The sequence below is a fragment of the Protopterus annectens genome, chromosome 3.part0 (genome assembly GCF_019279795.1).
Source record: "Protopterus annectens isolate FY-2018-M chromosome 3.part0, PAN1.0, whole genome shotgun sequence".
NCBI lineage: Eukaryota > Metazoa > Chordata > Ceratodontiformes > Protopteridae > Protopterus > Protopterus annectens.
In genome coordinates this window covers 1,516,463,551-1,516,751,908 of record NC_056731.1, presented here as the reverse complement: position 1 = coordinate 1,516,751,908, position 288,358 = coordinate 1,516,463,551, and the positions used below count along the sequence as shown (strand labels likewise).

The 288,358-nt window shown below is 39.2% G+C and overlaps 1 protein-coding gene across 1 annotated transcript; it reads right to left on the bottom strand.

Annotated features, from left to right (window-relative positions):
- Positions 1–52,696: 52,696 nt before the first annotated feature.
- On the bottom strand, positions 52,697–244,119 carry PENK (proenkephalin). Its single transcript, XM_044065545.1, has 3 exons — positions 243,820–244,119; positions 241,677–241,817; positions 52,697–53,640 (listed from the first exon to the last, which is right to left on the bottom strand). Exons 2-3 carry the CDS (start codon positions 241,812–241,814, stop codon positions 52,978–52,980), a joined length of 801 nt encoding a protein of 266 aa, XP_043921480.1. The 5' UTR covers positions 241,815–241,817; positions 243,820–244,119; the 3' UTR covers positions 52,697–52,977.
- Between the last annotated feature and the right edge of the window lie 44,239 nt (positions 244,120–288,358).

Here is a 288,358-nt window from a genome sequence, read left to right as displayed (position 1 = left end):
CAGCGGAGGCCCAGGGAGAAAAGCTCCACAGTTAAAATAAACAGGCAGTAGTCACATTGGATTACATAACGATTAGCAATTTACATAGCAATTACAACATATTTACAGATGAAGAACATAGTACATCAGTAGACAACTAGAATCTTTATCTGTGAAGTACATAACAGACATTAACAAATGTTAAAATAAGACGTTCTTGCTGTATAAGTACTAGGCTTATGAGCATCTGAGCTTGCTATAATCAAGGTAGTTAGTGGAGTGGAAAGAAAGGTAATGGTTGGATGAGGTGGGTGATATTTAGAGTGGGAATTGCAAGGGCATAGCCAGCATGTTTTTAGGTGTGCTTTTAGTAAAGTTTTGAAGTGGGTGAATGATGGTAAAGAGGTAATTGTGGGTGGGAGGGAGTTCCATAATTTGGCTATGGTGCAAGAGAATAGTGCTTCACCAGCAGAGTTATTGGCTTTAGTGATCTGCAAGAGATTTTTTTGCTGGATATTAGTGGTCTGGTGGTGTGATAGGGTTGGAGTAGATTCTGGAGGGATGGGACATTTAGTGGATGGTTTACTAGTTTGTGGGCGAGTGAGAGTTGATACCATTGAAGGAGGTGAGGGAGTTCAAGCCAGTCCAGTTCAGCAAGTGAGAGACAGTGGTGACTATGGTAGGATGCCTCTGTGGCGAATTTGGCAATGTTGTTGTAGCAGGTCTCTAGCTTGTTTAGATCGCATTGCCTTAGGTTGGTATATATTGGAGAGGCATAAAGTAGGGTGGAGATAAGGTGGGGATTTGCTATTGAAATCTTTGCTGCTTTGGTGAGAAGATGCTTATTTCTGTATAATGCTCCTAGTTTTTTGTGGACTTTTTTTATGGTCATGGATATGTCAATGTCCAATTTTAGTTTATTGTCTATTTCCACTCCTAGCAATTTGGTGTGTTCAGTTGGGTATATCGTGGTGTTGTCTTTTGCTGTGATGTTAAAGTGAGAGTTGTTTTGAGTATGTTTGGTGAGTTGGAAGATGAGTAGTTTAGTTTTGTTTGGGTTGAGTATTAATTGGGCTTCGGATAACCAAGTTTCAACAGAGGAAAAGGCTTCCTGTGTGACTTTTTGCAGTTTGGGTAGGGACTGGGTTGAGCAAATGATGGTCGAGTCATCTGCGCATTGTATGAGTGTGCCATGTGTGGTGGTAATAAGATTAGCAATTCCTTAACTAAGTAATTTGAATTTATAAACCTTTTAAAGACTGAAAGGATTTGGTTAATAAAAGGCATAAAAGTAAACTTGTGTCTTTCATTCAGAACAAAATCTTTTAGAGCCCAGTAGACTATATCGATACCCAGTTTCATATAGGAATCTATGATAAGTTTATTGTTGTCTATTAATATTTTCTCATGTAAAGATTTCCAACAAGAGACATATGAAGAATTTAACCACAATAATATTATTTTAATAATTACAACATTAGTATCTAGTTTAATGTTTGGAAACCTAATGCCACCTTCCTCCCAGCTTTTGACATGTCCGTCTAAAGATATGCTTGTTTTTTTAGGGTACCATAAGAATTTAAGTAAGGTAGAATGTATTTTTCTTAGAATTTTTTACATGGTGGGAGAATTAATGATTGACTATGGTATACAATTTTTGGTAAAATTGTAATTTTAGTCAGGATGAGCCTATCTTCCATTCTAAAGAACAGCTTATTCTAACTTTATGAGTTCATCCGTTAAGTTTTTATAGTTTATAAATATGGAATCTTTGTTCTTTGATTCAATAGTAATACCTAAATATTTAATTGGAGAATTGTCCCAGTTAAAACTTTATGTGATTTTAAAAAAAAAGTGGTTATTTTTTGTTTATAATCAATTTTTTAGTTTTATTATGATTAAATTTCAAACATGAAACCTTTTCAAAGTAATACAAGGCTGTGAGTATATGATCTAACAAGTTTTCTATGTCACTACATGTCAACAGTATGTCATCAGCAAAAAGATGGATTTTTGATGAAAAGTCTTAATTTATTTTGAAGCCTTTAATATTTATGTTAGATCATATATAGTTAGCTAGTACTTATATAGTTAGAGCAAATAATAAATAAGAAAAAGGACATCCTTGTTTCATGCTACTGCTACATTAAAGGGTCTAAGTAGAAAGGAACCTATCTTTACAAAAGATACTGAATTGCTGTAAAATGTTTTAATTAGTGTTGTAATACTAGAGGAAAAGTTATATTTGTTTAATATTTTAAACAAATAAGGCCAGTTCACTGAATCAAAAGCTTTATCAATATCTAGACTTATTACAGATAATTCTTTTTTACGTGCTATAGCAATTAATGAAAAAACTCATAATATTGTCTAGTACTCTTCTGTTTATGGTAAATCCAGCTTGATCTTCATTTATTAATCCCAGGAGTATATGGTTCAGCCTTTTTGCTAGTATAGAAATGAAAATGTTGTAGTCTACATTCAAAAGTGAGATAGGGCAATAAGAAGCACATGATACAGGATCTCTCATTTGCCCAAGTTAAGCAGTTGTTATTCTTGCTTTCCAGAACTAGTATGCATTTGTCTTAAGCTAACTGGGATAGTATAACATGACATCTAAAGTGTGCACGGTCAATGAAGTGGATGTAATTGATGGATGTAATGACTGCGGATGAATGTTAGAACAACAACTGATCATTGGCACAATGATGCATCAAGTGGCATTGTCATTTTGTGGTGCTTTGCACTCTGGTTGAGTGTTTGAATATGATTCCTCCTGTGTGTAGTCTACATGTATTCCCTCTCTCTCTCTGCTTTATATAGATGCTCTAGTTTCTTCTTCAGGGTTATCAGCTGTATAATTTATATCTGTTGTCACTTGTTCTTTTATTTTCATCCCAGTCTAACACCAAAGGGGTACACAGAAGGTAATTTTTTGAGAGGCAGGGAGGCAGGCATTATTCCTAGAAAGGATTTATATATCTTTGCAGACATTTGACTTTTCAGTTTATTGGAATACTATTTTGTTATTTTTGTCAGCTTTGAACATTGCACTTTGGATATAATATGTTTATGTTTTCTTTAAAAGAAAAAAAAGAATTAGCCTGAATTTCATTCCTTATCCACAATTTATGTTAAGGTTATCATTGCATTACAAGGTTGGAAAAAAGCTCTAAGGTACACCACAGAGTATCTAGAACCCCATGACTTCTGGGACCTAGTGGCTCAATGCCCCCCACCCAGTTTAATACAGTTAGTTCTTCCATACTTATTACAATGACATCTTTGCAAATTGTGGTGTTTTAGCAGGATGGAAGAAAAAGCTAAAAAGCAGGAAAAGTGTGCAAAAATAATAAGAAAAAGGTACTGTGTCTGGATGGTTTGGGGACAGGATGTGGGGATAGAGGTGATAGGTAATAGAGGGTGCAAGGGTGGACAAGTGTGCAACAGGGACACCCAAGAAGTCCTTTGTTTTAAGCTTCATTTCACCTAAGGCTGGTCCTGTTGATTGTATTAAGACATCTGAGGTGTCCATAGTCAATAAAGTGGCTAGAATGAGTGGGTAGTAAAGCAGTCTGTGGAAGAAAATGATTGACCCCATCTTTTGCTTGATTACAGGTAATGGTCACTGACCTGTCATAATATATACCCTTTCCCTCTTCCAATTAGTCTCACTCATTCAGTTGTAGTCTCTCCTTTGCTTTGAAATCACCAATCACCACTGACAAAAATGCATCAGCACAACAGTTGCAAGTTCCAGCCCTTTATCATTAGAGTTTTAGTACTTTATGATAATGGAATGAGGGTGAAAATTAACCCTATTAGATGCATGCCAACATGAGTAATAGGCTGATTCAACAGTCACCATCTGATCCTTACAGAAATGAGCTAACTTAACAAAATAACTTTTTGTATCACTCTATCTTTCTCAGGCTTGCTGTGTATGTTTTTTTTACTAATGTGCACCTTGTTCTCAGATCTCCCAGAATTTCAGTTAGCTTATACATGTTTTTATTTTACGTTATTTTACATTTTGTTGCAATAATGATTCCACTTGTACTTCATCTTCCTGACCAGCCTCATTTGTGTGGCTATGGAAAGGATCATTATAGAATTAATAAATAAGGACATAGGTAATCTAAAAACACTCGGCCCAAGCCAGTAAGGATTTATTAATGGGAGATCCTGCCTAGTTAATCTGGTTGACTTTTTCAAGAAGGTTATTGAAGCAATGGATGAGGACAAAGCAGTACACACAACATACTTAGACCTTGCAAAGGCATTCAACATCATCCCACACTAAGGTATCATAAACTCTTCCAGGTAAATGTAAATGCCTATGCAACTCAATGGCTGACAAATCTATATCAGAAAATTAGGGTGGGCTGCTCTACCTTCCCCAGAAGACCTGCCATGAGTGTCAAACCCCAGGGTTCAATCCTTAGGCCATTCCCCTTTAGCATTTAACTCTTGGACATCAAAGCAAATGTTAATGGTTTATGCTTGACCAAGTTTGCAGATAACTGTAAACTTGCTGCCATCATAAACTCCCCAAAGATTTCTAAAATGCTCCAGGAGAACCTTTCCAAAACCAATAGATGATGTCAAATCTGGTAATTAAAATGAAATACCAAGAAATATAAAATCATATCCTTCAGCAGGAATGATTTCCCTTGTAACTATCACATTGACAACACACCCTTATATTGACAGTGAACAGTCCTTTGATCATCCCATCTCCACTATTTTAAGTAAGTCTTTTTTAATGTCACAGCTACTATCTAAAGGTATGTCATCCAGGTCCAGGAATGTAATCACTCCACTGTACTCTGCTCTCATCAGTCTGATCGGTGGTTCTAATTTCCCATTCGGAATGTACCTTTCCAGAAGTTTCTCACAACTGGTGTCACCACAACATTTTCTCAGCACAAATATCAAGGGTGTAAATCATATAAACTGTACAGACCATCTCAAAGTCTTGTTCCTCTACTCGGTACCATACAGACAGAAGAGGCAAATTCTGCCTCCTGTGTGGAGCCTGAACCCATGACCCTAAACTGATAGACTCAATTGACTTCTCTGGGAAAAAGTCCATATTTATGGACTTCTGAACTCTGGTAATATTTACAATAACCATCCTTAGATTTCCATTTTGCATTTTTATACTGTTCTATTCCACTTTTTGTCTCATTTCAAGTCAAACTTTATGTCAACACAGTTAAATCCTGAAAGGTAAACTGTTAAAGTCCTGATTAGAATGCCATAGCTTCATTTTGCTTTGTATCTTGTTGACTTATATATTGCTAACTGACTGCTATTTAAGTGTACCACAAAATTCTGCTAAGCTGTTTCATCTGGCTTATAGCTTTTGACAGAGTAAAAGACGTGACAGTTACTGACAGTCCTACAGATTTAGAAAGGGCCATGTGATAAAGGGAGAAAAGAAGGAATGCGTCAATATGCTCTGTAGGCTACAACACAAATGAACTGCTATATAAATTACAGGCTTTGGAAACAAATGGCTGATCAGTCTGTTGTTCTCTACACCAATACCTGACACTAGACAAAGACAGTTGGTTGGAGTGACAAACAGGGTCACCTTTCTATTAAATTCTTTAATTGTTAAATTACTCAACAGTAATAATTATTGCTCACCATTAGGAAATAAGCTGGAAACAATAAATATTTTTATTCACTGTGTAATAAATAAGGAACCTTTCTATAAAGACTTTCTTTTAATCTGGCAATAGCAAGAAATTCTTTTGAACAATTGCATCTACAATTTTTCACAATAGCTCACAACATATCAGAAATTGTAACAATTAATTTGACTTATTAATGCAACTTAAGGACTTCCTAAAATTAAAATATAAATGCACTTGCTTTCGCATTCATGATTAATCGGCACTCACATATAACCAGATTTGTTAACATTATTCTGCAGTTACTAATTTATATACCTTAGAATCGACTCTCCAGTTGTTTATAGACCCTGGACTTTGTGTCATGGTTGTGTATGTTTGTTATCATAAATTGGTTTTGAACATACAAAAATAATAATAATCACTACTGTTTACCATGATGCAACATGTCAAAACAATTTTTGTAAATGTTTATACTTTAATATTTTACTAATATCACTTCAGGTCATAATTGAGTCAGGCCTTTAGACCAGCTTATCTACCCAGTTAACAAATGTAAATACACCAGTACTGTACTAACAAGAAACTGAAACCTAGATCCTTAAAGTCACCATTCAGGCTGCCTTGCCCCTAAGCCACTGAAGCCACTGAAAACCTATTGGTGTACATGCAGGGCTACACCTACAAGTTTACTGTGATTTTTGTCATTGTTTCATGTAAGCATATTTATCATGAAGAAACTTGCAGTGTATTAACTTTAATCAGTTGAATAAGTACCTGATCTGTGAAATAGTAGGACCCCTTATTAAGTAGGCCACTGTCTCCTTTTGCTTGATCAGTAGACTATACTGCATATGCCAGGTATTTAGTCTCAGGAAATGACAGAAAACCTGTTTTACTTGCATCTCTTCTTTAATTGCTTTGTTCTGGCTGTAAGTGATTAAATTGACTTATAAATTGACCTGAGGGAGAGGTTATTTCTATAGTAGAATGTATTACTAAAACCTTCATTTTTCTTATTTTGACTACATCATTATACTCTAGCCTTTAATACCCCAATATTCTTCACATTCCAGAGAAGATACTAGGACAACCTACCACTCTCCTTTTATAAACGTATACTTCCTTTAACTCCACCTCCTGTTTCTATTACATAGAAATATACCTACAACAGTAAAAAATGTACAATCACATTAATTTTAAACCTGCATAGATGTAAGTTTCAACACACTGGCTATCAAACAACAATCATTAATACATGGACAAACTGTGGCATTCAGTCTAAGTTGCCACATAGTTTCTCTAAACTCCAAAACCGTATTGTAATCACCCCCCCATCATAGTACCTTACTCTATCTACAGCAAAAAATAATTAAAAAAAAAAATTAGTGCAAACCAAACTGTTACAAAATAAAGCATTAGTAGTTTTCTTATTCTTAATGACCCTCAAGTATTAGCCATTCTTTCCCTTAATTTACTGGTAGTCTTCCCTGCATAGAATGCTGAACAACTCACACATAGGGCGATGTAAACCACCATCCTTGTATTACAATTGCATTACCTAGGACGCTGTATTGTTCTTTTATATCCATCAACAACAACATAGGGGCCTTCATTTATAAATCTACAATATTTGCAGTTGTAACATTTATCCATACTTGATTTATAAGTAACTACTTGGTTGTTCTTATGTCTTTCAAACATTTCCTTGAGGTTACTATCTCTGCTATAAACCACCTGGGGTCTTTCACCTAAGGTGCTTTTCAATTCACTGGTTATTGTCCAGTCCCAGCAGTTTATTTATCACAGTTCTTAATGAAGCAGCCTAATGATTAAATGGCAAAACAATTACTTTATTCTGAAATACTGGCTGGATAGAACTTAATACTGTCCCTTAGTCCATCAATAGTATTGCTGTATATTTACTAAAGCGTTTTTTCCTTACTTCATTCCTAGTTTTCATTAAAAGTGTGAAAGGGTATCCCCTATTCTTAAATAAACCTATTAAATGGGACATCTCACTCTCAAACTTTTGATCATCATTCACCAGCCTGGAAAGACACACCATTTGCCTTTTTATTACACTCTTCTTTTGGTGGAGGGATGGCAACTGTCAAAATGTAGTACCAAATTCAAAAATGTTTTCTTTCTAAATATACTTGAACCAAGTTCCCTAGTCTGTGGATGTTTGTAAAGAAATATGTCCAAAAATTCTATTTCTTGGGCATCAAACCTATGCATAAATTGCAGAAAGGTGATGGTATTGTTAAGGTAATTTACAAAATTCTCTCCATGCTTCCACGCCACAAAATTAAAATATCCAAAAAATGTACCCACAGAATAATGTAATTCATAGATTGTCTATTAATAAAATTAAAAGTGCTTGTGCTAAACTAGACTGGTGGTTATATGATTCCTTTTGTCAGGATATGATTGATCTGAGTGAGTTGGATTATTTAACTGTGGAAGTGCCAGTAATTCCAAGAATTTTTGAAATTCCTGAAATCTACAAAGGTGCAAACAACCCTCCATTTAGACCTATAGTGGCAGCTAGGAACTGCAAAACTGAACCTCTGGCAGCTTATATAGACTAGGGTTACCACCTGTCCCACTTTGCGAGGGACAGTCCCTCTTTGGGCAGTTGTGTCCTGCAAAATGTTGTGTGAAAATGGCAAATGTCCTGAGATTTTAGGACAAAAGTATTTTCTATATTGTATGTAATAGTTGCATAAAACAGTTATTCTGTATCTGAAACACCTACATGTTATACGAAACAGAATAAGGAACAAAAATGCTACAAGAATAAACTTTTATTCAGGCAAACAACTGAAGTTCTGTCCTTTGTACTGGCTGTGGGTATGTTTTGCCCTGCAAAATCTGATGTTTGTAGCACAAATGTCCCACTTTGGCCATTTGGAAAGGTGGCAACCCTAATATAGACATTTTTGTAAAAAAGCACTTAACGATAATGCACAGATTTTAAGAGATTCTTGGCACTGCCTTGAATTACTGAGGGATGTAGCCAAGAAAGATGATTATATCTTTGCTACTATTGATGTAATCAATTTATTTAGACTCAGTGGCGGCTGGTGACTTCAAATCAAAGGGGGGATGCAGGAGACAGCTGAATGGGTGGGGTCAAGTGGAAGGGGTGTGGCCAACCAGAAAGGGGAGGGGCTATGCTCAAAACTACAAAAACTAACTTTAATTAAATACGCTGCCCTGGGTGGCAAACCATCATTATGAGAGTCCAATCATGACAAAAATAAGTGTAGTAGAATAAAAATATTTCAATGCATTGGCTGCATGACAGCTTACTTAATATCTAGATGGAAACAAAAGGTTGTGAGGCATGAAAAAATAAATTACTTTTTAAATACATTACTGGAATGCCAGTCAAAATCAAGTACAAGCAAAACCAGAAGCACTCAACTCAAACCACTTCTCCTTGCACTGCAGTTCTAGTTATAATTTATATTCAGCTTTATTAAAGTGCCAAGTAACATGCTGAAAGTAGAAATTTCTGTGATGCCCCCACTTGTAAAAATGTTTCTTATCCAAAAAAGACCTGCTGCCTGACAACTATCTACTTGTTTCATGGGGAAAACATGTAAGTAAAAAATGAAAAGCAAACAAGAAACAAGCTCAAGATACATTGCTTAAAGGATTACTGTACAGGTTATGGACAACACATGATTGGTATTCTGTTTAGTTTACGGGTAAAGTCTGTAGAGATGACTGGAAGTCTCCAACAAGTGTAATAAGCTTTAAAATAATGGAATCCTGTCCTTTAATACCCAAGGCTTATACATTATCTAGTCAAGTATTCTCTGCATGGCAACAACAGAAAGGCTTTCAATGTCGGCAATTCTTTAACAGTATGCTTATTAAAGCTTACTTGCATCTTACGATCTCAGACAAGCTTACATTATGGTCATTAAAGCATTGCTACTTAAACACAGAGCAACAGGCACTTTGAGTAATAAGCATAAATCAACAGTACAAAAATATGACAGAAGCTAGACCTTTCTGCAAAATCAAGAACAGATGAAAAGCCACTGTAGTACTTGTGTCTACCTTGGATGGGGGGGGGGGCACACTGCACATTTACACTGCTTAACTACTCCTTGCCTTGCTTGGACACATCCATAGTCAGTACATGGTGGAGTGGGGTGCAACAAGTATGTCACAATTTGAAATGTCTCTGGCTGACTGTGATGGCCCTGACACGTGTCATACCTCTCAACCTCAGAACAAGAAATCTGGACAAAGCCCTACACAGAAGTGGGACAAATGCCCACAAATAAGGACCATTTCTAAATATTGCTCTAATAAACTTAGAAAGATAATAGAATAGTTCTTGCATTAGTATGACTTTTCTGAAGGGTATAAAATCTGAAACTCAAATGTCTGTCATTATTTTCTAACTTCAGTCTTTAGTGATTTGTCACTAATTTGCCAAAAAACACAATTTTATGAAAAATGGACCAAATGTGATGCAAAAATATAAAATAGCCACACAATACAGCTGGGAATCTGTCAAAGAAGGGACACTTTAATATTAGTACTGCTAACTTGAGCAGCTGACAAAATAAAAGAATCTACATGCATTTCAAGTAATCTATAACTTTATTAGTTATTTCTTAATTGTAAACCCTCCATGTTTTCTTCCAAAATTGTTATTTTGCGGAGGGATTATTAGGGGGAAGAGCAACATTTTAAGCCAAAATCGGAGACAGTTGAGAGGTTGGCTATGCCTAATTCTATAAAACAATTTATTTGCATGTACCTCTCAACCTGTTAATGCAGTAAATCTGAACAAGGCCAAATATACTGGGGGAACATATAAACAGTACTAAAAATTGCTCTTGTATAAATTGAGACAGTTGATAGAATAACAGTTCTTACTTTAGCATGCATTTTTCTGAAGGTTATGAAGTATGAAACTCTATTTAGTGACTTCATTTCTAAATGATTTGCCAGAAAACTACAAATTTTATGAAGAACAAACCAAAAATAAGAAACAAAAATCTATTCATTCTTTGAAAATCTGGACAGTTGGGAGGTATAGTTCAGCTGGGCCTGTCTGAGTTTGCTGCCCTTCCCCCCTGACAAAATCACGGTTGAATGGAGCCTCTGCAGCCATTCCAATGAATCATTACTTGGCTATTTCACTCCATTTACCATAAACACTAATGTGCATACTGCTTTACTTGTATGATGAGTTGGACTTCATTTGAAAGTTTTATTTTGTATTTTACAGCACAAACACTAAGCCATCTACTAAACCATCTACTAAACAAAGCAATGCAGTCTCACAATGAAAACTTAGCATTAAAACTTCTCTGCCCTTGAAACTCACATTCATTGAAACAGCATTGAAACCAACATTCAAAGAAAATACATTTTGCCAGTGGCAGATAAAGATTAATTTTGGGCTGTTTTCAAATCATAGGCCCCTTGCATATGAAACATACATGTGCTCTTTGATACACCTTCCTCATTGTACTAAATTATATTACTTGTACAATATATTACAGTTGTTAGAGGGCGTTTTAAATTTGTTTTGAACATTTTTCCAGTAAGCAATGAAACAAAATGCATGCACCCAAAATGACAAAACTAAACATTTATCATAAAAGTCTACTCAGACTTCCGCAGTTCACCATTATGAGTAAATATGCACAATTCTACAGTCCACCATTATCAGTAAATATGCACAATTCTACAGTCCACCATTATCAATAAATATGCACAATTCTACAGTCCACCATTATCAGTAAATATGCACAATTCTACAGTCCATTATCAGTAAATATGCACAATTCTACAGTCCATTATCAGTAAATATGCACTATTTCTGAAGAAGTAAAAGTCATCTAAATAATTCCACATTAAAGAAATCTGTAACTAATGAAGAGGTTGCTGCTAGCAAACACCTTTATATTTCATGGTTTCATCGAAAAATAAAGTGTCTGTTGCCCTTCAGGAATAAATTGCCTATATTACATTAAAAAAATGATAAGCTAGTAATATTGCAAGAGGAAATGGTTGGCAAACTTCACTTAAGCAGCACTAAACTTCTGTTCCCCTGCAGCTCTCAGCTCCTTGTAAAATCTACTCAATACTCAACTTCGCAGCACAAGAAAACTGGAAAAAGCCAAAATGTATTGGGGGGGGGGGGTCAAAAGCCCAAAAACCAGGGACACAAACATTGCTTGTATAATCTTGGAAAGTTGCTAGAACCATACATTTTACTGCCAAGCTCCCTGTGCAAAACAGAGCAACGTACCACTATGCCAAATCAGCTGCTTTGAAAAGAGGAAGACTGAAACTTAAATGGCTATCATTTAGTGAATTCATGTCTCACCACAGCTGTCAACCTCTTAGTACAAAACACCTGGACAAACCCAGTAATGAGGGAATACAGCCGTCAAACATTCAGTGAATTCAGTTCTTGCCATAGCTGTCAACCTTAGCACAAAAAACCTGGACAAAGCCAATAATGAGGGAATACAGTCCCAAAAATAGGGACAAATTTCAAATATTCATCTTATAAACTTAGAAAATTGCTAGAATAAAAGGTTGTGTTACGGTTGTGTTACTATGGATTTTCTGAAGAACATAAAGTCTGAAATTCAAGTCTGTCAATTTTACTGCTGACAGAATAAAAACAATTTTCAGCAGAGACCCAGGGAGAAATACTACAGACACGTCTTTGTAAAATGACAGGGCACCAGAGCTAATCCACACACAGGGAGGAGATGCAGACTCCACGCAGAAGGCACCTCAGCCAAGAATCAAACCAGAAAACCTATAGCTGTGAAGCAACAATACTACCACTGCACCATCAAATATGCAAGGACTTAAACATTCAAAAACCTGAAGTCTGAAATTCAAATGCCTGTCAAGTTTATTTAACATTTGTTAATCAGGACAGTTTGACTTGGAACAAAAAAAAAATTCAGCAGAGGCCCAGGAAGAAATAATGCAGACATGTCTTTGTAACATGGGAGGACACAAAAGCAAACCCACACAAACACAGGGAGAAGATAAAGAGACCACAAAGAAGGCACCCCAGCCAAGAAGCAAACCTGAGAACCTGCAGCTGTGAGGCAACAATGCTACTACTACACCATCAAATATCAAGCATTGCAACATTTACAAACCACAGATATTATGAGGAACAGATCAGATCAAACATGAGGCAAAAATCTGCAGGTTTTTTTCACAAATGGTGGTGGGTAGGGAATTAAGGTCTTTAACACCTGCATACAAGGTACAGGGTTCAAACCCGAGGTATTCCCTACCACACACAAACACCTGTAGTAGCAAACCACAAAAACTAAGTATACTGCACTGGGTGCCAAACAGTTGTCATGAGAATCCAATCAAGACAAAATGAAGTGTAGAAAAATAAAAATATTTAAATGCATTGGCTGCATGACAGCTTAATATCTAGATGGAAACAAAAAGGTTGTGAGGCATGAAAAAATAAATTACTTTTTTTTAAATACATTAATGGAATGCCAGTCAAAATAAAGTATAAGAAAAACAAGCAGCACTCAACTCAAACCACTTCTTGCACTGCAGTTCTAAATATAATTTATATTCAGCTTTATTAAAGTAACAAGTAACATGCTGAAAGTAGAAATCTCCGATGCCCCCACTTGTAAAAATGTTCCTTATCCAAAAAAAGACTGCTGCCTGACATCTACTTGTTTCATGGGGAAAACATGATCAAAGTAAAAAAATTAAAAGCAAAGAAGAAATAAGCTCATGATACATTGCTTAAAAGGATTACTGTACAGGTTATAGACCACACGATTGGCATTTGTTTTATGGTTAAAGCCTGCAGAGATGACTGTAAGTCTCCAAGTGTAATGAGACTCTTAAAATAATGTAATTCTGTCCTTTATTACAGATACTGGCATATGCATGTCAATACCCAAGGCTTATACATTATCTAGTTAAGTATTCTCTACATGGCAACAGAAAGGCTTTCAATGTTGGCAATTCTTTAACAGTATGCTTATTAAAGCTTACTTGCATCTTGCAATCTCAGCCAAGCTTACCTGATGGTCATTAAAGTATTGCTACTTAAACACAGAGCAACAGGCACTTTGAGTAATAAGCATAAATCAACAGTACAAAAATATGACAGAAACCAGGCCATTCTGCAAAAATCAAGGACATATGAAAAGCCACTCTAGTACTTGTGTCTACCTTGGATGGGTGGGATTCTCTGCACATTTACACTGCATAACTACTCCTTGCCTTGCTTCGACACATCCAGAGTCACTACATGGGGGAGTGGGTGTAACAAGTATGTCACAGTTTGAAATGTCTCTGGCTGACTTGTGATGGCCTTGACACATTTGTCATACCTCTCAACCTCAGAGCAAGAAATCTGGACAAAGCCATACAAAGAAATGGGACAAAGGCCCAAAAATAAGGACAATTTTAAAATATCGCTCTTATAACCTTAGAAAGCTAATAGAGGTCTTGCATTAGTATGAATTTTCTGAATGGTATGAAATCTGAAACTCAAATGTCTGTCATTATTTTCTAACTTCAGTCTTTAATTATTTGTCACTAATTTGCCAAAAACACAATTTTATGAAAAATGGACCAAAAATGTGATGTAAAAATATAAAATAGCAACACAATACAGCTGGGAACATGTCAAGAAGGGACACTTTAATATTAGTACTGCTAACTTGAGCAGCTGACAAAATAAAATTATCTACATGCATTTCTGAAATAAAAGTAATCTGATTATTACAGTTATTTCTTAATTATAAACCCTCCATGTTTTCTTCCAAAATTGCTATTTTGCGGAGGGATCATTAGGGGAAGAGCAACATTTTGAGTCAAAATCAGGGACAGTTCAGAGGTTTGGCTATGCCTAATTCTATAAAGCAATTTATTTGCATGTACCTCTCAACCTGTTAATGCAATAAATCTGGACAAGGCCAGATATATTGGGGGAACATATAAACAGTACTAAAAATTGCTCTTGTATAAACTGGGACATAAATCTGGACAAGGCCAAATATATTGGAGGGAACATATAAACAGTACTAAAAAATGCTCTTCTATAAACTGGGACAGTTGATAGAACAGGTCTTACTTTAGCATGCATTTTTCTGAAGGTTATGAAGTCTGAAACTAGGTGTGTCATTATTTAGTGACTTAATTCCTAAATGATTTGCCAGAAAACCACAATTTATGAGGAACAAATCAAAAATAAGAAGCAAAAAACCTATTCATTCTTTGAAAATCTGGACAGTTGGGAGGTATAGTTCAGCTGGGGCTGTCTACGTTTGCCGCCCTTCCCCCTCACAAAACCCTGGTCGAATGGAGCCTCCCTGCAGCCATTCCAATGATCCATTACTTTGCTATTTCACTCCATTTACCATAAACACTAATGTGCATACTGATTTACTTCTATGATGATTTGAACTTCATTTGAAAGTTTTATTTTGCATTTTACAGCACAAACACTAAGACATCTGCTAAACAAACTTGGCATTAAACCTTCTCTGCCCTTGAAACTCACATTCACTGAAACATTAAAATCCACATTCAAAGAAAATACATTTTACTCGTGGCAGATAAAAATTAATTCTGGGCTGTTTTCAAATCATAGGCCCCTTGCATATGAAACATACATGTGCTCTTTGATACACCTTCCTATTGCTTTGAACATTTTTCCAGTAAACAATGAAACAAAACTGTCCAATTCAGAACATTTCCATCATAAATGTCTACTCAAGCTTCTACAATCCACTATTATCAGTAAATATGCACAATTCTACAGTCCACCATTATCAGTAAATATGCAAAATCTCTGAAGTAGTAAAAAAGTCATCTAAATAATTCCACGTTAAATAAATCTGTAATGAAGAGGTTGGTGCAAGCAATCACCTTTATATTTCATGGTTTCATCGAACAATAAAGTGTCTGATGCCCCTGTGGAATAAATTGCCTAAATTACATTAAAAATAAGCTAGTAATATTGCAATAGGAAATGGATGGCAAACTGATAACAGGCTCATCATTAGCATCTGAACTTTCAGTATGGCAGCATTCACCCCTTATGGGAGTATGACCAACAACCTTCTGCATCAAAAGCAAGCACACAGCCTGTTGTGCTATTAGCACTAAACTTCTCTTCCTCTGCAGCTCTCAGCTCCTTGTAAAATCTACGCAATACTCAACTGCATCTCAACTTCGCAGCACAAGAAGTCTGGTAAAAGCCAAATTTATTGGGGTGGGTCAAAAGGGCAAAAACCAGGGACACATTAAACATTGCTTGTATAATCTTGGAAAGCTGCTAGAATAAAATGCTGTGTTACCACGGTACCACCATACATTTTACTGCCAAAGTCCCTGTGCAAAAAAGAGTCAGAACAACATACCACTATGCCAAATCACCTGCTTTGTGAAAGAAAAATGCTGTGTTACCACTGTACATTTTACAGACAAGGTCCCTGTGCAAAACAGTCAAGAGCAACATACCACTATGCCAAATCAGCTGTTTTGTGAATGAGAGGAAGACTGAAACTTAAATGGCTATCATTTAATGAATTCAGTTCTCACCATAGCTGTCAACCTCTTGGCACAAAACACCTGGACAAACCCAGTAATGAGGGAATGCAGCCCTCAAACATATTCAGTGAATTCAGTTCTTGCCATAGCTGTCAACCTTAGCACAAAAAACCTGGACAAAGCCACTAACAGGGTATTACAGTCCCAAAAATAAGGAAAAATTTCAAATAGTCATCTTATAAACTTAAAAAATTGTTATAATAAAAGGTTGTGTTACTATATATTTATTGCTAGAATAAAAAGTTGTTTTACTACGTATTTTCTGAAAATTATGAAGTCTGAAATTCAAATGCCTGTCAATTTTACTTCTGATGGAACAAAAACAATTTTCAGCACAGGCCCAGGGAGAAATACTGTAGACACATCTTTGTAAAATGGCAGGATACCAGAGCAAATCCACAAAAACACAGAGATAAGATACAGACTCCACAGCCAAGAATCAAACCACAAATCCTGTAGCTATTAAGCAACAATACTGCCACTGCACCATCAAATATGTAAGAAATTAGACATTCAGAAACCTGAAGTCTGAAATTCAAATGCCTATCAATTTTATTTAACATTTGTTAATCAGGACAGTCTGACTTGGAACAAAAAAACAATTTTCAGCAGAGGACCAGGAAGAAATAATGCAGACATGTCTTTGTAACATGGAAGGACACAAAAGCAAACCCACACAAACACAGGGAGAAGATACAGACCCCACAAAAAAGGAACCCCAGCCAAGAATCAAACCTGAGAACCTGCATCTGTGAGGCAACAATGCTACCAGTGCACCATCAAATATCAAGCATTGCAACATTTACAAACCACAGATATTATGAGGAACAGATCAGATCAAATATGAGGCAAAAATCTGCAATTTTTTTTACAAATGGTGGTGGGTAGGGAACTCAAGTCTTTAACACCTGCATACAGGGTACAGGGCTCAAGCCTGAGGTATTCCCTACCACACCACCATGAGCACCTGGGGCAGTTACACACACACACACACACACACACACACACACACACACATATATATATATATATATATATATATATGAGTCCCTATCAACTTCAAACACTAAGTCCCTATCAAAATGTTAAAAGCACCATAATTAACACACTTACCTGTCCATTCTCCATAATGTACATCCACATGACCATGCAATAATACAAAGACCTGCGAGATCCGATGAAACCCCTTCCTGACGAGAGACTCAATCCGATGAAACCCCTTCCTGACGAGAGACTCAATTCCTGACTGCTGGTGTTGCAGTCCGGCCCTGATGTGTTTTCCCAGCGAGTCTGTGCACTTTAAAAGTGCACAGATTCTGCTCGTGTTTCCATACCAGGATGGCTGGACTGCCTGGAGCATGTGCAGTAGACTCACAGTAGTCCGGACTACTGCGCATGTGCGAAGTCCGTGAAACTTTAAAACTTTTATTTCTTTTTTTTTTTAATTTCTTTTTACTTTTTGTTGAGGGGGCTGCAGTCCGGCAGTCCAATAGCACGGGCCGCCCCTGTTTACACTCATTCCACATGACATAGGACTCAATTTCTTTAGTGAAAGTCTTTTTAATACTGCTGGTTTGCATAATGTTAAAAGAAATCTGATAATAGAAATTATGGAAATAATTTTGAATAACAATTTTCAATATTTTACGCAGACATCAGGTGCATCTATGGGGATGAAATGTGCCCCCATTTATGATAGTTTTATCCTTGCTGAAAGGGAAAAGAAGTTTGTTTTTGTTTCCCCATTTCTGAATTACATTATTCTGTGGGTACTTTTTTGATGATATTTTAATTTTGTGGCACGGAAGCATGGAGAGAATTTAAAATTTTGGAAATTACCTTAACACCACCACCACCTTTTTGCAATTTACACACAGATTTGATGCCCAAGAAATAGAATTTTTGGATGTATTCCTTTGCAAACATGCACAGACTAGGGAACTTGGTTCAAGCATATTTAGAAAGAAAACATTTTCGAATATGTTACTACATTTTGACAGTTGCCATCCCCCCCACCAAAAGAAGAGTGTAATAAAAAGACAAATGGTGCATCTTTCCAGGCTGGTGAGTGATGATCAAAAGTTTGAGAGTGAGATGTCCCATTTAATAGATTTATTTAAGGATAGGGGATACCCTCTGGGGCTTTTAATAAAAACTAGGAATGAAGTAAGGAAAAAAATTCTTTAGTAGATATACACCAATACTATCAATGGACAAAGGGACAGTATTAAGTTCTGTCCAGACAGTATTTCAGAATAAAGTAATGGTTTTGCCATTTAATCATGAGGCTGCTTCATTAAGAACTGTGATAAACAACTGCTGGGACTGGACACTAACCAGTGAATTGAAAAACACCTTAGGTGAAAGACCCCAGGTGGTTTATAGTAGAGGTAGTAACCTCAAGGAAATGTTTGAAAGACACAAGAACAACCAAATAGTTACCTATAAATCAAGTATGGCTAAATGTTACATGTGCAAATATTGTAGATTTATAAATGAGGGCTCCTATGTTATTGTTGATGGATATAAAATAATAATACAGTGTCTTGGGCAATGCAATTCTAATACAAGGATGGTGGTTTACATCTCCCTATGTGTGAGTTGTTCAGCATTCTATGTAGGAAAGACTATCCATAAATTAAGGGAAAGAATGGCTGAACACTTGAGGGTCATTAAGAATAAGAAAACTACTAATGCTTTAATTTGTCACAGCTTGGTTTGCACAAGTATAAAAAAATGTTTTTGTTGTAGATAGAGTGAGGCACAGTGATAGGAGGGTGTGATACACTTTTGAGTTTAGAGAAACTATGTGGCAACTTATACTTAAAGCCACAGTTTCTCCAGGCATTAATGTTGTTGTTCGATAGCCAGTGTGTTGAAACTTAGATCTATGCAGGATTGAAATTAATGCAATTGTACATTTTTTACTGTTGTAGGTATATTTCAGTGTAATAGATATATTCTTATGACACATACATAGACTGTTATTATGTGATTTCATGCATTTGTTTTGGCATTGTGTTTATTTTAAGTGTGCTTTTTTATGTGTTAAAATATGTTTTTGTTTTTTATGAGCTGTCTTTTTAGTGAAGTAATGACTAATGATTTTGTACAAGGACTTAGCTTTTTTACTGAAGTTGGAACTTTTTAAATTATTTTTTAATTGAGTTAATCATGTGATTTAAACATATATAAAGGGACTGAGCTTTGTATTACACTGACTCTGATGATGCCTTGTGTATTTATAGGTGAAAGCACTAAGTTTTGTTTTTAATTTTTATTAAATCTGATTGCCGTGGAGTTGTGGATGCTGTGGTGATTTTACTGGGTTTATTTGGTCGAAAATCACCTTGTGTGATTACTGTACATACTTTATAGAGCCCATATCCAACCTGAAAGTATACCCAACTCACCCACCCCAACTCACTACTTCTACTAATAACCTCAATGCTAACCTCTACACACCCAACACATTACATACACACAACCGATCCCCCACTCATAACCAAAAAACAAATCATCACCAGCTTACTTTTTAGCCCACCCCATTATCTCAATAAAACAACTACTACAGAAACTGAAACCTTGTTCAACCTTAGCAGGCAACCACCCACGAGAATACATAAACCTTACTGCAAAGGCAATAGCATTCCCCTGTTAGCATCTTAATTAGCAGAGCCATAGCTGAATCACATGTCCTTAACCTATGAAAGAGATCATACATTATCCCTTTACATAAGAGAGGCAACTCCACTGACATCACACTCTTTCGTCATATTGCAATCTTGTACCCCCTCTAAGATTCTAGAAAAATGTGTGCACCTACAAATTCTCCACAATCTTATACACAACAATCTACTTATCTGCACTCAGCATGGCTTTAGACCTTCACAAAGTCCCTCAACATTATCTTTCATGGATTCTGTCAATAAAGCCCATGACACTGGCAAACTAGTATCTGTAGTATTTCTAGACTTGTCGAAAGCATTTGATATGGTATCTCACCCCAAACTCCTTAAAGTACTTTCTAGCATTGGTCTATTCTCCTCCTCACTTCAGTGGTTTTCTAGATCCTTAACTGACAAGCAGCAAGCAGTAAAATAGCAGGGCTCTTGCTCCCCATATCACATCACCCCCACAGGTGTACCTTAAAGATCCATCTTTGGTTCATTACCATTTAATGTCTTCATCAATAACTTATATACATCCTCCCACAAAGGCACTTTAATCCAATATGCAGATGACTCCACTATCATCTGCATATCAGACTCATTAACTCACTTAAAACACATAACACAATAAACTTTCTCTTCCATAGAAACAAGATTGACCTACACATACAAAACAGAATTAAAAAAAACACCTAAAACTAAGCATGATATACAGGAATAAAAGCTTCCACACAGCAGCTACCAAAATTACCCAGGCCAAAACATACCTCTTGCCCTCACTATTATATGGGGCCCCAGTTCTAACTAACTTGTAGACCCCCTAGGAAAAAAAAAAACTAGAAAGCTGCTATAACAAAATTGCCAAATTTGCCATAAACACAACCATTCTAACTCATCACTGTAAAGCCCTACATTCCCTAAGCTGGCTTGAACTCCCCCTCCACCTCCAATGCATACAACTCACTACGGTAAACAAAATCATCCACAACTCACTAGCTTGTTCTGCTCTTAGCCCACTAATCAACTTTCATATTCCAAATAAACATCACAGATCTGAAGACAAACATCTCACAACTTATAAACCTAACAAAACCCCAGGCCTAAGCCCTTACTCCTGCTCTGTGGCAAAACTACGGGGCTCCCTTCCTTTAACTATCAAAACTGCTATTAACCTGCACTCCTTCAAAACCTCTATCAAAGAATACTTCAACAAAGTTTAGATTCACTCCTGTATGAGCCCAGGCTGATGTACTCTTATATAGCTCTACTCTTTCTCTCTATACCCACTACTAACTTACCCTACCCGACCCTTCCTCTACACATACTCCCCTAAGGTTACACTAATACCTTTTCCACATCTATTACTACTATCCCCTTTATCTATAGTACCTCATGACCCAGTCAGACTTTCCCGGTAAACAAATGCCAAATAAATAAATAATAAACACACACATACATGCATACATACACACACCTTTTAAACATGTTTTTTATTTCTGTTACCCTTTAGTGTTTTATGTTTGACATGGCATCTCTTTGGTTGAACAGTTTTATGCAGAAGTGGGAGTGAGAGGAGTGTTATTTTTTGTTTGCAAAGGAGTACAAATACAACCCTACCATTCTATCATTTTATTTTCTAATCTCATTGGATCATACTTTCCAGTTTTAATTTTAAAATTAAGGTATCTTAGTACTCATCACCTCTGTTACTCTTTCCTAGTGATAAGGACTTCATCTTGGGAAAGCTTACCTCTCTTTCCCTTATTTTGTGGTTTTGCAGCATGTAGTGATATCAGGTTGGGGAGACGCATTCCTGCATAGGGTCCCTAACATTTCTTCTATGGCCCATTGAGTGAGTTATGTTGGGGTGGTTAGACCTTCAGTGTCCAGAAGGGGTCAGAATCACAGAACTTCTCTCTCTTTCTTGGCTTCTCAAATACAGAAGCACTTGACTCTGCCCACCCAAGATGAATCTGTTGCAGTTTTGATTCATACCCAGGCAAAAATTATTGTCTGTACAGATGCAAATAATGCTTTTATATCTGCAAGCTGGTTTTGGCCTTGTATGACATTTTTATTTATTTATTATTTATTTATTTATTGCATTTGTTCACTGGCAAAGTTCACTGGGCCTAAATGAGCCCATTTTCAGTGGAGGATGGGGAGAAAAGCTCCACCATATGTACATACAAGAACATATAGCATACAATACAGAGTATATAATAACATTAGCAGTACATAAAAATCAAATTGATAACATCAATGAAAAATTGTTTACAATTAGGTTCATAGGTTCATAGGTTCATACTAGGCTATCTGCTCTAGGGCATTTATAAGCCTAGCCAGAGTGTGTTTGGCTTTCGCCACCCATTTTAAATTAATTTTGCTATGCCCTTTTTCGAGGTTAGTATACTGTGCCTCTGTCTAACAGTAACACAGAAGTGATACCAGGGGTAAACCTATGATCTCCCATCCACTCATCAAGATTCCTCTTGAAGAGAGTCAATGAGGGACTCTGCCTAACCTGGACTGGGATTTTATTCCAGAGTGAAGGGAGCCTCTGGGTTATGAATCTGTCCCTCCAGCATGTCCTATTTATTTAAGTGCTGAGGTTCAAGTCTCTCGAGCATGTAGCTCGATGGGATTTGGATTTTCTGAGGTGCAGCATGTCCATTAATTCCGGGTTGGACATGGCTTTATATGTCAGGCACAGATCGCCTCTGAGCAGGCGGTATGCCACTGAGTAGAGCTGGAGTTTCTTTAACCGGGCAGCATATGGCATCTGTTTGAGCCCTTTGATCCTCTTGGTGAGGTACTTTTGGGGTCTTTCCAGTTGCTGCAGGTGTCTGGTAAGGTACATCCCAAAAGGGACATTGTACTCAATTATGGGCCTGATGAGGGATGAGTAAAGAGGCATGATGACCTCCCTGATCTAGATGTGAATCCCTTCATGATTAGGTGGGCTATATAAAATGTTTTTCTAACCACTTTGGCCATGTGGTTGTCAAATGAGAGATTGCTATCAACTTGGGTCCCCAGGTCCCTAATTACTTCTTCCGTACTTAATGGATTACCACCTATGTGGTAATTTGTGGGCACTTTGTTTTTGCCAAAGGGGATGACTATACACTTTTTGGTGTTTAGCTTGAGGCCATGGCTCTGGCACCAGTTGTCTGTTTCTATGAGGCCTTTTTATAGGATGCTTGTGTTGGCTGGAGAGTTGATTATGGCACCCAGTTTGCAGTCATCTGCGAACTTGGTCAGCCACAGTCCTTCCGTGTTGGCCTGTACCTCCGAGAAATATATACCGAACAAGAGAGGTCCCAGGACTGAGCCTTGTGGGACGCCACTTGTAACTGGTTTGAAGTCTGACATGGCTCCAACAATTCTAACCATGTGGGTTCTGTCCTTGAGCCAGTTTGCAACCCATCAAGTGACATAGGGGTTTATATTTAAGCTGGTGAGCTTATCTATAATGCCCAAGTGGGGTATCGTATCGAAGGCCTTTGTGAGGTCCAGGTAGGCTGTGTGGACCACCTTCCCCTCATCAATGGCCTTGGTGACTGTTTCAAAGAAATCAACCAGGTTTAAGAGGCAGGATCTGCCCTTAACAAAGCTGAATTGGGTAGGATCCAGTGTCTGTAGGTCCCTGATATCTTTATTTATGAGGTCCATGATGATCCTTTCCATAGCTTTGCAGACCAAGCTAGTCAGGCTTATGGGACGATAGTTTCCAGGATCCGCTGAGGCACCACCTTTGTGGAGAGGGACCACTGTTGCTGTATGCCACTCTTTGGGTACATATCCTGTAGTAAAGCTGAGATTGAACAGTAGTTTTATGTTTGGGTTTAGCTCTTCTTGGAGTTCATGTAGGACGCAGTCCAGGACACTGTCTGGTCCCATTGATGCTGTGTTTTTTGCTTTGGAGAGGGCAGCTCTTACCTGAGCATCTGAGATGTCAGGGGGGCAGCACTCTGCTGAGATAGATATTTGCCCTTTTGGTGGGGAGGGGGGGGTTTGCGCTGAACCTGTCAGCTAGGATGTTGGCAATGTCTGTGGGCTCGGTGTATTTTTTGTCATTTTGGACTAATTCTGAGCATATCTGGGAATTCCCACCCAGGTTCCTAACATAACTAAAGAAAGCCTTGTGATTATCCTTAGTGTCCTGTGCAATTTTTCTCTCGAAGCTGGCCTTAGACGATTTTATGAGTGCCCATAGTTTTTTGCTAATACTGATCAGAGATGCCTTCCCTTTTTGGGATTTTGCTCTATCATGTTGTAGCTTCCTCCTTCTATTGTATAGTTTGTTTATGGCTGGGGTCCACCAAACAGGATGTCTGCCTTTGGAGGATTGGGTCTTGGTTTTATTTGGGATTGCATGATCCATGCATTCCTGAAGGTGTTCATAGAATGCGTTTATAAAGGATTCTGCGGTCTGGGCCTTATTTTCCACAGGCCCGGGGGCTTTGAAGGATTCCACCTCGGTTTTGAGGAGTGTGAAATTTGCTTTAGAGAAGTTTTTCACTGTGGTTTTCAGGGCAGGGGGTGGAGTCGGGATGTGAATATCCAGTGAGATTAGTTTATGGTCTGATCTTACCAGTGAAGGATACACTTCTGGTCTGGAGCATAGAGTCCCCATGTTGGTGATGATCAGGTCCAGTATGTTTTCACCTCTTGTGGGAGTGGTAACAAATTGTTCCATAACATTTGAGTTTATAAATTCTAGGAACCTTTGGACTAGGGTGTTGGAGCTAGAGTAATGCTCCCAGTCTATGTTTGGGTAGTTGAAGTAGCCCAATATAATGGTGTTTGGAGAGACCTTCATATTTTCCAGTGTTCTCAGGAAGGCCAAGTGGTGTTCCTGGGTTTGGGAGGGTGGTCTGTAGCAGGCTATAAACTGGAAGGCAGTTTTACCCACTGTTAGTTGCACATGGATAGTCTCTGATGCTTCGTGCTGTGCCACCAACCTGGAGGTTTGGGTATCTTTGATGAATATTGATACCCCCCCTCCTTTTGTGGTTTGGTCCAAGTTTTGGGGCCAAAAAGCATGGTATGAGGTATAACCTGGTAGTGCTGGGTGCTCTCTGGAGCCTTGAACCAGGTTTCTGTTACTGCACAGATATCGATGTTCTCCATGCTAAGGAGAGTTTTGAGTGCGTGCATCTTGAGGTTTAGACTTCTGGCGTTGAGTAGCATTACTCTTAGTTTCTTAGCCCTTGTGATACCTATGGAGGTGGGTTTGTCTTTTGAGCCTTGCCTAAAAAAGGCACTATGGGGGTAGCAAAAGCCTTTGCCAATATCCGAAAGCCCAGGGGTGACAGGTGCAAGCCGCCCCTAGCGAATCATCATGGCTTGTCGAGCATGTCATCCCAGGCTGACAGGCATTGGATCCCCTTTGAATGACACCAATACTTAAGCCAATTGTTGAAATTGATCATCTTGTCTTCATATTGTGGCATCATTCTTGGCGAGGGTAGGATGCTACTCAAGGTCAGGGTCATACCGGCCTGGGCTACATGCTCAGAGAGCTCCTCTATGTCTCTTTTCATGTAGTCCAGGGAGGTACGTCTCAGGTCATTCACACCAGCATGGACAATGACTGAGTCATATTTGTACTTATTATGGTATGAATGTGGAAAAATAAGGAATAATATGCGTTCAAGTAACATATAGCTATGAATGGATATATATAGTATAATTGGCAGTGAGGAGTATTCTCTTAAGAGTAAGAAAAAGAAGGAGACAGAGGTCTAAGTGGTAGGGGTAAGACAAGCTGTAGTGAGCAGAAGGAGATTAATATGGTAGAAAGAAGGAGATGATATACAAGTAATAAAAAATGGAGAAGAGTAGGTTCCAGTGAGGGAAGTCAAGTTTTGGGGTTATTTGTTAGGGTGCAGGTGCACAGTCAGAGAGAAGAGAGCTGCAGTCTGAGGGATTTTTTGAAAGGAGAAGGATTACTGATGGTTCTGATTGTAGGAGGGAGATTATTCCATAGCTTTGAGACAGTAAAAGAATACAACGTTTGGCCAGCTGAGAGCTTAGGTTTTTCTGCAGTCAGTAACATTTTTGTTTTCAAACCTAAGGGGTTGATTGGGATGATACAAGGTCAAAACTCACAAATTGATTGTGATGATAAAAGGTCAGTATGGAGGAGAAAGATTGGCAGGTTGCTGGGTAGCAAATAAGTTTATGGGCAGTAGTTAATTGTAGATAAGTGAGGTAGTTAGAGAATTCCGAGCCAATTTAGTTGATGCAGGGAGAAACAGTGGTGGGATGAAAATTTTGCATTTGTTACAAATTTGGCAACTTTGTTATAGCACAGGTCGAGTTTAGTTTTCAGGGAGGATTAAATGTTGGTGAGGATGGGGGCACAATATAAGAGAGATGGAAGCAGGAAATATGAGGCGAGAGCCTTTTTGGCAGAGAGCTAAGGAAATAGCTGTGCCGGTAAAGGACACCTAGCTTTTGATGTTTTTTTTTTATGTTACTATGGATGTGCAGGTCGAAAGTTAACTTGTCACCAATGATGACCCCAAGCAATTTGGTATTAAGCGCAACTTCAATAATCGTGTTATTCTGGGAATGAACGGAGAATTGAGACTTCTCAATTGGGCTAGATTTTTTGGGGATGAAGAATGAGTTTAGTTTTATTGGGGTTAAGGGCAAGATGGTTTTGAGACATCCAGGTTTCAGTTGAAGTAAATGCTGCTTGAGTAAGACGCTGTAGTTCAGAGACAGATTTAGAAGAGCAGATAATAGTCGAATTATCTGCATATTGGATAACCGTACTGTGGGTAAGAGTGGTATGGAAGTTGTTGACAAATATACTGAATAGAAGGGGACCCAGTATATAACCCTGGGAGACTCCTGTATTATTTTATTTTATTTTATTTTTTGACCTAGAAAAATATTTCTATCACAAACCAGATTTTGGTTTAAGAGGTTTAAAGTAATGTTAAAAATAAAACATCACCACAAAAATTACCTGATAAATGCTTAAGACAGAAATGTTCAATATTGCAGACACAAAAAATGTCACTATTGCAATTATAAACATGGATTGATTTTTATGTTCTCTGTAGCATGTATCAAGTTATTTTTATTCTTGCTCAAAAAGCTGGCGAAAGAAGTAATGTGCTGTTAGTCTCCATCAAAGCACTTTAGACTACATCATAAAACTACTACTGCTCTAGTGAACATCATTAAAATTGTAAATATGCCAAGAAATGAAAGTAACCTTGTTTCAGTACTGTTTATAGACCTATGCAAAGCTTTTGATACTGTGTCCCATCTAAACCTTCTTCAAAAACTCCTGCACAAGCCTAGCTAAAGCTTCCCCACATCGGTTTCATAGTTATCTATTAAAGGTCCTATGTTCTTTAACTGCTTCATTAATGATCACCATATAGCTATTAAATATGCTACTGTGGTCCAATACACAGATGATATCACATTGGTAATCTCTGCTAAAACTATAGCAAAACTACAAGACCTCCCGTCATTCTCCTTTGTCATGTCATGGTTAAGTAATTAAAAACTCCTACTAAACTAAAAAAAAAAAGCAATCAAATACTCTTTACTCCCAAACAAATGTTCACACAAAAAGCATCTTTTGTCTTAACCTATGTCAATAACACCAGGACTGAGCAAGTAACCCAAGTAAGACTACTAGGTATCATCATAGATGAGCCACTAAAGGTAGACCTCCACGTATCACAAGCTATAAAAAAAAAAGAAAAAAAAAACATAAACAACTTGAATCCCTCTGCATTTGTAAAGCATACCTCACTGACACAGACAGAAAGTGTATAGGCTCTAAATTCCTAATGCCAACTGTCTATACTGCACAAATTTTACTAACCATTAAGTTACGCTTTTAAACAATTTGGAGCAATTTTACAATAAAATAGCAAACATTACCACCAACCTGCACTTCAGAGGACACCATGCTACTTAACACACATCCATTTCTGGGTAGAACTCCCAACACGCTCCCAGTTCTGAGTAGAACTGCCACAGTACATAACACACACCCACTTCTGAGTAGAACTCCCACACTACTTAACACACTCCCAGTTCTGAGTAGAACTGCCACAGTACTTAACACACACCCAATTCTGGGTAGAACTCCCACACTACTTAATGCACATCCAGTTCTGGGTAGAACTCCCACACTACTTAACACACTCCCAATTCTGAGTAGAACTGCCACAGTACTTAACACACACCCAGTTCTGGGTAGAACTCCCACACTACTTACCACACACCCAGTTCTGGGTAGAACTCCCACACTACTTAACACACACTCAGTTCTGAGTAGAATTCCCACATTACTTAGCACACACCCAGCTCTGGGTAGAATTCTCACACTACTTAACACACACTCAGTTTTGGGTAGAATTTCCACACTACGTAACACACACTCACCTCAATACAGTACACAGAGTTCTCCATAAGCCCCAAAAACTGTCCAGTCCTAAACATCATCATCATCATCATCATCATCATCATCATCATCATCATCATCATTCAGTCATACATATCAAACAGAACTTTACATTCTAGAGATAAATGTCTTTGCACTTTCACCAAAGTGTAACTCATCATTGTTATTATTATTATTACTATCATTATTATTATTATACTAATATTGCCAAAGCCTGGAACTGCATCCCATTAACAGTGAAATCATTCTAAGAGCTAGGTTTTTCAAAAAAACACTAAAATCTCGTCAGATGGACAAATGTGTCTGATCCTACATTACTTCCATCTATTTCTTAATACAGGCTGGCCTCACTACTAGTCGAACTCCATGTCCATAGCCTGCAACATACCCAATCTACTCTCAATACCAGATACTCTCCACCCCTCAGTCTCTCCCAATGTCACTTTCAGTCTTGCATAGCTTTTAAACTCCATTTACAGCTCCCACCCACCCCCAAAACCCTACTAGTACCACCCCTCTTCTTATCTCTAGTCTCACACACTCTTTCTACTCACTCTCTTTCTCCCTTCACCCCTGCTGCTATCTATTTCACATCAACTCCTTCTTGCTCTCCTTTCTGCCTTCACTGCTGTCACTATCCTTCCTAATTCAGATCACTTATTTACTACCATCAAAACCATTAATAAACTTGTCAAGATTCTACAGCCATATACTTCCAAAATGGCTGCACACTGAGTATCAGCTTAATTTCAGCTGCCCCAGAGTGAAAACAGAAACTCAGAAAAGAGAGCCATTGAATTTGTTTTTTTTTTTTTTTTTTGGGTAAATTTCAGTTACTGGCTAGTAAATGCACTGCCTGGATGCCAGCAAAAAAGAAATTCAGAGAATCTGAACAAAATCAATCACAAAAGGTGAGGAGAAAACACTGGCTGGGAAGAATCCTGCAGCTGTTCAGCAAAAAGCCGTTCAAGCTCTAGCTTTGGTGCAAGTCATGACTTCCAGTAAACTAGAGGAAAAAATAAGTCAAAAGTGCTCAGAGCAAATTAAAATAAATGAAACACTGAAGGAGTATATCAACGCAAATAAAATACTAGAAAAAAATGGAAGAAGCTTTAACAAGATATTCAGATGAGCTAAGAAAACTGCAAGAATCAAAGGTAGAAATGAACAAAATGGCTGGCTGAGTAGACTGCTCAAGAAGAGATGTTTAAAAAAAATAGTAGAATTACATGACAGAGCAAATAGGGAAAACTTGATATTTTCGGTGTACTGGGGAAACTGGAAGGAACAAATTGGATTCATTTTATGAAAGCACAAATAAACAACTGGACTGGAATTCCAGAGCAGGAGTTGTTAACTGAAAGGGCACATCACGTGAATGCTCCAAACCTGAGCATGAGAAAGCAGCCCAGACCTTTAATAGTAAAGATACAATCCTACCAGAAGAAAGAGTTGATTTTGACAAAACTGTGGTAGAAGGACAACATACTAAAAGTGGGAGATAGTAGAGTGTTTGTGGAAAATAATTACTCACTGTACACTAGGCAGAAGAAGAGTAAATTTATTCCAGCAATCTGGGAGAATGCTGAGAAGCAGGTGTGAGATTCAAACTGCTGTATCCAGTTATTATCAGAATGTCTTTTTCCTGGAGTGTCAAAATCTTTCTTTGATGTGGAACATGCTAAGGAGGAATTATAAAAGTTTGTCCAACAAAAAGTGAGTTATCAAAGAGAAGAGGATTTTGGTTCTTATTCTTCTGATAATAAATCTCATAGACTATGCCACTGAAACCTTTTCCAATGTTTCAAAGGAAAACGCTTGAGAGTCAGAAAAAAACACAAGAGTTGACTAAAAGAATCAGGTGTACATTAAAAATGAAACAGCAACTGGATTTGGGGGATGGAAGTCAACAAGAAGAAAACCAGCAAATCAGAAATTGATGAATACATGTGGGATTACAAAGCATTAATTACGTTTGCAAAGTATGATGTAACAAGAAAACCTGGAAATGTTGGACTTTTTTGACTCTGTTAAACTTGTAGGGACTCCAAAGCGTATGCCCTACTTCATGTCATTAATGTTAGGAAGAACATTTAGGAGGGGGAATAGGAAAGAAAGTTAACTATAAGTAAAATAAAATGTTGCCCTTAACAGCATTTTTATAATACATGACATATACTGCATGCTATAAAGTAAAACTTTTTCAGTTATTTTTGTGTGTAATGGGAATACCAAGCAGGTGCCCCTATTTTTTCCTTCTTCTTTCTTTTTTCTTGTTCAGTTTTAACAAATGTGGGCACTGTAATGTGAAAACAGAAGAAAGTCTGGAACAAAGAGCAGGATATAAGAAAAACTGACATGCCTTTTCTTACTTTTGCATAGCAGAATGATTGGATTAAGGCCCTTGTCTTGATTTAATAACAAGTTTTCAGTGGACGCACATACATAAAAGAACAGTGAATATAAAGAATACTAAATAGTGCTCCCCTCTAGCACATGTTTACAGTGCAATACATGTAGTCGAACACAATAGTGTATCTGGTTCTCATGTTTTGATGGAGACAATCTGATAAGGGGGCAATAAAACAGAATACTTCTTTCTTTCAATGGCTAGCAGATAGTGTTTTATGAAAGTATTCAAGATGTTTTCTTCATCAGGGAGAGGAATAAAGATAAGACAAAAAGAGACAGCATTTAGTGGAAGTAGAAGCACAGGCTGTATTATGTGTCTTAGCATGGAAAGCATTCTTTATAGGCTAATTCAGACTTGTGAGTGTAACTGTCAATCTAGGACAATTGTTCCTAATTAGGAGGGATAAACATTATTTGAAGATGTACATAGTTTTGTTTGTTAGTATTAAGTTAATATGTTTTGTGGGTATTCTGGAGCTGTTTTTTTTTTAGGGTATTCATTAAAACAAAATGTTTTGTAAGATGTGACATGGATATGTCAAGAAACAACTGAATAAAAGATTAAGCTGCAAACATTAGTGTATGCATGCAACACAAAAGCTGAAACTAGACATGTAAAAAAGTTGTTATACACAACAGGTGGGAATAACAACTTCTTATCATAAATGGCACTTTCCATATTATCTTTAAATGTGAATGGTCTCCAAGATATATACAAAAAAGAAAGAGTAGTGATGTACATTAAAATACAGAGTGCAAATAGCTAAGTTACAGGAGACACATTTGGAATGAAATGAGCATGTGCCAATCTGATAAAGAAAGGATTTCAGGATGGTTATTCAGCAGAATATCTGGGACAAAGGAAAAGGGGAGTACTTATAAAAAGTGCAAGAGGAGATCCAATAGTGATAGAAGAAGGAAAGAAAAGATAATAATGGTAGATTTGTAGTACTAAGGGGGGAACCACAAAACCAAACCAAAAGACAAAAACTGTATCCACTAAAAAGCAACAGAAGTCAGAGGATAAAATCGACCAGGATTGGGAAACAATCCACAAAACATTTATTAACATGTTAAAATCTGGAAAAAGTTAAAATAAAGTTCTTACAAACAATAAAATCCAAAATTCAATAAAGATACGTGCTTTTGTCCAGTAATATTGGGCTTCATCAGACAATTAAATTATGGATGGCACAGTGTTGCAGCTGTAGCATTGTTGCCTCACAGCAAGAAGTTCTCAGGTTTGATTCTCAACTGGGACACGTTCTGTGCAGAGTTTGTATGTCCTCCCTGCATTCGTGTGGGTTTCCTCCAGCTGCTCCAGTTTCCTCTAATGTTAGAAAGACATGCATCTAGAGTGTTTATCTATGGGCCTCTGCTGAAAATTGGCTTTGTACCAAGTTGGACTTTCCTAGTTAACAAATGTTAAATAAATAAAATCATGTAATAAGTTTAAATACAAATTAATCACATGGTATGTTTTAAAGAAACATTGTAGCAACCTTAAGTTACATATGTACTTGAAATGTATGCATTCAGCATGTCTGCCCAAGACCACTGGTATCTATGATCCCATATCTGACCAATTAGTTGCTGAAAAAAAGAAAATTAAATAATCTAAAAAAGTAATTAATCATTAGAATATATAGAAATGATCTAAAGGTAAAAAAAAAAAATATATATATATATATATATATATATATATATATATATATATATATATATACAGTGAATGTTACTTAGGGCTGTAATAAATATTGTCCAGCATGGTTGTTGATGAGATTCAAATGATGCCCCAAACTGAGAAACGATGGACAGTCTCAACAGCCTAGTCATGATAACAACAATTCTTTTAATATCAGTGAATAGCTGCACATTATATTTGACTTTGACAGCAGTTATAGAAACATTAATAATCATGGACTTACATTCTAAAGCCAGATGCAGTGTTTTTGAAAAGAAATTATTAAAACTGTAAACTGCAATTAGAGAATTACTGTTTTAGGGAATTTTTCAAAAATAAACTGGTTCCTAAGGGACTTCAACTATGGAACTATCCAGCAGGATTAGTTGAAGGTTATGAACTGCACCACAAATTCATTAATTTATTCCATAGGCATGGATGATAACTCATGGAAGTCCTTATGAAATCCAATCAGAGAAATATGGACTTGTTAGAAGCAGAGATTAACCAACTTGATTTTATTATTAAAATGATCTAGCGTTTTCATCAATGTTTTTAAATGTTGATACAACTGTTTCCAACATTAAGAAAAGGAAAGAAAAGAAAATGAGTAGGGATTTGGGTGACTATGGAATGGGTAATGCTTACCCCAGGACCTCTGCATTGGGTAAAATTATCAATATCATGATGAAGTTGATGTACTTGAACAGAATGATTTAAGTATTGATTCTACATCAGACCCTTTATACCCCCACCCCTGAGGAGATCTCAGAGGTTAATCAATCAGAAATTTGGGAAGAGTGTTTATCCCCTGATCCAGGATCAATAGAGGATCCGGGATGGGAGGCCATCTTACAAAAAGAAGGGGGAGAGAAACAATTAAATATTATAGATGGCCCTTGTGGCCACAAAGTTATTACCAACAATTATGGCGATTTTAAAATCTACAATTTTAGTGACCATTGAAAAAGGTATGACTTTTGTGTCTACTAAGAAAGCAGACTTGACCAGAACATTACTAGACCAAAAGTTGTTTACTAGAAAGTTGAACTTTTCTGTGCTGTATGTTAATGAACAATGCACAGATTCTAGACAGGATTTGAGAAAGCCAAGTATCTTTAATTCCCCTTTGCAACCAGTCATTTCCCTTTTTGAAAATTATGTGAAAATGATATCCATTTGACATTGTGAAATAAGGATAGATGCATACAATATCATCTATCCCAAACAGAAATGGATTTATTGTTATCTATTTGTTTGAATAAGGACATCTGGTTGATGAAACCAGATAAGGGGGGGAGATCTAGTAGTTATGAACAGCTTGGATTATAACCTCAAGATGGAGACACTATTGCTAACAGATCCATATGATGAAGCATCAAGAAATCAACTAAATTTGACACACAATAATATCAATGTTTTAATGTATGATTCATTGATGCAAGATCAGATATCTTTTCATGATTATAGTTATGTGTCCATTGAGTTTCCAAGAACATCAGGTATCTTTGGTATCCATAAGATACATAAAAATCAGGTGGATCCTCCACTAAGGCTCATAGTCAATGCCAAGGATTCTAAAACCTGTGGTATGGCTAAGTTTGTGGACTACAAGTTGAAGGATGTCCTTAAACAGGAAAAGCACATTTATAAGGACTCCTGGGATGTTTTGAAAAGTATTAAGCAGGATATGTGCACTAATGATTTAATTTTGGTAACAATAGATGTCAAGGACCCTTTTTCTGTGATCCCGCATGATCTTGGGGTGTCATGGTTCTATGATCATTTAAATGAAGTTAAGGCACTAGATACTAACTTAGATAATGGCCTAAGAATTTTTATTGAATTAATTCTGGACAGTAACTTAATTTTTTTTGATGGCATGTTGTTTAGGCAGAAGTCAAGTGTTGCTATGGGGCAACATGTGCCCCAGTTTTTGCCAACATAGTGACGGCTAACTGCTGTTTTGGCTTGTGCTATTGGGCTACAGGACTTTAGCCCACAGCAGTACAAAAAAAAAGAAATTAATAAAAAACAAAAGAAAAAATAAATAAAAACAATTGTGAGTCCCTGAAACACGCGCATGCGCACTTGCGGCATTTCCCGAGTCAGGAACTCACGCATGCACACTCACATCATTTCCCAAGTCCGGACTGCTACTGAACCAGTCTAGAGCATGCGCACAGATCCGGACTGCTGGTAAGACAGTCTGGACTTGGAAGACAGCCTGCAATGCAAAGATCCCAGAAGTCTATGCAGTTACAACTGCATAGACTGGAAGGGGGTGGGACTGCAATGTCTGCAGGCTGGAGCCTGCTCTCGCAGGAAGGACAGCTACTATAGACTTCTTGTAATTGGATAGAAGGTAGGCAATGACAGTTTGAGTGACAGTTAGAAAAGGTAGCAAGAGAGAGATATTGCGCACGGTTGTAGCATTCTGCTGTGTGTTGGCACTTGGAAATTGTTGGTTGTGAAGGTCTGTAGTTTTACATCATGGCAGCTTGCTGTAGATACTTATCATCTCATGCTCTGCTTTCACAAAGCCTATTGGTGAGTGCTGCTGTGAAGCTGTTTTTGGTTTATCCGGGGTGGAAATGCATTATGTTTCATCATTGCTCTTCATTGTTTTTTATCATATGTCTGGATTGGGGGAAGGTTTTTTTAATTGTGAGGAACATGTGAAAAATGGTTTTAATTATCATGTGAAACAGAATAATTATTTGCATTAAACTTATTTTGCAACTGCATCAAACATTTAGTACACACAAAACATGGATGTCACACACTGACTTTTATATTTCTTAGTGTACTCTGACATGATGAAAACATTACGTATGGATCTGCATTTAGAAGTTTGCTTTTAACATTGACAAGGTTACATTTTTTCTCTGTGGCTGTTGTAATGCACTGTTGGTCTTGGCAATAATAATCTTTTGTGAAGAGAGAGGACCATCTCTCATAGTTGTGTCAGTTCTGATTAATACGTGTCCTGCAAGTTAGTTTATTTTTAGATCGGTAGTCTGACAGTCCTTACTTCCAGAATCGGGGGTCAAATTCTAAAGTAATCAGGGGCAGTTTTTTACAGTATTAATACTGATAACTTGACAAGCTGCTAGAGTACAAGAAAGTGAATTAACGTACATTTTCTTAAGTAAAAGGGATCTATGACTGTGGTTATTGACATTATTTTGACCTGTCCTCCCTAAAATTGCTGTCTCCATAGGAAAGATGTAGAGTTGCAGTCTACATAAAGATACAGTCTTAACTCTTGCAAAACCTTTTTTTTTACTTTAGAAAATGCGTTAATTCAAATACTCCTTTCTGTCAAAGTTTTTAAGACAGTAGCAGAAATATTTTATAAACAGTGTCTCTGATGTTGGCTCTTTGTCTTTGATTATTTTTGTATCATCCCTGATTCTAGTGGTAAAAAGTTGAAAACTATGATGACCACCACTTTACAGGTAGACATTGCTCTCTCTTACATTATCATTTGCTTGTGTAACTGTATAATCATTAAGTGCTTGTGTTTGCCAGTTTAAGATGGGTGTAGCTAGGAATTTTAAGTTGTACACCCTAATACTTTCATAGTTGGTATCACCAGGGATTCACCATAAATTGTGGCATACACAAGTGGTACATGTGAGCCAACAAAATATGATGGCTATGGCAAGAATGATCTATGTTTGTTACAGCTATTCAATATAGGAATAAAATAGTTGCATTGATGGAAGGTAATAGCTCATGAATTTGATGTATATGTTAGAAATTTCTGGCTACTTATTTGACTGTTGCTCCTTCCCAGCTTAAGTCCTGTTTTATTTATAGCCGTACTGGGAACCAATGTATTCATGTTAAATACTTTAATAGGACGTTTAGTAAGTGAAAACCTATACTGTCATGTTAAAGGATATCAGTACAACATCTAGTAATGCCTTCTTTACTGGCTTACTTGTATCATTATCCTTTTCCTTTTTTGTACTGTTTATGTGTTTGAGGAACGGACATTTAATGGTCATCAGGTAATCTGAATGGTGCTGCGTGTAATACTACTCTATAGTGGCACTGTTTATCAAGGAATTTCAGATTCTAAAAGTGCAGTTGTGATTCATATCCACCAAGTGTCAGACAGATACGATGCTTCATCTTTCTCATTAGCATTATATAAGTTATGGTATATGTTTTGTACCTACCTGTGTCTAGTCATACTTTAGAGTCATGTGACACAAGCAACTGTTGTGATTGGTTTGGGGAGGGTCACAAAATCTAGCGTGTTTTCATCTCTGACAGTTGACAACACTGGACAGGACTTTGACTCTTTCGTGGGGCTTTTATGTTTGAAACTGGGGCTTTTGGCTGGCTGGCATTAACAAAACTGCTTTGGACTGAAACTCTGCAGGTACTACTTGTTTATACTAATGGAAGTGTCTGTGTGTGTGTGTGTGTGTGTGTGTGTGTGTGTATGTGCGAAATGCCCCAGTAGCTAGAAAGAAGTCAGGAAATATACCTGGTGACTAGACTCAAGCCCTGTACCTTGGGAGTAGGTAGGAATTCCCTACCCACCACCACTTGTGAAATGTTTGCCTCATTTTTGTTCTGTTCCTCATAAAATCTGTGTATTTTCCAGATTTTGACTTCACTAAATAATGACAGACATTTGAATTTTAGATTTCATATTCTTCAGAAAGTATATGGTAACACAAAGCCTTTTATTCTGGCAATTTTCTGTTTATAAGATCAATATTTGAAATTTGTCCTGATTTTTGGGGCTGTATTCCCCCATTATTGGCTTTGTCCAGGTTTTTTGTGCTAACAGGTTGAGAGCTATGGTGAGAACTGAAGTCACTGAATATGTCTGGGGGCTGTATTCCCCCATTATTGGCTTTGTCTAGGTGTTTTGTGCTAAGATGTTGAGAGCTATGGTGAGAATTGAATTCACTAAATGATAACCATTTAAATTTCAGTCTACCTGTATTTCAAGAAACAGCTGATATGGCATAGCGGTATGTTGCTCTGGTTGTGCACAGGGTCCTAGGTTCAAGGCTTGGCAGTGAAATGCATGGTGGTAACACAGCATTTTATTCTACCAACTTTCCAAGATTATGCAAGCAGTGTTTAAAATGTGTCCCTAGTTTTTGGGCTTTTGTCCCCCCAATAGATTTTGGCTTTTTCCAGATTTCTTGTGCTTCAAAGTTGAGAGATACAGTTGAGTGTCGAGGGCATTTTACAAGGAGCTGAGAGCTTGAAGAGAAGTTTAGTGTTGCTTATGTTGTGGCTGCTTGTGTTGTTAACAGCACAACAGATAGCATACTTGCTTTTGATACAGAAGACTGTGGGTTCTACTCCCACAGTATATAGATGCAATACTGTACTGTGTTGTACTTTTAAGGGGAGTGGATTCTGCAGTCCTGAGAATGTCCTCTTTGGCGGAGATACCTGGTAACGATGAACTTGTTATCAGTTTGCCAGCCATTCCCTATTGAAATATTACTAGCTTATCATTTTCTTAATATAGCATAGCAATTTATTTCTCAAGAGCAACAGGCACTTTATTTGTAGATGAAAAAAATGAAATACAACTTTGTTTGCTAGCAGCAACCTCTTCATTAGTTACAGATCTCTTTAATGTGGAATTATTTAGATGATTTTTACTTCTGCAGAGATTGTGCATATTTACTTATACCGGTAGACTGTAGAAGTTTGAGTAGACTTTTATGATGGAAATTTTCTGAACTGGGAAGTTATGTCATTATTGGTGCATGCATTTTGTTTTATTGTTTACTGGAAAATGTTCAAAACAATAAATTTAAAATGCCGTCTAACAACTGTCCTGTATTATACAAGGAGTATAATTTAATACAGTCAGGAAGGTGTATCAAAGAACACATGAATGTTTCCTGTCCAAGGGGCCTATGATTTGAAAACAGCTCAAGTTAATCTTTATCTGCCACTGGCCAGATGTATTTTGATTGAATGTGGGTTTTGATGCTGTTTCAATGAATGTGAGTTTCAAGGGCAGAGAGGTTTAATGCTAAGTCTATTTTCATTGTAAAACTGCATTGCTTTGTTTAGCAGATGTCTATTAGTGTTTGTGCTGTAAAATGTAAAATAAAACTTTTAAATGAAATCCATATCATCGTAGAAGTAAAGCAGTATGCACATTACCGTGTTTATGGTAAATGAGGTGAAATAGCCAAGTAATGGGACATTGGAATAGCTTCAGGGGAGAAGCCCCATTCAACCATGAGTTTGTAAGGGGGATGGGTGGCAAACTCAACCATGGCTGAACTATACCTCTCAACTGTCCTGATATTTGGAGAATGAATAGATTTTTGCTTCTTATTTTTGGTTTGTTCCTCATAACATTTGTATTTTTCTGGCAAATCTGTTAGGAATGATGTCACAAAATAATGACAGACATTGAGTTTCAGACTTCATACCCTTCAGAAAAATGTATGCTAAAGCAAGACCTGATATTCTGTCATCTCCCTAAGTTTATACAAGAGCAATTTTTAGTACTGTTTGTATGTTCCCCCAATATATTTGGCCTTGTCCAGATTTCCTGTGTTAAGAGGTTGAGAGGTATGAGCAAATAAATCGCTTTATAGAATTATATATATCCAAACCTTTCAACTGTCCCTGATTTTGGCTCAAATGTTGCTCTCCCCCTAATAATCCCTCTGCAAAATGACAAATTTGGAAAAACATGTGGAGGGTTTACAATTAATAAATAATTGTAATGATCAGAGTTATAGATTACTTTTAATTTCAGAAATGCATGTAGATTCTCTTATTTTGTCAGCTGCTCAAGTTAACAGTACTAATATTAAAAAAGTGTCCCTTCTTTGACAGGTTCACAGCTGTATTGTGTGGCTATTTTATGTTTTTGCATCACATCTTTGGTCTATTTTTCATAAAATTGTGTTTTTCTGGCAAACTAGTGGCAAATCATTAAAGACTGAAGTAAGAAAATAATAACAGACATTTGAGCTTCAGATTTCATACCCTTCAGAAAATGTATATTAATGCAAGACCTACTATTCTATTATCTTTCTAAGTTTATAAGAGCAATATTTAAAAATTGTCCTTATTTTTGGGCCTTTGTTCCACTTCTGTTTATGGCTATGTCCAGATTTCTTGCTCTGATGTTGAGAGATATGACAAATGTGTCAGGGCCATTACCGTCAGCCAGAGACATTTTAAAATGTAACATACTTGTTGCACCCCACTCTCCCACATAGTGACTCTGGATGTGTCCAATCAAGACAAGTAGCAGTTATGCAGTGTAAGTGTGCAGAGTCTTCTCCCATCCAAGGTAGACACAAGTACCACAGTTGCTTTTCATCTGTCTTTGATTTTTGCAGAATGTTCTGGTTTTCTGTCATATTTTTATACTGTTGATTTATGCTTCTTCTTATTCAGAAAATGCATGTTGTTGCAGAGCCTGTTGCTCTGTGTTTAAGTAGCAATGCTTTAATGGCCATCAGGTAAGCTTGTTTGAGATTGTAAGATGCAAGTAAGCTTTAATAAGCATACTGTTAAAGAATTAACAACATTGAAAGCCTTTTTGTTGTTGCCATACAATGAATATTTACATAACTAGATTGCGTATAAGCCTTAGGTATTGAAATGCATATGACAGTATTTGCAATAAAGAGCAGGATTACAGTATTTTCAGAAGCTGATTACATGTGTTAGAGTGCAAACACAAAACACTGTAGACTGCAAACACCACACACCCAAACAAGCAGTAGGTTTCTATAAAATGAACTATTTATTCAAACTGATACTGTAAGAGTTAAACACTTTTCAGCCCACCAAGTTGTGGGACTTTTTCAGACTACCAGAACTAGACAACAACTACAGTTAAATCAATGCATTGGCGCCAAAGTACAAGCACTGCAGCTGATTGATTTAATCATTGAACTTTAAAATAATTGAAAATGCATTTAAAGAACCTACGATGATCCAGGTTCCTGGATGACATAGAAACATATTAATTATAACATCAATGAGTATGTTTATACATAATACTATACATAAACATAATCCAAATACATTTTATAAAATTTAAAACACTATGTATGACAACTCCTACACAGTCTCTGTATAGAAAATGGACGTAAATCCTATAAGCACACAAATGGTTGACACACATTCATTTGTGATTAAAACAAGAAAATATATAAAAAAATGTATATGAAAACCATATATTGTGTACAAATACTAAAAGATGAGACTGAAAATGAAAGGAATATATGTAGTATGTGTGTGAATGGAATGAGGGAGGGGGAGGGGGAAAGGAAAAGAAGGGAGGGGGAGGGAATAGAAAGCCAGGGAAAAAGAAAAGGAACAAATGAAGCAAATGTAGGAAAGAGGGTGACATCCAGTATTATAAGTAAATAATCTTATAGTGCAGGATGTGATGAACCTCACTACCCTACCATGAATAATACACAATATGTGAAGCAAATATATTCTATGCATGGAATATTGAAATTACTGTAGGACATGGATATATGAATCTATTATTACATACATATACCTGCATGAATAACTATAACATCTGAAATATAAATTAATTTGTAACATTAAGAAACATTCATATAAAAAAAAATTATAATCTAACGACACAAGCTTTTTAACTTCAATATTGGATAAAGGGAACATATCTCATTTAATCCAGGCATAGCACTGGCATTACAATGAATCTGCTAGTATAATTCCAAAACCTCTAATTGTACTTGATGTGGTCCATCCCTACCATCTAGAAGAACAGTGTCTAAAGCTCTGAACAAGAATGTGTGGTTAGAATTTTCTGCTATATGTTTTACTAAGGCATTGTCTGGTCTATTTTTCTTGATTTACCTCCATTTTTTATACATTCCATTCACACACATACTGCATATATTCCTTTCATTTTCAGTCTCATCTTTTAGTATTTGTCTGTACACAATATATGGTTTTCATATACATATTTTTATATATATTTTCTTGTTTTAATCACACACAAATGTGTGTCAACCATTTGTGCGCTTATAGGATTTACGTCCATTTTTTATACAGGAGTTGTCATACATAGTGTTTTAAATTTTATAAAATGTATTTGGATTATGTTTATGTATAGTATTATGTATATACAGACTCATTGATGTTATAATTAATATGTTTATATGTGATCCAGGAACCTGGATCATCGTAGGTCTTTAAATGCATTTTCAATTATTTTAAAGTTCAATGATTAAATCAATCAGCCGCGGTGCTTGTACTTTGGCGCCAATGCATTGATTTAACTGTAGTTGTTGTCTTGTTCTGGTAGTCTGAAGAAGTCCCACAACTTGGCGGGCTGAAAAGTGCTTAACTCTTACAGTATTAAGTTGAATAAATAGTTCATTTTATAGAAACCTACTGCTCGTTTGGGTGTGTGGTGTTTGCAGTCCACAGCGGTTTGTGTTTGCACTCAGTTTTTCCATTTGTTGCTGTTTTCATACATTTGTTAGATACTTGCAGTCATCTTTGCAGGTTTTACCTGTAAACTAAACAGAATGTCAATCTATCATGTGTTGTCAATAACCTGTGCAGTAATCCTTTAAGCAATTTATCTTGAGCTTGTTTCTTGTTTGCTGCTCATTTTTTGCTTTTTTCATGATTTCCCCATGAAACAAGTAGATAGTTGTTGTCAGGCAGCAGGTCTTTTTTGGCTAAGAAACATTTTTACAAGTGAGGGTGTCACAGAGATTGCTACTTTTAGCATGTTACTTGATACTTTTATAAAGCTGAATATAAATTATAATTAGAACTGCAGTGCAAGGAGAAGTGATTTGAGTTGGGTGCTGCTTGTTTTTTTATACTTGATTTTGAATGTCATTCCAGTAATGTATTTAAAAAGTAATTTATTTTTTTATGCCTCACAACCTTTTTGTTTCCATCTAGATATTAAGTATGCTGTCATGTAGCCAATGCAAGAAATATTTTTTTTCTTCTACACTTCATTTTGTATTGATTGGACTTTCATAATGACGGTTTGGCACCCAGGGTCGCTTATTTAATTAAAGTTCCAGTTTTTTTGCATTTTTTAGCATAGCCCCACCCCTTTCTAGTTGACCAAACCCCTTCCTACTGGCCCCACCCATTCAGCTGTCTCCTGCAGCTCCCCTTTGATTTGAAGCCACCAGCAACCACTGGGAGCACACATTTGTATTTCATTCAGGTTATAAAAGTGCTTGGTGTTTGTATGGTTTGTATCTTGATGATTTAGTGATTTTTTTTTGAGGGATAGCAAAGAAAAGTTAATGGAATTTTTTTCCTATATTAACACTACCAAAATTTTAAGATTTATGATGTAATACTCAACCAACACTTTAAATTACTTAGATGTGCAGATAACTATAGGCACCAACAACAAGAAATGTGTGTGTAATGTGTTTAGAAAACCCACATACTTGAATAGTCTTCTGCTTCATTTCAATAGTTGGCATCCATACTATCAAATGAATGCGCTAGCTAAAAGGCAACTCGTCAGACTCTGTCAAATGATTTCCAGTCCTGAACTTTTTCAAGACGAAAGTAACAAATTGCGGTCTATGTTTCTTAGATGAGGGTATCCAGTTGAATTTCTTTCCAACATTTTTGAAGAAATTCATTATAAGAAATCTGAGGGGGTTTCCCCCATTGTTAGGGGTAGATTCTGTGTTTAAACAAGAGACTGTTCACAAGACACCAGATTCAGTAATAGTCTTTTACTTACATATAATGGTGATATTGGGATGATGTCTCAAATTTTTAAAAGAAATTGCAAAGTGTTTGGTAATGGATGGGTAAACATGGAAGCAATAGGAAATAATCCATGTGTTGCTTTTCAAAAAGATTGGTTCATAAAGAATTATATAGAACAATTAAAAAAGTGAGACTCATGCCTGTAACACTTATAGCACCAAGAAGTAGGGTACACACAAATGTGGAATATGTGCATACTGCCCACTAATATATGATGGGAAGAGAGTAGACATAAACATATCGGTCAAGTTAAAACAAATTCTTATGTTAATTGTGTTTCCAAAGGTGTGATATTTGTTGGTATTTGTCAGATATGCTCATTGCATTATATATGCAAAATTAAAAGAGCACTCATATGCCATTAAAAGGCAAATCAAACTAATGCCTTGTGGAAACACATACAATTTAATGAAGGATGCAGTTCAAGTTTTTGGTCTTGACACTGTAAAACAGTTATGTAGAGGTGGTTCATGAAAAATCAAGTTGGAAGTTAAGGAACTTTATTGGCCGATAAAACTACAATCTGCTGGTCCAAATGGACTAAATGACACGATCTCTATCCTGCCTATTTTAAAGTTGAAATCCATTAATTGTTAATGAAAATATTTTTTATTATTTTTCATATGCATGTTCAATTTTTTATTGTCTGTTTTTGTTTTATTTTTTTTAATATACTTATTATTTGCATGTTGTGGTTTTATATGGCACAAATTGTCATACTGCTTTAAGAATTAATGGGTTTTAATTGATTGGGCTCTATTTCAAAACTATTTAAGGAAATGTCATTGTTTCATGTTTTTTTTCATCTCTGATGAAGTTCCAAACCACTTTTTTGGGACAAAACACTTAGATTAATAGACTGAAAATGAAATGTGTTGGTTGCATCAGTTAATTTTATCGTTAGCTACAAGGCACTAGCAAGTCTCATTTGTTGTGGCTGCTTAAATGTTTCTCTTGATATAAGCAGTTTCCATATTTGGGCGGCATAATGACCCTGAGGTTGTGTTGATTTGGCTTTCTACAAATAATGCCATAATCTGTAATGGCCCGATAACATCAATTGTTGAACAACATTGTTTGAAGAGCTGCACCTGTTTGTTTATGAGTCACATGTGCTGAGTATTAGCTCAGCTTGTAAGGAAAGAAGCCTGCATGTCTACATTTTGCATGCTATGTGCTCAAATCTTGAAAGAGGACATATATATCTTAAACTATCTTATTGCTTTCATATAAACATAGCATTCATTTACCAAAGCATATTACACTTATTGATGTTAACATATATTTTGAGTATTTTTCAGAATAACTTGGTTATTTGTCAAATTCCTACTGATATATCTGCAATCTGTAATATTCCATTAATATCAGCTATTTAATAGCAGAACCAGTACATCCTGATAAATCCTGCCACGTGTCTGAGCAATTTTTTAAGTTAATATTGTATACTTTTTAAAAATGCTATGAAGGTCTGTTTTGTCATGAAATATTGAAGTCAGTTGTAGAACAAAATGTTGAGGGACTCTGATGGCCACACTAACAGTTGAAATGAAGACCAGGATAGATGTATGTATTTAACTAGTGTTGTGCAATTTAACAAGGAATAATGATCCTCACACATCCCTTTCTGTATCCATAATGTACAGCAACAGATATGGCGCTGTTCACAGGAGCTGGATGTTACACAGTGTCATACTGTCTGAGGAATGGATGCTCTCCATTACTATTAATGTTTCTGAACACAGTACTCACATGAATGCAATTTTCAAACAGTTTAGCTACATGAGCAGAACATGTTCATACTTTGCAATCCTAAGCCAAGATCATTAACAGACCATCTGTATATATATCTTTATTTAAGGTTCACTGCCATGAGGCACTGTTCATCAAACCAAATGCAGTGAAAGCTCAATTTAGCGAAAGTTCACATCAATGAATGATTTACCCAGGGAAAGGAACGAGTTAGCCATCATCAGAAATTTGCCCCTTTCCCCACTGTAGTGCGATATTGGAGTTGGTATATATAGTTAAGGGGTGCAGCCCCCACCTTGATGGGTTTGAAATACTGTGCTGTGTGCGATGGTCAGAATTCTGAGCAACCCGTTAATTTTCCTGGGTATGTCATTTGTTGAAGTGAACATTCACTGTATTTGGTTTGATGAACAGTGGTTTGCAGTAGTGAACCTTTAATAAACTGATATAGACCCAATGATGTCATAACATTAACTCTTTCATTGCCTGAAAACATGCTTTTTTATAGTCAAGATGTGTTAAGTAAGCAGGTAGATTGCAAGGTTAGTGTTTGTCTGTAGATTGTGTTTGTAGGTTTGAATCTGATCTCCTGTAATCTGTGCCCAATGATGTTAACATCTGTAAGTAAATATATCGACTGTGTGCTTATGTAATGTTCTTCAGAAAAACAGGTGAGAAATGTATATCATTGTTATAACAAGGCCGAACTATGCATATCCACAGCTAGTGGAGTTTGGCGTTATTGGTCTGAAATTGTCCATTAAAATGATAAAACAAGTTATGGGCATTCAGAATCACCAATTAGCTGAAACACCTGGTGTTCATAATGGTCGTTTGCATATAACCGATGTGCCTCTGATTCAAGAGATTTGGGAGGTCACTCATTGGAAGTTCCAGCTTGGCTGGACTTTTCATTTAGTTTTTACTGATTGATTTTTTTTTTTTGTGTGACCTTCTCACTTATCGTTTTAGTTTGTTATTTGGGATATTTTACAGTCACCCTAATGACAATGGACATCAACTGGGTATAAAAGCCCTGTATTTCTTATGCTTAGTTAAACACTCTGCTTGTGCTGATAAGGTTATAACAAGGCTGAAATATGTATATCCATAGCTAGTGGGATTTGACATTATTGGTCTGAAATTGTCCTATTAAAATGACAAAACAAGTCATGAGTATTCAGAATCACCAATTAACTAAAACATCTGGTGTTCATAAGGGTCATTTGCATATATCCAGTGTGCCTCTGATTCGAGAGGTTTGGGAAGTCATTCGTTGGAAGTTCCAGCTTGGCTGGAGTTTTCGTTTAGTTTTTATTGATTTTTCTTTTCTTTTGTGAGATGGGTATTTTGCAGTCACCCTAATGATAATGGACATCAGCTGGGTATAATAGCCCTGTGTTTCTTATGCTTAGTTAAGCACTCTGCTTGTGCTGTGCTGATGAGGTAATAAGGCCGGAATATACATATCCAAAGCTAGTAGGGTTTGGCATTATCGGCCAGAAATTGTCCATTAAAATGGTGAAACAAGTCATGGGTATTCAGAATCACCTATTAGCTGAAACACCTGGTGTTCATAAGAGCTATTTGCATATCCCATGTGCCTCTGATTCAAGAGGTTTGGGAGGTCACTCATTGGAAGTTCCAGCTTGGCTGGAGTTTTCATTTAGTTATTACGGATTGGTTTTTGTGTGACCTTCTCACTCATCATTTTAGTTTGTTGTTTGGGATATTTTGCAATCACCAAAGATAATGGACATCAGCTGGGTATAACAGACCTGTGTTTCTTATGTTTAGTCAAACACTCTGCTGGTGCTGTGCTGAGGAGGTAATAGCAAGGCTGAACTATGCATGCCCACAGCTAGTGGGGTTTGGCGTTATTGGCCTGAAATTGTCCATAAAAATGGTGAAACAAGGCATAGGCATTTAAAATCAGCAATTAGCTGAAACACCTGGTGTTTATAAGGGTCATTTGCATATATCTCATGTGCCTCTCGCTCATTAAAAGTTCTAGCTTGGTTGGAGTTTTCATTTAGTTTTTACTGATTGTTTTGTTGTATGACCTTCTCACTCATCATTTTAGTTTGTTATTTGGGATATTTTGCAGTCACCCTAATGATAATGGACATCAGCTGGGTATAACAGATCTGTGTTTCTTATGCTTAGTCAAATGCTCTGTATGTGCTGTGGAGGTCATAATGAGTCTGAAATATGCATACCCGCAGCTAGTGGAGTTTGGTGTTATTGGCCTGAAATTGTCCATTAAAATGATAAAACAAGTTGTGGAAATTCAGAATTGCGATTTGGCTGAAATATCTGCTGTTCATTTGCATGTATTCTATGTGCCTCTGATTCAAGAGGTTTGAGAGGTCACTCATTGGAAGTTCCAGCTTGGCTGGAGTTTTCATTTAGTTTTTAATCATTGTTATCTGAGGAATCAAGTTTTAAAAAATATTTTTTTTATTTCAGATGACAAGGACCACAGTCAAAACAGAGCGATGTTCATCGAGGGGATGCACAGGCTTGAAAAGCAGCAGGAGAGAAGTATGTTGATTATTTTATGTATATTGTGTACTGAAATGCATATTCCAGTGTTTTCAGGCCTGTAATTTTCAAATTAACATGTTTATTGATTAGAATGCAGGAATATCCATCATGCAACAGTACTGTAAGTGAAATCAAGAAATGGTAGCTGCCATTACAACTGTGTATAAAATCTTACAGTGTTGCTATATTATGTATTTTTGATCCATTTTGCCAGCACACATTTTTAGCAGTACATCCACAACCTAAATGGTTGTTTGTTGTGTCTATCTGTCAGTTTTAAAGTGAATACTTTGCATGCAAGTGCTGTGGTTATTGTTTAGGATGCACGGTTTGGCTTATTTGTATGGTTGGCTGCATTTTCTGATGTGTGATCTGTTGCACATAGCCTACTTGTTCACAGAATGAATGGAATCCTGCTGTGTATTAGATTTGCAGACTCTGTGGAATGGCCTTCAGTTCAACATTGGTATTACATCTCCTTTACACACAATAGCTGTGTTTGTAAAAACAATGTTATAGCCTAGTTGATACTTGAGAAGGTACCCGTTTGATAACAGCAGTTCATAATCAGCGCAATTTGCAGGTCATTATTGGTATTGTTTCTGTCTCCAAATGCTTGTTATTTTTTTTTTAAACACTACTATAGCCTAGGTTGCCTGACACTTGAGTGGGTACCCATGACAGAAGCAGGTTATAATGAGCACACCCTGCAGGTCAGCATTGGTATTGTTTCTGTCTCCAAACCCTTGGTTGTTTTTTTGTAAGCACTGCTATAGCCTATGTTGACATACACTTGAGCAAGTAACTATTTGATTGCAACAGTTCATTATCAACAAGCATATTCACATTTTTTCAGGCTACTGATTTCTGATTATTTTTGAAGATAATGCGTACAGTTGTACACATGCAATTCTGTTAGATATATTAGATTATATGTTTACAACTCTGTTGAATGAACATATTACATTGTTTTTTGGTGTTGTACTCATTATATTGATGTGTGCTCAGCCAAATATCATGCTGCCTGTCTCAGAAGTTTGTCATATGGTTTGACTGTTGTCCACAATATTGTCTGATACCTTTCTCCTCATTTTTACAATGGCACATTTAGTCTGCTCATGTAAATCATTGAATGCAGACAGCAAAGTATGTTTTTTGAACATTCATACAGTTTTACAAAGCTAATGACCAATGTGTGTGTTTGTGTAAGTATATAGAATTGTTCAGTAAAGAATACTGTGTTCTTTTTAGGAGTATGACATATAGGGCCAAAGTTAAATCTGTCCATAATGGATGTCTCTTAGTCCCTATGTAAATTGTCATCATAATGATATTGTGTTGTGCTTTGATTTTCATGGGACTGTTTTGCATTACAGACATTTTTTCTTTTCTGTTGTCTTTTGCAATTAATATCTGTAGAGCATGGTACCTGAGAACACTCAATCCAAAGACGACAATATGTACATGCAAGGCCACTGCCATATTCTTCTGAAGGAGACAGTAATGAAGATTATGATGATGCTGAGGCACCTGGACCCATCCCTGCCTGAGACATCCTGCATGCACCCTGGAGAAGACAATGACATGACCATGATAGAGATGATTTTCAGGAGGAGATTTGTGAGGTCATGACTGATGAGTTCTGAACACAGATGAGGGATGATGGGGACATTCTTTGATGAGATGGCATAGGCTATGTGGGATTTGTTCAGGATGATAGCTTGTGAGATCATTTGGGAGTCTGAGCCAAATCAGCCTGGTCCCTTCAGTTGGTAGGTATTACCTGTATGCTCCACTTATGTTATGCTGCCAACATGGTGACTGTCATTTACTTGATTGGACTATTTATGCACTCTTGTGCATGCATATCATGTATCTGTCATGCTTATGTGTTATTATTGTGTGACATTTACTTTGGTTTCAGTCTATGCATGGCACATATTAACACATTACACTCTCCACACACATTCTACTGTCTATGCATTATGGCAGTAAACCTATTGATAGTGCTGCAATAGGCAGCCTGTAAACACATGTGTTACTGGGGCAACTGACAGAAAACATATGTTGTCCATACTCCCCATCACTAACAGTGTGATATGTGTTGTATTATTGTTTTGCCATATCAGATATGTGCAACATACAGACATGTCATTCCACATGTTTTGGGATGACATTTGTCATGATGTCCCACTGTCATGATGTGGTGTTGTGTCATGGTTTATCAGTGCTGATGCCATGTGGGACCTTATACAGGTATAGCCTATGTGCAGTCCTCCTTTTGTGACTGCATCAGGCAGCAAGGTAATGTTAATGTGTACACACCGTTATAGATTCTACATTCTGTCACAGTACATTATACCATATTTGTTGTATGTAGCTTTTTCCATATCCATGATGTAGTGACATAGGTGTATACCTTCCATAAATAGTTGTACATATTATGACTGTATCTAAATGTGCATATAGTTGGATACATACTGACACAGAAATATACCTTTGACAAGTGATTATTCAGTGATTTACTGCTGATGTGATGTAATGATGCTCACTAGAGTGTCCTCTGATCTGTAATGAGCAGGGTGGTTGACATACACCTGTGTTTCTTTATTTGACATTTGCATGACAGGATATGTGTATGTGATTGCAATTTTTAGCTTACTTACCTATGCATGTTGATGAGAAATGATTGTACACTACTGTGTATGTGTGTTTTATATATGTACATTTCTGTGGACATCAGAAATTCATTTGGCATATATTTTCATTTGTTTAAATGTATGCCTGTGTGGCTTCTACAGCACCCTGTGTGCTCTACACATGCATTTGCATTATATCAACTTACCATGTCCTGCTGATGTGGTCACAGGTTGTACACCTCCCTCCAACCTTAATATTTTCCTAGTATTTTTTGCAGATATGTTTGCCTTTGTTAAACCACTGTCCATTGCCATTTATTAATTTGACACAGTGAACATGTGCCACGTCTATGCCCATTGTACAATACAGGACATGTACAGACAAGTTGCTGGGTAATACTTGCAATACGTCCTTATTCTCATTACACTTGTGTGTTACCCAGTTTAGTTTTTTTTCACATCCATTTGCACAACCTGCTATATTCATTATTCTGCACCGTTACATTTTTAACATATTATATGTCATTAGTGTATGTTTGTGTATTGACCTTGATTTCATGTACATTCTATTTATGCCACCTACGCACATACATACACATGTTCACCTGTGTGTTGCCTTTGCCACAGCATATGAGTGTAACATACACACATTCCATTACATGTTTGTTTGGGTTGTGCACACCTACTTGTGTATGTAGCAGCCTTCACTGCTTTTCTGCAGTACTTCTGTTTAGTACTCTGCTTGGTTGCTTGCCTTCCCCATGCATTGTCATAGGTTTGGTTCTGTCCTCTGGAGTTGACTTGCATTTGCTCCTCTGTGATATTGCTCTCCTTACACCTGCACTGTTGGCAGACTATTATTACTCTACAAAGCACATTTACCATTGGTCATAGACATCCAGGTATGACTGCCACATAGTACTAGTGCACAGGTACATATGTATTTTTACATTCGCCATGGCTGGTATGCATCCCCACCCTGTTCGTCAACTTTCCATTGCCCATGTTTTGCAGTGTCCTGTCTGTATAATGTATCTGTCCTTACTGTTTTTCTCTAACCGTTGTCTGTCTTGTGTTGTGCTATTTGTTCTGTGGGTATACCTGCTGTGATTGCCTTCACCTCCTCTATCCTTTTCTTTACCTTTCCTTCTATTCTTGAAAAAACAGAAAAAATGCATCCTATTCACACCAATTAAAAAAATGCCCATGTCCCTAAGACCTTCCCATAGATTTTTGTAATCCAACATCCCTCTTTTTTGTTCCTTTTCTTCACCCATACCCCACATCTTCTTTTCTGCCTCCCACTTTCCTTGTGTGGGTGCATTACTTGTGTTCCCCACACAAGTGCTGAGCCCATTATTAGTGCCTGTTAGCTATGGTGATGTGGCTGAGATTGCCCTCACCTTTAATTTTTTTTAATAAGAAAATTTATGGATTCCATGGAAATTCTAAGTCCAAGCTGATTTCTTTTAATAGTACATACATAGAGATACTTGTAGTTGTCTCTGAGTTTAGTGTAATGAGCGATGTGAGTATACATGTATTGTTTGGAAGCACATGTCATAAGTTAGTGGATGAGATGTTTCTGTGTGTACTCCTGCAAATTTATGTTACAGATGCCATGCAGCTTACTTTGGGATATTTGGCATTTTTAATGTGTGTTTGTTGGGGTTTACCACAGATGAGTCAATTACATTCTGTAGTGGTCCATAACTTTAATGTACATACTTTGTTATATTTCTAAACAACTATCAGGATTCTTGAATTGTGATCATCTTTCTGTTTGCTTGGTAATGTACAACCATTTCTTATAATTATGGATTACTTGCACATTTCTATAGTGCGCAGTTGGAACTGGGATGCTCCACTGTGTGCCGAGGTATTCTGAGTTTCTTGTTGCACATAAGCATACTACAATTTTAGCCACAAGTTTCACACTGATATTGGCGTAATGTGCTGGTTTCCGTAAGCTTTCAGGAACCCAGCACACTGTCTGCTATTTCTCTCTCTTTCCCTGCCACACTACCAAATGGAAAATAATCTACACTACAACTGGCTTAGATTTATAAGGTCACCTTGAAAATATGGTATATAATAGTTTATATATTGTGATGTGATTTGTAAATATATAAATACTGCTTGATTATTCATGTACTCCTCAAATTTATGCACATTGTTTAAAATATCATGTATTCTACAAATACCTGTGTACTGTTTACAAACTGTCATTCTATATGTAATTTTGATAATTTTTACAAATAATTTAAGGAGCATTTCTCCCAGGGACTCTGCTGAAAAAGATTTTAGCTAAACCCAGTTGGACTTTCCAGGAAAACAAAGGCAAAATAAAATAAAATAAAGATTCCCCAGCACCATTAGTAAAGACCATTGTAGATATGGGAAACTCTCAGCATAACATGGTGTGACAAGCCTTTTTTTTCTTAAGCTGGCAAATACTGTCTGTTTAACCAAAATAGTTATTTCATAATATGTGTGACTCAAAAAAGTAAAGCAATTAAATTACAATTCACAGTCCAATGTGCAATTAAGATGACAAATTTATTTTATGTACAGCTAAGCAGTAGGAGTTAAATCTATATTTAAATGCAAAAATAGATAACATTTAACAAACATTGATTTGAGCCTGAAAACTACAGTACGACTTAAATATGACTTAACAGACATAGGTTCTTCACTTTTAAATAACAAAAATCTTAAAATAAGAGGCTGAATTTTATTTTAACTAGACAGTAAAAAACTGTACAGTGCAAGCAACACAGTACAATAAATATGATAAATAAGTCAGTCTTTTGTTTGGCTTCTAATATCCCATAAATCCACCATATCTTTTTTCAGTGTCAGGATCTTCTGTTGAATTCATTTCACTATCTTCTTCAGAGAATAAAGGGTCAGTAAAGCGCCTCATAAAACCACCATATCGTTTTTGGTTGTCCAGCTTCCATTCTGGCCTGCCTACTCTTCTCATAAAACCACCATATCGCTTTTGAAGGTCTTTGGCCATATCTTCTTGATCTGTACTTCTCTTAAGGCTTCTCATGAAACCCCCATATCTTTTCATTACGTTGTTTTCCTTACCAGTATTCTCCATATAATAGTCACCCTCTCTGTTGTCACCACCAAAGAGGAGATCCCTAAGAAGGTCAGAAGAATCTGTCAAGGAACCAGTTTCTGGATCCTTCTTCATAAAACCCCCATATCGTTTGGCCAGTATTTCTCTTCCATTGTTTTCACTTTCAGGCTCAAGATGATAGAGTTCATCCATTTTCTTCATAAATCCACCATACCTTTTCATAAACCCACCGTACCGTTTGGCCAGCAGACGCTCAAGACTTTCTTTCTCATTTTCTGTAGATGTGCTTTCTCCTTCTTGTGTACCTTCTGATTTGCCTGCCTGCAGTAATTCTTTGCACATGTCCCAAGTTTTGGTAGATGACAATTTGCCTTCACATTCTAGGGTACAGGACTATAAAGGAAGACAAAAGAAAGTCATCACTTAAGGGGAATTTGTGAAAAAATGCCAAAACAGTAAAACAGCACATACTCACTTACATATACATATACATGGTACTCATGGTCATCAAGATATCTGTTTTATGTTTTTTTTTTTTTCTTTTAATAACTGAAATCAGCATCATGTACTGGCTGAGGTGGCAATATATAGGCAAGAATGCAAACACAGAGAAGGAGGCCAGAAAAACTGGGGATTATACATGTCTTTATAGTCATATGCAATTAAAAATCAAAACTGCTTTAAGTATCTTACTGTCAATGAGAATGCCCAAAAGGAAATTGCCTAGACTGTTTTTGTGATAAGAAAATGGAGAAACTATGTCATGCATAGACAATGTGCAAAGAGTACTAATTGTGTTGATCACTGGCTGAATACAGTCAGCATAACAAGGAATCACAGATTATGGATTAAAGGAAAGGCATGAGAAAGCTAACATAAAAATGCTAGAACTTGATGAGATCGATATAGTTTACAAAAAACATACCAAAGTCTTAAGGTGTGAATTATTGCTGAAGAAGTCAGCTCTGTGGTATGAATGATAGAGAGATGACTACAACCCAGATGGCCCAGGTTCAGTCAGCTGATACAGAGCTAACTACAGCCCAGATGAGTCAGGTTCAGTCAGCTGATACAGAGCTGACTACAATCCAGTTGACTCAGGTTCAGTCAGCTGATAGAGAGCTGCAGGAAAAAAGATGAGACATAGCACCAAGGCTGTCGTGAGACAAACACATCATGTTAGAACCAAATTCTTTAATACAAACAAATAAAAACCCAAGTAGCATAAAGCAAGGTTCAGGGTGGATAAGTGATTTTGGTAAAAAAACTTCTTCAGATCATCTGAAGAAGGTTTTTCACCGAAAGTGCTTATCCACCCTGAACCTTGCTTTATGCTACTTGGAATTTTATTTTCCTGCATTTCTCTACTTATTGAGACCACCTTTGGTAAAGTAGCGTTTTTGTTTTTATGTAAGCTGATAGAGAGCCGACTACAACCCAGATGACAGATTCTGTCAGCAGACTTCCTAGAAGAGCTGACTGCAGAAAGAGAAGAGTTAAGCAACTGTGCCCACTCACTTCTCCTGGGGGGTCTATATCATATGAGTGAATCGCACACATTGCGAACGCTCATAATATTGAATGTACCGGACCTCGAAAGTGCTTTTTCTGAGATTGTGGTACAGTGAAGAATGGGATATTTGCCCTTTCCTTACTGTAGTGCAGTCTTTGAGTTGGACTATATCTTTAGTGGGGGGTGTGGGAGGCACAGCCTCCCACAATAGGAAGTTTGGGGTCTGGTACGTTCGATATTATGAGTGTTCGCAATTTGTGCAATTTGGTCATATGATATAGACCCCAATATGGGTGCACATTCTTGAGTTTCTCTGTGTAAACTGGAAAACTGATGGTGCCATCTATTTAGAGGTGGGGCTGGGGATGTCTGTGGCCTTATGTCACATAAATGTTTCATTGGAGTTTCAAGGCCACATAGTGTACAGTCCATGAACAACTCACCAACACTGACTCTCAGTCTCTATTTCCTTTCTTAAGGAGGGAGAAGTCAGTTAGTCCATGGATTAATTTGGGAGGACTAATCCAGGCATGTAGGTTTTGTCTGAAGGAAGGTATTGAATCCCACTGTCTAATCTGCAGAGGATGTTTATTTACAGAACGGGAGGTGCTGAATGATGAATTTATCTCTCTAAAGCATTCTGTTTATCTGTTAAAGAAGGTTTATATCTCTGCTTCTAATTACCTGAGTTGTTTTACTTATTGAGCTATACAAGGTCAAGGACCACCAGATCTCTAAAGGCATAGAAATCAAGGCACTGATCCCCTGTCAGGAGTCAATAAGACACAGAATAGAGGCAAGACTTCCAGTCTCTTCTGGTAACTAAGGTTCTTATGATCAGAGATTTTTTTTTGTTAGGAACCTCTGGGGCTTTTGAGTTTATGCATATGTCTTGTGAAATACTTACAGAATAAAGCCATGTACTCTACAATGTGGTCTGATCAGTGCTGAATAAAGTGGAATGATAATCTCACTGGATTTGGGTGAAATATGTTTGCAATCAGTTCTGCTAACTGGAAGGATTACTTGACTACAGTTGCCTCTCAAAGGACAGGGAACTGTCAAGGCATGTGTCTAGGCTCCTGGCTATCATTTTGCTTAGTAAGAGGTTCTTTATATTCTGTATTTTATGTGTAATTCTGTTTTCTGACAGAAACCATACTATACCTTTAGCATTTGCTTTAAGCTCATTTCTGTACACCAGGTATTAACTATAGTGAGTTCTTTTTGAAGATTGCAAATTTCTTTACTCCCTAATAGTTTTCTTCCCAGAGCTAACCAGTGTCAGAAAACTAATTCTATTCCTTTTTCTTCTGTACAATATTTTCATTTCTCTCACACATCTGCTATATGTACAACCCTGGTTCCTGCATAGATATTGCAAGAACAGTCTTACTGAAAAACGATTACTATAAACTTGCCTTACTGCTTTCACAGGGGTGTTGGTGAGCTCTCCTCACCTTCCATTCCCCACCCAAATCAATGTGTTTTTTTCATCATTCAATAAACAGGTACAATCTGAGTGTGTTGCTGAGCAAGGCACCATTTTTAAGATCATCCAAAGGGAATGGATTTCCAGGTCTCGCTTACCCATAGGCTTTAATATTAACTGCTATCATAAAAATGATTGTGTTTCTGTAAGACAGCCATTGCTGCATGCAGTATCTATGAACCTTTGCATCTATAATGTTTATATGTTAAATGACAGTGACATCTCTGTGTTGCAATACTAAATAATTGCTTATTTGTCTAAAATCAGTTCTTGGATTAGGGGCACTGCATAAACGAGCTGACTAAATTCAGAAAGAGCTTGCAGTCCTTGCTGTTTGTAGTGTGTTGACTGCAAACCATTGGAATCTAAGCTAAATACATTTAAATATGCACAGTAGCATTTTGCAGCACAGCTCAATTTATACAACCCAGTATTCTATAAAAGATGAGCAGGAAGTAGTGGCCATGGCCTACCTCGTGTTTTTTGTGCTAAGGTCTGGAAAAAATATATATAAATAAATAAATATCCTAAAATGACCATTCTAGCACAGTTGTAAGCTGTAAGCTGTGTGACTAAAAAAATTCCAAAAGTGCTTTACCCAGACGCTGTGAATTTTATGTGCTCCCCCTAAAACATAGTAGTTTCTTGCTGAATTGATCACAGATCTTCCTAGGCTTGAATTTCACAGTGCATATCAGTCTTAGAAGCTAGTATGTGTTATTTGTGAATGAAAATGAACTAGCTTTAATAGAATAAAATTGAGATGAAGGAAATGCTGCACTGTTTATTAGTGATATGAACTGCTTTACACTTGTCAAGCTGAACTATATATGTGTGTGTTTATAGCCTGTCCTGAATGCTATAAATGTATAACTGAAGTGGTAATTTGGTTTTACAAAATTTTAAATCTGGATAACTGCATAAATAGCTAAGCTACTTTAGAAGTGTAACTATAAATTTACAAACTTAAAATAATCATTCAGTAATTGTGCATAGATGTCATTACTTAGTTGTTATTAAGAATATGGAGTTATTACTGTTTATATCATGACAAATGCTACCTTCTATTTTTCTCACATTTTTCAGAGTGAATGTGGTTAAATTCAGGAAGCAAAAAAGGTAATTTTCCTTCTAATTGCAAGTGCATTCAAACACCTGACTAGAAAGGTCTCCCTCCAAAAAATACTGCCACAAAATGATATGAAGTGCAGGTTTTAAAGAGTCAATATAGCCTTAAAGATCCTGCAATGGAGAGAACCAACCCTCCACTCTCTTCCAGTTGAATTCACATTCCTAATAGCTATATCTTTCCTCCCTACTAGCTTTCTTCATAGCTATCCAGTGTTAGAAAACTAATTATGTTCTTTTTTCTTCTGTATAATATTTTCACTTCTGTCATACATCTGCTACACCCCAGGTCCTAGAGTGACACTACATGAAAAGTCTTACCTGGAATTAGCCACTCTAAATAGATATTTTTCTGACATGCCTTACTGCTGTCACAGGGGTGTCAGAACACTCCGTTCACCCTTGCTATGTTGAGGTTCACGTCACTACTCTACCCTACCCCAATTCCCACCCACCCCCACATACTTTACAGTAATAGCACATCACACCACTCCCACATTAGCAACACATCAAATAAAATTGCACTCTTAACCATAACTCCTCCCACCCATTTCTTGGACCAACAGCTAACATATTCATCTCCGTACTAACCTATCAACATTTTTAATAATGATCCCTCTTTTCACCCTAACCTTTTACTCCTTTTCATACTCACATACCCCACTATATATGAACATTCCCTACCTAGGCAACATATTAATCATCTACAATATCCACCCATCTACAAAATTACAGTTGTGTACACTTACCATAAATGTAGATGCTTGAGTGTATTCACTGTTGCAGTCATTACATTAGGGTAATCCTGCTCCAGGTTGCCCTCAGCCAGCCTGAATTCCAAAGTCTTGGGTCCTGCGTTGGCTGCTGTCACTCCTTCCCTGACGTCAGGTCGTCAGGGGTATAAAAGAAGCAGCCGACACCATTTTCTTCAGTTTTTCTTGCCCCAGATGTCAGGTGCCCCCAAAAAGGGTAGCCAAACTTTATATATATATATATATATATATATATATATATATATATATATATATATATATATATATTTATATTCAGAAATACACCAATATAAATTTTACCTTCATCTATAAGCAAATACACCACATAGGTAATATAAGTCAGAGAAGGAAAAATAAGATCCAAAAGAAAAAAGGGGGAAGGTGGGTGGGTAACCTGGACTGCAACAGTGAATACACTAGAACATTTACATTTATGGTAAGTGTACACAACTGTAATATGTTCTTCGTGTTTCGCTGCTGCAGTCATTACATTTGGGTAGAGTCCCAAAGCTATGGTTGGGAGGCTGGAACTAGACAGTAGTAGGAGCGGCTATGAGGCCCTGCAGGACTGCAGTGGCAAAGCCTGCCCTGGATTTAGAGTAGAGTGGCAGATGATAATGCTTTGTGTAGGTGTGCAGTGAACTCCAAGTAGCTGCCTCTAAAATGTCTCTGGTTGGTACTCCCCTGAGAAAGGCTGCTGAGGTGGCTGCAGCTCTGGTAGAATGTGGCCTAATGCCTTTAGGCACTGGCTTGCCATGGTGTAAGTAGCAGAAATGAATGCAGTGGCCTAATAGTCTTTCCTGGCAGTCATTGTGCCTGCAGATGTACTTGGTAAGTCAAAGCTGTGTCGCACAAGGTCATGGCTAGTCTGTAAAGGGGGTAAGAATGTGTGTCCCCCTACTTGTTTATATACCACATGACCATGGTGTTGTCTGTCTTTATCAGTAGTTGTTCCAGTTGAAGTAGGTCCTTGAAGGCTATCAGTGCATTTTGAACAACTAACATCTCTTTTTGATTGATATGTAGATGCATTTGGTTTGAGGACCATGTGCCCTGAATGCATCTTCCTGCCATGTGGGCTCCCCAGGCATAGTCTGATGCATCCGTTGTTAGTGTCTGTCTGGCTGGAGGTAATGTGAATGGCTGTCCCTTGTTCTGGTGACAAGCCTTTGCAGGCAGGGAATGAGAGTAATTATAGTTTCCAGGCTGTGGCAATGTTGAGTCCAAACACTTTTTAGGTACCATTGAAGTTTCCTCATATGCAGTCTTGCATATGGAATTAGTAGGATGCAAGAGGCCATGAAGCCCAAAGCCTGCAGAATTTTTCTTGCAGATAACTGGGCCTTTGTTGCCAGCATTTTGAAGTAGGTAGTCAGTTGCCTTTGTTTGTCTGGCGTGAGATAAGCCATCTGGGCAGTTGTATTCAAGTTTGCACCCAGGAATATTATCTCTTGTGAGGGTACTAGTTTTGATTTCTTTATGTTGACTGTGTACCCTAGGCATGTTAGAAGTATTTTCACAAATGCCAGACGTTGAAGAAGAATGTCCTTGTTCAATGCTCATGTAGACAGTCGTCCAAGTAAGGATATATTTTTATTCCTCTTTGTCTGTAGAATGCAATTACTGGTGCCAGGCACTTTGTAAAGACTCTGGGCACAGTAGATAAGCCAAAGGGCAGTGCAGAGAATTGGTAATGCATTGAACCAGCCTTGAATCTTAGGTATCTTCTGCATGATTGTCTGATTGGAACATGCAGGTATGCCTCTTTTAGGTCTAAAGTCACAAGCCAAGCATTCTTGCCCAGCATGGGCAGAAGCTGCTGCAAGGTCAACATTTTGAATTTCGGAATATCCAGGAAAGTGTTCAGAATAGATAAGTCCAGTATCGGCCTCCAGGCCTTGTCCTTTCTGGGTACCAAAAACAGTCTTGAGTAAAATCCTTGCCCCTGCTCTTGCTCTGGTACTTGTTGAATGGCCCCCATGTCCATGAGGGATGAGACTTGTTTTTGTGCCTCTGCCCATTGATTTTTTGGCAGATCTGGCCAGCCGTTTGCCTTTGGCAGAGTATGGAAATGGAACTTGTAGCGTTGTGACACTATATTTAAACCCACTTGTCCTGGGTTATGATGTGCCAATTTTGAGCAAAAAGTGCTAATTTTCCCCCTAAGGGTGCTGCTAGAAGATAAGTGCTTGGTGCAGGCAGGGGAAGTTATTGGGAATGTTTTCTGTATGTTTGTGAGATATCTTCTCCAGCTTTGGAGGTAGAAGCACCCCATTGCTTGGGCCTATAAGAACCTTGCGCCTGGGATCTGCCCCTAGGGCATCTGGATCTGCCCCTTTGAGGTCTGTCTGACATAGGAAAGGACCAAGTCTTTGTAGGCCAATGTCTACTAAACCTAGGTGGCTGTACTTGTAAAAAATCTTTTGATAGTTTGCATAGAATTAGCTTTGTCCTCCATTTTCTTTAACACCTCTTCTGCCTTAACACCAAACAAAGTATCATACTGTAAAGATACATCTAGTAATTTTACTTTAACATGATCAGGCAGATTTTGTTCCTTTAACCAAGCATGCCTCCTAATTACAGAACCCGTAACTGCAGCCCTGCAGGAGGCCTCCAAAGAATCAAAACCACATTGCAAAGTATGTTTTCCAACTTGTTCTGCTGCATACAATAAATCCTGCATTTCCTTGTTTTCTGCACATTCAGAATTTAACATTTTCTGTTTAAGCAATCCCATGAGATGTTGCTGATACTTAAGCATATGAAATTGACAGTTTAAGGCCCTTATAGCCAAAGTTGCAGATGTGTAAACCTTTTTATCCCATCTATCCAGTGCCCATGCATCTCTGTCAGAGGGGGTTGGGTTTTTTGCAGTGGAAGCCTTAACTCCTTTTGGACCCTGTGAAATAGTTTCTGGGTCAGCAGCAGGGTTTCTAAAAAGAAATTTGTGAGAGTCAGGAACCCTGTAATATCTGTCAGGTTTAACAGGAGCTGGGGGTAACGAGTCAGAGGTCAGACTAGACTCCGAAAATACATCATCTACAATGTCTAACACAGGTGGAATGGCTAGAGGCCTGTGCTGAGGTTGTAAAAGAAAATCCCTGAGCCTCTTTTTAGATTCTGAAAAATCTTGGCTCTCCCAGTGGAAATGCTCCCTCATGGTATGCAAGGTTTCCCCAAAGGAATAGTCCTCAGGAGGAGATGCTGAAGGTATAGATTCTTCAGCATCAGAATCCTCATAGGGGGGGGGGGAGAGAATATTCCTGATCAGAAGAGGAATCAGAAGAAATAGAAACCTGATCTGAAGATTCATAGTCAGTGTCTTGCCTAGGCCTCTTATCAGGAGGGGGATGGGAACCCCTGATCAAAGTAATCAAGTCTTCGGCCATTTTGAGCATCTGTATTTTGGGCATAGAGGCCTGAACATGTGGCTCTTGAGTTTGTTTCCTTGCTTTAGAAGGTGCTTTAGTCTTTGCCTTTGAAGTTGGAAGTCATTTTAATGTAAAGATGTTTAGGTCTGAAGACACCCTCAGGAGCCGGTACCTGCTCAGCGGCTCTGGACCCATCTGAGGGATTAGCATCCGAGGCTCCAATACCTTGAGTATCCAGCGGCATGGCCGACTCCACATGAAAGTCGGTAGCGGCCTGCGACTCTAAAGTACCAGGCATTAGGGGTCTCACTGAGAACCAGCGACTGGCTTAGGAGAAGCTTTGTCGTCGGTTTTGGGCCTCGGTTGTTTTTCTCTATCCTTTTCTTTGCATTTTTTGTAAACTCCGGTAGTCGGATGGCTATCCAACGACATTTCAGGATAATTAAACCGGCATCCAAAAAAGTTTAAAGCAAAATCATACCGACGCTTAATAGTGCGTTAGTTAAATCTAGCACAAAACCGACAACCAGTAACGTTGTGATCAGGGCCTAGGCAAGGAATACAGTAAGAATGAAAATCCTTATGAGGTATTTGCTTTCCACAAGAAATACAATTATTAACTTTTTCTGACATTGGTCTGGAGCAAGAAAAAAAGTTTCCCCAACAGGGTACTTAGCTTTATTGAAGACTTCGGATCTGAAACTCAAACACAAAAATCTCAGGAGTCAGCCGACCGGCACTTGCGAACTGCTTCTGCTTAAGGCACCGCGTGGCAAGAAAGACTGAAGAAAATGGCATCAGCTGCTTCTTTTATACCCCTGATGACCTGACGTCAGGGAAGGAGTGACAGCAGCCAATGTAGGACCCAAGACTTTGGAATTCAGGCCGGTTGAGGGCAACCTGCCAGCAGGATTACCCAAATGTAATGACTGCAACAGTAAAACACGAAGTACATCTCCAACAACGATGGACGCGTGGATGGGAAATCGCAAATTCTCCCCTGGGATCTCTTCTGTGTCCCTGCTAGACAGAGGCACAGTAAACTAATCTTAAAGGGTACCTTCTGTGACCTACTTTACAGAGGCACAGTAGGCTAATCTAATAGGGAGGCGGAAGCCAAATACACTCTGGCTAGGCTTATAAATGCCCTAGGGCAGACAGCCTAGTCTCTACCTATGAACCTATGCCATAGACACTACACCCTCTTTTTATAACACCAGTCCAAAACTGTTATTTAAGCTCAAAATTACTAAAATAACAAGTAAACAAAAATGGTTCTCTCCGTGGCTCGACACCTGAATAATAATAAAAGTAAGTGATAATGTGTACCCTAACCTTGGACCATATACAACTATTTCATCCCTTATGATTACTACAAATCCTCCAAACATTGATCTCAATACTCTCTCTCTCTCTCTCTAGTCTCAAAATATTCCATAACAACCTATGGAGTTTATGTAATAAATTACAAAACCCCATGCTTAGCTAACAACTTACTCCCCACATATTCTATTTACCACTGAAACATGGCTAAAACCAGAAATAAAAAAATGAACAAATTCTCCCTAGGTTACAATATACTAAAAAGTACAGTTTTGTACCTACCATAAATGTAAATGTTCGAGTGTATACCCTGCTGCAGTCATCACACTTGGGTTATCCTGTCGTCAGGTGGTCCCGCAGTCGGCCTGAATTCCAAAGTCTTGGTCTGGCTTCGGTTGCTGTCACTTCTTCCCTGACGTCAGTGTGCCAGGGGTATATAAGAGGCATCCGACACCATTTTCTTCAGTTTTTCTTGCCCCAGATGTCAGGTGCCCCCCCCAAAAGGTGGTCAGTAGATAGTACCAATAATAAAAGTTTAGCACAAACAAAGCATCCCTCCAGCTATAAGCAAATACACCACAAAGGTTGTATCAGATTTTAAGGTATTGAAAGGTTATAGTTAGGTCAGAGGGGAATGGAGGAAGGGTAATCTGGACTGCAGCAGGGTACACACTCGAACATCTACATTTATGGTGGGTACAAAACTGTACTATGTTCATCGTGTTACCCTGCTGCAGTCATCACACTTGGGTAGAATCCCAAAGCTAAGGATGGGAGGTGCAGTCAAACAGGGTTAGAGGAGGCTAGAAGGCCCTGCAAAACTGCAGTGGCTAAGCCAACTCTAGTCTTAGAGTAAAGTGGTAAGTGATAGTGTTTGGTGAAGGTGTGTACTGAACTCCAAGTTGCAGCTTCCAGAATATCCTTGGTTGGCACCCCCCTGAGGAAGGCTGTAGATGTAGCTGCTGCCCTGATGGAGTGGGGCCTTATGCTAGCAGGAACTGGTTTTCCATGATGGGTGTAGCAAAAATGTGTGCAATGTCCTATCCATTTGGAAATGGTCTGTTTTGAGATAGCCTTTCCTTGTGATGCTGTAGCATAGGATACAAAAAGCTGGGCAGATTTTCTGAAAACCTTAGTTTTATCCAAGTAGTAACGTAGTTGCCTGTTTGGAATTGGATTCCAATTTTGGAAAGAAGGTGGGTAAATGGATGGTTTGATTTAGAGCCACACTGGATACCACCTTTGGCATAAAGGAGGGGTTACTTCATAGAGAAACTCTGTCTTGATGAAAAATGAGGAAAAGCTCTACTGCCATTAGTGCCTGTAGCTCTGAGACTCTTCTGGCTGAAGTAATTGCTAGCAGCAGGGCAGTCTTCCGTGATATAAACTTTAAGTCAGCTGAGAAAGCTGGCTCAAAAGGTGGCAGCGTAAGTTTTTCCAGAACAAAATTGAGGTCCCAAGTTGGTGTTGGTGCTCTCCTGGGAGGCCTAATGTTTTTGGCCCCTCTGAGATACTGCCTTAGAAGTTGATGTGAAAATAAGGGAGGATCCGTGTTGTAATGAGCTGAAATAGCTGAGGCGTGGATTTTAATAGATGAAAAAGAAAGTCCTTTGTGTAACATCTCAGTTAAATATTGTAGAATCTGAGGTATGTCCGGCTGAAGGGTATTTTGGCCTTTAGCTTGGTTCCAGGCGCAAAATCTTTTCCATTTGTCTGAGTAGGCTTTCCTGGTGCTGGGCCTCCTGGCCTCCAGAATAACATCCATAACAGCTTGTGAAAGAGGAGCTGGCTGGTTGCTTAGGTGATTTGCCATGCAACCAAATTTAAGGTTTTGAGCTGGCTGTGTAGAATCTGACTGCCTTGCTGTGTGAGCAGATGAGGAATTTGTGGTAAAATCCATGGTGGGCCCTGGGCCATGTTCCTTAGTAGTGGGCACCAGTGCTGGCATAGCCAGCCTGGGGCAATGAGTATCATTCGGGGTCTCTCTATCCTGACTTTCAGCAGCACCTTTGTGAGAAGGGGCAATGGAGGAAAGGCATATACTGTCAGCTTTTTCCAACTGAATGAGAGTGCGTCCACCTTCCAAGCTTGAAGGTGAAATGTCCTTGTGCAAAATTTTGACAGCTGATAGTTTTGGGTGTTGGCAAACAGGTCTATGTCTGGGCGCCCCCCATTTTTGAGTTATCATTGCAAATACTTGTGGATCCAGTTTCCACTCATGGAGATCCATGATGTTTCTTCTTAGGTTGTCTGCCAATGTGTTCTTTTTTCCTGGCAGAAATTGAGCTTGTAATTGAACTTGGTAAGCCAGTGCTGTGTTCCACAAGGTCATTGCTTGCCTGCATAGAGGGTAGGAGTGTGTACCCCCTTGTTTGTTTATGTACCACATTACTGTGGTGTTGTCTGTCCTTATTATAAGCTGTCCTGGATGTAAGAGGTCCTTGAAGGCTGTCAGGGCATTCTGTACAGCTAACATTTCTTTTTGATTGATGTGCAGATTCCTTTGATCTGCAGTGTGTGTGCCCCCCAGGCATAGTCCGATGCATCTGTTGTCATAGTTTGCCTGGCTGGGGGTAAGGTGAAAGGCTGACCCTTGTTGAGGTGACATGCCTGTGACCACCATAGAAACTCCTGTTGAAGGCAGGGAATGAGAGGTATCATTGTTTCCAAGCTGTGGCTGTGTTGAGTCCATATGCTTTTTAGGTACCATTGTAATTTCCTCATATGCAGTTTTGCAAATGGTATTAGTAGTATGCAAGATGCCATGAAGCCTAAGGCCTGCAGAATTTGTCTTGCAGGGAGTTGGGTCTTTGTTGCCATTATTTTGAAGTGTTGAGTTAGCTGTAGTTGTTTGTCTGGCGTCAGATAAGCCATCTGGGCCGTTGTATTCAAGCTGGCACCCAGGAATGTCATATTTTGTGAGGGCACTAGTTTTGATTTATTTTCGTTTACTGTGTACCCTAAGCAACTTAGAAGGTGTTTTGCAAAAGTCAGATGTTGTAAGAGAATATCCTTGTTTTCTGCTTGGATGAGGCAGTCGTCCAGGTATGGGTATATCTGAATTCCTCTTTGTCTGCAGTATGCAATTACTGGTACCAGGCATTTTGTGAAGACCCTGGGCGCAGTAGATAAGCCAAAGGGCAGTGCAGAGAAATGGTAATGGGTTGAACCTGCAATGAAACAGAGGTATCTTCCGCAATTTTGTCTGATAGGGACATGCAGGTATGCCTCCTTGAGGTCCAACATTACTAGCCAAGCTTTCTTGCCCAAAATGAGAAGAAGCTGCTGTAGTGTTAGCATCTTGAATTTGGGTACTTGCAAGAAGGTGTTTAGAATTGAAAGGTCCAGAATGGGTCTCCATGCATTGTCCTTTCTGGAGACTAGAAAGAGCCTTGAGTAAAATCCTTGGCCTTGCTCCTGTGTAGGTACCAGTTGAATGGCTCTCATGTCCATGAGAGCTGTAATTTGTTTTTGTGCCTCTGCCCATTGATTTTGTGGCAGGTTTGGCATTCCTTTTATCCTTGGCAAGGTGTGGAAATGGAATCTGTATCCTTGTGAGATAATGTCTAGGACCCATTTGTCCTTTGTGACGATGCACCAGTTGTCTGTAAAAAATGCTAATTTTCCTCCCAAAGGAGCTGCCAAGAGAGTTTTGCTTGGCAGTTTGAGGTTTAAGTCATTGTGTTTGCATTCTAGTAGTTTGGGACCTGTCTTCTCCCTTCTGTGTTGCAGTGCCCCATTGGCGAGGTTTGTAAGGGATTTGTGCTTGTCCTCTGCCCCTTGGGCATCTGTATTTACCTCTCTGTGGTCTGTCAGAAACTGGAAAGGACCAATTTTTTGTTGGCCAATTTCTGCTGAAGCGTGGGGGTTGTACCTGTAAGAAATCTTTGACCATCTGCATAGATTTTGCCTTATCCTCCATTTTCTTTAAAACCTCTTCTGCTTTAACCCCAAATAAGACATCCTGCTGTAAGGGTGCATCTAGTAACTTTGCTTTAACATGATCAGGCAGAGTTTGTTCCTTTAACCAAGCATGCCTACGTATAACAGAGCCAGTAACAGCTGCTCTACAGGAAGCTTCCAAGGAATCAAATCCACATTGTAAAGTATGTTTGCTCACCTGTTCAGCTGCATGCAACAGATCCTGCATTTCTTTGAATTCAGACTGTTGAGGGTGCATGGTCATCTTTTGTTTTATTTGAGACATTAGGAATTGCTGGTATTTCAGCATGTGAAATTGACAATTTAGTGCTCTCACAGCTAGAGTAGCTAAGGTGTAAACCTTCTTCCCCCACCTATCTAGTGCTCTGGAGTCCCTTTCAGAGGGTACAGGATTTTTAGCCATAGAAGCCTTAGCCCCTTTGGGACCCTGGGAGATTGTCTTTGGGTCAGCAACAGGGCTTTTGTAAAGGAATTTGTGTGAGTCAGGCACTCTATAATATCTATCTGGTTTGGCTGGAGCAGGAGGCAGTGAATCTGGATTTAGACTAGATTCTAAGTAAACATCATCCACAATGTCTAAAACTGGAGAGATAGCAAGTGGTCTGTGCTGGGGGAGTAAAAGAAACTCTCAGAGCCTTTTGAGTCGGAGTAGTCCTGACCTTCCCAGTGGAAATGTTCCCTCATGGTATGTAAGGTTCCCCAAAGGAATAGTCTTCAGGGGGAGAAGCTGAGGGAATGGAATCTTCAGCATCAGAATCTTCATAAAGGGGAAAGGAGTAATCCTGTTCCTCAGAGGAGCCTAAGGAAATAGACACTTGATCAGAGGAGGCATAATCCTCCTCTTGTCTAGGCCTTTTGTCTGGGGGGGGGGGGTGGGAACCCTTGATTAAAGAAATCAAATCGTCAGCCATTTTAAGCATCTGTTTCTTAGGCATGGGGCCTTGAACTGGAGACTGATGTGCAGTCTTCTTTGGTTTTAGAGGAGTCTTAAGCTTAGCATAAGATTTTATGGTGAGAGTAGTCGGTCTGAAGACACCTTCTGTAACCGAAGGTGTTTCCGCAGCACCGGCTTCTCCTTCTGCAATGTTGTCGGTAGGGCCTAAAGAAAATGGCTGCGTCGGCCTAGAACTCTCTGCTTGATAATCCGAAGTGGTCTGGGGTTCCAATTCTGCGGTCGCCAGGGGCTGCGTAGGCGCCTCACTGAAAACCGGAGAACCGGTGACCAGCCCAGCCGAGGCTTCGGAGTCTGGCTTGGATCTAGGCTGCCTGTCTTTATCTTTGCATTTTTTATGCACGCCGGTAGTCGGTTGCTCCGATGGCATAGTGTAATTAAATTTCCTACCGAAGTAGTGTCATGCGAAATCAAAGCATCGCTTTATAGTTCACTTATTGAACCTAGCACAAAACCGACAACCAGTGACGTTGTGGTCTGGGCCTAGGCAAGGTATACAATAAGAATGAAAGTCCTTATGAGGTATTTGCTTCCCACAAGAAATGCAATTGTTAACTTTTTCTGACATCGGACTGAGGCAAGAAAAGGTTCCCCAATGGGGTACTTAGCTTTGAAGACTTCGGACTGAAATTCGATTTGAAAATCTCAGGTGTCGGCCGACCGGCACTTGTGAACTGCTTCTGCTTCGGGCACCATGCAGCAAGAAAGACTGAAGAAAATGGTGTCGGATGCCTCTTATATACCCCTGGTGCACTGACGTCAGGGAAGAAGCGACAGAAACTGACGCCGGACCAAGACTTTGGAATTCAGGCCGACCGCGGGACTGCCTGACGACAGGATAACCCAAGTGTGATGACTGCAGCAGGGTAACACGATGAACATCTAGACAGACAACAAAAGAGAGCAAATGAGTAGCTGTTATGTACACCCTACAATATATATATATATCCCAAAGCTTCATAATGCTGAAGTACTAATAACCTCAGTTAAAATAAATTCTAAGAAAAATGTAACAGCCACTCTATATATACCTCCAGGTAAAAATATTTCTGCTTTAGAAAATATCTTATATTGGCTCTCCTCCGTCACCAAGCATGAAACCTTAATTCTAGGTGATGTCAACATTGACTGGAGATCCATTAGTTCTGAAAATCCAAGCAATAATATAAAACTTTACAGGTTAACCTATCTAATTAATGCCACTACGAGTTTCCTTATACAAACTAAAAAGAAACCATACCACACTGGATTCTTTTATCCTATCCTAATATGTATATACCCCATGGGACTTTAGCTAGTTCCCCCAATGACCACCTAGTAACTTATCTAATTACCCAACAGCCACCAATATTCTTCAAACATCAAATAAAGGAGGTAAGAAACATATCCAAATTCAACACTGATAATCTCATCTCCACATTCCAATCTCATAATTGGAATGCACTTAGACAGCAGCCCTTAGATAAATCCGTCACAATATTTAACATGATTTTCCTTAACATACTTAACAAATTAATCCCAAGCAGAGCAAAATGAATTAAAGCTAACCCTCTCCTTGGCTCTCAAGGAATACTAAAAACTTATGAACAATAGAAATAAAGTGTGGCCATTATGGAGGAAAAACAAAACTCCCACTAATTTATACCTCCTAAGGCAGCTAAAAAAACAAGTTAAAAAACAGGTGAGAAAAAGTACAGTTGTGTACCTACCATAAATGTAGATGTTCGAGTGTATTCACTGTTGCAGTCATTACTCTTGGGTTATCCTGCTGGCAGGCTACCCTCAGTCGGCCAGAATTCCAAAGTCTAGGTCTGGCGTCAGTTGCTGTCGCCTCTTCCCTGACATCAGAGCGCCAGGGGTATAAAAGATGCAGCTGACGCCATTTTCTTCAGTTTTTCTTGCCCTAGATGTCAGATGCCCCAAATTGGTAGGCTGAAAAATATGCCAATAAGAAATGCATGCACAAAAGTAACATTTCCTTCATCTACAAGCAAATACACCAAAAAGGTTGTATAGGATAGAGAAGTGCAGATAAGTCCCAGCAAAGAGAAGGGGGATGGTGGGTGGGTAACCTGGACTGCAACAGTGAATACACTCGAACATCTACATTTATGGTAGGTACACAACTGTACTATGTTCATCGTGTTTCACTGTTGCAGTGATTACTCTTGGGTAGAATCCCAAAGCTGAGGATGGGTGGCTGGGCTAAATAGGATTAGGAGAGGCTATGAGGCCCTGCAGAACTGCAGTGGCAAAGCCTGCTCTAGACTTAGAGTAGAGAGGCAAGTGGTAGTGCTTTGTAAAGGTGTGCACTGAACTCCAAGTTGCAGCCTCTAAGATATCTTTGGTTGGTACTTCTCTGAGGAAGGCTGCTGAAGTGGCTGCTGCTCTGGTGGAATGAGGCCTAATGCCCTTAGGCACTGATTTGCCATGTTGAAAATAGCAGAAACGGATGCAATTGCCTATCCATTTAGAACTTGTCTGTTTTGAGATAGCCTTTCCTTCTGATCCTGCAGCATATGACACTAAAAGTTGCTCAGTCTTTCTGAAAGCTTTAGTTCTGTCCAAGTAGAAGCGTAACTGCTTGTGTATGTCCAAAGAATGCAGAATTTTCTCACCCTTGTTCTGTGGATTTGGGTAAAAGGTAGGCAAGTGAATGGTTTGGTTGAGGGCCACACTGGACACCACCTTAGGCATAAATGTAGGGTTTGTCCTCAGAGAAACCCTGTCTGAATGAAAAATGATGAAAGGTTCCACAGCCATGAGTGCTTGTAACTCCGAAACTCGCCTTGCAGAGGTTATTGCTAGGAGCAGAGCTGTTTTCCAGGATAAGAACGTTATATCTGCTGTTGATGCTGGCTCGAAAGGAGGCAGTGTGAGTTTTTCCAAAACATAATTGAGGTCCCAGGCCGGAATTGGTGCTCTCCTTGGAGGCCTAATGTTTTTGGCCCCTCTGAGGTACTGCCTTATTAAAGGATGAGAAAAGATAGGTGGTTCCTTATTGTAATGGGCTGAAATGGCAGAGGCATGAATCTTAATTGATGAGAAAGAAAGGCCTTTGTTCAGCATCTCAGTTAGGTATTGTAAAATCTGAGGTGTATTTGGTACAGACGTGTCAATGCCTTGTTCCTGGTTCCAAGCACAGAATCTCTTCCATTTTTCTACATAAGATTTTTTGGTACTGGGCCTCCTGGCCTCCAAGATAACATCCATAACAGCTTTTGAAAGAGTGTTCTGAATGGCTACATTATCCGCCATGCTGCCAGATTTAAGGTTCTAAGTTGGCTGTGCAGGAGCTGATTGTTTTGATGGGTCAGCAAGTGAGACGTTTGAGGCAATATCCATGTTGGACCTTGAGACAAGCTCTTTAGGATTGGGTACCAGTGCTGGCGTGGCCAGTCTGGTGCAATCAGTATCATTTTTGGCTTCTCTTGTCTGACCTTTAGGAGTACTCTGGGAAGGAGAGGCAGTGGGGGAAAAGCATATGCTGTTAGATTTTTTCCAGCTGAATGATAGGGCGTCCACTTTCCATGCTTGCTTGTGATAAATCCTTGTGCAAAATCTCTGCAATTGACAGTTGTGAGGGGAGGCAAATAGATCTATGTCTGGGCATCCCCATTTCCTTATTATCATGCTGAAGACTTGTGTATCCAGTTTCCATTTGTGGGTATCCATGAGGTTTCTGCTTAGTCTGTCTGCCAGAGTATTTGTTTTTCCTGGCAGGAATTGTGCTTGCAGGTGAACTTGAAAAGCTAATGCTGTGTCCCATAAGGTCATTGCTTGTCTGCAGAGGGGGTAGGAATGTGTACCTCCCTGCTTGTTTATGTACCACATGACCGTAGTGTTGTCTGTCTTTATCAGTAACTGTCCTGGATGAAGCAGGTCCTTGAAAGCTGTCAGGGCATTTTGAACAGCTAGCATCTCTTTTTGATTGATGTGAAGATGCATTTGGTTTGCAGGCTATGTGCCCTGAATACATTTTCCTGCCATATGGGCCCCCCAGGCATAATCTGTAGCATCTGTTGTCAATGTCTGTCTGGCTGTGGGTAAACTGAATGGCAGACCCTTGTTGTGGTGACAGGCTTCTGCCCACCATCGAAACTCCTGTTGTAGGCAGGGAATGAGTGCAATTACTGTCTCCAGGCTGTGGCAATGCTGAGTCCAAACACTTTTCAGATACCATTGTAGTTTCCTCATATGCAGTCTGGCATATGAAATTAGTAGAATGCAGGATGCCATGAAACCCAAGGCCTGCAGGATTTTCCTTGCAGATAAGTGTATTTTTGTTGCCAATTTCTTGAAGTAAATAGTCAGTTGCTTTTGCTTGTCTGGCATGAGATAAGCCATTTGGGCAGTTGTATTTAAGCTTGCACCCAGGAATATTATCTCTTTGAGAGGACACTAGTTTTGATTTCTTTTCATTTACTGTGTACCCTAGGCCAATTAGTAATTTTTTTACAAATGCCAGATGCTTTAGAAGAGTGTCTTTGTTCTCTGCTTGAATTAGGCAGTCGTCCAAGTAGGGATATATTTGAATTCCTTTTTTGTCTGCAAAACGCAATTACTGGTGCCAGGCATTTTGTGAAGACCCTGGGCGCAGTAGATAAGCCAAAGGACAGTGCAGAGAACTGGTAATGCATTGAGCTAGCTATGAATCTGAAGTTTCTTCTGCAAGATTGTCTGATTGGGACATGCAGGTATGCCTCTTTTAGGTCCAAAGTTAAGAGCCAAGCCCTCTTGTCTAGCATAGGCAGTAGCTGCTGTAGAGTCAACATCTTGAATTTTGGAACTTCCAGAAACCTATTTAGTATAGACAGGTCCAGTACTGGTCTCCAGGTTTTGTCCTTCCTGGGTACTAGGAAAAGTCTGGAGTAAAATCATTGCCCCTGCTCTTGTAGTTCTTGCTGAATGGCCCTCATGTCCATGAGGGCTGTATTTGCTTTTGTGCCTCTGCCCATTGATTGAGTGGAAGATCTGGCATGCCCTTTGACCTTGGTAGAGTGTGAAAATGGAACCTGTAGCCTTGGGACACTATGTTCAGGACCCATTTGTCTTGGGTAACCATTTGCCAATTTGATGAAAAAAGTGCTAGTTTTCCCCCTAAGGGGGCTGTCAAAAGAAAACTGCTTGGAACTGGTGGAGGAAAGTCATTGGGACTGTTTCCTGTAAGGTTGTGATTTGTCTTCTCTGCTTTTGGAGGTAGGAGCACCCCATTGTTTAGGCCTGTATGAGCCTTGCGGCTGAGATCTGCCTCTGGGATGCCTGTATCTGCCTCTTTGTCATCTGACTGACACTGGAAAGGACCAATTTTTAGAAGGCCAGTTCCTGCTAAACCTGGGTGGCTGTACCTGTAAGAAATCCTTGACTGTCTGCATGGATTTTGCTTTATCCTCCATTTTTTTCAACACCTCTTCTGCTTTAGTACCAAACAAAGTATCATGCTGTAATGGTGCATCTAATAATTTTGCTTTAGCATGACCAGGCAGATACTGTTCCTTTAACCAAGCATGCCTTCTAATAACAGAACCTGTAACAGCGGCCCTGCAAGAGGCCTCCAGTGAATCATAACCACATTGCAAAGTATGCTTTCCCACTTGTTCAGTTGCATGCAATAAATCCTGCATTTCCTTGTTCTCTGAACATTCAGTATTTGTCAACATTTTCTGTTTAAGCAGTGACATTAAATATTGCTGATATTTAAGCATATAAGCCCTTACAGCCAGGGTAGCAGAAGTGTAGACTTTTTCCCCCCATCTGTCTAGAGCCCTAGAATCCCTATCAGAGGGGACAGGGTTTTTTGCAGTGGAAGCTTTAACCCCCTTGGGACCCTGAGATATAGTTTCTGGGTCAGCAGCAGGGTTTTTATATAGGAATTTATGATAATCCGGGACCCTGTAATATCTGTCTGGCTTAGCAGGTGCAGGGGGAAAAGAGTCAGGGGACAGGCCGGACTCTGAAAATACATCTACAATGTCTAGAACAGGAGGAATAGCAGGGGGTCTGTGCTGAGGAAGAAGCAGAAAGTCTCTGAGCTTTTTCTTAGATTCAGAATAATCTTGGCTCTCCCAGTGGAAATGCTCCCTCATAGTATGCAGGGTTTCCCCAAAAGAATAATCCTCAGGAGAAGAGGCTGAAGGAATGGATTCTTCAGCATCAGAATCCTCATAGAGAAGCATGGAGTAATCTTGTTCAGAAGAGGAATCAGAGGAAATAGATACCTGATCAGAAGAATCATACTCTGTCTCTTGCCTAGGCCTCTTATCAGGAGGGGGATGGGAGCCCTTGATCAAAGTAATTAGGTCTTCGGCCATTTTGAGCATCTGTTTTTTAGGCATGGAAGTCTGAGTAGGAGAATGCTGTACTTGTTTCTTTGTCTTTAGAGCTGCTTTAGTCTTTGTCTTTGAAGCTGAGGATGGCTTAATATATAGTTGTGTAGGTCTGAAGACACCCTCAGAAGCCGATGCCTGCTCAACGGCTCCGGACCCATCTGAGGGAATGATTTCCGAGTGTCCAATACCTTGAGTATCCAGAGGCCCAGTCGGCTCCACGTGGGAGTCGGTAGCGGCCTGTGACTCTGAGGTAGCGGGCACCAGGGGCTGCGAAAGCGCCTCACTGAGAACCGGCGAACCGGCGACTGGCCTAGTAGAGGCTTCATTGTCGGTTTTGGACCTCGGATGCCTATCCTTATCCTTTTCCTTGTGTTTTTTGTAAACTCTGGTTGTCGGCTGGTTCAACGGCATTATATAATTAAATCTTTGGCCAAAGTAATGAAATGCAAAATCGAAGTGACGCTTGATAGTGTGTTGGTTAAATCTAGCACAAAAGCGACAGCTAGCAACATTGTGATCAGGGCCTAGGCAAGGAATACAGTAAGAGTGAAAATCCTTATGAGGTATTTGCTTCCCACAAGAAATACAATTGTTAACTTTTTCTGACATTGGTCTGGAGCAAGAAAAAAGTTTCCCCAATGAGGTACTTAGCTTTAATGAAGACTTCGGTTCTGAAATTCGGATTTGAAAATCTCAGGAGTCGGCTGACCAGCATTTGCGAACTGCTTTTGCTTCGGGCAACACGTGGCAAGAAAGACTGAAGAAAATGGCGTCGGCTGCATCTTTTATACCCCTGGCATTCTGACGTCAGGGAAGAGGCGACAGCAACCGACGCCGGACCTAGACTTTGGAATTCTGGCCGACTGAGGGTAGCCTGCCAGCAGGATAACCCAAGAGTAATGACTGCAACAGTGAAACACGATGAACATCAAAAAACTCATACTATATAAAATTTTAAAGCAATTATAAAAACAATTCAAAACATTTTTGGACCCCAATAAATAATTTGTAAACCCACATAAAACTACCCAGCCAAGCCCTTCCACCCCTAGATAAGATATGCCCTTAACCTCTCAGTCCAACGCACATTTTATCAACTCAGTAACCTCCCTCATTTCTATTACCATGACCAATGCACCCAATACCTACCTACAAAATTCAGCCTTTTCTCTTTCACCCCATTCCCTACATCCCTCATCAAAAAAACTTCTCCTCAAAATAAAACCCTCAACCTTTGCCCCTGACAGCCTACCATCAGAATATCTGCAGATTGCTGCTGACAATGGCACTCCCAGTATCAGTTCTAATCATTCCATTAAAGAAAACAATGTCCCCCAACTTTGAAAAAATGCTACATTATACCTCTGCATAAAGGTGGTCTTTCCAACTGAACTCTCAAATTTCTGACCCACAGCAATCCTAGCACCCCTTTCAAAACTACTTGAAAGAAGTATTTGATCCCAGATTCTTAAATTTATTCAAGAACAGCAACTCTCTCTCTAACCCAGCATGGCTTTAGACCACACCATAGTACCATTACTGCCCTTCATAGCTTCATCAATATATTAAATCACCACAGAAACTTAGATAACCTAGTATATGTCCTGTTTCCCAATCTGACTAAGGCATTCAATACAGTCTGTCATGAAAAACTTCTGAATAAACTTTCCTTACTAGGTGTCAACATTTCTGTCCTTAAATGGATTCTTAGCTAGCTAACAAATAGGCAGCAAGCAGTCAAGTGGGGAATGAATATTCTACCTTCTACCAATATCCCTTGGCAAGCCCTCAGGTTCATTACTTGATCCATTACTTTTCAACCTGTTTATAAATGACTTACACACTGCCTCTTCACCTGCCTCTATAGTCCAGTACTCTGATGACTCCACACTTCTTTGCTCTGCCTTCAGTCTGTCCACCCTACACCAAATAACCCATCAATCCTTTATTTCTCTAGAAACTTGTCTAACCAATTCCCAACTTTTATTAAATCCCCTCTCCAAAAACTGAAGAAATTCATTTGTAAGCAATTTGGTTGACCCCCTAAAACATAATTTTCTTCATCATTTCTAAAAAAACAACACTTAAACTATTAGTGACACATACCAAGTTACTAGGAGACATCACAGACAAACAATTGAAATTTGATCACCACATAGCTCAAGTCATTAAAGTGACACATCAAAAGCTGGGCACCTTGTATAGATCTAAAGAATTATTCACTGCCATTGTCACTGTACCGTTGTTAGAGATATCTACTCCCAGCACTACTCTGTTTCCTCACATTTTACAAACTTAAATGACTCCACAAACCTCAAACTGCAACAATGTTACAATAAAATTGCTAAGTTGACTACTGATATGTCATGTAAAACTTATTATTGTGCATCACCCAAACACCTAAAATGGGTAGAGCTCTCACATGCCCTTATGTAGTATATAAATTACTTAATAGTCCACAACAATGCCATAGGCTTGTAAATCTTCCCATCCTCAACAAATAGAATTTTAAGGTCCACTGACTAAATGGATCTAAATGTAACCAAATCCAAGAACAACAGTGGTGATTCACTATTCTTGTACTTAATTTCTAAAAAATTGAATTCTCTTCCTCTTTCCATAAAAGAAATAAGAGCTTTAAGAACATTCCAACCAGAACTTAACTTACACCTACAAAAAACTTGGCTCCACACTTGTGTTACATTCCAGGCTAAGTTTATAAACTTACTGAACATTGAAATTATAATTCATATATTTTTTATATTTATAAATATGTAAGTATTTTTCTATTCTATTTTACTTTACACTACTACATTTATATCATAGGATCATAGGATCTTATTTCAAGTCTAGCCATTTCATCCCAATGTCATAGGTTCATAAGTTCATAGGTAGGTACTAGGCTATCTGCCCAAGGGCATTTATAAGCCTAGCCAGAGTGTGTCAGCTTTCACCACCCTAGATACTCTAGTCAATACCCAGGACTGTATTTAGTAATGACTGCCCATATCCAGGAGGGTTGTGGTTGATATCCCTGTTAAGAATTTATGATGCCTCCATCCACTTGTCCATGTGTGTGTGTGTGTGTGTGTGTGTGTGTGTGTGTGTGTGTGTGTGTGTGTGTGTGTGTCACATAATTTTGTTAGTCTTTTCTTGCAATCTTTTCTTATGTCTATTGTATGTTTATTATCTGTAACCTGGAGTTTTTCAACCCTGGCCTCCACTGAAAAGGGGTTTCATTCAGAGTTGAATTATCCTGGTCAACAAATGGAATGAATAAATAAAACAAAATAAATAAATAAATATATGAGGATGATTTGACAATTACACACAGTTTGCAGTCATCTGCAGATTTGTTTAAGCAGAAATCCTGGTTATCATTTTTGACAGTGTAGAAGTAGATGACAAAATGTGAGGTGACCCAGTACAGATACCTGTAGAATTCCACCAGTTACCTTAGCACTATTTGAAAAAGTACCCACCACACAAAATATGTGGATTCCATCTTTCATCCAATTGGTTATACATACTTACAATTTTGGCAAGAGGTACTGTGTTAAATCAGAACAAGATAAGATATACAAACAACAAGACCACTGCTGACAGTTTATGTTACCCTGTTAAAGAAAGCAACAAGGTTTATCTAGCATGATCACCCTTTGACAAAGCCAAACCGTTAGGAGTCAAGCCGAATGAGATTCATGATATTATAATTTAAGAGATCGGCTATGATGCACTTCCCAGCTTTACAGATCAGACATGTAAAGCTAACGAATCTGTAACGATAGGTCCACCCTTATGAAGGGACATAACCACAGCAGTGTGTCAAAATTTGGGAACATATGCTCTAGCTAGCATTTTGTTAACTGGTTTAATGACACTCGGCCTGATGTTGTTTAATAGGCACCGAAGTATGTTGTCAAGACCCACAGAGGATGTGTTATTGTAGTGTGCATGGGGCAAGTGAGTTGAGATACTTCTGCTGAGGTGATATCTAAAAACTTCGTGGAGGCTTTAGCAAGGATTTTAATGCATCAGCATATGACATTTTAGTTAGTTCTTTTTGATAAAGTAATGCTCACCTTATATTGTACTTTGTGAGAGGGGTGCCTCCAACTTAGCTAGTTTTTACACATAGTTTTCTTTGTTTATTAGGAATTCAATCAGTGAGCATAAGACAGTTCCTACACTGCCTTAAGATATAAGTGTTAGGAGGCTGGTGATGGAAGGGGAGCATGTTTGCTTGCCCTCTGTTTGTTCAGTGCTTTCAGTGTTTGTGCACAAAGAAGCTAGAAGAGACTAAGGGAAGACTACGGGGTGTACCTTCCAACTAGTATCGCTGGCATCAGCAGACTGATGCAGCAATCTGATGTTCTCAGCACAGCTAGAAGAGACTAAGGGAAGACTACAGGGAGTACCTTCCAACTAGTATCACTGGCATCAGCAGGATGATGCAGCAATCTGATGTTCTCAGCACAGCTAGAAGAGACTAAGGGAAGACTACAGGGAGCACCTTCCAACTAGTATCGCTAGCATCAGCAGACTGACGCAGCAATCTGATGTTCTCAGCACAGCTAGAAGAGACTAAGGGAAGACTACGGGGAGTACCTTCCAACTAGTATCGCTGGCATCAGCAGAGTGATGCAGCAATCTGATGTTCTCAGCACAGCTAGAAGAAACTAAGGGAAGACTACGGGGAGTACCTTCCAACTAGTACCGCTGGCATCAGCAGACTGACGCAGCAATCTGATGTTCTCAGCACAGCTAGAAGAGACTAAGGGAAGACTACGGGGAGCACCTTCCAACTAGTATCGCTGGCATCAGCAGACTGACGCAGCAATCTGATGTTCTCAGCACAGCTAGAAGAGACTAAGGGAATACTACGGGGACTACCTTCCAACTAGTATCGCTGGCATCAGCAGACTGATGCAGCAATCTGATGTTCTCAGCACAGCTAGAAGCAAATCAGAGCCATGCAGTGAAGATAAGCAAAACGAATGCTACGCTGGACACAGTCAAACAGCTGTCAACCAAGGAGACAATTAATGGTTTGGGAACTAATTAAAGGGAAATTTTGAAATTGCTCTTACCAAGATTTACCTGAGTAAAACAAGTTGCTAAAACATTTCAAGAAACAAGAATGGCAAAACAAAGTCAGGTGTGATATATTAATTCCCTGGTGTAGAAAAACTCACAGAAATAATCAAATTAGGATGAAAATGTCTCCAAACCAGAGCAGAGTGGTGTAGCTTCAGAAAATAAATCTAGCTAAAAGGACAACTACTCAGCCATGCTAAAAATAGCAATTAAATAAAACAACAGAAACAATTAAACCAACCCGCAAACAATGAGCTAATGATGTTAATCTGCTTAGAAAGTGGTAGGGATTAAAGGATAACTGCTACAGTTCATGGTGGCCCTCAACATCTGGCTAAACAAACTGTTTTAGTTTAAGAAACCAAATAAAGCAGTTATCGGTTCAAATTCCCAAAACAGTTCCAGCAATAAGAATACCAAAAGGAAGTCAAGTGCAATGTAATTTTTTACTTCTCTATTGTAGGGAAACTTGAAAAATAATCAAAATATGTTGACAATGTCTCCAAACTAGTGCACAGAGGAGCAGCTTCTAATTAATCCAACTAAAAGGACCACAACTCAGTATTCAGCCATGCTATAAACAGTAATTAAAAATAAATGAAATAAGAGAAGCAAGAGGACTAACCAGTAAACATTTCTGGGAACCAGTGGTGCTCAGTCACTTAGAAAATGGCAGCAATTCATCTTCTCCCAGAAGCGAATGACTGAGGATAACTGCAAACTGGGAGTCTTTAGTCAAACCTACCTCTGAAACAGAAGCCCTCCAGCAGGAAGTTGCTCTTATAAATGCCTGGTTTATTGAAATGGGATTAAAAGAATGTTAAAAATGCAACATTGTTGCATTTGGCAGAGAGACCATCAACCTTGCATATAGCATTGACAGTATCCCACTTCAAATCAAAAAGAGCAGTCCCTGAGTTTGTCTGGAAGTGTCTTGTTATGGGGTGAATAACAAAAAGCAATAGCATGAGATAACTATTCAGAAAGTATCAGTTTTTACATGGATTATCCTTTTTTCTTACCTTCATAGTAAATATAAACAGTTGATTAGAATTCCTGAAGATTTTTGTCCTGTCAGTATAACTCAAGATACTCCTCTTGCAGAAATTAGTGTAATGACTAATACTCTTTTCGAACATAAGCACAGGGTTGGTATAAGGATTAAGGTGTTTACCCCACAGACACACATACAAGGTTTGATTCTCACCTTTGGAAGGGAAATTGGTTAGGCTTCAAATAGCCCACAAGGCAGGAATTTTAGTACTTACCTATATATTTACAGACCTGGGAATCTGAGTTGATAGTTAACGGTCTTTTGATCACCAGCTCAAGTTTTCAAGAAATCATTTTACTTGGTGCAGCTGACTGCCAAGGGAGTATCATCCAGATCTAAAGATGTTATTGTATTCAGTACTGATCAGGCGAGTTGTAAAATACAATGCCCTCTTTGGGATGTACAACATCAGACATATTAAACAGTTGGGAAAACCTCTGACATTCCTAACAAAGATGATCACAAGCTCAAAATCTCCAAGCCACCAGAAAAAAGTAGAATCACTGTCCCTCTTCTCTGTGTCTTATAGGGTTCTCTGAGGTGACCTGTGTCTTGCACTCTGTGCAATCAAGGGCCCAATGTTATTGACAATACAATGCGATTGGGCCAGGAGACCATTAACACTTTGCCAGTACCCACCCTTGGCCTTACCTCCTTTTTTAAGGAGGGGAAAGCCTATTTTACTACCTTTTGAAGGAAAACAGTGAATCCCACCGCTTAGTTTGGACAGGAAGTTTGTTGTGGTGATGGCGAAGGTGCTGCATGACAAATCTATCTCACTACTTTGTTCTATTTATTTGTTTAAGAAGATTTTGGTCTCTGGTCCTAGTATTTGTAAGACTGATTTATGAAGGTACAAGAGGGCCTGTTCTCCTGGAATCCATATGGTCTGAGAAGGGAGGAACTTGCACCGCTAAGGTGTCCATAGGATACTGAATACAAAGACCGATCCTCCAGCTAAGGTTTCTTAAGTCCTTGATCTCTTTAGTTATGAACCTCTCGTTTTTTTCCATTTGCTTGATATATCTAGTGAGATCCATTGCAAAGGATCACTGTATTTTACAATAGCCTCAATTAGTACAGAATAGAAGTGGGTAAGGACTTCTTTTGATCTTGAACCTATATGTTTAACACTGAGTTGCACAAGGTGAAAGGAATTTCTAACCAATATTGCAACATGATGGTCAAACGAAAGGGAACTACCCACTCATTTTCCAAGATCTCTCACTACATTCTCATTTTGAAGTTGGGGTGTTGTCTATGCTATGAGCTAGAAGGAGGAATTGTTTACCACATATAACAATACTACACTTTTTGGTATTTAATTTGAGTGCTTTTAGTACACCAGTTATTAACAAATGTAAGCTCATGTTGGAAGGCTTCAGGATGACACTAGATTTACAATCATCTATAAACTTGGTTTACTAGAGATCCTTTTTTGTGATTTGGAGAACAGACAAGTAGATGTTAAATAGAAAATTCCCAAGACAGATCCCTAGGTAACCCCCTCTGGTAATCCTCATGCTGTCTGAATAAGGTCTTACCACCTTCTGTGAGTTCTGCCATTCAACCAACTTGAAACTCATCTAACTACATAGGGATTAATTTGGTGTATATTTACTTTGTTATGATATGCTCCATGGTTTGCATATGAGTGTCATCAGATTGATGGATTTGTAATTTCCCTAGTCAGTGATGGGGTCACCATTGTGAAGTAGCATCATCCCAGCTGTGCACCATATTTGGGAGACAAAGCCAGTTGCTTAGCTCGGGCTGAATATATGAAGGAGGGGGTCTGCCACTGCTTGTTTAGAGATGTTTATTAGGCAGCTGGGTATATTATCAGGCCCCATGTAGGACGTATTTTTCAGTTTAAAAAGTACTTTTAGTAAATGTTGTTAGGTGATAATTGGGGGTCAGAGAGTTTCAGGAATATGCAGGGTTTGTATAGTTGTCTCTAGGGTGAAGTTTGCATTGAATTTGTTTGCTAGTATGTTGGCGATATACACTGGATCTGAATGGGGATCTCCTTTGTGAATGAGTTCTCGATAATGCTAAGTGATACTCATCTTTCTGATATAATTAAAGAAGGACTTGTCATTGTCTTCAACTTCTGATGCTAATCCGAGTTCACAGGATGCCTTTGTTTGCCTGATGGCATTTATTCCTTTAATAACTTCTTGGTGTTGTGCTTGATTTGAGGGATTAGAGCTTTGCTCTACACTTTTTTCTTTTACCATATAGTTTATTTATGCTTGTGGGCCACTATGTTAGCTTGTGCTTAAATTTTTCCATTCTGTTTTGATTTACTTGGATCAGCTAAATTAATACATTTATCCAGATGATAATAGAATTTGTCTGTTTAAACACTCATTGGATCGACATCTTGGGTACTACAGCTACTGTACATGAGAATTTCGTGACTTCATTATAACATTTTTGAATATTTGCATGCTTGATGTCCTTGAATTCAGAAATATTTGCATATGAAGGTTTAGAGATTTTGACACAGAAGTGTGCCAGTTTGTGACTGGACTTAATCGATGAAGTGAATAAGATGGGGATAGTACATGTAAATGGTTCCTTTGTAAGGACCAGGCCAGGAATATTTCTCTCTGTAGTGGGTCATTTGACAGTTTTATTCAGGGAATTCTTGTTTATGAAGTCTATAAACTTTTGGACATACCTTAAATTTGAGTTATAGGCTTCATGGTTAATCATCAGGTAATTAAAAGTATCCCAGGATGATGGGAGTTTTTTAATAAGAAGTTCATTCAGAATATTTAGGAATTTAACATGGTAGAGTCCTGTAGCAATCCTGAATCTTATGAATGATCTTATTTAGAGTGATTTGGATCTAAGCAAGTTCTGTTTGTGGGTATCGTGGAATCTGCCTTGAGATAACATGGTCATTAACAAATATGGATGAACCACCACAGTTTCTATTAGGTTTAAAGATACAGTATGCACAAAACCCAGGGAAAGAGGGAGTGCTCTTTTAGAATTTATACCAAGCTGCAACAGTAACACAAACATGTGGGATAGTGGTTAATATCTTAACCTTACCGACACAGAGTACAGGATTTGATTCTGACTTGTTTATTGACTGTGCTTGTAATTGTCTACAGACTGACAGCCTAGGCCCTAGTGTTTACTTATGAACCATTACCAACTTCTATGAATGTGCTCCAAATACAGGAGGACCTCAAGGTTAACTAGCCTTCTGTTTAGACACATAGCATTGAGCAGACCAACTTGATGTGGTGTTGTGCTAGATTTAGTTCCCTAATTAGGTTGGGAAGTCCCTTAATTGAACCTTACCTAAAAAGGCATTATAAGGGTGGCAAGGGCTTGCACCTGTATATGGAGGCCTTGGAATGAGAGGTGCAATCTGTCACTGGCAAAGCAGCTTTGATTGTCATGCATTTCATCCCATGCTGACACATACTGGACAAAGCAGCTTTGATTGTCATGCATCTCATCCTATGCTGACACATAGTGGACAAAGCAGCTTTGATTGTCATGCATCTCATCCCATGCTGACACATAGTGGACAAAGCAGCTTTGATTGTCATGCATCTCATCCTATGCTGACACATAGTGGACAAAGCAGCTTTGATTGTCATGCATCTCATCCCATGATGACACATACTGGACAAAGCAGCTTTGATTGTCATGCATCTCATCCCGTGCTGACACATAGTGGACAAAGCAGCTTTGATTGTCATGCATCTCATCCTATGCTGACACATAGTGGACAAAGCAGCTTTGATTGTCATGCATCTCATCCCATGATGACACATACTGGACAAAGCAGCTTTGATTGTCATGCATCTCATCCCATGCTGACACATACTGGACAAAGCAGCTTTGATTGTCATGCATCTCATCCCATGTGGACACATAGTGGACAAAGCAGCTCTGATTGTCATGCATCTCATCCTATGCTGACACATAGTGGACAAAGCAGCTTTGATTGTCATGCATCTCATCCCATGCTGACACATACTGGACAAAGCAGCTTTGATTGTCATTCATCTCATCCCATGCTGACACATAGTGGACAAAGCAGCTCTGATTGTCATGCATCTCATCCCATGCTGACACATAGTGGACAAAGCAGCTTTGATTGTCATGCATCTCATCCGGTGCTGACACATACTGGATCCCCTAGAATGCCACCAGCTATTTAGCCAAATGTTAAAACAATCACCTTTTCTTTGCACTTTGGTATCTTTCCTGGTGAAAGTAGGATTCCATTCAATACCAAGGTCCTTCCTGCATTTGTCACATACATGGAGAGCTCTGACATGTCTCTCTGTCTATCCCTTAGGAGTTTACACGACTGTTTTTTTACCCCACATGATCCACCATCATGCAATAATCAAATACTGCCTGGTTTAAGGTACATGATGGCTTCTGAATGACAGCTCATTGTCACAATGCTTTTGTCCACTCTTGCGAGATTCGAATAAGTGTGCCTGACAATGGAGTCACCAATTACTAGTGTATTTTTATTTGTGTCTGCTCAGTGTGTCGATATACTGGACTTAGGATAATCTACCAGATGGTGACTCAGCCGTGGTTATAAAATTATGTATTGTTGTATTTAATTTACACTGGGTTCTATTATTAATGGGCATTGGAAGTTTGGGCAATGGCTTTCTGACAGCCTCAGCATATGATAATTTAGAGGAAGTTTCTGTGGAATGCTGTGGTAGGGTGTGTTGCTCACAGGAAGTGTGTAATTGTGAGAGGGTGCCCTCCATTTTAGTTAAGTACTTGTATCTATCACAAATACAGTGTGTCAAGCTAAGTAATATTTCATTGTCTGTGAGAATCAGGCAATTGTTACACTGCCTGTTTATACCTACTGGTATGAGGCACATCTAGGTTGTTGGCCCTCAATTTTAGTTCAACGTACAAGAGAAAATGGTGGCTAAAATAGTTCTTGGTTTATACTATTTACATCAATGGAGTAAATTGTAATTAGCACCTGTTATAACACCTTAAACACTTTTAAATAATGAAATAATAAAATATGGGCAAATAGCTCTTGAGTTATAATATTTGATACCAAATAAGTCAATGAAGTAGACTGTATTAGGAACTAAAATCTGCAGTTATTTCTCAGGGCTAGACACTCAATGATGTAAAATTGTCACATTGATTTAAAATGATTTAATAATCAAATTTGAGTGAAGCACTAAAACAATATGTTGTAATAATCCACCCTAATCAACTTATGATCAAAATTCAGTGTTCTACATTTGCAAGTGTTTAGTATGTAGGGGTTGTAGGAGAGAAACTGAAAGCACCTGTGTCTGTTGAGTACAATGTTAAGTTGAGATGTATGGAGTGGTACCCAGCACAGTTAAACTGAGTGGAGAAACTGAAAGAACCAATCGAAAAACCTCTCAGAAACACCAGCAATGTATTCCCTACCATAGAATAGTCAGTACTGACCTTCAGAAACATAACATCCTGACCAAAAAAAAAAAAGCTGAAAAGTGCAGGTAAGTGTAAAAAGGGAGACATACAGAGAAACAGTCAACTTAATACTGTGGTGATATATTGTAACACAATAACAATCAGATGACTGCTATACATGCAATTAAGCAACTTTTATCCAAACAGACTGAAAAAAATAAAGTCATATAAAACACACTTGAAACAGCAACATTTAGCAGGTGATTTCAAGTGCGGATGAAAACAGGTACTTTCCTGCCTTTTTCATGAAGTCCGAGTTTCAAAAGCTAGTTATTTTCAGTTCAAAATGCGTGCTTCCAGACCCTGACTTGCAATTACAGAGTTCAGTGCAGATTTTATATATTCAAAAATAAAAAGCTCATTGTACTTTTGCAAGCAAGATTTGTCCTTAGGCATCCATGGAAGGAGCTGTAATGCAAATGGAAGGTTAGTGACCTGAATATCAGCAAGTGGCTCAAGGAAAACATTCTGTAGAGCTCCTCTGTGTTTATAAATGATTACTAACAAAAACATGAGACTGATAATGCAGTCAGCAATGCAGTGTAATGCTTACTGTAAATCTTCCTTGTGCCTGAATTTTGTTACTAATGCCCATGTTATGATGTATTCCATATATGCTCTCTGGCGTTTAATTGCATCTCTTTCTTTTATAGCAGCAAATTTGAATCAGTTTTCTCTGGTTTTCAACAGCCCTTTTCCCACCCACATAAGTTCCTACTATGCACAAATGATGTTACTGCAAATTATCATTTTCTTATCAAAGTTCCACCAGTCTTTGCTTCTCATTCTTCTGTTGTCCAGCACTCCTCCAGCACATTAGCATGATGGGCACACATTCTAAGATCATTTTTGGCCTTTGTTTCGCTTGATCTTCTGCACAAAATTAATTCCATGAGCATGTTTCTTATATCCATCTACAGGCATACCAAAACACACGTGTAAACATCAGGAACTCATTCAAAATGTTCTCTCAAACCAAAAAAGTATGTCATACATGATATGATCAAACCCTACAGACAATCAGCAAAACCGGTGATTCCTTTTCCAGAACACTCACAGGAAGCACTGATCCTTGACCCTCATTCAGCAATTTTGTCCGAACCATTTGATATTCACAACTATCCAGATATTTGTACAGTGACACCCCATGAACAATTTGGGTATATTCAATAAAATGTTTTGGTGTCTGCCACCAAAGTAACTACAAACATCATAGTCTGTCTATCGTCTCTTATCTGGGAAAACCAAGTAGCTACATAGACAGCAGTGGTTGAGACATATTTAGCTGATGCAGTACCGTCTGTCAGTCACTGAATCCAATCTCAGAATGCAGTGCTGAGTAGTGTCTTGTCTTACGTCCTACCAAATTACAGCAGCTGTGAGTATATTCTATCTATATATTACTAGGGATGTCACATTTGTCATGTGAGTAAGTAGCTCTTGCTATATTTATGCAACTTTATTGAATTAGATTTAAGAACTTTATTGCTGTGCATTGATTGATAGCCATGATGGTGCAGCAGTTAGTGTAGTCGCATCACAGCAAGAGATTCTCTGGTTCGATTTTTAGCTGGAGCACCTTCTGTGTAGAGTCTGCATGTCCTCCCAGTTTAAAGACATGCAGTAGGTGCAAGTGTGTGTGTGTGTGTGTGTGTGTGTGTGTGTGTGTGTGTGTGTGTGCCTTCTTTGAAGGTTGGGTGCTGGGCTGGCAACTGGACACTGTAAAAACTCCACTGCCAATCAATCTGAGGACCAATGATCTGCTGTGATGACCCCTAATGGGAGAAGCTGAAAGACATTGCTTTGCATTGATTAGCTGTTGTACATCACAATATTCTGCTATAAACTAGGCACTTATATGTATATATAGCAATCTAATAGTCTATGTCTCTGTACTCTTAGGGTACAATAATGCCAGCTGTAATGATCACCAACTTTCACCATGGTGGTGGCTGAAAAGGGTTCAAGTACCAGCCCACCTACCTGATCAGCAAATGTAAAACAAATAAATAACTGTATACATGCATGGATATATAAACAGATAAGTAATAACATAGATAATGCAGCGTAACTCAAATTTAAGCATTATGACAGGTGAGCTTTATTAGTTAACTATTTAATGCAGTAGAAGTATGAAGTAATCTTCATTGTGCCAGGCCTTTTGATTGCAACTTTCAGTAGATTGTGGGAAACAACTTCCTGTAAATAATGAATCAATGATACTGCAGTTATCTGCAGTTCCTTTCTTTAATTAGAGACATATCTCAGTTGCTTTAGCAGGAGAAAATATTTAGAAAATCTTGTACAGGACTATTTGTAAATTATGCTAATGATATTACTAACAGCAGACAAAATGGTAGTACACCATTTGGTTAATCCATAAGATGCATGTCCCATGTGGTCACTGTACTTTATTAATGTGCTGCCTGCTCACTGTCATACCCAAAGGCATCATGGGATATGGGGGCTGATTGCTGTAATGATGGATGTGTGAGTGCTGAGCATACTAACAGCTCCCTAAGGATGCATGACTTGAAATCAAGGATGCATGTAATAATGTTTCTATCTTTTACATGGAGAATCTGTGAATTAATTTCTCTGCATGGGATTTAAGGCTTACGGAGAGTGATCTTTCCAGTAGCTGTGGGAAAAGGCAGGTGAAATATAGAATAAAGAGTACCTGAGAATCTTGAGAAACTGATTTCAAGGACTGTGGAATTCAGAGACAGAAAATGTACTGTCAAGGTTGAAGAAGGTGCTGTAAAAGTTGTGATGCATGTAATTTCAGAACACAGAAGCAAGTCAAGAGTTAAAAAGTATGTTGCTGGCAATTAAGGAACTTAAGAACTAGGATGAAAGTTCATAAAGCCACTCACACTCTGGAAGGAGCAGAAGGACTTTATCCTTTAGCATTTATGGAGTGCTGGCTGAGATGACTGTTTGAAAAAAAATCACTGACATAGATGTGTTTAAGAGCTGAGCCCAGAAGGCGGAGACAGTTTTGATTTAAATGACACAGCAACAGAATAAAGGCATGTCTTCTGGAAATGGCAGCTGTGAGGGTCGCTTCTGCTAAACAGGGAGAGAAGAAAAATGATTATTATTTTTTCTTTGGAGGTACATTGTGAAAGGTTGTATTTTATTCCATTATGTGCCATATATATATAGTGTAAGGGTGCGGTTGTTAAGTTTATATGTCTAGTTATAATGAAAGTACTATATAGAAAGACAGGAAATGAAGCTGTCAGACTCCAGAAACAAGTGATTAAAATATACGGAAAGGAAATGAAAGGGGGTGTTATAAAGCAGAATGTCAATAAATGGAGACAAGACTATTACTGGAGACAGTGAAAAAAAGAGTGTGGTCAAGAAAAATTGTAAGGGGACCATAGCAGTGCCCGTTTCATGGGGTGAAATTGGCAAAGGTGAATAGGAATGGAGGAAAAGCAGAAATCTATAGGAAAATATCTAAAAGATTCTAGTTTTAGAGACAGGTTTCACAGTGAAAGAGGAAGAGGATGCCAGAAGATTTTGAGGTGACATGGATGATTTTGGGAAGGAAATGGGTCCATTAAGGATATGGATCAAGTGTGGGGGGTTATAGTCCATTGGAATCCTGTGGACTTCAGATAGAGCAGAACACAGGTCAATAAAAACAGAGGCATTACCAGTGTCATGAATTATATATGGAATCTGAAAGCTGTTGTAAGGTGATCCATCGACTGTAAGGTAAGGAAGGATGGATGTAGGCTACACCTTCATCATGTTGGCTGTTGGGAGTTTTTCATCCTGATGAGTTTTGCTGCTTCGTCATTCCATTCTTGTATTTTTTAAGCCTTTTGGTACATGGATGAAGGCACTGAAGAGTATAAGAGGGGAAAGAAGTTGAAGCTGTGTCAAGGTGTAAGAAAAGTGAAGACAAGAGAATTAGCCTGCAAGATAATCCTCTGGCTAATTCCTTGTGGAGAAGAAAATAATGAGGTGAAGAAAGGGCAGAAATGTGACTGTGTGCATGTGAGTGTGTGAAGAATGGACACATATCTGAATGGGGCCCCAAAGTGAACTGTTTAGCCCTGAGAGTGATGCTTCTGAAACACTTTACTGACTGTGTACAAGTATGATAGACATATGCAGCTGTATGATTTACCTCTAATTACATAATTACAATACACTGTTTTATATAGTGTTTATCTGATTCACAATAAAAGAAAGAGTAAGCATTTTGTCTGTATTTCATGGTATGATCTTGAAAGGTAACGTTGCTATTAAGTGTGTGTGTGTGTGTGTGTGTGTGTGTGTGTGTGTGTGTGTGTGTGTGTGTGTGTGTGTGTGTGTGTGTGTGTGTGTGTGTGTGTGTGTGTGTGTGTGTGTGTGTGTGTGTGTGTGCGCGTGCGTGTGTGTGTGTGTGTGTGTGTGTGTGTGTGTGTGTGTGTGTGTGCACTCGTGTATGTTGATGGGAGGATAATAATTATTGAGTTTAATGGTGTGTGCTCAGCTAGAAGTTAATAAGGTCTACAACAAGGAATTGTGGTAAGATTATGACATGAGTAGGGGAACTTGTAGCTGAATCTGGTAGTCAGTAGGGAGAGGTGTGAAAATATCAATAGATTTGTGGAGAATGACTCAGGAGTGAGAAGGGTAGGGGAATATTGAACAGGGGTTGGGGTCCTTGCAGGAGCTGACTTAGATTGTCCAATGAAAGGAGCTCTCTTCAGAGACCTGGGTGGCATACAGCTAGGTATGGAGTGTTGAAATGGTAACTAGACACTTAAAGGTCTGATAAGCCTTGATCTGAGGTGCTGACAATTGGTTGGGAGAAGCTAGTAAAGTAAGATCAGGTAACTGAGAGACAGGAGGGGAACAGGAGTAGATAAATGGGGCATGGGAAACAGTTATAACATGGAATGTAGACAGAGTTACTCATTATATTATGAAAGAAAAGGCTCTAGAGAGGTTTGTGAGGAAAACAGATGAATTAGTAATGCATCTAGAGATTAGGCTCAGGGCTAAACTGACCAAGAATTTAATGTAGGCCAACTACCTTTATGAAAGCAATTTCTATGTGGGGAAGAATAAGAAGAGGGACATTAATTTTAACTCCATAATAGGCTGGATTGCATGTGTAGGAGAACATGGATGTTGTGATCATAGAGTAGTGATATCTAAATTCTGACAGGAAGAGGGATGGTAATTGTAGGGTCAGTGTATAGTCTGACTGAGCATGACAACAGGTGTGTTGTTGAAAAATTGTCAAGAACAAATAGGATGATGAAGGGGGATGGGAATTATTGTGAGCATAGATTTCAATATAGTGCGGACCCTGGGTTAAATAGGCTATTTGGAGCAGCACAGCTTCCTAGATAGTACCAAAAGGAATTAAGGAGGGGAATGGATACAGTGCAGACAATAGATATTTAGTAGAAGTGGGAGGTAGAGGACAGACTTCACCTTCCTTAGGAATGAGTGCAAGGAGTTAACAAGATGTATAGGTTTAGGCAGGATGGGACCGCACAACAATAATAGGAAATTATGTCTAAACAGAGTCTGTTCTGAGCATGCATGAGTGCAAATGAAGTGGGAATAGGTAAAGTTGAGGGAAGGAGGGAAATGGAGGTAGAATCCTTGAAAATGGAGGGACCAGCCAATGATACAATTGCTGAAGGGGACAGGAAAAGAATAATGAAAAAAACCCAAGGGACCGCACAGGGATGGAAGGAATGATTTGAGGGGGTAAGGCAAATGGGCCTTGAAGAGGTATAAAAATAGCCTAAATAGGTGTGTAGAGTGCAAAAAGAATGAGATAGGAGGTGTTATAAACCTTGTCTATTCCTAGAAGGGGTTTGAAAGAGGAAGAGCATTGCTAAACTAGACAGAGAGGGTAAAAGAGCTCCTAGAAAAGACAGAGACAGGAGAGGAGACGCAGGTACAGGCGGAACTAGGGAGGAGGTGCGGAAATGGTGGGCTAGATGGAATGTGGAGTGACACTACTGGTGTGGCAGTTGAAAGATGAAAGACAAGAAGACAGGCTAAAGGTTTAAAGATGCAATGGACTGATAAATTAGGCAGTATGTAAGCTTAGTCATATAACCACTGCCTCAGAGCTTTAGGGTCTGGGGTTCAATTCTGACCTCTGGTCATGGCTCGTGTGTGCCATTTTGCATGTTCTTCCCTTGCCTACATGAGTTTTCATGAGATAATCTGCTTTCCTTCCACCTGTCAAAAACATGCTGATTGTTGCCTGCACTAATCTGTCCTAGACAGACTCAATCACTCTTGTGCTTGTGGGTCAGGTCATGGCTGAAACTGTTCCAAGTAGAGGCAGTTTACTTACCTGGTTAACAAATAAAATAGAAAAAAAAAAAACAGAGAGGAGGGAGCTGTCAAACACTGTCTGGAGAGATATCATAGCCGGCCTTAGGCATAGGCCAACTAGGCGGCCGCCTAGGGCGCCACTCTAGCAGGGGCGTTTTTCCAGTATTTATTTGGTGTAGGTAGACCAGGATGGGGGCAACAGCTGGTGTGGTGGGGGGGTGCCATGGAGCCCTTTTGCCTAGGGCACCAGTTGACCTAAGGCCACTCCTGAGCGATATGCACTAGTAGATGAGGAAACCTGGGGTAAAGTCTAGGTGGGCGGGTAGTAGAAGTATTGGGGAAAAGAAAATAGTGGAGATGAATAGGGAAATAAAAAGAAAGAAAGTGGTAATGACATTCAGACATATAAAAGGGTAAACAGGATGGGCTAGACATTTTCCCTGCTAAAGTTTATAAGAAAGAGGTGCTGGGTGTGGTAAAATGGTATGGCTGTAGGCTTAACTGAAGTACTGCAGGAGGGAGTCCTACCCACACAAACAAGGGAGGCAATGAATCCTAGGGACTCAACAAACTGTATGCAATGGAAATACAAAGATATTTTCAAGCATCTTGGTTGGGAAGCTGCATTAATATCTTCCTAAAGGCATTCTCTTATCTCAGATAGATCTTTTGAAAGGAAATTTGCATCCTCTGCTAAATTTTATTGTGTAGGGAGAAATTGGGCAGACAAGAGATCAGAAATAGTATTTTTTGATGTTCAGAAGACCTTTAACATGTCATATGTGAAATTTTGTTCAAGGTCCTAGCTAGGTAGTGAGAGAAGGCAGTTATGTGAGGGAGAGAAGGCACTATAAAGGAAGTCATGTAACAGAATACTGGTAAATGAGGGGGACTTAGAAAGAACTGTGCTAGCCAGAGGCACAAGGCAGGGGTGCATACTTTTTCCCAGTACATTTTTAATGCCAATGGAAATGTAATTATTGGCTCACAATCCAAGGGCATATTTGCCAATACAGGAAAAGTTAGGGAAGGAAGAATACTTTTAATCTGTTTACTTATGACTGCATGTTATTGCTACCTGGGGTGTCATACATCTTTCAGGAATTTGGAAAGGAAATAGAAACCTACAAAAATCAGTGATTCTAGATGGGGGTGGGGGGAAGCAGGCTGGTACAAGTGTTGTCAATGTCACATGGAGTGGTTAAGTACATGAGGATTAAAGTGTGCCTAGATAAACAACCCAGGAAAAGAGAATAATTTCTAGATCTCACACCAATGAGAATAAAGCTCATCCCCCACAAAAAGAAAAAAAAAAAAGAAGTAGCATTTTGTGAACTATAAGAAGTGTGAAGCTCTTAAAATTTGGTATTATTGACAATGTAATTATTCATGACATATGAGGAACAGAGAAGGGCAAAATCAGGGATAGTTGTGAAAGATGGTAGAGTGTGTCCAATTGAAAAAGCCACGCTGAAAACTTCAGAACAAAGCCAGGAAAAGCATCAGATAACACCAGGGAGATTTTTTTAAAAATTGCTTTGTGTCGGACTGTAATCATCTGTGATTTAGGAGAGGCAGGGGAAAAATAAGAGGGTACATCAGGAATCTTATTTCAAACCATAAACAGGTAAGAGGTATGTCAGATAGTGTGTGCGTGCATGTGCGAGCGTGTGTGTGTGTGTGTGTGTGTGTGTGTGTGTGTGTGTGCGTGTGTGCGTGTGTGCGTGTGTGCGTGTGTGTGTGTGTGTGTGTGTGTGTGTGTATGTGTGAGAGAATGAGGGTGGTGCCTGTGTCAGTGTGATGCACAGGCCACCAGAGGTGCTTACTGTGGGAAAGTGCTGACTATCACTAACAGTAGCACCACTCGTATATATTGACATGCAGATTAAATAATAATGAGGTCTTTCTTCATTGCAGCTAATGTGCATTTGAATCACTCTTTCTGCAAATGCCGAAACAGTCCCTTTAGACTACATAGACTTGTGGGCAAGTAGTAGGCTAACTGGCCTTGCATGCCATTTGAAGCCTAGCTAATTCTCCTCAAGAATGAAAATTGAACCCTGTACCTCATGGATGTGAAGTAAACACCTTAATCATTACACCAAGCCTCAAACCCCAAAACAGAAACAGCTGTCGCACTTTAGAGGTTCATACGCAAACAACCATAGGGAGCCTTTTTAAGCCTAGCCATGCTTCTTCAGAATCAAACCCTGTACCTTGTATTTGTAAGGTAAGGACCTTAACCATTATGCCAAGCCCCCCAACCTTGCCCATTCCCCATATAAGACCAAAGCTCTTAGTTCCTGTGGTAGGATTCTTTCTGAATCCCAGGGCCTGGTTTGCCCAGCTTTTTATTTTATTAGTATTTCAGATTAGGCTGAAGATATGGGAACAGGTGCATCTGAGGACTGCAGAGGATGGGAATCTAGGAAATGAAGAGCAAATGGAAAGTTGAGAGTAGAAGACAGCGTAAGTAGGAACATATAAATGGACAAGAGCTTAATTGCTGAGCTGAATGAGGCCAACAATTCCTTGTGGTAGCTCACATTTGCTTATGAAATAGTATAACTTTACTTAGGGGAAGGCTTGGTAGGTGGAAGGAGGTAGAGAGAACAGCATGACAGGGATGTGGTGATCAAGGATAGGACATGTTCATTTCTATGAGATGTGTATACAAAAGTTCATCCCTATATGAAAAGTTCATTAGAGAGGGTCTATAAATCATGCCTCCCTTTCTGAAGTTGGTAATTGGATTCCACTCTGATATGTGACTTTTATGTATTATTCTGAATTTAACATCCTAACTGTAGTAAATGTCACTGGGGTATTTGTCATTACAACTTACATACAATATAAAATCTTGAACTAACAATGGTGATTCTCAATGTTTTTGGAGGTTGGGTACTAAAGTGGAAGGGCAGGAATATATTGGGGCACAGTATTACAGTACTATGGCAAACATTTGGTTCGGACAGGGGTAAAATAGGAAGCAAAGAACATCATAGTAATTAACAGACAAATTAAAGGCTAATTGGTGTATAAGGGAACTGCAGCACACAAGTGTTAGATAGGATTTGCTAAAGGGATAACACCAAAACAACAGATCCGGATACTGTGGCCAAGATAAGAGAAGGGGCCATGACATCAGACAGTGCACATGGAAATTATATGTATGAATCTGCTGAGTGAATGGGGAAAGAACCCTTCCAGTAACAGACATTTCCACAAATGTTATCAAGCAACCATCAGGTAAACATGCATTAACTGGAATGGCAGCCTTAACTGGTAAATCTATAAGCATCACGCTAATTAGTACGTAGAACATGCTGATTACATTCTAAAGTTGTCAAAGACGATAAGCTGGTTTAGCACTGCCCGTTGAATGACCCAATCATAACAGCTTTTTAAGGTGCATAGCAGGTTTGTTATGTACTTTCCAAAACTGTTATGATCGTGTCTCCTGCTGCAGCAGGCACAGACAGCATCCTTCACAGAATAGCTTTGACATTGGATTTTCAGCTTTAAAAGCTGTAACACACTTCATGTTGCCACTAAAACAACAAAGGTATGGCACAGTGAAAGGTCTAAGTTTTACTGCTGTTGAATGTGCAGGATTTCTACGTATGTTATAATGTTTAAGGCATTGAAACACTTCATGCTTGTGCACTTTTTTCTGGAACTAACAGTACGTCAGGGCAGCTAAAGTTCCACAGACTGCAAACAATTATGATCAAATGTCTCTGATTATAAGGAGCCAGTTATGTGGTTTTGTCACGGATATCAATTTGTCTCTTGAGCTCTGTTTTACTCTGTTTTCAAGTTTCTTTCTTGACATTCATGTCCCAAACACACGACAAGATCTGATCATAATCCTTTATATCCTTGGCTGTCTTAAATGCCACATGGACTAGTTCCATAACTCTTTTTGAATACTCAGAATTGTGTTTTCATGCAGATCTTTTCTTGGTAGTTTCAGATCGATTAATACTACATTAAAATGACACTGTGTTTATTGTGTTGATGCCAGCATACTGTTTTAATAACTAAACTTCCTGAAGTATTGACATGCAACACAAACAACTGAAATGTTTGCACTGTATATTATTCATATTTGGGCTTGCTAGTACATAGTTATTATGAGACATCCAGCTGGTGCATGGTTGTGACATAACAATGGCTCCTTGGAACAAAGAGTACTTATTGAATGTTTTTCTGAGCATATTGTTATCTCTGCATAATGCTAGCTTCACCCCCTTCTGCTCATTTATATTATATTGCTTGGTAAGCTTGACTTGCATACAGGGTAGACAATACTTACATATAGCAATGTATCACAGCATAGATCAGTATAAGCCTCGGATGAGAATCTAAATCAATAGTTATCATTATACGGGTCAATATTCATCATTACATGACTCACAGGAACAGCAATATCCTGCAGAGAATTGCATGAGGCATATGCAGTTGTTGTTGTGTTACAAACTCTACAGCACCAAATGCCAACTTCCTTCATGACGCAACAAAGCTGTATCTTTCATAGTTCTTCCTGGGCATTGTATCAGCCCCATTGGCCTCTAACAATTTTAGTGTACAAGCATGAATAACTGCAGAAAGAGGTCTAAACTACTGCTGACATAAGTTGTTATGTGTTGTTTAAAGACAACAGAGCACAACTGCATTCTCTGCAGTGACAAGCTACAAGACTGCTTTAACAACAGCTGCTTCTTTTAAAAAAGCTGTCACAGTTTACATCCACAAATTATTCCTTCATCATCACTGAACCATGAAAAAATGTGGCAATATGGTTAATTACTTGTAAATGTTTTGCCACATGACTGCTCAGTTGTATGTTGAGATGAAGCTAAAGAGACAAAATAGTGATTTTAAGAGTAAAAAATAGCATTTACCCACTAGAGTCCATCTTCATAGGAAACCATAATGCTCCACTATGATATGAAAGCCACTGCATGTTTAAGCACTTTGTTATTCACTTAGGAAGTCTGTATTAAAATTTTATTCTGAATAACTGCCTGTGTGAGTGCCGTCACATCTCTGTGGTTGTTTTTTTACAGCTGTTTGAATCATTATGATAGCTTGCACACAGAAAATATCTATAGCAGGGCATCAGACCTTGAAAGAATTCCTCACTGGCATAGGATCTAACTTTACTGCAAAATAAGGAAATGCATTTTTGACAACCAAAATTCAATTCAGAATATGTAATATTTGAAGATATTTGTAAATGAGTGAAATATATGTAGTACCTTGATACCATAATTGCAAACAGTATATATATTTTTTCATCCTGTAAATTGCAGGATATTAGAAAATGATGTTCAATACATTAAAGGAACTCTGCATTTTATCTTAGCTTGCTTTTCATTTTGTTTAGTGCCTGTGACTATTTCTGGCAATAAAATGCAGTCATAGGACAGGATTGTTTTGTGTTTTCCAGGAGTGATATCCTTAGTTTGGTGATCTGTGGTGTTTATAGTAGCAATTATGTATTGACTTCATATCTACAAAATATTTATTACCACAGGACATAAAAAAAAATATGTAGACTACATGAGAGTGTTTAACAGTTGTTGCCTATATGATAGTGAATTTCTTGGCTTAGTATTGCAAAGTAATCATTTCACTTAGCCAGAAAACAGAGTATTAATTTTTGTTTAAGAGATTTAATTTATTCAACCTTAGTACGTAATTCCATAATACCTTTGATTTACTCATTCAGTAAAAATTATGCGTGTGCCAGTTTATGTTTTAAATACTCTGTTTCTTTATACAATAATGGTCTCTAATGAAGTATAGATAACACAGATATGTTGAGAGAGCTAGGGTAGGTTTTGGGAGATAGCCCTTTGACAGTATATATATTAGAAAACTATAGAATTTTGTTTAAAGAATTATATATTTATATTTAGATAAATATTATTAGTTATTTTTTTTTTTATATATATACGATCTAATTTTTGTAAGGAGAGGAGAACAAGAGGCAAATTTATATGAATATGACAAAAAAAAAAAAAGTTTGGTTTGTTTGAAATTTGATGACTAATAAAATAAAATGAAGTTTCTTGGATATAAGAGAAGGTGGAAAAATGGAATATTATAACTAAAATTTTCCGAAAATTTGAAAACGACTACTTACATTTTTTAGATGGTAATAGTTGTCATCCACCTCATTTAAAGAGTGTGAGATATAAGAAAGAATGAAAAAAAAATATATATATGGTACTGACCTATGATTTATTTATCTTCAGAAATTATGGATATGATTAAGTACTACTGGACTTCACTGTTTTAATAATAAAATTTAGCATTTTTTTCCAAAAAAAGTGACTTTCTCTTTAAGAGGGAGAAATCTTAAGGATATGCTAGTTCATGCAGCCTTTTAGAAGATATAATAAAAAAAAAATATATAGTCCTGTGCTGTACATTTTAAGGAGTTTCATAATAGTGATCCTAAAAGATCTGTTGCTAGCTAGTTTTAGAAAGTCTGAGTATAAATATATGTGAAGAAAATCAGTAACTTGTGTGCAATAAATTACTGGAATTGGATCTATTGTCGTGATTTTTGGATTATTTCTGTTTCTCAAAAGTGGTTTTTCATATGTTTTAAATACTGTCCGGTATGAGAAAGTAAACAAATCCAAGATTTTATTAAAGTTGAATAAACCAGTAATATTCTGGATTTAAGAAGGTCAATCTGATGAGTCATATCTGGTTAACTGAATCAAGGGACAGTTGATTCATACACCAGGAGCATTTTTAAGTATTAAGTTTAGAAATTAGATTTAAATAGGCCAAAACACCTTCAGTAAATACCACAGGCAATGTGATTCATGCTTAGAGTCTAGGGCATCTAGATATAAATCCCACCAGAGCCAGTTGAATGAGTAATACTAAGCAAAGATTGCAGTACCACAATTTCTAATGACAAATAAGGAAATCCTGTCCACTCTAGTCTATGCATGTTTCTTAATGTTCAATACTCTGTATGGCTTATTTGACCAACAGTTTACTTTTAATATGTCTTCTCCCCAGTGCTTGCAAGAATTGTTTTGTATCTACCCCATGCATTCTTAAACTATGTTACAGTTTTTAATCCTACCACGTAAACAGGAAGGCTGGTACATCCACCCTCAAAACATGAAAAGAAAAGTACACTATACAGAGAGGTGAGATTGGGTGATATTGCAAATAAGGAAGTGATTGGAATTGCACTTGTATGAGAATATATTAATTTTAGCATGCAATAAACAAATAGAATTACTGTATGAAAACAGGAAATAGTGTAACAAACTATTATAGTTTTGATACATCCAGATTTACGCCTGCATTAATGAGTCTTATTGCAGTTGGAAAAAAACTGTTCATGAATCTGGAGGTCCTGCAGCGGATACTCCGTAACCTTTTACCAGATGCAAGCTGAGTGAACCAGCCATATGCTGGATGAAACGTGTCACTCAGTATTTTGTGGGATCTCTTTTTACATCTCAATTCAAAGAGCTCCTGTAAGGTAGGAAGATTAGTGTCCACAATCTTTTCTACTGTTCTTGAAAAATGTCATCCATTACAGCAACTGCAAGTGTTTAAATTGGGAATTAACTTTGTGTGTGTGTCTCTGGTTACCCTGTGGTGTGTAGTACTGTAAAAATATTTTACTTCACTTTACTGCCTCTAATACTGCTTTAAGTTTTGTTTCCAATATGGCTAGGAGATGTTCTTTATTGTTCTGCATTGCAGACATCTAGCATGAAGAAACACACAGTGAAAGCAAAAACAAGCTTGGAAAAGTATTGAAACCGAGATGGTATATATGTATAGTCTAAGATAACAGCCAATGCTACTGCATCCTCTCCAGATAACTTCTGGAAGCCCAGTGTTCTGTATATATGTATAGTCAACAGCCAATGCTACTGCATCCTCTCCAGATAACTTCTGGAAGCCCAGTGTTCTGTATATATGTATAGTCAACAGCCAATGCTACTGCATCCTCTCCAGATAACCTCTGGAAGCCCAGTGTTCTGTATATATGTATAGTCAACAGCCAATGCTACTGCATCCTCTCCAGATAACTTCTGGAAGCCCAGTGTTCTGTATATATGTATAGTCAACAGCCAATGCTACTGCATCCTCTCCAGATAACTTCTGGAAGCCCAGTGTTCTTCTTATTTTTTGTTCCAGATCTGATGGAATTAGTCACCACAATAATGCAGCTACATCTTGGTATGGAAGCATTTCAACAAAATCTACTGGCGCATGAGGGAGAACATAAAAGTAAGCCGTGCCAGACCTCAGTACCAGAGCTGTAGCCTTGAATTTTCAATTTCACAAATGTATCTTCATCTGCAGATGGTAGAACTGCAAGTCCTGTTCTTCCTGATTTTTTCTAAGAGTTGTATAAGCATCTGAATAACCAGGAGAACTGGGGGAGAAAAATTATAAATACTTGGTCTGCAAGAAGGATGTGAACAATGTGACTTAATGTCATTTCTCTGGACTTGGCTGTCAACCACCTTAAAGCTTATTCTAAAAAAGAAAGCAAGTGCGCACTTCATTGATTGTTGATCCTCCTCTAGGGTGTAAAACATGGCTGGTGGCTGTCGAATTCCTTTCCTTAAGAGAAAATTAAGCAGTGTCTTGCACCGCATTGTCTTTCCCCTTGCATTACCCTCCATGGCCAAAAAGTGCAATTCAACAATGACTATTCTACATTTGCAATTGGAGTAAGGAGGATATTGTGGTCAGTGCCACAAATGATACAACAAAATCTAGGCAAGTACATTATACCTAGTATGCCATAAAGCTGCATTTCAGGAGGGGTTTGTGATGTTGCACTCACAGACCAAGCTTTAGATTAGATGAATACAGTCAAGACATTGGATGGATGGAATGGGAAACTCAAAATGAGTAGATGAACAGTCAAGCACCTCTACAACATTGTTGTCTTCTGAACTAAAATATCTTCCAAAAGAGGATATGAAGATTCTTTCACCCATACCTCTCCAGGGAGATCAGCTAGCATAATTGTGCAATGTAGTATCCCTGGCATCTGTTTTTTTTTTTTTATGCTGGCTAAATGACCTAACCACATAGCTGACTGACTGTTCAGTAAAAGGAACCTAGTATAAATTAATGTCAGGCAGGAGCTGACTGGATTTGACTCACTGAACTAAATTTGACAGCATGTTTTACTATAATTGTATGATCATTTTCTACTGCTTGGTGAGGTGCAAACACTGGCAACTCTATCCTCAAGTTGATAAAAACAGTTGCTATTGCATAGCAGGTTACACAGTTTTGAAAATGTTGCCTTGATGATTATTGCATAAAATTATGTAGCAGATCTATTGCATGGGTATGGGTGGTGTTAACACTTATGCAACGCAGTGCCTTGGACTTCCCGAAATGAGTTCCAAAAGAAGTAAAGTCCCACTATCCTGAATGGTCTAAAGATGATATCATACCTCTCGACTTCTTAGTGCAAGAAATCTGAACAGAGCCAAAAATAATGTGGGGACAAAGGTCCAAAAATAGGGACAGATTTTAAATATTACTCTTATAAACTTGCTAGAATAACTGGATTTGCATTAGCATGCATTTTCTAAAGAATATAAAATCTGAAGCTCAAATGTCTGTCATTATTAATGACTGTAATTCTCTCTGATTGCCAGAAATCCATAAATTTTATGAGGAACAGAATAGAAATATTAGGGAAAATTCTGAACATTCTGTAAAAACCTAGTCATTTGAGATGTGTTTTGGGTACATGTAAGGGGCTTCAGACAATTTGGGATAACTGTATAATAGCTTATGCATGTATTTGGACACAGCTGTTTTAACCCTAACAGTGTATTAGATACCCATGAGAAATTTCCAGTTACTGCAACTGCTTTATACTTGTACATCAAAAAGTAGATCTTACAATGGTGTTACAGTTATCAATGATAACCAATAGAAATATTATTAAATCTTATTATCCTTAAGAATACCTGATATCAAATGTTTGCTTTTCCAGTATTCATTCTTGATATTTGCTGTTTGATGGAACACAATAGTGAGATATTTTGAATCATATGAGAAAGTATTTGTTCTACTCTGGAAGCTCTCTTGTTCTTCATCTCAGGGATGCATCTTTTGTCTCTCCTGCCTACCAATAGATTAAGCAGTGGAGAAGGGAGGAAGAGTTTACCTTCTATGATGTTGGTGGTTTTTACACAGTCTGTATATATGTTATTTGAAGTTGTTATTCCGAATGTTGATTGTTTATAAAAGTTTTTTTTTTGCATAGTTTTTGTAAACTGGTTGTTTCTATAATAAGGTATGTGGCAGTCATATATCTCAACTTCTCTGCTGAAGAATTCTGAACAAAGCCAAAAATAAATGGACCCAAATATCCAAATTCATACAATTTTAAATATTACTCAAATTCACTTAAAGAGTTAATAAAACAACATATTTTTCATCAGCATGCATTTTCTGAACAATATGAAGTATGAAGCTCTAATGTTTGGCATTATTGACTGACTGTAATCCTTAGTGTTTTAACAGAAAGTCACATTTTTACAAGGGACAGGGCAAAACATGAATTAGGCACATTCTGTAAAAGTCTGGACAGATATAAGTTATAGTAGCAGGTGTTTTGAATCACGATGTCAATGAATTAGGATTAGTAAACTAAACTGGGTCTATATCACATTAATCGAAATTTCAGAACTTTGAACACCATATGGTCGACACCATATGATCGAAGTACTGAAACTTCAAAAATGTAAAAAACAAAATAAAAAAAAAAAACAAAATTAACTGCTGTAAGCAGGGGGGCAAGCCCCCCTGCACCCCCTACTACTTAAATATACCAACTCCAAGATCTCGCTATAACGTAAAAAAAAGGGAAACCTTCCCTTTCCTGCACCTAACTCCATTAAAGTGCGATCTCGGAGTTGGTATATTTAAGTAGTGGGGGTGTGAGGGGTGAGCCCCCCTGCTTACAGCAGTTACATTTGTTGTTTTTGCTTTTTATTTTTTTTTTACATTTTCAAAGTTTCAGTACTTCGATCATACGGTGTCAGTACTTTGATCATATTGTGTCGACCATATGGTGTTCGAAGTTCTGAAACTTCGATAATGTAATATAGACCCACCTAAATTCTACTCTTTTACTAATGTTTAACCAGTATGAGTTTCTAATTTAAATTTAGTATGTGAGCCTAATCCATTAAACAGTCAAGGGTGTACATCTGATTAAAATCATATTCCATTGATGCATTAGCTTTTCAAGAAATATACCTCACCCTTATAGGTTATGGAAAGTTAGCCAGGAGTGGTTATAAGTAACTAGCAATCTCATCCCACTGATTATAAACATCATTGACTAGCAATTTTTGTGTATAAAGAAACACCAAATGTCCAAGTTTTGGTCTTGGTGGGGCTTTAACTGCTGCCATTTTTGGAAATTACTGCAGGATGATATCTTTTGGCTCTGTTTTATCCAGGAATGGGTGCAAGAGAGAGCAGGTAACATCTTCATCACACGATTGACAAGTATCAGATCCCATTAGTTAACCATGGATCACAACAGCTTGATACCACTGTGGAGACCAAGACATGTGTATCAGCCCTTTCTAGGCTAGAAGGACAACAGTTTCCAGAGTTTCAACTGAGTGATTTAGGGGACATTCATGGTAGCTCATGCAAGGCCTTCATGCACTATTTAAGTAGATAACATACAAACAGGACAGGCAGACAGACATATTATGTAAATGCAGCTGACTTAACCAACAGTTTAGTTTAATGACTCTTCTTTGACCGCATCCAGATACCATGATACTGATGATGGATTCCGATAAACTAGGCCCAGATCTTACTATGGTATAGAGAGTTTTATCTTTATCTTACGAAGACAGATGAATTCAAACAATTTTGTAGTATAGAGGCTTCTATCTTAATACTCTGCCAAGAGGCTTGAATTCAAACAGTTTTTCCAAAACACCATAGATCAGATCATAGAGGAGCATGGTATGTAGGCATGTACACACATACACACACACACACACACACACACACACACACACACACACACACACACACACACACACACACACACATACACACGCACACACACACACACACACACACACACACACACACGAAAACCTTGTGGGGTGCATTGAAGTGCCATTTTCCTGCTTGCTTAACTGTTTCACATACTGGGTATGAGATGTACTACCCCATTTGCTACAAGGGTATCCTATTCTTCCCGAGAGACTGCATGTGTTCAGTAAGGGGATGGGAAGACATCAGGCAGCTGCGCTTCGACAAGAAAACAAAATGGCATCAGAATAGATATAGGCTACCACTAACAGGAAAACTGAGTTTGCCTTGGATAGGTTGCTACTCCAAACTTATGAAGTATCCCTTCTGGTTTACAAAAGGTTGGCCAGGTGTTGGACTTCAGTAAAGGTTCTTGAGTCTTCCCCTTCTTAGAAATCCAGTCATTAATGCTTCTGCATTCTCTCTAGTGGAAAGTCTGGAAATCCTAATGATATATTTCAAGAAAGTGTATAATGCAAATTCTTCCTTTCTTATTCTACACCTCCTGTAAACTATGTGATCAAATTATGTGTCTAGAAGCTGCCTGAGTGAGAAGGCAAAAGCTTTTATTAAATCCCCAATAGCCAAAGAGGAATTAATTGGAGGTATTGTCAGACTAAAAAATGGCAATACACTCAACCCAGATACAATAACATTTTAGCTAGACGGATTCTTGGCTTTGAGCACTATATATACAATGTCTTGTGGTAACCCTTGACTTGTTCTGAAAGGTGTCAATCTTTTTAACATACAGTAAAGTAGACCCTCTCTCCCAATAACCCCCCATTGGAATCGGGACCAAACTTATTTTCTCTTGAGATAAAACATGTTTCCAGCACACCCTAACAGCTTCTGGATTGTATCATACCTTAATTTGGATTACAAGACTTTCCTGGGAATAGGGTCATCACGGCTTTAAGACCTTCCCAATATTATTCACAAGGGAGAGGGAGTTTATACCAAAGGTCACCAATCTTAGGGAAATTTACAAGAAAGGGCAAAAGTCCCATGGGTTGCTGTTTCAGTTGATATTGAAAAAAAGTTTCACTTCAAACAATGGGGTACCTTATTGATTTGCTGTGGAACGTTTGTTAACTGAAATGCCTTGGTTGATCTATACAACTGATCTATAATGAATCTATATTTGTAGCTAAGATGGGGATTCTTCAGGTATTTTAAAGGTGAAAAGTGGCATGGTTGCACTCTGGTACAAATTCTGTTTATTTTTGTCTTATGCCCCATACTGGGCATCTGAAGGGATGAGATTACCTAGCACCTGTTATCTGATGGTCACATGGAAACAGATGGGAAAGAGATTGTGCTGTTTGCAGATGAGTTAGTGATACTGATAAGGTATCTTCAGAATACTGTCCCGATATTCTTGGAGGCATTTACAAAATAGAAACTGGCAACAGGTCACAATGTAATTCCATGTAAATCATGTTTCTATGGTAACTTCATCCTAACACTTTTTCAAACTCAAGTATGACTTTTAATGGAATTCTCCATATAGTTGGTATCTTAGAATCAATTTAGTGATTACTTTGGCAACTACTAGACATCTTATTGTAGGTTCCACTCTGTATGCTATAAGAACAGACTTAAACAAGTAGATTACACAGGACCTTTCTGGAGCTAATATCTTTCTAGCTAAAATGGTCTTGTATCCTAAAATGCTACATCTGTTACAGACCCTGCCAGTAGATTTAAGTTATAGGCTATTAATGAGATGGAATACATAGATTCTCTCATTTGTATACTGTTAATTCTTAGCAGAAATTTAATTGACATTGCAACTCTAAGATAGGTCAGGGGAAGCCATTCCTTCCCAGTTATTGTGTTAAGTAAATCTACCCTGGGCAATCTTTTGTTGATATCTACAATACTTAACTCCCTGGGAATAGCAGCAACTTTATTCCTTAACTTAGGGTGTCCAATGTTTATTTTTAAACGGGATACAACATGGAAATCAAACTACGTGGCCTATTCTAGTTGCTTTAATAAGATGAAGGCAATAAGTATGTAATGGCATGTAAACACCATAGTACATCAACTTAAGTGTACTTCTGCATATCTCAGAAGTATGTATAAGTTGTTTTCCTGTCATATAAACCATGGTAGTTACAGAAACCTTTTAGAAGGACTTGGAAGTTTCCCATAGTGAAGATGGTAGGACTGAGGAGTGAGGATATTCGAACAGCTTCTAAAGCAGCCTCACTGTTGGTATATGCTTGAACCTCTGCAGTTTTCTTCATGACAATATAAAGGCACAGGAGTTATTTATCTGCAGAATTCTTCTTCTTCTTCTCTTTTGGCTGTTCCCATTAGGGGTCGCCACAGCGGATCATCTGTTTCCATTTCTTCCTGTCCTCTGCATATTGCTGTGTCACACCAACCACCTGCATGTCCTCTCTCACCACATCCATAAACCTTATCTTAGGCCTTCCTGTTTTCCTCTTACCTGGCAGCTCCATCCTTAGCATCATTTTCTCAATATACCCATCATCCCTCCTCAGCACATGTCCAAACCAATGCAATCTCGCCTCTCTGACTTTGTCTCCAAATCGTCCAACCTGATCTGACCCTCTAATATACTGATTCCTAATCTTGTCCATCCTAGTCACACCCAGTGCAAATCTTAATATCTTTACCTCTGCCACGTCCAGCTCTGAGTCCTGCCTTTTTGTCAATGCCACCGTCTCCAACCCATACAACATAGCTGGTCTCACTGCCCTCTAGTAGACCTTCCCTTTCACTCTTACTAGCACCCGTATGTCACAAATCACCCCTGACACTCTTCTCCACCCATTCCACCCTGCCTGTACTCTCTTCTTCACCTCTCTTCCATACTCACCATTACTCTGAACTGTTGATCCCAAGTACTTAAACTCATCCACCTTCGTCAGCTCTACTCCTTGCATCCTCACCATTCCTTTGTCCTCCCTGTCATTCACACACACATATTCTGTCTTAGTCCTGCTGACTTTCATTCCTCTCCTCTCTAGAGCACATCTCCACCTCTCCAGGGTCTCCTCAACCTGGTCCCTACTCTCACCACAGATCACAATGTCATCTGCAAACATCATAGTCCATGGGGCCTCCTGTCTGATCTCGTCTGTCAACCTGTCCATCACCATTGCAAATAAGAAAGGGCTCAGAGCTGATCCTTGATGTAATCCCACCTCCACCTTAAATGGATCTGTCACTCCCACTGCAGTCCTCACCACTGTCACACTACCCTCGTACATATCCTGTACCACTCTTACATACTTCTCTGCCACTCCTTACTTCCTCATACAATACCACAACTCCTCTCTAGGCACCCTGTCATATGCTTTCTCCAAGTCCACAAAGACACAATGCAACTCCTTCTGACCTTCTCTATATTTCTCCATCAACACTCTCAGAGCAAACATTGCATCCGTAGTACTCCTTCCCGACATGAAACCATACTGCTGATCACTAATCATCACCTCCCTTCTTAACCTAACTTCTACCACTTTTTCCCATAACTTCAAGCTGTGACTGATCAGTTTTATCCCTCTGTAGTTACTACAGCTCTGCACATCACCCTTATTTTTAAAAATAGGTACCAAAACACTTTTTCTCCACTCCTCAGGCATCCTCTGACTTTCCAAAATGTCATTAAACAATTTGGTTAAAAACTCCACTGCCATTTCTCCTAAGCACCTCCATGCTTCCACTGGTATGTCATCTGGACCAACAGGCTTTCCATTTTTCATCCTCTTCATAGCTGTCCATACTTCCTCCTTGCTAATCTGTTTCACTTCCTGATTCACTATCCCCACATCATCCAACCTTCTCTCTCTCTCTCTCGTTCTCTTCATTCATCAGCCCCTCAAAGTACTCTTTCCATCTGCTTAACACACTCTCCTCGCTTTTGAGTAGATTTCCCTCACTATCATTTATCACCCTTACCTGCTGCACATCTTTCCCAGCTCAGTCCCTCTGTCTAGCCAATCGGTACAGGTCCTTTTCTCCCTCTTTAGTGTCCAACCTTTCATACAACTCTCCATATGCCTTATCCTTAGTCTTCGCCACCTGTCTCTTTGTCATGCTCCTCATCTCCTTATACTCCTGTCTACTTTCTTCATCTCTTTGACAATCCCACTTCTTCTTCGCCAGCCTCTTCTTCTGTATACTCTCCTGTACTTCCTCAATCTACCACCAGGTCTCCTTGGCCTCCTTCCTCTGTCCAGATGTCACACCAAGCACCTTTCTAGCTGTCTCCCTTACCATCTCTGCTGTAGTTACCCAGCTATTTGGTAACTCTTCACTGCCCCCCAGTGCCTGTTTTAACTCTTCCCTGAACTCCACCTCAGAACCACCTTTTTTCAACTTCTACCATTTGATCCTTGGCACAGCTCTCACACGTGTCCTCCTCTTCTTGATCACCAACGTCATCCTACAGGCCTCCATTCTATGCTGCCTAACTACACTTTCCCCTGTCACCACTTTACAGTCTCCAATTCAATCTCCTTCAGACTGGCCCTCCTGCATAGGATATAATCCACCTGTGTGCATCTTACTCCCTCTTGTTAAAATATGTATTCACAGCCATGTCCATCCTTTTCGCAAAATCCACTACCATTTGACCTTCTGCATTCCTCTCCTTAACACCATACCTGCCCATCACTTCCTCATCCCCTCTGTTCCCTTCACCCTCCCATTGAAATCCGCTCCAATCACCAGTCTCTCACCACCTGCAGAATTACTTCCTCTTAATAGACTACTTTTAGATGATTGGTCTAGCTAAACAAAGTATGATAGATATGTGTGACGTAAACTATATGCCATTTTAAGGGATCATTTCTCAGGCTGTAGGCCATCACCTAAGGGAACTATTTACTAAGTAAGTGGAATAACCTTTGCAAGAAGCTGAAGAGACTGAAATACTTTCCTTTCCTACCTTGGTTACTTCTTCCCATAAATGGAAACTTCATGGTTGTAAATTACTGATCATTTGTGTCTCACCCCAGAACGGATTCATATTTTTTTTACAGTATTGGCAGATTGCTGAATACGTCAAAAATGCATAAAACGGACATGGGTATGTGCATGATAGGATTTCCCTGTCATCCAGAGTTTCTAGCATAGTCTACAGATGATATTCTAGTTGTTATTTGGGTATGGTATAGTCCTTTCCTGCTTGTTAATTATTTCCTTGAAAAAAAAATACAGAGGATAGGAATAAAGGTGTCATATTGGAAGTATTACTAGCGGCGGCGAAGAAGGCTCTCACTTGCAAATGAAAAAAAAAATCAAAACCTCCCCTGTCTCTAGTGTCCTAAGTCATTATTCTAGAATTATATGTCAATATTGATTTTATTGATAACTGCAAGTAGGCCATTTAGGGAACTAATTAGCTGAAGAAACTCCTAACTGCACCTAGAATGGAGATTAGCAATGTAACTCTCTTCATTCATGCCTGCCACAGTATTTTCATCACATTAGTGCTCTATAATTGGTTCCTGAAGGCTTAAGTATTTACTCATCTTGTAGTGGCAGTTTTTTTTTTCTTGTTTTCTTGATTCAGGATGTCATTATAGCTTAAAATAATATTATTACAATTTCTGTAATAGGCTGGCATGAGATCAGTGTTGATAAACTTGTCCAATCAGCGATTAATTGGACTTTATTTTATTTTTATTGTAGTTTTTTCATTGCAGTAGAAGTTATGAGTAGGGCAAATCACTTCGAATTAATGTACTGTAGCTACTGCAGGCAATAGTTAACATATCAGTTAGTCTAAATAACAGTTACTTTTACTTTGTTGTTATGGTTTAACTTACCTTAAAGGATAAGCTGTGTTTGTCATTAAGTTTACAGATGCTTAACCAGTGTGGACATCATTGTGGCTCATATATCTTTATTTATACCTGTATTCATTAATATTATATGATGTTTGTACAAATAGTTAATTAAAATAAATTTTCAAAACAGGAAATCCACGTAGTTAAAAAGTTATAACCCTTGCAAATCAATCAATTGGTTTCAATGGACCTATTTTTCACTAAAATACACTACAAAGCATACACTGATCATATACTAAAAGAAAATTCAAATTGAAAAAACATGCGGGCACATTTTATAAGTGTATTAAGTTAATGCTTGCTTCTGTGATTCAGTGCAGACCTCTCAACTGTACAGATTTTCGCAGAATGTCCAGATTTTTGCATCATATTTTTGGTGTGTTCCTCCTAAAATGTATACCTTTCTGGCAAATAGCTGAGGATTGAAGCCATTAAATAATGACAGACATTTGAGTTTAAGACTCCACATCCTTCAGAAAATTCATGCTAATGCAAAACCTATTATTTTCAACTTTATAAGTTTGTAAGAGCAATATTTAAAATCTGCCCCTATTTGTCCCCCATCATTTTAGGCTTTGTCCAGATGTTTTGCTGTAAGAGATTGAGATGTATGATTCAGTGTGAGACTCTGAGTATGGGTAATATCTGTACTATGTGTGCACCGTCATGCTTTTCTGCATATACATACCCACACACATACACACACAGACATCTAGCTATATCTCTGTATTTTTGTAGATAGATGGACAGATATACATAAATATACACAAACACACACACACACACACATATATATATATATATATATATATATATATATATATACACATACGTGTAAATATACATATACAGACACACACATATATATATAAACTGTAAAGAAATTACTGAACAAATGTAGACCTACTTCTCTTGCTGGATAACCTGCCTTCTGAATACCTTAAGATAGCTGCCAGTACTATCTCCTAACCAGTTCCTATTTTGATCAATTGCTCCATAATTGAACAGCATGTTCCCAAAAATCTGGTAAATAGCTTATATCACTCCACTTTATAAAGGACGGTCCTGTTCAGAACTTTCTAATTTTAGGCCAATAGCAATATTATCTCTGCTAACTAAAATCTTAGAAAAATTCATCCATTCACAGTTCCAGAACTATTTACTATCAAACAATCTTCTAACTAATTCTCAGCATGGCTTCCAACCTCACCACAGTACCACTACAGCTATACAGCTTCACTAATACCATCAACCATTACATAAGTAATGGTTATCTAGTCTCCTTCACTTTCCTTGATATGTCCAAAGCATTTGATACCATCTCCCATCAAAAAAGTACAGTTGTGTACACTTACCATAAACGTAGATGTTCGAGTGTATTCACTGTTGCAGTCATTACATTTGGGTTATCTGCTTGCAGGTAGCCCTCAGCCGGCCTGAATACCAGAGTCTTGGATTCCTGCATCGGATGCTGTCTTTTCTTCCATGACATCAGGTTGTTAGGGGTATAAAAAATGCAGCCGACACCATTACATCAGTTTTTCTTGCCCCAGATGTCAGGTGCCCCCACAATGGGAAGCAATTATATGTTATGTTACACCTCCATCAAAAAGCAAATACACCAGAATGCTTAAAACAAGAAGGAAAGGTAAAGCCAAGAGAAGTCAGGGGGCTGGAGGGAGGGTAACCAGGACTGCAACAGTGAATACACTTGAACATCTACATTTATGGTAAGTATACACAACTGTATTATGTTCTTCGTGTTTCACTGTTGCAGTCATTACATTTGGGTTGATTCCCAAAGCTAAGGAAAGGATGAGGAAGTTAGAGAGCATTAGGACCAGCTATTAAGCCCTGCAAGACTGCAGTGGCAAAACCATCTCTGGATTTAGAAAAAATAGGCATGTTGTGGTAATGCTTGGTAAAGGTATGTACAGAGGTCCAGGTAGCAGCTTCTAGGATGTCTCTGGTAGGGACTCCTCTGAGAAAGGCTGTAGAGGTTGATGCAGCCCTGGTGGAATGTGATTGTATCCCCTGTGGGGTAGGTTTTCCATGGTGCTTATAGCAGAAATGAATGCAATGGGCCATCCATTTAGAAATGGTTTGCTTTGAAATGGCCTTCCCCTCTGGCCCTGCAGCAAAGCCAAGTAGCAGCTGTTCAGATTTTCTGAGAGGCTTAGTCCTGTCCAAATAAAATCTAAGTTGTCTGTGCATGTCCAAAGAGTGCAGTATTCACTCTCCTTTGTTTTGTGGATTCGGGAAAAAGGTAGGCAAATGAATGGACTGATTTAGGGCCACACTAGACACCACCTTGGGCATAAAGGAAGGATTGGTCCTGGGGGAAACCCTGTCTGCATGGAAGATAATGAAGGGCTCCACTGCCATGAGGGCCTGTAATTCAAACACTCTTCTTGATGAAGTGATGGCTAGAAGGAAGGCTGTTTTCCAAGAAAGGAATTTCAACTCTGCAGTTGCAGCTGGCTCAAAGGGAGGGAGAGTGAGCTTTCCCAATACAAAGTTAAGGTCCCAGGCTGGAGTAGGGGCTTGCCTGGGTGGGTCTTAAATTTTTAGCCCCTCTGAGGAATTGCTTTAGCAGGGGATGAGAGAAGAGGAGTGGTTCAGTATTATAATGTGCTGAAATGGCAGAGGCATGAATTTTAATTGACGAGAGGGATAGGCCCTTGTGGAGCATTTCTGTTAAGTACTGAAGAATATGCGGTAGGCTGGGCACCGTTGTGCCCATCCCCTGGGTCTGGCTCCAGGAACAGTATCTTTTCCACTTTTCAGCATAGGATTTTCTAGTACTAGGCCTCCTTACTTCCAGAATGACATCTAGCACCTGCTTACTGAGGGATGCTATTGGAGAGCTCAAGGAATTAGCCAGGCTGCAAGGTTCAGGGTTTGAAGCTGAGGGTGCAGAATCTGGGACAGCAGGGAAGGAATCTGAGGTAGGTGCCATGGCTCCAGCAGTATCATACTGCACAGGGGGTAACAGTGCTGGCGAGGCCAGTCTGGTGCAATCAGTATTGTCCTTGGCTTGTCCTGTTTGATCTTTAGCAGAACCTTCAAGAGGAGACTCAGAGGGGGGAAAGGCATAAACTGAGAGGCTTTCCCAGGTAAAGGACAGGGCATCCACTTTCCAAGCTTGACTGTGGGAAGTCCTTGTGCAGAATTTGTCCAATTGGTAGTTCTGAGGGGAGGCAGACAGGTCTATCTCTGGAGTCCCCCAATTGTTCCTCAAAAGGCTGAATATTTTTGGTTCCAGTTTCCATTCGTGTGGGTCCATGAGATTTCTGCTTAGGTCATCTGCTGGTGAATTTAGCTTGTCTGGCAGGAACTGAGCTTGTAGGTGCACTTGGTAGCTCAAGGCTGTGTTCCACAAAGCCATGGCTAGTCTGCAGAGAGGGTACGAGTGGGTTCCTTCCTGCTTGTTTATGTACCACATAACTGTGGTGTTGTCTGTCTTTACCAATAATTGTCCTGGAAGGATGTGGTCTTTGAAGGCTGTCAGGGAATTCTGTACAGCTTACATTTATTTTTGGTTGATATGTAGGTGCATCTGACTCGGGTTCCATTTGCCCTGAATGCACTGCCCTGCCAAGTGAGCCCCCCATGCATAGTCTGATGCGTCTGTTGTTAGGGTTTGGGCGGCAGGGGATAGAGTGAAAGGGAGCCCTTTGTTGTGGTAGTAGGCCTCTGCCCACCAAAGGAACTCTGTCTTTATACAAGGAATGATAAGAATCATTGATTCCATGTCCTGAGAATGTTGACACCTTAGGATTTTTAGATACCATTGTAGTTTCCTCATATGCAGTCTTGCAAATGGAATTAGTAGAATGCAAGAGGCCATGAACCCCAGGGCTTTCAAAATTTTCCTTGCAGATAACTGGGTCTTTGTGGCCAGTAGTTTGAAGTAGGTTGTCAAATACACTGGTTTCTCTGTTGTGAGGTAAGCCATCTGGTAAGTTGTGTTCAAGCTTGCTCTCATGAATACAATCTGTTGGCAGGGTACTAGGTGAGATTTCTTTTCGTTTATGGTGTACCCCAGTGAGGTTAGAAGTTTCTTTACAAATACCAGATGTTTTAATAGCAAGTCCTGGCTTTCTACCTTAATCAGACAATCATCCGGGTATGGGTATATTTGAATATTTCTCTACCTGCAAAATGCAATGGCTGGAGCTACACACTTTGTGAATACCCTGGGCGCAGTAGATAAGCCAAAGGGAAGTGCAGAGAACTGATAGTGCATGGAGCCTGCCTTGAAGCATAGGTATTTCCTGCAAGATTCCCTTATTGGAATGTGCAGGTAAGCTTCCTTTAAGTCTAAGGTTGCCAACCAGGCATCTTTGCCTAGCATAGGAAGCAGCTGTTGAAGTGTTAGCATTTTGAATTTTAGGATTACCAAAAAGGTGTTTAGAATAGAGAGGTCCAGGATAGGACGCCAGGAGCTGTCTTTTCTGGGTACCAGGAAAAGTCTTGAATAAAAACCAAAAACCTTGTCCCCTTTTTTCTGCTGGGACAGGTTGGATAGCCCTGATACTTAGAAGAGAGAGAACCTGCTGTTAAGCCTCTGCCCACTGATTTGGGGGTATGTCTGGCCAACCGTTTGGGGTTGATAGGGTGTGGAAGTGGAATCTGTATCCTTGAAAAACTATATTTAAAACCCATTTGTCCTGGGTAATGAGTTCCCATTTTTTTTGCATGCAGAGTGAGCTTTCCTCCTAAGGGAGCAGGCAGTTGAGCAGGGCTTGGAAGGTTTAAGGTTAAGTCATTGTGACATTTTTCCATAGCAGGGTGTCTTACTACTTCCTGCTTTGGGAGTGGGAGCCCACCACTGCTTAGGCCTGTGCGTAGCCTGAGACTGTAACCTAGGTGGTCGGCTGTTCCTAGGTTTGGACTGAGAAGGCCTGGAAGAGACTGGAAAGGACCAATTCTTTGAAGGCCAATGCCTACTAAATCTGGGAGGCTGTACTTGCAGGAAATCTTTAACAGTTTGCATAGATTTAGCTTTTTCCTCCATCTTTTTGAGGACTTCTTCTGCTTTATTGCCAAACAGGCAGTCTTGGATTAAGAGAGCATCCAGTAGTTTAGCTTTGACATGATCTGGCAAGTTTTGCTCCTTAAGCCAAGCATGCCTTCTAAGTACAGACCCAGTGACAACAGCCCTGCAAGATGCTTCTAAAGAGTCAAAACCACATTGCAAAGTAGGTTTACCAACTTCTTCAGCAGAATGCATTAAGTTCTGTAATTCTTTGTGTTAAGCACAGCCAGAAATCAACATCATTTTCTGTTTAAGTAGTCCCATAATATGCTGCTGGTACTTTAACATATGAAACTGGCAATTTAAAGCCCTAATGGCCAAAGTAGCAGAAGTGTATACCTTCTTACCCCATCTGTCCAAGGCTCTAGAATCTCTATCAGAAGGGGTAGCATTTTTTGGCAGCAGTAGCCTTAATGCCCTTTGGTCCTTAGGAAATGGTCTCTGGATCTGCAGTAGGATTCTTGAAGAGGAACTTGTGAGAGTCAGGTACTCTGTAATACCTGTCAGGTTTTCTGGGAGCTGGAGGCAAAGTGTCTGGGGACTGTCTAGATTCCAAGAAGGCATCATCCACAATTTCCAGAACAGGAGGGATAGCTAAAGGCCTGTGTTGAGGAAGGAGTAAGAATTCCCTAAGCTTCTTTTTGGAGTCAGAGTAATCCTGGCTTTCCCAGTGGAAATGCTCCCTAAGAGTGTGCAAGGTTTCACCAAAAGAAAAATCTTCTGGAGGGGAAGCAGAAGGAATGGAATCTTCTGCATCAAAATCCTCATAGGTAGATAAGGGCAAATCCTGGTAATCAGAAGAAACAGAAATATCAGAATCCTGAATCAGAAGGAAAATCAGTTCTAGGTTTCTTAGAGGGGGAAGGCTGGTTTCTCCTAATTAAAGTAATAAGGTCTTCAGCCATTCTAAGCAATTGTTTTTTAGGCATACGGGCCTGACCATGGGGTTTAGACGTCGTTTTTCTAGGCGTGGGTGGAGTTTTAGGCCTGGATGAAGAAGATGGCGTCGGTTTAAAATGCAAATCTGTAGGCCTGAATACACCTCAGAAGCTGGTGCCTGCGCAGTGGCTCCGGACCCATCCAAGGTAGAGACATCTGCAGGCTCCATAGTCGAAGAAGCATCTCGCAGCATACTGGACTCTGAATGGGTCTCAGTAGAGGCCTACAAATCTGAAGTAGCGGGTATCAGGCACTGCGAAAGCACCTCATTGAGTACAGGCAAACTGGCGACTAGCTTAACGGAAGCATCGTCTGCAGTTTTAGACTTATGCGGTCTGTCTCTGTCTATATCCTTACATTTTTTCAGAATATCAGTAGTCGGATGGCTTACCGAAGCCATTTCTGGATAGTTATACCGAGAACCATAATAATTTGCTGTAAAAATAGACCGACGGCGAGTAGTTCGGGGGTTGAATAAGGCGAGGAACGTCGTGGTCTGGACCTAAGCAAGGAATGCAGTATGAATGAAAATCTTTATGAGGTATTTGCTTTCCACAGGTAAGACAATTGTTAATTTTTACTGATATCAGTTAAGAGCAAGAAAAAAGATCCCCAATGGGGTACCTAGCTTTTTTGAAGACTTCGGTTCTGAAACTCAAAAATGAAAATTTCAGGAGTCGGCTGACCGGCACTTGCAAAATTCTTCTGCTTCGGGCACCGCGCGGCAAGAAAGACTGATGTAATGGCGTCGGCTGCATGTTTTATACCCCTGATGACCTGACGTCATGGAAGAAGAGACAGCATCCGACGCAGGAATCCAAGACTCTGGTATTCAGGCCGGCTGAGGGCTACCTGCAGGCAGATAACCCAAATGTAATGACTGCAACAGTGAAACACGAAGAACATCTACTTAATGAACTCTCATATCTTAATTTAAGCCATACAGCTTTTGCTTGGTTCCATAACTGCCTTTCTGGCAGACAACAAACTGTAAAATGGCAACGAGATTTATCCTCTCTGCTACCTGTTTCACTTGGTGTCCCACAAGGCTCTATCTTGGGTCCACTTTTATTTAGCATTTTCATCAACAAGCTCCATACTGCCACCCACCTAGCTGCAATTTTACAGTATGCAGATGATTCCACTCTCATATGTTCTACCCCGCATTCTCCAAACTTCTAGAAATAAGCCATCTTTCCTTCACCGCAGTAGAATCCTGACTCTCAGTTAATTCTCAAGCCCAACAAAACCAAACTTATGATTTTTTCAAATAAAAAAAATTAGATTTGCACTCTCCTTTTCAGATATATTCTTCTAACAATTCTAAGACAGAACCTATACCTCACACTAAGCTACTCATGGTTACAACTGATAATAACTTGAGATTTGATAAACATTTGCCTCTAATCATTAAAAAAGTCCCTATTATACTAGGTTCTGTTTATAGAAAGTACAGTTGTGTACCTACCATAAATGTAGATGTTCAAGTGTATTCACTGTTGCAGTCATTACAATTGGGTTATCCTGCTGGCAGGCTACCCGCAGTCAGCCCGAGTTCCAAAGTCTAGGTCCAGCGTTGGTTGCTGTCGCCTCCTCCCTGACGTCAATGCACCAGGGGTATAAAAGATGCAGCCAATGCCATTTTCTTCAGTTTTTCTTGCCCCAGATGTCAGGTGCCCCTAAAATGGTAGGCTAAATTATGCCAATAAGCATGCATATACAAAAATCAACTTTTCCTTCATCTACAAGCAAATACACCACATAGGTTGTATAGAACAGAGAAGTACAGATAAGTCCCAGCAAGGTAAAAAGGGGGATGGTGGGAGGGTAACCTAGACTGCAACAGTGAATACACTCGAACATCTACATTTATGGTAGGTACACAACTGTACTATGTTCTTCGTGTTTCACTGTTGCAGTCATTACAATTGGGTTGAATCCCAAAGCTAAGGTTGGGAGGTTGGTGCTAAATAGGATTAGGAGAGGCTATCAGACCCTGCAGAACTGCAGTGGCAAAGCCTGCCCTGGACTTAGAGTAGAGAGGTAAGTGATAGTGCTTTGTAAAAGTATGCACTGAACTCCAAGTTGCAGCCTCTAAGATATCTTTGGTTGGTACTCCTCTGAAGAAGGCTGCTGAAGTGGCTGCTGCTCTGGTTGAATGTGGCCTAATACCCTTAGGCACTGATTTGCCATGCTGTGAATAGCAGAAACGAATGCAGTGGCCTATCCACTTTGAAACAGTCTGTTTTGAGATAGGCTTTCCTTGTGATCCTGCAGCATATGCCACTAGAAGTTGCTCCGTCTTTCTGAAAGCTTTGGTTCTGTCCAAGTAGAAGCGTAGCTGCCTGTGAATGTCCAAAGAATGCAGAAGTCTCTCACCCTTATTCTGTGGGATTGGATAAAAAGTAGGCAAATGAACTATTTGGTTAAGGGCCACACTGGACACTACCTTAGGCATAAATGTAGGGTTTGTCCTTAGAGAAACCCTGTCAGGATGGAAAATGATAAAAGGTTCCACAGCCATGAGTGCCTGTAACTCTGAGACTCATCTAGCGGAGGTAATTGCTAGGAGCAGAGTTGTTTTCCAGGATAAGAATTTTATATCAGCTGCAGAGGCTGGCTCAAATGGAGGCAGTGTGAGTTTTTCTAAGACATAGTTGAGGTCCTATGCAGGTATTGGTGCTCTCCTTGGTGGTCTTATGTTTTTGGCCCCTCTGAGGTACTGCCTTAGTAATGGATGAGAAAAAATAGGTGGTTCTGTATTGTAATGAGCTGAAATGACAGGCATGAATTTTAATTGATGAAAAGGAAAGGCCTTTATCCAGCATCTCAGTTAGGTATTGCAAAATCTGAGGAATATTTGGAATAGTCGTGTCAATACCTTGTGCCTGGTTCCAAGCACAGAATCTCTTCCATTTTTCTGTATAAGACTTTCTGGTGCTAGGCCTCCAGGCCTCCAAAATAACATCCATCACTGCCTTAGAGAGAGGTGTGTCTTGAATGGCTACATTATTCACCATGCTGCCAGGTTTAAGGTCCTGAGTTGGCTGTGCAGTATCATACTGTCTTGTTGGGTCAATAAGTGAGGAATTTGAGGTAATGTCCAAGCTGGGCATTGAGACAAGCTCTTTAGGATTGGGTACCAGTGCTGGCGGGGCCAGTCTGGGGCAATCAGTATCATTTTTGGCTTCTCTTGTCTGACCTTGAGGAGTACCTTGGGGAGGAGAGGCAGAGGAGGAAAGGCATATACTGATAGGTTTTTCCAGCTGAAAGATAGAGCATCCACTTTCCATGCTTGCTTGTGATAAATCCTTGTGCAGAATCTCAGTTGGCAGTTGTGAGGGGAGACAAATAGGTCTATGTCCAGGCACCCCCAGTTCCTTGTTATCATGCTGAAGAGTTGTGGATCCAATTTCCACTTGTGGGGATCCATTAGGTTTCTGCTTAGTTCGTCTGCCAGAGTATTTATCCTTCCTGGCAGGAATTGTGCTTGCAGATGTACTTGGTAAGTCAGTACTGTGTTCCACAAGTTCATGGCTAGTCTGCAGAGGGGGTAGGAATGTGTGACCCCTGCTTGTTTATGTACCACATGACTATAGTATTGTCCGTCTTTATCAGTAGTTGTCCTGGATGAAGTATATCCTTGAAGGCTGTCAGGGCATTCTGAACAGCTAGCATCTCTTTGTGATTGATATGTAGATGCATTTGACTTGCGGACCATGTGCCCTGAATACATCTTCCTGCCATATGGGCCCCCCAGGCATAATCTGATGCATCTGTTGTCAATGTCTGCCTGGCTGTGGGTAAGGTGAATGGCTGTCCCGTGTTGAGGTGACAGGCTTTTGCCCACCATCGATACTCCTGTTGCAGGCAGGGAATGAGGGTAATTATTGTTTCCAGGCTGTGGCAATGCTGAGTCCAAACACTTTTTAGATACCATTGAAGTTTCCTCATATGCAGTCTTGCATATGGAATTAGTAGTATGCAGGATGCCATGAAGCTGAAAGCCTGCAGAATTTTTCTTGCAGATAACTGGGTCTTTGTTGCCAACATTTTGAAATAAGTAGTCAGTTGTCTATGTTTGTCTGGCGTGAGATATGCCATCTGGGCAGTTGTATTTAAGCTTGCACCCAGGAATATTATCTCTTGAGAGGGTATGAGTTTTGATTTCTTTTTGTTTACTGTGTACCCTAGACCCATAAGTAATCTTTTTACAAACGCCAGATGCTGTAGTAGGATGTCCTTGTTCTCTGCTTGAATAAGGCAGTCGTGCAAGTAAGGATATATTTGTATTCCTCTTTGTCTGCAAAATGCAATTACTGGTGCCAGGCATTTTGTGAAGACCCTGGGTGCAGTAGATAAGCCAAAGGGTAGTGCAGAGAATTGGTAGTGCATTGAGCCAGCTATAAATCTGAGGTATCTTCTGCATAATTGTCTGACTGGGACATGCAGGTATGCCTCTTTTAGGTCTAAAGTCACAAGCCAAGCTTTCTTGCCCAGCATGGGCAGAAGCTGCTGCAGAGTTAACATTTTGAATTTTGGAATATCCAGGAATGTGTTTAGGATAGACAGGTCCAGTATTGGTCTCCAGGCTTTGTCCTTTCTGGGTACCAAGAATAGCCTTGAGTAAAATCCTTGTCCCTGCTCTTGCTGTGGTACTTGCTGTATGGCCCTCATGTCCATGAGGGATGAAACTTGTTTTTGTGCCTCTGCCCATTGATTGCGTGGCAGGTCTGGCATACCGTTTGGCCTTGGCAGGGTGTGAAAGTGGAACTTGTAGCCTTGAGATACGATATTTAAGACCCATTTGTCCTGGGTGATCATGTGCCAATTTTGTGAAAAAAGTGCTAGTTTTCCCCCCAAAGGAACTGCCAGAAGATAAGTGCTTGGTGCTGGCAGGGGGAAGTCATTGAGACTGTTTCCTGTATGGCTGTGATTTTTCCTGTCCACTTTTGGAGGTAGAAGTACCCCATTGTTTAGGCCTGTATGAGCCTTGGGGCTGTGATCTGCCTCTGGAGCATCTGTATCTGCCTCTTTGTGGCCTATCTGACACTGGAAAGGACCAATTCTTTGTAGGCCAGTTCCTACTAAATCTGGGAGGCTGTACCTGTAAGAAATCCTTCACTGTTTGCATAGATTTAGCTTTGTCCTCCATTTTCTTCAAAACCTCTTCTGCTTTAACACCAAACAAGGTATCATATTGTAAGGGAGCATCTAATAGTTTTGCTTTAAAATGATCGGGCAGATTCTGTTCTTTTAACCAAGCATGCCTCCTAATGACAGAACCTGTAACTGCGGCCCCGCAGGAGGCCTCTAGAGAGTCAAAACCACATTGCAAAGTATGCTTTCCCACTTGTTCAGCTGCATGCAATAAATCCTGCATTTCTTTGTTTTCTGCACATTCTGAATTTGCCAACATTTTCTGTTTAAGCAGTGACATAAGATATTGCTGATATTTAAGCATATGAAACTGACAATTTAAAGCTCTTACAGTCAAGGTAGCAGAAGTATAAATCTTTTCCCCCATCTGTCCAGGGCCCTTGAATCCCTATCAGAGGGGATAGGGTTTTTTGCAGTGGAATCCTTGACCCCCTTGGGACCTTGAGAAATAGTTTCTGGGTCAGCAGCAGGGTTTTTGTAAAGAAATGTATGTGAATCAGGAACCCTGTAGTATCTATCTGGCTTAACAGTAGCTGGTAGTAAAGAGTCAAGAGACAGACCGGACTCTGAAAATACATCATCTACAATGTCTAAAACAGGAGGAATAACAAGGGGTCTGTGCTGAGGTAATAAAAGAAAGTCTCTGAGCCTTTTCTTGGATTCAGAGTAATCTTGGCTCTCTCAGTGGAAATGCTCCCTCATAGTATGCAGGGTCTCCCCAAAAGAATAATCCTCAGGAGGAGAGGCTGAAGGGATAGATTCTTCCGCATCAGAATCCTCATAGGGAGGAAGGGAATATTCCTGTTCAGAAGAGGAATCAGAGGAAATGGAAACCTGATCTGAAGATTCATATTCTATCTCTTGCCTAGGCCTCTTATCAGGAGGGGGATGGGAACCCCTGACCAAAGTAATTAGGTCTTCAGCCATTTTAAGCATCTGTTTTTTAGGCATGGAGGCCTGTCCAGGAGAATGCTGTACTTGTTTCTTTGTCTTTAGAGCTGCTTTAGTCTTTGCCTTTGAAGCTGATGTTGGTTTTACATATAACTGTGTAGGTCTGAAAACACCCTCAGAAGCCGATGCCTGCTCAGCGGCTCCGGACCCATCTGAGGGAATAGTTTCCGAGTGTCCAATACCTTGAGTTTCCAGCGGCCTAGTCGGCTCCACGTGGGAGTCAGAAGCGGCCTGTGGCTCTGAGGTAGCGGGCATCAGGGGCTGCAAAAGCGCCTCACTGAGAACTGGCGACAGGCCTAACAGAAGCCTTGTCGTCGGTTTTGGACCTCAGATGCTTGTCCTTTTCTTTTTCTTTGCGCTTTTTATAAACTCCAGTAGTCAGCTGTTCTGACGGCATTATATAATTGAATCTTCTGCCAAAGTAATGAAATGCAAAATTGTACCGACGCTTAATAGTGCGTTGGTTAAATCTTGCACAAAACCGACAACTAGCAACATCGTGGTCAGGGCCTAGGCAAGGAATACAGTAAGAATGAAAATCCTTATGAGGTATTTGCTTCCCACAAGAAATACAATTATTAACTTTTTCTGACATTGGTCTGGAGCAAGAAAAAAGTTTCCCCAACGGGGTACTTAGCTTTAATGAAGACTTCGGATCTGCAATTCAAATTTGAAAATCTCAGGAGTCGACCGACCGGCACTTGAGAACTGCTTTTGCTTTGGGCACTGTGCGGCAAGAAAGACTGAAGAAAATGGCGTCGGCTGCATCTTTTATACCCCTGGTGCACTGACGTCAGGGAGGAGGTGACAGCAACCGATGCTGGACCTAGACTTTGGAACTCGGGCCGACTGCGGGTAGCCTGTCAGCAGGATAACCCAATTGTAATGACTGCAACAGTGAAACACGATGAACATTTAAACATTACCTCACTGACTCCACAAGACAATCTCTTCCCAGGTCTCATATTCTCTCTACTCTTCTTTATGCCTCTCCAATCTTCACCAATCTGAAGAAAACAGCTCTAATAAAATTAGACACTTTTTACAATAAGACTGCCAGATTTTCTACCAGCTCACCATGTAGATCACATCACTGTACTGCCTTATATCAACTAAACTGACTTGAGTTACTCAATTATCTAACTCTCAACCAAATGCTTGAAGACCACCGACATTATCCCTATGCCCAAGAAACCATCTCCAGCATCATTAAATGATTATTGGCCAATTGCACTTACCTTAGTAGTGATGAAGTGTTTCAAAAAAATGGTCAAGGATCACATAACATCCTGCCTACCTGCTACATTTGATCCTTTTCAATTTGCATTCAGGCCAAATCGTTCTACTGTGGATGCCATAGCCTTAACACTTCATCACACCTTGGACCACCTGGAAAATAAGGACTGTTATGTACACATGCTATTCATAGACTTCAGCTCTGCCTTCAATACAGTAATTCCACAACAACTGCTGTCAAAGCTAAGTAATCTAGGCATAAAAAACAAAATATGCAACTGGATCCTTGACTTCCTGACTGAAAGGCCACAAATAGTTTGAGCAGGAAAGCATCACTCAAACAACATCACCTTAAACACTGGGGTCCCACAAGGTTGCATACCCAGTCTACTTCTTTTCACAGTTCTAACACATGACTGCACAGCTACACATCAGTCAAATAGAATCAACAAATTTGCAGATGACACCACAGTAATCGGCCTTATCAAGAGGGAAGATGAGGGAGCCTACAGGGAGGAGGTGACCCATCTCATTCATTGGTGCATTGACAACAATTTAGCACTAAATGTTGGGAAAACCAAGGAAATCATCATTGATTTTACCTCAGTTGGGCCACAAACACTTCCTACCTTATAAAGAGAGCCCAACATTATCTCCACTTCTTTAGGAGACTTCGTAGAGCTAACCTCCCCCCACAGGTCCTACTTACCTTCTACAGAGCCGCAACTGAGAGCGTACTGACAAACATCATTGTCTGGTATGGAAATTGCTCTCAAGCTGATCAGAAGGCACTGAATAAGATCATTAAACAAGCCACAAAAATCATTGGCTCCAACCTTCAGTCCCTACAGGACATATATTCAAACAGATGCTATGGCAGAGTCCGAAAACTACTGAGGGATATACATCATCCGGCCTATGGACTGTTAAAACTCCTGCCAACAAGGAAGCGCTACAGAAGCATTAGATGCAGGACATCCAGATTCCATAACAGCTTCTTCCCACGTGCTATCAGACTGCTGAACAACAAACCCATAGCCTAACCTGCTAAATGGGTAAACAAACATTATTTATGTGCAATATGTCATTGTTATCTACATAGCTCACTTTACACTTTATACTTTATTGTGTTTATTTTTAGTATCTTATTTTTGATTTCTATCTCAGTATTTTTAAATTATTATTAATCTTCCTTCTGTAAACTGTAATTCTTATGGTACGAGCCCGAGTATTGAAATTTCATCCAGTGACATGCATTTTTTCCTCTGTGTTGATCTGTATGACAATACAGTTTACTTTGACTTACTATGGCCCATGACATGTCCAGCACTATGTAATCTACTTCATCTTTAGTCTATCAGAAGACACTTGAGATCCTCTGACAAACTCCTATTACAAGTCCACCACAAGTCACAAAAGCTAACAATAATTTTGGGGATGCTCTCTACTCTAATCGAATCTCCATGATTTGGAACTTAACCCCCAGCACATTTTAACCACTGCCATTCCCTCACAGTTCAAAATACTTCTAAAGTCCCATCTATTTAATTCTTAGCTCTGCTCTTGTATAACTCCTGGCTGAATATTATATCCTTTTGTCGATCTCCTGATTTACATATTGCTGTATTTTTTTCTTATACATACCTTATCTATTTTCTCTTTGTAGATGCTCACTGCCTATTTGATATATGTCTAACTTTTTTTCTCTTAAACTCACCATAAGTATCACCTTTCTTTCTCTTTCTTTAGATACTCTCTTCAGCCTTTTTACAATTACTCTGCTTTTCATATTACACATACAGTGCTTACATATATATAGTGCTTTGCATATTACATATATTTGCCATAGTCACATTTATTTGACTTCTTGTTTAGAATGTCATTACTAATGAAATAATTGTCCATTTCTTAAAATTGTTATGCATTTTTGTGTGTTATGCTCCATAACAATTTTTTCAGTGTATTATGTATAATTTTTTTTATGTATAAGTTATGCTCCATAACATTTTTAATGTATTATGTATACCTTGTGTTTTTCTGTTTATTCTACTACTGTATAAGTTTACAAACTATGTCTTTTTTGATAATTGTATCTTTTGCCACTTTCCTTCTGGGCCTTTGCTGAAAATGGGCCTGCGCCCATTCGGGTTATCCTGGTAAACAAAAATCAAATAAGTAAATAAATAAATATACAGATACAGTAGTTTACACAGGCTTCCAAAATAAAGGGAGATAAAATAGACATAATTCAGCAAACAAATGCACTCCAGCACTGTAAAATTAGTTTTTGCTTTTTATGACAAACTAACAGCATTAGGCCTTAGTTTACCCTATGGCCTATTCAGTGCATGAAAAAAGATAGATAAATTAATCAGTCAATCAATAAATAAATAAATCATGTAGCCTTTTATACCATCTTTACACCATGTAACTAAACCAATTAATTTAGCAAAAATGTTTTGAAAATGACAATGTTTGAAACCACACAATAAATATCCAGATGTCAGAGAAAGTAATATATACATTCACAACATGATATACATTTTTTTAAATAAATAGAAAAATATATATTTTAAATAATCAGGAATTAAGTATTATATACACCTCTCTCAGGACTATGAAGAAGCAAATTTGGATGATGCTACACCGCCATCTAGTGGACATATAGAATTTAGCACCCATATTTAAAAATGCAGATGACAACATGGAAATATGATTGATGTTTACTGGGATCTTAGCACACATCACCTTACATGTCTTCATTCATACTTGTGTACTTTGACTTAGGAATGGGATACATTCCTGTCATGGTAATAGAAACCCAAAAGACTTGGAGAAATTAAAAAAGTGAAAATACAGCTCCGAGATCGATAATCCATAATATTGAATTTCGATCAAAATCTGATAACACTCAGACTATTAAATTTTTTCAAATATTGACACTCCAATGCTAAGAGCAAGACTAAGCCTGCATGTCAGTAATTCATTTCGACATTTGTAACTGGTGTGTAAAAAAAATGAGACTGTGTAGTTTGACTTTATAGTCTGAAGTGTTTTACTAAATCACTAGCTTATTTTTTCTAAGTCTTCTGGTCACTTTAAATTATGACAACTACTTCTGGCTAAAAGTGAATGCCTGATAAATGTTTTTCTTTATAAAGATGTTTGTACTGAACCACCTGTTCATTTGATAACAGCATCTAAAAATGGCTGTGAATAATGCAAATTTTAGTGTAAATATGACTATAAGAAAATTTAAGATAAAGCATAAAAGCTTTCAATCATCCTTAATACCATTCCATAACATCCAACAAAAACCCAAAGACTGTCTCCACATTTCCATAACCATAATATTCATTATTTGTACTATCATAAATACAATTACTTTCAGAATGTCTCCTGAAAAAGTCTACTAAATGAGACAAAAATAGCATCCATAGGCATGCCCTGAAGTCGAGGAAAGTACAGTTTTGTACCTACCATAAATGTAGATGCTCGAGTGTTCACACTGCTGCAGTCATTACACTTGGGTTATCCTGCCGTCAGGTGGTTCCCACAGTCGGCCAGAGTTGCAAAGTCTTGGTCCGGCGTCGGTTGCTGTCGCTTCTTCCCTGACGTCAGTGCACCAGGGGTATATAATATGCATCCAACGCCATTTTCTTCAGTTTTTCTTGCCCCAGATGTCAGGTGCCCCCAAGTAGGTAGGCAATACATATTGCTAATCAAAAATATACATATAAAATAAAAACAATACCTTCAGTTACCAGCAAAAATACCCCAAAGGTTGTATAGGATAGAAGGGTATAGATAAGTCCAGCTAGTTCAGAGGGGATGGAGGGAGGGTAACCTGGACTGCAGCAGTGAATGAACATCTACATTTATGGTAGGTACAAAAAGTACAGTTTTGTACCTACCATAAATGTAGATGTTCGAGGATCCACATTGCTGCAGTCCTAACTATTGGGTAGTCCACTGTCCAGTCGGCCCGAATACCAAAGTATATGGCTGACGTCGGTCAGGGCGCATTAGACTGACGTCAGTACGCCAGGGTACTAATGCGCATGACCGACGCCATATCCTCAGTCTTTTCTTGCCCCAGATGTCAGAAGACCCTGAAAAGATAAGGCCAAAACCCAAAAACTCCAAACATACCTGCACCAAAAATATGTACAATATATACAAAATTAGCAGAAGACAACCTCACCTACACAACCACCCCTAAACACAGAGGGAAGGAGGGAGGGTAAATTGACTGCAGCAATGGATCTCGAACATCTATTTATGGTAGGTACAAAAAGTACAGTTTTGTACCTACCATAAATGTAGATGTCCGAACTGGATAGCATCTGCAGTCATAACAAGTGGGTTGTCCTGTCGTCAGGCAGCCCTGCAGTCGGCCGGATTCCAAAGTCCGGGTCCGCCGCTGATGTCGCACTCCACCCGACGTCATCTCTGTTGGTCTTCGGTATAAAAGCATCAGCCGACGCCATTTTCCTCAGTGTTTCTTGCCCCAGATGCCAGTAGCCCTCTTGCAGGCTAAAATTTGGATAGATGCCAATGTTTCCAAATAGATAGAGGTAAACACAGCAATAAGCATATATATACATATATACAAACAAATACACCATAAAAGACTCCCCCCCAACAGCTAGCTATTAGGAGGGTAAACACCCTAGGAGTACCACAGAGGGGAAGGAGGGAGGGTAATCCTGACTGCAGATGCTATCCAGTTCGGACATCTACATTTATGGTAGGTACAAAACTGTACTATGTCCTTCATGGATGCATCTGCAGTCATAACAAGTGGGTAGAATACCATAGCCAACTAGGGAGGAGGATAAAAGTAGATTATGGTGTGTTTAGGATCCCTTGCAGTACAGCAGTGGCAAACCCTGCTCGGGATCTGGAATATAGAGGCAAATTATAATGCTTGGCAAATGTATGCACGGAGGTCCAAGTAGCCGCCTCAATAATGTCTTTGGTTGCCACTCCTCATAAGAAGGCTGTGGTAGTGGCTGTTGCCCTTGTAGAATGAGGTCTTATGTTCTGTGGAATTGGTTTTCCATGGAAGGAGTAACAGTATCGTATGCAATTTCCTATCCATTTGGAGATTGTCTGTTTGAAATAGCTTTTCCTTCCCTTCCTGTTGCATAGGCTACAAAAGTTGGTCAGTCTTTCTGCTATTTTTGTTCTGTCCAAGTAGTAGCGTAGCTGTCTATGTACATCCAAGGTATGCAGTATTCTTTCCCTCTGTTTTGTGGGTTGGGAAAGAAGGTAGGTAGGTGGATTGCCTGGTTTAAAGACACTCTGGATACCACCTTGGGCATAAATGTAGGATTAGTCCTCATGGACACTCTATCTTGGTGGAAGATTAGGAAGGTTGCACTGCCATTAAGGCCTGTAGTTCTGAAACCCTCCTTGCTGAAGTAATTGCCAGTAGGAAAGCAGTTTTCCATGACAGGTGTTGTAGGTCTGCTGTTGCTGCTGGTTCAAAGGGTGATAGTGTCAACTTTTCTAGCACAAAGTTTAAATCCCAAGCTGGTAATGGTGGTTTCCTTGGAGGTTTTACATTCTTGATTCCTCTGAGGAACTGCCTGAGCAAAGGGTGCAAAAACAGGTGGATCAAAGCTGTATTCTGCTGAAATAGCTGATGCATGTATCTTGATGGAGGAGTAGGACAGGCCTGAATGAAGAAGTTCGCCAGATACTCCAGAATGTTAGGCATATCTATGTTTGACACATCTTTTCCTCTTTCCGTACTCCAAATGACAAACCTTTTCCATTTTCCAGCATAGTTCCTTCTTGTTGAAGGTCTGCGGCTTCAAGAATAATGTCTTTAACTCTTTGGGAAAGTTCTGGATTAGCTGCTGTTATGTGATGTTCCATGCAGTCAGTTGCAGCGTTTTAGGTTTGGATGTATGATGCTGTAGTTGTTCTGAGTTAACATCAAAGGCATCAGGGTATTGGCCACATATTGTTCGAGACATGCTCTTCAGTAGTGGGTACCAGTGTTGTCTTGGCCAGTTTGGAGCTATCAGGATTATCCTTGGACGTTCTTCCTTGATTTTTAGTAGTACCTTGTGTATCAAAGGAAGAGGTGGGAATGCATATGCTGTTAGGCCTTTCCAGTTGAAGGAGAGTGAGTCCACTTTCCATGCTAGTGGGTGGAATGTCCTTGTGCAGAATTTTTGAGCTGGTGATTGAGAGGTGATGCGAATAGGTCTATCTGTGGCATTCCCATTTCTTCGAGATGGTCTTGAAGATGTCCGGTGCAGCTTCCATTCGTGGGCATCCGGTGGTTCTGCTTAATATGTCTGCTAGAGTATTGTCTTTCCCGGTACAAATATTGCCTGTAACTGAATGTTGTAGCTGAGTGCCAGGGTCCACAGCTCCAAGGTCATTCTGCATAGGGGTATGAATGAGTGCCTCCCTGTTTGTTGATGTACCACATGACTGTGGTGTTGTCTGTCCTTATCATCAATTGGCCCTCTTTGAGAAATGGTTTGAACTTTTGGATTGCCAGTTTTACTGCCAGCATTTCTTTTAGATTGATGTGCAGGTGAAGTTGATCCTGTGTCCACAATCCTTGCACGCATTTGTCCAGCATGTGGGACCCCCATCCTAGGTCTGAAGCGACTGTTGTGATGGTCTGGCTTGGTTGACATCTGCGAAAGGGTAGGCCTGGGTTTGACTGGCATGCCTGAGCCCACCATAGGAACTCCTGTTTTAAGCATGGAATTAGTGGGATTTCTGTTTCTAGACTGTGTCTGTGTTGGGACCATAAATTCTTTAGGTACCACTGTAGTTTCCTCATATGTAGTCTGGCAAATGGGACCAAGATTATGCATGATGCCATGAAGCCCAAGGCCTGCAGAACTTTTCTTGCTGTTAACTTGTTCAGTTTTGTTAGTGCCAAGAAGTAAAGAGGAAGTTCTTTTGTTTTTCTGTAGTCAGGAATGCCATCTGTTGTACTGTGTCCAATTCACCAAGAATGTCCTTGTTTGGGATGGTATCAGCCTTGACTTTTGTAAATTGACTGTGTATCCCAGTCCTTGTAGCAAGTAAATGACCCTTTGTAAATCTGTTGTCAGCTTGCTTTTGTTGTCCCTTGTAGCAGGCAGTCGTCCAGGTATGGGTAAATTTGAATTCCTGTAGTCTGCAATGGGCGATTACTGATGCCAGGCATTTTGTGAATACTCTGGGTGCAGTAGATAAGCCAAAGGGCAATGCTGAGAATTGATAGTGCTCTGATCCTGCAAGAAATCTGAGGTATCTTCTGCAGATTGGTCGAATGGGGACGTGCAGGTATGCCTCCTTGAGATCTAGAGTTACCAGCCAAGACTCCTTGCCCAGCATGGGAAGAAGTTGCTGTAGGGTCAGCATTTTGAATTTTGGGACAATGATGTATGTATTTAAGGTGGACAGGTCGAGAATTGGTCTCCAACTTTTTCCTTTCTTGGAACTAGGAATAGTCTGGAGTAGAACCCTTTCCTTGTTCTGCTGTTGGCACTCTTTCCACAGCTCTCATGTTTGCTAACTCCATTATCTGGCGTAGAGCCTCTGTTTTTGATTTGGAGGTAGATTTGGCATTCCTCTTTGACTGGTAAAGTGTGGAAGTGAAACCGTAACCTTGATCTATGGTTTGTAAAATCCACTTGTCTTTTGTTATGTAGTGCCAGTTCTTTGAAAATAAGGTTAACTTTCTGCCTAGAGGAGCTGCTATTTGTTCCCTGGTAGGCGGATTTAGGATTAAGTCACTGTGGTTGTGCTGATGTAGTGGCAGTGGCTGTGTCTGTGCCTCTGTTGTTACCTTGCCACTGTCATCCTCTGTAGGCACCTCCTCTGGATTGGTTTCTGCCTCTGGAACGTCTATTCCTGCCCCTTTGAAATTTTGTGGAGTCAGGAAAGGACCAATTTTGGCAGGCCAGTTCCTGCTAAACCTTGGGGGTTGAACCTGCAAGAAATCTTTAACAGTTTGAACAGATTTTGCCTTTTCTTCCATTTTCTTCATAACCTGCTGTGCAGGTGTACCAAACAAACTTGTCTTGTCCATAGGAGCATCTAGCAACTTAGCTTTAACATGATCCGGTAAAGCTTGTTCCTTTAGCCATGCATGCCTTCTTATCACTGTGCCTGTCATGGCTGATCTAAATGAAGCCTCCAGTGCATCATAGCCACATTTTAAGGAATGGTTGCTAACCTGTTGTATGTTATTTACCATCTCTAATACATATTTCTTATCAAGAGATTCATCAGTGGTTAGTTTTTTTAGTTAACTGATCAAGCATAAACTCTTGGTATTGTATCATGTGAAACTGACAGTTTAAAGCTCTAGCTGAGAGAGTAGCTGAAGTGTAGACCTTTTACCCCATCTGTCTAGTGACCTTGCTTCCCTTTCAGAAGGAATAGGGTTTTTAGCTGTGGTCGGCTACTGCCTTGGGACCCTGGGATATAGTTTCTGGGTCTGCAAGAGGGGCCTTGTAAAGGTGGTGATGAGTATCTGGCACCCTGTAAAATCTGTCTGGTTTGGCAGGGGCTGGGGTAAAGAATCTGGAGCGAGCAAACATCATTGAAAGCATCATCCACCACAGAGAGAACAGGAGGTATAGCTAAGGGCCTGTGCTGTGGGAGGTGCAGAAAGGTCCTAAGTCTTTTCTGGAGTCTGAAAATCCTGTTGCTGCCATTGGAACTGTTCTCGCATGGCATGCAAGGTTTCCCAAAGGAGAATTCTTCTGGTGGGGAAGCAGCTGGAATGGATTCTTCAGCATCAGAATCTTCAAAATTGGAGAAGGGAGCCTCAGGCTGGTCAGTTATGTCTGATTCATCAGCAGAATCATCAGAAGACACTGGCTCAGGGGCTCTGCCCTAGGTCTCTTCTCTGGGGCTGAGAGGCCCTGTCTGGGTGAGATTGAGATCCTCTAATTAAAGAAATTAAATCTTCTGCCAAAGAAAGCATTTGAGAACTAGAAGAGGGCCTGGATGTGGGGGTTTAACAGGCACTGTTGTGGTAGTCTAGGCTGCTTTAGCCCTGGCGAAGGCCTTAATGGACATGGCAGCTGGAGGCCTAGCAGCACCACGTGCTGGGGTAGAGACATCCAAGGGATGGTGTCTGATAAGTCAACCACCGAGTGGGTAAAATTTCTGAGGCGATTCAAGAGTTGTAGCAGGGGCCTCAGTTGTAAGAATAGGTTCAGCTGTACTTTGAGCAGTTTTCGGTTTCGCCGAAACCGAGACACTCGCGTTTGCTTTACCGTGGTTTCGCCGAAACCGCGGACCGAGTGTCGGTCTTTATCTTTGCGTTTTGGGGTAGTCGGAGGATCCGACGGCATAATGTACGCAAAATCAGAACCGAAAAACTGTTCTGCAAACTGACCGACGCCTAAGCGTTCGCCGGTTGAAAGAGGCACAGGCGAACAGGCTGCTACGCCGTGGGCTGGGCCTAAACAAGGCAGACAGTAAGAGTGGAAATCTTTATGAGGTATTTGTTTCCCACAGGTTAAACAATTGTTAACTTTTTCTGACATCGGCTGAGGCAAGAAAGAGTCCCCAACGGGTACTTAGCTTTAGAAGTCTTCAAGTAGTATTCGTAGAAGTAATCTCTGGATCCGACCGACCGCACTTGCGAACAGCTTCTGCTTCCGCCACGCCGCAAGAAAGACTGAGGAAAATGGCGCCGGCTGATGCTTTTATACCAAGACCAACAGAGATGACGCCGGGTGGAGTGCGACATCAGCCGAAGCCGGACCCGGACTTTGGAATCCGGCCGACTGCAGGGCTGCCTGACGACAGGACAACCCACTTGTTATGACTGCAGATGCATCCATGAAGGACATCTGTACTATGTTCTTCATTCCACATTGCTGCAGTCCTAACTATTGGGTAGAATCCCAAAGCAGAGGTAAGGGAGGCTGGCAAATCATAAGGAAGCAGGAACTGACAACATGCCTTGCAAAATAGCTGTGGCAAAACCAGCCCTAGACTTAGAGTAGAGAGGAAGGTGATAATGCTTAGAGAAAGTATGCACTGAACTCCAAGTAGCTGCCTCCAAAATATCCTTAGTTGCCACCCCCCTTAGAAATGCTGTTGAAGTGGCAGTAGCCCTAGTGGAATGAGGCCTAATCCCAGCTGGAATCTCCTTGCTATGATGGGAATAACAAAATGCAATGCAACACCCAATCCACCTAGAAATAGTTTGTTTTGACACAGGCTTGCCCTGTGAACTCAAAGCAAAGGAAACCAACAACTGCTGAGACTGCCTAAAATCCTTAGTCCTGCTCAAATAATAACGCAATTGCCTGTGTACATCTAAAGTGTGCAAAATCTTTTCCCCTTTATTTTGGGGTTCTGCATAAAAAGTAGGCAAATGAATAGTTTGGTTTAAAGCCACACTAGAAACCACCTTAGGCATAAAGGAAGGATTAGTAAAGATACCCTATCCTTATGAAAATCAAAAAGGCTCCACTGCCATAAGGGCCTGCAACTCAGAAACCCTTCTTGCAGAAGTAATGGCCAACAAAAAGCAGTCTTCCATGACAAGTATTTCAATTCAGCAGTAGCGAGGCTCAAAAGGTTGTAGAGTAAGTTTCTCCAACACAAAATTGAGATCCCAAGCAGGAGTAGGAGCTCGGGGTCTTATATTCTTTGCCCTCTAAGAAATTGCTTGAACAAAGGATGAAAACAATGGTGGGTCACAATCATAGTGAGCTGAAATTGCTGCAGCATGAATCTTAATGGAAGAGAAAGACAAACCTTTGTCCAATAACTCAGTAAGATATTGAAGAGCCACACTCAAATTAGGCTCAGAAATCTCCAAATTGTTTGCTGCACTCCAAAATAAAAATCTCTTCCATTTTACACTTTCCTTGTACTAGGTCTTCTGGCTTCCATAATCACATTTAAAACTTGTTGAGGAAGTTGAGACCTGCTGTCTTTCAAAACAGAATATGCCAGGCTGTCAGATGAAGAGAGTGAAGCTTGACATTGAGCAGATGACCGTCCCTCTGAGACAACAGGTGTGGAATCAAAGGTAAAGGCCATGGAGGCTTCCTTACCAGACTCCTCAGTAATGGATACCAGTGCTGCCGAGGCCAATCTGGAGCTATTAAAATCATCCTTGGCTTGTCTTGTCTGACCTTTAGAAGCACCTTTGGAAGAAGAGGCAGAGGTGGAAACGCATACACATGAAGATTTTTCCAACTGAAAGAAAGAGCATCCACTTTCCAAGCTGTGTGATGAAACCTCTTTGTGCAAAACTTTGGCAGCTGGTGGTTTATTGGAGAAGTTTAACAGATCTATGTCTGGAGTTCCCCATGACACTGTCAATTTTGAAATACATGAAGATCCAGTTTCCACTGGGGATCCATGATTTGTCTGCTTAACACATCTGCTAAGGAGTTCTGTGCTCGCAGAAACCTTGCCTGAAGAGTTAGTTGCAAGCTGAGCAGTCTCCCATAAAATCATTGCTTGCCTGCACAATGGGTAAGAATGTGTTCCCCTTGTTTGTTGATGTACCACATGACAGTTGTGTTGTCTGTTAGAATCAACACCTGTCCTGGAAGAAGTAATTCCTTGAAAGCCATTAATGCAAACTGGACTGCTAACATCTCTTTCATGTTGATATGTAGATGCTGTAGTCTGGCAGGCCACTTGTCTTGTATCCACTTTCCATTTAGATGAGCTCCCAAGCAATGTCTGAGGCATCTGTCGTTAGAATCTGACTCTGGCCGGGTCACAGAGAGTCCCTTGTTTAGGTGACATTCCAGAGCCCACCACAAAAATTCCTTTTGAATGCAAGGTATTATTTGAATGACAGTGTCCAAATCCTGGCAGTGCTGTGTCCATACATTTTTGAGATACCATTGCAGCTTCCTCATATGCAGTTTGGCATTGGGAAGCACCAGAATACAAGATGCCATGAACCCTAAGGCTTGAAGGACTGTCCTTGCAGTCAGCCCGACTGAAGAGATAGGTGATGGAAGTAATTGGAAAGATTCTTTTGTTTGTCCGGGGTTAAAAGGCCATCTGGGCTGCTGTATTCAGTCTCACACCCAGAAAGCACATGTCTTGAGAGGGTACTAGACTGGACTTTATTTCGCTCACAGAATACCCTAGGCATCTTAGCACTGCTATGACATATTCCAAATGCTGTAGAAGATCTTCCTTTTCTTGAGCCAGAATCAGGCAATCGTCCAAGTAAGGATAGATTTGGATTCCTTTTAGCCTGAAGTAAGCTATCACTGGAGCCAGAACCTTTGTGAATACTCTGGGCGCAGTAGATAAGCCAAAGGGCAATGCAGAGAACTGATAATGAGAATTTCCAGCTCGAAAACGCAGATACTTCCTGCAAGTTAGTCTTATAGGCACATGAAGGTAAGCTTCCTTGAGATCTAAAGTTACCATCCAGTGATCTTTGCCCAGCAGAGGTAAAAGCTGTTGTAACGTCAACATTTTGAACTTGGGAATGTCCAGATAAGTGTTGAGGATAGATAAATCCAAAATTGGTCTCCACGTGTTCCCCTTCTTCGGTACTAGGAACAGGCGAGAATAAAATCCTAGGCCTCTTTCTGGTACAGGAACTGGCTGAATGGCCCCTATTTGGAGCAACAGAGAAATTTGCCTGTGAGCCTCTGTTCTTTGTAGAGGAGGAATGTCTGGCATGCCTTTGAAAGGAGGCAAGGTATGGAAATAAAACCTGTAACCGTGGTGAATGATATCCAGAACCCATCTGTCTTGGGTAATTAAATCCCAATTTTCTTTGAAAAGAGACAGCCTTCCTCCCAAAGGTGCTGCCAGGCGAGAATGAACTGGCAGCTGGAAAGGCAGGTCATTGGGTCTGCTTACGAAAGGACTGACCCCTGCCCTCACTAGAAGTATGAGCAGGGGAACTCCCTGTCCTAGGCCTAAAGGAACCCTGAGCTCTGCCCCTACCACGTCTAGACCTACCCCTAGACTGGGAATCATAAGCAGGATAAGTCCATCCCTTAGAAGGCCAATTTCTACTAAACTTCGGAGGCTGCACCTGCAAAAAATCCTTAACAGTTTGCATAGACTTTGCTTTGTCCTCCATTTTCTTTAAGACTGCTTCCACTGGTGAACCAAACAACACATCAGACTGTAAAGGAGCATCCAAAATCCTCGTTTTAACATGCTCAGCTAAATTCTGATCTCTCAACCAGGCGTGCCTACGAAGAACAGAACCAGTGGCAGCCACCCTCGAGGAGGCCTGCACAGCATCAAAACCACACTGCAAGGAATGTTTGCCCACCTGTTCAGACACATGAACTAAATCCTGCAACTCTTTACACTCAATACCTTCCGCCAGAGCATCCACCTTAGATTTCAGTTGTGAAAGGAGATAATTCTGATATTTTAACATGTGAAACTGACAATTCAAGCCCTCATGGCTAAAGTGGAAGAAGTATACACTTTCTTTCCCCATCTATCCAAAGCCCTTGCCTCTTTATCAGGAGGGACAGGATTTTTAACAACTGAGGCCTTCACACCTTTAGGCCCCTGAGAGACAGTTTCGGGTCTGCCCTAGGACTCTTAAAAGATACTTATGAGCTTCAGGCACCCTATAATACCTATCCGGTTTAACTGGGGCAGGAGGCAAAGAATCAGGATTCAGGAAGCCTCTGCAAAAACATCTTCCACCACATTCAGAACAGGAGGTATAGCTAAAGGCCTATGCTGGGGTAAAACAAGAATTCCCTAAGCCTTTTCCTGGAATCAGAGAAATCTTGACCTTCCCATTTAAAATGCTCCCTCATGGAATGTAGAGTCTCTGAAAATGAAAATCCTCAGGAGGGAAGCCGAAGGAGTAGAATCATCCACATCAGAATCAGAATAAGGAGGATACTCCTGCAAGTCTTCAGCCGAAGACTCAGAAGCCTCGAACATTGCTCAAAACTCTCAAACTCAGGTTCCACCCTAGGCCTCTTATCAGGAGGGGCATAGAACCTCTTATCATAGTAATCAAATCCTCTGCCATTTTAAGCATATGTTTCTTAGGCAAAGACCCTGAAGCACTAGGAGAAACCCCCACTGAAGCTACACTTGGCCTGCCTCTCAAAGAAGTCTTGGAAACAGAAGGGAGGCTCTAACCACCTTAGGAAGAGAGGGAAGAACAGCCACCTGAGAAGCCCCTCAGCCTGGCCTACTTCCTGAGAGGATACATCCTGTAACAGTAAAGTCTCTCCTGAGACTCCAAAGAAACACCTGGCAGAACCTCCGGCTCCACTGAGTTTTCCAAAGAACCGACGCCTGGGACTGTCGGTTCTTCCCCTCTAGGCTTTGCTGCTTTGTCCTTGCGCTTTTTGTCGAAGCGGCGCGGAGCATCCGACGGCATTTTATAATTACAACGCTTCCCAAACACTAACCTGGCACAGTCTAACCTTCTCTTAATAGTGCGTTTGTTAAATCTAGCACAAGAGCGCATCCAACAACGTTGTGCTCAGGCCCTAAACAAGGTATACACAAAGTATGATAATCCCTATGAGGTATCTGTTTCCCACAAGAAATACAGTTATTCACTTTTTCTGACATCCGTTAAATACTGAGGCAAGAAAACCAAAATAATCCCAACGGGTACTTAGCCAACTTTGATTCGGTCTGAAACTCTGACTTCAGAAACTTTCAGAACGCCAACCTGCACTCGCAAAATTGCTTCTGCATCGGACCATGCGGCAAAAAAGACTGAGGATATGGCGTCGGTCATGGCGATTACTACCCTGACGCATGACGTCAGTCTAATGCGCCCTGACCGACGTCAGCCATATACTTTGGTATTCGGGCCGACTGGACAGCGGACTACCCAATAGTTAGGACTGCAGCAATGTGGAATGAAGAACATCTGTACTATGCTCATCGTGTTACACTGCTGCAGTCATCACACTTGGGTTTAATCCCTAAGCTAAGTTTGGGTGGCTGGTCTATAAAGAATTAGGATTGGCTAAGAGGCCCTGCAGAACTGCAGTGGCAAATCCTGCTCTGGATTTAGAGTAAAGAGGCAGGTGGTAATGCTTGGTGAAGGTGTGCACTGAACTCCAAGTTGCAGCTTCCAAAATTTCCTTGTTAGGTGCTCCTCTGAGAAAGGCTGCTGAAGTGGCTGTTGCCCTGGTGGAATGAGGCCTAATGTTATTAGGGACTGATTTTCCATGCTGTATGTAGCAGTACCGAATACAGTGTCTTATCCATTTGGATACAGTCTGCTTTGAGATAGCCTTGCCTTGTGATCCTGCAGCATATGCTACAAACAGTTGATCAGTTTTCCTGAAAGCTTTTGTTTTGTCCAAGTAGAAGCGTAGCTGCCTGTGTATGTCTAAAGAATGCAAAAGTTTCTCCCCTTTATTTTGGGGGTTTGGATAAAAAGTAGGCAAATGGATTGTTTGGTTAAGAGCCACACTAGATACCACCTTTGGCATGAAGGTAGGGTTTGTCCTTAAAGATACCCTGTCCTGATGAAAAATTATAAAAGGTTCCACTGCCATTAATACCTGTAGCTCTGAGACTCTTCATGCTGAAGTTACTGCCAGGAGCAGAGCTGTTTTCCATGATAAAAATTTTAGATCGGCTGTATTGGCTGGCTCAAAAGGTGGTAGGGTCAGTTTTTCCAAAATGTAATTGAGGTCCCAAGTTGGTGTTGGTGCTCTCCGGGGCAGTCTTATGTTTTTAGACCCTCTGAGGTACTGCTTTAGCAAGGGATGAGAGAATAAAGGAGGATCCGTGTTGTAATGTGTAGAAATGGCAGAGTCGTGGATCTTAATTGATGAAAAGGATAGGCCTCTGTCCAGCATCTCAGTTAAGTATTGTAAAATCTGAGGAATGTTTGGAACAAGAGGGTCAAGGCTGTGAGCCTGGTTCCAGGCGCAGCATCTCTTCCATTTTTCTGAGTAAGCTTTCCTGGCATTAGGCCTCCTGGCCTCCAAAATGACATCCATAACAGCTTTAGAGAGAGGTGTTGCCTGTTTGACTAAAGTATCTGCCATGCAGCCAGGTTTAGGGTTTTAAGCTGACCGTGCAGGATCTGATTGTTTTGTTGAGTCAGAAGGTGTGGAATTTGGAGCAAAATCCATGGTGGGCCCTGAGCCAAGTTCCTTAAGATGGGGTACCAGTGCTGGCATGGCCAGTCTGGAGCAATCAGGATCATCTGTGGTTTTTCTTGTCTGGATTTTAGGAGTACCTTTGAAAGGAGAGGCAGTGGTGGGAAGGCATAGACTTTTAGGTTTTTCCAGCTGAACAGAAGAGCATCCACTTTCTATGCTTGTTTGTGATAAGTCCTTGTGCAGAATTTTTGTAGTTGGCAATTCAGAGGGGAGGCAAAAAGATCTATGTCTGGGCATCCCCATTTTTGCATTATCATGCTGAAGATTTGTGGATTCAATTTCCATTCATCAGGGTCCATGATATTTCTGCACAGGTCATCTGCCAGAGTATTTTTATTTCCTGGCAGGAATTGTGCTTGCAGGTGAACTTGGTATGTTAGAGCTGTGTTCCACAAGGTCATGGCTTGCCTGCATAGGGGATAAGAATGTTGTTAGAGTTTGCCTGGCTGTGGGTTGGGTAAAAGGCTGACCCTTCTTTAGGTGACATGCCTGTGCCCACCATCGAAACTCCTGTTGTAGGAAGGGAATCATTGGAATTACTGCTTCTAGACTGTGAGAATGTTGAGACCAAACACTTTTTAGGTACCATTGTAATTTCCTCATATGCAGTCTGGCATATGGTATTAGTAGTATGCAGGATGCCATGAATCCCAGGGCCTGTAGAATTTTTCTTGCAGGGAGATGGGACGGTTTTTGCCAGTAGTTGAAAATATTGAGCTAGTTGCACTTGTTTGTCTGGTGTGAGGTAAGCCATCTGGGCCGTTGTATTTAAGCTGGCACCCAGGAATGTAATCTGTTATGAGGGCACTAGTTTTGACTTCTTTTCATTTACTGTGTACCCTAGAGAAATTAGCAACGTTTTCACAAATGCCAGATGCTGTAGAAGAATGTCCTTTGTCTCTGCTTGAATGAGGCAGTCGTCCAGGTATGGATATATCTGAATTCCTTTTTGTCTGCAAAATGCAATTACTGGTGCCAGGCACTTTGTGAAGACCCTGGGCACAGTAGATAAGCCAAAGGGCAGTGCAGAGAATTGGTAGTGCATTGTACGAGCTTTGAATCTGAGGTATCTTCTGCAATTTTGTTTTGATAGGGACATGCAGGTATGCCTCTTTGAGGTCCAGAGTAACAAGCCAAGCCTTCTTGCCCAGCATGGGTAGAAGCTGCTGTAATGTCAACATTTTGAATTTCAGAATCTCCAGGTAAGTATTGAGAATTGAAAGGTCCAGTATAGGCCTCCAGGCTTTGTCCTTTCTGGGGACCAGGAAGAGTCTTGGTAAAATCCTTGTCCTTGTTCCTGTTGTGGTACTTTTTGTATAGCTCTCATGTCCATGAGGGCTGAAATTTGTTTTTGTGCCTCTGCCCATTGATTTTGTGGCAGGTCTGGCATTCCTTTTAGCTTTGGTAAAGTATGGAAGTGGAATCTGTAACCTTGAGACACAATATTCAGGACCCATTTTTCGTGGGTGATTGTTTGCCAGTTTTGAGAAAAAAGTGCTAGTTTTCCCCCTAAGGGGACTTCCAAAAGGGACGTGCTTGGCGTATGCAAAGGAAAGTCATTGTGACTGTTCCTTTTGGGGTTGAGGTGCCCCAATGTCTTTGTCTGTTTGAGCCTTGGGGTTGAGATCTGCCTCTTGGGCGTCTGTATCTGCCTCTCTGTGGCCTGTCTGACACTGGAAAGGACCAATTATTTGTTGGCCAATTTCTGCTACACCGAGGTGGCTGTACCTGTAAGAAATCCTTGACTGTTTGCATAGCTTTAGCTTTATCCTCCACTTTCTTTAATACCTCTTCTGCCTTAACACCAAACAAGGTATCATGTTGTAAGGATCAAAGGAGCATCCAATAACTTTGCCTTAACATGATCAGGTAAACTCTGTTCTTTTAACCAAGCATGTCTTCAAATAACAGAACCTGTAACTGCGGCTCTATAAGAGGCCTCTAAAGAATCAAAACCACATTGCAGAGTATGTTTTCCCACGAGTTCAACTGCATGCAATAAATCCTGCATTTCTTTACAATCAGGAGCTACTGAGCTAGCAAGCATTTTCTGTTTTAATTGAGCCATTAAATATTGTTGGTACTTAAGCATGTGAAACTGGCAATTTAAAGCTCTTACTGCTAAAGTTGCAGACGTGTATACTTTCTTCCCCACATCTATCCAAAGCTCTGGAATCTCTGTCAGATGGTACTGGATTTTTTGCAATGGAAGCCTTAACCCCTTTTGGACCCTGGGAAATAGTTTCTGGATCAGCAGAAGGGTTTTTGTAAAGAAACCTGTGAGAGTCAGGGACTCTATAATACCTATCTGGCTTGGCTGGAGCAAGGGGCAAAGAGTCAGGAGATAAGCTGGATTCAGAGAACACATCATCCACAATGTCTAGCACAGGCGGAATAGCCAGGGGCCTGTGCTGAGGCAATAAGAGGAAATCCCTGAGACTTTTCTTGGATTCTGAGTAATCCTGACTTTCCCAATGGAAATGTTCCCTCATGGTATGTAAAGTTTCCCCAAAAGAATAACCCTCAGGAGGAGAGGCTGAAGGGATAGATTCCTCAGCATCAGAGTCCTCATAGGGGGGTAAAGAGTATCCCTGGTCTGAAGAGGAATCAGTGGAAATGGAAACCTGATCAGAGGAGTAATAGTCTGTATCCTGCCTAGGCCGTTTCTCAGGAGGGGGATGGGTACCCCTGATTAGAGTAACGAGGTCTTCGGCCATTTTAAGCATCTGTTTCTAAAGCATGGAGGACTGTCCAGGAGAATGCTGTACTTGTTTCTTTGTTTTTAATGGTACCTTTGTCTTGGCTGTTGTTTTAATGGTAAGTTGTGAAGGTCTGAAAACACCCTCAGAAGTCGGTGCCTGCTCAGCGGCTCCGGACCCATCTGAGGGATTAGTTTCCATAGGCCCAATACCTTGAGTTTCCAGAGGCCTAGATGTCTCCACGTGGGAGTCGGAAGCGGCCTGTGGCTCTGAGGTAGCGGGTGTCAGGGGCTGCGAAAGCGCCTCACTGAGAACTGGCGAACCAGCGACTGGCCAAGAAGAGGTTTTGTCGTCGGTTTTAGACCTTGGATGCCTGTCTTTATCCTTGTCTTTGCGTTTTTGCGGTATTGAGGTCGTCGGCTGATCCGTCAGCATGGTATAATTGAACCTTCGGCCAAAGTAGTGTAAAGCAAAATCCAAACGTCTTTTTATAGTGTGTTTGTTGAATCTAGCACAAAACCGACAACTAGTGATGTCGTGATCAGGGCCTAGGCATGGAATACAGTAAGAGTGGAAGTCCTTATGAGGTATTTGCTTCCCACAAGAAATACAATTATTAACTTTTTCTGACATCGGTCTGAGGCAAGAAAAAGGTTTCCCCAATGGGGTACTTAGCTTTATTGAAGACTTCGGATCTGAAATTCGACTTTGAAAATCTCAGGAGTCGGCAGACTGGCACTTGCGAACTGCTTCTGCTTCGGGCACCATGCGGAAAGAAAGACTGAAGAAAATGGCGTCGGATGCATATTATATACCCCTGGTGCACTGACGTCAGGGAAGAAGCGACAGCAACCGACGCCGGACCAAGACTTTGGAACTCTGGCCGACTGCGGGACCGCCTGATGGCAGGATAACCCAAGTGTGATGACTGCAGCAGTGTAACACAATGAACATCAATTATTATCGAAAAAAATCTGCAGAACCACTTTCAATAAATTGTGCAAAAATTAATTGAATTATTGATGGAGAAAAACAGAATATCCAAAAAATAGGTAGCTGCCAACAGCCACCCCCCCATCATAACACATATTGGTGCAAAAAAATAGGTAAGTAAGTAAATCAATTAATTAATAAATAAATAAATAACAATACCTAAATAACGTGCAAAAGTTGGGTAATATCCTGTATTCTAGAGTTAATATGAACAAGCAATGGTTAGAAGCAGAGTTCCAAAAACTCAGAAAGGGACTCTGTGAGAGAGCAATGTCCTGAAACAGCATGCACCCAGCATGACAGGGTGACTTGATTTATTTATATATTTCTGGTAGCATATAAAATCTCTGGCTTTTAAGGTTAGTCACCACCATTGACAATGGAAATATAAATCTTATAAAGTGCAGCCTGTAAAAACTCAGCAGTTTGTGATCTGCAATGTGAAATAGGGTTAAAGGACAAGGACAACGTATGACAATGAATGTTACCCAAATGGGAAAATACTTCACATAATCCAGTTAAATCCAAATTACTATATAATACCCCAAATTACTATATTATCTATCTATCTATCTATATGTATATATATATATATATATATATATATATATATATATATATAAATATATATATATATATATATATATATATATATATAGAGATATATATATATATATATATATATATATATATATATATATATATATATTTTTTTTTTTTATATCTCTATCAGTATCCATATCAATATATATATATATGTATATATAGGTGGAAACACTTTATAATCTCAAAATACTGAAATGTCCAATTTCAGTATCTCAAGACTATAAAGTCAAAATTTTGAAATAGCGAAAGTGCATAATCGCAAATATGAATATCTTGAATTCACACTTATGGCTTTACGCTACGTAATGTCCAGGGTTTATGTGGATGGTGTGCTGTGCCGTGTGTGGATTTAGGTGTAATGTTAGGTAATTGAGTGTTTTGTAAGGGTTTTGGGTGGACGTTTGAGTGTATGTGAGTGTGCTGATATGTGTGATGTGTGTGTGTGTGTGTGTGTGTGTGTGTGTGTGTGTGTGTGTGTGAGGGACTGTAGAATGTGTGTGTATGAGTTTCCTTTTGTTTGCTGTTTGTGTGATCTCGGAGTTAGTATATATAAGTGGGGGGCTGGAGGGGCACATTTCCCCTCATGGGGGGGTGCATGGGGGCTTACCCCCTGCTTATCTGTGATGTATGTTTGTGGATGTGTGTTGTTTTGTTTATTTTGTGGTGTGGGTGTTGTGGTATATGTGTGGTCTGGTGTGTGCTGTATGTTCGGTGTTTTTAAATTTCGCAGTTTTGGGCTTCGCGGTTTTGGGCTTTTGGTGTTGTCTGGATTCGGTTTCATGGGCTTGAAAAACTGAAATTCGAGATTTCAGTCTTGTGAGATTATGAAGTGAACCCATATATATATATATATATATATATATATATATATATATATATATATATATAAAAATATATATATATATATACTTAAGGCCAGCCTTAGTAATTGTGTGGCTCAATATGAATTGAAATCGAGAACCCCTTGCTGTGTGATTTACAATGCAATCCACTCTGCCATTGTGCCACCTCCTGATAGCCAGGAATCCTAGAATAATACTTGGCTAATTGTCTGTTTTGAAAGGTGGCAAACAGAACAACTTGAAGTGTTATCCACATCTGGATCAATTCTTGGAACACCTCACTGTTCAGTTTCCATTCATGAGGGTCTGTCCAAGTCGAGCTCAGTTTGTCTGTCACTGCATTTTTAGAGCCAAATTCCAAGCTATCATAATCAGCTAGCATAGGGGTTGAGACCCAATGCCCCCCCCCCATTTGTTAATGTTCCACAGTACTGTGGTGTAGTCTGCAATCACCTGCAGGGGTCCTAGAACTCACACGCAATGAAGAGATTTTGCAGCATGGATCACTGCTAACATCTCTTTTACATATCTGTGCTTTGGTCTACCTCATTTGTTCCAAAAGTCTTGCAATTTTTACCCCCATTCAAACTGCATCCGAAATAAAATATGATACATCAGTGGTTACCAATTATGTTGGGATTACAGAAGTAAAAAGGGAAGACTTGGATTAAGAGCCACTACTTGTCTCCACCAATGCAGTTCCTATTTGAAAAAGACCAAAACTAAAATCAGAAATTCCACAGGGTGGGACTGTTGAGTCCAAATGTTTTAAAAACAGAATATTTCTCATGAGCAACCTGGCTACAGGAATAATGAGAAGCATAGCAGCCATGAATCCAGAACAACCTGGCTACAGGAACAATGAGAAACATAGCAGCCATGAATCCAGGACAACCGGGCTACAGGAACAATGAAAAGCATAGCAGCCATGAATCCAGGACAACCTGACTACAGGAACAATGAGAAGCATAGCAGCCATGAATCCAGGACAACCTGGCTACAGGAATAATGAGAAGCATAGGAGCCATGAATCCAGGACAACCTGGCTACAGGAATAATGAGAAGCATAGCAGCCATGAATCCAGGACAACCTGGCTACAGGAATAATGAGAAGCATTGCAGCCATGAATCCAGGACAACCTGGCTACAGGAATAATGAGAAGCACAGCAGCCATGAATCCAGGACCACCTGGCTACAGGAATAATGAGAAGCACAGCAGCCATGAATCCAGGACCACCTGGCTACAGGAATAATGAGAAGCACAGCAGCCATGAGTCCAGGACAACCGGGCTACAGGAATAATGACAAGCACAGCAGCCATGAGTCCAGGACAACCTGGCTACAGGAATAATGAAAAGCACAGCAGCCATGAATCCAGGACAACCTGGCTGCAGGAATAATGAGAAATATAGCAGCCATGAATCCAGGAAAACCTGGCTACAAGAATAATGAGAAGCACAGCAGCCATGCATCCAGGACAACCTGGCTACAGGAATAATGAGAAGCACAGCAGCCATGAATCCAGGACAACCTGGCTACAGGAATAATGAGAAGCACAGCAGCCATGAATCCAGGACACCCTGGCTACAGGAATAATGAGAAGCACAGCAGCCATGAATCCAGGATGACCTGGCTACAGGAATAATGAGAAGCACAGCAGCCATGAATCCAGGACAACCTGGCTTCAGGAATAATGAGAAGCACAGCAGCCATGAATCCAGGACAACCTGGCTACAGGAACAATGAGAAGCATAGCAGACATGAATCCAGGACAACCTGGCTACAGGAACAATGAGAAGCATAGCAGCCATGAATCCAGGACAACCTGGCTACAGGAATAATGAGAAGCATAGCAGCCATGAATCCAGGACAACCTGGCTACAGGAATAATGAGAAGCATAGCAGCCATGAATCCAGGACAACCTGGCTACAGGAATAATGAGAAGCATAGCAGCCATGAATCCAGGACAACCTGGCTGCAGGAACAATGAGAAGCATAGCAGCCATGAATCCAGGACAACCTGGCTGCTGGAACAATGAGAAGCACAGCAGCCATGAATCCAGGACAACCTGGCTACAGGAATAATGAGAAGCACAGCAGCCATGAATCCGGGACAACCTGGCTGCAGGAACAATGAGAAGCATAGCAGCCATGAGTCCAGGACAACCTGGCTACAGGAACAATGAGAAGCATAGCAGCCATGAATCCGGGACAACCTGGCTGCAGGAACAATGAGAAGCATAGCAACCATGAATCCAGGACAACCTGGCTACAGGAATAATGAGAAGCATAGCAGCCATGAATCCAGGACAACCTGGCTACAGGAATAATGAGAAGCATAGCAGCCATGAATCCAGGACAACCTGGCTACAGGAACAATGAAAAGCACAGCAGCCATGAATCCGGGACAGCCTGGCTACAGGAATAATGAGAAGCATAGCAGCCATGAATCCAGGACAACCTGGCTACAGGAATAATGAGAAGCATAGCAGCCATGAATCCAGGACAACCTGGCTACAGGAATAATGAGAAGCACAGCAGCCATGAATCCAGGACCACCTGGCTACAGGAATAATGAGAAGCATAGCAGCCATGAGTCCAGGACAACCTGGCTACAGGAATAATGAGAAGCACAGCAGCCATGAATCCAGGACAACCTGGCTACAGGAATAATGAGAAGCATAGCAGCCATGAATCCAGGACAACCTGGCTACAGGAATAATGAGAAGCATAGCAGCCATGAATCCAGGACAACCTGGCTACAGGAACAATGAAAAGCACAGCAGACATGAATCCAGGACAACCAGCCTACAGGAATAATGAGAAGCATAGCACACATGAATCCAGGACAACCTGGCTACAGGAATAATGAGAAACATAGCAGCCATGAATCCAGGACAACCTGGCTACAGGAATAATGAGAAGCACTGCATCCATGAATCCAGGACCACCTGGCTACAGGAATAATGAGAAGCACAGCAGCCATGAATCCAGGACAACCTGGCTACAGGAATAATGAGAAGCATAGCAGCCATGAATCCAGGACAACCTGGCTACAGGAATAATGAGAAGCACAGCAGCCATGAATCCAGGACCACCTGGCTACAGGAATAATGAGAAGCACAGCAGCCAAGAGTCCAGGACAACCGGGCTACAGGAATAATGAGAAGCATAGCAGCCATGAATCCAGGACAACCTGGCTACAGGAATAATGAGAAGCATATCAGACATGAATCCAGGACAACCTGGCTACAGGAATAATGAGAAGCATAGCAGCCATTAATCCAGGACAACCTGGCTACAGGAACAATGAAAAGCATAGCAGTCATGAATCCAGGACAACCTGGCTATAGGAACAATGAGAAGCATAGCAGCCATGAATCCAGGACAACCTGGCTACAGGAACAATGACAAGCATAGCAGCCATGAATCCAAGACAACCTGGCTACAGGAACAATGAGAAGCATAACAGCCATGAGTCCAGGACAACCTGGCTACAGGAACAAAGAGAAGCATAGCAGCCATGAATCCAGGACAACCTGGCTACAGGAACAATGACAAGCATAGCAGCCATGAATCCAGGACAACCTGGCTACAGCAACAATGAGAAGCACAGCAGCCATGAGTCCAGGACAACCTGGCTACAGGAATAATGAGAAGCACAGCAGCCATGAATCCAGGACAACCTGGGTACAGGAATAATGAGAAACATAGCAGCCATGAATCCAGGAAAACCTGGCTACAGGAATAATGAGAAGCATAGCAGCCATGAATCCAGGACAACCTGGCTACAGGAACAATGAGAAGCACAGCAGCCATGAATCCAGGACAACCTGGGTAGAGGAATAATGAGAAGCATAGCAGCCATGAATCCAGGACAACCTGGCTACAGGAATAATGAGAAGCATAGCAGCCATGAATCCAGGACAACCTGGCTACAGGAATAATGAGACGCATAGCAGACATGAATCCAGGACAACCTGGCTAGGCTACAGGAATAATGAGAAGCATAGCAGCCATGAATCCAGGACAACCTGGCTACAGGAATAATGAGAAGCACTGCAGACATGAATCCAGGACAACCTGGCTACAGGAATAATGTGAAGCATAGCAGCCATGAATCCAGGACAACCTGGCTACAGGAATAATGACAAGCACAGCAGCCATGAATCCAGGACAACCTGGCTACAGGAATAATGAGAAGCACAGCAGCCATGAATCCAGGACCACCTGGCTACAGGAATAATGAGAAGCACAGCAGCCATGAATCCAGGACAGCCTGGCTACAGGAATAATGAGAAGCATAGCAGCCATGAATCCAGGACAACCTGGCTACAGGAATAATGAGAAGCACAGCAGCCATGAATCCAGGACCACCTGGCTACAGGAATAATGAGAAGCACAGCAGCCAAGAGTCCAGGACAACCGGGCTACAGGAATAATGAGAAGCATAGCAGCCATGAATCCAGGACAACCTGGCTACAGGAATAATGAGAAGCATAGCAGACATGAATCCAAGACAACCTGGCTACAGGAATAATGAGAAGCATAGCAGCCATGAATCCAGGACAACCTGGCTACAGGAACAATGAGAAGCATAGCAGTCATGAATCCAGGACAACCTGGCTACAGGAACAATGAGAAGCATAGCAGCCATGAATCCAGGACCACCTGGCTACAGGAATAATGAGAAGCACAGCAGCCAAGAGTCCAGGACAACCGGGCTACAGGAAAAATGAGAAGCATAGCAGCCATGAATCCAGGACAAACTGGCTACGGGAATAATGAGAAGCATAGCAGACATGAATCCAGGACAACCTGGCTACAGGAACAATGAAAAGCACAGCAGACATGAATCCAGGACAACCAGCCGACAGGAATAATGAGAAGCATAGCAGACATGAATCCAGGGCAACCTGGCTACAGGAATAATGAGAAACATAGCAGCCATGAATCCAGGAAAACCTGGCTACAGGAATAATGAGAAGCACAGCAGCCATGAATCCAGGACAACCTGGCTACAGGAATAATGAGAAGCACAGCAGCCATGAATCCAGGACCACCTGGCTACAGGAATAATGAGAAGCACAGCAGCCATGAATCCAGGACAACCTGGCTACAGGAATAATGAGAAGCATAGCAGCCATGAATCCAGGACAACCTGGCTACAGGAATAATGAGAAGCACAGCAGCCATGAATCCAGGACCACCTGGCTACAGGAATAATGAGAAGCACAGCAGCCAAGAGTCCAGGACAACCGGGCTACAGGAATAATGAGAAGCATAGCAGCCATGAATCCAGGACAACCTGGCTACAGGAATAATGAGAAGCATATCAGACATGAATCCAGGACAACCTGGCTACAGGAATAATGAGAAGCATAGCAGCCATGAATCCAGGACAACCTGGCTACAGGAACAATGAAAAGCATAGCAGTCCTGAATCCAGGACAACCTGGCTATAGGAACAATGAGAAGCATAGCAGCCATGAATCCAGGACAACCTGGCTACAGGAACAATGACAAGCATAGCAGCCATGAATCCAGGACAACCTGGCTACAGGAACAATGAGAAGCATAACAGCCATGAGTCCAGGACAACCTGGCTACAGGAACAATGAGAAGCATAGCAGCCATGAATCCAGGACAACCTGGCTACAGGAACAATGACAAGCATAGTAGCCATGAATCCAGGACAACCTGGCTACAGGAACAATGAGAAGCACAACAGCCATGAGTCCAGGACAACCTGGCTACAGGAATAATGAGAAGCACAGCAGCCATGAATCCAGGACAACCTGGGTACAGGAATAATGAGAAACATAGCAGCCATGAATCCAGGAAAACCTGGCTACAGGAATAATGAGAAGCACAGCAGCCATGAATCCAGGACAACCTGGCTACAGGAATAATGAGAAGCATAGCAGCCATGAATCCAGGACAACCTGGCTACAGGAATAATGAGAAGCATAGCAGCCATGAATCCAGGACAACCTGGCTACAGGAATAATGAGAAGCATAGCAGCCATGAATCCAGGACAACCTGGCTACAGGAACAATGAGAAGCACAGCAGCCATGAATCCAGGACAACCTGGGTAGAGGAATAATGAGAAGCATAGCAGCCATGAATCCAGGACAACCTGGCTACAGGAATAATGAGAAGCATAGCAGCCATGAATCCAGGACAACCTGGCTACAGGAATAATGAGACGCATAGCAGACATGAATCCAGGACAACCTGGCTAGGCTACAGGAATAATGAGAAGCATAGCAGCCATGAATCCAGGATAACCTGGCTACAGGAATAATGAGAAGCACAGCAGACATGAATCCAGGACAACCTGGCTACAGGAATAATGAGAAGCATAGCAGCCATGAATCCAGGACAACCTGGCTACAGGAATAATGACAAGCACAGCAGCCATGAATCCAGGACAACCTGGCTACAGGAATAATGAGAAGCACAGCAGCCATGAATCAAGGACCACCTGGCTACAGGAATAATGAGAAGCACAGCAGCCATGAATCCAGGACAGCCTGGCTACAGGAATAATGAGAAGCATAGCAGCCATGAATCCAGGACAACCTGGCTACAGGAATAATGAGAAGCACAGCAGCCATGAATCCAGGACCACCTGGCTACAGGAATAATGAGAAGCACAGCAGCCAAGAGTCCAGGACAACCGGGCTACAGGAATAATGAGAAGCATAGCAGCCATGAATCCAGGACAACCTGGCTACAGGAATAATGAGAAGCATAGCAGACATGAATCCAGGACAACCTGGCTACAGGAATAATGAGAAGCATAGCAGCCATGAATCCAGGACAACCTGGCTACAGGAACAATGAGAAGTATAGCAGTCATGAATCCAGGACAACCTGGCTACAGGAACAATGAGAAGCATAGCAGCCATGAATCCAGGACCACCTGGCTACAGGAACAATGAGAAGCATAGCAGCCATGAATCCAGGACCACCTGGCTACAGGAATAATGAGAAGCACAGCAGCCAAGAGTCCAGGACAACCGGGCTACAGGAATAATGAGAAGCATAGCAGCCATGAATCCAGGACAACCTGGCTACAGGAATAATGAGAAGCATAGCAGACATGAATCCAGGACAACCTGGCTACAGGAATAATGAGAAGCACAGCAGCCATGAATCCAGGACAGCCTGGCTACAGGAATAATGAGAAGCATAGCAGCCATGAATCCAGGACAACCTGGCTACAGGAATAATGAGAAGCACAGCAGCCATGAATCCAGGACCACCTGGCTACAGGAATAATGAGAAGCACAGCAGCCAAGAGTCCAGGACAACCGGGCTACAGGAATAATGAGAAGCATAGCAGCCATGAATCCAGGACAACCTGGCTACAGGAATAATGAGAAGCATAGCAGACATGAATCCAGGACAACCTGGCTACAGGCATAATGAGAAGCATAGCAGCCATGAATCCAGGACAACCTGGCTACAGGAACAATGAGAAGCATAGCAGTCATGAATCCAGGACAACCTGGCTACAGGAACAATGAGAAGCATAGCAGCCATGAATCCAGGACAACCTGACTACAGGAACAATGACAAGCATAGCAGCCATGAATCCAGGACAACCTGGCTACAGGAACAATGAGAAGCATAACAGCCATGAGTCCAGGACAACCTGGCTACAGGAACAATGAGAAGCATAGCAGCCATGAATCCAGGACAACCTGGCTACAGGAACAATGACAAGCATAGCAGCCATGAATCCAGGACAACCTGGCTACAGGACCAATGAGAAGCACAGCAGCCATGAGTCCAGGACAACCTGGCTACAGGAATAATGAGAAGCACAGCAGCCATGAATCCAGGACAACCTGGCTACAGGAATAATGAGAAACATAGCAGCCATGAATCCAGGAAAACCTGGCTACAGGAATAATGAGAAGCACAGCAGCCATGAATCCAGGACAACCTGGCTACAGGAATAATGAGAAGCATAGCAGCCATGAATCCAGGACAACCTGGCTACAGGAATAATGAGAAGCATAGCAGCCATGAATCCAGGACAACCTCGCTACAGGAATAATGAGAAGCACAGCAGCCATGAATCCAGGACAACCTGGGTAGAATAATGAGAAGCATAGCAGCCATGAATCCAGGAAAACCTGGCTACAGGAATAATGAGAAGCACAGCAGCCATGAATCCAGGACAACCTGGCTACAGGAATAATGAGAAGCACAGCAGCCATGAATCCAGGACCACCTGGCTACAGGAATAATGAGAAGCACAGCAGCCATGAATCCAGGACAACCTGGCTACAGGAATAATGAGAAGCATAGCAGCCATGAATCCAGGACAACCTGGCTACAGGAATAATGAGAAGCACAGCAGCCATGAATCCAGGACCACCTGGCTACAGGAATAATGAGAAGCACAGCAGCCAAGAGTCCAGGACAACCGGGCTACAGGAATAATGAGAAGCATAGCAGCCATGAATCCAGGACAACCTGGCTACAGGAATAATGAGAAGCATATCAGACATGAATCCAGGACAACCTGGCTACAGGAATAATGAGAAGCATAGCAGCCATGAATCCAGGACAACCTGGCTACAGGAACAATGAAAAGCATAGCAGTCATGAATCCAGGACAACCTGGCTATAGGAACAATGAGAAGCATAGCAGCCATGAATCCAGGACAACCTGGCTACAGGAACAATGACAAGCATAGCAGCCATGAATCCAGGACAACCTGGCTACAGGAATAATGAGAAGCATAGCAGCCATGAATCCAGGACAACCTGGCTACAGGAATAATGAGAAGCATAGCAGCCATGAATCCAGGACAACCTCGCTACAGGAATAATGAGAAGCACAGCAGCCATGAATCCAGGACAACCTGGGAAGAATAATGAGAAGCATAGCAGCCATGAATCCAGGAAAACCTGGCTACAGGAATAATGAGAAGCACAGCAGCCATGAATCCAGGACAACTTGGCTACAGGAATAATGAGAAGCACAGCAGCCATGAATCCAGGACCACCTGGCTACAGGAATAATGAGAAGCACAGCAGCCATGAATCCAGGACAACCTGGCTACAGGAATAATGAGAAGCATAGCAGCCATGAATCCAGGACAACCTGGCTACAGGAATAATGAGAAGCACAGCAGCCATGAATCCAGGACCACCTGGCTACAGGAATAATGAGAAGCACAGCAGCCAAGAGTCCAGGACAACCGGGCTACAGGAATAATGAGAAGCATAGCAGCCATGAATCCAGGACAACCTGGCTACAGGAACAATGAAAAGCATAGCAGTCATGAATCCAGGACAACCTGGCTATAGGAACAATGAGAAGCATAGCAGCCATGAATCCAGGACAACCTGGCTACAGGAACAATGACAAGCATAGCAGCCATGAATCCAGGACAACCTGGCTACAGGAACAATGAGAAGCACAGCAGCCATGAATCCAGGACAACCTGGGTACAGGAATAATGAGAAACATAGCAGCCATGAATCCAGGAAAACCTGGCTACAGGAATAATGAGAAGCACAGCAGCCATGAATCCAGGACAACCTGGCTACAGGAATAATGAGAAGCATAGCAGCCATGAATCCAGGACAACCTGGCTACAGGAATAATGAGAAGCATAGCAGCCATGAATCCAGGACAACCTGGCTACAGGAACAATGAGAAGCACAGCAGCCATGAATCCAGGACAACCTGGGTAGAGGAATAATGAGAAGCATAGCAGCCATGAATCCAGGACAACCTGGCTACAGGAATAATGAGAAGCATAGCAGCCAATGGATCCAGGACAACCTGGCTACAGGAATAATGAGACGCATAGCAGACATGAATCCAGGACAACCTGGCTAGGCTACAGGAATAATGAGAAGCATAGCAGCCATGAATCCAGGACAACCTGGCTACAGGAATAATGAGAAGCACAGCAGACATTAATCCAGGACAACCTGGCTACAGGAATAATGAGAAGCATAGCAGCCATGAATCCAGGACAACCTGGCTACAGGAATAATGACAAGCACAGCAGCCATGAATCCAGGACAACCTGGCTACAGGAATAATGAGAAGCACAGCAGCCATGAATCCAGGACCACCTGTTTACAGGAATAATGAGAAGCACAGCAGCCATGAATCCAGGACAGCCTGGCTACAGGAATAATGAGAAGCATAGCAACCATGAATCCAGGACAACCTGGCTACAGGAATAATGAGAAGCACAGCAGCCATGAATCCAGGACCACCTGGCTACATGAATAATGAGAAGCACAGCAGCCAAGAGTCCAGGACAACTGGGCTACAGGAATAATGAGAAGCATAGCAGCCATGAATCCAGGACAACCTGGCTACAGGAATAATGAGAAGCATAGCAGACATGAATCCAGGACAACCTGGCTACAGGAATAATGAGAAGCATATCAGCCATGAATCCAGGACAACCTGGCTACAGGAACAATGAGAAGCATAGCAGTCATGAATCCAGGACAACCTGGCTACAGGAACAATGAGAAGCATAGCAGCCATGAATCCAGGACCACCTGGCTACAGGAATAATGAGAAGCACAGCAGCCAAGAGTCCAGGACAACCGGGCTACAGGAATAATGAGAAGCATAGCAGCCATGAATCCAGGACAACCTGGCTACAGGAATAATGAGAAGCATAGCAGACATGAATCCAGGACAACCTGGCTACAGGAATAATGAGAAGCACAGCAGCCATGAATCCAGGACAGCCTGGCTACAGGAATAATGAGAAGCATAGCAGCCATGAATCCAGGACAACCTGGCTACAGGAATAATGAGAAGCACAGCAGCCATGAATCCAGGACCACCTGGCTACAGGAATAATGAGAAGCACAGCAGCCAAAAGTCCAGGACAACCAGGCTACAGGAATAATGAGAAGCATAGCAGCCATGAATCCAGGACAACCTGGCTACAGGAATAATGAGAAGCATAGCAGCCATGAATCCAGGACAACCTGGCTACAGGAACAATGAGAAGCATAGCAGTCATGAATCCAGGACAACCTGGCTACAGGAACAATGAGAAGCATAGCAGCCATGAATCCAGGACAACCTGACTACAGGAACAATGACAAGCATAGCAGCCATGAATCCAGGACAACCTGGCTACAGGAACAATGAGAAGCATAACAGCCATGAGTCCAGGACAACCTGGCTACAGGAACAATGAGAAGCATAGCAGCCATGAATCCAGGACAACCTGGCTACAGGAACAATGACAAGCATAGCAGCCATGAATCCAGGACAACCTGGCTACAGGACCAATGAGAAGCACAGCAGCCATGAGTCCAGGACAACCTGGCTACAGGAATAATGAGAAGCACAGCAGCCATGAATCCAGGACAACCTGGCTACAGGAATAATGAGAAACATAGCTGCCATGAATCCAGGAAAACCTGGCTACAGGAATAATGAGAAGCACAGCAGCCATGAATCCAGGACAACCTGGCTACAGGAATAATGAGAAGCATAGCAGCCATGAATCCAGGACAACCTGGCTACAGGAATAATGAGAAGCATAGCAGCCATGAATCCAGGACAACCTCGCTACAGGAATAATGAGAAGCACAGCAGCCATGAATCCAGGACAACCTGGGTAGAATAATGAGAAGCATAGCAGCCATGAATCCAGGACAACCTGGCTACAGGAATAATGAGAAGCATAGCAGCCATGAATCCAGGACAACCTGGCTACAGGAATAATGAGACGCATAGCAGACATGAATCCAGGACAACCTGGCTAGGCTACAGGAATAATGAGAAGCATAGCAGACATGAATCCAGGACACCCTGGTTACAGGAATAATGAAGCACAGCAGACATGAATCCAGGACAACCTGGCTACAGGAATAATGAGAAGCACAGCAGCCATGAATCCAGGACAACCTGGCTACAGGAATAATGAGAAGCATAGCAGCCATGAATCCAGGACAACCTGGCTACAGGAATAATGAGAAGCATAGCAGCCATGAATCCAGGACAACCTGGCTACAGGAATAATGAGAAGCATAGCAGCCATGAATCCAGGACAACCTGGCTACAGGAATAATGACAAGCACAGCAGCCTTGAATCCAGGACAACTAGGCTACAGGAATAATGACAAGCACAGCAGCCATGAATCCAGGACCACCTGGCTACAGGAATAATGAGAAGCACAGCAGCCATGAATCCAGGACAACCTGGCTAAAGGAATAATGAGAAGCATAGCAGCCATGAATCCTGGACAACCTGGCTACAGGAATAATGAGAAGCACAGCAGCCATGAATCCAGGACCACCTGGCTACAGGAATAATGAGAAGCACAGCAGCCAAGAGTCCAGGACATCCGGGCTACAGGAATAATGAGAAGCATAGCAGCCATGAATCCAGGACAACCTGGCTACAGGAATAATGAGAAGCATAGCAGACATGAATCCAGGACAACCTGGCTACAGGAATAATGAGAAGCATAGCAGGCATGAATCCAGGACAACCTGGCTACAGGAACAATGAGAAGCATAGCAGTCATGAATCCAGGACAACCTGGCTACAGGAACAATGAGAAGCATAGCAGCCATGAATCCAGGACAACCTGGCTACAGGAACAATGACAAGCATAGCAGCCATGAATCCAGGACAACCTGGCTACAGGAACAATGAGAAGCATAACAGCGATGAGTCCAGGACAACCTGGCTACAGGAACAATGACAAGCATAGCAGCCATGAATCCAGGACAACCTGGCTACAGGAACAATGACAAGCATAGCAGCCATGAATCCAGGACAACCTGGCTACAGGAACAATGAGAAGCACAGCAGCCATGAGTCCAGGACAACCTGGCTACAGGAATAATGAGAAGCACAGCAGCCATGAATCCAGGACCACCTGGCTACAGGAATAATGAGAAGCACAGCAGCCATGAATCCAGGACAACCTGGCTACAGGAATAATGAGAAGCATAGCAGCCATGAATCCAGGACAACCTGGCTACAGGAATAATGAGAAGCACAGCAGCCATGAATCCAGGACCACCTGGCTACAGGAATAATGAGAAGCACAGCAGCCAAGAGTCCAGGACATCCGGGCTACAGGAATAATGAGAAGCATAGCAGCCATGAATCCAGGACAACCTGGCTACAGGAATAATGAGAAGCATAGCAGACATGAATCCAGGACAACCTGGCTGCAGGAATAATGAGAAGCATAGCAGCCATGAATCCAGGACAACCTGGCTACAGGAACAATGAGAAGCATAGCAGTCATGAATCCAGGACAACCTGGCTACAGGAACAATGAGAAGCATAGCAGCCATGAATCCAGGACAACCTGGCTACAGGAACAATGACAAGCATAGCAGCCATGAATCCAGGACAACCTGGCTACAGGAACAATGAGAAGCATAACAGCCATGAGTCCAGGACAACCTGGCTACAGGAACAATGAGAAGCATAGCAGCCATGAATCCAGGACAACCTGGCTACAGGAACAATGACAAGCATAGCAGCCATGAATCCAGGACAACCTGGCTACAGGAACAATGAGAAGCACAGCAGCCATGAGTCTAGGACAACCTGGCTACAGGAATAATGAGAAGCACAGCAGCCATGAATCCAGGACAACCTGGCTACAGGAATAATGAGAAACATAGCAGCCATGAATCCAGAAAAACCTGGCTACAGGAATAATGAGAAGCACAGCAGCCATGAATCCAGGGCAACCTGGCTACAGGAATAATGAGAAGCATAGCAGCCATGAATCCAGGACAACCTGGCTATAGGAATAATGAGAAGCATAGCAGCCATGAATCCAGGAAAAGCTGGCTACAGGAATAATGAGACGCATAGCAGACATGAATCCAGGACAACCTGACTAGGCTACAAGAATAATGAGAAGCATAGCAGCCATGAATCCAGGACAACCTGGCTACAGGAATAATGAGAAGCATAGCAGCCATGAATCCAGGACAACCTAGCTACAGGAATAATGAGAAGCATAGCAGCCATGAATCCAGGACAACCTGGCTACAGGAATAATGAGAAGCATAGCAGCCATGAATCCAGGACAACCTGGCTACAGGAATAATGAGGAGCATAGCAGCCGTGAATCCAGGACAACTTGGCTACAGGAATAATAAGAAGCATAGCAGCCATGAATCCAGTAATCCTGAGATAGTTTTGTGCAGATGTCTGAGACTGAATGGAAAAATTCAGGATCCTTTTCAGATAAAGAACTACCTACTTCTAAATTAGCCATGCCTTTTACAGTGAGGTATCTATAAGAAAACTTAGAAACACAAATATGTGAGATGGAGATAAAGAGGATTTGGGCACATTTACCTGTAAACCAAAAAAGGTATAGAGGGTAGTCCCCCAACAGAATGACTCCTGACCTCTGGGAAAAGACTCTGCAAAGATAAGTAAATTGTCTAGACAAGGAAAAAAGAAGATGCTCTGGAGCTTGCAATGGGCTATAACCAGGACGAGACACTTAGTAGACACCCTTTCGGAAAAAGACAATCAAAAGGGTAATTTAGAGAATTGATAATGTGGCTCAAACACAGAGAAACTGAAAAGTTTTCTGAATGCTTTGACTATGGGAACATCTTTTAAAGCTTACCACATAACATGATAGAAAAATTGTTCTAACAGACTCTCTAGGGTCAGCATATAGAAGTTCAGCACTTTCGCAAACAGGATGAGAAAGGAAAGATCTCTACGGCACCAGAAAATATCTGGAATAAAGCTCCTTTCCCCTTCAGTGAAAAGACACTGGTTTTAGACTCCTAAGTTAAACATAGTCCTAAGTACCTAAGCACATATTTAAGTATGATTGAGAGATATTTGTATGTGGTGCCAACTGTATCCCTTTTGGACAACCCTTGGAACCTGGAAGTCTAAAACAATCTGTTATGAAAGGGTCAAATACAAACATCTTATACAAAGCGCAATTAAAAATCTCTGATTTGAGTCTATCTGCACAATCATACACTTTCTTAAATGGTGTATTTAGAATCCTATTAAAAAATTCTTAAGACAAAATTCAGATAGTAACTATCGTGTGAGTGCAGAGTAAAAGAAAATTCCCCAAACAAATCGGTCCAGTGAGCTGGAGAGTCAACTGGAGAGGCACAACATCTTGAAAAACTGGGAAACTCTATATAATCTGTCTGCCATTTGGGAACTGAAGATTAAGAATCACAATTATTGCAGGCAGCATTAGAAAACATCCTCCACAGCTGGCAATATAGTAGGAATGAGAATAGAATGTAGGTCATTGACTTCTACCAAATGAAAATAACTCCTCATTCAGGAAGACCAAGAACTTGTTCTCACAAAATAAAGCAATCACCTTGGCAAAGAACTAGGAGAAAGAAAAATCTTCCAAGGGAGATGGGAAGAGTGTCTTTCCCCCTAAATCAGAGTCCTGGTCTATGGGTAGCATAGGAAAGAAGACTCTATCTATGTCCATGTCAGAAACCTCTGACTAGTTTCCTCAGGAATTCCAGAATCAGTCCATTATTCATTATCTACCATCTGCAATAAACTTGTGGCTAGGGTAAGAATATATTCCTTATAAACAGTCATTATCTCCTTAACAGTCAAAAGTTCAACATTTTGTTTCTTTTTCCTAGGTCTGAAATTCGTGGAAAAAGACCAAGCAGGGGGTGGACAATTATCCCAGACAAGACGTCTCTTTCCCTAGCTACCCCAAGAAGCACATTCTCGAGTTACTCCCATACCTAGAGAAGATGGCCCTCCTGTGACCTCATGAGACACTGGAACAGCTGCAGAGTATATGTCTGACCCTGGTTCATGATGAAGTGGCAACACTAGCAGAAATTGGAGTGAGCAGTTAAGGACCTGACAAACAATGGATGGTCTCAAAAGGATCCTCCCCCCAGTGGCTGAGGCACATAAGGAGTTCACATACTTAGCAAGTGCTCATTTATGGTACGTGGGAAGTGTCAGTTGCAAGGTAAGTTATCGCACCATCTACACACACAACACGCACTTATACCTTCTCTTCCCTACAGAGTCCACAATCAAAGTAATTGCACAAGCAGTGCAAAACATTACTGTCCAAACTCTTGAAAGTAAATTAACAGTGTCCTGACAGGAAATGAACATTCAGGTAAGTCGTCACAAGTAAATATACACAGTACTTAAAAGTGACCCATAAAATAGCCAAAAATCATTTTAGTTTCCCAGATAATACTAAAAAAAAAAGCTTTCCACTCTAAAGTTGCACAAACAGTTCATAAATGCCTGTCAGCACAAACACTCCTCTTTCATTGCTCTGGCAGAAAAAAGGATGTTTGGGTAAATTGTCATGAGTAAGCATAAGCAATACACAGTGTGACCCTTATAATGACCAAAAGTCAATTTATTTTCCTTGGTAAATCTAAAAAAAAATAAGTTTTCCTCTCCAAAGTTGCACAAGTAGTACATAAAATCTAGTTAGCGTAAACACTCCTTTCTCTTTGGTGCCCTGAGAGAAAATGAATGTTTGTTTAAATTGCCACAAAGTGTACACAAGTAGCATATGCAACATACTTAAACTTTGTATTTAACAACACTTTCCAAAAACAGCATAAGCCAGTTAGCACAATGAGTTGCTAAGCAGTACACTTTATACAAAAATGCCCCCAGTAAAGGAAAAAATACCAACAACCACAAATCAGTCATTCATGGCAAAAAAAACTTCTGATATTGAGAAAATACCATGTTTCTTAAAGAGAAAAGGTCAATTTCAGTCAAAAACAAAAAAATAAAATAGGCTACAGTTTCTCTGTGGAAGGGCTCCCTTATTGGATGTTATCTGTCAGAAATATAGCTTAAGGCCCACTGCTGCTTCTGAGTAGCTTTTTGCTGCTTCCTGTCAAGAGGGTAAGAAAGTAAGTTCTCCTCTCTGTTGTTGAATTCCCTCTAATGGATCAACCAATTAGAAAACAGAGAAGTGGAGGCAAGTAAGAGCTTTGTGAAGTTAACCAGCTGTTATTTCCAAGGCAAGAAACAACCCATATAGCTATAGGCTACTGTCTTAGAGTGAATAATAAACGGGTCTATATTAGATCATTGAAATCTTCTTTCATTGACAGCTTAGTCATTGTCCCCTATCCATCGAAACTAACTTCACCGAATATCAAAATTTTTTACATGGTAAGTAACCAATTGGCCACTACCCCATTGAAAGACACATCACACTAAATCAAACCCACCCATGTGGGGGGGGGGCTGTGCCCCCGAAACCCCTCCTAACCATATACACCAACTCTGAGATCGCACTATGGTGGGGAAAAGGGCAAAGTTGTGGTGCTGGCCATTGGTTACTTACCCTGTAAAAAATGTGAATGTTTGCTGAAGTTAGGTTTTGATGGATAGGGCTCAATGAATAAGCTGTCAATGAAAAAAGATTTTGACGATCTAATATAGACCCTGAGAAACATAGTCTTGTGGAAAGCATAACACATGATGACCTTTTCATAGCTTAACATGGGGATCCCAGTGGGCAAGGGGCCCTATTAGACAAATAGATTCAATTGGCCTAAGACTGGCTATGTCTACACTGGATTTATATCTAATTATTGAATGTTCAGAAAGTCAAATTCCATACAGTTCAGACCATATCTTTGACTTTCCAAAAACTTGAACAGTGCAAAAACAACAAAATCTGTGTTTTGCATGGGTGCAGGCCTACCTGTTTCCCCCTATATAGGGGAGGGGCTGTGCAAACCACACCTCCTGTAAATTGTATATACCAACTCTGTGGTCAAGCTAACAGTGGAAAAAGGGCAAATTCTCTCATCCGCCTGTAAAGCGATCTCAGTACAACCACTTCCAGTTTTCAGAACATCGATGATATGTAGTCTTAACCAAATGACGTTTGACTTTCTGAATACTCAATTTATCTGATATAAACCCATATGTGGGATATCTATATCTCTAGCTGGATCCCTATCAGTAGCTTGAAGTTCCAAAATGTTGAAAACCATATGGCCGAGACCATATGTCCGAAGTTTTGGAACTCCGAACACTTTCTATTGAGATCGCTGTATATCGGAGAACATGGGATTTGCCACTTTCCTCACTGTAGTGTGATCTCGGAGTTGGTATATTTACGTAGCAGGGGGTGTGGGGGTGCAGGGGGGCTTGCCCCCTGCAAAAAAGTACAGGTAAGTTGTTTTATTTTATTTTATTGTTTTTTTTATTGTTGTTTCGAAGTTCCAAAACTTCGAACATATGGTCTTGGCCATATGGTCTTCGAAGTTTTGGAACTTCGAGCTACTGATAGGACTCCCTCTAGCCATACATATCTCACTAGTTGCTCCCTCTGCCTCTCTCTCCATATATATATATATATATATATATATATATATATACATATAGATATATACACACACACACACACACACACACACACACACACACACACACACACACACACACAAATGGTTGCCATTCACTTTATCAAACATTCATTTGTTCAGCAAAGTGAACTGCAGGTTTATTTTCACAAATGTTCATTTTATTGATGATCCTTTTTGATGAATGGCTGTTTTGTCTAAGGAAGTAAGTTGGTTTGTATTAGTGTGTGTGTGTGTGTGTGTGTGTGTGTGTGTGTGTGTGTGTGTGTGTGCGTGCGTGTGTGTGTGTGTGTGCGTGAGTGTGTGTGTGTGTGTGTGTGTGTGTGTGTGTGTGTGTGTGTGTGTGTGTGTGTGTGTGTGCACTTGTGCACACATGACTGTTTGTGGGTTAGGGTTAAAGCAAGGTTTAGGTACAGAGGTAAATTTAGTTTTTTCTTGAGGGCTTGCAGGTTAAAATTAGAGTAAAGCTTAGTGTTAGAATGTTTGTGGGTTAGGGTTACAGTAAAAGATAGGTAAGGTGAAAAATGTATTGTAAGCAAACATTTTCTATGTTAGGGTCAGAGTACGGATTAGATAAGGGGACAGATTTATTACATATGCATGTGCCTGCAGGGTAGGGTAGAGTAGGGCCTTGGTAAAGTAGGAAACTTATGTTTTATGTGTGTATTTAGTGGGTGTCCAAGCTGTCTTTTGCAGTGGTAGTATTATGGAATGGATTGTTCTATGATAAGGTTAACAGCTAGGGTTAGAGGGAGGGTTAGGTATAGGGATAGCATGCATTACCATGGTGGTGGTGTGTGTGTGTGTGTGTGTGTGTGTGTGTGTGTGTGTGTGAGAGTGTGTGCGGGTGGGGGTTGGTATGTGAAAATGATGCATTGAGTTCAGATTCACAACACTGGGCTCAATAAACTAGCACCTGACAAATCCTTGATAACAGGTAACACTGAGGTTAGACATCTGAATAGCAAGCTAAATAATTTGAACTTCTCTTTGATGATTATTTTATCTGGAATGTCCCGAAACAAGTAGGAGTGAAGAAAGATGTTTATTAAAAATGATAAGGACATAATTTAGTCAAGAAATATTCTAAACTAGCAAAAATGTATGATTTGTGATATGATAAAGAGCTAATATAATGACATGCACACCCACAGAGCTTATCAAACCAAAAAGACATTATGTATGTAAAGATAAGTTAAAACTCAGTATCTTCAAAGGCTCAGACTAATGTAACTTTGCAGAAAAGAGAACTTCAAGGTTCAGTATGTCATAAGTGTTTCCATCTATTATACTTTTCTTCAAAGCTTTTTTGACTAATCAATTCTAAAAGACAGAATGGTCTCAAACATTACCAGTCTTTTTAAAAAAGTCAGACTTTACTTTGCTTCTGAAGTGTATACATATGTTTTGTGTGTGTGTGTGTGTGTGTGTGTGTGTGTGTGTGTGTGTGTGTGTGTGTGTGTGTGTGTGTGTGTGTATTTGATAGGACCAGCCTACTTGCATATACATAAAAACTAACAAAAATATATAATGATACGTGTTATGATTGCAGTCTTCTTTACATAAGAAATCAACATTTTCAAGTAAACTATTTTCATTTATTGCATCTTAACATCAGTTGTTAGTCTTCTTTTTTAAATATGCTTCCAGTGACATTAAGTTTAATTAATTTTGTTTAAAAGAGAAAATCCATATGACTGGAGAATAAGCATATTCGTGCCAGTGTACAAGAACAAAGGGGACATCCACAACTGTGGGCAGTACAAAGGAATCAAACTCCTATCACATTGCATGAAAGTTCTGGAGAAGGTGATTGATAAACAAATACAGAGAGAAGGAGAAAGTAAGAGATGAGCAGTTCATATTCAGATCAGAATGCAACACAACTGACCCGATGTTTGCAGTGAGAAAGATAGTTCAGAAGAAGTTAGAGATGCATTTGACAACATCCCAAGAAAGGTGATTTGTGTAGAACTGCAGTGGTTCAAAGTCCCAGAAACATTGGTAGAATTAGTGCAGGCTATGTACAAGGACCTAATGACTCAAGTATGAACAGGGTTTGGCCTCACAGAGAGGTTCCCACTGGGAGTGGATGTGCATCAGGGTTCAGCTCTGAGCCCACTGCTGTTCTTACTGGTGGTGAATTACATTAGCAAACAGGTTGGAGGGGACAGATCAACAAAGTTGCTATATATAGGCAATGTGATATTACAGTCAGACCAGACTGTGAGCAAGAACTTCAGCAAGGATAGGGGAGTGGAATGCAAAACTGAAGGCACACGGGATGAAAATAAGTACAGATAAGACTGGCAATGGCAGCAAATTGGGGAAATCAGAAGAAGCTGAGAAGTGAGATAGAAGGGAAGATAGTATCTGAAAGGGGTAGTTGAGGAGAAGGGAAGTCTGAATGAAGAGGTCAAAGCTAGAATCAGAGGGGTTGTAACCAACTGGCATACAGTGTCAGTTGTAGTATATGACAGAAAAATGCCAAAGAAGCTAAAATGTAAGGTGTACAAAACAGTGGTGTGACCAGTATTAATGTATGATACAGAAACCTTGGCAGTAAAGGCAGATCAGATGAGGAAGCTAGACCGAATGTAAATGACGTGCCTGAGACAGGTGGTAGGATGCACACTGTGTGTCAGATGAGGAAATGAGGAAATAACAGCAGAAACCAAGACAGCTCCAATTGCAGAAATGATCAGTGAAAACAGATATGGTGGTTTGGGCACATGTGCAGTTAAGCTGAGCACAATTTGGTGAAGAAGAGTTGGGACAGACAAGAAGAAGTGAAGAGGAAATAAGGGCATCCAGCAAAGAGGTGGATGGATTGTGTGAGAAAAGATATGTGACAGTCAGGCATGAGTGTTGAAGAAGGCAGGAGTGTGGCATTGCATCTAGAGAGATGGCGACAGTTAACATGATGCCTCGACCGTATGTAGAAAATGGGAAAAAGGAGGTTCATTATGATGATGATGATTCTTTGTTATTGTATCGGCATCAGAACTTCCCTGTACAACTGAATGGCTGCAGCTGATTTGTAAACGTGCAAGCAGCATATGGACTTGCCACTACTTCCTGCTCTCTCATATTCAGGTAACAGTCTCTCGGGATTTTGCATAAGGTTCTGTTGAGCCCTGCCCTGAGTTTCCACACCTCACCGGTTCAGACATTCATGTTACAATTTAGTAGTTACCATTCTGCAAAATGCATTTAGGAAAATTTCAGAAAGATAACTTCATCATCACTCTTTACAGTCATCTAATTGCACTGACATTGCTACTTAGCAGGACACATCTAATGGGTTGTCTGAGTGTGTGGTTTATCATTTGACCTTTATGCCAGCATTAACATGAATCCCCTTTTCGTGTTTTTCTAGAAAAAGAATCTGATGGTAGAGATAAGCATACACTGTGAAAAGTTCAAGCAGCTGGCAAATTTTGCACACAAAACTCTGATGTTTTCGACAACATTATTGCTACTGTTATTGTTTTGCTGCTGGCAGCTATGTTTCCAGCCAGCTCTTCGATGTTATTAGTAAATGCTCTGTCAAACACAGTATGCTACTGTCACTCAACCAAAACAGTAATGCTCTCCCAAGTTCTACATGCAGAAAGATGCACTAAACCCACTCATTTCTTCTAGCACTACATATATGGCTTCTGTAAAGTGCAATATATATTTATTTTTAATTGTCTTTATTAGAGTATGTTTTATAGACTGGGTTAGTCTCACCAGGCTTGTGGCCTATTTTTAGGGGAGACCTGTGGTGGTATTCATAGTGACTAGAAGAAATGTAGCCAGAGCACTGTGGAAATTCCTATACTGTGAGGGTGGCACTGTAGAGTTGCTTGCTCTGGAAGTTATGAATGAGTTTCAGTACTGTGTAGAACATGGAAGTAAGGAGAGAGTTCATAGTATTGTCATACAGAGATGCAACTGTGGAAAGTGACTATGTCCAAATTACAAAATTAAGTAATGGTGGATTGCTTGATGCTGTTCTGCTTCATATGTTGGAGGAAGAGGATAACATCAGCTTGGACATTAAAAAGGGGAGTGATATTATGGAAGAGGATGAATGCAAGTCAAATGATTCTCTACTGACTTTGCTATTTGCAATACTACCTTAATGCCTTCCTTGCAGTGTGGGCCTGATACTGCAGATAAATAGGACAAGAAAGATGAGCATCAGTACGCACTTTTGTAGAAGGACTCCAACCTGTTTTGTGCAAACTTCTATATATTGCAGTAATGGAGTACAATACCACAGTGGGTGAGACTAGTTTCACACATACTGCACTTAGACAATGAACCAGAACTGTTGTTTGATTATTTGTGCAGAATGGTAAAGCTTTAAACCAATTTATCTCATTTGACATGGTAACTGAACTGCTTGTTTTTTCTGTTTCTCATGTTACATGGGTTCATAGGTTCATACTAGGCTATCTGCCCTAGGGCATTTATAAGCCTAGCCAGAGTGTGTATGGCTTTCGCTACCCATATTAAATTAATTTTGCTATGCCCTTTTTCAAGGTTAGTATACTGTGCCTCTGTCTAACAGTGACACAGAAGTGATACCCGGGGTAAACCTACGATCTCCCATCCACTCATCAAGATTTCTCTTGAAGAGAGTCAATGAGGGACTCTGCCTAACCTGGACTGGGATTTTATTCCAGAGTGAAGGGAGCCTCTGGGTTATGAATCTGTCCCTCCAGCATGTCCTATTTATTTCAGTGCTGAGGTTCAAGTCCCTCAAGCGCATAGCTCGATGGGATTTGGATTTTCTGAGGTGCAGCATGTCCATTAATTCCGGGTTGGACATGGCTTTATATGTCAGGCACAGATCGCCTCTGAGCAGGCGGTAAGCCACTGAGTAGAGCTGGAGTTTCTTTAACCGGGCAGCATATGGCATCTGTTTGAGCCCTTTGATCCTCTTGGTGAGGTACTTTTGGGGTCTTTCCAGTTGCTGCAGGTGTCTGGTAAGGTACATCCCAAAAGGGGCATTGTACTCAATTATGGGCCTGATGAGGGATGAGTAAAGAGGCACGATGACCTCCCCTGATCTAGATGTGAATCCCTTCATGATTAGGTGGGCTATATAAAATGTTTTTCTAACCACTTTGGCCACGTGGTTGTCAAATGAGAGATTGCTATCAACTTGGGTCCCCAGGTCCCTAATTACTTCTTCTGTACGTAATGGATTACCACCTATGTGGTAATTTGTGGGCACTTTGTTTTTGCCAAAGGGGATGACTATACACTTTTTGGCATTTAGCTTGAGGCCATGGCTCTGGCACCAGTTGTCTGTTTCTATGAGGCCCTTTTGGAGGATGCTTGTGTCGGCTGGAGAATCTATTATGGCACCCAGTTTGCAGTCATCTGCGAACTTGGTCAGCCACAGTCCTTCCATGTTGGCCTGTACCTCCGAGAAATATATACCGAACAAGAGAGGTCCCAGGACTGAGCCTTGTGGGACACCACTTGTAACTGGTTTGGAGTCTGACATGGCTCCAGCTATTCTAACCATGTGGGTTCTGTCCTTGAGCCAGTTTGCAACCCATCTAGTGACATAGGGGTTTATATTTAAGCTGGTGAGCTTATCTATAATGCCCGAATGGGGTATTGTATCAAAGGCTTTTGCGAGGTCCAGGTAGGCTGTGTGGACCACCTTCCCCTTGTCAATGGCCTTGGTGACTTTTTCAAAGAAATCGACCAGGTTCAAGAGGCAGGATCTGCCCTTAACAAAGCCGAACTGGGTAGGATCCAGTGTCTGCAGGTCCCCAATATCTTTATTTATAAGGTCCATGATGATCCTTTCCATAGCTTTGCAAACCAAGCTAGTGAGACTTATGGGGCGATAGTTTCCAGGATCCGTTGAGGCACCACCTTTGTGCAGAGGGACCACTGTTGCTGTACGCCACACTTTGGGTACATATCCTGTAGTAAGGCTGAGATTGAACAGTAGTTTTAAGTTTGGGTTTAGCTCTTCTTGGAGTTCATGTAGGACGCAGCCTGGGACACCATCTGGTCCCATTGATGCTGTGTTTCTTGCTTTGGAGAGGGCAGCTCTTACCTGAGTATCTGAGATGTCAGGGGGGCAGCACTCTGCTGGGATAGATATTAGCCCTTTTGGTGGGGAGTTTGCGCTGAACCTGTCAGCTAGGATGTTGGCAATGTCTGTGGGTTCGGTGTATTTTTTGTCATTTTGGACTAATTCTGAGCATATCTGGGAATTCCCACCCAGGTTCCTAACATAACTAAAGAAAGCCTTGTGATTATCCTTAGTGTCCTGTGCAATTTTTCTCTCGAAGCTGGCCTTAGACGATTTTATGAGTGCCCGTAGTTTTTTGCTAATACTGATCAGAGATGCCTTCCCTTTTTGGGATTTTGCTCTATCATGTAGTAGCTTCCTCCTTCTATTGTATAGTTTGTTTATGGCTGGGGTCCACCAGACAGGACATCTGCCTTTGGAGGATTGGGTCTTGGTTTTATTTGGGATTGCATGATCCACACATTCCTGAAGGTGTTCATAGAATGCGTTTATAAAGGATTTTGCAGTCTGGGTCAGATATCCACAGGCCCGGGGGCTTTGAAGGATTCCACCTTGGTTTTGAGGAGTGTGAAATTTGCTTTAGAGAAGTTTTTCACTGTGGTTTTCTGGGCATGGGGTGGGGTCAGGATGTGAATATCCAGTGAGATTAGTTTATGGTCTGATCTTACCAGTGAGGGATACACTTCTGGTCTGGAGCATAGAGTCCCCATGTTGGTGATGATCAGGTCCAGTATGTTTTCCCCTCTTGTGGGAGTGGTAACAAGTTGTTCCATAGCATTTGAGTTTATAAATTCTAGGAACCTTTGGACTAGGGTGTTGGAGCTAGAGTAATGCTCCCAGTCTATGGTTGGGTAGTTGAAGTCACCCAATATAATGGTGTTTGGAGAGACCTTCATATTTTCCAGTGTTCTCAGGAAGGCCGAGTGGGGTTCCTGGGTTTGGGAGGGTGGTCTGTAGCAGGCTATAAACTGGAAGGCAGTTTTACCCACTGTTAGTTGCACATGGATAGTCTCTGATGCTTCGTGCTGTGCCACCAACCTGGAGGTGTGGGTATCTTTGACGAATATTGATACTCCCCCTCCTTTTGTGGTTCAGTCCAAGTTTTGGGGCCAAAAAGCATGGTAGGAGGTATAACCTGGTAGTGCTGGGGTGCTCTTGAGAGCCTTGAACCAGGTTTCTGTTACTGCACAGATATCGATGTTCTCCATGCTAAGGAGAGTTTCGAGTGCGTGCATCTTGAGGTTTAGACTTCTGGCGTTGAGAAGCATTACTCTTAGTTTCTAATCCCTTGTGATACCTATGGAGGTGGGTTTGTCTTTTGAACCTTGCCTAAAAAAGGCAGTATGGGGGTAGCAAGAGCCTTTGCCAATATCCGAAAGCCCAGGGGTGACAGGTGCAAGCCATCCCTAGCGAAGCATCGTGGCTTGTCGAGCATGTCATCCCAGGCTGACAGGCATTGGATCCCCTTTGAATGACACCAATACTTAAGCCAATTGTTGAAATTGATAATCTTGTCTTCATACTGTGGCATCATTCTTGGTGAGGGTAAGATGCTACTCAAGGTCAGGGTCATACCGGCCTGGGCTACATGCTCAGAGAGCTCCTTTATGTCTCTTTTCATGTAGTCCAGGGAGGTACCTCTCAGGTCATTCACACCAGCATGGACAATGACTGAGTCATATTTGTACTTGCATTGGAGTGACCTGAGTGCTTGTGTTATGTGGCGGATCCTAGCGCCCGACAGGCAGCTCACCGTGACCTTCTCCTTGTTCAGCCTGGTGAACGGGACGTCAGTGTGCCTGACGATAGAGTCACCTATTACAAGTGTATCAGGTGTGTTGTTTAGCCTTAAGGGCTGTGACTGTTCGGCACACTGGCTTTGTGAACTATGTGTTGCACGTGTTTTGTTTTGCGGTAGCGGTTGCTTGGGTGTCTGCTTTGGAGGTCTCTGCTGCTTAGGCAGATTTTTATTTAGAGCCTCCGAGTATGTTTTTGTGTGTTTATGTGTTTGGTTTGCTGTCATGGTAGGTCTATGTGAGACTGGAATTGTAGTGAGTGTGGTTTCCTTCTCCTCCTGACTGGTTATGCCAGTCCTGAGTTGAGAGAGCTTAGCCTCCAGTTTGGCTATATGGTTGCATCTCTCACATGTGTTGGAATTTATTCGGAGGAGGAGAGGGTTGTCTGTGTACATGAGGCAGTTGTAACATTGCCTCAAGATTCCCAGATTCACCAGCTGGACTGGAGAGGAGATTGACAACTGACCTTTGTACATGCTAGAATAGTATTGGGAATTTCTTTATAATTGAAAAAAAATGGCCAATGGGGAGCAAGGTACTCCAGGGGGAGTTTGTGAGGGTGTAGTGCTTTTAATTTTTTAGTGCTGACTTATATAATTGCTTTAGTGAGCAAGTGCCAGGTAACTTAAATGCAAAAATGACAAACAGTAACTTTCTTCCAAGTGAAACAAGGAAATAAGTACAGTAAGCAATGCAGATATCACTAGGGATCCACAGAAGCACTGATTTACATTTTTTTAAGTCCCCTTACATCATTCTTACTGCACTGTTACCCAGTGCCCCATGTCCATGCCAGGTCTAACAGCTACTCCACATCCTTCTGAACTTACCCTGTTAATCTGCTTGGGCCAGTTGTGGAACCTAAGGCCATCCTGGGGGTTTCAGCTGTACACATCCATTGGGTTGATTTTTGATTATGCCCTACCACTCTGCCCCCACTGGGTGGATTTTTGATTATGCATTATCCACTCCGCCCTCCCTCATGATGTTTGTGGTTACATCCAAGTGGTAGGCATGCAATTGGGATGGAGTATTACCCCTCCTCCACAGTTGTTCAGACCCAGCTATCCTGCCTTCTCTTTGGATCATGACTCCTACGATGCAACATCCCCAGCCTCGACCAGGGATCATCACAGGAGACTCCCACATTATCCACCCCTCCCCCCAATGGTAATGCCCATACCTAAGAAAACAAATAATGGTTACCAGGCAAAGTATGACTAAGAAAAAAAAAGGTCAATCAGCAAAGAAAACTAAAGCAGAGGATACCGTGGAGGATTAATGATGGTTTAATATAATTAAATCCAAAGCTGAAATACTAACAAATGTTTCACAATTGCTTGTTCAGGTTCATATAAAAGATGCTGATGTTTTTACATGAACCTGCAGAAGAAGTTGTGAAAATGCTTTTGTTAGCATTTGAGCTTTGTATTTAATTATGTTAACATGTCATTTATCTCCACAGTGTCCAGTTTAGTTTTGTTTATTAATTCACAACCTGCACTGCCACTGTGTCAGTTACTCGAGTTGCTAATCAAACCCAGGTCACCCGAGTCATAGTCAGGCTTTTATCACTCTACTCCACCAGAGTGGCAAGATCTATTATACATTTAGGTATCAAGTTGTCACGAATGTCTGCATGATGTCATCTTCTGTTTCTGATTTTTTTTACCACTTTTGTCACTAAATATAATATCAAGACACAGAGTGATAATTTAGTAGCACAAAAATACATGCTTTTACAATTTAGAATGGGTGTTCTTAAAAAAGCTGAGATTTGTTCTTGTCTTCAAGAATAGTGTAACCAGATTTATGATATTACAATAATCTTGAAGCCTAGATTTATGACATTACAAGAATCTTGAAGCCTAGAAGTATTTGGACCAATGGCTTGAAAGTACAGGCAGGACTTTAGATTGAATATTAACAAGTGGTTCATTTAGAAAGTGCTGTGAAGTCTTATGAATATCTCAGTACCTTGAGGTACGCTTCCCAGCTAAAAATTAATTTTTTCTCAGTAGATGCAAGGCACATAATACATAACTGATATGCCCGAACAATGTAGAAAAAGGGGAAACATCAAAGTTAAATGCAAACCTTGGGGTAAAACATCATTCTAAAAAAATTCTGGTTTGACTGCTTTTAGAGTGAGGACACAGTAAAAAAAAAAAAACAGACTCACCATAAGACCTTATTGATGCTTTTGGTGTTTCTAACAATGATTCAGAGCAGATTGTGCAAAATTCAATCGGTGATTTCACTGTTCACTTTGTAATACAAAGTGATAGTGGCAGTTGTGAAGTTAGGGAGGGGGAGAGACACAAATCAAAAATTAATGGTTATAAGCGATTTGCACTCTTAACTTATATTACTGATAATGCTACCAAAGGTTATCCCCCAGTTAAAGGTGAGGCCACTATAACCTATATAGCCATATGAGTACACAATGGAAACCATAAATACAGATTAAAAGGGATACAGAGGTTGAAACAGCTGGATAATGGATAATACATTTTTCTGTTTTAAGAATATCAAGAGCTTTAGGTCCAATTTGATGTGGCTTCTGGTTGCTCACTGGGAGTATGATGCATTATAATTAGCAAGATTCAGGATAAGTCTTTCTGAACATATTATTAAACTGAAGTCAGTGTGCAGGCTGGCTGCATTCTGGGTCAGGATCCTTCATTATTAACATATCACTAAACTGAAGTCAGGGTGCAGTAAGGTTGCCACCCGTCCCGTTGTCAGCGGGACACTCACGAGTTAAGCCACCTTATCCCGTTGCCCGCTGTATCAATTAGTGGGACCTGAAAAGTCCCGCTTTTGTAATCGCACTGAATTGCCATGGAAAAGTTGCAATTACTTCCGGCTTTTTTTACGGCAATTCAGTTACGTCACCAACTCGGACCTGCAGGCAAAGCTGCTGCCTGTTAGGTCCGGGTGCTTTAATTCATGCAGCAATTGGCTGCAATTCACAAAAGGGGTGGGGATTGGGGCAGAAAGAGCCCTGCAAATATTGCGGCTGTAGGAGCGCTTTGTTTTAAGCGCTTCTACAACCGCTAAAAAATTACCGAGATTTTTTTTTTTTTTTTTATAACAAGTGTTCCAGCCAGCCAGCCACCCTCCTCCATCCAGCCAGCCAGCCATCCTCCTCCTCCAGCCAGCCAGCCAGCCAGCCAGCCATCCTCCTCCATCCATCCATCCATCCATCCATCCATCCATCCATCCATCCATCCAGCCATCCTCCTCCAGCCAGCCAGACAGCCATCCTCCTCCAGCCAGCCAGCCAGCCAGCCATCCATGCAGTCAGCCATCCTCTATCCATCCAGCCAGCCAGCCATTCATCCATTCATGTAGCCAGTCATCCATCCAGCCAGGTATCCACCCATCAAGCCATCCATCCAGCAACTACTCCCACCAACCAGCTAGCCACTCCAGCCAGCCAGCCATCCAGCCCCCAGCCATTCATGCAGCCAACCATCCATCCAGCCATGCATCCATTCATTCAGCCATCCATCCATCAAGCCATCCATCCAGTCATTCATCCATCCAGCTGCTACTCCCACCAACCAGCTAGCCACTCCAGCAGCCATCCGTTGTACCCATAACAGCATCTCCTTCACCACTCTGGTGGTGATGTCATGGTAGAGGGTGTGGCCAGTGTCATATTGGCCACACCCCCATGTCCCACTTTGGCCAGCTTAAAAGGTGGCAACCCTAGTGTGCAGGCAGGCTGTATTCTGGGTCAGGATACTTCATTATGAGCATATCACTAAACTGAAGTCAGTGTGCAGGCAGGCTGTATTTTAGGTCAGGATACTTCATTATGAGCATATCACTAAACTGAAGTCAGTGTGCAGGCAGGCTGTATTCTGGGTCAGGATACTTTGTTATGAACATATTACTTAACTGAAGAACGTGTGCAGGCAGGCTGTATTCCGGGTTAGGATAATTTGTTATGAACATCTAGACAAAGGATGAAGGCAGAATCTACTTTATTAACTTAAACATCAGCTTCCTTAGTTTCTCTAACTTTCTGCTGATCATTTGAGTCACGTTATACTTGGAATCACCAGCAAGATTTAAAAAAGGGTTCTTTGCAGGAACCTTCTGCACTTTCCTAATGTGGGGACTCTGTCATCATAACCCCAGGCTATAGATATACTGCTTCTGAGAGTGCACAAACTTGGAAAAGGTATATTTGAAGACATGGTCTGATTTTGCACAGATATACAGATGAGTGTTCATCTGTGAGGGAATGATCTGTAAGCAGATGAACAATACGTTAAGTAAATGATAGCAGTGAGAATAAGTGCTTTGATATTATTTTAAAACTTAATATGACTGCTATGAAAGAATTCTGTCTGGTCACTATTTGATAATGGATATCTATATATAGCCTCATTTGTTTCTACATCACAACATCCCCATCCTTATACAAAGGGCTTTTAGAACAATTGCAGCCATTGTTGTCAGTCTACATAAAGACAATATGGTTTGGTGACTTTAACATGAATTTATGCCATATAATAGGTAAATTAACACCAAGTGAAAAAACATGACAACAACAATACAACTGATTGTTTTTCAGAATGGGAAGTAATAGGACACATACATATAAATAAGAAACACAACATTATGATGTAGGTTATTTTGTATTTTTGGGCCCTTTGTATGTGTTGACTGTTAATCCCTTCCTGGACTATTGGCCCATTAGGTCAACTGGGAGGGTCCATTACCTAGAGAGCCATCACAGTGACTCACATTTTCTTTTTTTTCTTCCTGTCCTAACTTGTATCTATGTGGCTAGGCAAGGGAGAGGAGTTTTCCCTCCAACAGGCCTGCCCATCCCCCCACAGCAGAACACTGTTTCTACCAGGGGGATTTTGCCACCCAGTTTTCCCACAAGTGAACCTGAGCCTTTCCCACCCTCCAAGAGAGGCAAGTGGGCCACAATACTTCACTCCTTCCTCTCCCTGCTTGCTTCATGTAGTGTTAAGGCCAGTAATTGAACCCAGGTCACAGGGGTCATAGTTAGGGTGCCATTTCTCTCTGTGCCATGGAGACAGGATGATTATTTTGTACTGCCTCATATTTTATTAGAATGTTGTAGTTCAAGTTTCCTTTGCTATTTTATACTCTTTGGGAAGTTTGGGGTGAAATGATTTAAATTTTCTTCTGGCAGTGAAAGTCTTAGATCAAATGGTAGAATTTCTCAATCAACGTTTCCAGGTAGAAGAGAATTATTGATGGAGAGCCCATGGAGGAATGGTGGTTGGATTGGAAGCAAAAATTCAGTTGTCTGTATTTAGGTTACAGGACATGGTCTCATGAAGTTAATAAAGGTTTGTAAAACCAGAAGCTGTAGTCCTTGAAAACTCTAATGTTTTAAAAATGTTAAGGTTGATTATTCTTAAGGATGGTTTGCAATTACTTTAAAAAGTTTGGATAAAAAGTATTTAGTATTGTTAAAAGTTTAAGACTAATGAGGTTACTAAAGTGTTTTTCCACTTTATTTGGAAGAAATGTGACAAGAGATAACACTTAAATCACTTTGGTTGGAACTCCCCCACTTCATTCTTTACAATCAACTTATACTAACCCACAAACTACTATGCTACCCTGATAAAAGCCCTGCACTACAAAACATGCTACAGCCTAGCACCAAAACTAGACTCCTACGTTCCAATCAAAAACTTCTATTACATGTGTCCAAACCCAATAATTCCACAGGTATAGCCCTCTAAAGTAACTCTATAGCCAAACACTGGAACAACCTTCCCACAAACATATCAGGCATTACTTTTACTCCCTCCTTCAAAAAGGCATTCGAATCCCACCTACAGCAATCATGGCTCTGCAGCTGTGACAACCCTGGTTAAACCGTTATACTTCCCCCTGCTCTGCTATCGCTTCCCTCTCCCTGCACTAATTTCTTCCACTAACATGTCCCCTTCCTTATCTATCCTACCTTTACTAACCCCCCACCCCAGTCTTTCTACATCAAACCACTCTGCATCCTTCACATTTATATCCCCCCGCCTCCACACTGGCATTACATGACTGTAAACCATAAATATGCTTTGGCTTCCTACTGCACTCAAACACCTCCCCTTCTCCCAAACCATTACTTCCCCACTAATACTCTCTCTCTCCTACTTTCGTGTACCCCCCTTCTTACAATAACTTTACTTAATCCTCATTGTTAAGAACCTGTGAATCAACTTTGATTTCGAGATGTTTGAGCACATATATAATCTGCATGAAGCCAGAAATGAAATACTGTATGGAGATCTTTCTATTTTTTTACTCTGTCTTAAACTAAATTACCACTGTATACTGATATAACTCTATTTCAAAAGCATTATTTATTTCAAAACATCTTACGTATATTGATATCTCTGTATTTCAAAAATGTCTTATTATTTCAAAATGTCTTTGTAAACAAAACTGTTCGACAAGAAAATTATGTACTCTGTATTAGAAGCTTTTCTCCCCATGCCTCTGCTGAAAAAGGACCTGTGTCCAGTCGGACCTTTCCGGTTAACAAATGTTAAATAAATAAAATAAATAAAATAACTGGGGACTAGCACTTTGGATAATTATATTTTAATCATGACAATATTGCAAGAAAGACTTATAAGGTTCTTCCTTAGTTTCAATTGAGCTTTAAAGTAGCACAGGATGGGATGCCAAGAATTTATTGATAATGATCTGGGGGCTCAGAGATACCATAATGAAAAGTAATGACAACGACTTGTTTACTTAGTTATTTTATTCATAAAGCCTTTGATGTTGTAGAGCACATGAGATTACTTGAAATATATTACCTGCTTAAGGTTTTTGTGATAAATCTTATAAGTTTTGCAAAAGTCAGTATGAAAAGACAACTATTACGCCTTTAGTAAACAAATATTTTAGGATTGGGCTACCTGTAACATGTGGAGTAAAACCAGGATGTCCCCTCAGTGGAACATTATTTATATTAATTATAAATACAGAACTAGCAAATGTAGTTTGCAAACCTGAAGCTGGTAGATGACATATTTCTCCTACTGTTAATTTACCTCTTGCTTTGCTTACACAGATGATGTCATAACTGTGATGCAGGACAGAAAAGGGGTGAAAGGAACTATTACTCTTCTGTAAGACATTTTACCAACTGTAGCATAAAAACTCAAACTTGGCTTTGATAACTTTTGTTCTTTTGCTGACATATTCCCATTTAAAGCTTCAAGTTGCCAGGTATTCAGTTTGCTTCAAGAGATATCTGTTTCTTTTGGAAGGAGAACATGCTAATGCTTTGTCCAGAATTACAATGTGGAATGCATTTAAAGTATCTTTTTAAAAAACTGTGTGTTTATTCAATACTGTGCTGTTAAAGCAGTTTGCATATTTAAATAGTGTGGTTAATTTACTATCCAAACTAGTCCTGGTATTTTCCTGTTTCTAGGGAATCTCGCCTTAAAAAAACACTTGTTATAATTCTGCTGTAAACAGGGGGTTGCATCTTGTTAATCAGATAGTTTCTTTTGCTTCCCTGCATTTCTTTTACTTACTGAAGACTGTACTTCCTAAAAAGATTCATTAACAGCCCATGTTAATTTTTTCCTATGCTGCTGAAGTTGAATTCTTAACAGTCCCCTAAACTGAAGAAATGGGACAAAAATAGTTATGACTATGCTGGATTTCTTAATTAATGGAAATTACATATAACACAATTGGCAAACTTCATATCTTATTGATCCATGGGAAAAAAGTATGGAAGGAGATTTGTTTGTGTATCCAAAGATTTAAAGCATTCTGACAAGTGTATGATTTTCTGTGGAGACTAATGTTAGGGAAATTGTCTGCTAGGAGTGAAATCTGGTATAAACAACAGTCGGAGCCCCTCTGTCTAGTAGTAGCCATCAAGTTGATGAAGCTTTATCTCATGCGTTTTTAGGATATAACAGAATTAAGGTATCATGAAGACTGGTTAAAACACATTATTTTTCACCGTTATAATGAAGCATTATCCAACTTTTTTTTGCCTTAGGAATGATGGGGTGGGTGAAGAAGTCAGTGTTGTATTGAGATATCATTGTAAATAATGTGCATATATATTATTCTTATAATTACTATTTTTTGCTTCCTTTTTTTACTATTTTTTAATTTCTGATACATAGCAATGCATTTATATGAATTGACTGATATGGTCTTCCTGGAGAGATGAAGTGTGGCCTGCGGGAATGTACTGGCAAAGTGTAAATGGTCATAAGGCTCAATAGCCTTAAAATATCTGTCAATCTATGTATCTATAACTGTACAACAAAATGTAACATTTCCCTACATTTTGTGAACATTCTACTGGTGATGCCGGAGGAGTACAGTCACATTTGGTGGAGGTTGAATAGACTGTTTATGATGTTGTGGATATTACTGAGTTGAATGGTTTTGTCTAAAGTCCTCCTTCAGATGTGTGATGAGACTAAGCTTTTCTTGAGTGATGATAACCAGTAATGGAGTTGTCGCAGACTGTGTGTGAGTGTGTGTGTGTGTGTGTGTGTGTGTGTGTGTGTGTGTGTGTGTGTGTGTGTGTGTGTATGTGTGTGTGTGTGTGTGTGTGTGTGTGTATGTGTGTGAGTGTGTGTGTGTGTGTGTGTGTCTGTGTTTTATAATACTGCTAGTCAGTCATCAGCCCCCCCCCCCAGAGACAATTGACCTATTAATTCCCCATGACTGTAGCAAGGAAAAAGTGGGAGGGACCACCAATTTTCCTTGTCACAGTCATCAGGGGTGGTTTGAAAGTTTTTACCTTACAATACCTTAAGTCCCTGTGCATTCACGGCTAAGTAGGGGAAGGAACTTTTGCAACAGGCTGACTGCAGTGATTTACCCCACTTCTGCAAGGAATATTTCCAGCAAGCAGACTCCACCCCAAACATAAAGCATGGAAAGTGGGTTCCTGGTCTCTAAAAGGGAAACTACAATTCATTTTTTTCCATAAGGACCTGCAACTCTTGCCTCCCACCAGCAGAGGTGAGGGACACCGACCTTCTCTCCTCTGCCCCCCACGTGGGTCCTCCAGCACTGGGGCCACTAGTCATAGAATATGTTACTGCTGGTACTAATTTACCAACCAAGGTGTCAAGAAAATGACATGAGAATCCAGTGTTCATGCCTGTGCAATCCCCATTTTGAACGTCAGTGTGAGCCCAGCCTTCAGAAGTTCTGGATTAAGTGATGCGTTGTTTGGTGATGACTGACAACTTCAAGGCTGCTGCTGCTTCACACTGTTCCACTAAGGCGGTTCATTTTGTAGTTTTGATGTAAATCTACAACTTATTCAAACAAAATCGTTTTTTTCAGACTTTCTTGAACCTTTGGATGTTGCTGCTCTACAATTTAGATCACTGATTTACATCAGTAAGGTACTGTATTCTGATGACTCCTTTGGGAATTCTTTTGTTGCCGCTCATGGTGCCCAGATATTTCATTCAAAAAGGGACATTTTTTAGTCTGGTTGTTTTGTATAGCACAAAGCCTCTCTGCAATGTTGCTCATTTTATCTCCAATTGAGGACTGAAAACGTCACTGATGAGACTTTGGGCTGTTTTGAAAATGCATTGTTCAGCCATTTTTATTCTATAAAAGACTTTTGACTCATTGGGTGTTTTGATTTGGGGATGGGCACTCTTTCTAGACTTTAAATGTTCCCAAGGGCAGGATTTTCATTTACTCATTGTTTTGTTATTTGACTTGCAAAGACACATTTGTCACTGCCAAAGTCAGCTCAAACTGCTATTTCTGTGGAGACTCTGGTCACCTATGTATGTACTGCATGTGTTGAAATGCTGTGATACTTGTGGTTAAGGGCATATAGTATCCAAATTTCTAAAATATTTTTACAGGTACGGCTACTTCTCATTTTTGGGAGGATTGCCCATGGATTTAGAGTGACACAAACCATCTTCAGGAAAGCCCAGTGTCTTCGAGTTCTGAACTGGAAAGGTTTTTGAAAAATGAAGATATGTCATTTGCATAGACTTCTGATATAGATGCAGGAAAGGCTATCACGTTTAGTTTGGAGCCAGAGTTGGATAAGAACATATAACTTGAGGTCTGGGGTCTTATGAAAGGTCATGATACTGATCAGATGATACTTTTTTGGTGTGGGAACTGCTTGGTTGCATTCACACTATTTATTTTGCCCATTTGAAAAGCTGTGACACCATCAAAGGCAACAGTGTTTTTCATGATGTTTTGTATTGATTTTGTGAAGCTTCAAAGTTGTTTAAGTGAGCTGAAATATTCTTGGGAGTTATGTATGTCTGTATGTTATATGTGTAATGATGTGACAGGGCTCTCCTTCCAGCCCTTTTTCCTTTAGTTTATTGACATATTCTTTGTTAAACAGCTTCTTATTGCCATGATTCGAATGAGGTGGTCTCTGGATTTTGAAAGATTCTTCTTTTGACCATGATATTGAGACATTATCAGCTCCCACCTTCTCCTTCTTTGAACAAGGATAAATGTATTGGTTTGGGCAGCAAGAAGGTACTCAGCGGAATTCAGTTTTATGAGTCACAGCTTATGCACTTCAGTATTAATCTTTGTGTTTCTAGTGATTATTTTGGAGAATGCCAGTAGCTGTTGCATTGATTATAGCTAAGTATTTGAAAGCCAATTGGATATCCTTCTGAAAAAAAAAGTTTTACTATTTGCTACAGGAAATTATTTTGTTGGGTTTAGCGTCTTCATGAGATGTTGGAGGTGAACCTTACAGTTACCTTTATGAAGTTGTGTGTAGATGTTATCTTATCCCTGTTTACAGGGGTGTTTATATAAACAACTGGAGAATGGGGGAGTTAATACGGCAAATGCTGTCATATACTTAACTTCCTGCAGATGTTCTACTTGATTTAAATTATGATGGGTCCCCTTAGATTGGCCTTGTTTTTATTTCAGTTCAGATATGAATGTCTGCAATATGAGACAGAGCTGGGTGAGTGCAACGTGAAAGGTGACGGGGATGGTTTCTTTACTACAGTATAACTCTGGAATTACAGGGATAGTAGCATAAAAACTAAAGCAACAAGAAAAGGTATTTAATGATTGTGGCAAGGCATTATGTATTTCTGAGTGAGATTTCTTATTCCCAGACAACAAACAAGGCATTTTTCACAGGTTGCTTTGGGCAGGTACTGATTTCCTGCTTTAAGACTTTGTGTGCTGCCTTACCCATCAGACATTGCCAATAAACGGCCTTTTGAAATTTAAAAGCTCTTGGATAGTGTTTCTGACACTGTTAGGAAACAGTAGAGCATGTATTTCTCACTTGTTAGAGGGATTTGTGTGTGTGTGTGTGTGTGTGTGTGTGTGTGTGTGTGTGTGTGTGTGTGTGTGTGTGTGTATGTGTATGTATATATACTCCTTCCTTCAGGGTTTCCAAGGTTCTGTTCTTTGACAATTTCCTTGTATCATATTTTGCATGGTTGCTACACTACCATTCTATCCCAGTCTGAAATCACCTTTGACAAGCTGGTGTCTCATCTGTTTGCAATGCTCATTCTGCTCATTTTCTTTACAATAGAAAGAGGGGTCTATATTACATTATCAAAAAGCTGTTATATCGAACGGCTTTTCATTAAAAGTCAAACTCTTATAATAGCGAAAGCCCAAATGTGCGAATTCTTTCCCTGGGAAAGAAATCGCTAGCCCTACCATGAACTACACACTACTTTAAACATAACAAAGTGGGGGCTTCACACCCCCCAATGTGGGGGGCTGTGCCTCCCACACACACCCTTACTAAATATACCAACTCCAAAATCGCACTACAGTGGGGGAAAAGGGCAAACCCAGGGAAAGAATTCGCTCATTCGAGTGTTCGCTATTAAAACAGTTCAACTTTTATGGGTCGCTGAAAAGACGTTCGATATAACGGCTTTTTGATAACCTAATATAGACCCTAGAGAGAGGGATACTGAAATATGCCTTACCAGAAGTCAGATTGATGTAAGATTTGAAAACAATTACTGGGGAAGATTTTGTATATTTCTTTTTCTTTTGATTTGTATTTCTTCCTGCAAATGGATTCATGATGTTATGCTGTATGTCACGCTGTATGATAACCTCTGCATCTGATATATTTTCAAGAAAAGTTCCCTACTCCTTTTTTGGTAAATGCCATGGAATCTTTTGCATCTACCTGAGCTAACACCAAGACAGACAGGAGCCTGGTTTAGTATAACCTGACTCAATTAATTCCAATAATGAGATGGGCTGTTGGTATCACTAAGTTAGGGAGATACAACACTCTTAATTATTTTTAATACTTCATATCTGACTCCTTCACAGCTTGACTTATATGTTTTAGAGTAACTGATTGCTATGTCTTTTATTATACAATTCATTTGATATATAATAACAAAGTCCTCATTGATTTTTAGAACCCCTATACATTGACATGACGTCCTGCAGACTCATCAATATTTTGGGGGAATAAGCTGGAATAAATCTTTATATTCTTAGAGTGATATCATCAAATGCTCAGTGGTATTTACGTACTGATATAAAAAAAATAAAATTGTCATCAACATGCTTTTTATTTTGAAGTACTGAGATGAAAAAACAAATGATGTCATATGGATGTCACATCAAGATCTTTCCTTCTTAATCCATATTTAAAAGGAAATATCTTGATGTCACATTGAGATCTTTTCTTTTAAATATGGATTGGTTTCAAACTTTGTAAATATCTGAGTCATTTTTGTAACAAACATGCTCTAGGAGGTATATCTACATTCATGTTGTTAAATTAGAGAACAAAATAAATTGATTTTGTACCAACCATTGTAGAGGAAAACTACATTGTTTCAACCATTATAATTTACAGCTGTTAGAAGTTTTCTGTCCACACTTTGCTTAACAAGCCTAACCTGTATTTTTAACACTACAGAGATACTTATATCCCATTATCTAACAAACAGCCTGCGAGCATAAATACATCCTTCACACACACACACACACACGCGTGCGCGCGCGTGTGTGTGTATCTATAAATATGTCTAGTCTATATCTTTCTACAAGTATATGTCACTCAGTTTAATATACACAAATGATCCAACATAACTGATCTAAGACACTTCATCTAACCCAATGACAACTCCCCCTGCCCCAGGATAAAATGTAACAACTCAATAGTCACACTACAGAGGAAGAAAGGAAAAAAAAACTAGAAGTGAACCACCAGCTCATGCAATGCAGCTCACTGGGTTAAGCAAACAGTAATATTACTTATACGTCTTTAAGAAAACTCATGTTAATGATAAAAAAATGATCAACCTTCCTTAGTATCAGAGTTATAACTAATAAAACATACTGAATAATATTGTTACATCAGATGTAATTAGATCACTTTTTAGACCATGCATGATTAAGTGTTGGGCCACTTGAATGACACTCTTAATAAATATATCTTTATGTATATATATATATATATATATATATATATATATATATATATATATATATGTGTGTGTGTGTGTGTGTGTGTTTATATTAAAAGGTATACTTTTTTGAAGTCAAATTTGATATAGTTGAGACCACATGATTGACTTTCTAAAAAGTTGGAACAGTATAAAAAACTCTGAATCTATATTTCTGCAGGGGGGGTGCAAGCCTCCTGCCCCCCCCCACAAATTATATATATATATATATATATATATATATATATATATATATATATATATATATACACACATATATAGAGATCGATGAAGTTCAACTCTATATATATATATATATATATATATATATATATATATATAAACACATACAGACATACATACATTTATGTATGTATACACAATGATATAATATAGATATGTATATTATAGATATGTATATGTATGTGTGTTCAGGAAAATGGATTACACTGTAAGTTTAAAGAGTATTGCTCCTGACACCCTCTAGAAGGACAGATGCAAATTTAGCAAAGCATCTGCAAATCATCCTTGTGGGTTATATTTAATACTCCTTGGAATTAGTCCAGATTGCTCTATGTTGCCTAACCCTATCCAAGTGCTAATATTTACTATAAATTGCATGTTCAGGTTTGGCTAGCACCTATGTTTAAACAATAATTGGCACTTAGCAATCTTGGAACAGAAAAAAAAAAACCTTTACATGCAGATTATTTATTTATTGGTTTTATCTACTGGCATTTGCTTACAGGGATAGGCCACTGGGCTGTTTTCAGTGGAGGCCCAGGGAGAAAAGTTCCACAAAAAACAGTACATAGAACAGGATCGAACAATTAGTAAAGTTCCACAAAACATGTTCATAGATAAGCAACTGAACAATTGGTTGAAGTAGAAGTAAAACCACATATAGGTTCATAGGTTCATAGGTTTATACTAGGCTATCTGCCCTAAGGCATTTATAAGCCTAGCCCAAATTTTTGTGGCTTACGCCACCCCTTATATGAAAAAATACTGTGCCCATTAGTTTGTTGTGCCTCTGTCCAGCAGTGACACAGAGATGATTCCCGGGGTAAACCTACGATCTCCCATCCACAGGTCTAGATTTCTCTTGAACAGAGTCAGCGAGGTGCTCTGCCTCACATGGACCGGGATTTTATTCCACAGCATAGGGAGTCTCTGAGTGATAAATCTATCCCTCCAGCACGTCCTATTTATATCCGTGCTAAGGTTTAAGTCGCTTGCTCTAGTGGTTTTGGTGGATTTGGATTTTTGAGGTGGAGCATGTCCATTAATTCGGGTTGGACATGGCCTTGTATGTCAGGCACATGTCACCTCTGAGCAGACGGTATGCGACTGAATAGAGCTGGAGTTTCTTCAATCTGGCAGCATATGACAGATTTTGGAGTCCTTTATCCTTTTGGTGAGGAACTTTTGGGGTCTCTCCAATTGCTGCAGATGTCGGGTGAGATACATCCCGAATGGGGCATTGTACTCGATCATTGGTCTGATAAGTGAAGAGTACAGGGAACAATGACCTCACTAGATCTGGATGTGAATCCCTTCATGATCAGGTGGGCAATGTAGAAGGTCTTTCTAACCACTTTAGCAATGTGAGTGTCAAAGAAAGGCCACTGTCAACCTGGGTCCCCAGGTCCCTGATAACCTCTTCTGTGCTTAGAGGATTGCCACCTATAAGGTAGCTTGGGGGTACCTTGTTTTTCCCGAAGGGTTTGACTATACATTTTTTGGCGTTTAACTTCAGGCCATGGCTCTGGCACCAGCTATCTGTTTCCGTGAATCCCTTCTGAAGGATATCCGTGTCCAATGCACTTTCCACTATGGCCCAGTTTGCAGTCGTCTGCAAACTTTGTCAGCCAAAGTCCTCCCATGCTGGCCTGTACTTCTGAGAAGTAGATGCCAAACAATAGGGGCCAAGGACCGAGCCCTGTGGGACACCACTTGTGACTGGCTTGGAGTCTGACACAGCGCCAGCAACTCTAACCCTGTGGGTTCTGTCCTTAAGCCAGTTTGCAACCCATCTTGTGACATATGGGTTTACATTTAAGCTGGTAAGTTTTTCTACAATACCGAGTGGGGTATTGTGTCAAAAGCCTTTGCAAGGTCAAGGTAGGCTGTATGGACTGCCTTTCCCTCATCAATGGCCTTGGTGACTGTTTGAAGAAGTCGACCAAGTTCAAAGGCATGATCTTCCCTTGACAAAGCCAAACTGGGTCGGGTCCAATGTCTGCAAGTCCCTATATCTTTGTTTATGAGCTCCATTATGATCCTCTCCATAGCTTTGCAGACTAGACTTGTTAAGCTTATGGGCGGTAATTACCAGGGTCCGTGAGGCGCCGCCTTTGTGGAGTGGGACCACAGTTGCCGTCGCCACTCCTTGGGCACGTATCCTGTGGTAAGGCTGAGATTAAACAGCTGCCTTATGTGCGGGTTAATTCTTCATTTAGCTCGTGTAGCACACAGCCGGGGACACCATCCAGTCCCACTGATGCTGTGTTTTTAGCTTTAGAGAGAGCAGCTTTCACCTGCGCATTTGAGATGTCCGGGAGGCTACACTCGGCTGGGATAGTTATCTCTCCTTTAGGGGAGAGGGTGAAGTTTGCACTGAACCTGTCTGCCAGTATGTTGGCAATGTCTGTGGGTTCAGTGATTTTTGTATCATTTTGGACTAATTCTGAGCATATCTGGGAGTTTCCACCCAGGTTCCTAACATAGCTGAAAAAGGCCTTATGATTGTCCTTTGAATCCATGGCAATTTTTCTCTCAAAATTGGCCTTAGTTGATTTTATGAGTGCTCGTATTTTTTTACTAATAATGATCATCAACTAATTGATATGTCAATTAGTTACAATTAATACAAACTTAAATTACAAAGTGAGATCAGATATATGTGAACAGGCAACATTATATGAAGCTTCTGCCATAGACGTAGTCAGCTTATTTGAGGCATTTTATAGGTAGAGATTATTTAAGAGGTAGAGTGGAAACATTAAGACAACTAAGTGTATGAATATAAGAATAAACTCATCAAGTATAGGTAGTCAGGATTTAAAAAATGGAGGCTTGGTACAAGTACAGTTCCAGATAGAAGAGAGGTCATTTTGTAAAGAAGTTTTGAATGATACAATGTTTTGATTAGATCTAAGTGTTAATGGAAGAACATTCCAGGCTCTGGCTACAGAACACAAGTATAACAGTTGGCCAGCAGGTAAGTTAGGCTTGTGTATCTGTAGGAGGTGTTGATTTTCGGATCTGAGAGACCTTTTGCATTGATAGTTGATAAATAGTGAGGTAAGGACAGGACAGTAGGAAGGTCTGTAAACTATTTTATGTGCAGTTGTTAATTGCAAGTAGAAATTATAGTGTGGGAGTTCTAGCCAGTTGAGAGAGTGTAAAGCTATGCAGTGGTGGGTAGAATGTAAAGCATTTGTACCAAACCTAGTGACTTTGTTATAACATATTTCAAGTTTTGTTTTTAGAGTGGATTGTAGGTTAGTGAGTAATGGGGCACCATAGACGAGAGAGGGGATATGTGGTAGCAAAGGGTTTTTAGTGGAAGGGCTAAGAAAGTGTTTGTTCCTATAAAGAATGCCTAGCTTTTGGTCTCTTTTGTTAACATTATGCTGAATGTGCATGTCAGATTTTAGCTGTTTAGCTGTTCATCTATGATTACAACCAGTAGTTTAGTGTCAATAATAACTTCGATTACTGTTTTGCACTGAGAGAGTATGGTAAACTGAACTTTATTTAAAAGGCTTCTTTTCTTGGGGGAAAACAGAATTAGCTTGGTTTTGTTTGGATTAAGTAACAGATGAGTGTTACTAAGGCAGTTGTCTATGGAGGTAAAGGCCAATTGAGTGATTTGTTGGAGATCAGATATGGTATCCGCAGAACAAATAAAAGTTGAATCATCTGCATATTATTTTAGAGACCTCCAACTGAATGAAGAGTGGAGATTATTAATAAAGATGCTAAATAAGAGGGGCCCTAATATAGAGCCTTGGGGAACACCAGTAGAGGTGAGTAGATAAGAAGAGGGAGAAGTGTTTCGTTAAACTGCCTGTTGTCTGTCTGATAGACAGCTTGAGAACCAGTTAATAGAATAAGTAGAGAGTCCATTTTGAGAGAGATGATTTAGAAGTAGTGGATGAGAGACTGTATCAAAAGCCGTTGATAGGCCAAGAAATAGGGAAGAGACAATTTTGCCTGAGTCTCTGGCTTTTTTATCTGTATCCATGAAAGAAATCAAAGAAGTCATTGCACTGTGACCTGGTCTAAAGCCATGTTGTGCAGATGATAGAATTTGGTTATTAATGAGAAAGTCAAGAAGTTGAACTTGTATACATTTCTTGAGAAGCTTGGGAATGGGAGAAACAATGGCGAAAGGACGATAGTTAGAGATATCAGTGCAGTCACCTCCTTTGTGGAGGGGTAGAATAAATGCCTTTTTCCAGATTTTTGGAATGTAGGATTCAAGGATAGACCTGTTGATAAGTATACTAATAGGGTAGGCTATGGGATCAGCAGCTAGTTTTAGATATTCTGTGGGTATTTTATTAACTACATTAGAGCTAGTTTTGAGTTTGAGTAGTAGTCATTTGTGGTAATAGCTGGAACAGGTTTAAGAGTGAATGTGGGTGTTAGATGGGTTATTATTTCAGAAGAATTGAGGGAGGACAAAGAGGAAGAAAACTGGGTAAAAGGGGACAGTCTTGATGGTGTAATAGAATTAGAGATTGTTTCTCAGTGATGTTGATGAAAGTTCACAATGATATTTGATATAGTGTTAATAAAATGGGAGTTAAAGAGACTGGCCATTTCTGGATGACTTTTTTCTGGAGATGGACATGGATTGTTTTTTGTGCCCAGGTTTAGAAGTGAAGATATCCAGAATTTTTTGGGGTTTTGCTTATGATTGGATTGAAGTTTTAGATAATATTCTTTTTTTGTCTTTGGTTACTTGTTTTTTTTTTTTTTACTTGATTGCGAAGCTGTCTGAATTTCAAAAGGTCAGGAGGATTTTTATTTTTTAGCCATTGTTTCCAGATTTTGTCCCTGTTTAGCTTTAATTCTTTTGTTGGTTTACTTAACCATGGGGCATAGTTAGTTTTGATTATTTTTATTCGGGTGGGTACAAGACTATTTAGGATTTCTAGAAAAAAAATATTAAAGTAGTCCACCACATCATCTAGGGGAATAGTTTTAGGATGCTCTACTTCATATTTTTCAGTAGATTGATAAATATTTGAGGTTCAAAATTGGCCATATTTTGTATTTTTATAGTGGTGGCCCTTTTGAAGAGAGAGAGATGTCCTAAGAACAAAGGCAGGGAGATGATCACTTAGTGCATTTGGAAGAGTACCAGATGAGGAGATTTTACTCAGGTCAGTGATCAATATCCAATCTGGGATGGAGCTGTCCTTATTATCCCTATTGAATCTGGTAGAAGTGGTAGCAAGTTGAGTGAAATTAAATAGGTTAATATTTGAGGATGGAAACTTACAGCATAAGGTTAGCCAACTGATATTGGTATCACGTAGAATGATGGTTTCATTTTTAATTGTGTTAGTGATCCAGCCAAGGGTTTTGTTCCAAATGGGTATATTATTGCTAGGGTTATATAAAGAACTACTATGCATAATTTTTTAGATTTATTTATTTTTAGGAATGAGATGAGAATTTCAGCGATAGAGAGCTGTGGAATGGTATTAGAGTATGAGGTAATGTTGTAGGTACGAGGGAAGAGGAGTGTAATACCGCCTTCAGTTTTATGAAGCCTGTATCTGACTTTATGGCGTTGAAACCTGGAGGGAGGAATTCAGAGTCTTCTGCATTAGGTTAGATTAAGAAAAAGTTAACATATATATTCTTTGAAGTAGCAAGTTCTGCATTTGTTATTTCTTCCTTAGCAAGTACAAGATGACATGTAATATCTGTTGTCAGCAGTACAGAGAACAACATAAAAATAGCATAAATGAACATAACTTTCACTAAAATGACAATATTTTGTAGCATATATTGCAGTAGCTTATTAATATAGTTTTTCAATAAAAAATGTTGATACTGAACTGATAGTTTAGACAGTCATAGCAATGAGTCAATAAAACATACAAACAAAAAAAAAAACAAACAAAAAAAATACAGAGTACAAAGGATTGGTCCAGATAAAGTCACTTTAGCTTGCAGGTCTGGGAGACTCTTTCTCTGATAACTTCTGTGTGGCAGGAATAAAGATGCCTTATATTGAGTTTCAAGTAGTTTATTTAGTTATGTAGGTAGAGGGACAACTATTGAAGTGGGAGAAGAAGGCAGCGGCATAGGAAGCAGCTTTAGCAATACGATCCCTTAGAGGAGGACTACAGTATAATTTATTTAAGTCATCAACTAACTGAGAAAAGTTTGATTTTCAGAAGTCCCTAAGCATAGAGCTATTTACAGGGGAAGTACCATCAGTTTTAAAGGGAAAAAGGTCAGATTTAACAAGACATGATGATGCATATGGAGCTGTACAAGAAGTGGCCATATTTGTGAGGACTAGATCCAGGATACTGTGGCCCCTAGTAAGATGGTTAACTATTTGTAAAAGAGGGTTAACTTTGACAATGTAAAGGAAGCACTGGGCATGCTGGCCATTGACACTGTAGGTCAGCCAGTTTATTGATTGATAGTTGAGGTCCCCCAGTGGAAAGATCTTGGACTAAATGGGAATGTCATCTAATGAGTTAAGATAACTATTTTGCTCAGAAGGGGACATAGCAGGTGCTCTATAGCTAGCTATGAAGTGGCAATTAGTCTTGCTTAGGGTGAGTTGGACTTCCAGGAAGGAATCTGTCATGAGGTGATGATATCCTTGACAAATACAGTTACTCCTCCACAACTGCCAGTGAATCTGAAGATGTGATCAACATTATACCCAAGAATAAGGGAAGTGCTTTCATTGCTCTGTAACTGTAAGGTGGTATTCATAGTCCCATAGTCCACAGAAGTGTAATCACAATTGGTGAGCAGTGGCGCTATGCCTATATGCATATCAGCAAGGTGCAAAAGATTAGCGCTAATTATGGCAAAGCATGGCTCTGCACAGAAATGCCCACAGCAGATCTACTTACTCTAATTGTCCTAATTGTCCTAAATCCCTTTAAGTTCAGTCATATACAGAGATATGTATGCAGAGCACATTGCACTTACACTTTAATAGAGGTACACACCTGCTCTATGGTGTGATTCATAAACCGCAGCATGGCTGAGCCTAATTTACATTATATGTTTGTAAATCAGCTCCAGCTTATGCCAGTTTTCCTCAGGCCTCCATACAGGACTGTGTTTACCTGTGTTCAGTGCTGACAGACTATGCAAAGCATAACTGAATTAAAATCATTTTCGGTAACAGAGACAAGCAAAACTATTTACTTATTTACTATTTGTTCACTGGGTAAGTGGACGGATCTGTTGGCCCTTTTCAGCCATGACCTGAGCTCAAAGAGCAGAAAATACATCATGGTCTTTTCTTTTCAAAAATATATACAGAATGAATACATAGCAAAAAAAAAAACAGAACATAATGGTAAGGTTCTATGTAAACAGGGTAAGAGTAAAAGATGCTCAGAATGCACTGAGAGAAAAAGACACAAATAAATATATACAAAACGCAAGCTAAGAAATGCATAAAATACAGTACAATCCTACATATAATACACAAACTCCTAAATACATGTGAAGTATAAGAAGACACAGTAAGAGGCAGAGTAATTCTTCCTAAGTGGGTTCTATTTGTGATATAGGATGGTAAATTACTTAACTACTGTCATGGTAGCAGTTGCTGGTAAAATGAGTATAGAGATTCATTTTAAGTGCATCTTTGAAGCTTTTAATGGTATTTAGATTTGATATCAGTAGGCAAGTAGTTACATGTATCAGTTCCCAGTCTATAGAAAGCTTTCTCACCTACAGCAGTTTGAAATGGAGGACGTACTAGACATAAATTTTTGTCCTGTATACTTCTGAGTGCATAAGGGTTACCTTGTAAACAGTTTTGCTCTTAAAGGGGTGCAGAGACCATGGCTAAGAATCTTGTAAATTAGAGAACTTAGAAGAAAACTGACCCTATGAGGCACTGACAGCCAGTTGGAATGTTTTAGCAAATCTCATAGGTGCATCTGGGGTCCGATAATAGAATGTGGTAGGTTTTGTATAATGGTTAAGGTGGTTACCTCTCCCACTAGAGGTGCAAGATTTGATTCTCATTGAGGGAATTTAGCTAGGCCTGAAATGGCCCATAAGGGCAGCTAGACTAGTACTAATCTATGAATGAATCTGAAGATTTTATTCTCAGCAGTCTGTATTCTGAGTATTATGAGCTGAATGCATAATGAGAAAAGGAGTCCATATTCCAGTTTGGGTATTAAAATATTTTTGGCATTGGCCCTATGAGCAGTGGATGAAAGTAGGCGACTGATCTTGTAACAGTTTTAATTGAGCAAGGACTTTATTAGTTACAAAGTGTGTGTGTATGCGTGTGTGTGTGTGTGTGTGTGTGTGTGTGTATGTGGGAAAAGAAAGGAAAGGAAAGGAAAGGAAATGAAAGGGTCAAGTATTAGGCCTATGTACCTCTGTTCAGTGACATTACTTATGTTTCCATTAAGAACTATTAAGACAACAGGAGGGATAGTGGGTAATTTCTTGGCTGAAGCAAGGACCACAACACTGGTTTTCTTGGGGTTAATTAGTACTTTTTTAGAAGTGGACTAGGTACATAAATGAGTGAAAATGCCCTGTAACTTGGTTTTCAGGTCAGAATGGCTAATACTGGATTGCAGGAGCAGCATATCATCTGCAAACATTATTAATTTAATAAATTATATAAACTGGAAAATGCACAAATCTCTGTAATCCATTGCCAACTTTGAGCAGCATCCTTATTGTACTGGTAACACATGCATTTTGGTGCTTTTTCACTACTTTTGAATAATATGATTGTGGAAAATTTTAAATGCCATTTTACTGTCATCTACATGCATTAGGGTGATTACTGCTCACAAATGAATAGGTAATGGATCAGGTGACTTCAAATAATGAATGACATGCATTAACATTCTTACTAGCATATACTCACAGCAAACACATGCAGAAATAGCTACTACCGGGGAGGCCAGCACAACACAGACAGTAGGAACAGAACACAGAAAACCGCAAGTCAGAATTAGTGCTGCAAGGGGTATGTCTAATACAGAGCCTTTCGCTGACCACATTTACTACAAGGGGTATATCTAATAAAGAGCCTTTCACTGACCACATTTACTACAAGGGGTATGTGTAATACAGAGCCTTTCACTGGAAACATTTACTACAAGGGGTATGTCTAATACAGAGCCTTTCACTGACCACATTTACTACAAGGGTTATGTCTAATACAGAGCCTTTCACTGAACACATTTACTACAAGGGGTATGTCTAATACAGAGCCTTTCACTGACCACATTTACTACAAGGGGTATGTCTAATACAGAGCCTTTCGCTGACCACATTTACTACAAGGGGTATGTCTAATACAGAGCCTTTCACTGACCACATTTACTACAAGGGGTATGTCTAATACAGAGCCTTTCGCTGACCACATTTACTACAAGGGGTATGCCTAATACAGAGCCTTTCACTGACCACATTTACTACAAGGGTTATGTCTAATACAGAGCCTTTCACTGACCACATTTACTACAAGGGGTATGTCTAATACAGAGCCTTTCACTGACCACATTTACTACAAGGGGTATGTCTAATACAGAGCCTTTCACTGACCACATTTACTACAAGGGGTATGTCTAATACAGAGCCTTTCACTGACCACATTTACTACAAGGGGTATATCTAATACAGAGCCTTTCACTGACCACATTTACTACAAGGGGTATGTGTAATACAGAGCCTTTCACTGACCACATTTACTACAAGGGGTATGTCTAATACAGAGCCTTTCACTGACCACATTTACTACAAGGGGTATGTCTAATACAGAGCCTTTCACTGACCACATTTACTACAAGGGGTATATCTAATACAGAGCCTTTCACTGACCACATTTACTACAAGGGGTATGTCTAATACAGAGCCTTTCACTGACCACATTTACTACAAGGGGTATGTCTAATACAGAGCCTTTCACTGACCACATTTACTACAAGGGATATGTCTAATACAGAGCCTTTCACTGACCACATTTACTACAAGGGGTATGTCTAATACAGAGCCTTTCACTGGAAACATTTACTACAAGGGGTATGTCTAATACAGAGCCTTTCACTGACCACATTTACTAAAACTTTCATAAAAGGAAGAAAGTTGCCAGTCAGTCACTTTTGCTGAAATATTTCTTTAAATCTTATAGCATGATGTAACAGCAGGGAGCCAGACACACTTAAGTCTATTTTGGGGTCCTCTAACTCCCCATACGATGCTTAGTGGGTGTGAGTCCCACGTAAGTCATCATGTCTGGAGAAAACATCAAGCTGCTTTACTTAAGGGTGTGGTCCCACACCTGTGACTCAAGATCCCACCAAATATTAAACATTTCCTTGATATCTTGGTCTTAATCCATAACCTCTGGTGAATGCTGAACTGATGCATTCCTCATCTGGAGTTAGCCATTGCTTCTGGATCTGGAAAGAAGATCCAGAAGGACAGACTTTATCATTCTATTCTCTCCTCTCACTGGGTGACTTCAGAAGCTGCCCTCTTGGGTCAGGATCCTTAGCACTGTGCTCCCGACGATCAGCTATATGTAAGTTTGTGCAGCACACCAGAATGTACCCTTCCAAGTGAGAACTAAAGATGACCCCCCTCTGGATCCCTCATCCTTTACTGAGTCAGAGGACGGGCATGGGTTTAATTCCTTGATCATCAAGGACATTCTCAGTACATGTTTGGCTCTGAAGGCTGTCTTCACAATTAATTTTCCTTGAGCTGGGCTAGGCCACTACCTGCTTTCCAAGCTTTATGAATTTTAATGATGCTTTCTTTGCTACATGGAGCTATCCAATAGACTGTGCCACAGCTCCCTGCTCAAGTAAGTCTCTACCAGTGCCATCTTTCTGGATATGAGCTAGGCCAGAGACTTATTTCTGTGATGCTGATGAATGACAAGGTCAAATATCTGGCATGTGGGGTAGAATTTGATATTGCATATCTCATTGAGAAGGTTACAAGAAATGCTGGTGTGGGTCCTGGCTCGAGATATGATAGCTACATGGGACACTTATTTGTTGTGCATATAGGCATCATATGGAATCTTATGGTGCTAGCAGTACAATTATGATATGACCTGAGCAATAGAGACTATCTCACTACCAAAGGGCTTACACACACTTCAATGTGGCATGCCTGTTGACAGAAATGGCATTTTTTTATCAAAACCACAGTTAATTGTATGGAGTGCACTGTAGTGTTTTTGCAGTGCTAGTGCAATCATGCAGTTGGTTTATAAATGTAAAGGGTGTGTGTGTGAGCCACTTCCCCCTTATGGATGATATTTTTATGTTTTGAGTTGTACTTCTCATTAATGAAAAAAATTAATGAAGCAATAGGCAGCTGTAGATGATTTAATCAAATGTAAGGGAACCATATTATAGTACTGCGTCATGTAAGGGCCAAAGTGGATGCACTCAGGATTATGGGATCTTCTTGTTAAAAGTTGCAAAATGATAATTTTTAGAAAGTATGAACTCAGTCCTAGAAGTCACTGCAGAGAGCCCTCCATGTTAGACCTGTGGTATGTATGTGCAAACCAGACATCTATTTGTGTAGCCATTTACTGTCTATCACATGTATGCTCTACTGATGTGTGTCTTCTTTAAATTCATACGTCAGTAAACATAATGTGTTTTTGCCTTGTGCTTTATTTATTTATAGTATGAAGTCTGCTTTAAACTCAGATATGTGTACCAGAGTAAGGAGAATCTTGTGATATTCCACTACTTTCTGACTTCTCTTTTCCAGTGCCTTTCTAACTGCTAATATCTTCAGCATGTGTCATAGCTAGTTTAATGTCATTTCCCCAATTTGGTTTCTGATATTATAGCCTTTTATCTTCCATACTAACTTTTTGTGAGCTACTGATATCTTAATAAAGTCTTCATCTACTGAGTTCCTCTTGTCATTTTTGTCATTAGCCATTTTGAAGAGTGAATTAGGTAAACCTGACAATACCTCTGCTCTGTGGCTTCATGTTGTTACTCATCTCTTTGAAAATTTGTTTTTAGAATCTCCTTCATCTTAACCTACAGAAAACTTTTCATTCAACAGAAATACAATCTCCAGTTCGAAATTACCTAGCTTCTTCATAAAAATATTTTTTTTGCAAGAAAACAAAACTGCTGCCATGTTCCTGTCCTCTGGCATAATTTGTCATAAACAATGTGCTTTTACATAATCATGCTGAGAAGTTGTTGTTATGGGCCTCTAATTGCTTTAGAATCTTTAAGAGTGTTGTTGTTGTTGGTCAGTTTGTCCTTTTGAAAGATTTCACCTGTTTCACTGTTGCTATAAATTGTCCACTGGTGCAGAGAGATTACAACATGCACTGTACAAACAAAGGCAACTTGACCTACCACCTGCTCTTACAAATTATATGTCAGCTGTTACCAGTGGAACCTACAGCAATTCACAGCTCACTCTTGGATTGCTGTCTAGTCCAGTCCTCCCAGCAGCCAGTAGCAGACTTCCACTGCTCATACATTTGCAGCCGCTAAGTTAGTGAATAAGCGCTATTAGTTTATTCAGAGCAGCACTAGCAATGTCCTCTTCACAATTCTGCTCTTACTAATAGTGTAGCCTGTGCATTCTTCCATAAGCCCTATCATTTACATGTAGTTTACTCTATGTTAGTCTGTGTGTATCCCTCCATAAATTACTTGTTAGTCACATTCCTCCATAAAGTAACTCAGCTAGTTACATATATTAACTCATTTAGTTACAACCCTACACAAAATAACTCCTCTAGATATGTATAGTTTTATTTATGCACTTCTCAACTAATTCTCCAAGTTACTGGACAAAAAAGGAAGGTCAGCCTACTTGTTTCTCTTCTGTTGCCAAGCTCTTAGCACTTGTTATCTTTAAATGGAGTACAAATCACCTTATGCTCACAGATAACAAACTCATGTGATACAAATAATTCTGTCTGCAAGTGGTGCAAATACTTAATAAATATGTACATTTCCCTAACAACAGAAACTGGTCTGTGAACAGCACATACCACTACCACAATCCAAACAAAATAACATTATAATATCTTACTCTAAGAGTGCAAAAAAAATCTTCACCAAACCCCCCTAGATCTTGAAGACTAGGTATCAGCAAAAATACAGCATCTCATCTCCTTTATGCATACCTACAATAATGAGTCACCAAGAACCAATTTATTTCAGTTCTGTTATTCCATGCCATGGTACTAACAAAAATGTTTTAGTGAGAGGTGAGGGTCACAAATTCTCCACTGACAAGGCTGGATATTGATAAGGCTATGATGAGTTATCTTTTGGATGCCAGAATCTCTGATGTCACAAGGTCTCTAGAGACCCTTTCAACTGACAAATATGATTAATGATGTGAGATTAAAAACCCTGAGGGACACACTGAGAAAGACGTGTTAGAACCCTGCATACATGTCACAAATGCAGGCACGACATTGGTTGTGAGTGGAATACTTCCTTCTCCAAGAATGCTATCTAGGCACAAAGAAAACAGAACTGGCTTTTGTTTAATAGTTACTGTCATTCCATGAGGATCCAGTATATATCAACATGGGATAAGATGTCTGAAAGTTCAACTTGCATTTCAAAGATGGCCTGGACCCCTCATTCCATGGTTTCCACATAGTGGCCATGGATTGTGCCGTCCCTGTAGTCCTTCCAATGTGACAAACATATCAAATCTCAAACTGGATCACATTAAGGTGGCTCTTTTTAATCCAAAATGTTTCAAAAACAAAAAGCTCAGTCTTGAGCTCTACATTTGGGATGCATCCATGTTTGTGTAAAGTACTTCCTCCACAAGTGGGTTTTGTGCCTATCATGTCTTCAGGATTGATGGCAACTGTGGTGGCATCTCCACATTTGACAATGACTATATCACCTCTAGAGAGATTCCCAAGAGACCCACAAACTGAGCTCACAGAAGTCCAGGTCACTGTAGACAGGAAAAACTATCAATGTATACCCTGTTACAAGACACCCTCCATGTCCCCTACTGATAATGTAAAATTCCTAAATATACTTAATGTTGTAAAACAGATATCAAACTGATTAAAACACAGAATACATACTGTTTTGAGTGGCAGGTTCCGCATCAGTTAGCATGAAGTTAACTAGTGGTTTCCTCCAGGACTCAGTGTTGGAACTCCTGCTTTTCAGCATTTATTTTTCCATTCCCCAGACCAGGAATCAGGACTGCTTGTTAATTAAGTATACAGATGACTATAAACTGGGAGTAATAGTCAAATATTTGGTGTAGTGAAAATGGGCATAGATTAAACACAATTTGCAATACTGTCACATTTGGTAGGAATCCTCTTCCCTCCCCTCAGCATACAGCATAGACAATACCTCACTACAAAATAAAATCTAGTTATGGACCTTGAAATATGGGTTGATAAGTTCCACTCTTTGTTCATCACATGACAGCAGTAATCAAAAATGTTTCTGCTTAGCACATTGTCAAGGGAATATTGTCCAGCTCTGTAAAATGATCTATGTCAGTTTATCAAAAAAAACAAATTCTTGAAACTTAATTGGTCCAGACCATAGAGTTGACAATGTAGTTAATAAAGCCACACAACACACACCAACCAAACAATGGTTTTGTAGAGGCCCCCCTGCATCCCCCCATTCCCCCTACAAATTATTTATACCAAATCCTTATACTACATTACAATATGGTAATGGGCAAATTCCCTGAGCCCTACTGTACTACCATCTCAGTCAGAACGGTTCAACAAACCAAATTGTTGACCATATGGTCTTGACCATATAGACTATAACAATTTGGACCTTCAACAAATTAAGCTAGATCCCCTAAAAAAGTCATCATTCCATTATACTGAGCATTGCTTAGGCTAATTATTGAGTATAATGCCCTCTTTTGAATGTACCTCACTATATATATATCAAACAACTACAAAGACAGAGGTACTCAACTAAAAAAAATCATTGACTAACTAACAAGGCTGTAAGTACTGTTCCTCTATTCAGTATCCTACAGATCCTTGAAAGAAGATCTATACCTTGCCTTCCTCACCATTATAGACCAAGTTTCTCTGGACCTTCTGTATAACTGAAAGTCTAATAGCCGCGAAATGTTAGAACCAAAGACCTAAATATTCACCAGCAGATAAATAGGGTCTATATTAGTTGACTGAATGTTTAGTTAATTGAATAACTAAACATCGATCACATAATCGAACACACAAGACAGTGAACGGCAGTTTCCACTCAGGCAAACAAGTCGTTTGGCCATTGTGCAGAGTTTGCCCTTTCTTCAATGTGGAGCGATCGCAGAGTTTGTATATTTAGTTACGGGGGGTATGGGGGGGCAAAGCCCCTCACTTTATTTCTGTTTATTTATTTATTTTTTTCATTGAGCAATGGCATTGTTTCCTTGAGTATAAACTGCCATTTGATGTTTTGTGTGTGCGATTATTATGATCGACATTTAGTTATTCGCTTAACTAAACGTTCAATGATCTGATATAGACAAATTCATCGTATAGCACCTGCTTCTCCTCTGGAACAGAGATGACTGGATAGGTACTCACAAATTTATTCCAGGATTAGTTGGAGTAGCCCATCCAGAGAAATGGGGTACAGCCTGAGGGTAGACACTGGAAAGGCGTGGATTGTCACAAGACTTTATTGTCTTGAAATTCCTATGAATCCTATATAGCTTTGCAACTCAGCACACATAAAATTTTCTCATCGGTTAGACTGATTATCAGTTTAGTTGCAGTTCCTGTTTTTTTGGTTCGTAGATAGTAACTTCATAGGATCACAGGATCATAGGAGGTTACTAGGCTATTGGCCCTGAGGCCCTTATAAGCCTAGCCAAGAGTTTAGCCCATGTTTAGACAAATCAGCACCCAATGCCCCTGTCCTGTAGGGACATGGGTGGAATCCCAGGGGTATATTTTCTGTTTCCCATCCAGTTATCCAGGTTGCATTGAAAAAGGGGTAAAGAGATACTCTGCTTGATGGGGAGAGGGAATCTATTCCATAGATAAGGGAGTCTCTGGGAAATGAATCTGTCCCATCAACAAGTCCTGTTGATGTCACAGACCAGATTGAGGCCATGAGAGTGGGTTACGCGAGTGGACCTTGACTTGCAGATATGTAGCAGTCCCATCAAGGTGGGTCTATGATCGCTTTGTGTGCCAGACAGAGGTCACCTCTGAGGAGTCTGTATGAAACTGAGTAGAGGGATAGGGCTTTTAGCCTGTAAGTGTATGGTAGATGTTTGAGGCCCTTGATTCTCCTGGTGAGGAACCTCTGTGGTCTCTCCAGCTGCTGCATGTGCTTTGCGAGATACATCCCAAAAGGTGTGTTGTACTCAATAATGGGCCTTATAAGGGAAGAATACAGGGATTTTATGACCTCCTTGTTTCTGGATGAGATACCCTTACTTATGAGCTGGGCCATGTAGAAGGCTTTCCGTACCACGGAAGCAACACGGTGGTCAAAGGTCAGGTTGCTATCAACCTGGGTGCACAAATCCCTCATGACTGATTGAGTACTTAGGACGTTGTTATTAATGTGATAATTTATGAGGACGTCACTCTCCCCAAAGGGGATGATGATGCATTTTTTGGTATTCAGCTTGAGGTCATGTTTCTGGCACCAGTCATTTGTCTGAGTGAGATCCTCTTGGAGCATGTCCACATCACTAGGGGAATTGATGACAGCACCCAACTTGCAGTTATCTGTAAACGTGGTCAGACATAGCCCACTGGATTTGGTCTGCACCTCAGAAAAGTATATCTCAAATAACAGAGGCCCCAAGACTGAACCTTGGGCTACGCCACTTGTTATGGGTCTACTGCTTGAGGTGGGTTCTATCAGTGAGCCAGTTTGCTACCCATCTGGTAACATATGGATTGATGCCTAATTGAGAGAGTTTATCTGTTATGCCCGAGTGGGGAATAGTGTCAAAAGCTTTGGCCAGGTCAAGGTAGGTGGTGTGCACAGTCTTCCCCTCATCCATGGCTTTGGTGACTGTCTCAAAGAAGTCGACAAAATTTAGCAGACATGACCCCCCCCTTGACAAAGCCAAACTGTGTGGGATCAAGTGTTTGGAGTTTGCCAATGTCCTTGTTAATGAGGTCCATGATAATCCGTTCCATGGCCTTGCAAATCAGGCTAGTTAGGCTGATGGGTCTGTAATTTCCTGGATTGGAGGACACTTCACCTTTGTGTAAAGGGATGACAGTGGCTGTCCCCCACTCAGTTGAGATGAAATCAGTACTCAGGCTTTGGTTGAATAGCATGCCTAATGGTGCTGCAAGTTCCTGCCTGAGTTCACGTAGGATGCAGCCTGGGATGTTATCGGGTCCCATGGAGGCTGTATTATTTGCCTTTGAGAGAGCAGTGATGACCTGTTCCCTAGATATAAGGGGAAGGGGGCAGGTACTGGGGAAGTCCTGATTTACTGATGGGGGGACAGACGGGTAAAGGTTTCACTAAATCTGGCAGCCAGCAAGTTTGCTATATCTACAGCATTTGTATATGTGGTGTCTTTGACCACCAGTTCTGAACAGATCTGGGTGCTTCCTTTGAGGTTGCGGACATATGTTAAGAAGGCCTTATGATTGTGTCTAGTAGATGTGGCCAATCTGGACTTGAAGTTTGCTATGGAGAATTTCACTAGTGCTCTTATTTGCTTGTTCAGGCTAAGGAGACATTGCATCCAATTTGCTAGATTTTAGGGTTGTAGTCATTACATTGTCTTGTCAGGTATAAAACTTGTTTTAATACTAAAAGATCAAATGGTTGTGTGCTTTATCCCCACAGTAAGTTATTAAATCTGTGTGTCAAAACTGACACTTTACTACACTTCTGAGGTGCATTCCTTCAGATGAGAGATTAGAATAATGTTTCATCTGTCTGATTTTGTGGCAGGTCAAGTGGATATTAAAGATCTGTTGGCATTATGGAAAAGAGCAAGGATTTTTATTAATTTATTCATATGAGGTGTATGAACAAATCATAATGTCAACATCACATCATGAGATACTCATTACTGTTACTAGATATTAATTTTCCATCTTTTTCGTTTTCTTTCATTTCTTAGCATCAGCCTTCTATTCCTTATTGTTACATATTATGTAATATGATTTAAACACATTACATTCCAAAGTTTTCACGAAGAACATATTAAGTGTGTGTCTGTTTCACTCTTGTTGACTCATCCTCAGAAAGGTCATAACATATTTTGTTAATGTTAAATATTCAGATTCGAACTTCATGTGGAAACCCACTTAAACATTTTTGTGTTCTGAGATGGTAATGACAGACACCTAACCAAATCAACAAAAGGAATAATACAACTACTATCTAAGTGTCTAAAACTGTGATTTAGATAATTAATCTCTTTAGTCTTCCAAGGTATAAGACGAGCTTGAGTGAAGATATAAAATTGACCAATCAAAAGCTCAAGGGAGAAACGCAGAAAATGAGTTCCATCACTGACCCACTTATTAGCCATAGGCCCCTTATTCACCTTTGGAGATAATGAACCCCAAAAGAAACCTGAAATCTCACTGTGTTAATGGTTGACTATCCCCTCAAGAGATGTACCATTTGTGTTATAAAAATGGATAATACCCTAGGCATTAGCCTAATTTTGAGGTGAGTCAAATGATGAACAGGAAATAACTAATACCTCCTGCACATCTACAAATGTAGAGTAACACATGTAGCTACATAATCCATTATCTCCACTGGCATATGAGTAAGTTGAGGATGAAGGTCTATTCCTTGTACCAAACAGAAATTGCTGTCCAACCAAAGGATATTTATTTATTTTATTTATTTGTATTTGTTAACCAGTGCAGAGCACCCATCCACATAGATCTTTTTCAGAATCAGCCTGAGTGGTTTGCTTAGGTGACTTGATCAGAGTACACACTTAGGCAAACAGAGGCAGAAGAAGTCAATCCCTGTACCCTAGAAAGCAGTTCAAATCATTCTGTGCCAACTGCCAGAAAGCCTTATAAAGGGCTATAATTTGTTGTTCCTAGAAACTGATTCTTAGGGCCTAAATAATTGCACCCAGTGTAAACACATCAATGCAAGCTATAATACATACATAGCACAGCAAGCCTAGAAGAATTATAAGTCAAAAAGTCAATTATCTGATAAGATCAGGGATGCAAATAAAGCCTGAGTACTTAAAGTTGCATATTTTGATGAACTGCATAGTTCATAGCTCCTAATACTTGTTGCAGATTGTTTGTAGCATGTCAGAGTGGGACAAATCTAGCCAGCACAACACTTATAGTCTAACCAAAGAAAACAAAGTGATTATTACATCCAAAGTTTAAGTACTTACTTTCATCCAATAATTTATGTGGACTTCATCAGAAACTGATTAACCAGACATACAACACAACTTACATAATAAGTCACTATAAAGATCAGGGTACAAAATAATGTCATATGATAAAATAAAAACATGTGACAAAGTCAAATCATATAATCAGCTCTTGTATAAAATTAAGTAAATAATATCAAATAGAAATATACACAGTAAAATAATTATTAAAAAACTACCTAAAATGATCAATGTGCACAAGTTTATAAAAATGCTTATATGAATGGTTATAAGTTTCTAAAATAAATACTTGCATCCTTGCATTATTATTTGTAATCTGTAGCAGCATAGTGCTAACTACAATACTGTACTATTTTCAACTTCCTAACACATAAAATACTATTTGGCTGAGCTGTTTATAATTTGCATTTGATAATATCAAATTAAAGATCTTGGCCTACCCTTAAACCTCTGAAAGTCCCACAGTTGTACATGATCATCACTAAGGAAGTCAGACAAACTGCAGTTAAGGAATACAACGATCAGTAGTAAAAAGCATTAAGCAGCTGGATATGGAATAGCAATACATCATATCGAGTGCACAAATATTCGCATATCAGGGATCCTTAGCATCTGATCAGTTAACCATAATCAAGACAATGCCAGAAATTCCTCTGTGGTGCCCTTAACCACATGGCACATACCCCCTACAGACATATCCAAACAAAGCAGTGATTCATTCAGATACAAACCTTAGACAGGCACATGACTTAGATGCTTCTTAGTTGCCCCTAAAACCCTTATAAGGTACCAAGTGATATTATGGGCAAACAAACATCTAGGAATTTGTAAGACTTATTACAGCAAGTCAACCCACTTGGAATCCAAGCAGCATTTATTAAAGCCTATTAATCTGAGCAAGCCCTGGGAATTTTGTCACTGAGATGACAGGTAATACCTGAAATGGGCTGTTATTTTAAAAAGTACTCTGAAACCACAAGTGACATGCAGGCTACTGAAAGTGTATTCTTCTTGACAAGTCATAGGTGCCCAAAACTACAACATAACTGAAAGAATGGGCCACTGAAAGCTAAGTCCTTGATCTTGTATGCTAAGAAAGTGGCTGCTCCAATTATTCTCTCCTGTTATGACTGATTCACTTGTAACAAGGAGAGAAAACTAATATACATATAATATAAATACAAGGCCATTATCAAGTCTCCCAGCAGCCAAAAGCATGTTTGAATATATGATTTTACATAACAAATCTGTGACCAGAAAGTGCTGTATTGCTGACATGAGCAGTACTGGCATTTTTAGTACATTTGTGTTAAAGAATATACTTGAGAAACAGACAGCCAGTTTGCTTTGCTCAAGGTGGTACAATGATGTTCCTTTAAATTGGATAGTTGTTTTCAGTTGCTTAAAGTTGGGTCTTATTTTACCAAAGCACAAAGTAATGACAGGGAGGGCTATTCTAATCTGGGTATCTGCACATTTGTGGTTATTGGTCACCTGGTCTTGGTGGCAAGAAGATTAGAAATTCTATATATATTTTAAGTTTATGTATGACCTTGTTTGTCTGAATCTCAGTGTAATTATGGAAGTAGAGTTTTTGATCAAATAGTATCTTTACTGCTTAAGGAAAGGGAGCATGGTATTTGGTGGGTCTAAGGTAGTGACAGTAAGATTATTAAACAGTTGTTGTGCTGTACCAAAAAGCATTAGAGATGTTTCTGAAGTATATGCAGATACTTTGTTGAGGAGGAGCCAGTTCCAGATGGCTGCAGAGTCAAAGTGAAAGTAGGCAGCTAGAGTGAGAGTGCTTGCTTGCTCTTTTACAAACAGTGTCATCTGCATACGATGTGAAGATTACCTGTAGGAGATCTCAAGGAAGGTTGTTTATGAGGAGAAAGAATGAGGAGAGGAGTGTTCCAAGAACAAAATTGTGTGGTATGGCTTTTGTTAGTGGTGCTTGACATACAATTATTATTGGAGTCTATTAGGATGAAGGAACACTGAGAGACAGATAACTGAAGAACCAGTCTGTGATATCACATGGAAAGCCTATATATGATAGTTTATGCAGAGTAAGTGTGTGATCAGCTTTGTCAATGGCTTTCTTCTTCAAGTCAAGGAATATTACTGCTGTATGTTTAGTTTGTTCTATATTACTATTGATGTGATCAGAGCGAGGAATAGACAGCTGTGATGGTACTATAGTCAAAAGCTGTTTTGCTGAACACAGAGGATGTCATATTACTTACTGTATTACAGTATTTAATTACAGAAGAGTTTCTGAAGGATTTTGTAAAAGGGTAGAGATTAAATATATGTTGAAAGTCATTATCTAAGTTAGATGTCAAAGTCTTAATGAGAAGTCAGACTAGGGCATGTTTAAGTCTTTATGGGAGAAGTTTACTAGTGACAGTATTTTTGAATAAATTCAAATGTAATTTGGATGAATGGATAGGTAACTACAAGTTCAACCCCCCCCCCCCCAAGTTGAGCACCCCTGTCCTTTATGGATAAGGGGAATCATGCAAATGTCTCAATATGGTCTTATTTGACCTATCTTCTGAGTTATTTGTATGCAAAATATAAGGGCTAAAAACTACCAAGGCAATGTAAGACTAGGCTTCTTAAGATCCTCACAGATCAATAGCCTAGTTAGTACTTTTGAACCTATGAAAAATTAAATAGAAACACCAATGTTTTTGCTGAGATGAATGCTATGAAACAAGGGGATGTTGAGACAGTAAGTTTTGTAAAGATGTTTTCAACCTTTATTTTTGTAATTTTCTTGAAAAACAATTTGGGATACTGAAGTACTTTATGGGATATTACAAAAAAACACTATTAATGATAGGTAAATAAGAAATGGAGACTGACAATGCTGAGATATGAACTAAAGCCACTAGGGTTGTTTTGCTAGGGTATGTTTGTCCATCTTTGAGATTTCATTATGAAACATTTAAATAATAACAACAGTGTATTGTAATACACAATACACCTAAGACTGCAATTCTATACTCAGACCTTGTAATACAGTACGTATCTGCCTCTGACCTCACAAGCTGATCCTCTAAAAGCATGACATTGTAATCATGGCATGTTACAGCTGAAAATATTTTTTTCTGTATAAACACATAGTGTTTTTACTTCTTATCTGATGACAGCTCAGTAGAGAAGTGTTCTAAGCCATTATTATGGTCTGCACTTTGAGCAGAGGTTCAAAACAGCACTCCCAATGGGAAACTGAATTTAATGCAAAATATCAGACTGTAGTAGTAAATACTTTTAAAGATACTGACATGGGGTCTATTGGAAAATTGCCATACCTCAGTCATCATTTGAGATTTTATTACAAAGCTCTCAGTGAGTAATAACCTGTAATGGAAAACATTTAAGACTCAAATTCTTCCCTTAAGGATTTCAGGGCAGTACTATGCTAAATTTGACCACACTGCATTAGTTGCTCAAAATTTAGTACGCTAAATACGGCATTCTGCAATTAACTAAGGGTATTTTTTTCTAGAGGATTTTTACTTCTGATATGACAACTCAATAACAAAACATTGTAGGCAACTGTTATACTCTGTATATTGAATAGAAGTACAGCACAGTACTGCCCCTAACAAAAACAAGTATAATGCTAACTGTCAGACTGCAGCAGCAGTGACATATAAACTAAAGCCATTATTCATTATTGTCTTTTTTGGAAGGCTATACCTCTGTTTCTCTATAAGATTTCATTATGAAGCTCTTAATTTATAATAACAGGGTATTTAGATGCAAAGGACACCCATGACTGCAGTTCTAACCATGGATCTGTTCAACATTCCTCTGAATTTGACTTCCCAGCTTTAGTAGCTTGAAAAAATAACATTATAGCCTTGGCATGTTACAGCATAAAAAATTCCTCCCACTCCTACGCACTCACTCTGTATGTATGTATATATGTATATATATATATATACATATATATATATATATATATATATATATATATATATATAGTACTTCAGTGGTGGTGCTGCGGTAGCGTTGTCACCTCACAGTAAGACATTGTCCTGTTCGATTCTCAGCTAGAGCGTCTTCTGTGTGGAGACATGTGTGAATGGGCGCACCTTCGTTGAAGGTTGTGTGTCAGGGCCGGCAACTCGGCATGTAAAAATCTACTGTCAATCATTAGCGGATTGGACTTCTGCTGTGGCGACCCCTAACCAGGAAAAGCTGAAAGACTCAATATATATATATATATATATATATATATATATATATATATATATATATATATTTTTTATTTTTTTTTATTATAGTCTAATCTATTTCATATGTAGTTCTTGTTTCAAATATAAAATGGTTGCTATTTCAGATAAGCAATTTGGTCTTATATATGCTGTTTTTATATTGTAGTCATTGCAGAAATATGCAGATAGAAAATAAAAAGCTAAGGTGTTATTATGTATTGATTATAACAAACACAATGGGTGAGTAATATGGTTAGTCAAAATTTGCATTTTGAGAATGATCTCAAGAATGTAATGTCAGATGCCAAGTTCTTTTTAGTACTGGATGAACACCATGGTTTCTACCAGATAAAAACAGATAATTAAAACTGAAATGTGAGTAAATTTAATCCACAATCCTGAAGATGTAGGTTCAGTTTGGTAGTTCATCAGCACCAGATGTGTTCTAAAGAGCTGTTACACATATAATTGAAAGGTTGGCTGTCTTATGAAAGTAATTCTGTTAGTGTGATACCAGATGCAAAAAATTGCATAAGTATAGGGTGAAGCAATTGTGAAATAGATCAAAATAACATAATTTCAAGTTAGATAAGTGCAAACAAATCTGAAATATGTGGCTCATATTCTAATGTCCAAGGGAACAGAACTGGATACAGAAAATGTCAGATAAGCGGTGCAAACACCAAAGCCAGAAGGAAGAAAAGCATTGCAATGTCAGTAGGCATAATGCAATAGCCTACATGTTTGTACCAAACACATCTGTGTTAATATTGCTTCTAAGAAACTGTGTAGGCAGGATATATTCTGAGGGTGGAGAAATGAAGAGAAATGCAGTTTTAAGGTACTCAAGAATGTATTTTAAGAATCACCAGTCATAGATGCAGTTACTTAAAGATGTTGCAGTGAGAGATTGACTTTATATCATCAGCAGGGAAACAAATTCAGTTTTATTTTGTTTTCAAGGAAGAATTGAGTTTTGATTAGGGATCAATATTCAAAGCTGACAAAATAAAAATATCCAATTATCTGAAAAGACAAATGCTTTAGAGGATAGACCAATCACATCTGGGAATGTTAAGATGCAAAACAAAGATGGGGGCAAGTGATAGAATGCACTTCCCATCAACATCATCTTAAATACAGCAAATGTGTGCCATATGGAATCATACAGTAAGAACAATCTGAAGGAAGAGATACTAGCATACAAAATACTAGTCTGTCTGTGAGATACAGTGTTACAGATTTGTTTCACTTCAGAAATGCTTTGCCTGCTATATGCATAGATTATAATCATCTGACAAGCACAAGATGTACATATGTGATTATTGCATTAATGTTTCTATTCTCATGACATGGACACCTTATGTTATTGTGTCGGATAATGGTCTGCAATACATAAGTCAGAAATTCGTACAATTTGTGCATGGGTGAGGATTCAAGCATATAATATCCAGTCTTCAAACAGACAAATGGAGAAAACTAGCCAACAGTGAAATATCTAATAAGTAAGAACTGGTGCAATAGCTATGGAAACTAATATATCACAGTTCAAGAATATTGGAATACCCCAGTCAGTGCAAGGACTCACTCTATCACTGACTCGATTGTTAATGGGTAGAAAGACAAAACGCAAATTTATTCATACAACTACATTACTTGATGCCCTAAAATCAATACAAACTAAAGGAAATAATATTATGGCAGGACATGTAGAATTCTACCAAATTTACAAAGTCTGAGGCAGATTGGGAGTACAAAATATGTGAGAATGTTTGCAGCCTTAAGCTGAAGTAGATGGTAAGACAGCTGAGTTAATATCCTGTGTTGTTTATAGGTAAGATGGAAACTGTATAGTAATTCTTGATCACATCCATATAATATAAATAGTTTGATGTCCCAAGAAAATGAACAAATAGAGCTATCATGTCTACTGTCACAAGAAGATATAGACTGGAACCATGACAGGAGTTTCAGAGGCAAGCTCCTCAATTCGTGTCACAAAGACAAGTCAGTGTGGAGCTAGAACTATCTAAAAGGAAGATTAGATGTTTTGAAAGAACAGCATTAATAAATACTATTGATTTGGATGAATGTGATGTTAAGAAAAATATATTTTCTGATATGTATTTTGAATGTGAGTAAATGATTTTTATTTGATTTAAATACATCCATAACATGCTTGGTGTTGAAATAAGGTTCATTTAAAATAATCAGTGCAATGTGATGCATGCTGTCTTATAGAATGCATATTAAAAACATTTGAAAACTAGAAAATGGAAAGGGGGATGTAGTATTTAGGGGTATCTAGCTTTACACATGATAATGTCTAGCTACAGAGTGTAGTGTGCTATAGGATATGCTTTCCAGAAGCAAAGTGATCAACATCTTATGGAAGATGAAGCATATTCACAGTGTCTTTGATACTTACAAAGCATTCTCATAGACATTTACAGCAGTTGTTGACTCCATTATTAAATAAGACTTCTCCACTCTGAGCTCCATATAGCTGCACAATATGCACAGAGTATGTATTTTCTTGATTAGACATTCTATAAGTCTTGCATCTTCTTAGTAGTGAAGTTGTGTAATGGGAACTTCATTACAGACTTGCTTTCTGACATTAGATATATCCTGGCACATGTTTAATGGGGGCAATGCATATATCCAAAAAAACAAACTTAAACACCAGAAATCTGCCACAACATAAGGAATTAGCTGCTGATAATGGTGCACATTTCCACAACATAAGGAATTAGCTGCTGATAATGGTGCACATTTCCAGAAGTCTCTACTGCCAAAATATTTCATATCTCGTACATTGCACATGCTATGTAAAAAGTATTAGTGGGAGTTGCTATCAATGAATGGACAGATTCATTGTTTCTTGCTTCCTTTATCTGATTATTTTTATATGTTGATTAGGACACTTCAACTAGACATAGCTCATTTACAGTGGAATTTAATCCTGGACACACATATACACAATGAAGACTACCAGTTTAGACACATAACATTTCAACAAAATTAATAAGCACATGTATGCAATGTGAAAAACAACATACAACATGCAACTATATACAGTTTGTACAACAGCAAATTGCTTAAATGAAAAAAACCCTGTGATACTTGCAAAGAGAACTACATATGAAATAATTGGTTAGAATATAAAGTATAAGTGGGAGGAGGGATGAAGGGAGCAAAAAGAGAAGTCAAGAGAGGACAGATTACATTGGAGGATGAAAGACAGCCAAATATACTGAATGTCTGAAAGAAGAAAAGGAGATGGTTACAATTGTTTTGGCTGAGTAAAGAGGACAGTGCTGACATAATGAAGGAATATGCATGGTTGATAGCTGAAACAGGGAGATACACAAGGGTCAGACAAACAGATATACAGAATGTAAGAGGATTAGATGTAGTAGAGATATTTGTTTATAAGAAATTATGGTAGTGGAGGACTGATCGACCAGATAGAGAGTCAGGTAAGGACTGTGGAGTATGGAAATGGAATAGATAATTATTTCAGATGGAAAGGACAATGTAATAATTACAATACAATCACAAAATCAGCTAGCAATAAAATTGGCTTCTATGGCCTTCTTAAATCCCCATGTGTGAGTGAGGTGTGTCTATTTTTATCAGGTATATTGTCACAGAGTTCTGAATGAGCTACTGAGATTTGGGATTTACATGATGATTCATAGATATGGTAATGCTGGTTAGATTCTGGACCCAAATCTGAGACTACAGTTTGAAATATACCACTGGATGAGAGTTCCAGTAATGTTGTAAATAATACTGAATCTTTCTACTACTGTATGAAGTAGACTTAATATGGTAGTACAAGTTTTACCCATTATGGCTTATAGTTTTCATTTTATAGTGCTTTAGAATTTCTGTTTGATTATTTAAGCTACTGGATTTGGTCACTGTTATCAGTGGGATATGTGTTAGAACTACCACCTCCTCTCTTCTACCCACTTAGCCCTCTGATTGTTCTCCATTTGCCATGCCCAGTACAGCCCCGAATCATTCAATTTCTGCCAGTGTGCTCCCTATGAAACCCTAGTGCCGAGTGTGTCCCAGATTTCTTGGAAAGTCAATCTTGTGCAGAAATGCACGTAGACTGATTGGTGCCCTAAGCAATGCCCCCCCCCCCCCATTGCTGACCCTCCAAATCAATTTGAATAAATAAAGCCTTCAACTAAGCAGCTAAGCAAGGAGCCATTATGTGTGCTCTTTGCTAAAATAAGACGTATCACCTGTGTAAGGTGTAATAAGCAGCTATTACAGGTTCTTGCTACAGTTCAGTAATTCTGGAAAAAGATATTATTTTCTTCAGGCTGAGAAAAGAACTATTATATAGCAACATAATATCTCTTTGTTATTATCTTTGACAAACTATAGCTAAATCCTGTAATGGATCCTTCCTACAGTTCCTAATAAATATTGACTGACTGCTGTTTAAGCATTCACAATTCATGACACCAGCTGCTTAAATGATTGCTGAAACCTCTTGCAAGGATCAACTGGCACCTCACCTGCATTGTCGATTCTACCCCATAACAGCTTGTTCCCAGGGTAAGTACACCCTTCATTCCACTCCTGCTATGGTTCTGACCTTACTGTATTCACTTGTAATAACTAAGGAGTGAGGCATCCCATCAGGGGTATGGGACACAGCACTAGGAACAGTCATGCACATGACAAGTGGCCAGTTATTCCTAGCCCTATTAGCCCTCCAGGTTTACTGATACATGTAGTTCAACAAGGTAAGCACTGACCATCCTCCCCAGACTCTTAAAGTGGCCTGCCTCTTAGTCCTTCCACACACTGTTTTACTACAAGCTTCAGCCTTCACCAGAGCTCATCATGAACTCTACCTAGTGTACTCCTTCCCCCCTCCAGGACAGGTATCCCCCTCCTACTTGCCTGCACTACAAGCACCTAAGCCACTGATCAAACTCATCACCTGAGCCACAGTCAGGGCTTCTCCCTTTATGCCAATGTCGTCATTGGGAGTTTTGTGAACAGCTGCCTGTTCATGCCTTACTGAAAGAATCACACCATGCCCACTATTCCTTATAAGATTATTTGATTGATTTTTGCAGTTTCACACTTTAATGAAAAACCAATATGGAGGGAATTTTTCCAGTATCTATTATCTAATATTTAACATAAAAAGCTAGATTCAGAAGTTCATAAAGTTTGGTAAATAATATTAACAAGGCTTTGTAAAAAAGCCATCAGTTTGTCAATTGGTCCTTTTTATTAGTTAGATACCTTTTTATATTAATCTATTAAAGATTATTAACATTATAAACAAATATAACCATTACATATGACATTTTTTCATATATAATGTACCCCCTTCCTATTCCTCCATTAATATTGTCCTTCAAACTACAATATATTAACATGAACATAGATATATTGGGGCAATCTGTCCAACAAATTAAAGGCCTTTAAAAAGATCATCCAGCCTCCCAATATTACACTAATCATTCTAGAAGATTTGTATCATAACAGAACGTTTCTTGTTGACTTAAAAAGAATTTCTTTAAAGGTTGGACAGGGGGAACCCAAACCTTTCTTCCATTCAAATGCCAATTGCTTATTACATGATCTCCCTATAGCCTAAAACATTGCTTGTAAATAGTTCCCACTCCAGTTCTCTTTGAGAGTGTTTAATATCCAAATTTCCAAGAGCAGTCTAAGTTATTTCTTACACTTATTTCACTGAACTGCACTTCTAAAACGCTTAGAATTGTGCTATACAGTTGATCTACTATATGTTTGCACTGTTATAAAGCTTTTTTTATTGTTTCACTGCATTTATGTACTGTTTTATACTGTTTTAACATTACTTAACTGTAAACTGCTTTTTCATACTGAGAGTTGTATTTTCTGTTTGTGAGTGCTCTATCCGAGCTTTTCTGTGCATTTTTGTCTGTTACAGTTAAAAGCATTCTTGAGTCTGCTCCTTGATCTGTTTAAAACTTTCATTTAATGGCTACAGCTAGGAACTGTAATAGTGTGCATTACTATAATTGCTTTTTTATTTAAATTACTAAATTGTAAACTGCTTGTTCATACTGAGACTTGTATTTTCTCTTTGTGGGTGTTCTTTCTATGCTTTTAAAGTGAGGTTTCTGTGTTCTGCTCAGATGGCATAATCTTGATAGAGGCCTGTTGTCTAGGCTGGAAGTTTTGTTTGAGTTTCCTGTGTTTCTGGGAGTCATTTGCTGCTGATTGTCTTCATTATTATTGAGTCTGCTCCTTGATCTGTTTAAAACTTTCATTTAGTGGCTACAGCTAGGAACTGTAATTTTTCCCATCCACCCTCCCTAGTGTTATGTGTTCTTATACCTGGTGGCTTTGCAGTTGCCCGCCCATACTGTATATTTGATCTGTGACACTCCTCCCAGTTTAGCGTCATTAGTTCACTCAATCTAATAGAGAACATTTGTAAAGGCCAACCCACTCAGATTCTTAACATTGAATTAACTTATGTTCAAGCTTTCTCCATTTCCACTTTACTGGAAAAAAAAATTCTAAGCTTGCTTCCCCCCTTTCCTGTGGCAGGTCAGATACGGATTTGCTGTGTCCAGGACTGTTTGTGAGCTCCTAAGCACCCCCCCTCCCCACATAACAGGGGTTAAAATATTCCTGGCGCCATAAAGTCTGTTCTTCAAAATTTCCCTTGCAACTAGCCAGCTTTTTAGTTTTAGCACTCATCTGTTTCTTTGATCTCAGCACTTATTTAGAACTCATTGTAAGCACTAAATAAGTTACAAATTACTAAAGCACTCAACTTTCCTCACTTGTCTAGAAGAAAACAGTTTTTAGTACTTAATAAATAAGCACCTATTCAGGCATGTCTAAAGGTCAGCTCCCGGTGTTTTTTCCTGTCTACCCGATGAATCTGGGCATCTTGGGACAATGCAGCAATTGCCTCATGTACACAGACAACCCTCTCCTCCTACCACCCAACACTACGACCTGTGAGAGATGCACTTATATAGCCAAACTGGAACCAAAGCACTCTTCACCAAAGACTGGCCTAGACAGTCAAGAGGAGAAGGTAAACACTTGCACTGCACCACACTCATCACATAGTCCCTCAAAACCTACACCACCAAAACACACACAGAACCACAAAACACACACCTACATTCGCGGAGGCTCTCAGTACAAATCTACCCAAACAACAGAGACCTCCAAAGCAGAAATGCAAGCAACCTCTACCCCCCAACACAACCCAAATGACACATAGCCCACATACTCAGTGTGCCACTCAACTACAGCCCATAAGGCATAACGTACCCAACACTCTAGTCATAGGTGTCTCTATAGTCAGGCACACTGATGTTCCACTCACCAGGCTAAACAAGGAAAAAGTTAGTGTCAGCTGCCTGTCAGGTGCCAGGATCCACCACATAATGCACGGACTCAGGTCACTCCACAACAAGTACAAATATGACTCTGTCATTGTCCATGTTGGTGTGAATGACCTGAGACGTACCTCCCTGGACTACATGAAAAGAGACATGGAGGAGCTCTCCGATCTTGTAGCCCAGGCCGGTATGACCCTAGCTCTGAGTAGCATCCTGCCATCACCCAGAATGACACCACAGTACAAGGACAAAATGATTGACTTTAACAATTGGCTAAGCTTCTGGTGTCATTCTAAGGGAATCCAGTATCTGTCTGCCTGGGATGACACACCACGCTGCTTTGCCAGAGATGGCCTGCACCTGTCGCCCTTGGGATTCCGGATACTGGCAAAGGCTCTTGCCACCCATACAGTGCCTTTTTTTAGGCAAGGGTCAAATGACAAATTCACCACCGTAACAGGTACAAGCAAGCAAAATCTGAGGGTAAAGCTCCTCGATGCTAGAAGTCTAAACCTCAAAATGCACTCACTCGAGGCACTCCTTAAAATGGAGAACACTGATGTCTGTGCAGTGACAGAGACCTGGTTCAAAGCTCCAGAGAGCACCCCTGCATTACCAGGCTATAATTCATACCACACCTTTCGGCCACCAAACCCGGATCGAAACACTAAATGTGGAGGCATGTCCATATTCATTAAGGATATCCACACCTCCAAGCTAGTTGCTCAGCATAATGCATCCGAGATTATCCAAGTTCAACTAACTCTGGGCAAAACCACAATCCAGATTGTAGCTTGCTACAGACCCCCCACCATGCCCCAGGATTCCCACTCCTCTTTTCTTGATACACTGGAAAATATTAAGGTACAACCCAACACTCTAATAATGGGTGATTTCAACTACCCTACCATTAACTGGAAAAACTACTCATGTACCAACTCTTTTGCTCAACGTTTTCTGGAAATCAGCAATTCCAATGCTTTGGATCAACTTATCCACACCCTCACCAGGGGCAGCAATATCCTAGACCTGGTCATCACCAACATGGGTGACCGGTGTTCCACACCAGAGGTCAGCTCCTCGTTGGTCAGATTCGACCACAAGCTAATCACCCTAGACATCCACATCCCACTCCCACCCCCCATTAGGAAAACAACCGTAAATAATTTCTCCAAAGCCAACTTCACGCTTCTTAAGACAGAAGTGGCAAACATCACGACACCCATGCAGATGGACAATAGAAGTACGACTACTGAATCCTACACAAATGCACTTTATAAGCACTGACACGAGTGCATGGATCATGCTATCCCTAACAGAACCAAGATGCTATCCTCCAAAAAAAGGAAGCCAATCTGGTGGTCTTCTGCCATAAACAAAATCTACACTAGAAGAAAGAAACTGGTGCAAAAAAGAGTAAAATCCCAAGATTGGAGGAACTCCCTGGTCAGCCTCAGTAAGAAGCCTCCAAAGCTAGTTATGAAAACAAAATTGCCACTGATTCTAAAGACAACCACAAAGCATTCTATAGCTATGTCAAAAATCTCAATGGCAACACGCAGATCTGCTCTGAGTTACAGCACAATGACACTAAATATACAGAACCAACTGATATTGCCAACATCCTGGCAGATAGGTTCAGTGCTAACTTTACCCCCCTCTCACCCCCTAAAGGGCCCATCTTTATACCGGAAGAATGCAAAGTTCCTGTAATCACGGCTGCACAGGTAAAAACTTCACTCTCCAAAGCCAAGAACACAGCATCCATGGGACCTGACAACATCCGAGGCTGCCTTCTACATGAACTACAGAATGAACTGGCACCCCACCTAAGTACCATATTCAATCATAGCCTCACCTCAGGCTTTGTGCCCATTGAATGGCACACCACAACAGTTATCCCACTCCACAAAGGGTGGGCCACAACAGACCCCGGGAACTACCGCCCCATTAGCCTGATGAGCCTCATCTGCAAGGCCATGGAACGTATCATCATGGAACTCATAAACAAAGACATTGGAGATCTGCAAACTCTGGACCCCACACAGTTTGGGTTTGTAAAAGGCAGATCATGTCTCCTAGAGCTGATATACTTCTTTGAAATAGTCACCAAAGCCATAGATGAGGGTAAGGTGGTTCACACAGCCTATCTAGATTTCGCCAAGGCATTCAACACCATCCCCCACTCTGGAATTATAGATAAACTCACTAAACTAGGTATAAATCCCTATGTCACAAGATGAGTTGCCAACTGGCTTACTGACAGAACCCACACCATGAAAGTAGCAGACTCCAAATCAGACTTCAGACCAGTGACAAGTGGAGTACCACAGGGTTCAGTCCTGGGTCCTCTCCTGTTTGCTATCTACTTCTCTGAAGTACAAGCTAACACAGAAGGTCCGTGGCTAACTAAATTCGCAGATGACTACAAACTAGGAGCCATAATTGAAACTCTTAATGATGTGGACATCCTACAAAAGGGCCTCACTGAGACAGATGCCTGGTGTCAAAGACATGGTCTCAAGCTCAATGCCAAAAAGTGCATTGACATCTCCTTTGGTAAAAACTCTGTACCCATGAACTACCACATAGGCGGTAGTCTAATTAACACCGAAAGTGTGATAAGAGACCTTGGGACACAGGTGGACAGTAGTCTCACCTTTGATAATCACATTGCCACAGTGGTCAGGAAATCCTTCTACGTGGCACACCTCATCACAAAATGTTTCTCATCCAGAAAAAAAGAGGTCATTGTTCCCCTCTACACATCACTCGTTAGACCCATTATAGACTACAGTGCCCCTTTTGGTATGTACTTCATTAAGACATCTACAACAACTGGAAAGGCCACAAAAATACCTCACAAAGAGGATTACTGGCCTGAAACAGATGCCCTATGCAGACTGTCTCAAAAAACTCCAGCTTTACTCCGTCGCATATAACCTACTCAGAGGCGATCTCTGCCTAACATACAAAGCTATGTCAAACTCAGAGCTGTTGGACATGATCCATTTAAAGAAATCCCAATCCCCCGTCACATATCACCTACTCAAAGGTGATCTCTCCTAACATACAAAGCTATGTCAAACCCAGAGCTGTTGGACATGCTCCACTTAAAGAAATCCCAATCCCTCCGAGCTACACGCTCTAGGGACCTAAACCTTGTCACCACAATAAACAGAACAAGCTGGAGGGATAGATTCCTATCCCAGAGACTTCCCATACTCTGGAACAGACTACCTATCTATGTCAAACAGAGCTCCTCATTAGCACTCTTCATGAAAAATCTTGATGATTGGATGGATAATAGGAAATTCACCCCGGGAATCACTCCTGTGGTTCTGCTTGACAGGGGCACAGGAAAATAATTTTCTTGGGTGGCGAAAGCCAGGGTAACTTTTTGGCTAGGCTTGTATAAGCCCTAGGGCCAATAGCCTAGTACCTACCTATGAACCTATGAACTTATGTGGGTCAGATTTACAAATTCTCCTCACCCATTCTATTCCAATATGCTTTTTTTTTGGCCGTGTAGTACTCCCAGTACATATGGAGAACTCCTGCATCTTTAGTTCCATATCTCCAACATATGTCGAAAGATACCATCTCTCTCTCTTAATCAAGGTCCTTGGTGTTTGGTATGAAAAATACAGTAGTCTCAACTGCTGATTCCTCAACTTAGAACATTTGTTTAACATATGTACATTTTCCACCCTCCTTTCAAGTGACTGTTTGTTAGATGGACATCTTCCTTTTTATCCCATGTTCTTATTACCTTCTTCCATACTGCTGTGCCCTTCTTTTCATGAGTCCCTGTAAATAACACTAATTTTGCTTTTCTTAAACACTCATCCATTTCTTCCATGAGGCAACATCCCTACTTCTTAGTCTCCTCTCCTGTTCTGCATTCCCAACTCTTTTAATCGCTTCTACCATAATCCAATCCTCTAACAGAATATCAGATTCCCTATGTGGACCTTTTATACTCTTCACGTCTTCTTTACCAGTATTACAATGTATCTGGCCTCAATTAATGGCTGCATTGCTCTCTCATACTTTTCTTTTCTTCCTAGAAATAAAATTCCAGAGCTCTGGGTTAACCCAAGGAGTTCCATTCAGGCCATCGACCCATACCTCTTGAACCAATCTTACTAGCTTTCCAAATTTGTATCCATTTGTTTAGCATCTAGCTAACATCACCAGCACTGTCACATCTGACCATTTTACCCCATCCGTCCACAAAGTATAATATCTGAGGGATATCTCAAGCCATAGTACATCTCACTATATCTGGTAAGCCCCAGCCACCTATGCATACTAATAATCTTGCATGCAACAATGATATTCTTCTATCCACATTCCCTAATACTGCTTCATTAATTAAACCTGTATTATCACCAGTTCTGGATAGTGACCAAATGTTATGAAATTCCTGAAAAGATATAAAATATGTAATAATACCATGGTGTTCACTGCTTTAATTCTACCCAAAATAGAACTGAAGGGCCAGTGTTCCCCAACCATTCTGTCCTTAGCTTTGTCTCCAATAATGTTATATTTGTCTGACAGAATTTATCCCAAAAAGCTCCTTACTGTTATTTTATCTCACTCCTTTCTGTTGCCACCCACTGGCTCACAAACAGGGAATGATTAGGGGGACTTCTCAAGTGCCCAGGCCAAATTTCCCTTAGTCTGTATGAATACTGCCTCGGATTGCCTCTGAAAAGAGGCCACTGGCCTTGTAGGACTAACCTGCTCAACAATGAATGAATGAATAAATAAATTAAATAAATAAGTAAACAAATATGATTCTGCAATATGCAGAATTTATCAGTTCCGGCCCAATTTCTGTATCTTGGGAGAACAATAAGCAAATTCTGTTTGAGCTCCTGCTACAGAAATATCATCCATACCAAATGCTTTTATATATTACAATAAAAATCTACTCTTTTTAGTTGTAATCTCCCTTCTAGGCACCCTGATACATCCTCACTATTACAAATTGAATGCCATTTGCCTCTAATTATTAAAATACCTTGTTGAAAAAATGATTTCCTCCAAAATCTTTCTTAGCTTGAACATCTTTGTCTTAAGGGGAATATAAATGCATACCAAATTAATCCACCTTCCTTGCCAATAAACCTTCACTGCTGAAATCTACCATTATTTTATTTATTATTTATTTATTTATTTATTTATTTATTTATTTATTTAAATAAATAAATAAATAACAAACCTTCACTGCTGAAATCTACCATTATGATCTCTTTTCTTCTTTTATTACTTTTGGAGTTCCTCTCCCAACTAATATAATTATTTCCATTTTCTTTGTTCCTAATAATCTGCTGCATATCTATCCTTAAACATTTGGTTTATCTTTGAAACGTTGAAAATCATGTTGCTGATTGGCCAGTTGGGTGAACCGAAATGCCGAATTCTGGATGTCAAACAACACGGAAGTTCGAAACTCAGCAAATCGAACAGCAGATTCGCTGGGTTTCAAACTCCAATGTTGAACACATAATGTAATGCAGGGGGCAAGCCCCCCTGCACCCTCATGTGGGGGCTGTGCCCCCACACCCCCCTACTTTAATATTCTAACTCCGAGATAGCACTACAGTGGGGAAAGAGTCCATTTACCAATCCCCACTATAGTGCAATCTGCACCCAAAATGCCAAATCTGCAATGAGCGAATGTCACTGTGCATTTGCTCACTTCACATTCGATGCATTTTTTTCGGCTATCCGAAAACTGGAAAACATCCTTTCGCACAATCCATTTTCACATACGTGCATTACACACATATAAAGGTAAACCTTAAACATTTACCTCATTAAATTCACATGTTCTTTCCTGTCCATGCTTTTTCTAGTGTGGCACTGCTATCTGCATTCTACACTTCTCAATATAGATCTTTACTCTTCACCTTTTATCTGTCCTGGGAAGGCCATTTTATTCCATATTAATTATTCCATATTAATACTGACAGTGCAGCCATTTTAACAAGTAAATATTGCTATCACTAATAATACCCAACATTTTTTGTATGTAATATTCTGTCTGCCAGGCTATCTAGGACACATATGCAATTGGAAGGAACATCCTCATTTCCTTTTGAAATCGTACTGCAATTCTTACTACAAAAACACTTCTCTTTCTAAAACACAGAAATAATATAGAATTGTATACATTTTAAAAGGAAATGAAAAAACACAACCCTTCCAGCTAAGAGCTAATGCTACAGCTCTTTAAAGTTCAGACATGCTTTACTAACCCAAAACGTGAGGCTTGTCAAGCTTCACTGTGTGATTTTACCTGAGTTTTTTTTTTTAAAGCTAATTTCTCTGTTACTTTCTATTTTTTATTTCCCTGCCTGGCATAGAAAACTACTTGCATACATTTAGTGAACATTTAGTTAATAAACTAATGTTATAACAGTTTATTCAATCATTTCTCATAATACAGTCACCTGGGCAGTGTTTGAATTTTGAAACTAATAATTTCCCTCATTGTTTAATTTAATTTTGCCTTCACATTAAGGTCCACGCCATTGTCCTTTTGAACATAAATCATCTCTCTCAATGAGCCATTGAAAAGGTCACTTAGAACATTCTGTCTAGTCAAGTTTTAATTGTCTGTTTTATCTGAAATGTATCTGGGTGAAGCTAAGCTATCAATTATCACAGTTGCTTAACTTCTCATTTTTAAGGTATTTAGCCTAAAAATCTAAAATCTTTGCTAATTCAATATCCAGTAATATATTTGCCTTTATATTTATATAAACTGCTAACAGTACTTTGATATTGTTCAAAAGAGCCATTTACTTCATACCAACAAATTCACCCCACCAGCAGCTGTAGCCCCTCACAGTTTTATTTTCCACAGCACTTTTGTATATTTTCATACCCTGTATACAGTACAATTCGTGGCTTAGTATACACTTAGTTAGTCTTATGCCCTTATTTAATTTGTGTAACAGGAACCCAGAACACCCTAATATACTTCACTTTGTTAAACTTTGCCAAGATAATATACAATATGTCAGAAAACCTTTTGAAAAATGAAATACCCTCTACTCATAGTCACTTTTTGTCTTCCTTTCTTTTTTATGTGCAGTTAAACCACAAAGAGGGATTTATACTTCAATGCCCTCACAAGTTGAATTCAGTTAACATAGCTAAAGCTCCTTATGTTGCTTTTGTTGTCTCAACAGTGAAAATACATAACCATAATTTAATTCAATTAATGTTTTGCAGTTCTAATTATCCTCATTAACAGGTTCACTTTATACCTGCGGTGGTGGTGCTGCGGTAGCGTTGTCGCCTCACAGTGAGACATTGTCCTGTTCGATTCTCAGTTAAGAGCGTCTTCTGTGTGGAGACATGCGTGAATGGGCGTACCTTCGTTGAAGGCTGTGCATCAGGGCCGGCAACTCGGCACATAAAAATCTACTGCCAATCATTAGCGGACCAGAGTTCCGCTGTGGCGACCCCTAACCGGGAAAAGCTGAAAGACACAACAACAACAGGTTCACTTTCTATTCTATCTTCCTCCTGATCTTTTCCCTCTCATAGCTCCAGCAACTGGTTCCAGTCCAGGTTTCTCTTAATTCTTTGGGTTATTTCCTAAACTTCAGTCTTTCTTTTATAGATTTTTCTTTGAAGCAGTGGCAAGGGTTTCACTGGCAAACTCTTTTTCTGTCCCTATTTACTGGTAGAAGGCAGAGAAGCTGAATTCCCTTCGGTTAGCTGTTTTGCCTTCTGATTATAACTTTTTTTATCGCTTTCCTGCCTGCTCTGCTTCCATATACATGTTTGACCCACCAGGAAACTGCTTTAAAAATTGCAGAGTATAACAACTTGATTCTCAGTCCAGCTTCAAGATATCTTACAATTGATGGGATGGATTTACTTTTTGGGTCTGTTGTACAATGAATAGTAATTTTATATGAAACCTCTGGTATCACCAGTGTTCAACACCTTTTTCCTCAGCCACATTTTACTGAGGAGCATCTCCTTCTGCTGGTACATTTGTATCTTCACCAGAATAAGACTGCTGTTTCCTAATGGCAAAATATAGGGCATATACACAATGTGCTCTCTCATTTGATAGTTTTTGCTGTGGAACACAAGACTAGATATTTGTGTCCTTAAAACACTGATGTAATCTGCTCTCTCCCATTGGCAGAGAGCCTCAGGTTGTCTCTCTGTCCAGATTGTCTAGCTTTAGAAACAGTTACTCTTGAGAAGCCTCATTTCTGCCATTCCCTTTACCCTAATTTCTAATTTATACAACTTGGTCAATCGATCTGAATGCTTACTTAAGAGTTTCTTTTATGTGTTCCAACCTCTTTCCACTTGACTTTATATTTTCTTGTAATGTTCCACTTATTTTGTGGATGTCTGAGTGAATTTGACATGTTTTTTTTTTAGGTAGAAGCCCATCTCCTGCACGAACAGTACAGCTCAGACTGCTTCCTGCTACTCAGTCATTTTGATTTTCTCATCCAAAACTTTTACTTTTTTATCACTAACTTTTACTTAGATTTTCTAGTTGTATTCCTTTTTGGCATCCACATGTTCAGTATACTCGATGTCCAGTAATCAAATTAATCCAAAATCAATAACTTTTTGCTGAATTCACAGTTTTCACAATGAAAAAGTTCTGTTTAACGTGCTGTTCAGTTAGGTGCCATCCCATGAAGCTGGATGCTTTCTTTTGTACCCCTTCCATCACGTTTATTTCCCTTTCATTGGATGCTAGAATGGGATACGTTATCACAGTTGTTTTTTTAAAGCACCTGGTACAATAGGACAGGTACTTCTCTCCTCTCATAGGATAGCCTAATATCCTACAGGCTTTAGCTGCAGATCTTTTGATTTTTTCATGGTGGTACATTCCTGTGCTAAATTATCACCTTCAAATACTTTTATTGTCACATATCCTGAAGAGTGATCCTATCAAATTGTATTGTAACTCAGAATTGCCCTTTCACAGCCTAGATTAAAACTAAGTTTCCATTCTTCTGATGAAGCTGCTGCCCTGACCTGACATAACAAGGCATAGGCTTTTTGAAGACATACCTGTGCCAGGAATGTGTCATTAGTTTCCAGTAAGTCATCTGACCAGAGAAAAATATGGACGTCTTCCAGATGACCTTGACAGAAAGTACCTTCTTGTGATCACATAAATGGTGCACGATTATCCAAGTGTCAGCAAACAAGATTTGTTCTTATATACAACTATCACCATGATGGTTCATCTCTTAGAATGCTTCCACATTTTAGATATATTAAATTCCCATGCCACTAAAAATGCAAAGAATTTAAGCAATCATTTTGCCCAGTCTATAAAAAGATAAAACATACAAGTATAACAAAGATAACGAAAGAAGAAGAGCTGAGGATGGAGGGTTACTGAGTCTGCCATTATCTTACAGACAGCATGGAAACAGTTAAGTCCATTGAGATACTGAGTCTTCGCACAGGTAGAATATAAGCAGTTAAAACCTATGAGTTACCCAGTTTGCCAATGTCTTATAGGAAGCATTCAAACTGTTAAGATCTACAGGAGGCATTCAAACAGTTAAGACTTATGGATTACTGAGTCTGTCAGTGCCTTACAGGCAGCATGTAGGCTCATGACACTCCCCTTCCCTTGTTCCACACTTTTCTTGCTCTACTTCTTAGAAACACCTTTTATAATTTAATCTGTAGAGGTGCTTTTATCAGTATATCCCATTTCAGGGACCTACAACTCTCTCCATGAAGTAATATTTCTAAAGGGACGCCTTGATCATTCTCGCTTCTGGTTCTCACTCGTGTTCCATCTTTCTCACCCCTTCCATCCTCTTCAGATGTGCCCATACCTTTTGCCTACTAAGACGCTGTCCAGTTTGATTCTCAGCTAGAGCGTCTTCTGCGTGGAGACATGCGTGAATGGGCGTACCTTCGTTGAAGGTTGTGCATCAGGGCTGGTAACTCGGCACGTAAAAATCAACTACCAATCATTAGCGGACCGGAGTTCTGCTGTGGCGACCCCTAACCGGGAAAAGCTGAAAGATACATACATACATGTAATATATATCACTACCTTTTCGCTCATATATGTGCTTAGCTGTCTATAGCTGTCTCCATACTCCAGCATCTCCACTTTGTCACCATTTTTAACCATTTTATTGCACAGTTTCTAGAAGATTGCCTTCTCTTTTACTGCAAATTAAATAGAAGTTAGGAATTATTAGGTTTATTGGATTTGTTTATTCATCTGCTTTGCTTTAGCAATAAATTATGCTCGAGCATGGATAATACAGCGTTTTTTTCTCAGCTGGTGTGAACTAAATATTTGTGTGAACCTGAGTGATGAAACAAAGGCAGACACATCTAAGCATGATTTACCAGTATTATGTAAAGACTTTAATAAAAAAAAAATCTTTATCTCTTTAATACTATGTCATCATTTTGTTCTGCTTCACTACTGTAATGGCAGTCCCTGGGTATGACTTTGTAATGTACTGTGCAGGTGTGAGTCCATATACGTGACTATACTTGCGCAGTGCATCTGCATAGTGTAGCTTTGTGACTTTATTTATTTTTTCATTTGTGTTAATTAGAAGATAAGTTTCTGATAGTAATAAATCCTGATTTTTGTAGTGTGTTTTTGTCTACGTGTAGTCTGTGATGTGATATCTGTGCTTATCAGAAATGAAGTTCTCGCACTCCCAGAAAGATCACCTTAAATGTGTAGAATAAAAGTTATTTCTTTGTCTAAGAGTGTTTGTAGGAGGGGTGTTACATTTTTTTGAAGTTCTAACTCAATTGTTTCATTACTTCACTTAGAAGCAGAATGAGAATAGCGCTCCTTTTTTATTGGGGAGTAGCCAGTCTGATTCATTTTTCAGCATGGCAGTTTTTCTCAAGTGAGGATAAGTACGCCGACAGATAATTAATCCGAGGCTATATCTAGCAGTGTCACTACCTAGATGCATGATGTTTCATACTAATTCTACATGTTCACAAATGAATAATGTGTAGGGACAACAATGTGTAATGGCCCAGCAATAATTCACAGGGATGGTGCTTTTAAGATGATGGTAGTTAAAACATGTATAGAACAGTTTACATTTTACTGGTAGAAATTATGATTTTTTTGGTCAGGTTATTTCAAAGAGGTTGTTATAATCTTAAGATTACAAGTTGTTTATTTATTTTCTTCACTTAGTAGCAGGGTTAAGCTGGGAATCATTTTTTTCAGTTTCTTTCAGTGTCTACACTGATCATTACCTTGGTGCAGTTTAGGAATGTATATCTGCAATGAGCAATGTACAGTTAGAGTCACCCTACTAAACATGTGCATTTTTCATTGACACTCTCCATGGAAATGCACACCCTCACCTTTATTTATTTCTTTTTTTTTAATAGATTCCTTCATCTGTAACAATTATGTGCATTCTGGTACCACTGCCAAGTAAGCTGCTATTGCTTTATAGCCCCACTGCAAAATCTGTGACAAGCGTATCAAACAATGAACAGTTCATTTGAAATAGAATCTTAAGTCCTGCATGTAGTGCAGGCAATCTTGATCTAAGTAGTTTACCTACCAAACTGAAGAGACAGCCAGGAGGGGTAAGGTCAGATTACAGAATGCCTGCTCCCCTTCTACCTTCATACAGACTTACCTCATTCTGTACAAAGGGTATTGTGTGGTAATGCAGAAACAATATCTAACACACACACACACACACACACACACACACACACACACACACACACACACACACACACACACACACACAGCTGCATTGTGTAGTGTGCAGTTTGATTCCATCAGCCTCCATTTGTTTACGGTGCAACTCTGAGCAAGCCACTCCCACTCTGTGTCTGAGGAAGGTCCATGTGGATCAGTGATCTACCCAAGTTACAGCTGGAAAGATATGCATGTATGTCTATATATAATACATTAATTTGGCTAAAAACTCATAATATCTAAACTCACAATAAAGAAGCTCAAAATATTGAAACTGAAAAATATCTATAAACAAAGCCTAGCTTATACAGAGAGGCCACACCTGCTGCAAGTTATATATACCAACCACAGCATCATACAGGAGTGGTGAAAGGGCAAATTTCCATTGCCACATTGTCAATAGTGTGTGTGTGTGTGTGTGTGTGTGTGTGTGTGTGTGTGTGTGTGTGTGTGTGTGCATGTGTGTGTGTATCTACTTTTCAATTACCATATGATCGAGTTGCACTTGATCGAGACCAATAACCCAAATGCACAAAACACTGAAACATTTAAATACAGAATATCAGAAGATCAAAAATGAAAAGGCAGACCCACCACATGCCTACAACCCAAAAGAATTATGTTTTTACATTTTTTGCTGTGCCCCCTGCACCCCCCACACCTCCTTCAAATTAAACATACCAACTCCAAGACTGCACTATATTGAGGACATTGGCCAGTGGGGTATGCAGGTACAGTATTACCCTCTAAGGTTTACCCAATGAAGTGTAGATGTGACTCTTGGAAACACAACAATGTAGTCTTCACACTGCTGCAAATTATGAACTTACAGTGTACAATAAACACATTCTAAACTCGAATAGACTGATTCCACAATTTTACATTTTTCAGAGTCTAGCTATTGCTTTCCGTAATTCAACTCCAGTACAGTTGGATGCATTCTGCAACACTGTTTCAAATTGTGAATGACAAAATAATACTTTAATAAATAATAATAACTAACTAAATAGATAATAGTAGTAATGTAGCCTTCTAAAAAAGCACTTACTTACTTTTTTTATAACATTGCTGCACTCAAGTTTAAGGTAGTTCCACCACTGTTAAACATAATGTATACCGTTTTCCTTAAGTACAAAGTACAAATCTTTAAAGAGATAGTACATTACTTAAAAGAGTTGGGCATAAATAATTATCAGAGTGCTTGACAATGTTTTAATTCAATCATCTAAACTTTCAGTGATTTGTTAATTTGGGTTTTTGGTCTCTATCAAGTGCAATTTGATCATATGGTAATTCGAAATTTACAGCTAGGTGATGAGAATATGACTGAACCCAAACGCTGATGCTTACAATACCTACAAACAATGTTGACACTGTAAACACTGACATTTTACAACACATGTAGCTGTTTGGTTAGGTTTTGCATACCCTGCATCAACTTTATTACAAGCTGAGATAAGTACAAACTTGCAGTATAATAAGATAGTACTGAATTTTATTTTCTCGGTTTATTGTTTCATTGAATATTGCGTTAAAAATCGTACTGCATTTATCTGCTTATTTATTTGTTTACTGAAAATTCTGAGCTCTCTCTCTGTTCTCTCCCTGTCTGCAGTTAGTTTATTCTTCTCACTTCATTGTTATTTGGTGTAGAAGTCTTAGCCTAGAGGGATTCTCTGTGCCTTAAAGTCTTAGTCCCTTATCTCTGAAATTATTTCTGCTGAATAGTTGCATACTGGAGCTGTTTGGTTAGCTTTTGCATACCCTACATCAACTTTATTACAAGCTGAGATAAGTACAAACTTGCAGTGTTATAAGATAGTACTGAATTTTATTTTTTCTGTTTATTGTTTCATTGAATATTGTGTTTAAAATAGTACTGCATTTATCTGCTTATTTATTTGTTTACTGAAAATTCTGAGCTCTCTCTCTCTGTTCTCTCCCTGTCTGCAGTTAGTTTTCCCCACCCACCCTATTCTTGTTGTGGTATTAATCTTGGTGGCTTTGGAATTGACTTTTCCTTCTGTAAATTTGCATTTGAATACTCCTCATGGGCCCATCTCATTTGCTCACTCAGCCGAGTACAGTGAGGTCATATTTTGATTTCAGACACTCCTACTATTCCCATCTGTTCAGCCCTATCCAGCTCTATCCTGTTCTAGTCTCATTAGCTCATCCTGCTTAATACAGAGAGAACATTTGAGTAGGCATACCCACTTAGGCCCTGAGCTTGTCTGATTGAAGACTGCTGGAACAGGGCTCAGTTCTGAGTTTTTTACCGGTTAATTGGGTAATTTGTTCAAATCAGTTTGCTTGTTTTCTATTGTTATATATATATATATATATATATATATATATATATATATATATAAAACAATTTGCACTTTATCTGCTTTTACTGTATTTGTGTTTCTTTCTACTTTATACCTTATTTTGCTTTTGCCTCTTTTTAAAGTACTCAATTGTGTTTATTCTGCTGCATTTATTACTGCTTGGTAGTAGCCTGATTAAACTGTAACTGTTATTCTAAGTCTTTTGGTTATTGCACTTGGGCTTCAGACCAGTTGTTTTACATTAAGAAGGTTTGTGGTCTGCACTGTTGTGGCAGTACAGGTAGCTTACATCCTTCTAAGTTGGGAACTGCTGCTTGAATGCTCAGTGTCTGTTATTCTAAAAGTGTATTAGTTCTGATTTAAGCACTTGGGCTCCAGGCCAATTATTTTATATTAAGAAAGTTTGTGGTCTGCACTCTTGTGGGAGGAGAGGCTAGATTCTACCCTTCTGAGCTTGAATTTCTGGTTAAAGGCTTACTGTGCCTGCTCATTTGAACTGTTTTTCTGATATTGGTGCGCCTTGCCTGCTGTAGCATAGACTAGATTCAGGCCTGCTGAATCTAGCTTTGTTTGTATAACTTGAGCACTAATACAGGCCATCGTTTTTGGAGAAGGTTCCCCTGCACCCTAGTGGCAGGATTGTGCGGTTAGAACATGTCAGGACTGCTGAAACAGGGCTCACTTTTGAGTTTTTTTACTGGTTAATTGGGTAATTTGTTTAAATCAGTTTGCTCATTTTCTGTTGTTTTATATATATATATATATATATATATATATATATATATATATATATATATATATATATATATATATAATGCACTTTATTCATCTGCTTTTACTGTAATTGTGTTTCTTCCCACTTTATTACCTTATTTTACTTATTTAGGGTTAGGAGGGTTGTAATTGCCCTTGCCCTTTCATCAAGAGCCCCCAAATTACCCCCATGAGAAAATCAAACCCTGCACCTTGCATCTGTATTGTATCTGTTTTACCCATTATGCCATCCACCACCCAAAACTTAATTTCAGGTGGTGGTATAGGTTCATATAGTACTAGTACTACTAACTGCCACTGCCCTGAGATTTTAAGCCTAGTCAATTATCCCTTGTGAGACTCAAACCCTGCACCTTGTGTTTGTAAGGCAAACACCTTAACCATTAGGCCACCCTCCCAACCCTGTGCTTCTTCTTAAATTGCATTATTCTGCTGCAGTTATTACTGCTTGGTAGTAGCCTGATTAAATTGTAACTGTAATTCTAAGCCTTTTGGTTTAAGCACTTGGGTTTCAAACCAGTTGTTTTACATTAAGAAGGTTTGTGGACTGCATTGACAGGTAGCTTACGTCCTAAGTTGGGAATTGCTGATTGAAGTCTCAGTGTCTGTTATTCAAAAAGCGCATTAGTTCTGGTTTAAGCATTTGGGCTTCAGGCCAGTTATTTTACATTAAGAAGGTTTGTAGTCTTCACTCTTGTGGGAGGAGAGGTTAGATTCTGACCTTTTGAGCTGGGAATTTCTGGTTAAAGGCTTATTGTACCTGCTTATTTGATCTGTTTCTTTCTAAAATTTGTGCGCCTTGTTTGCTGTAGCCCAGAAGTTAGTAGTTTATTGGCCATTTTGGGCTAATTTCTATCTCTTTTATTTCCCTGCTATAAAAACTGCATTTGCGTGGTTTTGTACGCCGCACAGTGCTGGTTAGCTAGGGTTAAACTATTCCCGGCTCCACAAAGTCTGCTCTTCAATTTTTCCCTTGGAACTAGACAAACTTTGAACTTAAGCACTCAAACCATTCATTTCACAGCCCAGCACTTGCTCAAAACACATAGCAAGCACTAATTAACCCTAGCACTAGACCCCCTATACTGTCCAGAAGGACAAGGCTCTCTCTTTGTCCCTAGCAGCTAATCAGTAAAACAGCTCACTTTACCTATTCAGGCATGTCCAAAGGGCAGTTTCAGGTGTACTCTCCAGTCCAACTGGTGAATCTGGGCATTTTGAGGCAATGTTACAACAGCTTCATGTACACAGACAACCCTCTCCTCCTACCACCAAACACTAATATATGCAAGAGATGCAATTATACAGCTAAACAGGAGGCAAAGCTCTCTAAACCCAAGACTGGAACTGAAAGTCAAGAGGAGAAGGAAAATACTTGCAACACACCACCAGTCTCACATAGACCTACTAAACCAACACCGGCAAATAACAAACATAAATACACTAAAACATACTCGGAGGCTCTAAATAAAAATCTGCAAAATCACATAAACCTCCAAAGCAGACACCCAAGCAACCTCCACACCCCATCACAGATCATGAAACACATGCTTCACATAATCAGTGTACCTCACAATCACAGACCTTAAGGCAAAATAACATACCCAACACACTAGTAATAGGCGACTCTATATTCAGGGACACTGCTGTCCCACTAACTAGGCTGGACAAGGAAAAGGTCACAGTTAGCTGCCTGTTGGGCACCAGGATCTGCCACTCCAGAACAAGTACAAATACAACTTTGTCATTGTCCATGTTGGTGGGAATGACCTGAGACATACCTCCCAGGACTACATGAAAAAAGACATGGAAGAGCTCTCTGATCACATAGCCCAGGCCGGTATGACCCCGACCAAGAATGATGCCACAGTATAAAGAAAAAATTATCAATTTCAACAAGTGGCTAAGTTTCTGGTGTCATTCAAAGGGGATCCAGTATCTGTCCACCTGGGATGACATGCTCGATAAGCCACGTCGCTTTGCAAGAGATGGCTTGCACCCATCACCCTTAGGCTTTTGAATACTGGCCAAGGCTTTTGCCGCCCCCATAGTGCCTTTTTAGGCAAGGCTCAAAAGAAAAACCCACCACCGTAAATAGCACAAGTAACCAAAAACTGAGGGTAATGCTACTCAATGCCAGAAGTCTAAACCTCAAATGCATGCACTCGAGGCACTCCTCAGTATGGAGAACACTGATATCTGCGCAGTAACAGAAACCTGGTTTAAGGCTCGAGAAAGCACCCCAGCACTACCAGGCTATAACTCATATACTTTTCGGCCATAGAACCCGGACCAAAACACAAAAGGTGGGGGTGTATCCATATTCATCAAGGATACCCACACCTCCAAGTTAGTGGCACAGCACAATGCCTCAGAGATCATCCATGTGCAACTAACAATGGGCAAAACTGCAATTCAAATTGTAGCTTGCTACAGATCATCCACCATGACCCAGAACCCAAATTCTGCATTTCTGGAGACACTGGAAAATATGAAGGGAGGACAGCACAATGGTTAAGGTGTTTACCTTGCAGACACAAGGTGCAGGGTTTGATTCTCACATGGGGTAATTGGCTAGGCTTAAAAATGGCCCACAGGAGCAGTTAGCCTATTACTAATCTATGAACCTATGAAAGTCCTACCAAATGCCCTAATATTGGGCGATTTCAATTACCCAAACATTAACTGGGAGAACTACTCAAGTACTAACTCCCTTGCCCATCGCTTCCTAGAACTTATAAACTCAAACACCCTGGATCAACTGGTCAACACCCTCACCAGAGGTGACAACATATTGGACCTGGTCATCACCAACATGGGCGACTGGTGTTCTACACTAGAGGTCAAACCCTTGCTGGTTTGATTAGACCATAGACTAATCACTCTGGATATCCACATTCCGCACCCACCCCCAATCAAGGAAACCACCATGAAAAACTTTTCAGAAGCAAACTTCACATTACTTAAGACCGAGGTGAAAAGGTTCACAGCCCCCGTGCTAAAGGACAATGCTGTCCAAGCTGTTGAATCCTTTACAAAGGCACTGTATAAGCACCTGCAAGAATGCATGGATCGTGCTATCCCAAGCAAAACCAAGATTCACTCCTCCAAGAAAAGGAAACCAGTCGGGTGGACCCCTGTCATAAACAAGCTATACAATAGAAGGAGGAAACTAGTGCAGAAAAGAGTAAAATCCCAAGAAGGAAAGACATCCCTGATCACTATCAGCAAGAAACGACGATCCCTCATAAAATCATCCACGGCTAGCTTCGAAAGAAAAATTGCCAAGGAATCCAAAGATAACCACAAAGTGTTCTTTAGCTATGTCAAGAACCTAAGTGGAAACTCTCAGATCTGCTCTGAGTTAGTGCAGAATGGCACAAAATACACTGAACTGACTGATATTGCCAACATTCTGGCAGACAGGTTTAGTGCAAACTTCACCCCCTCTCACCCCCTAAAGGGCCCATAACCATACCAGAAGAATGTAGTGCCCCGGCAATCACTGACACACAGGTTAAAACAGCCCTATCCAAAGCCAAAAATACAGCTTTAATGGGACCAGATGATGTCCCAGGCTGTGTCTTACATGAGCTCCAAAATGAACTAACCCCTCACCTAAACACACTGTTCAAACTCAGCCTCTCTACAGGCTACATACCGAGAGTGGCACACAGCAACAGTTATCTCGCTCTGCAAAGGTGGAGCCATAATGGTCCCCGGGAACTATTGCCCTATAAGATTGACTAGCCTGGTCTGCAAGGTTATGGAGTGCATCATCATGGAATTTATTAACAGAGACATTGGGAACCTTCAAATATTGGACTCTACCCAGTTTGGCTTTGTTAAGGGCAGATCATGTCTCCCAAACCTGGTGGACTTTTTTGAGACAGTTATCAAGGCTTTAGATGAGGGAAAAGAGGTCCACACAGCCTACCTAGACCTCGCAAAGGCTTTCGACACCATTCCCCATTCTGGTATTATAGACAAGCTCACCAGCCTGAACATAAACCCCTATGTCATGAGATGGGTCGCCAGCTGGCTCATGGATAGAACCCACACAGTGAGAGTTGCAGGCTCTATGTCTGACTATAAACCAGTTACAAGTGGCATCCCCCAAGGCTCAGTCCTGGGACCCCTCCTGTTCGATATATACTTCTCAGAGGTACAGGCAAGCACAGGAGGACTATGGCTGACCAAGTTCACAGATGACTACAAACTGGGGGCCCTAATTGACTCTCCAGTTGATACAGACATCCTCCAGAAGGGTCTCACTGAGACGGATACCTGATGTCAAAACCATGGCCTCAAGCTAAATGCCAAAAAGCGCATAGTCATCCCCTTTGGAGAAAACAAAGTACCCGCAAACTACTACATATGTGGTAGTCTCCTAAATACAGAAAATATAATAAGGGATCTGGGGACCAAAGTAGATAGTCATCTCTCCTTTGATAATCATATTGCCAAGGTGGTTAGAAAATCCTTCTATGTGGCCCACCTAATCACAAAAGGGTTCACATCTAGAACAAAAGAGGTTATTGTGCCCTTCTACTCATCACTCATCAGACCCATCATAGAGTACAACACCCTATTTGGGATGTACCTTACAAGACATCTGCAACAGCTGGAAAGACCACAGAAGTACCTCACCAAGAAGATTACTGGCCTCAAACATATGCCCTATGCAGCCCGACTGAAGAAACTCCAGCTGTACTCAGTTGCATACTGCTTACTCAGAGGTGATCGCTGCCTGACATACAAGGCCATGTCCAACATGGAATTGATGGACATGCTCCACCTAAAAAAAAAAAATCCCCAAGAGCCACGCGCTCTAGGGATCTAAACCTCACCACAATGATAAATAGGACATGCTGGAGGGATAGATTCCTTTCCCAGAGACTCCCCATGCTTTGGAACAGGATTCCAATCTACATTAGGCAGAGCCCCTCACTAACACTCTTCAAGAGAAACCTTGACGAGTGGATGGGAAACAGAAAATTTGCCTCGGGGATCACTGCAGTGGCTCTGCTGGACAGAGGCACAGGGAACTAATGGTTCAGCTAGACCGAGGCACAGGGGAACTAATCTAAGGGGACGGCGAAAGCCAACACATTCTGGCTATGCTTATAGATGCCCTTGGGCAGATAGCCAAGTACTTACCTATGAACCTATGAACTTATGAACAGCCTCGGTGTATTCAAAAATAAAACACAAAAAATAAACAACAAGCATTGCTTTTTGCAGGGGGTAAGCCCCTCTGAACCCCCATAGCCACCACCTGCTAATTAGATATACTAACTCCAAGATCACACAATATTGGAGAAAGGGCATATTTACTTACCAAAAATATTGAGTGATCTCACATAACTGTTGACTATCTGTTAGATGACCACATTTTGTCAACATATGTCAACCAACTCCAGTGCTGACAATAGTCAGATCACCTGTATATATATATATATATATATATATATATATATATATACACACACACACACACACACACACACACACACACACACACACACACACACACACACACACACATCAAACAGCAGAGTTCCTTTGCTAAAACCAGCAGTGATAACAACAGCAGCAAGCATAGCAGAACAAAATGCAAACCACCAGGTCAGGTATCTGAGATTTTACTAGAATAAATCTTGGATATCTGGCCTGGTAGTTTTTGTTTTGTTTTCTTTGCTAAAACATGTGCCTCTCCACTCCTTCCCAGCTTTCCAACTAACGTTTCCCATCTAGCTTCTATTCCCTGCCTTTCCTCTTTTGACCATTTCATAGTTTTTGGCCATTTTCACATTATTTAACTTTCCTTTGAAACTTCTTTGAGGTAAGGTAGGAAAGACATTTCTGAAGTTTAAATAAATTACATTTACGGGGCTCCCCTTTTCCATGCTAGTGGTGACTCAGTCACAGAAATGCACCAAGCTAGAATATTGCTGTCAACCATCTTGCTTTGGTTAAATATGTTCTGATGAGTATTAGCAAAAGATTATATTTTTATATTGATTTGCTGCCCTAAACTTTCCCAAGGCCAATGAGTATATGCTATCATGCATAAAAAGCAGTGTATAAATGTAATCATTTGGTAATGTTCTTTTAAATCTCTTTGTGATCCAGTTAAAATCTAGACTTTTTCTGCAAACATCAATGGACAACATTTTTTACACACTGAAGTTATTGTGACATCTGTCCACATACTATACTACTGACAAAAGGACTGGAAACTTTCAAAAGCTTCATTATCTTCCCAAATTTCTAGTTAAATTTGTCATGCCAGAGCTTTGTGACTATCAGAACTGAGTTATTCTCACTGTTGCAAACATTTTGACTTATTTATATAACTTGACAGGGATTTAATCTACTACATGCTTTGTTTGTTTGTTTCTTGTTTTTGTTTGTTTAGTTTATGCTGTGTTAATATATAATTCATTAGCAGAAAACAGTTTTATTATAGTGCTTTCACCCAAACACTTCACAAGGTCAAAATGTAAAGAAGCAAAATTTAACATACATAGTAAAACACTTCATGCAGCCTTGATAAATTTGCTAACAAAGGAAATAGAGAATTTGAATCACTTTTGACCAGTTAGCCTGCTGAGTAATTTATACTTGAAAAGTAGTGTTGCTGCCTTGCTGCTGACCCACATTAACACCATTTTTAGACAAATCTGGAATGGCAAGGTATATAAAGTGTTCTGATATGTAATCATTCTTTGGGAAAACCTCTTGTAAATCATTTGTTACATTTCCTATGTCTTATATTTGAGCAGACAATTTGTCATAAAGAAACACATTTCTCACAGTTTTTATCACAACACATTCAGAGAAAAATGTCACTTAAGTCCTCCTCATGCTCAGTGCTCTGTTTGGGGTATATGTGCATTACATGAAATGAGGTATACCTATTTCTGCTCAATTTACAAGTAGAGTGATCTGTATTAAAAAAAATGTAGAGATGCAAAAGGATTCCTGTAGGTGTAATTTGATTAGCTTATGAAAACAGCCCAGTTCACTCTGTTAACCACATCACACTTACTTGCATGATACTTTCATTGTGTTCTGCATAATACATCACTAATTACTTATGTGCACTGAAGCATAAATAAGAAGGAACTATATGACAAATGTATATTCTGCTGTTATAACCATAAAGATGAATGACTGTGTTGTGTTTGCAAATTATCCCTCATTTAATCACAGAACACAATACTTTAAATCATAATGACAGGTCTCCAGCAAAAGTTGTAACAAAGGTATAATAAAAATGAAAGTAACTGTATTACTTTATAAGCTATGTGCCTTTTGGTTGTTTGTGTTTTAAAATCAGAAAGATAAGATTCCAGAAGGGAGAGGGGAGAGATGGTGACTGTGGCCATCTTCTTGTGGGGGGCTGAGACATTTTGGTGCTCCTAACATCCCTCATATTGTTGGCTATATATGTGTGTGCAATGCTTGCATGTGCTGAACTGCTGTGAGTGCACACTTTTTCACACCTACAGTGTAGTATCTAAAATATTTGCTGAAACTAAAAGCATAGAGATCTTGAGAGTTGATATCTTCGTTAAAATCACAAGTGCCTGTCTGAGTTATAATTTGCTTAAGAAACTTATGTTTGATTTTTTTTCTAAACGTTTACATCCACATTTTAAGAATACAGATGTGAAAGTGTCTGTGATTAGAGCAGAACTAAAGAAATATTTCAATGTTCAAAAGACACTCTCTTGAAATATATTTCTGTCACCTAGAGAACATCTTTTTGATGGAAGCTAATCTTAAATAGAGTAATATTTCCAGCATTTGACATTGCCCACTGAAAACATTATAAAGGTAGGGATATTCACCTAGTTGAACTGATTTCCAGTTTGCATTACAGTTATAGCTTATATAGTACATGAGTTTAAATTATGTTCCAGAAAGAATTAATGTAGAGCAGTGAGATAAAGCCCTTCTTATTTTGTACTCACTAGTTTATTTGTGGATCTCATTAAATATATGGTAACAGAGACTGATTAATGTGATTTTGTTAGTATGGAATTAAATAAAATATCAAGGGAGGATGGTACAGTAGTATGTAATAACATGGCTTTTTCTATGGTCTTGTGACTTGTGGCTGGTAACAGCAGCAGACCATTACTGTCTTATGCGGAATAAATAACACACATGTTCTCCTTTCACAAAGATACAAAGCTAGGTGCTTTGCTAAAAGAATGCCAGGATATAAAGGTCAGGTGACCATAAAGGGTAGAGGTTAACAGAGATGTAAAAAGCTGTAATGTCATTCTCAAAGGTTTGTGCACATTGTGTTTATGTGCTGACACTGATTTAAACAGTGAAGCACACATGATATTACCTCAGTTACTGGTCAGTGATTGATAAATATTGAAGATTGTATCTTCTTCAGCTTAAGGGTAAAAACACAGTTGAAAGAAAACATGATGCACTGTCAGGGCAGCTAGCAGGTAGCTTCAGTATTGTGGTCTATTCAGGCTTAAAACAGCAACAGTGAATAGACACAATTTGCTATAGTTCCGTATTTAGATACCAAATGCACAAGTTGTTTGTAGTCAGGGTTTGTAAGTTCCCAAAGGTACACTAACTTCAGAGGTACTTGCATTAGGTTCAGAGAGCGGCCTTAGGTCAACTGGTGCCCTAGGCGAAAGGGCTCCATGGTGCCCCCACCATACCACCGGCACCCCCATCCTAGTCTACCTACACCAAATAAATACTGGAAAAGCGCCCCTAGTACAGCGGCGCCCTAGGCGGCCGCCTAGTTGGCCTATGCCTAAGGCCGGCTAGTAAAGTCCCTTCACGCTCCTCTCCAGAACCCTTCATGACACCCCCCCCCACTGAAACCATCCAGGTTTGAAAATGTATTGATGCTGCTACTTTTGATTGATATGGTTTTCTGAGAAAAAGTTTCCATGATTCTGCTTTGGAACCAAGTGCTGTAACATCAGAAGAGTCCCCAAAGCTCAGTGCAGTAGCTACACAGGTTTCATGGAACCTTTTGATGTCAGGAAGACCATAACGCTGTCGGTTCTGTCACCACACTAGCTGCTTGAATTCATGTTACAGACATGGCAATGCAATGATGCATTAGGGATTGCAGTATTCCCAAGGAGCTGCTGTTCAGAAAAGATGTTAAACTGGAATTCCATCTGCCTCTGGTCATGGTAGTATAACTGGGTGTTAAAAGACCCACCCCATTGTGCTTCCTGAAAATGGGTTAAGACATGTTCCTCTACTGTTATGGTGAAATTTCCCCCATCAGTAAAAAATATCACCTTGTGTTTCCTTAGAAAATAAACAACATGTCTAAAGAAACTAAACCTGGCCGAAAAAAGTAAATAAATTGAAGCTCAGGACATGCCCTTACCTAACCTGATAGGTAAGAGATAAAATCATCTGTTACAGCTGACTGCTTGACACACACTAAAGTACTGGTGTGCACAACACACACTGTTGTACATAGCATAAGTAAGTATAATACTTCTCTTGTGTAACAACTGTTGGTCCTGTATTCCTAGTGTTTAGCTAGAAGGAAATATAACATGATATATATCATTAGTTATCATACCGTATTATTGAAAGATTTTGTCTTAAAGGGTTGCACATGTAAAAAAATGAACTGTGGTATATAGAAACATACAAACACATATTAGTCTGTATATGTACATCATGGTATTTAAACCTTTAGAAGAGTAACTTTATAAATTATACCAACTATAATAGTATAATGCTTATGAAGAAATCAGCTGATTGGAGTATCAGTAAAATAAATTTGGAAGTGAACTGAAACATGGTAGAACTTGTGTACTGACATTTATGAACCATAATACTGAGGAATTTATTAAGGCATTACAGAAAAATATCTTATGTGCAGGCATCTAAGATATATAAATTTGGGGATACTCAAGATAACAGGATGCACAGGATATAACCTGAAAAGTAAGGCTGATAAATAATTTAAACTTTAGAAATAATTCTATAGCAGCAACACAAGTGTACTTTTATTTGTCCTTTGCAGTCAGGTTTGTTGTTTCTAAGCTTTAGAGTATCACATTTACGTGGATAAGTTGCTGTAATATCATCACACTAAAAATATTTTTAATATGCAAGTAAAACCAAAACAATCAAACATCAGACATTAATCTGTATATAACAGAAATATAATGGCTTTGTTATGGTACCATTACCAGCTGGGGTATGTCATTAGAGATGCATTTTGACTTTCCATAATTGCATGGAATTGAAGAAGGTGGAGTCCATTCTATTTATCAGGCTGTAAAACTGTACTGGTCAGCCAGCCTATTATGCTGTATAGCTATAAACTCCAGAAAACAAGTGGTACACAAGAAAACTTTTAAGCAGTTTGTGAAAATGTTATTGTTAGGTAATTACTAGGCATACAGTACAGGAAACCACTATTAAGCGAATTGCTCAAGATGTCAAAATAGCCAAATAAAGGTAGAAAAATTAAAACCTTGTACCTCTGGAAAAGTGAGCAGCTCATTAACAAGTCAGAGCTTTAATCCTCCGCACTAACTGCCAGACATGTTATGCTGTACTATGATGTTAAATAGTCTGTTGTAGAGCACAAGGAATTAAGGTACTTAAAATAATCATGCAATAAATATGCATGTAAAGTTGTTATAAACACAGACTTACTTTTTTTTATCAGGCATAACACTTTTAATTATATTACTGTTAGTGTAAACTGAAACAGTCTTACAATGTTAGCACTGTGTTTGAGTGTGTTTGAGTGTGTGTGTGTGTGTGTGTGTGTGTGTGTGTGTGTGTGTGTGTGTGTGTGTGTGTGTGTGTGTGTGTATAAAGAGCACAATATCAGAAATAATGGCTCAATTCCCTTACTTATGTGTAGTAGGTATATAGTTTAAGACTTTTACACAGAGCCAATACCAACATCATTGCGATGAATTTTATATTAAATTCCAAGATGGAGTACTATGATGGGGTATCATAAAATGGTACTTCAAAACAAAATTCCAGAATACAGTCTTCTTTTAGCAGAAAATAATGCATGTGGATATGTGACTGATACACTAACAGCATTAATCCTAGACACAAATAAAATATGTTATGCAGAAAGTTAATTTCTTGTTTTTATTTATCAACACAGACTGTGTATTAATTTCTAAAAAGATGGCTAAATGTGTTAAATCAATATTTGCATTGTCAGATCTGGTAAATTACACAGGAGATATGACCTAAATGGCTCAAAAGCTTTGTAAAATACATTAGTTTTGATTTACTTGCATCTTCAAGTACATGCTAAGCTCATTTTATTTATTTTACATATGTAATCTACTCACCAGTGGGTTGATTTCTGCCTGTTGCCCCAGATGGTATGTGCAGTGAGCACAGTCTTTGCTACACTCTGCCCAGACAGCAAGGATGAGACAGGCACATAGAACCAGCAATAAACAGGAGCACTTCACCAGTAACGCCATGGGCTGTGAAAATGTACACAATTCAGACCTGATTATAGCAGGAATATATATCTATATATCTATATCTATATATATCTATTTTATATATATATATATAGAGAGAGAGAAAGAGAGAGAAAGAGTTCAGCAAACTTGTCTGTGTGACCAAGAGTTAAATATCATGCAGGGTTCCTTATATTTCTCCCCAACATACCACTCAGCTGCCCAGAATTTTGCAGAATATCCTTGATTTTGCCTCATATCTTGCCCTGCCCACATAAAATTATTGATTTGTCTGGTAAATCATTGAGGATTACAGTCAGACAGTAACATCAGACATTAGAGTTTTATGGTCCCTATTATTTAGACAGTACATATTGATGAAAAACATGTTGTTCTATTAACATTTTAAGTGGATTACAGTAATAATTTAAAAAATGTCCCTGATTGTGAGCTATTATCCTCTATTGCTTCTGGCTTTGTCCAGAATTCTTGAGTAAACAAATTGATTTGTATGCTCCCCACTCACTATCATTAAGACTAATCAAAGTAAACCTGACCTGTACTGTACTGTACAAAGTGTAACTAGATGCTCTGCTGCAAAGATTTTTGTTTCAACTGGTTTAGGAGTTAAAAACATTATTATAACAAAACATCTGGGACTAAAGTTTACATTAAAGCATTTATTTATTTAAGACACTGTGGTTATGTAATAATACAAATACTTACACACTTTTTTTAAATACCCTTCACAAAGAGCATTTGCCTATGGTTCTCAAACCTCAACCTACAAAAGGTGGACACCTCTCATAATATGGAACAATGGTCAAAATGTGGAATACTTACTAACAGTTTACCAACAATTGAACTAAGAAGCTCAAAACATGGTTAAAAAAGTGTTACTTTATGTTTGTATAGGTGCTATGAATTAATATGATTCAGTATTATTCACCATGCCTTGGATATTAGATAAAAAATTATAACAATGAATGTGTAACAGAACCTTTCAATGTGGAACAGTGTGGAACACGGACTTTTTAAGTCTCAGTATGAGGAACATTCCCATAACGAGGTACAGCTAGGAGGTAAGGACTTATCTCTCTGACTGTGATGTACATGTACTGCAGAGGTTTCCTAAAAATACTTGGAATTTTCAGACTCCCCTCTCTGCAAATCTTATTTTAAACAGGTCAACCGTACTCTGAAAAGTATATTTACCAGGCAGTTCTGAAACCAGTTCAGCACAGGACTTATCATCTTAAAAATAAAAAAAAAAAACGAATGTAGAAGTAGCAGTGGTGACCCTGTATCTTTTTGCAGCAGTCACTCATCATTTACAAGGTATCTTAGTAATACGGAGATAGCAATGTACAGCATTACACTTACTGTTTATAGCCCTTTCATGTTAAGAAAATGCATGTCAGTGCAAGTCCTGTTATTCTGCCAGCATTCTAAATAAATTGTGCCAGTATTTAATAGTATCCCTTTATCAAGCCCTTCATCCTGATTATTTTGCATCTGTTCTAGATTCTTGAGTTAAGAGGTAGAGAGCTATAACTGAATCCTGTATCATGTAGAAAGTTAAAAGTAGTAATGCTCAAGGGCTAAAAAATCAAGGAGATTTAAAAAAAATGTAGTAGAAATTTAAAAATAAGTTAGAATTAAAAATATTTGCATTGCTTTTTTTAAATAACAAAATGTGTGCAACTGCAAGGTCATCATTTAATAACTTGTGGTTAAATCACACACCTTAATAAATGACAGAGCAAAATGCTGAGGCAGAAATCAAGGTAGATGAGAAGATACTGTAAGAAAATCTGACATTTTAGGCGGGAATGAGTTATTTGTATTATATCAAAGCAGTAATTCATCGTTTAACTAGCCATGGAAGCCATATGAGCGGAGGTTATCCAAAGAGAAATAGCATGATGATGAAAAGCATCAATGAGCAGAATGAAAAATAAAACAAAAGCATATACGTTCAACAGGTGCAATGAGCAAGTGAAATCCCCTGTGCGCACCTTACCTTAGTTGAAGTTCTCAGTGATGCAAAGTATCCAGGGAAGCTAAGTGCAGCAAAGTTGTCTGAACCTGGCTGGGTTACGCACCTAGTATGCCTAGAAATAACAGGCAATGTGTTTATCTCTGGGAAAAGTGCTGAGCAAGAGCACCGAGATATATACACTGCTTTTACAACGGCACACTCCGCTCTCTCACGCTCTCACTTGGCGCCTCTTATAAAGTAGCATGGAGTCTCCGCATGTGTCACTGCTACTACCCAACGCGTCCAGTAGGCTGCTAACACTCATCACAAGTAGGCTTGCTAGGAAGGCTGGGGTACTTATAATTATCCTGGGAAGGGGGATTCGTACCCTCCCCCCATCGCCTACGGGCTGCATCTGACGTGGGCTGGACGAAATCACCGTATCGTGCGCATTTGACACTCGTGGTTGGGGAGAAGCTATTTTTCATTAGCACCCCCCACCAGCACAGGAGAGAGAAAAATATATATGGGACGTAAATAGAAGTATGATGCTGACGCGTCCTTAATTTATAATACTTTGAATTAAACATGCTTCAAGTCAGTGTCGCAATTACTCGCTCATGCCCCATGCTTTAATGTTTGTTTTTTTTTTGCTTAATGCATCACAACTAAGTCCTAAAGTAAGAATTGGGCTGTACGGGGCACATTGTGTGCTCTGACGAAAGCACTGTAGGCAAATATGAAACACTGAAGCAAAACGGATTTCGTGAACTTTATTATAACGGGGTCCAATCTTCTGATGGTATAAAAAAACACTCTTGGAGAAACTGAACATAACTATTTTAACTTAGCCCTCATTCATTCAGAAGGCTGACGGAATATATAAATGTACTAGTTACACTGATTAAACTGCATTTCCTGACAAGACTACCTGGTTTGTTGAGGGTATATTGTGATTTCAGTTTAAGTCGTTTGTACAGTAGCATCGACTTTGTGCATTGTTCTGGAAACTTCAGAGTCAAAAACTTGGTATCAAGCGAATCAAGGACTCCTTCCAGATTAGTGTTAGAGCAACGCTATTTTGGACTATTTCAACAGGATATCCATACTTTTCAATTGTCCCTTATTTTCAGGAACATCCCTGTTTTTCGCTTAAATGTTTGCATTCCTCCTCCTAATCCCTCCTAAAACTGACGATTTTGAGTAGAAAAGGTGGTGGATTGTACTTAAACACTGGCAATAATTCTAGTTTCCCTTTACTTCAGATCGCATAGCAGTACACACTAACTTATTCCGTCAGCTTTTCGAGATAGTAGTCCTAATAATATTTAAAAACAGGTATCTCGGATTATCTTTGATTATTGTGGAGGTTAAGATTTTGAGGGAATTAAGATTTTGTCCACTTGTGTCATTGTTTCTTTACAAAATCTACAGTGGGGTGGATAAAATCTGGGAACGCCTATTGAGTACTGCACTTTATTATGTTGAATGTATTAATTCTTAGGTCTGATATATTATTCTTAACAACGTAGGTGAAAGGGACTGTTATATCCCAGTTTTCAGGGTGAAATCTGCAGTCTAGGTACCCTTAAACGTGGGCTTCAAGCACTGACTGCAGCTCACAGGCAAACTACCACGCAGTGAGACATCTGCAGAAAAAAAATAATTTCTACCTTCAAACAATATAATCATGGTGATTATGAGGGGCTCACCCCGGCCATGGAGTCACGAGATTTGAGGGGAAGGTGACCCGATTTAGATGAGTCCTAATTTTCACAATCAGTTTAATCTATTGCGGTAGCAGAAACTGTTAAGATTTTAAACTGACAGCATACCTCTCAACTGTACAGATTTTCGCAGAATGTCCAGATTTTTTCCTCATATTTTTGGTCTGTTTTTCATAAAGTTGTGGTTTTCTGCAAATTAGTGACAAATCATTAAAGACTGAAGTTAGAAAATCATGGCAAACATTTGAGTTTCAGACTTCATACCCTTAAGAAAATTCATGTTAATGAAAAACCTGTTATTCTATTAACTTTTTAAGTTTGTAAGAGAGATATTTAAAATTGTCCCTATTTTTGGACATTTGTCCTACTTTTATTAATGGCTTTGCCCAGATTTCTTGCTCTAGGAGGTTTTGAGGTATGAAAGGGCACAAACATATCTTTTCAAACTAATCGCTAAACGGACGGAATACATGTGTTTAAACTAGTTTATTTTGGTTGATGTTTTGCGAGTTGCTTAAATTATTCTTCTTGTATGTGATGAATGAATCAGAGTGTATATGTGCTTGTCTAAGTATAGTCTGAGAGCCTGGAGCCCACATTAGTGCTGCAGTATTTAGTGGACTCTGGACTACAGAAAAGTGACTGACTTCAGATATATTCGCGTGGGTGGAAAGAGCGTGACTTAGATTTGCCGTGGAAGTGCGGGGTTAAACGCACGGATTGTCCCAGCAGTTGCTAGAAATACTAAAAATGGACTTATTTCTACCCTGATATCTTAGGGTTGCCACCTTTTCAGATGCCTAGTCTGGGACATTTTTTGTAGAAATGTGAGATTTTGCAGTACCCACGGCCAGTGCAAAGGACAGAACTTTACTTTTTTTGCCAAAATAAAAGCTTATTTTGTAGCATTTGAGTTGTTTATGCTGTTTCATATAATATGTATGCCTTTCAGATACAAAATAACTGTTTTATGCAATTATTAAAGAAAACTTAAGAAGAAATATATTTGCCTTAAAATTTCAGGACATTTGCCATTTTTTAGGTTTTTAAATGGTACTGCCCTCGCAAAAAACGGGTGGTAACCCTATACTGCGTAACTATGTCCACCTGAAGTATGTGTGTGTTATCTACTTCAATGTAACGTTACTCGTTTGATGAAAGTTTTCACTAGAGGGCAAGCGCGAGCAGTACTGGAGGTCGTGCAAGACTTGATCTCGCGCGCTCTGTAAATGGTTTTCTTCTCGAATTGTTGGTTTTGCACTTGCCTCTGGCAACCTCTTCACTCCAAATCAGGAACTAAGACAAAATAATCAAGGACAAAGGTCCCAAGGCAGGGGCAAGTTTTAGATATCGTTACTAATTCTGATCATAAAAGTTGATATAATAGGGTGACTTTAATCAACATGCGTTTTCTGACGTAAAATAAGTCTATTTTTAATGACTGTCATCACTTCTAAACTAGAAACTGAAAAAAATCACATATATTGGGGGTGGGTGGGGGGGGTAGATTTTTCCCTGAAAATTAGGGACTGTAGAGAAGTTTTCTCAGCAGTGACTTCATCAATCACCTGTACCAACTCAATGCCTTCTCCTTCATTTAATTTGGCATATGTTTGTTACATAATTATGCATATTGCGCTCTCTTCATGCATTTACCTCACAGCATCGTTTCTATTATAGCATACAATGGCCGTGGTCATAAAGAACAGTCATGTTTTTTTCCCACATGTTTTCTCTGTCCTTTTAAAGTTTTTTATTCCCCATCAAGTGGGAAATGAGGTTAACATACTGCACCAATAATTAAACACATAACATTCCTGTTCTCTAGAAAAGGCTTCCTAATACACGCCCAGTTGTCCACGCATCCTAAAAGTTTTTCAGGTGAGTAATTCCTGATTTGCTAAATTTTCGGAGACCTCTTGAATAGGTAACACACTGGTTACTGCACAGAGGGTAGAGGTCAGCGAGGTCCGAGAATTAGGTTATCACATCTAATTGCGGTAAAGTGTGCTGTATCTTGTTTTAGTGTGCTCGTCCTCAGTTATTTAACACAGTAATGGTCTAATAAATTAATGTATTTTCGCTCGTCAGCATCACTGTGTTAAAGGTGGAGCAGATATTGAAACATATTAAAATCAAACAACTTAAGTATGCTTTTATAACAATTAAATGTTGGCAGGCGGCAGGGCTTTCATTTAAGAAGTTTCTAGATTTATCTTATGTTTTTATTTGGTAAACAGTTTGGAATGTGTAAATATACCAGGGAACAGTAAATATTCAGTGTGGACAAAAACGCTCCACGATGAAGGAAGAGAGCTGATTTCTTCTCAAGTTTGATATTCTGGAAAATTAATGGAGCTGATTACATGGGGGGGGGGGGGGGGTCCAGTGAGTTTCAACCTGGGAGACGTCTTACATGACACTGCTCCCATATCATATTGGTACCCCTGACATCCCACCCTCCATCACAAGCCTCCTCGTTAGTATTGCTTCTTTCTCCTGTACTTTCTGAGTTTTCCTTTTGCTGTGCTGCCCCCATTTTTTTAAATAAGCAAACTGTAATTGAAAATGTATACCATAAGGTTACTTTACACACATTGAAATGATATTTGGTTCACAACAGTTACCATATAATCCACCATCATCGCCATCTTATATGAAACGAGTGTAGGCTTTAAAAGGTAGATTTTTGACACACCCATCAAATGTCCTTTTTTAGCAAAGTCGAATATTTAAATCCATATGTACTTTACAACCATTTCCCAACATAAAACTACTGTTACTACCACACAGTATACAAAGACTGTAGGTTTTAACATTGGCACTCATTTACTTAGTCACCAACATGCATTCCTAATAGGGTTGTCACAAACATAAATGTTTTTCTGGCAAATAGCATAAACAAAACTCAACCTTTAGATGTAGTTTTGTTACAGACTTCTGTACCTATCACGGCAAAGTCCATGCTACCAGTCTTACCAGTATATGTTCCTAATGTTCTAAACTTAATTTTTCAGCTTCCACTAAAATAGCCTGTTGCTTATATCCCATACTAAATCTCCATCTAATCAGCTTAATTTAGTTCATTAGTTGCTTCATTAGTTAACTAGAGCATGGATACCATAAAGTAATGTAGTCTTGTGGTGGGATTCTGCTATCTGGCAATGCTATCTAAAATATAGCTGTTAGCACCACCTCACAGTATAACACCATAGTGGGGGAGCACTCCATAGGTTACCAAATGCTATGTCAACACAGCAAGGTAATAAGATTCTGTAACATAGAAGAAATGAGATCATGCAACATTCTATTCAACTAAACCTCATTTACTATTACTGGCATAATCCTATGATCACATTACCTGCAATATAGCCCCCAAGATCACCCAAAGACATATCTTCCCAAAGCATCACCTGTATGTTGGCCATAGCACTGTATGTATGGGAGGTAAAGCTTTGCCTTTCTTTCAGTATTTTGTTTGAAGATACAGGGTGGTTGTTGTTGTTGTCTTTCGGCTTTTCCAGGTTAGGGGTCGTCACAGTGGAACTCCGGTCCGCTAATGATTGGCAGTAGATTTTCACTAATGCCGAGGTGCCAGCTCGACGTTCAACCTTCAACGAAGGTACACCCATTTACGCATGTCTTTCGAACGCCCACTCAACCGCGGGGAGGACATGCAGACTCCACACAGAAGGCACTCCCCGCACTCCAGCTGAGAATCGAATGTTTGAAGAACATTAAATTTTAAGCCAATCTTCTATCCATGAAAGGAGCAGTTTATTCACATCACTACCTGGCAGTGCATATGGTCCTTGGCCAGCACCTCACTCCACTGCTGCCTGAGATCATCTGCACCTGTACAAAAGCATTGCTTCTGCAGGCATTTGACATCCTCACTTCCTCCATATGATGTCTGCAGTACCAGTTGCAGACTACAAATGGAGCACTTTTATATTGCAACAGTCCATTGACATTAATGGGCTACTCTTATAGTTTGAAATTTACACTGACATTCATTTCCAGTGTAAAATTTTCAAAGTGGCATGGCATAGGGAACCCAATTCATGGTTAGGATTTTAGGTATCCCAGAACCCTTTTTGGAATCAGATGTGGAATTACTGGTTGGGGTACAATCACTCCCCAAGCATAACTTCTTTTGGAATAACAAAAAAAGGTTAAGTGAACTAGTCCACTGTTGATCATTTTAGCCATGACACAAGCCACAAGTGCCATACATATGGACAGATTAAAGTAACTAATTCAGTGCATTAGTGAGGAGGAAACTGGGGTTCCCAGAAAACAAACCCCATACACACACACACACACACACACACACACACACACACACACACACACACAGGGAGAATATGCAACCTTCATAATGACAATAATAAAAATTCAGGAATAAACTCCAGGCCCTAGAGATCTAAGACAGAAACTTTGACCAGTGCCCACACTGCTTCACCAATGCAGCCTCATTCCATCATTTGTTTATGCCATTGTTCAGACAAAAGACACCTGAGCACTTCATCTTCCATTTCTGCCACCCCATCACAAGCAGCAGGCCAAGATTTAAAAAAAAAGTGGCAGAAAATATATTGCCAACGCAATATAAGCACTACATACAATTTAGCAATATGTTAAACTACAACTGCAGTGTGTGTGAGAAAAGAATATGATATGTTAGTATCAGAGTTAACCAAAAAATGGTCACCAAACTAAGAAGCAGTAGGTAGAACCCTTACTGCCATGCCTGTTGCAAAAAATACCACAGGCTCATTAGCTGAAGTATGATTTAACATGGGGACATACATAAGGCAAATACAATCATTCTTATGTTAATACAGTACAGAGAACAATCATTACATGATTCTACCTTAAGTACCTCCTGGTTCAACATAGTACACACAAAATAAACAAATAGACTAAATAAATGGTTTTGATGTTTCTGACTAGGCATATCAACCAAGCAATTCCCCAGTAGGGAATTAGAAGATGAACGATATAACTAGTTAGCCAGGCCAGTGTCAGAGCTCTGGGGGCCCAAACAGGATGAGCATAGTTGGGACTTACTATCAAAATTAATAAACCCAGTACCACAACACAATTATTGTAAACAACAGACTCACAGCACGATTAAAATCTTGGTATCCCAAAACAATTTAGAAATTAGAGGCCTTTGCTATTCTAATGCAGTTAAAAGGAAAGGCTGCTACCTTCCAGGTTCCTTCTGATGAAGGCTTATAATGGAAATATCAGATTTAAAAGTTTATTTTTCATTTGTAGCATACAGCCAAAAATGATAAAGTCCAAGTGTCCCCTAGAAAGAGTATATGTGCTGTTGGGTTCTGCAGTATTAACTGAGTCAGGGAACATAGCCATAGCAGGATATATAAAAATCAAATTGATAGCAGGGCTGGTCAAAACAGAGGGCAAAGAGATGAATAGGATATTTCAGCATGAAAGACATAGAGGGCCATACAGCTGAATTAAATAAGTAGGGGCACCATAAAACACTAATAGAATCAGAAGGCCTAAGGATTATCAGGGTCATGTGGTTTCAGAGAATTAATGAAGTCAGTGGAGCTGCAGTGGCAAAGGAGCAGTTATCAGTCCTTGTCACTACTAACTGATTCGGGTGTGCACTGCATTATTACTGGAGAGTATGTCCTCCTTAAAGGATTAACTGAGCCAGGTTAATACAGTTCATGAACTCCCAGCAGATTTACAGAAATCATGAAACTCCACTTCCTGATATATATTACCTCACATAATTAAGTCTGAATTGTATTCTGACAGCTTATTTTTCAGTACTACTAACAACGTTTGAATTTTAAAGTGATGGAAGTTGTGCTTGTGCTTTGGATTTTTTATAAGACCATTTCCATGATGAACCAAATTACTGATTAAGTTCAGTAAATACTGCATAATCTTATGTTAGTCAGACACTCTTTCTACAAACGCATCAAATTAAGCCTTCTCTGGCTAGGGGCTACTCTGAACAATCAGGCCCCAGCAACTGCAAGGTTGGCTGGTGCCAAAATTCTGCTATATTTAAAAAAAAAACTGTAGCCCAAGGGTCACAGCAAACATAATACACTTTGCATGTTGCAAGGGGAAATAGTTACTTCAATGCTAAATTCGGCCTTTCCAAAATATTGACCTTTGGTAATAAAGAGTCAAATGCAGGTTGTGTACTGATGTCCAAGTTGCCAGATAAATACAATGGAATGTACCATTCATGAGTCCAATATTTATTTAATCAATAATACCAGATAGATGAGGATGTCATGTATAACTGCTCCTTTATGAAACGAAAACTCACAAGATTCCAAGGAGCCATGAAATATCAAAAGGGAAAAACTCAAAACGATAAGCATTTTTGTTGGGGTGCAGGTGAGGTGAGGGGTGGCAAGTCTCTCTCTGCATTCCCCATGTGGTGTGAAGCCCCCATTAAAGAAGTCCACAGTAGCACAAGCCACAAATCTGAAAAAGGGAGAACTTTTTCTAAACAAAGGGATCACAGCTGGAACAAAATATCCTACGGGAAACAATCATTGGCCTTCTGTTCCTTGGTGTCTAGTGATTTGGTCTCTTGACACATAGGGAATATACTGTGCGTAATATGAGACCATCCACATAATTTTGGTCCTTGTGAGATCCACAATTTCTCAGTGCTGATCACATTGGATGGTACTATTGCACTAAAAAAGAAACTTCCAGAGCAAATATTTTATTTTTGAAATTAACAGGAATCTATTTTTTGCAGTTTTGCATTAAATACTCACAAATATTGGAGAATGTTGTACACTCCCCACCTATGTAGTATCCCCTCTGGTAAGGTTAGACTTTGAAGCTGCTTCCTTCATGATAAAAATTGGTTCTGTGACCCTGGTTAACCCCAGTCTAGGAACTATTCTAAGGCAAACTTCTTAAAATTAAGTGATAAGCTGAAAACATTATAAGCCCTGCCAACCCTGAGATCACAGCTGTCTATGCAGAATTGTTCACAGAAACTCTGTACAATCATGCATAAAGACAGTGTGCCTACCAGAAGTAAGCCCATAACTAACTCACAAATCAAACCCTCATGGAATACAAACATAAACAGGATGTATAACAAAAGAGAAAAAAAGTAATAGCCAAGATTATGAAATACTACACTCAGAATGCTAAAAACACACTCATCTATATAATCAAACAATTAAGAAAGCAAATGAAGTGTGCTACAGCCAAATTTGAGGTAAAGATAGCCTCCCAGGCAAAGGGCAACCACTAGGCTTTCTTTTAGCTATGTCCAAAACCTCACAGGCAGCTCACAAGAATGTGCAGAGCTAATTGTAAATGGACCTACCTATGTGGAGCCAGAAAATATAGCAAATCTGCTCGCTGAAAAATTCATTTTCAATCCCCCCTTTCTCCCTTAATCCCTCCCAGGAAATACCATCAAAAACCCCTCCCCAACTATTATGAGGGAGTAGGTCCTAGATGTATTCTCTAAATCTAAAAACACTGCATTGATGGGCCCCAATAATATCCTAGGATGCTTCCTAAATACTGACACATGAATTACCAGGACCACTGTTTAACCAGAGTCACTGTTTAACCATAGCCTCCAGACAGACATTGTGCCACATGAATGGAAAGCTGCAACAGTCTTCCTTCTGCACAAGTGTGGTCCATCAAAGGACCCTGGGAACTACAGATCCATAAGTTTGACTTGTCTCATATACAAAAGAATGGATAGAATTATCATGGAAATGATTGCAAAGGACATAGAAAAACCTTCAAACACTGGATCCAACCCAGTCTGGCTTTGTCAAGGGCTGATCATGCCTATTCTACCTGTTGGAGATCTTTGAGAAGGTCACCAATGTAATGGATGAGGGAAAACAGTCCATACTGCCTACCATGACCTGGCTAAGTAATTTGATACAGGACTTCACTTGTGAATTGTAAACAAACTCATGCATATAGGCATACACTCATGTATTATGAGCTGGATAGCCAGCTGGCTTTCATATAGGGCCCAGGAAGTTAGCATAGGGGAGACCACCTCCACAAAGTGGCTGGTCACTAGCAGAGTCCCTCAGGACTTGCTGAGGCTGCTCCTTTTTGTCATCTACTTCTCAGAAGTCAAGGGCAATGTCATGGACCACTGGCTAACAAAGTTTGCAGATGATTGCAAACTATGAGCAGTCACAGAATTCCCCCAAGACACTACAATCCTACAGGAAGGACTAACACAGATAAATGACTGTTGCCAAAGCCATGATTTAAAACTCAATGCCAAGAAATTTATAATAGTACCCTTTGAAAAGTCAACCACCCTAGGGATACAATTGGGATGCTTGGCTAGGCTTATAAAGGCCCCAGTGGTTATTAGCCTAGTATACACCCTTGAATCTATGACTAGTTTACTGACATGCAAGAATTTTATGTAGAAAGATTGTTTTATGTATTTGATGAGACAATGGCACGATACTGCTGTAGGATAGTGTCATCACAAACTGTTCATGTTCATAAGTGTGTGTGTGTGTGTGTGTGTGTGTGTGTGTGTGTGTGTGTGTGTGTGTGTGTTTGTGTGGAGGGGTATGGTATGGCAACTTATTAACAAAAATATACGATTAAAATCAAAATATCTGTTTCTGTAAACAACAGTAAAAAAAAACATTACTAAGGCTAATTACAATTAGCTATGTACTACCAGGCATCATTTTATGTGGAGACTGACTTAAATATTAGATATTATTTGCTTAATTATTTGATTAATCATATTTTGAAGTTATACTGACATTCATTTGTAGCACATTGGTGGTTCAGGGGTGATCATATGAAGTATGTCTGTTTTTTTCTGTTTGATTGAATATGTCTGTCATTTTTTTCTTAGCATGTTTCTTGTGTTGTGTATTATTAATCAGCACATGCTCATATCATGCCTAAAAATAGACCCCATGGTCCAGGGCAGTTACTCAGTTACCAACCAACCACCAACCAACCAGACAAATGCTAAAATAAATATATATATTTAATTTAACAATTCACTTGATCACTTCACATCCTTTATCTTTACAGTCAATTTTCCAAAATCTTGTATAGTTTGTGAGATAGAAAGTTAACAAGTCTTCCTTTTTTCTGTTGTTGTGATCTACCAGCTTAACTATGAGACTCTAGAGTTATAGAAGGCCACACAAAGAACGCGATAAGTCTAACTGTTGCTGCAGTTCAGGGTTAGATTTTCATTTTATAAACATTTACAATTTGGAAAAACAACAGTCCCAAGGATGAAGCAAAAACTAATAAAAACCAAACCACCAGTCTGACCGAACAATGAAGGAAACCACCAGCAATTAACGAAAAACACAGTTTAATATCGCTTTTGTCTCAAAAGACTTCTTCAGAATGAAATAAAGTGCACACAACAGCATCCCCTTATATATCAAATCAAAATAATTACCTAATAAAACAATCAATTACTTAGAGTGCACTAGCAAAAGGAATACAATAATTTAAATGCACACATCTAATAACATAATATAGACAGTTCATTTTAAAATCTTAAGTCTTCTATTCTTCAGAAAACATTTAATATTCACTGAGTCATTAATACCAGTTTTTTTGTCAGCCCCTAACCTGAGCTGCTACATAGTTTCTCTTTGTTCCAACTGGTCCTTATAGGACCCCCCCCCTTATATTTCTAACTACATGTTCCAAAACAACAAACCGAAACTTTTTAAAACCACTACATGTAATGGAATGTTTAAATAGAGCATTGTTGATGTTCTTAGTTCTAATACAATAATAGTGCTCTTTAATTCTTTTACTAAGTGGTAGTGTGGACATACCTACATAAAATTAATTGCACACAGAACAAACAGCAAGATAGACTATGCCACTAGTATTGCAATTGTATACACCATCAATGGAAAGTGTCCTGTTCAAACAGGGTAAATCAATATTGGGTCCCTCTAAAATAAAACGACATGAAGAACAAAAACCCCTTACAGCATCTGCTGTTGTCAGGGGTACTTTTATATATGGAGTCAAACTGTAAACATTTTTTAAACGGTCAGTTTTTTATATACAAAATTGGGTCAGGGTAACATTCATTAATAAAAAACAAATCATCCACATATCTGCCATAAAAATAAAAATATGTGGATGATTTGTTTTTTGTTCTGGAAGGTAGCATAGACCAGGTTCATTCTTTTTGTGACAGTATTAATAATTCCAGTGATTTTTTAAAAATATGTATTGAGGAATGCTGGGCTATCAGTGCATTTTTTGGATGTTATCCTGACTTGGGATCCTTCTAATAATTGTTTCACAAGTGGAATACACAGGAAGGAGACTTTTGTTAATAGTTATTTGCATTATTTGAGCAACCATCCTGTTTTTATGAAAAATAATATACCGAAGGGTCAGTTTATTCGTGCTTCACGAATGATTTCTGAAGAAGCTGATTTTGAATCAGAAGTCAGCTTTATACAGAACATGTTTTTGGTTAGAGGTTACCCTTCAGATTTACTTGGCAAACTAGCTAATGAAATTAGAACAAGAAGGGCTACTGACTTTCCACCGATTTTGAAAAATGGTTTTAGTACTATTATAAATACGCCACATGGAGTCACAGGTGTTAACAATTCAAGTTCTAACAACACTAACACAAATACTTTTGGTACTTCTTGTATTTTGGATATGTCTGTTGATGCATTTAACATCAGGTCCATTATTACTAGAAACTGGAACATCTTATGTGGAAATATCGAATTAATACAAGTTGTAGGTGATAGACTCAATTTTGTATATAAAAAAAATGACCGTTTAAAAAAAATGTTTACAATTTGACAACATATATAAAAGTATCCCTGATAACAGCAGACACTGTACAGGGATGTATAAATGTGGTTTTTGTTCTTCATGTCGTTTTATTTTAGAGGGACCCAATATTGATTTACCCTGTTTGAATAGGACACTTTCCATTGATGGTGTATACAATTGCAATACTAGTGGCATAGTCTATCTTTCTGTTTATTCTGTGTGCAATGCATTTTATATAGGTATGTCCACACAACCACTTAGTAAAATAATTAAAGAGCACTATTATCGTATCAGAACTAAGAACATCAACAATGCTCTATTTAAACATTCCACCTAAAAAGTTTCTGTTTGTTGTTTTGGAACATGTAGTTAGAAATGTAAGGGGGGGGTCCTATAAAGACCACTTGGAACAAAGAGAAACTATGTGGCAGCTCAGGTTGGGGGCTGACAAAAAAACTGGCATTAATGACTCAGTGAATATTAAATGTTTTCTGAAGAATAGAAGACTGAAGGTTTTAAAATGAACTGAATATGTTATTAGATGTGTGCCTTTAAATCACTGTATTCCTTTTGCTAGTGCACTTTCAGTAATTGATTGTTTTATTAGGTAATTATTTTGATTTGATATATAAGAGGATGCTGTCGTGTGCATTTTATTTCATTCTGAAGAAGTCTTTTGAGACAAAAGCGATATTAAACTGTGTTTTTCACTAATTGCTGGTGGTTTTCTTCATTGTTTGGTCAGGCTGGTGGTTTGGTTTTTATTAAACATTTACTATTTGGCCTAAGTTCTATCCTCCCAATAAAGAATAGTAACACCATACTGAATTTTGAATGGATGATTTATTGACTATTAACAAGTAGCATTGTGTTAAAGCTTTTCAATGCATCGACTGATATCTCATACAGTAATATAATCAGTTCATACTGAGTTTATACTACAAGTATTTTCATTAGTATTTTATTAAACTATGAGTAATCTCCACTTTTATTTCACTGAAACCATTAATGGATACCATTTTATTTCAGGCATTTCATACTGTGTCATTATTCAACCTTCATTCTTAAAAATGCATTAATTCCATTTAGATTTGGTCCTAAAACTAACCAGGCTATGAAATGCATTAGCCTGTTGAATTTTATCTCCAGTAATTAAACCAAAAGCATGCAGCCTGAGGGAGCACAGTCACTTATCACCATGGGAATGGACTTTAGATCCCCTCATGTACTTTTGATTGTGTTTGCATGATTCAAAACACAGTCATAATCGTACTCAGTGTCATCATGGGGATAAACTGTAGATCCACTTCATACTTCTAATGTGTTCATATAATTCAAGCCATAGTTATGTCTGAGCTCATAATCACACTCAGTGACATCATGGGAGCAAACTCCAGACCCTCACTATGTACTGCTAACAGTGTGCATATAATTCAAACCACAGTCATGGCTTAGCTCATAATCATAGTCACTGTCATCATGAGAACAAAGAGTAGATTCACCTCATACTTGTAATGTACTCATATAATTCAAATATACTTATGTCCGATCTCATAATCATACTCAGTGTCATAATGGGAGCAAACTCTAGGTCCCCAGGTACTGCTAATGGTGTGTATATAATTCAAACCACAGTCATGGCTGAGTTCATGTTTGTACTCAGTGTTATCAAGGGAACAAACCGTAGATCCACCTCATACTTTTAATGTGTTCATATAATTCAAGCCATAGTTATGTAGCTTATAATCACACTCGGTGTCATAATGGGAGTAAAGTCCAGACCCCACCATGCACTGCTAACAGTGTGCATATAATTCAAATCACAGTCGTGGCTTAGCTCATAATCTTACTCACTGTCATCATGGAAAGAAATAGATTCACTTCATACGTCTAATGTCCACATATAACTCAAATATACTTATGTACAATCTCATAATCAGGCTTGGTGTCATTATGGGAACAAACTCTGGGTCCCTAGGTACTGCTAATAGTGTGCATATACTGTATTTCAAACCACAGCCATGGCTGAATTCATGTTCATACTCACTGTCATCAAGGGAACAAACCGCAGACCCACTTCATACTTCCAAGTGTTCATATAATTCAAACTATAGTTATGTCTGAGCTCATAATCATACTCATTGTTAACTCTAGACCCTCCCATGTACTGTTAACAGTGTGGATATAATTCAAGTCACAATCATGGCTGGGCTGTTAATAATATTCAATGTCATCATGGGAGTGATCTCTACATCCCACATGTATCTAGCAGTGTTTATGTAATTTAAACCACAGTACTGGCTGAGCTCAAAATCATACTCGGTGTCATCATGAGAGCAAATCCTAGATCCCCATATACTTATAATAGTGTTCATGTCATTTGAACCATAATCATAACTGAGTCTGTAGTCATACTCAGTGTCATTATTGGAATGATCCTTAGATCACACACATACTTCTAATAGTATTCGTTTGATTCAAACCACAATTATGTATGGGTATATAGTCATATTCATTAAACAATTGTTCAAAATCCATACCATCAGGTTCCAAAGAAGGCTGTAACAAGTCTTGCATACTGAACACCATAATAAAAATCTACCAAATTGCTTCATGTGCCCTAATGGAATATATCTTACATGTCACATCCATGTCAGAGAGACAGTGTGTGCACAAATCATCCTGGCACAAAAGAGTGGAAACCATTTTCTCTTCAGACCCTACAAAACATCTGCCCATCAGGCTGTATTCCATATAATCTAACATGTATGGCACTTTCTTCCCATCTCTGCTTTTGTGGCCTTTATACATATTCCCTCCTGCCTTTTGCATTTTCATCTGTGTATTCCCTTTTTTATTTTCTAGTTTTTTTAATACTTGCAGCTGCTTTAAATCCTGAAGAAACAAATGAATGTGAATTTTGAATAAATCCAGACAAAGGACTGATAAATGAACACCTTTTGGCCTGAACCAGGATAGATCCCTATTTTGAAAGTCATGGTAAAGTAGTACCATAAAATCCACCACCCTAGATTCGTTAACTGGTTTATTATTTACATACCTTCTGAATTTGTCAACAGCTTTGACACTAACAGTCATTTCCTATACTAACACGGGTAATCGTGTGAATCAAGTTACAGTAATACTGAAAAATGTATGCTAACAAAACAAAATATTGTAAATCATGATTAGTACTAGTGCACTTTAGATGCAGCTGGCAAGTTATTTCCCCCCAGGTGCAGCATTATGATGTATTCACTCTGGTGAACTTTATATGTACTGTGGAGCAATGCCTGCACCTGGGCTGATAGTATCTCTATGATTCCCTGCCAATTCATCTGAAAATCAAATCCTCTGGTCTTAGACTAAGCTGCATACCACCTAACACATGCTGGTCCTTTGCCTGGCTCACAAAACAAAGAAGAGCCTAAGGACCCACACATTGCCACAGGCTGTAAAGACTACACCTTCCATTAAACTTTGTTCACAGAGAGACAGGACCCCATCTCTAAAGCTGACCATAGCTGGCTAGAAAAAAAGAACTCAAAAGGCCCTAGTCTCCTGTCTGCCTGATCTTTTAATAATTTCTGTTGAACCCATGGCATCTGCTGAATCAGATGGCTATCCTATTCTAAAGGAATGAATTAAGAACTGAGCTGTTTCCAGCCTAGTGAACTCGAGTGCTTACTTGAGTAGCACCATGAACTAATTTATTTGTATCACCTTTCCTGTGACCACCGCAGGCATAATTTCTCTACCAATGATATTGGCGTGCAACAGTCTAAGGATGTCTAACCAACATAATGAGGAGAGCAGCTCCTCATCCTCTTTTTAATAATACTGGATAGCCCTTTGTCAAATGGCATTTTTTGAGGCAGCTAGTCACATTTAAACTTAATCCTTCAATATAAAGAAATTGCTCTGAAAGGCTTCAGTGCTGCTTCCCATGAGAACATTCTAAATGCTCCCAGTAAAGGAAAAATGTTCAAGTTGCCATACTAGTGTAAACATTATCTTTGGAAATGCCATGAAAATGTTCCTATTGGAGGGTTAAAAATACTTGGTGTAATGACTTCCTCTATGCAACAGCTTCCTCTGTTTCCCTGATTAACTTTCATTCTTGTCCAACCCTTCAGCATCCTCCATACAGATTAGTGTCTGGTAATATCAATCAAGTACATCATCTGCTTAAAAGCCAAAGGTAGTAGAAACCAAATGAACTTTAAAGTTTGTACTACATCTCTCCCCATTCATTGTGTTAAATGCCTTACTAACACACACACACACACACACACACACACACACACACACACACACACACACACACAAGCGCACACGCGCACAAGCGCACACGCACACACGCACACACACACAGAATGAAAGCCAACACTGCTGAGGTACTAATGCATTTAAAAGTGCCCCAGATGTTTTGTATGCTTAGACCTTTATGATGTCATCAGTTCACCATAACCTCTGAGGTACTAGCATTTGTTGAGTATCTGCCTCTGCTATCAACACATGAACTCTGTGGAACTGGAATTGGGATAAGCTGTTAACCATGGCATTAACCTGACCAGGGAAGTAACATCTTGCAAAAGACAGCAGATCTTTATGCATTGCATTGTCTCCATGCCACCTGCACTCTGACTAATTTATGTGCCCTTTTGTCTAAGAAAGTAAACTATATATATATATTTATATATATATATATATATATATATATATATATATATATATATATATATATAGTGGATAGATACAAAATAGTTGTCTATTTATATCTACATCTATATGTCTGTGTATAATTTATTATTTTTTTATTGACATTTGTTGAGCAGGAAAGTGTGACTGGGCAGATGTTCCCTTTTTTCAGTGGGTGACCAGGGAGAAAAGCCCCAAGGTATCAAATTTATTGCCATTAATATTTACAATAACACATCTTTTTAATGCAGTTTCAGTGAATGTATTGCATAATAGTCAACATACTAAAATTTCTATTGATATTCACAAACATTAAATTTACAAGCCTTGTACTGAGACTTTACAGATACAAGAGTGGTATATAAGACAGGTAGGAGTAATTTAAGAAATGCAATAGAGTGAGGTATTAAAGGAGAGAAACACGTTTGAGTGTTAACAAAGAAGTACTGATAAAACAGTAATGTGGTTGTGCTAATTAGAAGTAGGGATAGTAGTTTAAGAAGTACAATAATGTGATGTGTTAGAAGGGGATGACGTAGTGCTTTAAAAGGAGGTATAAGAAAGGTATTGAAGGGTGTTAGAGAGCTACATCCCAGATTAGGAGCAGGTACAAAGCTAGGAGGTGGGGAGTAAGTCTTTTAGTAATAGTTTGAAAAGATGATGGTGTGCAATAGACATGATTGATACAGGAATTTTATTCCAAGTTCTAACTTGGAATAGAGACTGACCCCAGCAGCCCTTTGTGGTTTGTAGATGGTAAGCAGTTATTTATTATTTACTAAATGGGACAACTTAGAAGATAGTATTGGAGTAGGGGTCTAATTGCTGAGCAGGCAGATGAGGTAGAGCTGATTTTATGGGATAAGGTGAACTGAGTATATGATAGGCAGTGAAGAAGCTTGAGCCGGGTAAGTAGTACTAAACATTGGAGGGATTGGTAAGTTTTGTTGTAAGCAAACCTGGCAACTTTGTTTTAGCATTGTTCAAGTTTAGAACTATGTGAGGCTTTTAGGTCATGATAGGGTATTCATATAGGCGACAGGGTAAGATTTAAGCGGTAGCTAGAGTTACCTTAGCAGAGTCTGTAAGGAATTTATTTACTCTTTCTAGGATGTGTGACAAAGGGAGATACTGCCAGCACAGCTATCTGGAATTTTGTGAATAATTATATGTTATCTGTGAATATCAACATAATGTATATAAGATGTTTGTGTTACAAATGTATTAGAACTGTATATCATGTGTATATCAAACTGCTTGAAAGTATTTGCAAAGTGCTGTTTGAATTGTAACTGCAGTGTACCATACTGGAAAAGAACAGAAATGTACATGTCCTATGTAACTGTTAAAATGTATATATTTTAACAGTGGAAACTGGGATACAGGAGGTTAAACTCAGTCTAGTAAATTTTAGAAAATAGCTGAAATTAAATTACTTTATGGCTATGTAATAAAATATGATATCTTTTAGTTTCAATGCAGCAAGGTGACACAATGTCTAAAACTAGGGAATGCTCTGTATTTTCTTGGAAGTATTTTATTGTTTTATGACTTCTAGCATCTGCCAAAGATCCGAGGAAAAGCCCTTGAGTATGTTTTTTTACAAGTAGATGCTAAATGCTACCAGCTGCCATAAATGGTTGTTTTGGGCATGTGGACTAGAAGTCAGATGACAAGAAATTATGTCATTCTGCAAACTAGCCCAGCAGTAATATTTGAGATATTAATTTAAGACATCTCTTAGAGAGAAAAATAGCCTTCTGTATTCTGTTTTTGACTTGACAATAACTAGAAGATCCATTCACCACATCTGCCTTGATCTGATGAAGTAGGTTATTAGGGAATATTTATTTGAGACTGTCCTGCAATGTTGTTTTAAATATTTCATGTGGTTTTGAACTCTGATGTCACAGTGAATATATATTTAATATTGTCTTGTTCTTTTATTATTTATTATTAAATATAATTAAACCTTTCATTGTGGCTGATTTGTGTAGAGAAATTTAAGTTCTGAGAGCACTTGCACATTTATTTGGTGACACTGTGTAGGCCACTTCTAATAACCTTGCTCTTGGTCAAACTACCATTTGTATTAATAGTAACATTACACCGTAAGATTGGACAACCTTTGTTAAGGGCCTTAAAGTAACTGATAAGGAGTTGGCTTGTGGCAGTGATAACTGCCTTATAGTCTGGGCAAAAGGGGCCATAGCTACTAAACCTGTGCCAGCCTTTCCTAGGTGTGCATAAATGTATAAATCAAACCTCAAAGAATGTGTGTCAGCGACACTGATTGGACAGAGAGGGTGCTGGAGGTCTTGGCTTGGCCACTCAGCTGAGATCTCAACTCTATAGCTGTGCCAATGAGGAGTCTTATTGGGAATTTGGAGAAAGAGGGAGAAACCATCCTTGGACTGACTGTGGTCTCTGTGTGCTCTTAAGGAAAATTACACTTGCCGCAAAGAGCTGCATCTGGAAATACCATCTTGGTACCTTGTTATCCTCCCAGTATACATCCCCCACCATTGTCAGTGGTGAGGATTGAGACTCCTTGATTAATGGTCCAGCGGTGGGTCATCACATTTATTGGCTAGCAGTGGTGGGATCACCATATCACTTACTGCAATTCAGTGGTGAGGATATTGAACTCCTGTAGCCTGTAAACAGTGGTCACTAGATAAGGTGTTTGTACTCTCAAGCAGCCACATGGTAGACATTCAGAGTTTCATATCACAATAGTTTTATTTATTTTTGCTTATTAGCTTAGTTAGTCAGGGAGAGCAGGCAAGGATGTCAGCAGAGGAGTATGGTAAGCTGAGAAGGAGCCAGTTGGCTGAGATGTGCCTGGACAAAGTATTGTTGCAGACCAACCTGACTAAAGCAGAAATGATTTCAGCCTTAGTCACAGTTGCATCATAGACTATCAACCAGGAGGACAACCAGATTGGCCTAGGGGATGTACAACTGTCAGAAAATGGACAGTTCTACCTTTCCACAGAGGACTTAAAAATCCATCTGGAGATAAAGAGACTTGAACTGGTGTCCAAATGGTTGGAAATAGAATCAGCAGAGAGACTGCTGTATTTTGAGGCTGAAGAAAATGAGAAACTGTGGTGTTTAGATGCTGAAGAAACTATAAAACTGTGGCAGGAGAAACAAATGGAATTAGAAGCAGCAGAGAGACTGACACATCTGGAAGCTGAAGAAAATGAGAGGCAAAGGCAACATGAAAAGGAGATGCTGACTCTTTACCAGGGTCATGGAGGTAATGGGGAAGGGAATAACTGAACCCTAGAATCAATAAAGATCAGTAAATTTCTTCCACAATTTACAGAGGGTGATAATTTTGATAGTTTTATTCATATGTTTGATAGGATATATAAACAGTATAATGTTGACCAAGGGCTGTGGGAATGGTTCCTGACCCCCTTACTCCATGATAAAGCTGTAACTGCTGTTTCAAAAATGTCTAATACTGATTGCTTAAATTATGATACTGTTAAAACTGTTTATTAGAGTGTTATAATTTAACACGTGAAGCTTAGAGAAAAAAGTTTTTGTGAACACAGACACAAGGCAGTTGAAAGTATGTGTGAATATATTGCTGATTTAAGCACTTATTTTCATAGGTGTGTGAGTGGGTGTCAGGTCACCACTTTCGAAGGGCTGGCAGACCTTTTGGTGAGGGAACAAGCCCTTAGCACTTTGCCTGAAGACATGAGAATCTGGTTAGCAGACAGGGAATTCAATACCACAGATGAGTTGGGGAAGAAGGGAGGCCTATACCTAGCAAGCAGTTTATCACTGCACAGGACAGGGATACTCAGTGCTGCACATGGGTCTAAGGGAACCCATGGTGGGCAGCCTAAACCACCTCAGCAGAGTCCACCAGTAACAGGGGAAGCCAGTAGTTCAGGTACATGGCCAGGATCAAGGGTTAAATGTTTTAAATGTTATCAGTGGAGCCATGTAGCATACAAATGTCCATGAAGGTAAGGTTGGGAATAAAAGGTAGGAGAACCAGTAAGTGGGAATGACAGAATGCCAGCAGTAAGTTGTCTGGAGACAACAAGGTTACCAAACTAGCACAAGAGGTTATATCCTATCTTAACAGATGGGAAACAGGCCTCTGCTAAGATAGACACAGCCTCTGACCTAACCATTGTGAAACCTGCAATGATTAAAGAGGAGCAGAGGAGCACTACTTCCTTCTTGAAGTCTACTCCAGTCAGAGCTTTAGGAGGGACCCCATTCCAAATACCTTTGGCTAGGGTTCACCTTGACTGGGAGGATGGAAAAGGAAGCAAACAAGTAGGTGTATTTGAGGATATCACTGCAGATGTCCTGAAATGGAATGATTTTAATATGCAGTACCTTTTGTGCATGCAGTTACACAGAGTCAGGCTTGGAGACCAGCATGTGGATCTGGTAGCCAGGAGGAGAGCCAGACAGACTGCACACTTGAAGCCAGGGCTGGTAAGGTGGCTACTTCAGGGAGGGAGCTACCATGTAGCAGTGAGACTGAATATGAACCACATCTGCTTATGGGTACTGATGTTCCCTTGACAGAATGACTGCAAGGGCAGAGGTGAGTAGTACTACCCAGGCTGACAATGGAGCACTTCTGTCAGACGATGCCAGACTTTCTGTGGAAGGGGCGCTGGGAGGGGTTACAAAGAGAGAGGGTTGAGACAGGCTCAGCTCTCAGATCCTACATTACAAAGCCTAAGGGAGGTAGCTACTGAGGTACCTGACTCAAGGAAAAGGCTAATCTGTATACTGGGACAGAAGGTTAGTGTATAGAGAGTGGATCCCTGAGAGAGGGCTAGAGGATGAGAGAATACAGCAGTTGGAAGTGCACAGAGCCTACTGTCTGGCACTTCTAACCATAGCCCATGACATTTCCTTTGCAGGTCATATGGGCATAAAGCATACCAAGAGATGCATTATGCAGAATGTTTATTTGCCTGGGACATTCAGGGATGTAGCAGGGTACTGCAGGACCTGTGAGCAGTGCCAAAAGGTAGATATGCCAGGAGACAAGGTAAAAACTCCTTTAGTGCCTTTGCCCGCAATTGAGGAGCCATTTCAGAAGGTAGCTATGGATATTGTGGGGCCTCTGAGTGCCCCATGTTCCACAGGGAAGAAGTATATCCTAGTGGTAGTAGATTATGGTACCCTGAGGTGGTGGCTCTGTCCTCCATTGAGGCAGAAAAGGTGGCACATGCTTTGTTGGAGATTTTCAGCAGAGTAAGTTTCCCAAAAGAAATACTGACTGACAGAGGTGTCAATTGCATGTCAGACCTGCTGGCTTGTCTGTGGAAGCACTGTAATGTGAAGCACCTAAAGACCACTCCCTACCATCCCCAGACTAATGGTCTTGTGGAGAGGTTAAACTATACACTAAAGACCATGATACAGGCATTTGCAGACCAGTTTAAGAGGGAGTAGGAGAAATATTTGCCCCATCTGTTGTTTGCTTACAGGGAGGTCAGGAATCCACAGATTTTTCATCCTTTGAATTGCTGTATGTGCATTGGGTAAGGGGATCTCTAGATTTGATTCATGATTTGTGGGAGGGTGAGTGTGAATTCTACAAGGAGTCTGTTGTGGCACATGTCCTAACCTCAGGACATGGCTCAAGGAACTAATGGGCTTGGCCCAGGAGAACCTGGCAGAAGCCCAACAGCAGATAAAGGTCAGGTATGACAGGAATGTTCAAGCTAGAGAGTATGCTGTGGGGCAGCAGGTTATGATTCTCACTCCTGTCAGACACAAGAAACTGCAGGCAGCTTGGGAGGGACCCTTCAAAGTGGTAAGGAAGGTCAGTGATGCAAACTACATGGTAGAACCACTAGACGGGTGGCAGGGCACATACTGTACCATGTTAACATGATGAAACCTTACCATAGTATTTGCAGTAGGAGGCAGGAGGAGTCTGAGAGGGATCTATGGCTATGGGGAGCCAGCAAGCAAAATCCCAAATTACTGTGGTGGAGCCTAGCGTTGCAGACATATGATATGACAGTGCAACACAGTAGGGGGTTAGCAATGCCAGCATAGATAGACTCTCAAGACAGGGTATAGGCAATGTATTCCCAGAAAGACTCATCTCTCTCAAGCAACATTTCTCAAGGGTCACTTGAAAAATAGTTTGAGTCTTCCAGGGAGGAAGAAGTGTGACAAAGGTAGGTACTGCCAGCACAGTTATCTGGAATTTTGTAAATAATTATATGTCATTTGTGAATATCAACATGATGTATATAAGATATTTATGCTACAAATGTATTACAACTATGTGTCATGTGTATGTCAAACTGCTTGAAGGTATTTGCAAAGTGCTGTTTGAAATGTAACCACAGTGTATGCTACTGGAAAAGAACAGAAATGTACGTGCCCTGTTCTAACTGTTTAAATGTATATATTTTAACAGTGGAAGCTGGGATACAGGAGGTTAACCTCAGTCTTATATTTTAGAAAAAAATAGCTGAAATTAAATTACTTTATGGCTATGCAATAAAATATGATATATTTCAGTTTCAATGCAGCAAGGAGACACAATGTCTAAAACTAGGGAACCTTCCATATTGTCTTGGAAGTGTTTTATTGTTTTATGACTTCCAGCATCTGCCAAAGATCTAAGGGAAAGCCCTTGTATACAGGTAGATGCTAAATGCTACCAGCTGCCATCAGTGGTTGTTTTGGGCCTGTGGACTAAAATTCAGATGAGAAGAAATGGCCATTCTGCAAGGTAGCCTAGCAACAATATTTGAGATATTAATTTAAGACGTCTCTTAGAGAGAGACACAACATCCTGTATTTTATCTTTGACCTGGCAACAACTAGAAGATCCATTCACCACATTTGCCTTGCTCTGATAAAGTAAGTTATTAAGGAGCAATATAATTCTCTTAGATATAGTCAGGAATATAGCAAAGCTCAGTTTAGATATATTTTTTATTTATTTGAGACTGTCCTGCAATATTGTTTTAAATATTTCCTGTGATTTTGAATTCTGATTTCACTGTGAATATATGTTTAATATTGTCTTGTTCTTTTATTATTTATTATTAAATATATTTTAACCTTTCATTGTGGCTGATTTGTGTAGATATATTTAGGTTCTGAAAGTACTTGCATATTTATTTTGTGACACTGTGTGGGCCACTCCTAATAGCCTTGCTCTTTGTCAAACTACCATTTGTATTAATAGTAACATTACACAGTAAGATTTGACATCCTTTTTTAAGGGCCTTAAAGTAGCTAATAAGGAGTTGGCTGGTGGCAGAGATAACTACCTTATAGTCTGGGCAAAAGGGGGCACAACTAATAAACCTGTAACAGCCTTTATCAGGTATGCTTGTGTGTATAAATCAAACCTCAAAGAGTGTGTGTGTCAGCTACTTGGGCAGGGACACAGAGCACTGATTGGACAGAGAGGGCAGTGAAGGTCTTGGTTTGGCCACTCAGCTAAGATCTCAACTCTATAGCTGTGCTAGTGGGGAGTCTTATTGGGGATCTGGAGAAAGAGTAGAAAAAACAGCCCTGGACTGACTGTGGTCTCTGTGTGCATCTTAAGGGAAATTGCACTTGATACAGAAAAATGCATCTGGAAATACTGTGTGTGTACCTTGTCATCCTTCCAGTGTGCATCCCCCACTGTTGTCAGTGGTGAGGATTGAGGCTCCTTGATGACTGGTCCAGTGGTGGGTTGTCACAGGATGCATAGTGTTTGATTTTTTATGCTGTTTTGCCTGTGTAAATCAAATTTTAGATTGTCATCGATTGTCATGTCAAGTAGTTTTGTATGTGAGGTAATTTCAATCATGGTATTATTTAAAGAAGAAATTCTAAAGTTGTTTTTTCATGGAAATGGGATTTTGGAAAAAGAGAAGGGATTTATCAGCAGGTGATTATCTTGTAGCCAACTTTTAAGAGATTTAAAGGCTTCTTGAATAATTCTCTGAAGATGTAGTAGGTTGTTGGAAATGCATATTAGGGTAGAATCATCAGTGTATGGTATGAGGGAAGCTTGCTGGGAGAATTTATCAAATTGTCAATGAATATATTAGAGTTGAAGGCTAAGAGTGGAGCCCTGTGGCACACCAGTATTGACAGGAAAGAAGGGAGACAAAGTGAAGAGCCATTTAACAGACTGGTATCTATCAGGTAAGTAGTTGTTAAGTAGTTGTTAAACCATAGTAGTATGGATTATGATAGCCCAAGGGAAGACAATTGGTAGAGGATTTCTTGGTGAGAAAATAGATCAAAAGCTATAATGAGATCAAGGAATAAAGAGAAAACAAGTTTGCATTTCTCACTGGATTTGTTAATAGTATCTGTGAAAGTTAATAAAGCCATGGTAGTAATGTTAGCAGGCCTAAAACCATGCTATGAGGGGGTCAGGAGCTTTTCCTGTTGAATATGTTGAAGATGTTTGCTTGTGAATGCACTTCCCCAGAATTTTTGACAAAGAGAATAATATGCTGATAGGTCGGAAACTGGTTATATCAGATGATGTTCCTCCTTTATGTAAAGGGGTGATGAATATATATTTTTTTCCATAGAGAAGGAATGCATGATTCCGTGATAGCTCTGTTAATTAGAAGAGACATAGGATAGGCTATGGAAATAGCAACCAACCTAAGGCATTCTGCTGGGAGATTATCTACTAATATGGTTTCAGCTTAAGAAGTAACAATTTGATGTAGGAGGCTGGGATGAGTTTTGGAGTGAAATATGTTTTCACTCTATGTTTCAAACAGAGTGCTGTCTCAGGAAAAGGCATGTCAGGCATTTTTGTGAGGAAAATCTTTAGTAAGGGCTTTAAAGCTTTTTATAAAATGTGTTAAGTTGAGCAGTTATTTCTTTTTTACTCAAATAATTTTTATTTTGATGAAACAACACAATAATTTAATACATTCATAACATTCAACAACTATTTACAGTATTTACATTCAGCTAGACAAAAAGGATTCAGATAAAACATTTATAGTTAAATAATAAGTTAATATATAAACTATGATAGTTAGGAAGAGTTTGATTCCATCTGTAGGGTAGCAATCAAATTCAAAACTTACCTCCACAGACTATTAACCAATGACTTAGGAAAAGTTCTTAACTCTTTAGTTCTTTTCTCCATTAGTATGCATTTCTTCAGTGATGATAGTAATTCCTCCATTGTGGGTGCTACATTAGTGTTCCATCTTCTAGTTATACATTTTCTAACTATTGCTAACATTGTCCACAACAAATACAGGCCATCTTTCTTCATATTATTACTATTAACAACATTCAACAAAATTAAAGACTTTGTCAAAACAAATATATCAGTATAGCTAGCTTGAAGAAATTTGTTAATGCCATTCCAATATGGTTTAATATTGGTACAGTCATAAAAAATGACACCAGTCAGCATTAGTGGACAGATGACATCTCCAACATAACTTGCTGTTTGAATGGTTCATTTTTGAGAGTTTCTCAGGTGTCAAAAAGGATCTGTGTAGAAATTTCCAATGGAAAATCCTGTAGAATTTTGAACAAGAAGTTAGTTTAACTGAAAATAAAATGTTTATTTTATCTTCCATTGATAATGATACTTGAAACCCTTTAGTTAGGTATTGCCAGTAAGAATCTTTAGGAGCTGTTTTATAGACAATTAAAGTGTTATATAGATATGATAATTTATTCTTAACATTGATATTATTATATAGAATTCCAAAAATCCAGTTTATAATTTTTGGTACAGTTTTGAAGGATGAGTTATGTATTATTCTACATAGATCCTTGGTGTATGCTGTGACACTCTGAAGAACCAACCAGTTATTAGGAGATAGGCCTTAGGTTGACAATATACTTTGTGTGTTCAAAGCTTGTTGGTTTTCAATACATTGCAATCAACAAAATAGGTTACTATTTTCCCATAAACCAAAAATCTCTCTATGTGTTTTATCAGGGGAAATCCTATGTAACAGTAAACTGTATTAAAAATCTATGCCACAGTTTTATATCTAGATTTGTGTTAATGAATTTTCTAAATTCACCAAAAATATTGTTTGTTAGTGTTAGTTTAGTTAATTTTGTTATACTATACTGTAAATTTAAACTTAAATAGTGCCATATCTTGTTATCTTTGTCAGTTACCAAAGCATTTTTTGATAAATATTTTTCCTTCATTAGTATAATGGAGTGTAACTGTTTCCAATTGGAAGAGTATCTAGGATTTATCCAGTTCATTACTATTTTAATTATAGATGCCTTTATATAAGTTTCAGTCTCTGGGAATTTTAACCCCCTTCCTCCCATTTTCTGACATGATGAGAATATGCCACTCTATTTTCTTTTGGGGTACCATAGGAATTTCATCAGAGTTGAAGTGATTTCTTTAAGGATTTTCTTTCCTCGTAGAAGTATAAGGGCTTGTGCTATATATAATATTTTAGGTAACAAAACCATTTTTATCAATTGTAACCTATCATCAAATGTTATAAACAAATTACTTCATTTGCTTATTAATGTCCTGATTAAGTCTTTGGGTTTAGCATAGTTAAGCTGTAAGGTTTCCTCCATATTCTTACCTAGGACTATTTCTAAATAGTCTAGAATTGAAACTTGGTTTCCACTAATATGATTAACTGGAACCTGTATGTTCTTTTTTTATTTAATAATAAATATTTTGATTTAGATACATTGAGGGAGAGTCCTGAGATTTTTTGGAAATTTGTTGTTACTATATCCACTTCACCTAACACTTCCTTAGAGTAAGGTAAGGTAAGTAAGACATCATCAGCAAACATCATTATTTTAGATATATATTGGTCATATATATTTATACCTCTGATCTTTGGGTTATTACATATTAAAATGGCAAGTATTTCTATGGTCAGAGCAAATAGGATAGGGGACATGGGACCTCTTTGTCTAGTACCTCTAGTGAATTGGATTGCTTTGGAAGTAAAGGGATCTAATTTGACATATGCTAGATTATTTTCATAGATTTTCTTTATTGTTATAAAAAGGGGGATAAATTAAATAACTGTAAGACTTTAAATAAATAACCCCAATTTAAAGAGTCAAAGGCCTTTTGAATATCTAGACCTAGTATCAATGATTCATGGTTTCTTCTATTGAGGTAATCTATCAGTGTTAATACTCTTTTAGTATTATCCTGTGTATGACTGTTACGTATGAAACCAGTTTGGTCTTCATTTATTATTTTAGATATGGGTATTTTCAATCTATTGACCATAATTGACATAAATAGTTTATAATCATTATTCAACAAATAATTTGGTCTATATGAGTTGCAATGATTAGGGTCCTTATTCTCTTTCAATATAGGGGAAATTAAAGAATATCTCCAAGAAGGAGGAATATTTGCTAATGTTTGAACTTCAAAAAAGGCTTTATGTAGGAGAGAGATTATAGAAGAAGGGAACAATTTATAAATTTTGACAATTAAGCCATCTATTCCAGGTGCTTTATTAGACTTACTTCTTTTAATCCCATCTATAATTTCCTTTTGAGAAATAGGATTTTGTAGATCTAACTTAAGTTCCTCGGGAATTCTTGATATGTTGGGAACTATATTCTCTAACTTCTCACATTCATTTGTACTTATTTTGTCTTTATGATGCTCTGCATAATGATAATTAAAAGTCTCCAGAATGTCCCCTATGTCCGAGATTTTTTTCCTTTTCTCTTCATGAAAGATACATTTTATTTATTCCTGTATCCTGCTCCATTTTCATGCCTTTTGTTACTTGGTGTTTTTCTACAAATTTCCTTCATGAAAGATATTATCAGTGTTATTAATTTTTGATTGTATCTTAACTTTCATAGATAGGTTATGAAGATGCTTAGGAGAGGTAGCATAATAATTTAATTTCAGTTTTTCCATAGCTAAATTAGTTTTATGGGATAATCTTTCATTGTATTTCTTATTTGCTTCTTCTATTTTCTTATTATTATTTGTAGCAATTAAGTTCTTATTAGATTTAAAAGATAATATTTGATTTTGGAGTTGCTGTAACTCTGAGTCCCATTCTTTAATTTTATTTTTGTACCAGCTAATGGTTTTGCCATATAGATAGGCCTTAAGAGAATCCCAAACCATAATTGTGTTTGCTTCAGGTTTATAATTAATCTCTAAAAAAAGCTGAAGTTCAGAAGTTATCCAAGATTTAAAGTCTTTAATGTTTGTGATATATGAAGGAATCCATGAAGTAATAACTAATTGATTGAATTCCAAGTGTATTGTTAACAACAGGGAATTATAATCTGAAAAGGGACAAGGTTGTATTGAAAATTTCAAGATTTTAGAATAAAGATCTTGTGAGATATAAATTTTATCTATTCTAGTTTGGGTACTATGTCTATAGTCTTGGTGTGAGAACAGTAAAGGATTTGGTCCCAAAGCATTAAAGGTGTCTTTTAATTTAAAATTTTCTGTCAATTTTTTTAACTGTTTGGCTGAGGACGATAGTCTAGGAGATTTCCTATTGGTAGTTTCTGTAATATCAGTGATACAGTTGAAATCACCTCCTAGCATAATATTACCTTTAGAAGTAGTTGTAATAAAGTCTAAGTGTTTCTTAGCTAGTCCATCCCCCATACCTAGGAACCAGTATAAATTAACCAGGGTCCAAATTCCATTGTTAAACTTAAGTATAACTAAGGCCACGAGTCCATCATTATCTACAAGTTTGTAAATAATTTGGGGATTTAAGAAAGTCGTTTCCCATAGAATTGTTACTCCTCTGGTCTTATTTTTATAAGAAGATTGAGCAAGTATTGTGTATTCCTTAAGGTCCCACATAAATGTGCCATTTATTTTAAAGTGTGTCTCTTGGAGAAAGACTACCTGAGCCTTGTTTAGTTTAAGATACCTTAGTTGGTTAGCTCTCTTATATGGGTTGTTTAAGCCATTAGTATTTAAGGATATCAAAGTTAAATCCATATCAGAATTCTTTAAAGATAAATAATAAAGGAACTTGTATTAATAGAATCATGTATACTTAATACTCTTCCTGAATAGACAACAGAATATCAATTGTTGTATTTCTATTTATCTCAATCCAGATAACTTTCCCCATGAAAGATAAGTAAAACAATTTTGTCAGGCATTTCAAAACTAGAGAAACAATTAAATAACAAAAATTAGCAAATTTTACTCTGATATAAACTTTAATACACCCTATACATGGAATGAGATACATTCCTAGTCTAGCAAACAAAACTAAATCTGCTAGACTACCTATCCCAACCATCAACCTTTGTTGGTTCGAGCCCATGAAAACAAAGTAAAAAATGGAGAATATATTATAAATTAAGAGAAAAATAGTAGTGATAAACAACTAATCAGATATTGATTCCAGTTAGGTTTTAGAGATAAGTTACATACACTATTATTAGAAGCATTAAAAATTTACACAGTAATTATTCACTAAGGAAGCAAGAGACATATTAGGATATATATAATCTGAATTTAGTGCTTAATAGACTAAAGAAACATTAGCTTTATTAACAATCTAAATGATTACCCAAAATACCTAAGCATGTCATATGTATTAGTTCTAATAAAAACTTCAAAATGGCAGAACGAATCAAAGAATCATTTAACATTTGTATTTACTTGCCCTCTGAATACATCTTATCATGACAAACTCCCACTAAATAAAAACTTCACAAGAATTGGGTGTTAGCACATACTGAGTGTATGTCATTCCCAAAAGATGTTAACATAGATTCTTAGAAATATTCCATAAGACATATTTGTCCTTAATTAACTCCTAACCTTTTGGAATAGCAGATGCTTAAATGACTGACTAAAATCAATAATAATTAAATTGCATCAGTTAATATGACAAAAATTAGTAAAAAACATTATTTATATAAAACTTACTATGGATAACAGGTCTTAAAAGTGAATGACTCAAAGACAGAATTAAGATAGAGATAGCTGTAAATATCTACCATAGTAATAGGGTAATACTGAAACTCATAACTTGATTGTTGTGTTATTACAAGTCATAGATATTACTGAGCTCTTTCTCTGTCATAAAGTGCTAATATACTAAAAAACATGACTTTATAATAACTGAAAACATGACATCTGAAACATAAATAATATCTAAGATACAATCAGGGCCGGTGCTAGCCTTTTGGGGGCCCCCAACAAATGTCAAGTTGGGGGCCCCCTGGACACTTCCAGTCTAAGTATCACCCTGTTACTGCCACCCCCAATCCATCGTTTTAGCTCTTGCTGCAAATGTTTATGAGTAGTATACACAGGCTGTTCTGTAGCTACAATGCCTATGTACAGCACTATATTGGCTCATCTCACAAAGGGACATTCACAGTTACTGGCATTTAGATGTAACAATGATACATTACAACAATGGTATGTACTGGGCTGGAGTTAGGTGAAATGGCACCCTAGACACTGCCTACTGTTTCAGCCCCTCCAAAAAACACACACACATCCTGTATGCTCCCCTCTGTTTCTCCCCATCTTGGGTTCCCCACACTATGCACATTATGTTTTTATTCTGTTTCTCACATTTTACCTTTCTATTCAGCTTTTTCAAGAAGCCATAACTTTATATATGCTCTGAAATGCTTTTTAAGTTGTTTTTTATTTTATCCAACCTTTTCATCCAATAATGGCCTGAACAGAAATTATGATTAAAGAAAGAAATTCAGTGTTGCTGTTCAGCTTTGGTTTTCCCTTGCATCCTTTCAACAGACCTCTACTGACCAAGACAGCACATTAATAACCATTTAGGAAATAACTCAAGCTGGGACCCCCATAAGCCATAGGTTGTTATAGATGCTGTAGAATGTATTTTAGAGCATTCCCCAACCTTTTAATCCAATAGTGGCCTAAACAAAAATCATGTAAGAAAAACTATTTCAGTCTTATTTTTTTCTTTCAATAACAACATAAGCTGTGCCCAAGGCTTAATATTCAAAGCTGACAAAATAGTAGCTCACAATAAACTAACAAGCCAGTTGTTATGAGGATATACAGATCCTGTCTGGGAATACTGCCTGTCTCCTTAATCCCCCTAAAAAATAGTCACTGCCTGTGCATCTTTCTGGTATTAGATTGGAATGAAAGCAGAGACTCAAATGGTCACAGTCATGTACTTCAAGTGACTGCTCACATACATATATGTATAGCATGCCTCCTGACTCCTCACTCCAACCCCCAAAGGGAGCTTATATACATGCTTGATGTCTGATTGTGAGAAAAGTGAAAAAAATAATGATTGCAGTAATGGATTCTACTTTTTGCTCATAAACAGTACACTGCCCCAACAGGAGCTAAAGTAGCTTTGTTTGTACTTCTCTGAAATCTGTGAGAAATGTAAACGAAACAATGGCCACACAATTCCCATCCCTCTGTACACATGCATCTGAGCAGGACTGGTTTTAGAATGGGTGCAGTTGACAGCAGAGACCATTATAAGTTTTATCATAACAGGGTCATATCACAACTCTATTCAGGTTAAAGTCGTAATCAGAAAATTAAGGCATTTTTTTCTCCTCTTTTTTCCCCAACCAGAAACAGCTTTTGTGGGGCCCCTATGCAGTCAAGGATGAAGAAGGGAGCCCCTCTCTATCCATTTATACAGTCTGGGAAGGGGGAGTACCAGATTTCTAGAATATCTAAGTGTTTGAATGTCTTGTGATATATGCTGTGCCTTACTTTTGAAATATAATTACTTGAAAGCTGCAGTTTTTACTGATGTGTTTTACCCATATGTGTGTCCTGGCATTATTGGATGTGTGCACTGATAAAAATCAGTGAACCCTGACATCCCAATCCAACAACTTGGTCTTTCTCTACTTACCTGACTATTAGCAAGCCAGCCATTCTATTGATCTGTTGGGTTATGTCATAATGTACAGTTATGCCTGCTGAGTTCAACCTTTTTGTATACTGTAGCATTTTCCTATTGTGCTAAACATTTCTGAAATTATTTATATTCTTTTCTCACTCTGTTAACCTTTAGCAAGCGCCAGTGTATTCCTACTGTATTATACATTCTGAAATGATGTTTCTATATCCTTTTTGCTCTATTTGAGTATTATTCTACTATTATTATTACTTTTGTGGAACCTTTCTCCCCGGGCCTCTGCTGAAAATGGATATGTATCCAGTCGGACTTTCCCGGTCAACAAATGTAAAATAATAAATAAACAAAAATAAAATGATTACACACACACACGTACACACACACACACACACACACACACGCACGCATGCACGCACACACACACACACACACACATACACACACACACACACACACACACACACACACACACACACACACACACACACACACACACACACACACACACATAAGTCAAAGCAATACTACATTTATACTTACTTCAGCAAATAATATATTGTGCAACACTGGTATTGCCATATCAGATCAGTGACTGCTATTTAGCAGTTGTCAAACAGAGGTAAGTCACTTTTATTTACCTCATTAAGGAGTAAGTGAATACCTGTCACTGTCCCTGATTTCACAGATATTCCCTGATTTTGCCTCATAATTTTGCTCTGTCCTTTCTTAAAAAGTTTTATTTGCTAGTATGTAACTCATTCAAAATTACAGACAGTCAATAAATCCAGACATCATAGCTGTATACTTCTTATTGTCCAAAAAAATGCCTGCAGATGTAAAATGTATATATTTGATCACAAAATATAGTCACTATTATAAAAGGGAACCATGAATATGTTTGTAGACAGTGTAGCTCATAGTTCTTGTAAAATAAGCCTACTATGCTATATTAACCAATCAGAGACTTGATATCTACAATTAGGCTTGCATATATACATTAGATGTAATGTAATCTGATCTGCATGCATAGAATGCATGATGTCATGAGCTAAGTAAGAAAGCTTCACTTCTTAAATTTCAAACTGACATTTTCCTGCCCAGCACGCTACACAGTACAATTTCCTGACCTCACTTTAACTGTATCACAAAGCCTGCTTATTTACAGTAACAAATGCAAAGTTTAACTGTGAGATACTTCTAAACAGTAAAATAACATTCAATACACAGGAAATCACCTCCGGACATCACAAACCATACAACGCACATAAAAAAAAAAAAAAAAAGTTTCATACCTCCTTTCCCATAACTAAACTCTATGTAACTGGCAAAATTAGAACATCCGAACACAGTCATTTGAAAACATTCTAAAAAAAAAAAAAAAAACACCTCTCCCATTACATAAAAACTTTCAGATCCCAGCTAAAGCTTCTAATTAATAAGCAGAACAGTCCATAAATCATGTCATCATTCTTATTTTAAATACAATGTCATTTTCTGAAGCAAGCACTTACCAGGAACACCAAGCATGAACAATCCATATCACAGAGACACTCAGACAGCTATGGACATCTAGTAATAAACCACTGCTGCTAAGTAGATATACAAGAGATACACGCTGCTAAAAATACAGGAAACATAGTGTCTCTGCCAAATTCAAGTTGAATAGAGCAAGTCTGTTGCCAATGAGAGAGGAAACAGTACTTTAACATTAAACTCTACAGGAAACATAACTTATAACCATTTAAAAACATTGTGCCATAAAACATACAAGCATATAACTGTCAGAGAGACCCAATTTATGTCAAAAGCCAGCAAACAGCTTTTTGGTCACACAGGTACCAATATTTATTCTGAAACAATCAGAAGTTATAAATAATAAAGAAACTAGTTAATATATACTAAATCGTGGATATGCCCTGTTATCTCATATATCCAAAACAGTTTTGATAAATTAATCCAAGCAGTGACTATGCCTGTGTAATAGCTCAGAAGAGCATTTAGCAGGACAAAGGGCTATATATTATTTGAAATAAAGCATGTCATCTTAAGGTCATAAAAGCAAAGATAGCTTACTGTTCAATTATATCACTCAACAATCCAGTAATATTATATTAATATACTAAAAAAGCATAAGCAGTTATTTAATTTATATATGAACAAAAAAGTACAGAAATGAAAAAAGCAAAAAAGAGAAAGAAAAACAATAAGAACAATATTTTCATGACATACCTTACTTGAAAATTTAGCAAGGATAAAACAAATTAAAGTCCAGTTGCAGTAGATGCTTTGAGAGATTTAGAGGGAACAGCAATCTTTGACTCGTTTTTTTGTTTTTTATTTTTAACATCAGTCCAAGACGATTTATCAGTAACTCTCTTCAGAGATGCAGACACCCATTCCATATCTTCAGGTAAGGAAATAATGTTATTGTTTTTAATAAAGACAGTGGCTTCCTCTAGGGCATTAAATGATCTCATTTCATTCTGATATAGGATTTTTATTCTGGCAGGAAAGACAAGCTGAGTTTTGATGTTATTCTGCTTTAACAGTTTTATTAATGACCAAGCTTTTTTCCTCTGTTCCAAAACCCTGGTAGAATAGTCATTATCACACCTAATTGGGTTTTGATTACATTTTAATGGACTTTTCCTCCAGGCAGATTTTAGGACCAACTCCTTGTTCAAATAAGATAGAAACTTTATGAGTATTGATTTGGGTGGAGTAGAGGAGGATGTTGCCACTGGCTTTCCTAAAGCTCAATGAGCCTTTTCAATACCAAAGGACAGACCCTCCTTTAAACCTAAAATCTCTTGAATCCAGGTATTCAGGAAAGAAATGATAGCTTCTCCTTCAGCTCTCTCAGGGATGCCAAAAATCCTTATATTTGACCTTCTCTCCCTGTTTTCCAGGTCATCTACTTTATTGAGAAGCCAAGTGTTTTGTTTGATGAGGAAATCTTTCTGGCTTTCTTCTTCATTCAGTCTTCCATCAAGATCATTCAGTGATGCTTCTAAGTGTGTTATTCTGGATTGATGCTGCTGTATAAGTTCCTTGAGAGAATCTGTTTGTTTCTGGCAATTTTCCTTGAGGTTTTGTAAATTCTCCTTAAAATCATTCATTTTTCGTTAGAGTTCTTGTAAAGCAGATGTCACTTTTTTTTAAAGCCATGTCAGAATGAAAAGTCTTCAAAGTGCTCATTTCCACAAATTATATATTCTCCTTTATAATTTGACAGGAAAAAAAACTTTCCTAAGTTCACCAAAGTTACTAATAATATAGTTTATACTTTCATCTATCAATTCTAAGTATTTTTGCTAAAATAAAATAAGTTATTTCCTGTTTTTTATACTAGTTTCATGGAGCTCTGAAAAACTGCTGCTATCTGTTGGCCATCTTGGCTCTGCCCCCCTTGAGCAGTTATTTTTGAGGGAGTGTTATTTGGGATAGGATTAGGAGTGGTGGATGTTCCAGGGTATAGTATATTATTAATAGATGACCAGAAGTTTTTTTAGGGTTGAAGACTGATTTAGTAAGGGGTTACTGAAGTAGATTTTCTAGTCTATGATAATCTGTTTTTTAGTATGGTTATGTAGTTCTTTAAAGTGTTGTACATTTTAGGAAGCTCTATGTTTGAACCATCTTTTCTAAGCCCTATCTTTCTCATACATTAGGTGTATGCTTTGAGGGGATGACCAAGGAGTATGGTCATTCTTTATTCTTTTTGTTCCAGTAGGAGCTAGACTGCAGATAGTTACATTTGTGTACAGTTTTATCTGAGTGGAATATTGTTCAGGATATTCAAGTTAAATAACCTTAGAATTCTGTTAAAATTAGTGCGGTTACAGAAAGTCTAACTAAGTGTTGTTTGACATGATAGTTATTCAGTTTGTTTGCATGTGCATGGAGTTGATCACTGAGGGAATCAGAACAGGTGCCACTGGAGATATATTTAGTGGAATCAGACACCAATATTCAGTCCAGAACTGCTCCACTGTTTTTGGGATAGTTATAACGTATGGGGGTGGAAATTAATTGGTTCAATCCAAATAGGTTTAGATTAGTTGATGGATATTTTGTGAGATAATCTGCCAGTCGAAATTAATGTCACCAAGGATTATCTTTTCATTAGAAATTGTATGTGAGATCCAGTTTATGATGTTTTCTAGGGTTGTACCATTATTACCTGAGGGAATATACAGTACTATAATATATAGTAACTTATGGTTATTCAGTTTAAGATGGGAGATGAAGAGTTCAACATTATGAAATTTGGGAATAGGTTTATTGTAGGCTAGGATTTCAAGATAGTCAGGAAGCTACTCCATTACCTATTTTCTTATAGTTCTATCAGCACTGATGATATTATCACTAGGGAGTGATATTTCAGAGTCAAGTACATGGGGTTTTAGCCATATTTCAGTTATGGCAAGAATATCTGGTGTATTGTGGGAGATCCAAGAATAGAGCTCTGAAATTTTATTATAGATGCTATGAGTATTTATTAAAATTAATTTAAGCTATTTGGGTGAGTTTGAGATAGTTGAGTTGGGTTTTGATGGTTTTGGTGATGGTGGTGTGGTGTCTGTTTTGGAAGAGATGGTTGGGCTGAGTGGAGGGTGTTATCTTGGGATGAGTTTTGGAGGCTACTGGAGAGTCATGATGGAAAGAGAGTCTGGGTTTGGGATGAAGATCACCAAAGAGTGGTAAGAGAGAGAAAATGGATATGTTTAGTAAGCTTGTTTTGGTTTAACTGTAGCATTGAGTTTTATTTTGGTGTGGTAGGTGTGAGGGTTTAGTAATTTGAATTATAAGTAAAGATTGGTGAGTCTTTGTATATACTAGAAGTGATTAGCTATATATATAGTTGACTATTGAAATTCTGAAACTGCATTTGTCGACCGGTCACAATGGTCTACACAAAATGCTGAATTTGGAACTTTGAAACAGCAGCCATGACAAAAATTAATACATTGACATCCATAGTTCATAGGTTCATAAGTGTGTACTAGCCTAATGGCCCTGAAGCCTATATAAGCCTAGCCCAAGAAGATTTCCTGGCATCATGCTGCCCAAGGTTATTTCCCAGTGCCCCTGTCAAGCAAGAACACTGAAGTGATCCCTGGGGTGAACTTCCTATTGCCCATCCACTCGTCAAGATTTCTCTTAAAGAGGGCCAGTGAAGTGCTCTGCTTGACATGAATGAGAAGCCTGTTCCAGAGTATGGGAAGTCTCTAGGTTAGGAACCTGTCCCTCCAGCATGTTCTGTTTATTGTGGTAATGAGGTTTAGGTCCCCTGGAGTGTGTGCCATGGAGGGATTGGGATTTCTTTAGGTGTAGCATATCTAGCAGCTATGGGTCAGACATGGCTTTGTAGGTCAAGCAGAGATTGCCTCCAAGTAGGCGATAAGAGACAGAGTATAGCTGGAGTTATTTGAGTGTTCATAAAGGGCATGTGCCTAAGGCCTAAGATTCTCTTTGTGAGGTATTTTTGTGGCCTTTCCAGTTGTTGTAGATGTCTAGTGAGGTACATACCAAATGGGGCATTGTATTCTATAATAGGTCTAATGAGGGACGAGTAGAAAGGGATTATGACTTCTTTCTTCCTGGATGAGAAACCTTTTGTAATGAGATGTGCCACATAGAAGGACTTTCTGACTACAGTGTCAATGTGGTTATCAAGGGAGAGGTTGCTGCCAATCTGTGTCCCCAGGTCTCTCATCACACCTTTGGTGTTTAGTGGACTACTGCCTATGTGCTATGTGGTAGTTCATGGGCACCAAATTTTTCCCAAAGGGAATGACAATGCACTTTTTGGCATTGAGCTTAAAGCCGTGGTTCTGTCACCAGTCACTGGTGTCAGTGAGGCCTTTTTGTAAAATGTTTACATCAATTGGAGAATCAATAATGTCTCCCAGTTTGCAATCATCCGTGAACTTGGACAGACAGAGTCCCTTTGTGTTGGCTTGAACTTCAGAGAAGTAGATGCCAAACAGGAGAGGACCCAGGACCGATCGCTGTGGGACACCACTTGTAACAGGTCGGTAGTCAGATCTGAAGTCTGCTACTTTCACAGTGTGGGTTCTATCCGTGAGATTGTTGGCAACCCAACTTATGTATTTGACATAGCATGAGGTGACATCAGTCACCCATGCTATGAACCTTAACGTAACCTTACACTCTACAGTCAACAGTACTTTAATTGTACTATTTTGTGGTTTACTATCAAAATGTTAAAATTTGGTTCAGCGAATTCGGAAAGTTGAACATTTGGTAGTCAACTTTCTGTGTTGCTGAATGCTAGGAGATCGAGATTACATATCAGTGAATGCAAGTGTGCATTCGATGATAGTAACTAGATGTTGTGAGTTGAGTTGCGGTACAGTGTGGAAAGGGAAATGTATTCCTGTTCTCACTGTAGTGTGATCTCAGAGTTACCCCCACAGGGGGTAAAGGGGGGCTTCCCCCCTGCTAAAACATGATTGACAGTGTAGGTGTTTCATTTACGTTTGCACCTACACTGCCATCATGTCCGATTTTCGACATTAATGTCGAATCTGTTAAAGTCGATCAACAGCTAATTAGTATGCCAGAACTGTGATGTCATTTTCATTGTATCGAATGTTCAGTGTTCTGAACATCGAGATTTTGATAGTAAAACACCCCCTGTACCCCCCATATGGGGGCTGTGCCCCCCACACCCCTGAAAATTAAATATACCAACTCTGAGATCTCACTGTAGTGAGGAAATGGGTTAATTCCCTATTCCTCACTGAACCACGATCTCCTTTCACAATGTCAAACTCAGATACTCGAATTACAGTACCCATTTGCTGTAGTGTAGTCAATGTATTTTGGTTTGGCATTCTGCCCATTTCAAAAGTGCCTTTCAACCACATGCTGGTCCAAGCACAGGCACTTTGGACATTTGATAGTAAACATATGTGTGTATATATATATATATATATATATATATATATATATGTATATATATATATATATATATATATATATATATATATATATATATATTTATATATATATGTGTATATATGTATATATATATATATATATATATATATATATATATATATGTACCCGCGGTGGTGGTGCTGTGGTAGCGTTGTTGCCTCACAGTAAGACGCTGTCCAGTTCGATTCTCCGCTTGAGGGTCTTCTGCGTGGAGACATGCGTGAATGGGCATACCTTCGTTGAAGGCTGTGCATCAGGGCTGGTAACTCAGCATGTAAAAATCAACTACCAATCATTAGCGGACCGGAGTTCCGCTGTGGCGACCCCTAACTGGGAAAAGCCGAAAGACACAACAACAACAACAATATATATTTTTATATATATATATATATATATATATATATATATATATATATATATATATATATATATATATATATATATATATATGATAAACGTGTGTGTTTGTGTGTGTGTGTGTGTGTGTGTGTGTGTGTGTGTGTGTGTGTGTGTGTGTGTGTGTGTGTGTGTGTGTGTGTGTGTGTGTATGGGTATATAAAATAGATTCCTGAAAAGTGCTGTACAATATTTATGTTATGCTTTGGTAGTTATTGCAGATTTTACTGTACTCTCAATGTAAATGTTTAGCCAAGACAAAGCTATTGTTTTTCCTGTTCATAGTACAATAGGAGAACAATTAATCTGCTATAGCTCTTTTGTTGACTAAGTCTTTATTTACTTGCACAGTCTGAATAAGAGTAATGAATTAAAATATTTTGAAAAATTATATCATGGACAAACAAAGTTAAGTGGTAGATAATGGCATGAGTGATATCCACTGCCCCACTACTGGATCTGCCCAGTAAACATTGTTATAATCAATATTTTCTCAACATTGCTTTGCCTTCTTCATACAATTTCTGTGCAGCTTCAGAATATGTGGTTTCAGCTTATTCATAAAACTGTAACATTATTTATACAACTTTGGGAAAAAAAATCAAGGGGGGGGCTGTTAAGTTCAGTAATAGTGCCAAGGGGGGCTGCTAAGTTCAGTGATAGCTCTAAAGAATGGGAAGGAGGATGGAATTCATTAATACTGAGTTTTATAATTTAGGAACTACTGTATCTAAATCAGTGGGATAAAGGTTAGGTTGGAATGCTAACCAGTACTATCTTTGGTTAAGGAATTAACTGGCAGTATTGAGGGAAGCAGTACTGGGCTAAGGGCTCTTCCTTTCTCTCATTTAAAAAATATATTCAATTAACACCAAATGGATTTATTGGGTCTTCGGAGACTACATTTTTTAGAACTCAAACAAACTTTATTGAACTATAACATCAAATAATTAAAAACAATAATATAATTAAAGTGATTTGGTCATCAAAAATTCTTTACCTGGGGCATGGCCAAGATGGTGAGCAGTTAGAAGCACTGCTTTTTAGCTCTGCTTAATTTTAACATTTCTGATAGGATTTTTACTAAACAAACTAAAATAGAATGCTTCAAAACTTGATGGATTTATAGTTGGACATCTGCTGAAAGGTTTATTGTGAAAAAATAACAAGTTTGAAACTCTTTTAGTTGCTTTTTCCTGTCAAGAAAACTAGAAAGAACTATTTTTTTTTCAGAATTAGTCACTCTAAGCCCAGTGTACAGGACAGTACAATATAAAAAGACATAAAGCTATACTGAGTAACCTGAGTGAGTTATCTGTAAAGATAGATAAATTAGAAAGCAAAATGGGTAATTTTAAAGAGGAACATAAAACGATGAAGTGCTGAGTGAATCTCTTAAACAACAACCATCACAAATCTCGATTATAGAAGAGGCAATGTCTAATTTTCATAGAAGATTACTTGAAAATGGGAATAACACTGAATTTCTTTGGAAACAATACAACTTATTCCAGGAAAAACAGGACACTTAGAGAACAGATCTAGAAAAAATAACATAAGGATTTACAGGGTTCCTGAAAAAGAAGAGGGCGGCAGTATGATTCATTTCCTTAATGGCTGCTTAAAACCTTGAACCTGCCTGAAGCTTTTTCCTTTGGCATCAAAAGGGCACATTGATCACTTTCTAACTCATCTGTAAAAAGAAACCCACCTTCACCAAGGTCTGTGATCATAAGATTTTTTTTTTCAAGTCAAAATAAGGATTTAGTCTTAAAAGCTCCATGAACTAGTTATCCAGTTAAAATTAAAGAAAGTACTATAAAATCTGACAATGACTATTCAACATTAGTGATGTCAAAGAGAAAAGCTTGTGTGTCACTTTTTAAAAACTTAAAAAAATCTAATTTCCAGCAAAAATAAAGGTCGACCTTCCAGAAGGAAAGAAAAATGTTAACACCTTGGGAGATGCAGTGGACTTTATACAGACAAATAAAATCCTAGAAAAAAAAAAACAGAAGAAAGGGATGAGAATGTACCTACTTCTTTGAAGGGAAATGCAACAAGAAATGGTTGGATAATAAAAGACAAAAAAATGTAAAAAACTAAAGGACAAATGAAAATCAATGTATTTCATGGTTATGAATTTTTATTAATTTAAAGAAGTGCTTGAATACTTATGAGCAGGTGTTAAATATTACTTTTTACAAGGTAAATCATTTCTTTCTTTCTTTCTTTCTTTCTTTCTTTCTTTCTTTCTTTCTTTCTTTCTCTACTTCAAATGGCTATTTCCTTTTTTAAAATGTTACAGTTTGATTCTTTTAGCTATGTATGAAATTAAAGCCACTTAAAAATTAAAAAGTTCAACACTTAATTTTATTAAAAGTTAATCATTCCTATGATGAAACGTATGTTAGGTGTCACACTTTCTGATATCTTGGCATAGTTGAGTAATGTACTATTAAATGTAATAAAGAATGCAACAGATGACACTAAAGAGGTATGTTAAGTTATATTCTGGGTTCTTAAAATAGTCCAGTAGTGTGTTACGAATAGTATACTTGACATGCAATAGCACCCAGAAAACATATGCTATGTTATAAATAAAGTATAAAAAAATAACTTTTTACATATATAAAATTTATTATTGGAATGATATCAAATAATTTGAGTAACAGTCATATTTTACATGTTAAACCTGGATCACACAGAACTGGCATTCTTTTAATTCAAGTTTATATGCTATGTTTCCTTTAAAAATGACATTCTGCTTTATATTAAACATCTCACAGAAATAGTGCTTACTGAATCATTAAATGTTATTTCTTTAAATACAATAACCTTTAATGGTTAACATACTTTGAAGTGCTTTTTGTTGGTTTTTGGTGGTTTGGAGGGGTTTGGGGGATTGATGTGTAGTGTGAGGCTGGCTTGGATTCACTTGCAAGCATTTTTATGTGAATTGTAACTGATGGACTGTTAATTTTCAAGCCCTTATGACAAAAACTAGCTTGAAACAACTTAAGAGTCATGAGCACTTTTGTGATACTGTAGGAGTTCTAAGAAGTCTAAAAATTGTCCAGATTACTTCTTCATGCCTAAAAGTAAATAATCATAATATTTTTAATCATATGCCAAGATGTCAAAGAATACAAGTTAGATAATAAGCAAAAGGTAGTGAATTGCATCCTAAACCATTGTCAGTTATTACATACTTATGAATGCTTGCTACTGATAGTATACTTGATATGCAATAGCACCCAATAAAGTTATGCTATGTTATAAACAAAGTATAAAAAATATAGTTTATTACATATATATATATATATATATATATATATATATATATAATTTATGATTGGAATATTATCAAATAATTAGAGTAACATTTACACTTTTACAAGTTAAACCTGGATCACACATAACTGTCATTCTTTTAATGCAAATTTATATACTATGTCTGAGACTTTTAAAAAAATGACAGTCTGCTTTATATTAAATATCTCATAAAAATAGTGCTCATTAAATCATTAAATGTTATTTATTTAAATACAATAGCTTTTTCATGGTTAACATAATTTGGGAGTGGTTTTTGTTGTTTTTTTGGTGGTTTGGAGGGGTTTTGGGGATTGAGGTATAGTGTGTGGATTGCTTGGATTCACTCATGATCATTTTTCTGGGAATTGTAGCTGATAAACTGTTCATTTGTAATCCCTTGTCACAAGGACCTGCTTAAAGCAGTTTAATTAGAGTCATGAGTACTTTTGTGATGCTGAGGGAGTTCTGAAAATTCAAGGAACTGTATAAGTTACTTCTTTCTGTCTAAAAGTAAATAATCATAATATTTTGAATCATATGCTAAGATGTCAATGAAAATAAGTTAGATAATAAGCAAAAGACAGTGAATTGCATTTTAAGCCACTGCCATTTATTAAATAGCTCTGGATGCTTGCAGTATACCAAAAGGATAGGTTATATACTAGCGTATAGAAAGACACTTCTGATAAAAAATAGGATTGTGTTTCTCTGTTATTGTCTCTTTTTAATGATAACAAAAGTTAATATCGCAGAGCAATTTATTATAGAAAGTTTGAATTTTAAAATGGT

What these genes read in the sequence shown, in the direction of transcription:
- PENK (XM_044065545.1), bottom strand. Translation starts at nt 241,814, where the DNA reads ATGGCGTTACTGGTGAAGTGCTCCTGTTTATTGCTGGTTCTATGTGCC. An exon ending in AGGCAGAAATCAACCCACTG is followed by an intron (nt 53,641 to 241,676) that starts GTGAGTAGATTA and finishes CTTCCTTTATAG; the next exon opens with TCCTGTACCCTAGAATGTGA.